The sequence below is a fragment of the Ciconia boyciana genome, chromosome 6 (genome assembly GCF_034638445.1).
Source record: "Ciconia boyciana chromosome 6, ASM3463844v1, whole genome shotgun sequence".
NCBI classification, from domain to species: domain Eukaryota; kingdom Metazoa; phylum Chordata; class Aves; order Ciconiiformes; family Ciconiidae; genus Ciconia; species Ciconia boyciana.
The window spans coordinates 18,763,034-18,974,082 of NC_132939.1; the positions used below are offsets into that span (position 1 = coordinate 18,763,034).

Here is a 211,049-nt window from a genome sequence, read left to right on the forward strand (position 1 = left end):
CTGATGCTTCTCCATTCAAACCAAGGCTCAGCCCCTCTGTGGTTTTAACCCCCAGCAGCATCCCTTGCTGGGGCTCCCGCTTACCTGGGAGGAGCGGAGAGAAGCGTTGAGCTCCCTGCTGAAGGGGACGGGCAGGCTGGGATCTGCAAGCGTCCCAAGGTGATGCAGCTCTCAACTTATAGTGACATTTGATCGTCTGGAGGAGCCGATTGGCCCCAGATCCCCTGTGCTGGGCAGGGAAGGGAAGGGAGCAGGGATGGGGCGGGGGGGATGGAGGGGGGAGCAAGGGAAGGGGAAAAAAAAGGTCATACCATGTATAGGAGCAGCTGGAGGAATTGCACAGATGATGCTAAGATGGGAGGGACATGCTTGGAGAAAAAAAAAAAACCTCCAGGGCTTATGTTTCTATATTTACAACGCCACCAGGCAGGCAGAGCTTAAAGAGGGGTATCTGAGGCAAAGGCACCTCAGAAACAAATTGCGGGGCTCCTGCGGCTCCGTGGTGCATGGTTGCTGCTTAAAACCTGATCGTGGCACCCTGGCTCTTGCCATCTCAACACACAGCAGCAGCCTCTGCTCTCCCGGCTGGGCTGGAGCTCTTCCCTGCTGCCCCTCTACATGAGAATGGCTTTGCTTGTGCTGCGGGGTTGGAGCCTGCGGAGGGCTTGGGGACCTTCTGCAGTCCAACGCTCTTTGAAACGAGCAGTCACGGGGCATGCGAGAAGTCGGAAGCACATAGCACGCGCATTGCGTGTGTGTTTGTGCGTGGGTGGTGTGTGGCATGCACCCACCTCTCGCTAAAACTACCAGGGCTCTGCCACACATCAGAGCTTGAGGAGACCTGGAAGAAAAAGCAAGAGAGCAGGAACACAGCAAGAGAGGTTGTCTGACCTCAAGCCCTTCTTAGCACGATACAAAAGCATTATTTAAGTAAGGACATCTTAGAGAGGGCAAACCCCAGATGGCTGGAACCTCATCTAGGATCCTCTAGGTGCCTGGAGGGGGTTTGCCGCCTGAGCACCCTCCGCAGTTGCACGGCTAAGCCGGCAGAGGATTGCAGTGCCTTGGACAACCCTCTGGCTCACGGTTTCCATTTCACTAAACCTCACAGGCTTCAGCTCCCCATCCTCTCCCTCCCACCCCTCTCCCCTTGGCAGGCTCCCCGGCAGTGCAGAGCATGCCCTCCAGTGTGCCTGGCAGCTCCAGCAACCTCTTTCTCCCAGCCTGTAGGAGCAGAGAAAACCTTTAGGAGCTGCAGGGCAGGCGATATTTTTGGCCTGGGTCACAGATCGATTCCTGCCCACTCTTTCCCTGCCACTTGCAGGAAAGGGTCCCCAACCGAGGATGTAGAGACGAGCTTTTAAAGCCGTGGAGCAGAAGCACGGTGCTGCAGCCTCCCATTCACCAGGTAACATGCATGAGCCAAAATCCCCTCTCCAGCTTGTATTCTCTGTCTGTGGCAGCTTATCCCCCCGCCTCCCTCCTACAACCCAGCTCGAGCCAATGCTTTTGTAACTCGTTGGGTGGGAGTGGGACAGTGCATCCATCCTCAGCACCCTGGTTTTGGCCAGGAGGAGTTTGCTGGGTGGGTGAGCTGGGGTGGGCACCCCATGCTGCCGAGGAGAGTGGCACCCGCATGGGGACACACAGCCAGACCAGGTATTGTGGCTTCTGCTCCCCCACCCTGGCTACACCGAAAGCGCTAATGCAGCAAGCCAGCCTTCACGCTGCGTTTTCCGTGCTGTCAAGCATTTTTGCCATCTTCCACCGGCTCATTTTCCTTGGGCACTGCACCAGCTGGGCACATCTCCAAGAAATACTGTATTTGCCCAAACTGGCAGCAGAGTGGGGATGTGTGGGAGGGGAGTCCCCCAGCTGTTTCTCCTTTTATGTATGCCATGGACCCAGTTTGGCAATGTTATTCACCAGACTCCTTTGCCTGCCTACCAGTTATAGACTGTCCCCACTGCTGATGGGGCATCGTGACTGAGGTCTCCCACACTGAGGACTGGATCAATCAGTTAAAAAGGAAATGTGTGTGTGCAAGCACATGTGAAGCCTGGGCTTACACCAGGGCGGTTCTCAGCAGATGTGAGGCTGAACGCTCCCGTGGTCCCATCTGGCCCGTTTGCTGCAAGTCAGTTGGCAGGAGCAATGTGAGCATCTTGCGGGGTTGCACAGCCTCTGCTGGAGCAGTGCTGCTTGTGCACCAGCGGCAGGGAAGCACTCCGCATCACTCAAATTCCCCTCTAAGTATCTTGACAAATGTGACATTGATGCAGGCTACAGGAGGGAGAGGTAACCAGATGAGATGCAAACGTTGCTTCCTGCAGCATCCCCTTAGCTTCTGTACACACGCGTCTGCACTCAGCTCAGTTCCTGATCTGGACACGTTGGGCAACTGCTCCAGACAATGTCCGTCTTTACATTATGCATCATGTCCATGCTCCGTCTTCCCCATCACCACCTCCTGCGAGCACAGCCCATCTGCTTAGTACTGTCCCAACGGTTGTCTGTGCGTCCTACGGGCTGCCTCTGTCAGAGCGCTTGTGTCCATGTTGTGCATCTTATCTCTGGTTCCGGTGTGATCCGGTTCCCTCTTCCCACAGAACCAAGGGGATCTGCTCCATCCCTCTGGAAGCGGGTTTATCTGATGTACACATCTTCCATTTGCTCTGCTATCATCTGGTTCACAACCAAGGCTTATTCCCCACAGCCCATTTTATGTTTGCCCTTTCTTCCCTTTGTGGGTCTCTCTATCCACTTCAGCACGTAACTATAATCCTCCCAAATATTTGTTTCATGCCTTAGCCGCATACCCTGTGCTTTTCATACATACCCTACATCTAGTCCTTATTTCACCTCTTGATGCCATCACACACCAGTATCATTCACAGCCTGCGACATTTTCATCATTAGCTTTGCCTCTCTTTACTGTAGATCGTCCTGCTCTAGGATATATATTTTGTGCTGCCTTGACATCATCTCTTCTCCCTGCATCAGCAGCAAGGTGCGCTTGGACTTGCCTTTGAGCTGCTGCAGCACAGCCACACCAGCCTAGAGAGCAAGCAAACCACCACGAACTACCTCATGCTCTCTACTGATCGCAGGGACCAGATGAGAGAGATGAACCCAGCTGTGGTTGCGTTTCTTCCAAAAGCTATCAGATTGTTAGGCGAGGGTGCCGCAGGCACCTGTCTTTGGAGAAGCCCCTCTCACCAGCTGCCATGTTAGAAGACAGCACCAAGGCCAAAGACAGCATGCATGCCGGTCACAGACATGAACCAGGGTCTCAAACTGCATAAAGTCCCTCTGCCCACTGACCTCAAGCCAGAGCCTGGCATGCTTTTACGGTGACAGCATCTCCACCTGGGAGAGGATACAGCAAACCAGTGTTCCTCCTTGAATAGGAACTAGAGGCTGGGGCAGAGATCTAGAGAAGTTTCTGCTAGGTAACCTACCCCAATATCGCATTTCTTTTCGGCAGGTAGGAGCACCCAGACTGGTTATTTGAGACGGGCCACAGGAATATACGGCATAGCAGGGCCACTTGCAGGGGAGCTGTAATCAGCTCTTCTCATCTTTTCTGGCTGTTGGATGACTTATTGCAGCAGCCAGTGCACTCGGCAAGAGATGCCTTTAAATACAGTGTTCATGCATTAGCCCCGATAATTTTACAAGTTGTGTAAAGATGGGCACTTTGGCCAAATGCTTGTCTTTTTTTTTTTTTTTAATACCCTCACCCCCCACGCTCATTGCACACTAGTCAGTGGGCAGCATTTCCATAGATCACTGCCTCCTATGGCTGGATGGCGCCCAGCCAGCGAGCTGAAAAAGCGCTGTAAACGTACATCTAAAAACCTCTACAGCCTTGGAAATCCTACCTGCAGCTTCACGTTCATTAAAGACTAGAGTTTGCAAATTAAATCAGCCACATCCTTCCCATAAAACAGGTGCTCTTTCACAACCCAGGAGAGATCTAACTCCTGAAAAGAAACAATACCTGTCACTTATTCACCAACTACTGACCAACACTGAGCAAACTGATCTAATACCGAGCAGATCCTGCTTTGGCACACAAGTTGGGCCAGAGGACCTCCTGTGGTCCTTCCTCACCCAAACTTGCCCATGACTCTGCACTTACACCTTCATGCTAGAGCTACAGAGGAACTTCCACTGACACCTTCTTTCATCCGAAAATGGTTGTTATCCAAAGTGAAATTGTTTGCCAGAAAAATGTGTTTTACTTGAGTTGTTCCATCATTCACAGTCTGAATGTTTCTTCTTTTTTTTTTTTCCCTCTCTGAAGTTATATTTGAATGCTTTCAAAATAACATCTTTTGATTTTTTTGCATGATACAGCTATTCTGGTTTTGGTGTGTTTGTCCACTTATACAGACATCAGCACTGAAACACTTGAAGTTATCCATGAAAATGTGTTGATTAAGCTGACTGGGGAAGGGTAGGGATGTGTTTTTCTGTTTTGTGATACTTTCAATTATAAACCTTTTACCATTATTTAGGGCAGGCAGGAAATGGGAATCACAAAAGCCATTTGGGAAGGAAAACTACATTCTTATCCAGTTACCCCCCTCCTTTCTTCTCTTTATCCCATTCCAGAGAAAGGGTTCCTGCAGTGGGGTTTAATCAGCAGTTCAAGGTTACAGTAGATGCCCTACGTTCACCAAAACACTCTTTCCAATTTAATTGAAGCAGCCATCAATAAAAAGGCAGATCAGATAGTGACTAAGTAAGTACACTCAGAGAAAGGACATAATATATATATAATTAATTATTTTCTGTTCTTGGGTAAAATCCAATTACCTGTTTTATGCAGCCGGTCAAGCAGAGATCAGAATAGCCTTAAACTTTAAAATCAGCTCCTCTATTTAAGTATCAGCAGACTGCTGCCATTTTACTGGTGATGACGGGATCCTGAGGAATCTGAAACACAACTCAAATGGGCCAAGCAAAGACCAGGCTTCCTCCCTGGCTCCTCTCATACCCCCGCGTGGCATTTGGACTTGGGATCTTGGTCTTTGGCTTGTCTCTCCCTCCCCCAGCTGGAAGAGACCTGGTGCAGTGCTTGCCATGCACAGCAATGCATGTCTTGCAGCAGCCACTCAGATACAGGGGAGAGTAAGTATTCGCCAGGTTGTGGGTTCACCTACCTGAATCCTGGAGGGTGGCTGGGAACCTCAGGGTGCCGACATCTTCTCCTGATGGGGCTGCATGACATCTCAGAGGTTCAGGGGCATAAAAAGGAGAATAAAGGGCAACAAACAAGCTTTCTCTTATTACCTAATTACCAGATTACCTAACTACAAAATTACCTGTGTATGCCTCCATCCATCTTCCTGATACTGCTCTTCTCCTTGCATCTGGAGGGAGGGAGTCAATCAACACCTCCGTGGAGGATTCTGGTGTGTCATCCCCTCTGTTAAATTAGGTCAGTAGGAGAATCTGCCCCCATCTTGTGCCCTCTTAGCCCGTAAGAGCAGAAACTCTACATGTTTGCATAAGAAATAGGGAGGGATCCAAACACGTCCTACTTCAGCATCAGATGCAAACATAAGCGAGCCTTGTGCGTCATTCATACAGTGCATACTGCAAATACACTCATTAGGTTGGTCTGCTTTCAGTGGTGACAGTAGCAGAGCAGGCTACAACGTGTCCTTGGGCATTTTTAAATTCTGTTGAAATTTTCTTACTCGTAATGGCTTTTTTCCTAAGTTTCCCCAGTTGGGTTGGCTCTGGTTGTTATTGTCTGTTTTTTTTCCCAGCAACATTTTCAGGCTTAGAAACACACAAAGTCACTAGCACTCCTAAAAGATAATGGAAGTTTTGAGTTGTTAAAGTCATCAGTCAAAGAGGAATGAATTGTATTAAGCTATTTGCATGAAGGATTGAGCACCTACACCCCAATCCTTCCACAGGTCAGCGCTGCCCTAAGGAGCAGCGTGTCCTGCAGAGCCAAATGTGATCTCATAAGTCATCAGGGAGACAGAGAGGGAGAAAGCAAATAGAGAGCTCGCCTCCCACACCAACCCAAGGACACATGTGCATCCCTTCCATGAGAACTGGCCTCATCAGATGGCCAACTCTGATGGATGCGGGAAATGCTTTGCTATCTTGATCCATGACAGAGTGACTCAAAGTCAGATTAGAGATACCTTACCGCATCGGGTCAATGAGCAACAAGGCTTAGCAGGGTGGTACAGGAGAAGAAGCAAGAATTTGCCTTCAGAGTTGGCTTTCTGGCATAGCTCACCAGCATTCCAAAAGCCAGATGGAAAAGACCAAGCTTAACCCAGGTGTAAAGCTGCTCTGGAGACCTCTAGAGAAATTGCTCTTGCATACCCCCATCTCCCCGTGAGCACGTTTAACCTACCAGCTGCCTTGGCACCCACACTAAAAGGCTCCTGAAAGGCTGTGAAAAAGCAAAGCCCAAACTGGGATGACAGCTGGAAAAGGGGATGAAACGCCCAAGGGCCAAGACGCAGTAAATAACTGCATGGTGTTTGGGCAGCTCACACATTCAGCCAGGGCAAAGGCAGGTATCAGTGCCATCCTTACCAGCTCACTTTAGTAGTCTCAGCCCCGATCTTTGAGTCAAACTGCATGCAAACCCCCAACCAAAATTCACCAAACCAATCAGGTCCAAACCCCCTCTGCTCCCAGCACAGCATTTTCCACGCTTGCACACTCCACATATAGCACATCCCTCGCCAGAAACAAGCAGAGACGGAGCCAGAATTTGCACTCGTCCTCTCTGGGGACTGTAACAATCAAATCACAGCTCCAAATTTGCATTTTGCAACCCTGACTTTTGCAAAACAGTAAATCTGACTGGCAAACTTGAAAAGCCTCCAACTGGTTTCATTGCCTGAAGCTACTCTGCTAGAATATCTGTCCTGGCAACATCACCATCATGTGCCCTTCACCTCTCCAATACTTTAGATGCCAAACTTTGCAGGGCTGAAGCTGGGAGCATGCAATGGTGTTACTCGATAGCCCTTCTTCATGCTAATTTTAGTTGATGGAACTTTTCATGCTTTCAAAAAGGAGTCAATTTATTTTTGAGAAACCTCTTGTACTTATTGGCTACTGTAAATACTCTTTTCCATCTGATGTTTTGCACTTACCTACAGGGCTCTCAAAATCGCAAGAAAACAGCACCCGAAATGATCTCAAAGAAATGATGACCTGTTAATTTTGTAAACCAAACCGAGTAACAGGATGCACCCAACATGCAAGTGATTGCAGATGGAAACAAATTACACATCAGTAAGTACTGAATTTCATCTTTCTTCAGTTAATACTGATTCCCGATTTTTGTGGTAGACTGTTGCTCCATCACTCAGCTGTTTGCTTTGGGAGATGTGCTTGCTCCACCTGCTTTAGACATTTAAGGCGCAATCCCTCTGTGATTCAGGAGATCCTCCTTGGACACCATAGATCTAGGCTAGATGTCTCTCTGAAGATAAGGGATCAGGCTGGACAACTCGAGACATAGCCAGGGGCTCATCCTCAGGCTATTTACACCTAAATGGATGAGACAGACAGTGAGGACAAAGCCTGAGCAGCAGGATGGGAGCCAGGACCCATGCCTGGAGCTGCTGTTTTGGGCTGTCCCCAGCGGAGGTGAGCAAGGCAGGAGAGCAGCCGTGGTGCTCAGAGCAGCCACCCACAGCCTCTCTGCAACCTCAGGGAAGGACTGGCTAGCCAACCAAACACCTTGATGCTTTCATGCGTTAAAATGCTTGCTCATATAAATTCCAATAATATTTTCCCCTTACTTTGCTTCAGCCTCCCCCCCGTTCTTCCCATCGCCCTGAAAAGCCCCAAGCCTATAACACTTTTTTCTGTTTATTTGAAGGAGGAAGAGTGCATGTCTTTAGCATTGCTAAACCACTATTACTTAGAGTTATTTTGAAGAGATTAAGCACCTTCTGAAATTTATAATCTAAATCAAATTGTTCCACTGCAACCAAAACCCTCAGGGGACCCAAAGCAAAATCACAGGGAAATCACTTGTGGTCTGTCTCATTATCAGGATCCTTGTAACAGGTCCATCATTTCTGAAGCAAATGGTAGCTCCAATTGCACTTCTTGTCACTGCCAGATCCATTCTTTACCTGCTTTAAAATACATACATTATTTATATATATATATATATAAAATGCAGCATTAGCAAAAGCGTGTTGAGCTGGCAAGAGTTACCACTAGACCAACCTCAGAGCCTTGCTCAGTAGCATATCAGCTGCCACCTCATTATTTATAGCCGTCCCGCTCTTTGAGATTGTTTATTTTCCTTCCCTAAAGGTGATGGTGGTGGCAGGAGGGGAAGCTCTGACATTCAGGCCCAGGTGTCTCCAAGTCTGACCTTTCCTTCAAAGAGCAGAAACCGCAGACACATTTCAAGGAAGAAAGTCATTTGGAAACTTTAGACCCTCATGTCCACCACCTCACTAGAGGCCCAGTGCAGAGCTGCAAGCAAGGGTTGAGCAGATTTGTTAATTATCCAGCTCATGTACATAAGGATGATCATAAAAATGAGCCTATAATCATTTTATACCTGGAAAGAGAACCAGATGAAGTCTAGCCCCCAGTCTTGAGGCAGAACAAGTGCTATATAAAGACACAACATTCAAAACAGACTTGAGTTTTCAATCAGCTAAGTTTTCCCCAAGTTTAAACAGTGCTGTTTTATGGCCTGCAGGAAATAGGCATTGCAATGGTCGTGAGCCATGTTTTTCAATCCCATCTCACATACGCTCATGTAGAATCATCTGTTAAAGCTTGTTGGAAAAAAAGCAGCCCTGAAGCCTGCTACAGAAAGACAAGCAGCCCATTTCTGTATTACTGTAGCCCCCAAAGATTAATTTAAGAGTGGATGCTGTACAAAAGGATGTTCCCCTTCTGCATAATCTAAACATACAGGACAGGAAAAGAAGAAATTGGAGAGAAGCAACACCTTGAGGTATGCCTCAAGGTCAGAGCACTGAGAGCCCACATGGGGGTTCAAGCCCCCCTCTTTGGGCACCATTGACCTGCTGAGGTGTTGGTAATTTGGGATAGCAGAGATACAGGGACCAGGAAAGCATTGCTTTTCTCCACCAGTCCTGCAGCAACACTCTCAATGCCTCAGTTTGTCCTTGTTACACTTAAAGTACAACAGTCCCAGGAGAAGATAAAGCTAAGGTCTTATAATGAGTCTCAGAGGTGCCAATGCTGCAAAATAGTATAAGTTTCATATTGCGAAAAATGAATGTAAGAAAGACAGGGAGTAGTCAGCAACTAAGACCAGGCCAGTAACTGCTATAGAGAGGCACAGCCTGCTCTCCTTTACTCAGACGAGCAGGATGAGTCCCCAGGAGCACTCTTCACATCCCTAGGAGAGCAGAGGTCCCAGCAACATGCAGAGATGCATAGGAGAGCTGGAAGCAGGCTGGCTTTGCAAAGGTTGCAGCATAACTTCACCACCATGCACAGTGGTTTCTGAACAGCAAATTTACCTGCAGGAGCTTTTCATTTTAGCAAGAGATGAGCAGAAACACTTCCCAGATGCCATGTTTCCTTCTGAAGTGAGCAACAAAACCAGCCACAAGGCCCTGTGCTTGCTGCTGAAGGTAGAAATGAGCCTTCATTCCCTCTTGGTATTGCCCAAGACACACACCCAGAGCACCTGGGCTGCAGAATCCCCCCCCCCCCTTTTTTTTTTTTGGGGGGGGGGGGGGAACTTTCACCATTCTGGTAACCCCACTGCCACTCCCCCCATCACATGCACACCACATTACTTTGGGACAAGAAACAGCACATTGTAAAGTTAATTTAATTGTGGGAAAATTGCCCCTGGCAGATATAGATACCTCATAAAGAGCTACACACATCTGCTCCAAGCCAGGTCTTTCCCTTCCTCACCACCAATAGAGTGCTCTGGTCTCCCCAGACAGTTTCCACATAACCTGCTCATTTCTGTGCTGCAGCCAGAACCTGAATTATGGCAGTTGTTGAAACCACATCTAGGTCCACATGGGCTTTAAGTGGGGAAAATATGCCTGCAAATTAACCCTCCTTAGAGAATGAATCTCACAAAAGCAGCCTTTGGAGCGTTTTCTGCGCTCTCCAAGCTGGCAGGGCACAGGAAGAGTAACAAGAGATGTTTCTGGCCATCCTTTCCACCAGCCAGCTACAGAACAGAGTTGAAACAAATTGGTGCAGCCAGTTTGCATGCAAGGGCACAGTAGCACTGTTTTCACCTCACACCAGGGCATCTCTATACACCCCATTGCTACTGCTCTGGCCTCACTTGAAACTCCCAGCATGGCAAAGAAAGGACTGAAGGGAGGAAGATGGGGCCAGATGGTGTCCGTGCTCCCCAGTGCTGTCTGAAGAACACAAACTCCTTGAATTCCTACCTCCAGGAGGAGCTGAAGCAGAGGATGGAGAGGGTGAGGGTACCAATAAGCAAAAAGATGACAGCAAGAAGTGATATCTGAAAACTTTCCTGTTCCTAACACTTTAGGAAAGCATAGGTGAGGACAGCACAAACTATTTGCTGTCTCTACACCACAGAAATGTTATTACTTGGAAGATCACCTCCATAAAAAGGTTTTTCATTAGATTGTTCCAGATAGGGTAGTCAGCTCATCAGAGTGCTGGGTTCCTGTACAGAAGCTATATTGACCTCATCTCAGCTGTATAAGCAGGCTATAGAGGATTATTTTTTATAGCTGACAGCACCAGTGATTTTGGTTGAAGCCTATGATGCTGCTCAGGTCTATTAGTTGGGGAGCTAAGCTCTCTGCTTCTCCTAGCTGATCACTCCCTAGGAAGTCTTCTGCATGCTGCTCCATCTCTCACCCAAACACCAATCATCCCATTTTACAGTCAATTACCCCCAATAACAATGAAGAATACAGCAAGATGACAAGGATCTCCTAAATGGGGCAGGCACACAGAAAGCCCCTTTCCGGCATACATCAAGCTCCTTTTCTTCTCGCTCAGCCTGCTTTTTCTCCTCCACTTTCCACTCAAGTGGAGAACTGCAAGGTCTTGGAAAACAGCTTTGCTGCAAGAACTCCTACATCAACAAAATCCTCAGAGTTGCCATTGTTACAACATCTTCCTCAAATTTTATTAAATGCTTACAAAAAAAAAATCCAGGACACACAGTAAATTTAAGCAGAAAGCAAACTGATGCAGAAAGAGAGAGAAGCTGCCCTCCCTCCAGGACAGCAGAAACAAGTTGAAAAATTATGTTGACATGGGAAAAGGGCAGGAATAAGACTTTAAAGAAGGGATGGGGGACATGCTAACACCATGAAGCATGAAGACGTGGGAGAGCTCAGAAACAGCCCTGGGAGCCAATTTACAGATCTCAGGTCCAAGGCTAGAGTGCCACTTTTAGGGGCACAGTTTCCCCATGTTCACAGCAAGCCCTGACCTCCCCTAACAACTCATTAGGATGCCTTTTCACTGAGGCAGCTTCCAGCATATGAGAAGCAGCCATTTCCCAGATATCCTGTCCACCTCCAGGAGCATAGCAGGCAGGTTATCAACGCACCCACCACCTCTGACATTCAGAAGTGTTTCAGTCACTGGCACTGCAGCCCACAGGTTAGAGAACAAGCAAATCCCTTTCCCAAAGAAGGGAGATAATGCCAGTGATCAGCACTCCTCACCTGGGAAAGGAGACCTTCAACCCATGTTAGACAGTGAGAGGAAGGCAGCAGCTATTTGAAATGAAGCTGCTATTGCCACTGTCAAGATGGAAAAGCGGCAGGAACATTTTGGCATGAGTATGTAACTGTGATTAAAAGGATGATCTGGGAACTAAAGAAAAAAACAGGACTAAGTCGAATGTGATTTGATTTACACAGAGTAGATGGAAGTCCCTCAAAGCAGATATTGTAGAGGGACAGAGGCTGCATTGTAAACAGGGGAAGACTTTACCCACAGCTGGAACCAACAGTGTGACAAGTGGTCCTTGCAGTCTCCTCACACTCACAATCTGCCTATTGCCCTCCTTTCAAACACTGATTCTTTTACCAGGTTTCTGTTGAGCTCCCTCTCTCCCACCACCCAGCCACCAAGAGCCACAAAAGTAGAAATTCTTCATCATGTAGCAAAAGCCCTGCAGCAGATCCCCCTCTTCCAACAGTTGACAAAGAAGAGAGGGAGAGAGGGAGCAAAGCCACAGCATCCCATCTCCATAGCAGAGCCAGATAAAAAATAAAAAAGCTAGAGAGTCATGTAGAAGGTTAAAACAGGGATGGGTTTTGCCAGCTGATCTAGTTCCTTTCATCCAACCGGAGGCAGCATGGGGTATTGCTCACACCCCGAGAGGAGTCAGGCTGTACTGAAGCAGACTGACATCAGGCAGGAGGAGAAGAGAAACATCCTTCAATTATCTTCTGTGGAGCAGAGGAAATAGTGGCATTGAGGGTTGCATCCAGCCAGGACCAAGCTCAGCTGCAAGACAAGAAAACAACAAATTTATGCATACTGTTTGGCCTGCCATGAACTATACCCTGGGCTGTACAGGGGCAGCATCTTGTCTAGCAATTACAGCTGGTTTTCTCCCACCCATTTCCACAAAGCCCTGTGAATCAGCCCATGAAGCTTCAGCACTGCAGGACAGCCAACCATGCTATGTGCCCATGGCAGACCAGATGCCAAGGGCTGCATGCCCAGCAGACGTCACGACTGCCCAGGCAGAGGGAAGGAAGTGCTCCAAGGAGGAGATTAGCAGGTTTCCTTCAAGCCCAAGAAAGCCACTAAAGCATAGAGTATGTTCCTACAGCCTCTGGCAGTCGCAGCTCTCCACTTGGGACCATCTGCAGTGGTATCGGGTTCCTGCAGCTCTCAGTCTGCTCCGCACCTAACAGCTGGTGCAGCTGAGGGACTCCAGCACGCAAATGACTTTTCCATCACATGATAAATGACTCCTCCATGCCGACACTCTCCCCACCATTCCCAGTTTGGAGTTGATTGCATATGGAGCGGAGTCCAGAAGAACAGCTGGGGTCCAAGAGTGGGTGATCTCCCCTCCACCCACAGGCACTCAACCAGCAGCAGGGAAACTTAACCCTCTGAAAGCCTCTTGACTCAGCTTCTAGCTCAATTTCCTTCCAGCTTATGACAAACCGACCCAAGTTTCTCAGGCAGTATTTTCCCTGTTGTCCCTGGGTTTTCAGCTCTGGCCTTTCCACTGGCAATAAAGCAAGTCCATCTGTCCCTTTGCTTTTGCTTCATTACACAGCAAGGGGAAAGATGCTCACAAATCTTGCTTGTTGTGGAGCTTCTCCTGAGCACACAAAGCTCTGAAGGAGACTCAAACAAAGCCAAGCATGACAGGGAAGGCAAATAAATTAAGAGCTGATTTCCTTTTGCTGTCTCTTAGTATCTCTCTGTCTCACTAGTCAAATACACAGACTCTGGCACAGTCACATGCTGTGGAAGTTACCACCCACAAGGTCTCCAAGACCCACAGCACAGCAGGTTTCAAATCAGATGGGATGCTGAGATAGTAGCAAGAGTGATTTTAAGAACACAGACTATTGTAAGAGACCACAAATCTTGAGGTTATAGGGCACAAAGCAGCCTCTAACATTGGGAACAGAGGGAAAGTTTCCTGGTGCATGCAGATTATATCTAAATTTCCCACTCCAAGAACCCCCATGACCTCCTCAGTAGCATCTGGCAGTTTGCAGCAAATCCCAGGCAAGATCCTGCTCTGACCCATGTGGGAAGCTGCATTTTTCTGGGGTGCAGCAGTCCGTAAGACAAGGAAAACACTCAAAGAGCTGATCAGTAGTTGGGAAGTTCACTGCCCCGCCTCATTAGTATTCCCAGCACAACAAACCTGAAGCAGGTCAACCTTATAATTCTGGCTTACCAGTGCTGCTAGACCACAGCTCATCTTGTAGTACACACTGTCGATGGGACCACATTAAAGAGGAGCAGATGAAATCATTCCACAATCAATCCTAACATCAGATGCATGTACTAGCTCACCTTGCAGCAGATAAAAATCACCCAAGCAATTACCAATTCCTATACAAAAAGAACCAGAGCAGCGTTGCATAAGAGCAAGTATGCAGCTCTCCAACTGAGGCATTTTGGCTTTCTGACCCAGAAGAATCTAGAATATCCACAGGGCTGGGGAAAAGAGCAGGTATATGATAAAGGAATGGGCTCTCAGCCTTTTTTTGGGCCAGTGCAGACTTGTTTCTAAGGGTAGCTCTTGGAATAGAGCAAGTCCTAATCCCAGCCTTGTGCCTAAGGCATGAAGCTGATAAGCCACTGGGAATGCCCAACAGTTGTCACCCTCAGCTGGCACAAATCCCCTCCGAGCCCCTCGCCAAAACAGTGGGACCTCACATGCCACCTCTTCAGTGCTTTCATTTGCTGCTGCCTTTTGTTTTAGTTTTTTTTTTTTTTGGGGGGGGGGGGGGAGTCATCCTTCTTTCCCCCATCCACAATCAGTTTTAGCAGATACACCACCTGCTTGCTCAGTACAGATCAGCTTCCCAGCCCAGTGCTGACAGCAGCACTGCAAGCCCAAAGACAACACCAGGCACTCAAGTGCAAATAGCTGTTCTGTGCTTTTGAGAGTTTTACTTGGGATAACTTTCCTACACAGTAGGTATCGCACTACACACCCACACTAACCAAAGCACGTTGGGAGCTACCAGGAACCGAGCAGAGCACATGCAATAGCCCCTCATGGGCAACCCTGACATCACCCTACCTCCTCTTCCTCATTTCAGGATGCTCAGTTGCATCCAGCACCAGGGATTAAGGGGCTCAGTGATTTATGCCTCATTTCATAGCAAAACTCAGCAACTCTGTGCTGAGTGAGAGCCAGGGCAGAGTCAAATTTCTTTTTTGGGGCTGCCAAAGAGTCATGGCAGGGTGCTTGGTGTTCCCCAGCCTTGCTCAGGAAGAGAAAGAGGAGAACAGGCTAGTTTTATCTTTCCATCCCCAACACAGACCCTTAGCTTGACTGCAGGAAATCTGACTGGTGCTCACCAGAAAGATGGTGGTGAGTTAGCAACAGAGAGCAGGAAAAGGAGTCATGCATCCCTCCAGGAGCAGCACAGTGTTGGCCAAAGGGGGTCCAGCTGCAATTGCTATTGGGGATAAGACCCAACACAGACCACAACCCATTTCTGTTTCACTGAAGAATGGGTGATACAGGGAGGACAGTGGCAATGCTCCCCAAGGGAAAGAGAAAACTAGGTTTTGTCTTAATTTAAGCACAGAAAGAGAAGGTTGCCGCTGTGCTTGACACAGCAAAGAAACACCAGTCAGAGTTAGTGTTGTGACAAAGCACTTTCTCATCAGATAAATGCAGCTTTTAAGTCCTGCATTTCATGGGGATGTCTTTCTGCCAGCTGAAATCAATCAAGGCCAGCGTTGACTTTGACTCAAATGACACATGTAGTTTATGGCTGTTCTGTTGTACATAACATTGTATCAGAGTATTAATAACTGGAATTTGGAAAGCCATGAAACATTCCTGATTTGTGCCTCTGGAGAATGTTTCAAAGCTTAAAAATTTCAGACCTGCTCTGTTTCTCTTGACATTTCCTTCCAAATCCTGTTAGGACTTGCCAAGACACGAATGTCTGGGGTCCCAAGGAGCTCTCACTGGATTTTGTGCTAACGCCAGGAGCAGGAAGGCTCCAGGTTTGGCAATACATCTTCCCCCCAGTACAACTCTTGCCCTGCCACACCACCCTCAAGACTGGCTGAGGCTACCTTGGGAGACTAAGGAAACCAAGGCTGATGCTCTTCTGCCACAATACTGACTCTATACTCATAGCTTTTGGAGAGAGGAAGAGGAAGCCTTATGTCTGAATACCTCGGAGTCTAGCCCAAGGCTAAGCCCATGCCAACTCTAAGCTTTGTGTTTTCTTCCAGGAGATGACAATGCTGATAACAGTATCATCCTCCATCCAGCCTGCTCCCATCTGCCACCACCTTTCTCCCCCTCCTACCCTACCAAAGCCCGGGAAGGACAACCTGCAGCTCCAGCGGCTGCTGAAGAAGGCAGCCAAGAAAAGCACCGTCCTAGCTTCAGAGCAAGCCAAGTCCTTTCGGTCCAGCCTCTCACCTGTGAACGAGGCCAGCCCTGACCTAGAGCACAATGAAAGTGCTCCCCCAGCAGAAACCCCTGAAACCACAGCACCCCCCTCCACCAGCCTCCCAACCCGCCTCTCTGTCAAGCCCGTCACCCACTGTGTCCCCTCCCCTTTCCGAAAGAGCAAGCCTTTCACGCTGAAGGTCACTGAGCAGAGGCGCATTGCTGAACACCTCAGGCTCACAACCTCCCCAGCTATGCCCATGCTACACAAGCCAGGTGCTCCTGAGACTCCACAGCAGCCTGAAGGCATGGACACCCAGCTTCCCTCTCCAGGCAACCCTTCCATATTTGTTTTCCCCCAGCCTCCTCCTTCCACTACACCCAGTAAAGAAAGGGCACCAAACCTTACCTATGTCACCAAGGTGCACACTTATTTCCACAGTGTCAAGCCACCCAGGGCTAAGACACCCATGTCAAATCAGACCCAAGCAACCATCAGCCGTGAAGACAAAACGCCTTCTTCCCCAGCTGCTGAAGCAAGCCTCTCTGAACCATCTCCAGGGCAGATACCTGCCCCACTCAATGACAGCAAGGCCACAGCTCCCACACTGGAGCTTTCCCTCCTTTCTGCTGGAAAGGCAGAGCCTCCTAAAGAGCCCAAGCCTGCTCCTACTGAAGAGTCCATCAAGGCCCCTTCACCCAAGCCCAGCACCTCCGATGCCCATGCCAATAAGCCTACGACCCATGGAAGTGACACAGAAACATCTGGATCAGAGAGAGCTCCTGAATTACCCAAGCAAGATGGCAACATCCTAAAACCGTCAACACCCAGCACTCCTTGGAGGCAAGCACACCCAGAGACAGCAACCCCAGCACAAGCTGACAGTACAGGGGCCACCTCCACAGACACCAAGGCAGAACATGTCATTCAACCTCATATGACCCCCAGCTTACCAAACACCAGCCCTCCCCTCAAAGCTGAGCCAGCACTACCATCAGTAGAAGATGCAAGACCTCCTGGAGCCAATGCTGGTGGCTGGCATCGCCTCAGGAAGCACTTGATGGTGCAGCCAGAAGCACCCAGCTTCCCAGAGCCCGAGCTGGAAAAGCTGGGAGAGGAGGAAGGGAGCAAGGAGAAGGACAGCTCTCAAGCAATCATCAGTCAAGACTGCAGGCTGTTTAAATCAAGGGCCACAAGAATGTGGGATGCTATTTTATACCAGATGACAGTCCACAAAGAGAGAAAGCAGCAAGCAGAAGAGAAGAAGCTGCGGAAGGAAGGCGGTTTCTTTCTTCCCCACCGCTTACCCATCCTTCTACATAAGCCACGCTTCGATGCCCGGAAACTGAAGGAGCTGGCTGCCAAGCCCATGACAAAGATCACCACCATGTTCGAGGTGGGCCGCTTTAGACCCAAAGTGGCTGAGGAGCATACCAAGAGCTTTAACAGAACAGCATCAGGATGGTCAGTCAACTGAAGCCAGGCTGCTCCACCAGGCCCACATCTCTGGAGGTTTCTACAAAGCACCAAGCAAGAGAGCACCTATGTCTAGGTTTGCTGCCCAACAGAACCAAGTGTAAGGAAAAAAATAAAATGAAATAAAACCCTTCCAAACCAGCAGCCTCATGCTGTGGGTTTAAGGGTTACTCTCCATGTGTATATAAGCTTAAATGCATAACATACTACATCCATAGGTCAGGAGCCAGGAAAACAAACATGCATTTGTTTTAAAAAGAGCCAACAAGCGCTATTTGCAGTAATATGGGAAAGAGGGGAGGCACACAGTGAAGAGGACAAATTGCCTGCAGAGAAAGCACAGTTTAGAGGAGGATGATGGAATCTGAATTTATTTTATTGTGTTCATTTAAGACCAAAAGAAATCCTAGAAATAAAAGCAGTTGTAGATGAGACAACATGAAGGAATCTGGGTTGCTCCACCTCTCCTCTAGGGATTCTTAGAAACTGAACTCAAAGAGGGTACATATCATCTCTTTAGCTTCTCCACTGAAAGTGCTGTGGAGGACACCTCACACCCATTCGCTGAGAACAAGGTGGAAACTCATCCCTTCATCCAAGGCACAGCATAAGATATCCATCCTGCTCTCACATAGCAGTTCCCCTGCCTAAAACACCAGACATCATCATTTGATGTCCTCCTAGGTCAGTCTACTAAAATCAGAAGACTAATGTTGTTGCAGTAATCAAGTTCTGTTATGTATTTTACAGTGCTTTTTTCAGCACAGTTGGGGGTTAGTGTTTTCATGATAACCAGCAAGAGCCTGCTTCAGCATGTGGGTATCCATGCTGTGTATTTAACAAGGTGCTGTTTTCTGGGGGTTCCTGCTAACCACATGTAGTCTCAGTTTCAGAGACAACATCATAATAGTTGCATACCTACTGGTGCCCGATGTCCTGAAAAAAGGGTATTTAAAACAAAATCCCCAACTCTGTCCATCCACAGAGACAACTGTACTTTCCAGCATTACAGTCACCCTTTGCATCTCCATCACCACCAAGCTTATGAGCATGAAAGCTGGAGATCAGATATTTCTGTTTCTCAAGGGACTTTGTCATATGCTGGGATATTCCTACACAGCTAATACAGGATTGCTATGTTTAGTCCAAATAGGAAACTCGATACACAGCTCTTTACATTCTCTTCGTGTGCAGAGGATATGGAGCCAAACAAAATTTCCCCAAGCCAAACTGCGAACAGACTTAGAAACAAAACCAAGAGCCCCTTTTGCCTTTTTGAAGTCTTCCAATTTTGCAATGATGCTATCTGAAGAGCTCAGTTATAATCAAACCATCACTGAAGTTTTCACTTTGCTGGTCTTATCCTCTGTTTTGTAACCCCTTCCCTATTCCAAGGAAAAATAAATGAGAAGGAAGAATAACCCAAGTATCTAAAGTTTCGACCTCTCCAATCCCCCAGTTTTCCAGGAAAAAGCTGAAAAGAGGTAGGTTGGAAATACACCAGTAATCACAAGTGGATTCCAGGTAAGCCTTTGCAGGATAATTCAACAAGCTGCAAGAGACAGCTATAGAGAAAGATAGATGCAGCAACACAAAATCAAAGAGTGCAGCTTAAAACATGTAGAATGCCTAATGCAGATAATGACCTTACCACACAGCGATAAAATGGCACCTTACTATAGCACAGATAGTTGGATGCCTATGCACAAGAGTCTGCATTCACAAGATCCACAACATTAGTGTGAAGCAGAACAGCCAATATCGATTACACATGGGAGCTAAGTGAATCTGGCCCGAGAAGATGGTTTCAGAAGCAATTGTGCTTTAATCTACTTTGTCCTGCAGTGAGGACAACCACCCAGAACAAACCAGCAACTCACACAGGGCAATAAGGAAAGGCTTATGTCTTGCATCTGCTGGGCTTCCCACCCATCCACAACCCAGCCCCACTGCACAGGGATGGAAGATGGAGAAACACCAGTGGGGAGAGCAATGCCCACAGTGGGAAGCAGAGGAAGGCAGGTCTGGCTGCATGGTTTAGCCCTTCTGCCCCAAGAATGAAGGGCAGAGGCATACAGCAAGCATGGCGAGTCCTGCAGAGACAGACCCTTGCAGGAGGGCATTACAGAGGAGAGAACAGATGCCTGGAGGCAAGAGATTTCCACCAGCAGTTCTGCGTTGGGAACCATTGCAGCATGTCCCAGCCTGATCTGCCATGCTGAGTGAGAGAAGGGAAATGCCACTGGACACAGTTTGATTGTTTTTCAATGTCAAACAGCCTCAGGAAGTTGGTAAGAGCCCAGATTGCCACTTACAGAAAATCTCTTGCTCCACAGCCTGTTCAGAGGTACTGCAGCTCAGGAAGGGAGGGGAGGAGGAAAAACTGTACCTGTGCTTAAGCAACTAGAAAGCTGACAAGGTGGTATTGAGCGAGTGACACGGGGGTGAGCCAGAAGGGTTTGACAGCAAAAAGGCTACCATGAAGGGATCTGGCAGTAGGGAAAAAGGATGAACATAGTTCAGGAGGGTAGAGAGGAGCTGGGAAGCAGGGACCTCTCAGCATACAAAACAGCCAGCTAGAAACCCAAGAACAGAAACAAGCCAAGATCCTCCAAGCTATCACAGTCATTTTGCTATTCACAGTCAAAAAACCCTTCCTTGTGAATGAACCCATAGGGCAACAGTGCTGTGCAGTAGTTGTTTGGAGTACTGGGTGGATCCTAGGGGACATCCCGCAACAGTCACTGGTCTTTCAAGAAAGGATGCTGGAAAAAGATCAAAGCTGAGGGCACTTTCCTTTGAGCTGCTTGCAGAAGCTCAGGTAAGGCAAAGAAAACCTGCTGACAACCTAGTGAAACCTGTTTGCTATAAAGAATTGAAGCTCAGTAGGATCCCACCTGGTACATCAAAACAGACTTCAGGAAAAAGAAGAGGACTGATCAAAGAGGAGACCTTAAAATAGGTTTCTGAAAGCCACAGGCAGCGAAGCAAGTTGAAGATACAAGTCCAGTGGACTCCTCCTTCTTTACATCTGAAAACATAGCTTTGGGCAGGCTTGGGTTTGTACTGCTGCCCATCTCAAAGTGGCATTCAAGAGAGCTTCTCTTCTAAATGGGCACCACAAAAGGAAAAAAAACCCAAACAAAAAAATATGCTGCACTCAGAAGCCAGGCCCTTGAGGATAAAAAAAAAAAAAGGAACACAGCCGCCAGAATAATTCAGGAACAAAAGGTGTTTTGTAGCAGACAGAGCTATTTATAAGCTTGGCTATGAAATAAAGCTTCTTTTTTATAGTAGGAAAGAAGAGAATGAGCTTGTTTTCACACCCGACAACTTCCTCTCCTCTCACAGTGCCAGATGATGCCCGGTTGGATCCAACCAGTTATCACCTCCCTCTACACCATTCCTCTTTATTGCCACAACCCTCTACTATCATCCACTCAAGATAACACCAGGATATCTATTCACATAAACACAATATAAGCATGACATCCAAAGACCATTTCAAGAGGGCACAGACAGCAACCCAGCTCTGCCTTCCCCCTTGCTACACAGAGGACAGTCCTTTCTGCTCTGTTGGTCTACCCAGCACAGCAGATGTTCATGTCCTCCCTACTACAACCCTATTATGGACTGGTTCCAAGAGGTTACTGAAATGATTAAAAGTTTTTCCCCTGATTAATTCAGTAAATTGGGGAATTAGACCCCAGAAGCACCTTAATTTCAGGAGTACATCAGCCCCCATGCTCAGCCAGAATTACCTCCAGCTATCTACTTCTCCTTGCAAACGTAAGAGAGCATAAGAAAAAACAGCAGATAGACTGTTCCTTTGAACTAGCAAAGGCAAATGCATCTTCACCCAAACAGCAGTAGCTAAGGGACATATTCTGCAGATTAAACTAACACAGGTATCCAGCTTCCTAGCAGCATCAGAAAGTCAAAAGACCAAAACAAACCCCCACTGTGCACCCACTCCCTTCCAGCTCAGAAAGTCAGGTGTTTGCCCAGAAGCAAGGCTCCAGCTGTTACCATACAGTACCTTCCAACTCACCCAAAGTGTAGCTGGCAGAAATAACCCCAACATCCCACCAGAACAGTGCCAGGAGTTTGTTACACAGCGCAAGGTCATACCCCACCTACCTGGTTAATGAGTTCTCCAGGCATGCTATTTCTCTGCAGCATCATCTATCAACACCTTCTTGTACTGGCCGTGGCCTGTTGCAACAAATTTATACTTTTTGCCAGAAGGAGTGGACTGAACAGGAGAGAAAGAAAGAGCCAGAGTCAGCATTTTTCTCCCTCAAATAGGCAGTCAAGATCAAATAACTGAAGCCAGAGGAGCATGTGGTACAGTTGTCTGTAATCCCAGAGGGCTTGGAGACAGCCTACTCTCTACTCCCTTCTGGCCCCTTCCACGTGAATTCTTCTCACAGATTGACCACCACTTTCTACAAGCGTAAGGTAACACAGCAAGCGCAGGATGTGTAATAGAAAAGGGAAGATGCAATGCCAGGCATCGCGAGGGAGGGCTCATCTAAGAGCCCTGGCCCCCCAAGCCGGGGTTGGTTTCACCCATGGCAAGAACCAGTTTCATTTACCACATACTGGCAGCAGTACCGATGCAGGAACAGACAAGATACTTTGATCTTCCTCTCCGAGCCTGGACAGTTCAAGCAGCAGCTGCTTGCTGCATTTTAATAGGCATTCCCACAAACGTACCAGTAGGCACAAACCCCCAAGTGTTGATAATGTCTTAGGTTCAGTTCCACTTAATTTTGCATGTTTTCTTTACTCTCAAGATTAAAAAGCGTAACAAGAGCAAAGTAACTCATACTTGCAGTTCAATTTTAGCCTAGAAGGCTGGGGCTCCCAACCCATGGCCTGAGAACAACATGCTATTCATGACGCCCTTCAGTATTACTGGTTCTAAAATGATTTTTGCCCCCATTTTTACTAGCGCTGAAGCAATAGCAGCTCACTGTTAGGAAGAGCTCTTAGGTATGCAATTGCATTGATAGACACAGGCAGCCCTTGTCCTTACAGAACATCACCATCTTCTCAATACTTCCAACCCAGCTAAGAGCTCTTTTCTTTTTCATAGCAGAGCAAGTGCTTCTATACTTGCACAGGTATTAACTCACCTTGATGTTGGTCTCAGGTTTGGGATTGCCCTTCTGTTCCCAAAGGCTTCTTTTACTCACGATGTCTCCAGCCACGATATCCTGAGAATATGATGTCCTCGTTACCCTTCACTGCTAACACTGCTGAACATGCCTTTGTTCACATCCTTTTCAAACCCACGCATCTGACCTCCTTTTTTATTTATAATATCACATCAACTGACCTCTGACAGCTGCAGCTAAAACCCATAACTGAAAATTTCTTCCTATTCCCAGTATATCCTATATTTTCCTCTCTCTCACTCTCTTCAACAAGAGCCTGGATGCGAGATCCAAGATGTTTATTTTCTTAAGTTTGTTAACTATTTAAGACATGTTAACATCAAGGCTTTTTTTATGTGGAAGGAATTTTGCTCACATAAACACAGACTTAAAACCCATGTGTTACAGAATCAGCCTTGCTCACAATGACCAGAAAGTGAAATTGAGAGCAATACATAATACTGTCTGCATTTTCCAATTTTACAAGATTTATCATCTTGGTACTAGATCCAACTTTGTGCTCAACAACTGGAGCTCAGTCCTAGCCCCTGCAGAAGACATACACATTTTCCACACCAGCTGAATTTATTCCCATTTCAAAGCAGAGCCTCAACCAGCATCACAGAGGCTTTCCTAGCTATACCACCAAGGAACAATTCAGCACCCTAGCACAGATGAAGCAAAGCTCTGAGGTGCAAGGCCTTGTACGCTGACAAAGGAGATTGGACCTCTAATATAAATGCCTTTAGAGCTGGCGGGCTCCACCAATGAGCCGTACCAACAGGCTAAGGCAAGTGTAATGCAAGTTGTGCCCAGAGGCCAGCCCCTCTTTCCCGCACGAGCAAGGCAAGTCCTGCGAGTGACGCACCTTGCAGGGCGGGGACTTCACGGCAGACTGAGCTGCGACCTCTCCAGTCTCCCAGAGGCTTTTTGTGCTGGCCACCATCATGCTCGTGGTGGGAAGGTCGAGAGAGGGCTGTCGGACAGGTTTTGGAGCCTTTGTGGATGTCTGGAAAATAAATGGAGAAAGATCACTGTCAGGGAGAGTGTGCTCCCCCCCCAGCCCCCATCATTGAAGGTCCTCAGGGATGAGGGGTTGTAAAAGGAGACTTGTAGGGCCTCGCTAGTTCCTGCCAGATGCTCCCACCCTTTAAGCAAGGAACATGAAGAGACAAGGATGGGGAAGCTTGCTAAAGAAACCTACTTTATGCTGTGAAGGGAGATAGAGACAGGAGAAAGGGCTGCTCCTATCTAAGGGAGATGATTCAGTTGTCACCTCCTAGATGGTGAGACTAAGAGGCATGGTGAGAGAGCAACGCCTGGCAAAGAGGGCTCCTTGGAAGGTGCGGACAAAGAAACAACACAGTAGCCCACCTCAATAGCCTGTGTGTACTGCTCCAGCCTGTCATCGATCTTCGACACAGGGAGGGAGGGCTGGGTCTTCTTTATGCTGTTACTGGAGAAGCAAGAAGAGGATTAAGAAGAGGCAGAAGGAAAGACTTTGAGGGCCACAGGCAGCCTGTCACTCCTGCCCATACCCGCAGCAGGACCCTCTGGCATCCTCTGTTTGGAGGAAGGGACCTGCTTTAGCCCAAGGCCCACATTAACGCTAGAGATACCTTTTCTTTATTGAGCGGTTCAGTGACTCGGTTCTGTCCGTGATCTAAAGTGTGAGAGAGAAGATGAAGATTATTACTTTTCTCCACAGACCTCAGATGAATGTGGGTCACCTTGGCTGACCATAGTTCAAACACTTCTCTTCCCTGCTCCATCGCCCAGATTTTGGTTAGAAATGCCTCACTCGGTCCCATGTTCCCACACTGAGCATCCCTTTTCCTTCTCCTTTCCAAGGCAGGTGAGCAGGATCCCAACCAAAAGCACCAGTGCTCAGTAGCAGCTGCCAGGTTTCAGGGGCAAACCAACAACGTGCAGCTTGACTGACAGCTGAAACAGCAACCAAGACCATCTTCCCTGCTCAAGGACCAGGTATCCCTCAGACATTTGGTTTCCCAGCCAGACACAAGAGAGAAAGTGACAAGTGTGCAAAGACAAGGGGGAAAGCTACAGGCACTGCCAGCCACATCAGCAGAAGAGGAGCCAAGCATGAGAGGAGCACAGGCACAAGTTACACCACGGCTTATCCACACCAGAGAAGCACACAGACAGGGCAAGTCAGCACATGGAGCCACCTGCAAGGCAGCTCTTCAGGTCAAGCCATCAGGAAAAAGAGTTTTGCACAAGAGGCTCCTATGCAAGAACTCTTTGGCCAAGACAGGAAGAGCAAACACTTCACAGCCACTGAACAAAGGAAAGCTGAAATGTTGCTAAACCTCACAGCTCTTTCATGCCCCAGAAAACAAGAACACAGAGAGAAAATCACATTCAAGTCAACAGGAAGGCTATTTCTTAACAGCAGCTCCTATGGAGCCAAGGAGCAGCAACCAAGTAACAAGGAGCCTTCTCTCCCTGTATACTGCTGCCTGTGCCATGGGAACCATCACCTACCAAGTTAGCAGATAAGAAGCAGCGCTAAGTGCTCGTTTTAAGACACTTTCAGGATGCTGGTGCTAAATTTTAGCTAAGCAGAAGACAAGACAGTGTCACAGAGAGGACACATTTAACACCTGTGCCCAAGAGCACAAGGCCCATTAGAAAAGAGCACAACCACCAACAAACAGTGCAACCCCGGCTAATAGAGATGTGCTAGGGATAGTCACTCTGTAGGGTCCCAACACAGCAGTGTGACAGATATCCCTCCAGCCAGCAGTTTCTGCTGGGCAGGCTCTCCGCCTGCTGCCAGCTTGCTCCTTTGCTCAGTGCTGGAGGAATTGGTGCTTGCCTGAGCCGTGACTTCAGAAACTCGGTTGCCCATCCCTCTGGGACATTGATGGGCAGGCTAGCACCTCATGGGGTATAACAGCACCTGAAAGGGGAATCGGGTAGATCCCTGCCCATGTCTCAGCTTCTCAACCACAAGTAGGTAAGATATCAATAGGAAAACGCTTTGCCAACCCTGCCGGAGAGATGTTGTGCAGATGCAAACCACCCACAGGTGCTTCCAAAAGGTCATAAATGAGCATCAAGTTAAACACAAAGGGGCCTAGAAACAGGTTGTAGGTGACAGCAGATCTCAGCAATTCTCTGGTCCAAAGCACTTTCTAAAGGCCAGAAGAAACCACAGTTGCTCACTCAGCCAACCTCAAATCTCAGAGCTCACAAGCAGCCTGGGACAAAAACAGGGCTGGTACAAGGCTTCCCCCCTGCCACCACACATCCATTTCAGCCCCCAGACCACACTGGTCCTCTGAACCCCAAACACCCCATCACGCTGCACCCCAACATCTGCCTGCCCCAGATGTGTACCTGGCCTCCACCAGCCACAGGTGGCAGGGGAGCTCACCGCCTGCTGCAGATGCTCTCGTCTTTCCACTGCAGGCAGTGTTTCTGTTGAGCAATCCCATGCCAAAACACCTTCTTGGTGGTCAACGTGTTTAATTCTTAGTGTTCACATAAAGCCCCGCTAGCTGGGGTGTAAAGAACCTCCTTCCTTTGGAAAGATCCCAAGCTCATATTTTTCCTGAACAGCTTTACATTCGGCTTTGTGTATTGGTGAGCTCTGACATCACCGTTATAAGACACAGAGACTATATTTCTAAACCTTTCCCTGGGCTAATCCTAGCAGCAGCAGTTAAGCTCAGGTCAGGAAGCTATGTGTGTTTTGGGGTTGTAATGATGAGAATTTCAGCACATAAGAGGCACTGGAAGTGTTTCCCCCATTTCCCCACCGGTCCCACTCAGGGGATATGCTTTGGCCACCCCCACCCTGCTTTTCAAACCTAACATTAGCGCATGGCCTGCATCCAAACCCACCCCTTCTCCCCTCTCTATTTGATTTTCAAAAGGCTTCTCCCTAAAGAGCAAGAATCTGATGGTTGTAGATGATGAAACCTTCCTCTTACAGTCTATTTACTGGTGCAAGAGGAAGTGCTCATACAATCCTCCCCATCCAGGAAATATTGACTAAGAAGCAAATAGCACAGATATAAATGCAAAAAAGGAAAGATAATACCAACAGAAGATTAACGGGCTACCCGGGCTCCTCACCGTTTCCCTCACTGCTATAATCAACAAGCTTAGGGCTTACAAAGACAAAAAGCCATTTGCTACAGAAACCACTTATCTGTAGCTATTGTATTTAAAAGCACATGCACAGAACTGAGGATTTGTAGGAAATGCAAAAGAAGTCATGAGATGCAATTCAGGTGGTGTTAAAAATGGAAGTTTCACAAGAGCCTCAATACAGAGAGATGTGATTGGGAAGGATACAATGCTTCAGAGATCAAGAATCCCAGTTTGTTTAAAAAACTTAAGTCATACTTTCTGATTTTATTTTAAGTAAGATAGGGAAATTCCAGTGCTTCAAGTTGGTGGTTTTTTGGTTTGTTGGGGGGTTTTTTGTTTGTTTTTGGTTTGGTTTTTTTTTTTTTTTGGGGGGGGGGGTGTTGGGGAAGGGAAATTTCATTTTCTGATTAAGTTCATGTGTCATCTTTGACAAAATTCACAAACTTAAAGCACAGGCATCTTTCTCAGTATTACAATATTCCCTGGAGTCCTCAATGAACTTTAGACATTTACGGTGATTGGCAAAGTATACAGAGGCAGTTACAGCCTCCAACAGCTCAAGCAGGCAAAGCAGGAGGAGAGGAAACTGACAACCAAGGAAGATGAAGGAAACAGATCAAGTGATTTGTCCCAGCCTGTAGCAGGAGTGGGATAACAGGATTCACACCCTATGTTACCACAAGCCCTGGGCCATCTTTCCTCATCATTAGTTAGGTGCTCTATTGTGATAGCTGCCATCGCCTCCAGAGGGGCCCCAGGAACACAAACCTTCATGGAGCACACTGCGGTGTGGTCAGAGCACAGCTCCTCCTCTTCCAGGCTGGCAGGGCTTGGGGCCTTCTGGCGTTTTTCTGGTGTTTCTTCTTCTTCTTCTTCATTTCTCCTTCTCTTCTTTTCCTGAGTGCAGAAAATGAACAAGCCAGGAAGTGAGCTGATCAAAGTGCTTACTATGCAACAAAAGTGATTTTTCCCCTGTCTCCCAGGCTTCCTGCTTTACACTAAACAAACACATAAGCACAGAAACTTTGAGTTCACATCATCTAATTTTGAAACATCCAGGAAGAAGCTCATGTGTTAATTGGGGAGGGGGGAGGGGGGGAGGGGAGACAAAAAAAAAGAAGATAAATTTTGCAGGTTCAGGGTTCCAAAATGATAGGGAAAGTTGTCCTTGAATCAGTTAATAAAGATTTCTTACCACTATTGAGATAGGAAAATGTGCATTTCTCATTTAGAGGCCACAAGGAGAGAGAGTAGCTGTCTTTAGAATAAAGGGCTAGAAAGAGTCACACACAAAGAGTCACACACAGAGTTCAAATGCAAAAAGCATACTAGCCTCAGCAAGTCAAAATCCATTTACAACAGAAGATATTTGCAGCTCAGTCACCCTAATGGACTTGCAACTCAAGTTCCAGCTTTGTCTCTCTTGTCTACCTCATCAGAAGAGCAAAGAAAGAAAACCTCAGCTGGGAGCAATGCAAGATTTAGAGATACATCAAGCCAAAGTGCTCCAAAGGTGTGATAAAGGCTGGGGAGAGAAAAACAAGCAGTAAAATTTAGATTTGAGTTCTCCTGAAGAGCTACTCACTGCCCACAAAACCACAGGAGAAATAGTAGCACTTTCCTTCTTGGTATTGCAGGGATATAACTAAACCACCACAAGCTCTGGAAGCAAACACACCACCCTCACAAGAGGGCAGAGGCTGCCTGCAGTGACCCCAAGAAGGAACATAGGCAAGAGTGGCACCAGCCCCAGGTTATGCCATGACAGGTTGTCTACATGGGCTCAACACCCAGCTGGGTAAGCAGCAATGGTGAGCTGAGTTCTTGGAGAGCAGCCCCCAGCCCCAGCTCTCCCACCAGCCCTGTGAAGAGAAGGTCAGCTCCTCCTGATCCCACCTCTTGCTCGGCTCTCTCCTCTTCCTCCTGCTCTTGGACCCCTTCTTCCTCTTGGCACAGCCTCTCTTCCTCCCCAGTAACCACATTCTCCTCCCGGATCTCCTCCAGGCTTTCCCGATCCAGCTGGATCTGCTCCAGTTTGACTTCAGCTTCCCTCACAGCACTGTCCTCTTCTTCATATGACTGTCGTGGAGACCTAGAGGTGGGGGAGAGAGGTCAAAGAAGCAAAACACGTTGTTATGAGCCTACAGACACCATCAGGTGCCTCAAACCTCTAGAAATCCAATTCTATCACTCCTCCAAGCCTACAACTTGCTGGGTGTTTTACACCAGGGCTCATGGCCACTTCCATGGTCCCATCCAGTTCCAGGCACCCAGATGTAACAGCAGTCACATCACACACCCACACTTTGAATACCAGGGACACAGCTCAACTAAGAGTTGTGGCAGACCTGAAGGTATCTGCACCTTTCCAGCCTCACCGTGGGCAAGACGCACAGGAAAACAGAGATCAGACAGGCCTGAACACCAGGTCCTGGCCTCCGCCTGGACCCCAGGCAGAGAGGACACTACCACCGTGATGTGGTGCTGGCTCAATTCTCTGCTCTGCTACAGCCAAAATCCCAGGCCAGCCAGCATGCTCTGTGGTCCTGGTACACAAACACAGATCTGACGCTGCGCCCATGGTTCCCAGCATCAATTCAACATGGAGCACCAAACACAGCCTTCCTCTCCCTTAACTTATCTTCCATGTTAACAGAGCCTCTCACTGGAGGAGGGTTCAACCAAAGACACATGAACGTGCTTCCCAAGATCCCCCTTTTCCCTAGCTGAAGCTAAACTGCAGGGCAAGGCTGCACAGCCACTCACGTGAGGGTTTTTTTGTTTGTAAGGCACAGTGCTTCCCAGGCAATGCTATATCCACAACTGACACCAAGCCTCAGTTTTACCCACCAGAATAAATGATACCTCTACTCATTTTGCCCAGCAAAACAAAGAAGTCCCAAGGCAGCCAGGGTCACCCCTTGGCTTAGGTTAAAGAAACCACAACGGCATTTGCACAAGAGGATTCCTCCAGGTCTCCAAGGCTGCAGAGAGGAGACCCAGGAGTACATTTAAGCAATCAGCTTTGCAAAAGCAGAGCAGTCCATGCCTTTGGGCACAGAGTCGGTGGGAGCACGTAACGCCAGAGCTCTCACTGGTTCACAGCCACGCACCAAGATGTTATTGCTATCTTTCCCTGGCCAGAGAATAGCTTTCTCTTCCCACCCATTTCTTAGAAAATCACCTGGCTTGTGACAGCAAGGCTAGAGAACTGTCTAGCAGGCAGCTGCCAAAGTGAAAGGCTGACTCACCACTTCTGCCTCACCAGCCAGCACCAAAACATGAAAAAAAGTTCAAGCAATCCTTTTCCACCCACCTCTCCGCTGCTGGGAAGGCAGCTCACAGGACAGCCACCATCCAGCCCTCCCAACTGACCACATAGGGAAAAAGCTGATGCATATGCTGGCTCACTTGGCTTGCTATTAATCATCCTCCCACAACAGCAGAGTCAACAACAGCAAACAGGCTCTGAAGGTTTTATACCCCAGGTAACTAGTTTCTCTTAACCAGGATGCCAGCAATGCCTCCAGCTAAAGTACAAGCTCATATTAAAAATTTAGGCCAGTAGATATGATACAGTCTATAGGATGTCTTTTGCACCCCAGCAGTTTTGTACAGGAGGCAGCTAGTCTGACCCAGCTCCCACCTCTTGTATGCCACTGATAGTTGCGGGAGTATGGATCTCCCTCCCCAAAGTGGGGAACCAGAACCAAAAAGAAAACATGCCTTAGCACCAAGGCCCTCAGGGGATGCACAAGCCATTTTAGCTGCATCCAAGGGAGAGCAACTGTCTCCATCCCCTCAGTCATAGCCACCACCTAAATATCCTCCACAGGAAGAACCAGGGTTTGTTCCATATTCAGTTAAGCAGGAGAGAGGGGAGTTGGGAAATCCTGCCCACAGCATGGGCATCCCAGCCAGACACACAGCCTACCTGGGCTCACGCCACACTCCAAGCCTGTCCTTTGGGTGAAGCACGTAAGCAAGGAAAAAGGGCAAAGCTGCTGAAGGGACTTTACAGGGCACAGCCACCTGCTAGGAAGCAACTCCAGCTTTTGCAAAAAGCCCACTCCAAGCAAGCCCACAAGGTCTGAGCCCTTTCAGCTGCCTCTCCCAGCCAGCCTCCAGCCAAAATCCTGCTCACCTACAGCCACTGCCTTTAAAGCACCACCCCTCTCTGATGGGCTTCACCTGCCATGGGTGCCACCTCCCCTGCTCAGCACTCTCCTGCCCACTACAGAATAAACACAAGCATCACATAAAAACCCAAGGAGCAATTTCTGGAGAGGGTAATGCAACCCTTCCAGCTAATTCTCTTTTGAAGGCCAAGAAGGGAATGGCAGCAGCCTTTCTCTCCAGACAAGTTCTTTGCAAGGAGGCGGAAAAAGAGGCAGCATGCAGAAAAGCAGATGGGACTGATTTCTAATTGTTCTCACAGATGTGATAATCAGTGCCACGGCAAGGTGCTTGAGCAATGCTTGTGGAGTCGGGGCTGCAAAGTGGCCCACAGAGTGGGCTCGCAGAGTGGTTTAGCTGCAGTGTTTGGAAAAGAGTAAGAAAGAGGCGAGCTCTATTTATTTGTTCAGCAGTAAATATTAATCTTAGGCATTTTTTCAGTCTCAGGGGTAAAGAAGAGGCTGTGTCATCACAGTGTAAAATTCCCTATAAAACCAAGCTGCCGAGAGAGCTGAGTCAGAGTTCACATGCAGGTAGATGGTGTCCAAGGGAAGTGGTTAAGGCAGGAGTTTGGTTCAGCTCAGCAAGGGGAGAGTGACGGGAGATGGGGACTAAACAGCTGGCACACAAGCACCTCTTAGGGCTCTTGGTGCATGTTTTCCCCCGCTGAAAGAGGAGTCAAGCACAAGGTGGGCTGGGGCCATAACACCCACTATGCTGCCATGAGCCAGGAAGCAGCAATAACTTAGAACAGCTTTTAGGCTGGCCTGGATTATGTTAGAGGCTGTTTCAGCCCCTGCAGCAGCTCAGGTGGCTTAAATCCGCTGTTGTCACTCCTCCAAACCCAGGCGTTCTGGCAGGCTGCCGTTGCTTGGAGTGCAAAGCTCAATCCAAACATCCCTGAAGCCCGGGGCAGTCCCTGAGCCTGTTCCTCCCTGCTAGCCCAAATGGCAGGCAGAGAGCATCCATCCCAGCAGTGCGGAACCCATCCTGCCCCTCCTCAGGGATGGTCCTTTTGCTGGGCACATTGGTTCCCCTCCCCTTGGTCTGGATGTGTCCTACTCACCTCTGTTTGCGCTGCTCAAGCTTCTGGGACCAGTCACTGAACCCCTCATCCTCCTCCAGCTCTGAAGTCCCGGATGGCTTAAAGTCATAGCTGAAACACAGCAAGAAGGAAAATAAGGATGAGAGAGATGTAAAAAAACCCAAACCTGGCCTGAAAGAGCCCCAGCCTGATACCATCCTTCTTTCCCTCCAGCTAGTGCATCTTCCTTCTTCTGACTGCTCCCAAATCCCACCTGAAGCCTTATCCTCCATTACAGGAAAGATGTCTTTGCCACGTGCTCAGGAGCGCCCTTGTACAAAGGGGGTCTCTCGGAGCATCACTGCAAGATGGAGAGGAAGAAGGAGCCACTCCATGTCTTCAGCAGGAGCACCCCACTGCCTGCTTGGTCTCTGGGGCCACACACAGGAGAGCAAAAGACAAGCAGCACATCAAAACCAAAAAGTCCATGGTATTCTTCTGCACCGGAGCTGGCCCTAGCTTGTTCGGACCAGAGATGTTTCAAACTCAGTTGCTGCTTGTCCTACGTTTGTATGCAGCCCCATAGAAAAGAAATCAGCAGGAGTTGGCCTGAACAGATCTCTAGATGAGGAAGGCGTGAATACCCAAAGACCAGGACACTTGCTCAAGTTCTGGATTGGATCCTCACATTCCCCTACAGCTTTGAGCCAGTCACATGCACTTGCATGACTCTGACTCCCCGCCTGGGAATACCCTACTGCTGTATGGAGCCGCAGCCCTCCTAGGGCACACAGCTGCTGGCACCAGATGCAGGCTGGCCATGCACAGGGATTGTTGTTTTTTTTCCCATTTCTTTCCTTGCATTTGCAAGGATAATCGCCTCCTGGCCGGGGGTCCTAGGTGGGCAGCCACGTTGCAAGCATTGGCCTGAGGAGGTGGCTTCACAGATGTTTTTGAGATGCAGGGCAGTCATGTCATCTGGGAATGGGAATTAGGATGTGGGACCCACAGATTAGTTTAAAACTCAGAGATTCAAAATACATAGTAAATGTGTGTGAGTCTTTTCTTTGCCTTTCTGGGCTCTTAAAAGGTGTCAGGAGATGCTTAGCCTCCTCCATGACCCCGATGGCTTGAAATATGGGCCATTTCTCTGAGATTCAGGATTCTCATTTTGAACTGACTGCAGGAACTGAGGGTTTACAAAAAACACATGCCCTCGCCAGGCTCACCAGGGAGGGTAGTGGGGGTGCACACCGAAAACGGCTGCTCAGCCCCAAGTTTGAGCACAGCCCAGTTCCTGCCACGCTTCAGCATCCCCTTAGACTGCTGAGTGTGATACCATGTTGGTCTAGGACATCGCAGCCCAGGCTGGGTTATTTTCCACTGCATGTGTAGCAGTAGCTTGTGGATGCCCCAGGACAATGCTCAGGAAATTTGATGCAGAGCTAGGACAGGACCATGGATCTGCTGAGTCCCAGGTCAGGGCTTCAGGCAAGCTGCAGTGTTGATGATGCCCAAGGCAGAATCGCTCCAGTATTTGTGGCCCTGGCCACAAATGTGTGCTCAAGCTATCAGAAAAGCTCCCAGGGAGCAAGGGAGACTGGCCGAATGCTGTTTGAAAACTGGTTGCTTCCCTGTGCCCCTCTGCAAACCCAGCCCCAGGGGAAGCACCAAGCCAGCACAGCCCATCAGCACCGCCTGAGCTGATGTCCATCCCTCTGGTTCTCAAGGCTATGCATGTCTTTTCTGCAAACCTGCCATTTTAGGGGTTATTTCTCTTTTTTTTTGTGGGGGAAGGGAGGAGAGGAGCTTCACTCTGTCCCTTTGGTGCAAGGAAATGCCAAAGGCAGGTTTGCACAAACAGGAGTGACATGGATGGGATGAGTCCCAGCATGGGAAGAGCCGAGGGAAGGAGGGGGCAGTGTTTACACAAGAGAGAGCAAAGCTTTTCAGAAGATTAATAGCCAGGGCTGACCCCAGCTGCATGAGCAAGCCCAGGTGGCTGTCAGCAGCTGCATAAGAAACCAGGGGATGGCCAGAGAAGAAACATCCTTCCCGGTGAAGCCTGGCCCAGCAAGCTCAAGCATCGCGGAGCAGGGAGCAAAACCCCTCATTTTAGGAGTTCTTGTCATTGCCCCCTTCACTGACATTTAAGCACTCAATTAAATTTGGGCACTGCCAACGGTCCCATGGGGTCAGCAGTGTGTCTGTGCCTATGTCCATGGGACGGGAGGCCGCAAGCTGGGTTACTGAGGCTGCTGCACACTACTCTGTGCCCGAGGCCGCTCACGGCATCTCCTGGTAAAGCAAAGACCAGAGATCTTGTCAGCTGTTTTAAAGACTTTTAAGAATTATTTTCCAGCCCCCGTGTGAAGGGGGGGTTTGGAAAAGCTAACAATTATTACTACTTTCCAGATCTTCTGTTTGCTTTTAGGGCAGACTGCAGTGGGTTTGTCTGCAGAATATCACTGGGTGTATTTCCACAAAAGACTTTGAAGCTTCTTCATGATGCTTTTAGACAAAAAAAACAAAAAGTCCCAAATAATTTTGAAAGTATCTGAGAAAAAAACTTATCATTTCATTAAAAAAAATAGATGTTTATAAAGAGCTTTTGCTATTTTTCCAGTAAAATGAAGCTGCTGCTTCTCTCTGACTGTAATACCAAATCCTGCCACCACTTTCCCATTGTGTTTAATATATTTTAGTTGAACACATAAATAGTGGGAAGACTGGCGTCTTTAAGACAGAGTTTGGCAACTCAGAGCGCAGACTGGTTTTTGTGCCAGCCCCAGTGCTGCACAACACCTGGGCTGCTGAACCATGGACATGGGGAGGCTGCAGTGGGATGCTGAGGTGGGATGCTGGGGACGTGACTGGTCATCCTATCCCTTCTCCAGGGGTTTCCTCTCTGACAGCAGATAGCTCAGCATCTCCATAAATGCCTCCTGAGCTATTTCCATTTAGGACCTGCCCTATTAAAGCATCAAGTTAACTTTAACCCTTGGAGCTGTGAACTGCACCAGCTCAGGAGCTGCTCCATGCTCCCCACTGCCGGGGCAGCATCCTCAGAGGGAGGAGTGGGGAGCCTGGCTGGGAGACATGATCGCTCGCTTGGCCGCCAGCACCATGATCTGCCCAGGGTTTTGTGTCACATCCTCAGGCACGTGTCTGTCTTCGCACGTATCAGGAACTCCCATTAGTTTCGGCGTACGATGACTCACAAGCTGAAATTTAACCAGGCACTGAAATCCCTGGTGATGGGGACTCCCTGCATGAACTCAGTCTTACCCAAGCTGTCCTAGTTTAAACTCTCAGGGCAGTAAAACACCCAGCCTCCAGCCAGAAAAAAGAGCAAAGCAGGGATTCTGGCTTTTTCTGCCCAAACTAGAAACACACTATTTGTTAGTCTGGGCTAAATCCCCCAACCCAAACCTATTAGGGAACTTCCCCATCTCCCCAAACCACCCCAAACAACAGAGACACCTGCTCCAGGGATGCAGGAGGGTTTTGCTGCAAGGAGAAAGCATGTCACTGAAAGATTTATCCGTGGGTATTTCTTACTGGTTTTCCTGTGCCGGACCCGCGCTCTCCGAGCAGGAGCCGCTGCCATTCAAGCCCTCTTCTGCCTGGGACCTCAGCTGCTTTTCCCGCTCCCGCCGCCGCCGCTCTCTTGCTGCCTCCTCCTCGTCTTCCACGCTCCACTGCGCTGTCAGCCTGCCAAGCCAGAGGGAAAACCCATCCTTAAGACTGTCGGGCAGCGCCTGCAAAACCTGGCGATGCCCACTCCTGAGGTGCCTGGGCTCCCACCCAGCAAGCGGGGGGCTCCTGCAGAGGAGCGCTCCCACCATGAGTGGTGGTCCTCGAAGTGGCATCCCCACCTCCATCGGCACGGCTCCACAGCAGGACTGACTGATGTGCAAGGATAAGGTGGGACACAGACTGGGAGAGAGGTGGAGGAGAGACTTCTCCCCCGCCCCCTGAGGAAGATGTGGTGTGTATCCCCCTTCTCGCAGACCAGCCACCTCCCCGCAGGCTGGAAGCCCACTGGGAAGCACCATTCCCTGCAAAGCAGTTTTGCACCCCAGGAGGGGTTTTTAAAGGGTCTTGCAGTGCTGCAAGAAATCCCACACCTCCATCTCAAGCTTTGGCCCAGGGAAGATGAGATCTGCATCCTGGGGGTGAGTTTCCTTAAACAGTTGAGCTGCTCCTGCCTGACCAGGAGCAGAGGGAACAGCAGTGGAGGGCAGTGGCTGTGTCCCGCTCTGCCCTGCCAAGCTTCCTTCCTCCCCTGCAGAGAGGAAAAACCTGCCCTGGCTTCTCCCAGACGTCTCAGCTGCTGGATATTAACACCTCTGTCAGCAGAATGGCCTCTCGCATCCCCGAGGAAGCGATAAGGTGGCTGCCACATTCTTCCTCCGCTGATAAGACCGGTCTCTGCGGCACCAGCCAGGATGCAGGCAGAAAGGGACGCACCATGGTGGCAGGGTCACCGCTAACCCACAGGGCCTGCAATGGCAGCCGGAGCAGGACAGGTCTGACTCGTGGTACCCAGGGCTGATGCCGGGGCAGATGCTGGAGCAGATGCTGGGGCAGGTGTTCCCTCACCCCACTCACCCCTGGCTCGGCCAGGTCCAAAACAGACCACGAAGGCTGTTTCGCCTGGCATTTGCAAGCCTATTTACAGAAATGCTCTTGTGGAAGGCATGAACACGGGAGTCGGGAAAGCGATCTCCCACCAGCAGCAGGACCTAGCCTGACCTGTGTCTCCCCACGCTGTTTGGGCACACCCCAAGGACTGCAGTCCCTATAGGATGAACCTGCGCAGTAGGAGCTGCGGTGTGACATCAGTTGACTGAGGCAAAAAGCTTGTGGAAAAGAAAAAGAAAAAAAAACAAAAATGCCTTAGTTGAGACTTGTTTCAGCCCAGTCTGAGTGAACAAGGGGCAGGTTTCAGCTGCCCCAGAAGTGCCACTCTGCCAGCCTGCCTGGCTTTGCCCACTGCCTGGACTATGAACTATGTGAGAAGGCTTCACTTCACCAAGGAACTCACTAAGATGCTGTTTTCATTTGAGGTTCAGGACAGATGCCCCCACTCTCCCAGCAAAGGAAAGGAAAAAAAAAATGGGATTAATAGAGACATTTTGTTCAAGAAAAATTTTGCTTTTCTAATAGCAAACCTTGTCAACCTTTCCCAGGGAGAATGACTCAGAGCCTATTTTACCATGTGGCACCAGCAGGACCGCCAAGCTTAGCCCCAGTAGCATCCCTTCGCAGAGTGGTCCCACCACCACCCTGGCAGGAAGCTGGGAGTCACCTCCCAAACCTCCCCGCCCTCCCAAACTCCCATCTCCCCCAGGGCAGCAGAGCCGGGATGTGGAGCCAGATGGAGACAGGTCACCTATCCTTGCTGAGCCCACGGGGGAGCACGGAACGAAGCAGATCCCGGACTCAGCTAAGAGACCGCTCCACTGCCACGTAATAATTACTGCCTGCCTTATTTTGGGGTGGGGTCTTTTTGCAAGCAGCAAATTCAGCTGCCCTTTCTCCTTCTCCCCCCTCATCACCCCTTGCCACCTTGCTCTCCATGGGGAACAAAGCGGACCCGGACCAGAGCCCGGGCTTCCCTCCTCCCTTCCCTACTTGTCCCACACTCCTATTTATTGTTTTCCCCCAGGTTCCCATAGAAACCCTTGTCTGTGGGCCTGGCAGGAAGCCACCGTGTTGTTGTGTTGGTTTTTTTTTTTAATATATAAATGAAGTCATTCATTAAACCCTGCCATGATCTCCCTCCCTTGTGCTACAGCTCCAGATAGTCTCTGATTCAGAAAGGCTCTTAACCCCCGCTCGCCCAGATCGCCCCAGTTACGAGAAGCAAGGTCCATGTCTATGCCAGAACAAATCAGATTTCAATTTAATTGCTTCCCCATCTCCTCCAGCTCCTCGGGAAGCCACTGCAGAGGCCACACTGCACCAAGCCCCCGGCTTGGCTGGGGTACCCAGGGGAGCTGGGGGGGGGCGGGCCTCCAAACCACGCAAGCTTTCCACGGTGCGAGAGCAATGTTGGTTGGCAGCCCTCTCCCCTTCCCAGTTGGATATGACTAACTCTTTCCCCATGACCTCACCGGCTCGCTATTCTGTCCCTGCATCCTCCGAATGGGCTGAGGACAGCGCCGGGGGCGACCGTTTTGGGGAGAAGGATTTTTCTGCAAAAGCAGGGAAATGTCTTTCCCAGCTCCCTTTGCCGCAGAGCAAACTGGCCTCTGAGTTGCCCACCGCTGCACTGGGACGCAGCTGAGACACACTGAGCATTGCAGCAGGGCTGCAATGCTGGGAGCTCCATACCTGCTCCTCTCAGGAATAAGGGCTGCAGATAAAGCTCCCACTGAGCCCCCACTCACCCTGGGTTCAGAAATATCACTGCGCTCCAACAAACACCTAAAACCAGTTTATTAGTGGATTCAGAGCTCTCTCTCCTGTTCAAACAGGCTGGTGGCAGAGCAAGGCTTAATAAGTGATGCTTTGGGGTTCAGTAGCCACACCAACAAGCAGAGGGAAAAGGACGATTCCTTTTCGACTGACCTAGCAGCACAAACATTTGTCTTCAGTGAAAAACAAACAAACAAAAAAACCAAACAAATGAGAAACTAAACCTTGCCAAAGTCCTTGTGTTTGGATCAGCTACAAGGGTTTGTTGGACTGCAAACCAAATGTGCCATTTCAATTTGGACAAGCCCAAGCCTTCATCAGTGTGAAGAGGGGGTCAGCTGGTAAATTGCCTTTCAAAGCAAAAAGGTGGAAAGATTTAATTTCCAAACGGTTCCGTTTTCTGAGAAGGGGCCATGGTCTCCCATTTGCTCTAATTGCTCACAATCACATTCAGTAACTCAATGTGCTCAGTCCATGGCAGTATTGCACAACCATCTTTCCCATTTCTAGAAATAATTACCTGGCGCTTCAGGATCGGGCTGATACTGCATACCTCTGCCTTCACCTCCAGCCAGCACTTTCCCAAGTCAGTCCTACGCTGGGGAAGTTTTGGGAAGAAGCAGGCTCATAGCTGCCGGTGGGACTGAGAGCTCCCCACTTCATTTCACCCAACACAGGACAGGGAAATGGAAAGCAAGAAGACTTGAAGCTTGAAGACTTGCAAGATGAGCAGTGTGCTACACTCCTGCACCCAGTCACCTGCCTGGACAGAGGGGTTTTCCTGCAAGGTGAAAGGAAATTCACGCGAACATTAGGGGGGCTGGAGAAGGAAGGGAGGATGGAGAGACCGCTTTGCTGCCCCGGCAGCCAGGAGCCGTGGGCGAGGCTTGCTGCAGCAAGACCTCATCACGAGGCTGGGTTGTTTCTCTTATGCGGTCCCTACATGTCTGCCAACAGCTTTTGGAGGTCTTGGTTTGGGGCAAAATGCTCTTTGTGAAAGGGGTTTATCTCTCCCTGAGGAGATCCTGCAGGTCTAGGTAAGGGCTGAAAGCACCTCGGTTCGGCTTTGGCTACAAAGTCATAGCTTGCCAAACGTCTGGGATGCTCAGACTTCTGCTCTGACCAGGGCTGGCTGCCCATTTCAGATCCAGCTCTTGACTTCACCTCCCTCCGGACCCCTAGCCAAGGGAGGGGTTTTATTTCCATTTGCCCTACAAAACACCTCCTCCTCCCCCAGAACAACGATACAGGCTGCACCGTTCCACATGGCCACGCACGCCCGCCCCAGACAAGCCAGCGTTGCTGGAAAGGTCACGTTTCCTTTGGGCAATTCCTCACCAGCACTTGAGGAGATTATAATATTCAGGCGAGGCAAATTTCTGGCACCAGATGAGCTGCGTTTAAGGGAAACGCTGCAGACTCGAGGAGTCTTTTGCACAGCCGACAGCTCAAAGGAAGCTTTGCTGGCCCAAACCCAACCTTCAGCACTAAAGCTAATTCCAGAAAGGAAAATTAAATGCCTCCCAGAGGCTTTGGACTTTGCAGACCTGCGCCAGAAAAACCCAGGAACCCTCTACCAGTGCATTGGACATTCCTGTCTCCTGAGCTCGCCGGGGTATCGGGCCAGGACAGTGTTGACTTTGGTCACTGCCTGCGTCGGGTAGGCTGCCCCTCAGAGCCAGGGTTCACGGGGGAAGAGGTTTTGGGAACAGGGTTTAGGAGGAGCCATGCACAACCCCTGGCATGAAGGCTGCTGTTTCCCAGAGGGCATATAGCCCGTGGACCCAGTGCAAATCCTATTGCTATCAAGGGTAAAGCTCCCATCACCTGCAAAAGCAACAGTGTCTACCACCACTGAAAATACCACCCACAAGAGATGGGGCTGCATGAACTAGAGAAGAACTGGGAAGGGTACCCTGAATCCCCCGGCAGCCATCCCGCTGTTGCCTCACTGTTGAGGTTAGGGGAAAGGGAGATGCCAGAAACCTGTGCAAGGGACCTTCCCCTTCCCACATAATCCATCGCAGCCTTGTCATGGTGCCAGATACAATATCGGTGCCCTGCTGCCCATCAGGGAGAGAGATCCCTCAGCATACTCAGGGTAACACTCTCTTACTGCCATCCAGCAACCAGCTACCAAAGCTGGATAAGCAACGTAAACCAGAATATGGCCTAGGACCGTCAACAAGTTCATCCTGCTGCCAAGCAGAGCTGCCCGGCTTTATTTTATATTGCATTTATCACCCGTTTATAAAGGGCCCAGACACGATCGGCAGGGGTACTGAGATGTGCAGCTCACCCCATCACATGAAATAGAAGAGGACACCTTCAAAAGGCTACAACTGAGCAACTCCCTTACCCATTTGACCTTCCACCAGCAAATTAATCACTTATTAATCTCTTATAAACGGCATCTAATGGATCTGCGTGATTGACTCAAGTATGCTGAAATAGCCAGATAATGCCTCCACTCGCGTCATTCAGGACAACTGGCATCAGGCCACCACAGAAGTCATGGCTGAGGACATTTGCATGCAACGCACAGTCATGCTGCCATGGCTCAGTTTCTCTCCATCCCTGCAAACCACATATGCCCTGGCTCAAAGCAGTGTCCCGGGGGATGCCTCACACCGCGGGCACCAGTGTTAGGCATCAGAGAGTTCAGCATCTCAGCCCTTTCCAAAGATCCCTCTAAGACCCAAGTTTACCTCCACGTATCAAGACACCTTCAGAAAGCTGTTCCTAAGCCCAAGGGCTTGTCCAAGGCCACCACAAAGCCAAGAAGATGTAGGGACTGGAGCGGAAGTCCAGCTGGCATCCCAACCCCCTGATTACTGCTCTGCCAAGAGGCTGCTGCGAATGGCAGCAACCACGACTGTTGACACCAGGGACATGGGCTGGCAAAGCGTCTACAGTACAGCCATCACTGAGTCAGACGGCAGGCAACAGTTACGCTTCTTGATGGACGGGTTTCTGTGACTCAGGAGTAATTATTACAGCTGGGTAATCATCGCATTGGATAAGGAAGAGTGTGTGGATAGCAGTATGATACAGGGACACTGGGAAAAGAAATAAAATAAGAAATTATTATGTCACAGCCTGGAGTTTATTGCAGCCTAGTCTCAGGGGAGATGGTTATGCTAGCTCTGAAAGATCAGCTTGTCACTCAAAGGCAGCCAGAGATGCTGCACAAGCCTCTCCCTCCCATACATTCATGTAATTCCTCAGCTGCATTGCTCCATTCAGAGTCCAGGCTACAGAGTTTGAACAAGAAGGGGGGCAGGGGGGAGAGGAAAAAAATGTGTATATATGCTTCACCCTCAGCCTTCTTCTCATACCAAACCTCCCCACCCCACCCGTAGCTGCACCATCTCAGCCACATTTCCCTGTTCCTCCTATAAATCACAGCTCGCCTTCAAGATGTGAACAGCAGGGTAGAGCCGCTTCACACCCAGGGGCGGCCACGAGCCTGTCACCACCGACCCGCTGGAGCTGGGGGGCTGCAGAAAGGCGTCACGCACGGGGCGATAAGGACATGCCAAGGCATCGGAACAGAATGATATGGCCCAAACTTTCATCGAGCAGAAATGGAAGAAAAACCACATGCAGCATGGTGGAGACCTATCTCCCCTTTAAAAAAAAAAAAAGTAACTCTTCTTTTTTAAATGAATCTTGGGTTTTCTCCACAAGAGCACATCCCATTTCTGCCCAAAGAAGGATGTGTAGATGTCCAGCCATGCATCCACAAGTATAAAACTCTGCCTGGTTTAGTCTTCATTAAATTCCCTGCAAAGATTGACCTGTCACTGTGGTGTGACAGGCAGGGAAAGCCCTGAGCTGGTATTTTACAGCTTCCACAAGCAAAACGAGAGACATTTGAGAAAGCTGGTAGCAAATGGCAGGAGCAGACCTCAGAGGAGGGACACAGGCAGGGCTGGTCCTTCAGCACGAGCCTCGTCTGTCCCCTCCTGCCTCTTGCAGGATGGCGGCTCCAGAAAGGCACATGGGATGGTCTGCACTTCCAGGTGACATGGGTGATACACAGGCCACTCGTAGAGGCACGAGGCAGCCATCAGGAACAACTGCTTCTTTTTATTATTATTGGTTTTAATCATGGCAGACAGAATCCCAACGAATCCTTTACAGATGATGGATTGCACCCCCAGGACCGTGGGTCCTTAACACACAGATAGGCTGGTGTGGTAATGTATTAACATCACCCATCAGGAATTTGACGGGGGGCGGGAGGAAAGGGCTGGAGTTTGAGCCCTCCCAGCGCTCCATGGTATTCAGTAGGTGTGAGAAATCGGTGCCACGTACGACCTTGAACCACGGCCCTTTCTCACGGTCTCTCCATCTCAGCCCTAAGGTTCAAGAAATTGGAGGTTTTTTCTAAAGAGCAACAAGTCTGCTCTCTGTTTTTGCAAGGGAGAAGCACACCAGAGGAGAAAATAAGACTTGTCAGAGAGGTTCGGACTGGCTTACCCAACTTTTGTATTTTATTTTTCCCCTCTCTCAGAGGGAAACAAGCCTCCATAGCCTCCCTGCCTTGGCTACAGTCAGCCAGCATCCTCCTCAATACACTCAGGCTGGAAAACAAGTCTGAGCCTAGGGAGGTGAGCAATAGCCTTACCGCTGCTTCAAGCCCAGGATTAAGAGTGAGATTCGTACCAGGCGTGCTGCTTTTTATAGCACCGCTGGCTTGGCTGCACGTCCTTCATTTTGCAGCCCTCGGGGCGACACAGTCCCCCCAACCCCTGCAGTCCCCAGCAGCAGGAGGGAGTTTGCTACCCAAGCACTGGCAGGAGGCAGCAGGGAGGCCGTGGGAATGTGCTGCTCCACTCCCTGGGAGAGTTGAGGCTCTCTTCGTTTACGGCCGCCGCTGATGAGTTGTGCTGCAACAGGAACCGGAGTCAGCAGCAAGTCCTCGGTCCCTGCTGCACTAAGACAGCGTGTCTTCATGAGAAAAAACAGTGTTTGCCCCAAAATACTGATTGCAACTCCCATGCAATCGAATGAGTGAAGTCATACCAATGTTGGGAGAAGGAAAAAAAAGTCTGGAAGCTGAAAATTTGTTCTCACACACCATCCCAGCTGCAAAGCCTCAGACCCCAGAGTCCCTGTCCAGTGCCCTTTCCAGCTGAACCATGCTCAGACACATGTGGTGGTCCTTCTCCACCTCGCCAGAGGATGCGGATAACCTGTGGCTGCAACCCTGAGGGGCTCAGAGGCTCACTACAGCTCCCCAGAATTTCCATGGGCTCAAGTTCAGGCCCTAAATATCCAATTGCTTGAGAGCAGGTAGAAGTCTGAGACAAACAAGGCTAAAAGCAAACAAAACCCATCAGCTGGCTTCTGGGAAAAGTCAATGGTAGGTGGAGTGCTCCTGATGAAACAAGCCTCAGGGCTGTGAAAATCTGGGAATGGATCCACAGAGTACTGAGAGGGGATGGATGAGCCACTGCCACTGGAGAGTGAAGGATGAGCTGCCCTCCTTGGGGTGAAAGCAGAGGGCGGGCATCCCACAAGGCACCCAGGGATGGGGTCCCCATCATGCACCAGCTTGGTCCCTTACCCCCACCCTGCCTCATGGCTCAGCTGGGCTGCAAAGCCCAGGGTCTCTCCTGGCTTGCAAAATGCGGTGACATCGCTCTGCAAGTGGCTGGTATCACCGAGTCGCGCTGGGGTGTGGAAAGCCCCTGGGCATGCCCCGCTGGCACTGGGCGATCAGTCTGGCCCAAAGGGCTCTCCCGCCCACTCCTCCCCACCAGCAGCATCTGGTTGCCTCTCCCTTCCCATCTGCCCTCCACTCATGGGGCTTGCAAAGGTGCCCATCAGCTCTGCCCTGGCCCCAGCGATGGGATGCAGAGGGATTAAAAAAAGGCCACTAATAAAAACATCAAAATAGGGAGGATTCAGGAAGGAGAGCACCGTGGTGGGTAAGCCCTGCAGGGACCATAGGCTCCTCATGAAAGGGTGAGACAGCATTGCCAAGTATGGATTGCACTGATGAAGGCCCTGTGTTCCCTGCTGTCCCCGTGCCAGAATCCCTCCCTCCTCTCCCCACGCAGCAGCACTGCTACTGGCTCATTCCTGCACATTCATTTTCCCTGTCTCCCCCTAAAGAGCTGCCCCACTTCACGGCAAGCTTTCCTCACTACCCATACCTATCCACAACCCAGGAAGGTGGAGTAAAGAGATGCTGCAATAGCCCTCAGAGGCAGTAACCGCTACCTCCCAGGCAACAAACCGTGCCCAGACCATGCCCTGGCATCAACCACCACCCAAAAAAAACGTCCTGCCCCTTCAAAGTGCCATCCAGCCCCCCCAGGCACTTCAAGCTTTTTGTTCCCAGCTCAGCACTCAAGAGGTCAAGACAGAAATACTGGTCAAGACAGCATCTTCCCTGCTGCGACGCATCCTGGCAAGCTCCAGGAAACATCGCATGCAGGCAGAAAGGAAGGCATCCCATAGAGGTGGGCAAAGCCCCCAGATCTCCATCAAACTAAATATTACATTCATGACATACACCAAAATTCAAGGAGTTTGGGGAATTTTAAAGCTACCCCTAATACTGGGGGACTCTGAGCATCACCAGGGCATTGCTCAATGATGCAGGAGCACATTGAAGGGAGAAAGAAGGCGCCATGCAGCTGGCTTACAGGGACCAGGACCACGAGTGCTGGCATCAGCTGGAAGCGGAAAGCATCTCACCATGTATTGCAGGCCAAAACACAAGGGCATGCAAGCATGATTTCAGATCTCACGATTTGGCTTGCCATGTTAATGACTCCACAGAAGATAAAGAAGCAAAAGTCCCATCCTACAGAGGAAATAATTAGGTTTATCACCCAATCTAATTTTCTGACTCATTTTCTTCCCCTGAGCTTTTTCATCCTCAAGATTCAGTCCCCCTTCCCCACAGCATTATTTGCACTTCAGACTCTATGGCGTTGCAAAGACATGTAATTATAGACATTTATTTGTTGCCTGTGCAGCAGCCATGCTTTGGAGCCCCTGTTCTGGACCAGGTCCCCCTCCCTGCTAGGAAGCATGCAAGCAGCGTGCAAGAAAACTGTCCTTTCTCCCCAAGAACAGATAAGAGCTCACTTCCTAATGACACCCGGGATTCACCCACATGCTAGATAAAAAACAAACCAGCTGAGACGAGAGTGGCAGCCCTTCTAACACACATCCATCTGCACTCACACTTCACCCCACAGCTGCACAGTCTGGCTACGGGGAGGTGACCGCAGCAAGCCACCGCAGCAGTTAGTGGGAGCGGTGTCAGCCGAGAGGCCCGATAATCCAGTTTCGAGGAGCGGCACAGCTGATTTACAGAGAGGCTGATTTGTACATTAATTAAACAGCCATATTCTTTTGTGAAACACTTGAGGCTCGATAGAGGGAGAGTAAAATTCCAGCAGGAGCAGATAACAAACTGAATGAATCGACATGACAGGCGCTGGATCCCTATCTTATTTATAAGAATTCATTAGAAGGATAAGGAAAAATAGAACGTGATAACAAGATAAAGCAATTCCTGTTTGGAGAGGACTTTAAAAAATAAAAAGTCTTGCAGGCGTGTGAGGGATCACCGTTGTTAATGTATTACAAAGGGAGAAATCTTTCCCCGAGTATATCCCGATAGAGGGACTATGCCGGACGAGGGGAGTGCCCGGGCACACGGGGCAAAAGAGGAAAGGTAGATAACCCTGCAGTCGCCCATTCTTCCCTATACCTTTCCCAGGTAATTACTCAGACACTTGTGCTCTGCAGTCCAAGGCATAACCCTGGGCTCTTTTCCGCCTCCAGTCTTTCAGATGTAAATAGCATGCTCCTGCAAAGCCACCCGTTCCCAATGCTGGCAGCCAGCGAGGAACAAGGAACAATCTTTCCAGCCCATCTCCAGGCTGGGAAAAGGTGAAGGATGCTTCCCAGAGTGCTGACTCAGCACTTCAGCCTGTGGTGCCTCTGACACAGCTCACTGCTCTCGAGCACACCAACCCACCCCAAAAACCTGGCGTGCACTAAAACTGTCAGCACGGTCCGTGGAAAAGCCATTTCACACAAATTTGGCTCCTGGGACCAATGTTTGGGTGATGGCAGCCAGGCACTCCTGCTCTGCACGCAGGCATGGGCCGCTTTGTCTGAAATGCTGGGGTTTTGTCTCAAGCACAAGGCTGGATGCTTAAGCGCTGGGACTCAGCTCTTCAACCCGAAATCCACAAGACTTTTACACTAGTTTCAGTTCAGAATCCCTTAACCCAGCTGTAGGACAGCCTGGCAAGCAGCTCCCTTGGCTGAGCGATGCTCAGACAACGTAATTCCCTGTTTATCCCTGCTGATGGATATCCCTGCAGCAGGAGCAGCCAGGTAAATCTTGGCATCACACCGAAATCCCCGGTGCTCATGAATATGGCTCCAAGCAGCCGTTTTCACTCTTGTGCTCCAGGTCACCAATGCACTCGGGCACATCAGAAGAGCCTAGGACCTACGCAGTGTAACCGCTCCGCCTGCGGTCACCTTGGGACAGATAAAAGCAGAGCGTGGCAATCTTGACAGCAATATATCTTCAAGCCAGGAACCTCAGGCTTGACTGAGGTTCTTTGACTGAAGGAGCTTGTGCCTGCATGCAAGCTGGCAGGGCTTGCAGAGCCAGCCCCATGGTCAGGCTTAGGAGGGAAACTGCTCTGGAAGAAAATACAACTGCAAAACAGGCTGTGCTGTGCACAGAGCAGATCCTGCCTATTCTCCTGTTGACTCCTGTGAGCATTAGTGGGGTTATTTGGGTGTGATGGATGAAATCCCTCACACATCTTCACACCCCACCTCCCTCCTCGTCTGTAAGCAGGACTGGAAAACAGAGCCGCAAAGCCAAACCTCAGCCAGATTAAGCATAATAACCCCATGCAGGACAAATGTCATCCCAGAGTTCCTCTGGCAAAAGCCCCTGTGAGTCTCTAGGGCACCAAAAGTCCCTTATCCACAGCAAGAGGAACTTGGAGACACCGTTAAGGACAGGAAAACACCTCTGGCTTGGGCTGTGCCAAGGACAGCTCTTTGGACACCCCTTTTCAGTGTATGAGGCACATGTGCTTCCCCCCGCATCTGCCGTCCTGCAAGCTAAGTTGCCACGCAGCCGTGCGCAGGTGATTCCCACCCCAGTTCATTTGCCTGGCCCTCCTCAGTACCAGCTGGCCCCAAATCTGAGCCCATCCTTGCCTGCTGCACATCCATGTGGAGGTTTCTGTACCCCTCACGAGCGCCTGACCAAGTCCTGTTCTGAAACCAAGATCCCAGTCCCTCTGGGCTGAGACCAGGGAAAGAGCACAGTGGGCCAAACAGGAGATGAACAGAGAGCAGTCAGCTCCTCCTGCCCGCTTGCCATCCCAGGGGTCCATGCAACCAGTGGGAGCTTTTCTGCCGACTCCCCTGAGTCCAGAACAGGCCACAGGAAAACGCGGGAGGGACTGGATAGCTGTAGGAGCCAGTTTCACTTCCAAGGCAAGAAACTCATTCAAGGGGTGAGGTTTAGAGGCTGCATTACCAGCCAGGGAAATCCCAAGCTGACTGGAAAACGCCTGTCCAATAACCCCCATGACTCCACCTTGACATCTTCTACATCTCAGCTGGAGACCAGCAGGCACCAGCAAGCACAAGAGAGCCAAGAGATGCCCAAAACACGGGATGCGAGTCCAGCACTGCTGAATTCCATCTCTCACCCATCCAGCTGCTCAATTAAATATAAACAGGTGAGGAGTGCATCTCTTCTGCCCAGTCAGAGCCATCAGCATGGCACAGAATAAGCTCCCCCAGCACTGGCAGCCAGAGGAGGGTCCTGGAGACCCATAGAGGAAAGCAGCATTTCCAGCCCCCAGGGAAAAGCAGAGTGACCGCATGGAAGGGAATCCCAGCGCCAGCAGACAATGTAGCCATCCTCCCCGGCTCAGCCCCGGCTGACAAACGGGAATAAGTCCAACTGAACCGTCCACCTCCCTGCCCTGCCAATTATTCTCCGAGAGAAAGGTTCAAAGCACTGTTGCGATTAATTAAATCAAAAGAGCAATGTCAGCTCGCAGCCCTGGGAGGATCTGGCCCTTTACAGATCTCCGAATTGAAAATGCACATCACAGCATGCCCAGCGTACATTTCCTACAAAAAAAAAAAAAAAAAAAAAAAATCCTTTTTCTAGGCAGAAGCTTTCAGCGCTCAGGGGACACAAAAGACACATACTGAGACATCCCTTGCATAGAGAGGGAGGGGGAAATCAGCTGGCTCAGGTGAGTGTCACAGCACAGTTGTGCTCAGTTATTTCAGTCGTGTGCTCCTGGAAAAGCCATCAGCAAGTTCAAATCTGCTTTTCTCGTATGGTTTTGGGAAGGAGGGAGGGTATCTATTTTCCTTCCTTCCAACGCATCGCGTCTGCTGGAGAACCGGGGTGAGGAAGATATTCAGCTGATTTAAAAGGACACGAAGATGGTCGATCCGGAACAAATTTCCTTTCTTCCCCCCGGTACCCCCACCCGCGACCCGCGGGCAGCAGCCAGCGGGAGCCGGGTGCCCCCGCCGGCAGGTGGGCTCTCACCTGATGAGGTTCTGCAGGCCCTGCTTGCTGGAGTTCCTCCGCAGGATCGCGCTGGTCATGGTGGCCACGGCTGAGCGGCGGGCAGGGTCCCGGCTGCCGCCCCCTTCCCCAGCGCCGCAGGCAGCTGCCCGCCCGCCTGCCCGCCCGCCCGGCGCTGCGCGCTCCGCGGCCCCCCTCGCCGCCTTCAGGAAGTTCTGCAGCTGGTTTCCTTTTGTTTCTGCTAGCCCCCCCTGCTCCACACCCCCGGCTTGTCTCCTCCACCTCTACCTCCTCCTCCCCCTCCGCCTCGTGGAAGTGTCACGGGAGAATCTCTCGGAGCGCAGCCGGCGGCGGGTCCCGCAGCACAAAGCCCGGCGCTCCCCACTCCCCAGCGAGGGGGGCTTCTCCCTCGCCCTCCTCTGCTTTAACCCTCTTCTCTCCCTCCTTCACCTTCTCCAGCCCCTCCTCCTTCCCTTATTCAATCCCTCCCCCCCATATTTCCCCCCCTCCCCCTTTTTTCTACCTTTACCACTGCTTTCCTGATTACACAAAGCAACTTGGGAGCAGAAACCCAGGTCGGCAACTTGCGCGCAGCAGGCTGTAAATCACTCCTGGTCCATTCACAGCAGAAGTCTTCCGCGAAGGGCTCACCTCCAAGCGTTCAGGTGAACCAAGAGCCAGATTAATGCGAGAGGGGCTTTGTGCTAGGAAGCGACAAACCAGAGAAAAGTGTTCTCCTGGGATGGAGATAGTAGCTGGATGCTGGGGGAAGCCACGGGGCTGCAGCCCTGGGCAGGCAAGCAGCACGCTGCCTGCTTCTGCTCTCAAACCTCCCCCTCACCTGCTCAAGTGACCGACTCTCCGGTGCCTCAGTTTCCCCAGCCATCAAATTGGGCAAGAACAAAAAAAGCTGGCTTGCCTCCATGAAACACTGATATTTTCAGGAGATTAAAGAAGTGCATGAGTGTTTGATGAAGGACTAACAACATTGCCTGATAAAACAGGCACCTGATAAAAACCAAAATGCCCATCTGCCATGCATTCAGATGAGTGCTCTTCATGCTACTATGGGAGCAGTCTTGGAAAAAAAAAAAAAACAGTCCTTTTTCCCTAACCTGCATCTCCTGGTCCACGTGTGCCTTTTTTGGGGAAGAGATCTTCTGCTATACAGGAGGGGTTATGATGGGACCACCCTGCTTAGACCCTCACCTTCCTTCTGCTTTCAGTCCATCTCATCTCATTTATATGTTTCCTTTCAATCACTTCTGCAGAAGTGTTTCTTGCCACCTGGTAAGCTCAAATGGGGAAGTTGCCCATGAAATGCACCAAGAAATCTCAATAAAAGGAAGTGCCTGCCTTCTTCCCCACTGTCTGTTTCAAAACACTTTTTTTTTCTACAGATATTTACTAAGCATACCCTAGGTGATCAGGAACAACAAAAAAATGCTGAGCACAGACATTGATGCTGGCCTCATTCTGTGGGCTACTCAGATGCTGTCACACTGCGTTTTTTCTTTCTAAATTTGGTGAGAAGATGCAAGAGATCCACCACAAAAGGTCTCTGTTGCTCAAAAAGAGCTTGTCCCAGCCCTGCAAGTACTTACAGGAGTAATTAGGTTTAAGCATGTGAACACTCCTATTGACTTCACTGCAATTGCCTACAGAGTTGAAATGAAGTATGCACCTACGGGGTTTTCTTTCTGGAATCAGTCCAAACCTGCCAGTGACTCCCAAGGTCTGAGCCAGCCAAGGATGCAAGACAGAGGAGCCCCAGCAGGCAGAGATGCAGCTAGCAGCCATGGGCCAGCAACAGCTGGGGGCTCAAAGAAATCACAGCAGCACTCTTATTTCAGGCAGAGATGCCAGGCAATCCGCAGGGAGCTGAGGAGGGGCAGGGAGGAATGCAGCCACTGTCACCAGGAGAAGGCATGAGCTTGCTGCGTGTGGGGAAGGGAAGAGGCAATGGCACACCACTACCTACTGGAGGAGAGATCCTCTGCGCAAAGGAGCAGGGGGAGAAGCTGTTGATTCCCCCAGCAAGAGAGCCTTGCCTTGACACCAGAGTTTGTCTCCTGGAGGATGCCAGCGTAAGCTCCTCCTCTTGCAAGCACTTGGCAGACTTCCACCCCAAGCCCAGGACTGACTGCCTCTCAGAGACGGGGGCCTTCAATGAACAGGGTGGATAAAAACCCTGCTGGGTGATGAAATCCAGGACCAGAGAGAGGTCACAACATTAGCTTTTACTGGTCTAAGGTGCTAAGATGGTTTGGAAACACCGGAAGCAAAGCAGTGAGGAAAGGAATCCCTACATCACAACAGGCTGAGCTCTGCACTGCTCCTGGGGAGAGAAATTCCCAGTACTGAACTCCACCTGGAAAATCCTCCTGCCTTCACAAGGTGGCTGTGCTACTCAACCTCTGGGGAAGGTTCCCTGCCCCTCTCCCTGGCTTTCATCTTTAAGACAGCGGATACAAGAAAACTTACCCTTCCTCCAGCATCAGCAGGGTCCTGCAGGACCACAGGAAGAGGGGAGCAGAGCAGGACCCTCTTTCTAAACTCACAGTTTGCAAGAAGGAGGGAATGTGCACCCTCAGTGACACATTGACAGAGTCACTATCCCCATGTCCGTGGGGCAGGGAGCATTTAAGCCCACTATTCAAAAGCACAAAGGCTGAGCCTAAGGGACCATGGAGAAAGAGCGGTGCAGGAGAAATCCCACACCATCACTCTGCAGAACAGAGGGGCCTTCTGTCCCCTCTCCTCCCTCACTTGCTGCCGAGCCCAGGTGCATCAGTCTGACTCACACCATGTATCCAAGAACAGTAAGGTTAGCATCAGTCCCACAGCTGCTTGTATCCTTTCACAGAAACAAACCTCCTGGTCCCACCAGGAAGCGGGTAGGAGTACAGCAGACACAGGAAGAAAAACAAAGAATTAATTAATCAGGGGGTTTTGGCGCAGTTTAAGCTAGAAGAACCACCATAAATCCCTGCAGCAAAACCACACCCTGCTACAGGAGCGGGGATGCCTGGAGCACCCAGAAACACACTGCAGGGCACCAGCAAGCTTCCCAGGGCTCTTCCCAGCAGCAGGGGAAGCAGAGAAGGTGAGACGCTGGGAGGGAGCAAGTCTGGCTCCATCGCTGTGGGAAGGAGGGCAGGCGTCCCAGAGAGATAGGGCCGCACCAGTTCCCGTTAATTACACAATCACTCTGCTATGTAGGACTAGTTGCAAAATCAGTTGGAGGCATGGTCTAGGAAAAAAAGAAACAAAAAGAAAAAGACTCTAGTCCTGCTAGCAAAGAAATGCAGCCCAAGCAATTTGCTCCAATATTGCTGGGATGCAAAGCACTGTCAGCATAAGCCCCAACATACAGTTGCTTCGAGGGCCAGTCCTTTATAGGTGCCATTGGCTGCCAGCATGGTTTCCAGGGGTCCATGCCTGCACGTCAGTGGTGGGATCCCACCCAGGGAAGATGTTCTCACAGGAACAGCCTCGCCTCTTCAGCAAGGACTAAGCAGCCCTGTCTTAATCAGAGACCCTGCAATTTCACCAGCAGCCCTCCTAGGACGATGGAGTAGATGGAGGGTCTCTCTGTTTTGCCTTTTAAGTGACACATCCTTCCCTCTGCTATCCCAAACCTCTCTCCCTATCCTGACACCTCCCCAACCTCTCTTCACCATGCACGTGCAACCCCCACTTTGAAACCAGCCTGGCAGACATCAGCACTTTCCCAGCCCCCTGGGAGCCCCAGTTCAGTGAGAGGGGCATACCAGTTTGTACATCAGCTGTGTAGATGGTGTGGTTTACACATTAGCCTGATGGACAGGGTTTGCCCATCTCACCTTCATCCCTAATTCCCAGTTAGCTCAGTCCAGCTTACTCTGCCAGCACTTACTTTTGGGCAGCCAAATACAGAGGCCAAAACAGGCAGCCAGAGATAATCCCAAGGAAACAGCATGTCTAGCAGCCAAAAGCAGCACGTTGTCTCCTTCACACCAGAAGAAGCTCATTACAAGCTCCAGAAGTGTGCTGTCAGGAGAGCAGGGCATCTCATCTGTGCAATTAGCTCAGGGTGCAGGGGAAGGAGTCCAGTCCCAACGATGCTCCCTGGCAAGCCTTCCTCTGCCCTGGCCATGAGTCAGGAGGGGACGTTCCCAAGCCAATGCATGACCCCATGGGTATTCAGGGAGGGGGTGCTGTAGGCGGGAGCTGTCTTGGCTCAGAGCTTTTGCCTGGCCCACACGCTCATAGGAGCGCCATAAAGAACATGTATAATTGTGGGCTGGGTCCAAAGAGTCAACAAACACCGTGTCATACTAAGTCTGAAGTACTTGGCTTGGGATCAGTGATGACTTCCTTCCTAAGACATCCAAAGAGGCAGAAATGAGAGGGAGAGGAAGCAGGGTCTAGAAGGAGCATCCCTCTTCCTCTACCCCACTGCTACCCCTCACCCTCACACAGAATGGAGGAGGGACCCTCCCTGTGGGGCACTTCATGGGTACATCTATAAACCTAAAATCCCAAGAGTTTGCTTCATCTCCCCGTGAGAGGGGAGGCTCAAGCTTACAAGCCTTGTAAGAGAAGATGCTTTTGCGCCAGGGGCAATACAAACAAGGACAAAGGATGAGGGGACCGAGGCAGAAGGAACCAAAAGGAACATCTGAAAGCTGGATTTAAAAAAGCAGGGGGAGGGAAGCAAATAGAGGTGGTGTAAGCATTAACCAGGCAGCCCAGCATGGTTAAAGGAGATCAGAGCCCCTGTTGCGCTAGGTGCTCTGCAAACAGGGAGAGATACCACCTGAGCCACTGCGGTGAGCTGCCATCCCGGTTTTACAGACCAGGGCCAAGGCCAAGTGACTCAGCCAAGCTCTGGAGGAGTGCAGCTGGTCCAGCACGTCGAGCCAGCGTGGTTACTGCAGCATGCACCAAATCTATATATTAGGTTAAATCAACAAAGCCATTGGGAAAGAGACAGGAAGACAAAACAATGGCTGCAGATAAGATATTCCCAGCCCACACAGGAGGGTCATTACAGGACAAGAGGAGACCTATTGGCCCAGAGGAGACCGGTTCCATCTCTTTGGGATGTCTCCACTGCAGGGCCAAGAAGCAGGACAAAGGACTCCAGCCAGGATGAATAAGCCATAGGCAACTGCTGCCAAGAAGTTGTCCCCCCACTGGCAGACACTATAGGAAATGTTGAAAAAAGGCCTTCTTACAGCATTATATTGCCTTGTCACTAGTCTTTGCTCACCGAGGTTTGGAAAGCTGCTGAATTAATTTGAACTTTGAATGTCCATTTAAAATAAATGGAGTGGCCTTTGCTTTGGCTAGGTGGCTTAGATGGACACTGGGCAGCTGAAGACACCTTCAGACATCTCCCATGTTTAGCATAAGAGGGGCACAACCTGTAACAGAGGCACCACCTTCATTCACCAAGTGGCATCTGTGTGATGTGTTTAAGCATCACCCAAAGCCAAGCAACACACTTTGTTGAGAGGCTTGTATGGTAGTACTGCTGTGTGAGTACAGCCCCATGCCCAAGCCATGCTGCTCAGCTGACCAGCACAGCACAGCTTTCAAGAAGTGAAATACAGCTTCTGCCTGATATAAACTTATTAGCTCATCTGCAGCTGGCTCGAGGCTCTGATGTAGCACAGCATTGTGCAACACAAGCAGTTTTAGCAACCATTAATCCCTGCCTCACACTGCCAGCCTGGTTATTCCAGCTGGGGTCAGGGTAGACTAATGGATAAGAAGGAACCCCCAAGCATCATCTGACAGTTTCTGCTTCCAAGCTATACCCTCACTTCAAGCTGCACCTTGTCCTGGGGAAAGGCATCTAGTCTCAGCTTGCCAATATCCACCCCTGCCTCCCTCACTGAGCTCGGCAAAAGATGGGAGCTGTTATGAAAGGGCAGGCAAAAGTATCATCATGTATCCAAAAAGCCTGAAGACCAACACGTGCCTCCATCAAGGGGAAGGGTAGTCACTAATGTTCCAAAGTGAGGCCCAAGGAAAAGTTAAGATGAGCTTTTCTGCACAACAGGCAGCTAAGGCTCTATGCAGGAAAACGGCAACTGGAGTAGAGAAGCAGCAGAAGAGACAAATGCCACCCCAAGGAAGGAGAAGCCCCACCAGAGCAGGGGTGCACAGCCTGTATATCACGTTAGTCTGTCCTTACGGACAGCTCAGCTCCAACACACTGCTGTCAGCTCCTGTTACATAAAGCTAAGTGACAACTGCAAGGAGGCACTTATTTTAAGAGGAAATAATTATTGCCATCAATTTTATTGGGGGAGAACTTTGCCCATCCCAAACAGCTGGCAGTCGTGGTTGTTTGGGGCCTGTCAATAGTTCAGGGTTTGTCAATGCTAATGGCTCTGGAGCAAGCTTTCACTGGAAAGGAAACTGCTTTTGCAGCAGAAAAGCACATGCATGCGCAAGCACAGAAGGAGATCATATTTTCCAAACTGTCTGGCAAGGGCTTGATAAAAGGCATTGCACATACTGTCTATTTAGCTGCAGCAAGCAACAGATACTAGAGCTGGGAGAGAGGCTTCTTGGTAATGCAGAATTAATCCCTAGCAAAGGACCTTTTTTCAAAATGAGCATGTAAGCGAAAGAACCAAAGACCTCCAGCTGATGCAAACTGGCACAGCTTTATAACAGACAGTGGGATGGTGCTGATGTACACTAGCAAAAGCATTTGGGCCTACACGTCTGTGCAATAGCAAGAGAAATCCAAATAAACCGAGTCTTGCATATCTCAGACCAGTTGCTCCCAGGTGGCTCCAAGTTTTTAGACCACTGGGTGCAAGTCACCAATTAAGCTAATAATAGAAGCCCACTGACTGCCATTTCCATTCATTAATAAATCCATCTGGGTTTGCTCATGTAGTTTCCTCTCTACCCATGTATTCCCTGGATAGTTATCAGACACACCAGGCTGGTATGAACCACCACTGCTCCTTTGAGATATGGTGAACCCAAGTAGCTCCTGGGTTTAACACTCACCCCATATGACTCAAGATGGAGCTATCAGCATCAGCTCTGCTGCCAGCCCCAGCAGCCCATCCCAGGAGTGACTTGTTTAAAGCAGCAAATAACAGAAGATATTTTATCCCGCCTTGCTGCAAATTCTCCTGCAGAGGATGGGGGCCGCCAGCCTCCCTGCTCAGGCATTGCACAAGCAGCAGTGGAGCACCCAGAAAGCCACTGCAGACCTGCCTGTGAGAAAGACAACTCTGAGTGCTGAAACCTGGGATTAAGACACTCCAGCAGCTGCCTCACACATCTGGTGTGTGTTAGGACAGATACACTGGCAAGGAAAATGCACACAGGGTCCAAGCGGGGCTGGTTAACCCATTCATGACTGAGCCTCTGTGGAGCACCCGGACAGGCTGAGGACTACAAGATACTTGGCCAAGCCTCAGGAGAGCTCAGCTCCAATCTCAGCAGTGGCCTGTGCTTCTTAGGGGGCATGGGGAAAGCAGGGACCAATTCAGGTGCCTAAACATAGGTGTCAAGTGCCACTGAAGGTGCCTTGGGTTACCTAAGACACCTGCCAAGGCCTGGCAGATGTCACACTGGTCCAAGAGGAAACCACCTCTTCTGGGTACCCAATCCACAGTGGGAGAGTCCTATGGTTAGGGCATCTCTTCCCCTTCCTAAACATCTCAACCTCAGTCATCTGGCCTTGCAGTAGAGATAACCTGTCCTCTTTGCCCTGAGACAGTAGGCTATTGGGATAGCCACAGAGCACCCACCATGGTGACACCCTGACTGGGCACTGTAGGTGCTGCTCTGGTACCGATCATACTGCAGTCACGCCATGCAGGACAGCTTCCTTCCCAGCACGTGCAGCACCTCCTAGGACATATTTTTGACCCATGTACCAGATGACCATGATCCAGAGCACAACCTGGGTAAAGAGGCTCCTGAGACCTTATCATACAAATACACCCCCTGTGTCTTCCTTTCATTGATGTACATCCTCAAGGTTTCTCCTTATGAAGGGCTTGAGAACAGAGCCACCCCATGAGAACCCATTCCTCATGCATTTGGTTCCAAAGGATGCCAAAGCACCTCGCCAGTGAGCCCAAAGACTCAGCCTGATGAGGAGCTTGTTGGACTCATATTAAGGGAACAGGAACTGCAGCTACAGGCGGTCAAAACTCCTGCACAAGCTGGGTGTTGCCTTGGGCAGAGCAGAGCCCTCCCTCGCCTGTGCCAAGCGAGCACCGTCCTTCCTAGACAGGTTCATATAGCCGGACTGTACCGGGAGGGCTGCGCAGGGAGGATGAAGGGAGAGCAGCAAATCCTTGTGGTGTTTCCTCTGAGCCTCTGAGGACCACAGCAGGTTTGCACTGTCAGTCAGAGCCGGATTACAGTCCCAGGAGCCTGGCAGCCACCAGTCCCCCCTGGAGCCTGGGCAACAACTTTCTTCGGGCCAGGACTCCCACCCCCCCGATGAAAATGCGGCACCGATGAGGCCTCGGAGCACCTCCTGGACAGGAGGTCTGCCCAGATGCAAGTCAGTGTCCCGACAGAGGCAGCAGCCAGGCTGGATAAGTGCCTAGCTGGGAGCAAGCCCAGCTCTGGGGAGAGCACCGAGGCATCAAGGAGCCCTCTCAGCTGCTGCGCAGACCCTGCAGCCAGGCGTGTGGGTCACGGGGGTGATGGATGCAAAGGGGGGATGCGGGCAGAGCATCGGCCAGGGCTGGGTTAGCGGGGTCAGTGGGGGTCAGAGCAGAGGGGCCCAGGATCGCCAGGGCACGCCGAGGTTAACCACTTCACTGCCGTGGAGCCAGCCGTGATACCTTCTACCCTTCCAGTTACTGCTAGAAAAAGTGCTTTCAGATTTTGGGAAAGGCCTGAAATCCCCCGAAGTAGCACATCGTACAAAACCCTCATGTCCAGGAAGGATGCCTAGACCAGGCGGGTGGAAAAAACTCCCTCTTTCCTCCCCCCTTCCCAAACCATCCCTCCACACACCTTGCACATCTCTAGGCTTAACTCAGCCATGCCCATGGAGCAGCACTCATCCTGCTTCAGCTGCAGCAAACCTGGGAAAGCCCATACAGCTTAACCCCCATGGGCAGCACAGCTGCAAACAGACCCTGATCTGTCCCCACTCTCCATCCCAAGGTCAGGACATCACCCTGTCCCAAAGTGCCATCGTATCCCCTGACAGCAGCTCTCTCTTGGGGACTTTTCCACCCTGGGGGATGCCCACCTGCTCCATGCAAGCGGTAAATCCCTGCCATGCCCCAAAACTCTGCCTGGACATCTCTACTTTCCTCATTGCTGCAGATTTATGGGTGCTGTCAGACAAACCAGGCCAAGCAGAGGTCGCCCCCTCGTGGGGTGCGGCCAGGGGATGCCTGGGCCCCCCACAACCAGAGGGGTTGGGTGCCCCAGGGGTGCAGGCTGGGCTGCGCCTCTGCCCCCCTTCCTCCAGAGGAGCAGGAGCCCCAACACCACCTCAACCAGCAGAAGTGCTTTTTCACCCCCCCCCAGCAATGCTGGTCTGGCAAAACCTCCTCTTAGCAGTCCCCAGGATGGTCCCTAGGACAGCAAGCCCAGCCTTCCTCACAGCCAGGTCTCTCCAAAATCCAGGGGCAAAGGGATTCCCAGGTTTCAGAGCCAGACTTCACCCCAAGAGCTTTAAAACAGCCAGCCCTCCAGCCAGCAGAGAGTCTTCTGTGGTTTAAAAAAAGTTAAATTCAAATAAAGGCTGCTAGGCAATCCCCTACTTTAACACAGGCCTCCAAACCTTTACATTGCAAAATAAGCTCAGAGGCAAGGCAAGCAAGGCAAGCAAGGCAAGCAAGGCAAGCAAGGCAAGCAAGGCAAGCAAGGCAAGCAAGGCAAGCAAGGCAAGCCAGGCAAGCCAGGCAAGCCAGGCTTCCCCCCCCCCCCCCCCCCCAGGAGAAAGGAGCAGTGAAGGCACCTGATACCTCCCTATAATTAGAGACAGTTCCTGATCCCTAATGCCACTGCCAGGGCACCTATATCCAATTTGGAAATGCTAAAGTATTGCCCAGTTTCATTAAATTATCCATCTGGCCCTCCCCTGTTTATTTCCCTACTATTTTTCCACTTTAATGAGCCCAGCTGGGTCAAACTGTGACCAGTTACTCCTGAGCAGGGATCAGCCATCCCTCCCCCAAGGAATCCGGTGTGCTGAGGGGTCCAAAGACTCTCCACGTATCAGTTTTCCCAGACAACCTCCTTCGAACTACTGGTATACTTAGCAACAGCAGTCATCCTAGCAAGGGCCCTCGAGACTCCTCTAAGGATCTGGAGAATTCAAGACAGCTGGGGATAGACATGGCAAAGAAAAGCCTGGGGCTTGCTAGCACAGCAGAGCCTCTCCCCGGGCGGTGACCGTACATGGGCTGTCAAGGGCTCCCTGCAGTTCACGGGGTGGGAAGCCCCAGAAGGAAGGAGATGGGGGAATCTGGGAGAAACCAGTCTCTCATCTCAGACCCCATAGGTGAGAGAAACCTGCTTCATGAGCCATGCTTCTGCTCAGGTGCAAATATCCTGCAGAGTACAGCCCAAGCCACAGGGATGTGCACAGCCATGGGTGTAGCAACTAAGGTCAGGGGCTGCCTGAAGCCTCCAAGAGCTCTGTGGAGAGTGCTCTGAATAACAGACCCAATACATGTTGGGTTATCTAGCCCTGGTGTGAGGGAGGCTTCCCCCACACCTCAGGCTCCCAGCCTCCCACCATCAAGGCAGGAGGGTTGGCTCCTTCATCCTGCACTGTGTTGTCCCATCAGGGCAGGACAACCCAAGCAGCCACCTCCCCAGAGCCCACCCCAGCTTCTCACTTCTTTGGGGAAGGGTTCACATCAGGCTTACACCACAGTGGTTTCCTATATATAGCAATTCATGGTGAGGCAGGGTCACCTATATATAGCAATTCCTATATATAGCAATTCCTATATATAGCAAATCCCATTCACGGAAGAGAGCATAACACCAGTTCGGTTTAGGTGGTGTTACACTGGCATCAGCAAGACTTTGCCAGCATGTCCCCATTTGTATGGGGAAATAGAGTAAGCTATGCCCAAATTAGGATTTCTTGAACATTTTCTAACACAAGCTCCTTTTCTATATACACTGGGCACAGTTAAATAGATAAGGTTCATTGTATAAGCAAACCCAGCACCTTTTTTCCTCCCCATATCTCCTTGCTGAGCTTTTACACCAGGGAGCCTTGGGATTTACTTTCCTGGCAGCTCCATCACAAGACTCACTGCTCACATCGCCAGCACACCTTAAGCTGTCTTAGGAGCACCATCCTGACTCCATCCATACACAGATCAGCTTGAAAAGAGCTTTGTCCTCAAGGAGAGGAGATCAGAGAGCTGAGCTAGCCACAGGGTGAGAAAAGGTAGCCCCAAACAGCAAGCAAACACTTCCTTCCTCCATTTGGGGAGTGGAAATCACCAGAGCCTAGCAAGCTTTTAAACAGCACAAGTAAAAGCAGGAGAAGTTTAGAGCTGCACATGAAACTACTCCACAAGTTGGGAGGGAAAGTAATTCTCCGTATTTTAAAAACAAAAAGGAAGTTACTTTTGCTCACTACTACTTTTCCATCAAGTTTCATATTTCATTAAAATTCTAAAATGCAGCTAGGGAGGAAGGGTTGTGCCACCCTGCCATCAGTATTCACATACACATATTTTAAACAAGTTTCTAAAGGCTGTAAGGGTTGGAGTGGTACAGAACAGACCCCTCCAGACAGCCTCTTACTTCACTGAAACTCCATCAGGAAACAGAGAAGGGAACAAGCTGACCCTGCCTCACCAGCAGACCCCGCTGCCTCGCCCTGGCTGCGCTGAGGTACCTGAGCCTGCTGCAGCGAGAGGGGAGCAGGAAAGCTCAATGGCCTCCTTGCTCCTGCAAGGTGAGCTGAGCCTGTGGCAGAGGCATCGCCAGGCTGGAGCAATGCTGGGAATCCTATAGACCATACTGAGAAACCCCTGCGCTCCCCTAGCCACCAAGGCTTCCCCTTTGTTTCAGCAGAGAGCCATATATGGAGCCATCCTGTGCCTTTTGAAGCTTCCAGTCAAGTCTTCAGCCAAGGCTAATTGCTGTCAGGTGTCAGCCAAAACACTTACTGCAACCATTAGTGACAGGAAGATGACACACCTTTCTCCTCTCATTGTCACTCAAGGGGTTTTTTTTTCCTACCAACACTAACAGTGCTGGCTTTCAGAAGCCTTGGGGAGAAATGCTAATGCAAGCTTTGAAGCTGGAGGCGAAAAATCAGGCAACCCCCCAACCTCCCTGGATGCTCAGCCTAAATCCAGTCCAAATCTGAGTACTTCTGGGTGATATACCTCGCCTCGCCCGAGCTTATCTCTGTCTGCCTCCACCACAGACAGATGTGGTCTCTGCTACCGGTCTGTCTCCTTTTAACCCCCGTGGAAAGCTGTCCATGTTGGAGCAAACAGATCCCAAATTTTACAATCTCTGCTGATAAAACAACAAAGCAGAGCGGAGGCACAGAGAGATGTATAACCTTACAGCAACTAGCTTGAAACATTGCCAGGTTAATTTGGTTAGAGGCATAGGGGACACAGCAAGAAATCACATGTGCCCAGCGATTGCTGCAAGGAGAGGAGGCAGCTGATCTCCACCCCTTGGTCTTAAAGATGGGGCTGATTTCAACTGCGGAGCAGGTCCAGGCTGCCAGACCCCTTGCTGAGCTTGTCTGCTGCTGGAGCTGTGGTTCCCCACTTGATCAAACCCCCTTCCAAAGGCTTTGAAGTTCAAAGGAGATGAGACCTTTAGGAAGTCTAAGTCTCTCCCTAGCTAGAGGAGCTTGTCAAAAGCCTGCTAGAGCATCTGACCCATTTCAGCCTCGTGGGTCATCATCATTTTGGCCGCGCATCCTCCTTTTCCACCATCACCCCTCCCAGTTTCCCAGCCTCCCAGTTTCCTGGGACCGGGAGTCAGCCGTGGCATTGGGGTACCCAGTCCCCAGGCCTCACCTCTCGCTCTCCCCAGGGGACTCATCCTCTACCCGGCTGACACCTTCCGCACCCTCCTGGCACCCCTCCGAGTCTGACATCTTCTCCCCTGGCCGGGACGGTGGCCTCACAGACAGCTCGAGCACAAGGGTGCCGCCGCCGTTTCGCTTTTCCTGTGCTCGGCAGAAGTGAGCTGTGCCGGAAACTTCATGGGCTGTGAGGGTTTGGGGGGATGGGAGAGCAGCAGAGGGAAGGCAAATTCGGGGGGTTTTTTTTGTTTTTTTAAAACCATTGGGACTATTTTAAGGTTTTGCCTCTGCTGGCAGCTGAAAAGCAGAAAGTGCTGAGCTAACGCAAAGGGAAAGCGGGGGGCATGGACATCCCCACCATGGCAGGGAGAGGGGTGACCTGCCACTCCCCCAGCTGCCCATGCCGCTTTGGGGACAGCCAGCATCTCTAAACCACAGCACCCTACAGTGCACCGGGTACCAGGGTGCTGCCGCAGGAGCTGCCGAGGTTGTTCAGACTTTGCACCTCTCAAAGCCAGCTGGAGCCAAAGGGTCTGCTTCTGCCCTGCAGCCGTCACCCCCACCTCCCTTCCCAGCCCTGCTCCTTCCCCACAGCTTCCCGCTGTTGCCACCGTGGGTGGAGGTTCTGCAACACCTCCTGGGGCTTGGACTCTTATCTCTTTGTCTCTTCGCCACCGGTGAAGGACATGACCAGGAGGTGGTGGTACAGCCTGGTGGGAGGATGCCAGCAGAGCATGGTGGCATGGCCTCACCCTTTCCTCCCTGCAACGAGGGGGATGAGCATCCCCAGCTTCGGGGGGGGACCAACAGCAGAGAGGTACCCCATCCCCATCCCCGCAGCACGGCCCCCACCAAAGTCTCTCTGTCCCCACCAGGACCCCCACAGTGGGGGCAGACCCTGCTGGCACCATGGCATGGGTCGGGGTCTGGCCCCCCAGGCAGGCAACACCCGCCTCTCCCACCAAAGCTTTATTTACACCGCTGCTGCCAGGATGCAGCTCTTCGCAAAACCAGAGAGAAACAGCACCCAGTTGGTGCCCTTGAGCCCGGGGGGACGGCGGGGACAGGAGGGAGCAGAGGATGGGTGTTGAGAGGCAGGTGCTTAGGACTCGCCAGCCTCGAACATCTTCTTCCTGCCCTCCATGCCGGACTTCTCCTCGATGTTCTTCCTCCAGTCACCAACATCGCGGAGGTCCTTCTCCTGGGGGAGGGACAGGCATGTGGGTGCGAGCGGTGCCCGTGGGGTGAGAACCCACCTGGGCGGGGCCCTTCACCAGTCCACCCATGGAAAACCCCGTGTCAGCTAGAGGAACCCAATTCCAGCCATGCTGTACATCTTTTTGGGCTGCACCCTCCTTTTTCAACATCATGGGTGCCAGAGGAGGAAATACTGAGCAGGAAGAACATTATGGAGAAAGGCTCATCCTCAACCCTCTCTATCACACAGGGAGGCACGAGCCCCAAAAAACAGGGACCAACTCTTGTATGGGCACAGGGGAGAGGGAAGGAGTACCTTCTCGGTGTCCTCCTTCTTGACTTGCTTCAGGTTGGCTCGGAGGTCCATGCAGACCTTGTGCTTGGAGCCCAGCAGGGCCCGCAGCATCGCATCGGCAGACATGCGCACCCTGCGCAGGGGTGGCCTCTTGAACTTGCCCCGCAGGTCAAAGAGCTTCTGGCTCAAGTCTTCCAGCTGCAGGGAGAGGGCAGAGAGAGAGCAGGGCATGGGTTTCGTGAGACGGACCCAAGCAGCACAGGGAGGCACGAAGGATGGGCTGGAGACTCCCCTGAGGGATGGCTCCGGCAGAAACTCACCTCCTTGTTAGTCTTCTGTAGCTTCACCTCTGTGTCATACCTCTCCTCATCCACTGACTCTATCTTGGCATGAAGCTTTTTGCACAGGTCCTGGTAGGAAAAGCAGAGAGGGATGTTGACTGCTAGGACCCACACACGTGATTCCTCTCTCCTGACCACCCTGGCTCTGAAAGACCTCAGTCCAGAAGACCAGATTGGGTCAAGACCAGATGGCAAAGGGTGGCTCACAGGCCAGCTCCTGGTCTCCAAGCTACCGGCTTCATGCAAATGCTGGCTCAACACATCATTAGAAACACAGCTTTCCTGCTAGCCAGACCCCTTTTCTTTTGCAGACAGACCCCAGCTGTCTCTCAAGCCAATTCCACATCCAGCCAGCTCCAGGGCACCCACAAGTGAGAAGTGGGTCAAGATGGGAAGGACAATCTAGACCCACTAGGCTGACTGATGGAGCCAAATTCTTTCTGCTCCAGCACAGTGAAAGGGTTAAAGAAGTCTTTACCTGAAGTTCCTGCATGGATCCTGGGAGTGACAGAGGAGGACAATGCTCTGCCAGGTAGTTTTGCTTTTCCACTTCTTTAGCAGCTGCTTCTCTCTCTATTTCAGTGGCAGCAAGCTGGAGCATAGCGCTCTGGAAGGCAGCAGGAGGACGGTCAGAATGGAGTGGAGGCGAGGGAGGAGGGCAGGGGCGGTTGGCAAGGGAGGCAGAGCTCTGATGGAGAGGCAGCTTGGGGAGCTCTCCATCAATACCAGTGTCTCCAAGCAAGGGATACTAGTGAGGACCCAGTAAGGACTGGGGAAGGGTGTGGGGGTCCTCAGGTTGTGCATCATGGCCTCTTCCAGGAGGGAGAGTGCTGAGAGCTGGCCAGTTCAGGATGGGAGAAGGGATGGTCGGGACACACCTCACACAGCCCCAGCAGTGCCACGTACCTTCAGGTGCTGCCGACGGGCAGTGGCTGCCCTCCTTTTTTTCTGCAAGTGGGAGGAACGAGAGAAAAGCAGGTTATCGGGCACCCATTCCCCGTTCTGTTCCCCTTCCCCATACAACCCCACAGTCCGCCAAGGACCTGCAGCCATGCCAGGGAGTTGGCTCCAGCCAGAGTGTACAGCTTGGCACACAGTTGGTCCCCAAACCAGTGGCACTCAAAGAAGAGGCTCCCTGCTGAACCCAGCTTTGCCAACTTCAGGCAGCTTAAAACTACAAAGTGCCTCAGGAAAAGATAATGAGGGTGACAAACTTGAAGATGTGCATATAAAAATATAACTTCAAACTTGGCTTCTGAGACTTTTAGCTTTTTCTCTAATTTCCTCTTCACTCAGACATGTGTTTTGCTTTGCACTCAACCACCCTGATGCCCCTGGGCACTCGGGAGCTGTGGGATGTCTTGCTGAGCGGTCCCTGGCACACATGGTGAGAAGGACAGCCAGGCAGGTGAAAACATGAAGGCTGCGTAATTTCTGGAGCCAAAAGACTCAGCACAGGTGACAATGAAGGTGATGCTGTGAGAAACAGCAACCCCTTTTTGCAACTCTTCCCCAGTCTGGCAGTTACAGGTATTTCGCTGTGCTGCGTTAGGGTTCTGGGGAGGCAGGTCCAGGGCGTGGGGGGGGTTCATCACAGCTGGACGACAGACACACCATGGGGTCTGCAGGCCTGGAGGCTGCTCTGGCCGGGAGAGGTGGAGGGCCACAAGGCTGCAGCTGCAAGACGCAAACTAGCTCCCTCTTCCCTGGGATGCCAGGTGAGCCTGGAAGACCAAGCCTGTCCTTCTGTACCCATGTGCTGGAACAGCAGCAACAGGTCTCCTATTTATAAAAGAAGCCACAACCTTGATGTGCCGCTGCATTGCAGCCATTTCCTCAGCATTTTGCCCAGAAGACCAAGCAAGGCTGAGTGTGGCTGGGGCAAGGGAAGTGCACCCTGACATCTGATATGCTGTGGTGGAAGAGTAAGAAAGCAGCGTTTGGGTGTGTGTCTGTGCTGCACAGAGGAGGAAGTGGATAAGGATCTGCAGAGTGAAATGTAACAAAATCTGACTTGTTTTGCATATGCAAACTGTGCTAAGGCCCTCCTGACAGGGCTGAAGGGCTCTGCAGAGGAAAGGCATCCAGCTCAAAGAGGCAGCGCACCATTAACCGGCATGATTTTGCTCGTATCAATCTGGCCATGGGCCACGAGAGAGCAGATCCCTTGAGCACTGTTAGCCTGGGGCTTATTCTGCACCTGAAAACTGGTACCTTAGCAAAGAGTGCCCTGCCAGCCTTCCCTGGGGGCACTGGGTTTGATGTGGAATCAAGGCACCTGTTGGACATCAGCACCGTATTGTGGAGTTTCTATGTGTCCCTGAAATCCTCTTTTCTCTTGGTGAGGACAAGCTTGAGCTTGCGGTGTTTTGGACACACGGGGAGGTGCCAAGCAGAGATGAAGGATGCAGCAACTTGCTAAGAGGAGCTACAGAGTGACAAAGCCATGCACGACTCTCCCATGCCTTCCCTTGCGTTTCCCCAGCTGCCCCCAGACTTCAAGCCCAGCCCTGCCCCAGCTCTGCCAGAAGCCAGGGAGAACTTGCTCAGGATGCAACCTCCACCCTGCTCACGCTGCCCTGGATCCAGGGCTCATCAGATCACCTTTGAGAAGCGATTTGGCAGTGCTCAGTGGGCAGAAAATGAGGGGCTAGGTGTGGGGAAGGACGAGAGGATGCTCGGCCAAGGGCTGGGTGGTGGATGGGTGATGGATGGGTGATGGAGGAGAGGCGGCTCTGGACCACCGCCTTCCCAGCACCATCTCATGGCCGGCTGAGGAAACAGGAAAGGAGGGAAAAAAGCATCTAACTCCAAGCCAGGAGGCAGAAAAGACCTTCAAAAGGGATTTTTCTTCTGCTTCCCATCTTACCAGAAGGAGTCAGCAAGAAAGCCTTGCCGTGAACCATTCTTCCCCCCACACCCAGCAGCTGCTTTTCCTAAGGAGGAACGGTGAAGCCAGGATTGGATGCCATGAGCATTGCTAAAGGAAAAACCCCAGCAAGACACACTTACCTCTTCACTGTTCAGGATGGACAAGGAAGGGAAGGAAGAGAAAGGGGAGAAAAAGGCAGTTAGCATCCTAATCAGAAACAAGCAGAGGAATCTTAACAAGCATAAAAAGTTGGTGGTTGAACAAAAGCTTTTAAATGCCAACAACATATTAGAGACAGAAAAATGGGAACTTACTCAGACATCTTGCTTTAGATGGTTGTGAGCCTGCAATGAAAACCAAGGAAAAAAAAGATTCACAACTATTCATGCTGGTGGTGACTTTTTTGGGTTTAAAAACAAAGCAAGATTCCTCTAGAAAAAAAAAAGAGGAACAGGTTTGCTCTTATTTCCCAACTTCTCCAAATTTTCTTCAGATGGGGAACTAGGCTGCAGTTTGTGGACGAGAGCCAAAGATGTGCCTACTCACAGCTACGCAACCCTCAGCATTGGGGGACTTCTGGCCCAGTACCATTTGGTCTGGTCACAAAGAGAGATTTGTGACAGTAATTCCTGCAGGCATGTTTCTTGTTTGACCCCTGGGAAACCATTTTATGCAATTAAGGAAGAAGAGGAAAAAGCTATTTTCAGTTTACTGCTTCACTTTGCCATGCAGTCTTGCCCTGCTTCATGAACAAGAAATATCCCAAAGCCTGCGGAGGGTTGGGACACCCTGGGAACGGAGCCAGGCAGCGACCCCAGGTGACAAGGAAGGACTTCAGAGGATGCTGCTGCCAGTATATGCATCCATTGCGTGGGGCAGGGGAGCCTGTTGCAACAACCTCAGCACAGATGATGTAGAACGGGGTTGAAAGTTGTTGAATTAATAAAGGCACAAAGAGTTTCCCAGGCAATTCCTTGCATTTCCTTTAAGTGGAAATTTTACAGGTACAATGCAGCATATTAGGGAGGAGATGGAAGAGCACCTTTGTTTTGCTGTAAATTATTTCCCCATAAATAGAATTTTACTTTTCTAGCAGAGCAGTATCTCCTGCTTGTATCTCCTAATGGAAGGATGCAGGAGCGTCAGCCGAGCCCAAACTAACTAGTCCTTTGCAGAGCGGGCAAGCCCCCGAAACACAGCCATCTGCAGACCTGGGAGGCTCTGTCAGGAGGTGAAGTGTTAACGGGGGGCTCATGCCCGAGGGCGGAGGCACAGCTTGCAGGGCCAGGGAAACTTTATCCTAGAAAATGTGCAGGCCCAACACATTATTCGGGGGGCGGGGGGGGCAGGGAGGAAAGTGCTTCTAAAAATGGTCGGGGAGCTGCAGAAGGAGCTGCAGCTGTCTCCTCGGACAGCAGCCTTTCCCTAGTGCCAGCCCCCATGACTCAGGGAGGTCGGGGCGATGCGAAGCAAAAGCCACCGCAGGTGGCTGGGCTACAGCTGAGGGACAGGGTGGCCGAGGAATGCCAGCTATTTTTACTTGCGTCCCTGCCCCACGCCCGCACGCACCCACTTGGGCGGCAGCGATGCTGCGAGCGCTGAGGAAGCAAGGGGACAATGCCAGGCTGCAGCTCACCGCCTGCAATGTGGGCTTTAAATCACCTGTTCTCGGGGGGGGGGGGGGGCGACAGGACACGACGACAGTAAATTTGGATGCTGTCCCTGTCTGAGGGTGTTTTTTGGGGAGGAAGGCACTGCAAAGACCAGGTCGGGTGTAAGTAGGGAGCATCGCCGAGTTACCGCAGGCAAGGATCCCACATCCTATGGCCCTGAGGAGGTCCACGTTAGGCAGCCTGCAGCTCCGCTTGCCCTTGCCACTCAAGCTGGAGAGCAAAACCAACCAAGGGAGGGGAAGGCATGAAACCAAAGAGAAAGAAGGCCGCTGGAAAAGACAGAGGGAGACTTTCCAGTGCACAGACCCTCTCCCGCAGACAAAGGATGGAAAAGGTTTTAATAGCACCCCCGTTTCTCCCAGCAGGTCACCCCACCTGGCATTTATCTCCCTAAAATGCAGGTGAGTGTATCTGCTCCCCCATCACCCCCTAAGAGCAAGCTGGGTCAGTAAGAGACATGCAAAATGGCTCACCCAAGTCTGGAGGAGAAAACCAGAGAGTGCCACTGCCGGACAGGACGGACTGGCGAGCCGCAGGCAGCTGGCTGAGTAAGGAGGTATAAAAAGGCTTCTCGGGTGGCTCAGCAGAAAATCCACCTTCTCTTTAAGGGCATGGAGACCTTCTCAGACCAATGATGTGCAAGAGTCCCTTGTGCACCTCCCTTGGCTGGGGCAGGCCAGGCAGTCAGCCCTGGAGGAGAGGGCAGCAGCCGGGGACAGAGGGGTGGGGAGAGGGAGGACACCTTCTACCCGTGGGCTGGGAAAGCAGAGCTGCCCCGGAGGAGCCGGGAAGGGGCTCTTCCTCAGGAGTGCCGAGGAGGGAGCCTTCCTCCTCTTCCTCCCATCAACCTGCGACACTAGATATGGCTTCAAGGTTACAGGGAGCCCAGGCTCCCTGCACACAGCCATCCATCTGCAAGGCCCCTAATAAAATTTCCTGTTAGAGACACAGAGTGCCTTATCCATGGACAGGGGCACGGCTCCGCTCACCTCCAAGGGCTTGGGAGCAGCTCTGCCCTTCAGGAATGAAGAGGGGAAAGACCCTGCACCCTCCAATCCACCGCCAATAGCATGTGCAAGAGCAATCCCTCAGCGAGCCATCCATCGCTAGCTCTTTTAATCTCACTTACCACACGGGAAGCATTTGCAGCTCCTCCCTGTGTGAAATATTTCAACACAACCAAGGTTTTTTAAAAAACAAACCTGTGGAGCCGCTGTGGGCAGCCCCGAGGCTCACTGCAGTGCAGGGGCCAGGGAGAGGCAGCAGAGCATGGGGGAGCAGCCCCATGCTACCAGCAAGAAAGGTAACCCCCTACCTAGCCCAGATCCATATCTCCGTGGGTCCAAGGGAGAGGCAGGTGGAAATGTAGCTGGAAATATCCACCAGCCCCAGTCACAGCACATAAAGTGCATGTGTGTAGGGGATCCCAGGGAGACAGGAGCCCAAACAGCTCCTGCCCTCCTCCCCCAGCCCAGGCCCTCTCTCCCCTTGCAGCCAGGGTTTTTTAGGCTGATTCAGAAGTGGCCCTGACAATATTTTCCAGGCGCCTCTCTGAGGTTATATAGATAGCAGCAAATCCACTGCTGCTGGCTTCCTGTTTCACCACCTTCAGCATCGCGCAAGTAATGCTGCAGATGCCAGTGAAGGAAGAGCAAGTCCTTGAGGCAGGGCAGCTGTCTTGCTGGGCTTTGCCCCCGTAGCAGGTGGAAAAACCCCTAGTGTGGGCAAGGCTGGGTCTGCTCAGGATTTGTCCCTCTGAAACATCAAGAGGTAGATGGTTTGGGTAGCAAACATCTTGGTGTCAAGGCATGCTTGCCTGTAGATCTGAGCTACCCCCTTGTAAATTCACCGTGAGACTCCTGGAAATGCACAGCGAAGGTGCAGTTCAGCAGAGGTTTTGGCTGGTTTTGCCCTCATCTGGGCTCCCATGCAATGGCTGTGGGTCAGCACCTAGTGAAGGAGCCAGGCTTGGGAAGAGCTGTAATGAGGATCAGCCTGACCCAACCCTCCTCCTCACTCACCTCCTGCACATCCACATCCCCAGGGTGATGAGCTCTAATGGAGACAGGTCTGCAGCTGCAGGTAGACCTAGTAAACACAGAGGTTAAACTCCAGCAGCTTCTGCCCCCCAGGAGCATCCCTCGCTGCAGCGCTGAGGAAGACTCATTGGTAGAGGCATCACTGCACCCAGCACCCATCTCCCATCTGGACTTCAGCAAAAAACAGACAGTTTGGCAGGAGGAATGTCTGCTTGTCCCACCTAAAGCCATTTTCTCAGAAAACGAAAAAATAGAGACCAAAGCAAGCACAGTTGCAGACAGACAGCGGCCACCCTCAACAGCCAACAGCAGAAATCACCCATTCAGGAACAGCTTAGCCACTTCACTTCTCCTCTCAGTGCCAACTCTATAAGCCATGGTTGACTCTAGAGTTAAACTGACTCTTTATTATTCTTTCCAAAGTCTCTACAGCCGTTTTAAAGAAAATGGAGCTAAAGAGCTCCCTGTGCGTCTATGAACATTCCAGCCACTGCTAGCCCACCGGTCCTCCAAAGAGCAGCTCAGCTCTTGGTGGAGGGATCCAAACTGGGAGGGTTATCCATTCAAAAATTCCCCACACCCAAGGAGTTTCCTTCAGCCCTGTGAAATGAAGGCTTTCTGAACCTCCTGGAGTTCAGGCATGCAGCACAGCAAAAGAGATTTGCTCTGAGTTCAAGGTTTTGGTTATCACCTTGTGATAGGGAAGTGTTGGCCTGAAATAGTTGAATAAAGAAGTTCAAGAAAGAAGTCCCATGAGCAAAATTTTGGCTAAAACAGATATGTTTGTAGGATACGGAAGGAGCGGATGGTGAGGTGTGGTAATAGGGTGAGCAGAAGGTCGAGCCTCTGAGTCTGCATAAGGCTCTCCCTGGAGCTGCCTTGCACAGAGGCTAAGCTGTAGGGCAGCTCTCCCAAAAAAAGAAAGAGGCTCCAGGCCAAGAATGTCATGAGGAAGAAACCCAGTGAGGATCAGGAAGAACAGAAAAACAAAAACCTCCCAAAGTAGGAGCTATGGTTAACATTGGACCTGTCACGTACAGGAGGCTCTTCCCTATGCTTTAGAGAGACTCAGGTGTGGCACTTCTGGGCCAGGCTCATCCAGGGAAGCACCATGTATTGGAAGGACTAGGCTGATGCAAGCTGTCCCTCATGGCCATCTGCTACACCCTTACACCTTGCCTCCTCTTCAACATCCTACAAGCATCAAGTGGACAGGCACTATGGAGTGACACGACACCAGATGACACTATGTCTTATTTCCAAGGATGACACTGTTAGCAAAAAAAACAAGGCTTCTGCTCAGCAGCAGTTGAGCTCATGGTAAAAGCTCAGGCAGGACTGCTGAGCAAACCAGTGGCTGACTTCCCTTTGCTTTCCCAAAATCACATCACACCAAAGCAAAGCACATGGCTCCCATCCTGCCCAGAACACTCCCTCGCCCTCCAGTGTATCCTTAAAAGAGCTCCTCACGTTCTACTTCTGCCGCCACCAGCCTCTAGGAACTGCTACAAAGGAAGGCCATTGCCTTTGCATCTTGTGCCAGTGCCATCCTACGTACCCCACAGCTACAGTCAACTCATTCACCCATGAGACGGAGTTAAGGCTTTTGGCTTTCCCTCTTGAGGGCCACTGCCAAACACCACAGCCACCCTGTCTCTTTAGCTCCATGCCATCTTCCTTGACAGGGAGTGCTTCAGGCACGTGACGTTGATGCCCCCAGGCTGCAGGGACATCTCCAAACCCACCAGCAGGTCCTGATGACACTCCTGGATGTTCAGTGGGTACCGTGCCCTCACAAAGTCGTAGGCTGCCAGCAGCCTCATGCTATGCTTAACCATCAGGTACTGAATGACCCAAGTAGGACCTAGAGAGTAACCATCCCTGCAGTGGATGAGGATACACTTCCCTTTCTCCAGTGAGGCTTCGATGCACTCGTTGATGTCCCGGAAGCAGGGTTGCCCCCTTTTGTGACGATCCCCATGGAGCGGAGCCTCGATGTCAACCTTGATGCGTGACCAGCTGTGCCTGAACCCTCCCCGTTGGCACATGCAGGGGATGACGCTCAGGCTGCGGTTGCTGGGCAGGCTGCTCATGTCAATGATGCTGTCAATGCTGTTGGTGCACAGCGCCCGCCCACTGTAGGCGGCGTTGAGGTTCCCTAGGTAGATGCAGTCAGTTATCTGAGCAATAATGGGTCCTGTGAAGGGGGAACATACAGGCTCTCCTGATTTCAGACTGGTGGGCTCCTCGGGATGTGGGTTCTTCTTCCAGCTTCCCCTGAGGGATTTCTTGGAGCTGGCATGGGGTAGGGGACTGGAATCGGGCTTGGAGCCCCACAACAGTGGCAAGAAGACAGAGAAGCAGCTGGAGAGCTTGGCCTTGGAAGGGGAATCTGCTGGACAAGGCAGGGGAGGAGCAGGGGTGGGACTGGATCTGAGGGCACAAGAATGGGATGCCCGCGCCAGGGACCCCATGCTGTGGGCTGCCCCTCCACTCTCAGCCTCTTCCATCTGCAAAAAAAAAAAAAGGAAAGGACTGGTGAGACTGCAGAAACTCAGCTCTCCAGATGCACAAGCAAGGAGGCACGAGCTGGCAGCTGGCTTTGCCCATGGCAGCATCTGGAGACACTAGAGGCCCTGAAGACCTTGCACATCACCAGCCCAAATACCCAGCCATCCTATTCCCCTGGGACGGGCACAAACATGCCGTAAAGGCTCACCTGGACCTGCAGACAGCTCTGCCACTCTCGGGGTGCCGACTTGCTGGAGCGGTCGTCCCCTCCTGCTGATGGCACTAAGCAGAGTGACCAGTGTGTCCTGCCAGGCTGCGCAGCTATGGACACCACACCCCCACCCTTCTCTTCATGCACTTCACTTTTACTCATCACCAAGTTTGGACAAGAGCCTGTAGGAAGAGAACAATTCCATAAGGACATGCACAAGTACTCACACACAGGTGCTTTCAGTATAAACACTGGCCTTGAAGAGAAACAAGGCATTTTAATGATCCCTTCCACTCCAGAGGGACACTCTTCGGTGTGGGCTGCTGGAGGGGTTTGCAACTCATTGCAAGCTGGAGCCAGGAGGAAGGGCGGCGTTTCAAACTGAAAACACGAAGGGGTGAAGAGCAGCTGAAGGGAGAGGGCAAATAACAGAAAACCCCTCCGGATGAAGCCCCTTCTGACCACGGTAGCACCCAGGGGCTTCAGTCTCCAGCGATGGAGAGGCTGTGTTCTTAGCCAGGGTTAGGATTGCGCAGTTCCCAGCTCATCCCCAGGCGCAGATCTCACTCCTTGCAGGAGCTTTTCTCACTTCCACCCAGGACACTTGGACCAGAAGGTGCCTCAGACCCTGCCACAGCCTGGCCCTTTCTCCACAGAGCCAGGCTGAGCTGGCAGGCCCTCTGGAAAGCCAACAGCCAACACCTCTACCCAGTGGTGGTCTGTGCCCTGGCCTCCATCAGCTGAGGTGATCCCTCCGGCATTCCCACCAAGCCTGCCCCTGGATAGTATTACTGCAGTGACCTGACACCTGATTGCAATCCTCCGTGCGTCTGCACATCCTCAAACCCTGCTAAACACCAGGATGTGACCCAGAAAGTGTCTGGAGAACAGGCTGAGACCTCTGTGTGCTCAAATGAGTATGGTTGCAACATGTCTTCGCTCTCAAAAGGTCTTTCAGGCTCTCTGTGCCAAAACGAAGCAGCAGTGAGAACACTGTGTTAATAAGAAAAAAAGTGGCCATAGAGCTCAAAAAAAAAGCAATAAAGCACAAAGCTCTTCTCTCCCCAAAGTCAGCGACTGCCCTACAAACTGGTGGCCACATATGGAATGATTCTCCAGAAATTATCCATTTCAAGCCCACTGGCTTTTTGCAAGAGCTGTGTTACCCCAGACACCACATTTTATTAAAAAGCTGGGAGCTGCGAAGACCCTCAGCAGCCTCACCTACCTGCACAACACTGAGCAAGAGCCATAGGAGAAGACAGCTGCAAGGTGATGGGCCTCTGGAAGGTCTTCTGGAGGTGCTTCGCAATCAGGCCTGGGAAGGGAGGGGATAAGCTCAGGCTAGGTGAGGGCTGAGCCAGGAAAACTCAACACCCAACCCCATCAAGCATCTTTCAACACCATCCCCCATGCTGCTTACTTCAGGGTGTATCTGAGACAAGAGTTTTCCCCTGTGGAGCCAGACCTGAGTTTAGCACATACCCAAAAGTCAGGGGTGGCGCAGGATGAGTACAACCAAAGCAGAGAGACCTTCAGAGGATTTTGTTTCTGGCCTTTGCAGATGTGAAGGTGTACTTTGTCACATCCAGAGTAAAGCTCCCAACCAGCTTTTTAAAACACCAAGGCCAAGTGTTTGAATTGGGCTGTCTTAAGTGACACCATTCATGCCAAAATTCATGCCAAAATTCAGGCTCCTATGTCAACATTTCTCTGGCTTTTATGTAAGTTAAGAGGAGAATTATCTCGATCCAGGGCAAACCCAGATGCCAACTGGGCAGAAGCCTCCACCTGAGCCAGCCACCTCCTTCACAGGCAATGAGAAGTGGTTCTTCCAAGGGTGCGATTCTTCTCATCCTAAACAAACGATGAATGATTGACTACTCAAAGTGCCTGTTTCCCACAGAGGGCTTGTTGCCCCCAGATAACTGGCTCGGAGGGGGACATCTGCAATGTCCATGATTATGAGCAGGGTGATGAAACACTTGTTTGCAAAACTACCATCTTCCCAGACACTGCTCACAGGACTTAAAATAAGATATGGGTTGGAGTGTTTGCAGGTCAAGACCTCACTTCAGCTCAGTTGAACTCCTATTCCTAATTGACTTCATGCTTATTTCTGCTCAAATTGAACTGCAATAAGTGCCCGCAGGGGTTTCATCACCTTTGTGTGAAGTTAGCATGGCTGGTTGAGAAACCCCCATCTTGTTGACATACAGATGGGCATGATGGGCATCCACTCACCCGTAACACCGATCTTCTTTGGGGGGCACCTTTTGCCAGGCAGGGTCACAGCGATGAAATCCTTGTGCTGCTTCTCCCCTGACTCCATCCTGCCAAGACCTGAAATATGGAGAAATGGGAGGTTTAGGTTTTTTAGGTCTGCCCACAAAGTTCAAATGGAAGGAGCCATTGGGGAGCATCTCTGCATACCCATTACCAGTCCTGTTCCTCAGACGGGACTGTTTGGGGCAGGAGGCTGCTACCTCACGAGGGAAACCCTCCTCCCTTCCTCTCCATGGCGGTGAAAGGTGCACGGGGAGGTAAAGTGGTCCTAAAAACATCTCTGTGTCACCAGACTGATCCAGAAGAAAAACAAGCCCAGTCTGGGGCAGGAACAGTCCCAGATGCAAGAGGCCCAGCAGCAGTTGGGGCAGGGGCAAGGGGGCAGAGAAAAGGTGGCAGAGAAAAGAGGTAGGGGCAGGGGAAAGGGGGCAGGAAAAAGGGAGCCGGAAAAAGGCGGGGAAAGGGTGGGAAAAAGGGGATAGGGAAAGGAGCAGAGATAAGGGTAGGGATAGGGGCAGGGCTCCTTGCCTCCCTCTGAGAAACTGAAAGCCACATCCACAGCAGGCGCGGCCAGGGCAGAGGAGGAAGCAATCACCCCGAAAGGCAGCAGCGGACCGCCCCGCAGCCCCACTCCCGCTCCCCTCTCCCCCTCCCCACTCCCAGCTTCAGCACAAAGCCCCCCCCGCCCTGCAGCTCCCCCAGAGACCCCAGCACCCAGGCACGACCTCTTCCCTCCGCCCCTTTCGGGGGGGCTCTCCCAGCACCCCTTCCCAGCACCCCCCTTTCCCACCGGAGCTTCCCAGAGGCCGCTTGGCCGACCGCAGCCGTCCCTCCCACCCGGCATCGCGCAGGACCCTTCAGCAAAGTTCCCCCCGCCGCGGTGCTTCCCCGTAGGCGGGGGCAGGATGCCGGGGCCGGCGGGGCCGGCGGCTGCCCCCCGTCTCCCGAGCAGCCCTCCCTGGGGAGCCGGCAGCGGGGCAGCCTGCCGGGCAGCCTGGGAGATGGAGTTTCATTAGGAAGCGTGGCCCTGGGAGCCCCGAAAGCGAGCGGCAGCGGCGGGGCTCCGGGCGGGCGTAGGCTGGCAGCAGCCCATCCGCCTCGCCTCCCCTCCTCTGCTCCGGCTGAGGGGTACCGGCTTTCCTCCCGCCCGCCTTGCAAACCTCGGCAGCAGCTGAAGACCCTTGCGCGGGGCCTTCCTCCACCGTCGTGCACTGCCAGCCTCCCACAGCGAACCCCGGGCTCGGGGTTCCTCTCGAGAATCCTCTCGCTTTGCCTCTGGGTTTTGGGGAGGCATCTTCATATATTCCCCCACCCCCACCCCCCAGCCTCTGCAACCACAAAGGATAAAAATGTGCTTAAAAAAAAAAAAGCTGCAAACCTGCATAAAACCCTGCAAATCCAGGAGCCAGGCCTTTCAAAAAGAAACCATTGCATGGCAAAGTACATGTTTCCCCATAAAATTGTGAGACATAATGATGGTAGTTATCGAATATTTATAAAACAGGCACGCGTGCTCCTTGTGAGAAAAGCTTAGATACTCTCCAGCTCTCAGAAACTAGCCAAACTCTCAAAGACTAGCCAAAAAATCTGTGGCTGGAGGACAGCCAGCACATACCCAGGCTGAACGATGACAGCCCGTAATCATTTTTGTCTCACGGCAGATTGACTGGCAACAAGCACATATAAGGTTCAGCCTTCTCCTGGTGCGGCTCTCCTGTTTGATTTCCTGAAGTGCAGGGACAAATATCATAAAAATCACTGAATGAGAGAATAATTCACTTTGGGAGGGACTTCTGGAGGTCAGAAGTCTTGGATCTGGATGTAAATAATTGAGATTATAAATCTTAATAGCAAACACCTCGATTTTCACTGCTTCTTGTCTCCTTTAACAGACCTCTGCCTGGCCCAAGGCCTGGTTTTTGCCTTGCCACCATCCTGCAAAGCTGCTAATTAAATGCAGAGGGACTGTCCATTGCATGAAGCAGAGGAACGAACTCCCCACCCGCCACCCAGGCACCTTGCACCATGCAGACTGGCTTTAGATACCTGCTTTTTCCACCTTAATCCACCAGCAAAACCCCCTTTGCCCCTGTGGTGCAGGATCAGGCTGGCTCCTGCCTCCTGGAAAAAGCCACATGAACACCTCCAGCATCACCACCTGGGTGCCAACTGGCTCTGCGGCAATGGGAAGAGGCTTGCACCAGAGCATCACAGCTTTCTCTCCCTCTCGCACACACACTCCATCTCCAGAAGAAGAAGTCTTGGCTGGTGAGGCTCTATGGGGGCCACAGACCAGATGACACAGAGATCCAGCTTGGAGCATGTACCTGCCCTGCCCTCTAGATGCAGACGGGGGAATCCAGCAAAGACGAAAGCTGAGGAGGAGTTGGCTTCCCCCTCCTTTAACTTCTCTTCTTGTTGCATCTCCCACTGGGAATCCTCCTGCTCCAGGCTCTCCAAGTACATGAGGAGCATTAGTCGGGCAGGAGATGCTCGGACATCTGGCCCTGGTGGATGGGGGACAACTGGCCTTGCTGAGGCCAAGGTGAAAAGGAGATGCTTGCACGTGAGATGGGGCCGTCCTCCTTCCTGTGAACAGGCTCCCGAGAGGGTTGTGTTCACTTTGGGTGAAATAAGCCATGAAACGAAGGCCAGCTCCACCAGCCCTGCTTCAAACAGCTGCCAGCAGATATAAAAGGATCCTGCCGAAGGAGGAGAGTGCTCAAAGCCTTGTTGTAAGAGCACAAGGCAGACTGAGAAGGAAAAGCAATGACAGAGGAAGAAAGCAGCCTTGGTGGTGCATTAAAAACTGAGGCTGAGTGGAGATCATTCCCACCCGCTCACCTCTCCCTCTTAAGCAAACAAATCGGTTTGCTGAGTTTTACAGCACCAAGGCTCAGCCCAGGCTGCCTGGAGCTGGCCCAGCCGGGCACTCACTCCCAAGGTCCCTGGCTTCCCCCCAAAATGTACCATGGGCTTCCCTCGCTGGCTCTGCTTACCTGGGACTGCGCCGGTGATTTGGGCTCTGAGCGAGGCCAAAGCTGGAAAGAGGAGTGGTGGGCACTGGTACTGGGGGTAACCTTTCTCAAAGAGGGGATGTCCCTGCATTTTCTTCAGCTGTGTCTATTTTGAGACTAATATGCATGTGCTTTTATGCCCAGCCCCATAAATTGTGCAGGCCACAAGGCAACAACTTCAAAAAAGGGGGCTGGAAAAAGCAAGCACATGCTCGCACGCACGCACACACACAAATGCGTGTTCCCAGCACCTCCAAAACACTTCTGGGTGCTGCATGGCACTAAATCACCACACAGCATCACCAAAAACCAACCTGGCAATGGATTTGGGACCCCAAACCCAATTCAGAGATGTTCCCTTCTGCACAGCCCATTCCAGCCTGATTTAAGGCTGAGGCTGAAGGTTGAGGCTTTAACATATCCCTTTACAAGTTTTTCTCAGGTGACTGATTTCCTCCTCCATCTCATTAGCGACTGCCAGCAGATGCTGTTTCCCCAGCAGAAGCCACACTCCACTTGTTACAGCCATCTCAAAACCACCCCGCCATTTCTTCCCTCCTCACAGACATGGCGAAGCCTAGAGAATATTTATCAAGAAGCAGATGCAGCAGCTTTTTATGGTTAAGCTCAGGTCATTAATCTCTATCGAGAGTTTTCATAATCTTCCTCAGCTTCACCATGTTTGTTTAACTCTCAGATGGTCACTCTGTGGAGCTCTGGGTAATTGCAGATTAACTGTTTTTCAACATTAATGGTTCTTCATTAATGCACTGGGCTCTCTCCCCTCCAGAGCCTGGGCAATAGCTATTAGTGTCGTGCCCTCAGCTCCCCATGGTGCAAATTACTTTTGTCTTTTGGGCCAAAATTCCATTATATGAGCCCAAATCTTCTGTGTGCTATGGCTCCTTTGTAGCAGAAGTATTTCAGAGCAAGGCCGATTCCCTCCTCTAGCCCAATGCAGTGAGCTTCCTCCTGCAGATGGCTCAGAGGAGCTGCTCTCGAGGCATCCCAAACTGCAGTATGCTCAAGGATGGGTAGGGACAGTGACACCCCTCCAATGCCCTCATCCTTCTAGGAGGGGTCTTTACTTACATAGCCCCCACCCTAAGGCCCCACGAAGCAGGGCTGGGCAGGACATGTGGCCACAAAAACTTCCCAGGTTACATGAAACCTGCCCAGAAGTGACATAAGGGCTGCAACCCAGCCTTCATCAGGGTAGTGTGATCATGGCATGAAAGTGAGAGCCTCAGCCCCTCCACCCTGGCAGCACCTCCAGGTGCCGGGGGTGCAAACCTTGCTGCACTAGTACTGTAGGACCATGTGGGGTGGATGGTGCCAACACTGCATCCTCATCTGCATGTCCATGGGGATGGTCGCTGGTGAGTCCCATACCCTGAGTCACATCTTGGGGTGCACAAGTCAGCACGGGCTGACTTGAGTCTTGACTCAGGTCTTGACTGCTAAGAGTGAAGCCATGTGGACAACCAGTGGCTGATTTTGCTGTCTTATTTAGCCCCTAGCCAGGACACAGAGAATGCTTATCGCAGAGGCACTGAAGAGCTAGTTCTGTATCTCCAACACCTTCCTCGCCAGCCTGTCCTCTTTCTCTCCTCTCAAGCCTCTTAGGGTGCTTCAAGATCTTAGTCTTGTTTAAAGCCTTCACGGGACACATAAAGCCTTCCCAAGAACTCACCTCTTGCCAAGTTATTCACAACCAAAGAAGCTTTCCACCCCAGGCTGCCAGCACGTTAATCCTCTGCTTGAAAAATATCAATGGACTCGGTGTTTTTGCATGAGCTCGAAGCTCTGTGTATTTGTCCCTCCAGCCCGCGAGTGGCTGGGATGAGCCAGCTCCTGCCCCCATGCCGTCCCCTCTAGTATTCTCCGCTCCGCATCCAGCCTTGCCCTGGGGTGCCGAGCTGCCCCGCTCTGGGCATTACACAGGGCATGAGCTGCACTAGTAGGCAAATCATCTCTTGGCCAAAAAGAGCCCCCAGTCCCCTCTTTGCTGACACTGAGCTGAGACCAACATGTCTAGATGCTGCTGAGCAGAAGCCCCTCACCCCTCCGCAGGGTGTGAGGAGACCCCCCTATCTGGGGGGCAGGGACAGCTTGAGGTGGGATTTCAGCCCCAGGGCTTTGTCGACCACATCTGGGGGCTGCAGGCTGTGCCACTGGGCAAGGGGCCGGCGTGGGTTGGACAGCATGTCAGACCAGTGCCGCAGCTGGTTGCCCGTGGCCCGGCAGCCCAGGAAGAGTTTGCCGATGGGCTCATTCTTGGTCACTTTGTCGTGATCCCAGACGGAGATGACCACGTCCACATTCTGGGTGGGGGGACACAAGAAAGAGGGTCAGTGGGAGAGGGCTTGCCACAGCGGGGACCCACTCAGACCTGGGCACTGCAGGGAAACCCACCTGGATCTGATTGAAAGGCACCTCAAAAACAAACACCTCATTGAAGTAGGGGCTTAAAGTGTTTTTCTTCACACTTGTCTTCTTCCTCTTCCATTTCTTCCTGTTCAGGATGAGATGCACCTTGACAAAAGGATCTGAGGAGAGAGAGGACACAGCTGACACAAGTGACAATTTTTGACTGAGGAGCTCAGCCACAAAACAGCTTCCCTGGGCCATTCCCAAGCAGAGCACAGCATCCCAGTTGTCACTCCTCGTGGTGAGCATCCCCCGCTCTTCCCCTTGCCAACCACCCCAGAGCTCACCTCTCCCTGCCTCCTCCTGCCACAAGCTCCCTGTACCACCCAGCCATGACATCTCCTCCTGGGAGATACCTCCAGCTCTGCCCAAAGCTGGAGTATCTGTGCTGGGGAAGGCTGGGAGCCAGCCAAGGGATGGGGATGGTGGTAGGAGAGGGAGGCAGCTTTCTGCACCAAGAGCTTTCAAGGCTTTGAAGCTCTGGGTGCCATTGTTAAGGCCTGGGCAGGGGTAGGGAGATCTGAGCATGAGCATTCCCTGCTGACCTGAGAGCCCGTGGGAGTCCATCCGCTTCAGCTTCTTGGCTTCCAGGATGAGCACTGTTAGCTTGCTGGTGCTGGGGATGTAGCGCAGCGAGAAGCAGATCTCACCCAGCTGCTCTTCCTGATGGAGAGACACCAGCAATGAGCACCAGGCAGAGGAGCTGGCTCACCTGGGGCTGGAGCACCAGGCTGGACCCAAGTTACTCGGGTCTCCCCCACCCTCATGCTTGACCCCAAGGGGCTGCTTCTTGGGGTGGTGGCAAAAGCAAAAGCACATTCCTCCCAGCAGAGTTTCCCACCTGCCAGGACCAACCTCCACTTTACTGGCCGCCACCAGGTCACTCCACTGCTCGATGACGTGCTGCAGGCTGACACTGGCCAGGGGCAGCTGGACCTCGCCAATGATGTTGTGCTTGGTGAAGCGGTTGAAGTCATAGATCTGCATCACCAGCGTGGATTCAGGCACCTCCGCCTGGGGTACCTGCAGGGGAAGACCTGAAATCCTGGACTCATGCCTTGGTGGCAGCGCTGCCCCACAGGACGAGGTGGAGGACATAATAACAGGTCTTTCTGTCTGACGCTTCCCCATCCGGTTGCAAAGGTATCTCCCTGCCTGGAGAGGTTTGTGTCCGGAGAGCAGTGCCCATGCAACACTCTTGACAGGACCATAAAACCATCATCAGCTATAGTTTCCTACCTGGAAAGTGAAGCTCTCATTGAAGACAGGGTTCAGGGTCTTGCGGTAAACCTTGGTCTCGTACTTCTTCTTCATATCAGACGTTAGGTAGACAATCACGTACGGATCAGATGTGCCTCCGCTGTCCATGGCCTTCAGCTCAGCTGCCTGCTTCACACCGACTTTCAGCTGAAAAGGAGCAATGCACAAGGTCACCAGGTGGAGGAGGATGGGGCAGATGACGAGGGGGCTCAGTGGAAAGTAAGCGAGTGCAGCAGGGAGGACATCTCCACGCCACGTGGGCATGAGAGCCAGCAGGCTGCAGGCAGGTGGGAGGTGCAAGAGGATATGGTCCACCTTGGTGGGCAGCAAAGAGGGACCATGCAAGAGCAAAGCCTTTTTCCTGCCGTGCTGCGGCTGCAAGCATCCCCACCTGCTGCATGCGGAAGTTGTACTCCAGGGAGTACTGCAGCTTTCCTCGCCTTGTCTGCTCCGTGCCCCACTCCAGGTCCTCCATCTCGGGCTGGACCTGCAGCAGAGAGCAGCACTACCCTCAGGACATGCTCAGCCACGTCCCCGGCCATGCCGTGCTCCCACCACCCCCACAACTGGGCAGCATGGCAGCAAACCTCCGGGGAGGAGGGAGGTTGGGAAAGGGGAAAGCAGGACGCACAAGGCAGGCCATGCTGGAGCCACTGACAGCATGCAAGCTGACTCTCTCCTTCTTCTTGGGCTTCTTCTTGCCACAGCAGCACCTGATGATGCAGATGAGGAAGAGGAGGAGAACGGCCACTGCCACAGCCACAGCAATGAGTGCCCATTTGGGTACTGGAGCGATGTTCAGGGAGCAGAGATAGACAGAAGAGTTAAATCCAAGCAAAAACACATAGAGTGCATTTAAATCCCTTCCTGGTGCTTCAGCATTCAGGAGTTGTACTTTCAAAATTGCCCCTATAATCCTGGAAAGGCCCCATGCAGGGAGGCTACAGCTGGAGACCATTCCCCAAATGGGGAGCAAGGATGCCCTGCACTCCTGGAGCGGCACAGTACCACTCTACAGCATCCTCACCCCGATAGACCCTGCTGGAAAAAGGGATTTGGAGGGAGGGAGGGAGAAGTGGATACACAGCCTCAGAGTCCAGAAGCCCCCCTGGATAACGCTGCCTGAGAGAGCAGGGCGAGTGCCCGCCATACTCACATGGGATCCGGCTAAGCCAGCCGCCCAGGAAGCCCGGCTGAGACGTGGTGGCGATGGCCACGGGGCTGCTGGCAAGTGGGGAGGCCGTCGCCCTGCCTTTCCTGGCTGCCACCGCCATGGTTAAGCTGGGGTGACCTGGGGACGCAAGCAAAATTAACAGGGTGGGGATTTCCTTTCTAGTAGCCTGTGTGCTGCTGGTGGCCCAGGGCTCTAAGGAGAGCAAACACAATTAAAACATAGAGCCCAGCGTAAGCAGTTAGGGCTTGGCCACTTTGGCAGTGAGGAGTGAAATGGATCGGGAGGGAGCTGCAGGCAGGGAGGGTTCTGCACTAGCCGGCCCCTCACCTACAGCCTTCTCATTTATATCCTTGCAAGCCTGCCTTAAGAAAGGGGAGGGAGTGAGGGGACGGATTAGGGAGTTTTCCTTTGGTTTTGAGAAGAGGAGTCACCTGGCTGTAGGGGAAAAAAACCCAAGAGCTGTTTTGTGCTGGCTCCTCCCTGGCCAGGCAGCATGAGCTGAAGGGTTTGTACAGCCCCAGGCAAGCCCCACCATTAGCTAACACCCTTTTTTGGCTATTTTACCCCCTCTCACAGGGCTGAAGAGTGGGAGGGTTTGCTCCTGGGCTTGCAGCGGGGCTGGTGCCTGCATTGCAGGTGGCAGCGGTGCCACCAGGCTGGGGTCACGCTGGCTCGGAAACTTTGCGTAAGCCTGACCTGTGCACATGGCAACGCTGATGCGGCTTAAGGGAAGGCTTCAAATTTAAAGCAGAACGGTTTTTCACTACTGCTCTCCCCAGGCAAGGCTCTTATTCTAGCATGAATGCTTCCTCATAGCCAAAACTTCCTTCTTGCCTCCTTTCGGGTGAGGAGCATCAGTGGGAGAGGAGTGCCAGGAGCTGGGCTGTGTGGTGAGCAGGTCTGCAGCCATCATGGTGCTGGCGGCACCTGCCCCAGTGCCGTGACCAAGGCTGGCAGGTATGTGCCTGTTTGCCTTGGCTACCCCAGCTGTCTGCCCCGCGTCTGAGCACGTCCCTGCTCAAGGAGCCAACACTGCCTTGCTCTGCCCGCCCACATTCTGTCCACCCCACAGGGCCATGGCTCCTTGCACAGGGATCCTCCCGGGGAGAAACCACCTCTGCACTTCCCTCCACTGAGCCTGCGAAGCCAGCAAGAGCCTTTAATTTTTCCAACAGTGGGCTTTGCCGCATGCGGGCATAGGGCTGGAGGGATGTGCAAATTGCTGTCATCCCTGCGGTGTCATTGCTGGGGCAGTGAGGTGCAGGTTAAGTGACTTGCTCAGGGCCACCTGGGACATCTGTGCAATTGGACACCTGAGCTCCGCTCACAGCCTCACCACCAGCAGCTTTAATGATCAGTTTCTCCTGTCCCCTGCACACAGAAATCTGTGGCTGGTGATGTGCCTGTGATATTTAGGAGGTGTCAGGCTGTGGCTTCGAGCTGTGGCAGAGGGTGGACACGACAGCATGGGCGAGCAGGCACCCACCCAGCACAGAATTAGGTATGTCAGCACTTTTTCCCTGCCAGATCCCCATGGGCTGTGTCACATTAGTCTGACATTGGCCCTGGTTTAAAAAAGCTCATCCCAGCCCTGTGGGGTGACCTGAGACGCTGTTTTGGTGATGATGGGGACAGCCCTGCTGCGGTCTGGGAGAGGCAACGCAGCCTCGGTGGGCTCTGCAGGAAGCATCGAGCACCCCTGCTCCTGGAAAAGGAGCTGGGGGAGCCCTGCTTCTCACTCCCAACCTGTGCTGACTGGGCTCCCGAAACCAGACTTACCAACGTGTCTTCTTCCCAGCCTCAGTCTCCCTTCCCCATGGTGTGGGCTCCGGGCCTAGCTGCCCTGCGTGGCAGGGGCACGCTGCGGAGTGAGACGGGACCCCGCCAGGCACAGAGCTGAGGGTGCAGCAGGGATGGTGGCTGCACGGCACGGCCAAAACAGGAAAGTCTGCTTTGCCAGCCCAGGAACCGGGCGGCCCCAGGAGCTCCGTCAGCCCCACCTCGTTGCTGACCCAAGTGGTGCTCGCACAGGCAAAAAGCCAACGGGAAACTCCCTGCCGGACCAGGAAGCAAAACCTGCCCTCCTGCCTGCGAGAAGCCGGCGGGCATCGCTGCCTGGCTCTGTGCCCCGGCAAATTTGCTTCTTCAAGTTATCCCCGCAACGATGCTGGGCTGGACCGCGTGGCTGCAGGCACTTAGCGCAAGGGGATGGATGCTTGCAAGGGGACAGGTGCATGGCTGCATCCATCCCTAGTGAGCTCTGCACTTGGGGAGCCCAGCTCATTGGCCCACAGGGGCACGCAGTAGTTTAATGCACCATGCAAGGGCCCAGGAAATGCATGCGACAGTGGGGATGAATGAGGATGCTCCACTCCAATGCAGCAGGGAGGACAGACAGGGCGAGGGGATACTGCTTGAGTGGCTCTATCCCCCAGCGCCAATGGTAACAGCAGCAGGCACATGGCCAGGAGCGATTTCACCGGCATCCTTGTCACATTAAATTTATGCTTGCACACTTCTTCCCTTGCTGCCAATTCAGCAAAGTCAGCCCAAAACCCGCCTTGTCACCGCAGAAATTTGGGGTGGTGCCGGAAGCAGGGAGCGATACTGCCAGTGCCTGATGGCTGATGCGGACGTGGGGGGAGAGGCCCCAGAAACCAGACCCATCCTAGCTCTGCCCAGCCACCCTGGCTCACCAGTCCTGCCAGATTTTCACATGGCCACCAAGGCACTGTTACACCAGGCACCTGGCCATGGGAGAGGTGCCGGGGCTGCCCCTCACCACCTGAAACACGGCCCTGCTCGGAAGCACCCTGCACTCCTGCTGCTCAGAGAAGCATCATCTCCAGGAGCAGGAGATGCTGTGGGAATGATGCTGCAGCAAACCTCTGGAGGGGAAACATAGATGCCAAAACACTTTTGGCTCTAAACTGGCAGTCCCAGAGGATGCCCAGGAGAAATGCATAAGGGGTTCAGGGGCAAAAGGGGACATGACCAATAAAATCAGTCAGGGAAAAGGGGTTTGCATATGCATGCTAAAAGCTGAGCATATCAGTAGCCTTTTTGACAGGCTAGAGACAAGCTAGAGACAAACATCTCAGTAAAGCCAAGCTGTGCAGTACCCTGGTTGCAGCCCGCACTTTGGGAGGAGATTTGGTGATGCTGGTGATAACCTGGTGCTATGCAGGGGGATGGCTGCTTGGCCTTCATGCGGGTGAGTTTGGTCTCCTTTGGCCCAAGCCAGGCTGGGGAGGCTGCTGCTCTGGGCCATCTTCCAGCAGTGGGGCAGGGATGTGCCCCAGCTAGGCAAGGGAAAAGCTGCAGGATGGCAGCGTCTCCTCTGTGTCAGCCCCCCCCCGCCCCCCCACAACTCACTCTTGGGCAGAAAGGGGGTGTTGAAATACCCCAGCAGCATGAGCCTTGCAGGAAAAGCGAGAGCCCAGCCCAAAAATCACCTCTGCTAAGGGCAGCGTGTAAGAGGCAGCTTTCAGAAGAAAAGGGAAAAGGGACCCAAAAACATTACAGTAAAATTGCAAATGTGGTGAGCCCCCCTGCACCCCGCCACGCTCTGCACCAGCCTTTCTCCCTGGCCCAGCTCCCTGCATCTGCCTGCATAAGCTGCAAGCCGCTCTTGAACAGGTAGCCCTACATTTTCGGTCAAAACCACAACCATTACGTATTAAAGGGCTGGGAAATGAGAGGTCTGGAGGCACGCTATAAATACCCCGCCTACAGAAACAGACATCGCTGCAGCACTTGTGGGCAGCGAGCAGCGACTGAGCACCAGCTCCGAGGGAAGCCGAAAAGCAGGGCCAGGGCTCAGCCCCTCTCTCAGACCGTGGCCGTGGGCGAGGCCAGCCGCGGGCGGCCGTGAGCCGCCTGCGCGGCGCCGGCTGGGAAATGCAGTCTGGCCCGGGCACGACGCCGGCCCGCCTACAAAGCCCAGCAGGCCGGGGAGCGGAGCTGCACCCCAGCCTGGCTCCTGCCTGCTTCCTGCAGCGCGGGGAGGGGGAAATGTGAACAGCGGCATCTTGGGCAGAGCTCGGATGCTGCCACCGGACGGGCCGCGCCAGGGGGCAGAGGCAGCGCTCGCGGTGAGTTTGGGCCTTTCTCTCTAGCAAAATCCCGGCTGTGCGCAGCGGGGTAATAGCTGCGGGGTAATAGCTGCTCTGCGCTGCGCAGCTGTAGGATGAGCTGCGGGGACAGCACGCATCCGCCTGAAACGCTTTCCTGCATGTCTGGCAGTGTGCATGGGGGGTGCTCGCAGCGGAGGTACGTGCATGTACACATACCTGTATGTAAGCAATACTGCACTTATTGGAGGAGGTAGATGGAGGGGAGAAGTCAGGCTCGGTTTGCAGCATCTGGAAGGACAGAGCAGAAATTAGAGGAGGTGTTCTCCCTCCAGGAAGGGCCGCTTAGCTCCGCTGTCTCCTCTCATTTCATTTTCACTTTTAGAAAAGTGCTTGGCTGAAATTCGGTCAGAGGAAAGCTTCTCCCTGCTCAGCAGACAAGGGCTGGTGGTTGCTACCCTCTGCCGTGCTCTGTGGGAGAAGATCCCTTCCCAGCATGGGTTATGGGTGGAAGAAGCAGAGGGATGCTCAACACCTCCTGGCTTTCCAGGTACCCCCTGGCTGGGGGAGCAGCCGTGCCAGCAGGGCTTTCCACCCCGAGGGCAGGTGGGAAGTGCACATGCAAACGTTGAACCCCCATGGCAAGGCTCCAGCTCTTGGGGCTGGCATCAGCCAAGTGCATTTCCTGCCAGCCCAGGCAACACTTTGCACAGCCCCTGAATAATAAAAATTAATTAAAGAAAACTGGGGTAAAATAAAGGTCTCCCTGGAGACCCTGACTTCCCCTTTACACTGCATGCTGGCTTTGGTCTATGCTTGCACAGCCCCCCAACCCAGTAATCAGGTAGGGCATGAACTGGTGAATGAGGTTTTAACCCCAGCCCCACCCCCCCATTCCCAGCATACTTGTGCAGAGACATCATTGCTGCCTCTGCTCTCCAGAGAAACCCCACAGCATACTTGTAGGAGCTGCTGGGTGGAAACAACCCCTGTGGGATGCCCCTTGGTGGGAATGGGAACAGTTCCCATCCCACAGGCTGAATCCTAAAAGTCCATTTCTAACACTGACTAGTGCATAGAAATGAAGTGTACAGCATGGTGGTTACAGAAACCACAGGACCTAGGTGTACAAAAATGTGATTTCTTATTCAGCTGCTAGGCACAGGCAGACCATGTAACCCTTGTTACTTTAATCTGCCACACCTGGGTTAGCACAGCCTGCACAGAGACCTTTAGTGTAGGAGCTGGCTGGCTCAGAGGGCTGTGGAGGGGCAGACCAGCCCCATCAGCAGGATCCTGTCCTGCATCCAAGCCCTCACCACACATCTCTACTTACTCAGGCCTTTTGCAGCTGCAAATCAGCTGCTCACACAGTGAACTTGCTTATTTGTGGATACAAATTCACTATTCAAACAAAAAAAAAAAGTAGCGAGACAGGCAATAAGGATGTGAGCTAGAAGCCTACCCATAAGATCAGACCTATTTTGGCTTTTTAGCTCCAATCAATCTCCAAGCCCTAGTTAAGGTGCATAAACACAGACTTATTTTGCTGGAAGAGCTTCACAACTGCTTTCAGCAGTTCCCCCTGAAGAAAAATACTCTTTAGGGGGGAGAAAAAGAAAGCAGTGATCTGTGATTGAAAAGCCACTTCATCATGTTTAATTGGAACTATTAGACCAGGCTTTCTCAGAGCAGAGCTGTTGTCAGCAGAAGCAGGTTCATTTGGGCTGCTCCACTTGGTGGGTAGGATGTCCCCTTTCTTTTCCACTCTTCCCCCTCTCTAGATTGGCTGTATTATAATGCACCAATTTAATTGTATATTTTCTTTTTGAGGCTGAAAGTTGAAGATGGCAGAGCCTGAAAGCACAGTCATAAACACAGATGTGAAACAGGTAAAAGGTTGTTAATTACAAAACACACATCCTGTATTTCTAAAGCAAGTTTTGAAATGCCGCTGCAGGAGAGGACACACCACAACCCAGAGCTGTGGTGGCCTGAATTGCTTGTGCCTAGGCTTCAGCAGAAGTGGCCTGTCCCAGGGCTGCTGGGCACCTGTCCCAGTGAGGTCTGTGTGCTTCCCACATGGGAAAAGGTGCAGGACTGAACCTCCACTTGCATGGACAGGATGGGTGCATTTGCTCACATTTATATTTTAGAGTGTCCAGGGAGAAAGCAGCAGCTTCTGTACATATATAGAGACTTTAATAAAGTCTTCAGAACAGACACAAACAAAGGGTACAACCACCAGTATGTGCAGAGAAACTCAGCAGTGCCCAGCTCAGCACAAAGAGGCAACCATGGCTGTGCTGTGCCCACAAACACCAAAATTATGAAGCAATCCCCTCTGGTATGAGCTGTCCTCAGAGCATATGGCACTTACCAGACAGGTTAGGGTTTCATAACTGCCTGCCCCATCCTTGGTGGCCTGAAGATGAAGATTGGGCTTGATACCTCTTCTCCAAAGGCCCTCTAGCATCAGGAACTGTGATGCATGGGAGATGCCTCCAACACTCAACCCCACAGCCCTGGTCGGTGGAGCGCTGTGTCCCCCTGGTCACCCCACCTCCCCAAGCTCCTTCTTTGCTGTCCCCCAACCCCTCTTTCCTCCCTGTCCTGCAGAAAGACCCCAGTGAGGCACTGGTCATTGCGGTGACCACCAGAGCCATCTTCAACCTGGAGGAGGAGCACAAGCTCTACCTGGAGAAGGGCAAGGAGGAGTACACAAGGCACCAGCAGGCCAACCAGGACAAGCCCCTGCCACCAGGCACGGCCTTTGCCTTCATCCAGGTAAGCCCCACACCTGGCCAGGGGCACATGCAGACACTCGCAGGATGGGGTGAAAGCTCAGCTTTCCTGGCTTTAGGTCTCAACTCCCATCATGGAGTGCAGATATGCCTGTCCTGGCCTCTTGGCCTCATTGCAGGGCATCAAGACCTGTGCTCCTCACTAGTCCCACATGTCCACCTCCCCCCAGTGGGGTATCCTGCTCCCTGCTCTCCTGGCGATGGCATTTGCAGGATGGTTGCTCTGTCTGGCTCTCCATAACATGCTAGCCTTGCCATAGCTGACAGATGCAGCACAAACCACTAACCTTAACTGCGAAAGAGCCCCAGCAAAGCCATCGCAGTCATGTCCCTCCAAAAGGGTCTCATCTTCTCACAGGCGGTGCAGTATGTGAATGAGAAGATTCTGGAGAGCAACCTGGCAGAGAAGGACCTCTTTGACATCCTAGTGCTCTCCAACAACAGCCCGGAGAGTGGTGTACGCATTGTCAACAGTGCCAAGCACTATGGTAAGGGGGACCCCAGCCCCAGGGGTGTCTGCTTCCCCCTGGGAGGCTGCAAAGCAGATAAGGCACCACAGTGGAGCATCAGTGGCAAATACAGAGCCAGGAGACACAAGGGGAAGGGGTTATTTTGGAAACAAGCCCAATTCCTGCCAGCCCCATGCAGCTTGCCCAGGGTGCTGGAGCACACCCAGGGTACAGGCTCCTTGGCAGAGCCTGGCTCCCTTCAGCCGTATCCTCTGCACCATGGGGTCTGTCAGCATTTTGCACAGCCTGGGCATCCTCAGGCAGCTGCTAAAGAAACAGAGTTTTTAAAAAAAGAAAAAAAAAAACCAACCACCTGAATCCCGGAGTGCTGTCAGAAGGGCTCATTTAAGGGAAGGATGAAGGGGATATTTAACTGCACTCTAGTTTTGTAGGAGCAACAGGGCAAGAAGATGCAGCAAAACGGGCAGGTTCCCCACACAGCACTGGGAAATTAATTGCCCTGAACTCTGCAGCAAAGCACGCCGAGACCCTGGGAGGGGATGGTGGGGCTGCAAGGAGGATGTTGCCCTATAACAGACTTTGCTCACATCCCCTGACCCGAAGGCCTGGAGATCTCCAAGTTCTGCTTTGTCAGCGATGAGGACTCCACACAGTACCTGAAGTCCCACGGGGTCAAGCTCTTCCTCTCAGCTGACAGGATAGATGTCTGCAATGCCCTCCGGAGAGGTGCGTTCTCCCCTCCATCCCACATCCCCAAACCCACCACACTTTTCCCACGCAGCCCAATACCAAGAGGCAATGCCAGAGCCTGTGCTTTCACAAGGGCAAGAGGGTGAATGGCACATTGATTACCAGTACAGTCCTGAACAGTTCAGTTTCCTCTTCTGTCCCCACCAGTAGCCTGCAAACACACCAAGATTTCTTGGATGCCTTCACAAGTCACTGAGTGCTTTATGCATAATTCTGGCCATAGCTCTGCCGTGGGCCGGTCATTTCCTGCCTGACATTTAAGCCTTTCTAATCAAAGATGCTGCCCACTGCTGCTCCCTGGATCAATGGGAGTGCATTGGTGATTCCCAGGGCTTTGTGAGGATGCTATAGAAATTTGCTTTCTTGGTACATGCAGAGTCACCATGTGCTCAGTGATAGATGCAAGCACATGCTTGACCTGGATTGGAGGGAGTGCAGTCTCCCCAACAGCTCTAATGGGGTTAATTGCCTCCTTATTAATTTGCTTGGGTATGAGCACATCAGCTGGCCAAGGTCCTTCAAGGTCAGGAGCCAGCCATCTGCAGCCTGGGCTTTCCTTCGCTACACAGCACATTCTTGGAGCCTCCTTGAAGAACATCATTGCTCTGACAAGTGTGTCTCATCCTGGGGGCCTCGGTCCATAGATGAGGGCAGGCAGGGAGCAGCCTGTAGGAAGAGACCTGTAATTAAGCCAATTACCCCAATCAAGTGGAGGTGCCAGTCCCTATTACTCACAGTATGGAGTGCTAAATCTGGGCATTAAAGCCAGGCTTGGCAGGGTGAGTGAGCACCAGGAGGAGGGCTGCTTGTGCCTATACAACCACCCATCATCTCTTAGCAGACTGAGTATCTCTCCAAACATCAGTCTCTGATCAGCAGTGCTTTCTTGTCAATCCCCATCGGGGGATAGCACAGCCCTAGAAACGCTGGGCTGACCCCCACAGAAAGACCCCTGGCTTGGAGAACCCAATATTTGCAGTGTGGGACGGGGCTGCAGCAGATGTGCCGGGAGGAGCTGGCCATGCACGAGCTGCCCCCAGGAGGGGGTGTCCCTCCTGAACCCCACCTTGCTCTGTCTCACAGGGGTCTCGGCAGCACTTGTCTTCCAGCAGGAGGTGCAGGCCCCCAGCACACCGCTCCGCGTGGTGTTTGATGGGGATGCTGTGCTGTTCTCCGATGAGACGGACCAGGTCTTCCAGGAGCGGGGGCTGGAGGGAGCAGTGCAGTATGAGCGGGCGATGGAGGCTGTTCCCATGGGAGAGGTGAGCAAGCCACCGCACTTTGACGGGCATCCACAGGCTCTGCACCCACTGTGAGCATCTCTCCCACTAGGGCTTTGCCATGAGTAGCTAAAAAAGCACACACAAATCCTTACGGGTTCCCTTTGCATCCACCACTCAGTCCCTGGTGTGGGCCTGATCTGGAGTCCCACTGGAGATAGATCTGGCCAGATGTCTCCTGTAAGTGACCATCAGCTCCCAAATATCCAGGGTTGTGGTTACCTCCACTTCACCTTTCATAGGCTGGGACCTCTTGCTGTGCAAGTCCCTGCAGGACTCTGACCCAGAGGTACTGCTCGCTGGGATGTACCTTCCTGGTCACTTTGGGATTAGGATGTGCACCACAATGCTCACCTTCCTCCCAAGCACCCCAGTGCACGGCACCAGTCCCAGCACTACCCATTCCTGCAACCCACATGCATCCCTGTGCTCTGCAGAGCCCTGAGAGACCCTGGAAGAGGAAGAAGTAGCTTGTACAGGCAGAGTAGATGTCTCCTTATTTCCCACCCACTCCCAAGTATCTTGCTGTGCTTCCAGGGTCCCCTGAAGGCTTTTGCCATGCACCTTGGGAAGATCCGCAAGAAGTTCAGCCAGGAAAAATCCCCCATCCGCACCTACCTGGTGACAGCCCGCAGTGGCCGGGACATGGGCATCCGAGCCATCAAGACTCTCCGGGAGTGGGGTCTGGCCATCGACGAGGCTTTCTTCATGGACGGGGCTCCCAAGGGCCCCATCCTTGCCCAGATCCAGCCCCACATTTTCTTTGATGATGGCCTTCATAACATCCAGGGGGCTCAAGATGTGGGCGTAGCCTCTGCCTGGGTCCCTTCCTGCTGATGATTGCCTGCAGGCCAGCAGTCCTCCCTCCCAGCAGCACAGGGGACTGGGCCAGTTGAAGGTAAACCTTCTGGTGCAGAGGGAAGGATTTCCTAACCTGCAGCAAGCAAACCTCAGGGAAAGGGGGCAAGAGCATTGCATGAGAGCACGGACTACCAGGCAAGACTTGATGCTCATTTCTGCTCCTCATATGAAGTCCTTTAGGTCTTAGGTTAAAGCCAAAAGATGCAACTGCTCCAGGAAGGAAGGACACCCTTGCTGTGACACTGAAGACTATCACCTACCTGACCTGTAGGAGCTGGAGACTTTCTCTTCTGCAAAGAAATAAATAAAGCTATTACCCCACATGAGCTAAAGGAAGCATAAAACAAGCACTAAAAATGCTAACTTTGGCTGTGCTCAGACAGTCTCCAAGATTTACTCCCAGGACCTCTGCCCAAAGGAACTCCTCAAGACCCTGCCTCTCCAGCCACACTCAGCTTGGTTTCCTGGGGAGGCTGATGTCTTAGAAAGTCCTTCAGGCAGCTCCAGCCAAACTCAGCCGAGGGAGAAAGACTCCAAAGCCTTAAAGGACCTGCAAGCTTTTTAGAAATGGGTGACCAGGCTGAAGAAAGAAAGTCCAAGCTGTGCCCCTATACAGAATAGAGTATAGCACAAGTCACCTTTCCTTAGGCACGCAGGCAGCTCACAGAGTGCCAGTAGGAGACCCAGACCTGTAGGACACTGAAGCTGCAGGAGATAGGCCAGGGACAAGACTGCAACCCAGGTCTGAGGTCTATCCAGGAGGCAGAGCTGCCATGTAGCTCTGATGTCCCTCCAGGAGAGGGCACTGGAGATAGGCTGCCTACAGCACAAGCCACGCAGGGGCCAGGGCTGCAGACCAGCACCCCATGTACCAGGCCAGAACTAGGTGCCCAGGCTGAGCTTAAATGGGTGTCCAGGGCCGTGGGCAGAGGGTGTGGGTGGGGGGTCCCAGGTACAGCTGCTCGGCACAGATGGGGTTCGCGGGTGTGCTCAGGACCCTGCCTGGCACCAAGCCACCCCCCATGCAGGGATGCCTCTCCTCCAGCAATTTGAACTCTGCTCCTAATTTTCCTGGGGACCAAGATTCATTTGCAGGTTTCTTTCCCCGGGGCTGGATGTGAGTGGTTGCCACTAGAGGTCACTGTGCTGCCTGGGGACACGGCACCCCAAATTCCTGGGAGCTCCCTAGAACCACCTTGTAAGAAGATAGAAACTGGCTGCTCAGGGCAGTGCCTGCTGGGTGGCAGCAGGTTTATGGATGGAGGAGATAAAGATGACTGGCTTAGTTTTTTTTATCTCAGTAAAAAGTAATTTTTTTAAAGGCTTCACAAGTGTCACTCTCACCAATGCATTCTTTCCCCCAATAAATAAATAAATGAGCATCCCTGTGTGAGCACTTGTCCTTCATGCCCATTTTAAGCAGTGTGGGAGGAGGGCTGGGATAACTCAGTGCTCCTTTACGGCCATTCAGTACTTTTATCCGGTCTTATACACATACAGCAAGATGGGTTAAATACACAAGAAACCTTCAGTGGGCTTTGGATTAGGGCCCTGAACATCTTGCATCTGTGTCCCCAAGCCCACTCCCACCCCCCACTGCCCTGGGCCTGGGGGCTCTGCACATCTCGCCCTAGCAAGGGGAGCTGCTGGCCCTGCCGTGCCACTGGCACAGGTCCTGTCCCTGCCACCGTGGCCACCATGTGGGTCCAAACTCAGCGCTGCCAGGCATGCCCATGTGCAGGGCTTTGGTAGGAAGCCACCTCCAAAGACCCAAAGCCTGGTAAGGTTTTGGCACTGGTAGTCTGGCCCCTGGCCCTTTTGCTCAGTCCAGATGCTGAAATTAGATGTCTCGAGGTAGCAACATCAACAACATCAGCTACTCATCATTTGCTAATAACGCTAAGCACCTGTCAGCCTCAATTGCTGAGCAAACATTAATTACAGGATGCTCAAAACATGCTCGGTGAGCAGGTACAGATGTTCGTCCCACTTTTATGCGGGTCAGATACCACCGGGCTTGGTATGGGGATCCAAGCATCCATCTCCAGCCCCGCTCGCCACACACAGCCGTCTGCTTCGGTGGCAGCTGGCAGTGGGGACATGGACCGGTGGTGGCGATGGTGGTGGTCCTAGACATCCTCTGCCGCTCTGATCCATCACCTTTGCCAGCAGGAGCTCGGTCAATGCCTTGGCTGAGAGGGAACTAGCTGAGTCATGGGTGGTGGGGACAGGCCCACGTGAGCCTTCGCAGGGCACGAGCTGCTGAGGCAGGGGGAAGGCGCTGCATGGCTTCCTCCAGCACTGTCAGCACGGCAGGAGATGACAAGGCGAAACATGCCCAAAATGGGAAAAAAGGAAGGAAGCTCAGGGTTTGCAGGGTTGCACTATATGGGGCCAAGTGCAGCTGCTTCGGGCCTTGGCTCAAAGGTGTAGCATCAAAACTGCCCTTTATTGCCCTGCTCCAAAGATGGAGCATCAAAAACACCCTCCGGCAAGGACTGCTGCAGCTTCACCCCCTGCTGCAAGGGCAAACTTGTTTCTGTCTTAGAGGCATCTGTAATAAGTTCATGAATGCTTGGGATGTTCCTCAGGTGTTGGCGTTCTGAGGCATTTTGGTCTCTCTCCTTCAAGGGGTTGCTGGTGCCTAGGGGTCTCCTCCTGCTGCTACAACCCAAAGGGGGTTTAGCTGCTGGGGCTCGTTGTGGGATGCTTCTCTAATATCCATCTCAGGTTTTGGAGGCCAGGGCAAGGCAGGAGCAAGTCACACCACCATGCTACCCACAGGGACAGGCTTCCTTTACAGCCCTGCTGGGTTTCAGACCTTTCCACTCCGGGAAAAGAAAAGAAGGGGTGCAAAGAGGTGCAAAGGAGGTTCCAAGGACCTGCACTTGATTCTGGCCATTGCTTTTCAGGAACCCCATGCTGTCCCAGCCAAAGCTGCCCAGTGTCGGGGTCCACCCCTGGCACTGACCTGCCACTGCTTGATGACACCCTCGCGGTGCGGGGAGGGAAGAGGACGATGCCCCCGCTCTGCTCAGCCGCAGGCAAGTTGGCTGCCTCCTCTGCTGAGCCCAGCCCTGCCAGCAGTGCCAAACAAGCAGCCCTTGTTTCAGGGGTGGCGCGTGACCCCAGGGATCGGAGGCTGCAGCTAGCTGGCCCCATGGAGTTTGCAGGAGACCTTTGCCCAGGAGCATGCTCTGAATCCCCCACTCACTGCACCAGTCAATTTAGGGTTGCAATGCTAAAAAAAACCAACTTAGCACTATGAGAGAGAAAGGAATTTTTTATGAAAAGGTGGTGCTGCAGGGAGGGAAGATTGGCAGGTATTTAGCTGCTAGCAGACATCTGCATTGGCAATGTCTGAGCAGTTCGGCCTTATTGTCTCCTGGCTGCAGCGGGAGAGGATGCTGGAGGCTGCAGGACCCAGGCGCAGCTGTGGTGTCCGCCAGGGATGCTCCGGCACCTCCCTCCACCCATAACCTACAAGCACCTTTGGCCACAAGCACAGGGCAAGCATCTTCACATTTTTGACCCAACCCTAAACCACCCTGGTGGCAGAGCTCCTTGGGAAACATTCAGGGGTTCACAGCCAGAGAGGCTGAGAAACCAAGTCCCACGCTGCAAATAATTATTAACAGGGTGTTTTGCATGCAGAAGCTCAGAGAGAGGGTGTGCAAAGCCACAGACTGTGTTTGCCGAGGTGCTTAAACATGGGTTCAAGATCTTAACCCCAGGCAGGCACATTCGAAAATGCTGGCTGCGGTGGCAAGTGAAGTCGGTGCTCAGGAGAAAGGTGACAATAAATAGGTGGGAATTAAGAGCCTTTATGGGCGTATTCACACAGCAGCAGCCACTCCAGGAGGTCAGGACTGATTCACCAAAGAGGACCTGAGTGGTTGCTCCCACTCCAAGGAAACACATTGCAATTTTTAAGCGAAGCCTTGGGTCACTATGGGGTGTTGGCCCTCATCTTTCCGCAAGCCCACCCTCCTCCCAAGACCAGAAGGCTCAATTGCTTTGGTGCTTTGTCACATGGAGGAGATGTAATTGCATAAATGATGGTCTTCTCGAGGCAACTTAGGCTGGAAATTAAAGGAAATAATTAAACGGCATCTATTGCTGGCAAAGAAAATGAGATGGATGGCATGCTTGTGTGAGGCTGGAGGCACATCTCTGCATTGTGCATGGAGATCCCACCTGTGAGCTGATACCCCCTATCCCAAGCCAGGCCCATGCGGCCCCAGGGACCGCAGCAGGGATTGCTCAAGGAGGCCACAAGGTGAGTTGGGTCCCGGTGCTCCCCATCACATCCTGGCGTGGGAGTCGATGAATTGATGCCATTGTTGCCACTTACCACCCCATCCTGTCAGCCGCTCGTCACGCTGCCTGCTGCCATTGCCTGCCGGGGTTGTTTCCCCCGGCAGTTTCAGCCTGCTGCAAAATAACTCAGGTGAGGCAAACACCACGAGATCCCTGCCCCGAGGAGCGGATGGGGCCAGCAGCCAGGGTGAGGCAGGTCCCCTCCTCCCCGAGATGGGTGCCAGGCGTGTCCCCGGCTGCGGGGGAGGATGGGCCGGGGGATGCGGAAGGACGTCCAACACCGAGCAGGGTCAGGCACGGGCAGGCAGCATGGGGGTGGTGGGGATTTGGGCAGGGCCGTGGAGTGCGTGGGATGCGGAGATGGGTGATGCTGAGTTTGGCAGCAGCTTGGCGAGGCATGGTGGCATACGAGTAAGCCCTAGTGAAGACACCAGGGCAGCTCACAGGCTTAAAGATCATAAGCATTTTGCTGCATAAAGCCTTTTTTTTTAAAAATAGCTAGGGGAAAGGCTGGAAGAGCAGGATATGATGAAGGAGGTCCACTGGGCTGAAAGCACCCCAAGCACAAAGGCTGCTGCAAACAGCCTTGATGGGGATGGAGCCATGTTCAGGACTCCTGCCCACTGTGACACCCAGCCGTGACTCCTGGCCGCCAGGAGCCACCCTCACCTGCCACCGGGATCAGGGTTTACAGCGTGAGAGACACCAAGGGAACAATTACCACCCAGCCTAAGCCTTTTGCAACTCCACTTAGCATCTCCCCAAGGTCACTGCAGCCGGTGCTGGCAGCCAAAAACTGTTTAAGCAGGCTGCTGGCCAGCTCTGCCTCCAAACCAGCCGGCACCAACAGCCCCAGCCATCCCCAGCCAGCCGGCACCAACAGACCAGGGATCGCCACCACGTGCGATGCCCAGGACATCTCCCCCAGCGCCCGCAGCACTGAGACGTGGTGGCCAGGGCCTGCATGAGTCCCTCTGCTGTGCTCAGTGCAACTCCTCCCCTGCTCCCAGGTTTCCCATCAGCTGGAGCTGCTACTAAAGCACCTTCAGGTTTGCTTTTGCCGGTGTCACCCAGAAAAAGGGTGTAATTTGGGACGTGCCAGTGCCACTGGAAAATGCACCCTCCCCTTGCAAACTGTACATCAGTTTAGGAAACAGTGTTGGCAGTGGGCGAGGTCCTGGCACCGTGCTGGGAAAAAGTTACTGGCGCTTCGCTCGGGGGCTCAGGGCCGGTGAATCAGGCTCCGCTAATTAGCTGTATCCAGCAGCTTTACACCGGCACCAGGACCTTGAGTCAGGGTGTTTGCAACCAGACCTGCCCGGGCTTGTGCGCCTGTAGGCTCTGCTCTGCTCAGACCGAGGAATAGTTTTCTTTTTTCCTTTAGCAACAAACTGCAAAATCCCAAACGCATTTTTCTGCATTTGAAGAAGATGTTCATCCTCTAGAAATCCCACCTGCAGCTTTGCATTTAACACCTCTTGGCCAAAAATAATCGGTGTTTCTGAACTGAAGCTTTCCTTGCCCTTTAGGTCCTTGCAGTTTGGGGCATTAGCTACCACTGTGATAAATAAATTAAAAAAAAAAAAGTGGAGGAAAGGGCAAAGGCAAATGCACAGCAAAATGTAAGGAGAAAGAGGCTGCCGTAGGATCCTTGCCAGAGTGCTGCCAAACTGCGGGCAGGGGAGTTGCAAGAGCCCCTGCAGAAAATAAAGTGTTTGAAACTAAGTGGCGTCAGGTCCCCGTCGGCATGGCAAAGGGCAGGTGGCACACCTGGTGTCACCTGTGCAGGGGACCCCAGTCTCCTGGGGCTGGGGTGCACCTCCCCGTGAGAGCTTCCAGGGCTGAGTCATTCATCCCCCCCTTGGGAATCCTCTCCGGTAGGGATGGAGGTTGCGAAAGCGTGGCCCGCTCCCAGGGGCGTGTCACCCCACGCCCACGGCTGTGGCCGCGGGGGCGCAGCGCTCCGGCTCACCCCCTGGAGCCAGGGGGCTGGGGGGGCTGGGGAGACAGACCAGCAAGGAAAGGCGTTCATCCACCGTGCCAAAAATAGGAGCAAGGAGGGACAGGTCCCTCAGCCGTCTCTCGCACATCTCTGCCTGCTCCAGATGACTCAGCCGCGGCACTCCAGGTCTTGCTCCACAAACAGGGAAAAATGTGTAAAACCCCCCAAGCCCAGGCTCATGCCAGCCTATCTTTTGAAGATAACACTGTGCAACTCTCACGGTCCCAGCCTATAAATACCCAGACGTGCTCCCAGCTCCTGGTTAAACATCCCCGCTGCACCTCTCAAGGCCTTGTCATCAGCGCAAACATCCCACAGAGGTGCTGAGGGAGCCCGAATGCAGAAATCCTGGCTCCTTGCTGGGGCCACCAGTCCCCCGGCACACAGGCACAGTAGTGTCAGCTCTAAAACCACCAGTGCCAAGGGCTGGAGACAAAGTAAACACTCTGGGGATAAGCCCCCCAGTCCCTTCCCATCCCGCAAGCACCCAGGAGAGGATCAGTATTGTAACATTCCCTGACACAGCCCTGTCCTCACTTTTTCCCAATAAACCATTGGGAAGTGTCTGGGCTCACCAGTGCTGCGATGGACATGTAAGTCACTTAGAGAAGCACGTCTAAAAGCGGTGACTCTCTCACGCTGCTACGAGAGCAGCTCCGGATGCAGATACAAGCCCTGCTACCATGAAGCCAAAGCAAAGGCTCATTCATAACAGCTTTGCTAAGAGCAAAGTTTGCCTTTAATCCCTTGGAATTAAAAAAACAGACACAGACTTGGTCCGGACTGCTTGGTCCTGCTGAAAGATTTTGCTTTGCAGTGTGTGGTGGTACGGGGCTAGCATGGCGTGCCGTCTTCACCGGCCCATCCCTGCACACCAGAGCCCGCTTCATAGCCACGGGGTGCTGGGAGAGACTGGCTGGACTGGAAACGCTTGCAGAGGAGTTGCCGTAGGTGCCCCAGGCTGGGGGCCAGGTGTGTGTTGCCTGGCTAGCTACTGTTTCCTGACCGCTTCAAAGAGGTGGGAGGAGGGCTGATACCTTGCTGGCTCCACCGCTGGCTCCAGGAGAGCCTGAAAGGGTGCAGAGGAGCCCCGGGCCTGGCGTCAGGACTATCCCTTTTGTCTGCAAAGCACATTTGCAAGGGGGTTTAGAGCTCTTGGGGAGGGTAGGTTTGCTTGCGTGGGACCACGGTTGGGTTACTTTATATCGGACCCACTCCTGCCTGCAGGCACTCAGCGCCAGGGCTGCTGGTACCCAGGGGGACAAGAAGAGGATACCCCTGAGCCGGAGCCCACAGCAAAGTGATGTCTCTGGTGTCAGGCTACAGATGCTACATGGGCTACATGGCGGGGACTCGCCATGCCTTGGCCCCTTGCCCAAAAAGAGCCGTGCAGGGTTTTGCTGAGTCACGCAGTGCCACGAGGCTGGGAGGGTGCTGCATTTTGCTGACTCAGGGTCACTGGCACTCGCCTTGACCACACGCCCGCAGGGCAGGAGGGAAGCGGGGGCTGGCCGAAATAACGGGACCTGGCGGGCTCAGCCAATGCCTCCAGACATCGCTCTGGCAAACCTCATCCCAGTGGGTGCCATGTCCCACGAGGAGGCGGCAGGTTTCCCGATTGACCCAGCTCGACTGAGGCATGGCAATTTGGACATCTGGTGGGATGAGACACAGCCCAGGGCAGAAGTACCCCCTAAAAACAGTCAGTATGGACTGCAACTGGGGGGCAGCGGGCACAGGCCCAGGACAGCAGGATGCTGCGTGAGGCCGTGGGAGGATGGAATAGGCTCAGGGAGGGATAGTGGGGAGGAGATGGGGTGAGCAAGGTGCCAGCGACATGACCCAGCGATTTTCCAGAAGTTGCATGAACATGAAGGAGGCAGGCAAGGGACAGGGACCTTGCCACGAAGCCTCGAGTCCCCCACTCCAGCAGTGCCCAGCTCATCCCATGGGCCACTGCTCTCCTGTCCCCAAGGCCAGGCACAAGCAGGAGCAGAAAACAAACACGCCTAGCCCTCAGGACTTGGAAGGGAAAGCATCTGTAAATCCGATTTTATTTATTTTTTTTTCCAGCTGGTCTCATGGCTGTAAGAGTTCGGTCGGGGTGAACGGGGCAGAGATTAGCTTCGTCCAATGCCTCCCAAGCTGGTGGCACCTCTGAGCCCTGCCATGACACCCCAGGGGTGGCAAAGTGCCTGCCCTGGCGCTCCCAGATGCTCAGCCCTGCATCCTGCGGCGGGGGGGACCTCAGGATCTGCTGGTGGCCAGTGTCGCCCCGGGCTCTGCCCTGCACCAGCATCATCCTCAATGGCTGTAGGTGGCCTAGTACCACCACGGTGGCATTTTGAGGGGGGACACAGCTGGCTTGGCACCCACCCCGGCACCTCCCAAACAAGCTATGGTCCAGGACATGCCAGTCTCCCAAAAAAAAACCCCAGCCCAGAGGGGTGAGTCCCCCCAAACTGGGGGGGGGAGGAGGAGGATGGAGTTGGGAGGCTGCCATGGCCCCCCTGGCCGGGGGGTGCAAACATCCCCGTGGGCCCAGCTGCAAAATTAAACCCCACTGGTGACAGCGGGTGGGTGGCCGAGGTCCGTGAGCAGCCACAGGCTTCTGGCAGGCTGAGCCCTCGCTATGCCAGGATGGGGGGGGGCAGGAGAGGGGGGCTGCACTCAGCGGGGTTTCAGGGGGCCCCGGGCTGAGGGGTGTCCCCCCCACCTCCCCAGGGAAGAGAGAAAAGCCAGAAAACCTGGGAAGAACAAACAACAAACAACAAAAAGGAAGTTAAAGACAAAACAAAAGCAAGCACCGAGGCTGGCCAGGTGCCTCGTGATTTATTTAATGGTGTTTATTCCCCTTTTCCCGGAGGCTGAGTCACTGGCCGAGGCGCCCAGGGTCAGGCCTGGGGACTGGGGGGGTGAGGCGGCACCCCCGGCCCCGCACCCCACGCGGGTGCCCCCGCCCCGGCCCGCCCTCACGTGACGCTGCCGGTTGCAATTTTAGACCGTCAGCTGACTCGAAAAATCCCTGGAGAGGGGCCGCCGCGCCTACAAAAACAGGGAAGGCGGCCGGGCGCGGCGTCGCGGCCTCCCAGCGGCGGGACCCTCCGGCCTCTGCCACCGCCGACACCACCGCCCTCGCCGCCATGGGCCCCCACGGCCTCCTCCTGCTGCTCGCCCTAGCAGGGCCCTGCGCGGCCCTCATCAGGTGAGCCGTGGGGGGACCCTCGGGGTCTGGCTGAGCCCCCCAGATGGGGTGGGGATGGGGGGGGACGTGGGACGTGCACCCCAGGTGCTGGCGCAATGGTGGCCTCTGCGCTCCTCTCGCGGGCACCCCCTCCCCCCGGTGCTGCTCTGCCCACCGTCAAAGCAGAGGGGAGAAGGGCTGAGACCCCCCCCCAGGTGGGGGTTCAGGGCTGATGCCTGCCCACGGGGGGGGTCTCGCCCCGGCTTCCCCTATTCCCGGTGGCCTTTGGCGGCCACCTGCCACCCTCCCCCATCCTCCAGCTTCGGGAAAAGCACCGAGCGTGGCACAGCGAGGGGGGGCTGGCACGGGGTGCTGGCAGGAGCCCAAACCTCATCCACCCGTGCTGGCGGGTCCCCTGGCTTCGGTGGAGCTGTGCCGCCCCCCTGCCCGGGGGGACCGCCCCACACCCCCCCATTAACAGGTGGGTGTTCTCCTTCCCCTTGCAGGATCCCCCTGACCAAGTTCCCCTCCATGCGGCGGGTCCTGAATGAGGTGGGCAGCGAGATCCCGGACATGAACGCCCTCACCCAAGTCCTCAAGTTCAAGCTGGGCTTCGCTGACCTGGCCGAGCCCACCCCGGAGATCCTGAAGAACTACATGGATGTGAGTAACGCCCCTCCTGCTGACCACCCCCTCACTGTGATGGACCCCAGCGCAATGCTGGCCGATGGCTGTCACTTCTGGGGTACCCGTCCCAGGGGGATGGTGGGACATGCCAGCCTTGCCGTCCCACCACAGCTGGGAAGGTGAAGGAGGGAGAGATGTTAATCCTGTAGGAGAGATTCATGCACCCCCCCACGGCTTGGCAAGTGGTTGCCGAAAGTTGCTTCCCATCATTGCTAAGCTAAAAATACTAATACTACTAATAATAATCAACATCCCACTGCCACCCAAGCAGGAGCTTTGCAGCTTCTGTGACCCATTTCCTTTCCCCTTTGTCACTAATTAACTATCATAAATAGGGGCCTGCTCACTTGCGGTCCTTCCTGCCGTCTTCTGGCCAGTTTGGGCTCCACTTTCTGCAAGACAGGGGCATAAAAATCATGCTCCACTCCTTGGGACATTGGGGCATAAAAGAGCGAGCATGGGGCAAGGGGAGAGGACTCAGACTGGGCACCAGCTTGCTATGGGACTGGGGATGCAGGACCCTTCCTCTCACTACCCTTATCTTCTGCATGACCTTGGGGAAAAGCCACCCTGCACCTCTACCTTCTTCTCGGCAGCTTAGGGAGCAAAGGGACTTTCATGGTGGAAGCAGTGATAAAAGGAGAAGCCAGATAAAGGACCTGAGGTTTGCTCTTGCCCAGCTGCCAGACACATGTGGGGTTTCCTATTTCTGGGTTCCCCAGCAGGTACTGTCGCAGCTCTTGGGGGGGGTGGGATGCGAGCACTGGCTGGCAGAACAAAGCTGACGCCGGATATTTGGGTGTTAATTCAGGATATTCCTTCCTGCTCCCCTTCTCCAGGGGCACTTGTCACCCAGCCAGCACCATCCTGCCAGACCTGTGCTGGGAAGGGCTGCCGGTGTTTTAATGGGTGGTGTTGAAAGGCGCTAGCAGTTGCACCATGGCGTCGTCTCTTGCAACTGCAGCTTGGGCTGCCACTTGGGGAAGGACTCTGCTCCCTTGTCACAGTAGGTCCAGCCCAACCTGCGTTGGGAGATAAGGGACTACTGGGTCCCTCCTGGCCCAGGCAAAAATGCTCTTGCTGCCAGAGGAGCTGTTGGGATGAAAGGCACAACCACCCTGTATGGTCTCCACCATCCCGTGGGACCCCTCTTGGGTCTGGGTATGTGATGTATGGGGCCCCTACACCGGGGGTTAATTTTCACGCCCCAGCAATAATTACAGAATCCCTGGAAGCAAGTGCTGCCTCCCCGTTAGGGCTAATTACAATGGATTATTAATTACTCAGCGAGCAACCCCTGCAAACTAAGCGCACAGGAGGTGAGCAGCTTTGATAATCCTGTTTTCTCCTCCCCCCCTCCTGGCCCCCCCCTTAATTAAGTACACGGGAGGTTTGGAAAGGCCACAGGCTGACTTCCCTTGCTAGCAGCCTTCTCTCCACGTCCCTGATCCAGCTGCTCACCAAGCATGACATGGCTCTCTGCCCCTTTGGGAGGGCTGGGGAAAAATGGGTCCATCTGGGACCTGCCGAGCATTCCCCATTCATCCTCTCCCCTCCGGATAGAGGGATGCCCTGCAAACATCTCAGCTGCCCAGGTTTCTTCCAGTCCCAGCAGAGATGCACTCGCAGGGCAGAGGGTTATCCATCAGATACCTGTGCTACAGGGACTTCCCCCAAACTCTCACCCGGCAGCCCTAAATCCCTCTCTGGCAGGGCTGCTGATTTCCTTTTCTCCCTCCAGCTCCTCCAAAGTCTTCCGATGCCCACAACAGCATTTTATTCCTCCCCACCCCAGGGGCTTGCCAGCCTGCACCAAAAGCCCCAGCAACTGTACCTCCACCTGCAGTGGGCAGAGCTGTTGCTTGCTGCAACCCACAGTTCCTCTGCAAACCTGCCAGCAAAGCAGCTTCCCAGACAGTTTCAGCTTTTCAATAACACAGGTGTTTTGCTTGGCTTCCTCCCATCTTTTTTGTCTTCCCTATAGTGAACTGCTTGCCAGCCTGCAGACCTTCGCCCTTCTTTTCTGCCCTGTCTCCCTGCCCCAAAAGTCCTCCCCTGCAAGCACCCATCCCACTTCTCCTCCCTGATTTATCCTTTTCACACCTGCTGCAATGAGGTGTGAACACCGAAGGGGAGCCTCCCTTCCAGAGGATGAAGGCTGGGAGCCCATCACTGTCAAAAACAAGAGGAGGGCAGTGTCTAGATAAGAAGCTGTTCCCTTTTTCAGTCCTAAGAGACTTTTTGGTCTTTAATCCCTGCTTTTAGCCGGCTGCCTCTGCTCATGGCTCCCTTCTCCTCCTTTGCAGGCCCAGTATTATGGTGAGATCGGCATTGGGACCCCCCCACAGAAGTTCACTGTGGTCTTCGACACTGGCTCCTCCAACCTCTGGGTGCCATCTGTGCACTGTCACCTGCTGGACATTGCCTGCTGTAAGTGTCACTGGTGCCAGCCATGGCTCAACAGCTTCTCCTTCCCTGCAAAATGTAGATCCTGGCATTGCAAGAGGAGAAACTGAGGCAGCAGAGTGAAAGGGCTTGCCAGAGGCTGATGGGCTCGTTAGGGTCGGAGCTGGAAATAGGATCCCAACCTCCCGCATCCATCCTTCATTACTCCCTTCCTGTTTTTTCCCCTCCATGTCACCCACGCACAGCTTCAAACCTTCCCCAGCAGCCTCGGCCCTGCAGCCAGGGAGCAGCATCACAGGTTGTAATGTTTCTCCCCAAATTATAGACCGACACTGCTGTTGCCCCATTGCGCAAGGCTGGTGAAAAAAGGGAGCTTCTTGCCAGATCTGATACAAACTGTCCTAGTTTCTGGTTTATTGCCGCATGGATCATGTGCGTACATGTTTATGGATTTATAATTAACAAGAGCCAGGTAGGCACGATGAGATGAGAATGTCTTAGGGACTACAAGTTTTTTTTGCTCTGTGGCGTTCCTATGCAATAAACCTCCACAGCTGAAGGTGTCAAACCCAGCTATGGCAAAATACCATTTAAAAGCTACCAGCTGTGCTGCTTAAGCAGAGTGGAGAAACCTGTGGAGCCAACAAATGCAACCGTGAAAGGTGGCCCACAATGCTTGTTGAGGGTAGGGAGGAAATTTGGACTTCTTGTATGGCCCTGTAGTGCCCAGAGAGGAGATGGACCTTCTTTTTGCATATGTGAAGTGACATTTAGGACACTGGTATGGTGGTGAGGTCCAGACCTGGTCTGTCTTGGGGGTTCCCTATCTGTAGCAGGGAGCTGGTTTCTCAAGGCAGTAGTGCAGGAGGTGCTGGGACCAAAGGGCTTGTTTTATGACTATGCAACTAGCCTAACCTCCTGCCAGACTGGGATCCAGATGGTAAAGTCCCTGTATAGCATGTCGGTTTCTGTAGGGTTTGGCTGGTTCACCCTCAGCCGCTGTCTGCTGCGCTCAGCGAGCAGCCATGAAGCCGGGCTGGCTGAGCTCACCACGTGCCGCTGCCCAGCTCGTGACTCGGGAGGAATCTGCGGAGGAGGAATCTGCCTGGCCATAAAACCAGGGTTATCTTACAGTTCCCAACCCTTCCAAGGGGAAAAGCAGCTTAGACTAGGGGACAGCCCTTCTCCTCTGTAAATAAAAGAATATTTTGAGCCCTCTCTGCGCAAAAAACAATGACCATATAAAAAAATTTCCAGCTAGTCTTAGTAAAAGAAACAGATAAATCCATAAAGTGAAAATGTTCATGCCCAGAGCAGGCTATATTTAAAGCCACCCTGGTTCTCCATGGCATGGGGAGGTACTTTTTGCTCTGCTGTCTAATGCACCCTGACACACCAGCCACGTAGCCTCTAGGCTTTTAATACCCAGTGGCCAAATCCGACTTAACAGCCAAATTGGATCTGCCCACCTAATTCCCCAGATGTTGGAAATGCTTTGTTAAGCAGTCTGGGCTTGGCAAATGCTGGGTTCAGGCCCACTTCCACATCATTGAGTGTCTGTTTGTCCAGATGAGCCGAGTGGTGTGGGGTTGGGTATCAGAGAGCCCTAGGGATCAAGGAGCACTAATGTTGCATGTCCCCCTGTGTCCCCCTCCCTGGCTGCAGTGCTGCACCACAAGTACGATGCCTCTAAATCCAGCACCTATGTGGAGAACGGCACTGAGTTTGCCATCCACTATGGGACGGGAAGCCTCTCCGGGTACCTCAGCCAGGACACCGTCACGGTGAGTAACAACTGCCCTTGCCCCAAGCTGCCCCAGCCTGCTTTTGGCAGAGCGCTCAAAGCCGTTTGATTTCAAGGGGTCTCCCTTCTTGAGTGCCCTACTTATATAAAGCATGCGTCAGTGCCGTGTTTCCAAGTGCTTTGAAATGAGGTGGTGATGGTGACTGAGGAGGTGACGATAGCCAAGGCAGGCAGAGAAGGGGGAAGGTATTAACCAGCAGGTCAGCAGGCTAGGAGTGTGGTCTCTGGCCATCCCTCCAACCCTCTTCCTCCTGACCCTGGAAATTTCCCACCCCAAGCACATGCCATCACCACCGCACAGGCTGCTGGTGGTGCCCAGCTTGTTCCTGGCCAATATCCACACGGTAGTGGACATCCACATGGGCAGCTGCCCAAACACTGGCCAGAAATGGACTCTTTGCTGCCCCATCCTGGTCTGGTGTCGAGAACCAGTGCTTATGTTTGCAAAGGCTGAGTAACACCTGGGGGGGTGTTCTCCAGCAGCATTCAGGGCCCAGCTTGAGGTAGCCAGGCTGCTGGTGGTTGCTTCCCATTGTTTCCTTTTCAGCAAGCAAAGGCTGAGCTTTCTGTCCTGTGAAGGGTGGGTGCCTTTCATGACTGCCTCCCAGGTACAGATGCTCGTGAGAGTTTGCCAGCTGCCGAACATCAGCAGCACACATGCTCCCAGATTACTCGGTCTCCTGGCAGGGATAAGAGCATATGTTTGCTTTGTAGGGGGGAGGCAAAGCAAAAGTTTTGAATAAGCACATAAATCTAGGGATTTGGGGTTTTCCGTGTTAGGTTCAACTGGAAAGTATTGGTTTACCAATTTCATTGGGATCAAAAGAAAAATATCCAAGAGGAGCCCAAAGTGGGTGGCTCATGCAAGGAGCACTCTTTAGGCCGTCCTTATAGCAGGAAAATTTCAGGCTAGCCTGGAAGCACCAGCCGTTGCCTCTGCACTGCATCCAAAGATCCCAGCAGCTCAGGCTGGGTGCAGGACCCTCTTTGGGGGAGAGGGCTTTTGGTGGGCTCAGTGAACCCTGAAAATCAGTGCAGACAAGGCTGTGGGGGAGAGCTGCAGGGGCTGCCAGCAGCTTTGCACCTCTGGTTTTGCTCTGTCTCCTGCAGTCCACCAAGCTTCAGGACCGTTCCAGTTTCGTTTCATGTCGTTTATTTCCTGCATCCCTCGGTTCATTTAGTAACACCCTGCCACAAAGAAAGCTGCCCATCTGAGCCTTCCTGCAGCTCTTGACAAATGAAGGCACCATGTACGTAGCATTAATGGATTCTCTTAGATTAGGTTTGCAAAATACAGACAGAGCAGGCAGAGGCATCTGCGTTCATCCCAGTAATGGAGTGGGGCAGCGAGGCGAACAGTGAACTTTATTGTCCTGTGAAAGTGTGGGCTGGTTTAGGCGCTTTCCAGCTTAATGCAGAGGTTGAAGTGAATCAGAAGGAAAATTGCAGCTTTTTCTTTTTTTTTTTTTGGTGTGTAATTATCACCCTAATGCCTGCTTGCTAATTAGCTCTCCACTTCCCGGCGGCTCAGAGGAAGGATTTTTGTGTCTGAGCTTGTTCAGGAAGTGGGAATGGCTCTTGGCAGCCAGCACAGCTTGTAGCAGTTGGTTTCTGTCTGGGCAGAAGCAAGAGAAACCTCTTGCATGGAGCCTGAGCAGTGTCACACTTGCAGTACGCAAGGGCGACTCAGAGGGTCAGGGACCTTCAGCCTGGACACCAAGATGCTTCCTCTGATGCACAGCATCCCGTAGGCAAGCTCCCAGTTGGGTGTAGTCTGGAAATAGACATTGAAACAGCCTTCAGGGTGACCCTCTCGGCTATAGCAGCACACAGGAGCCTGTGGTAGCACTGGCATCTGACTGAAAGGTGCTGGCTGGCAGGTGGTCCAGAGTCCCTCAGCCCTTAGTTTTTTTTGGAGAGAGTGACGAGCTCATGTCGAACATCCTCTCTCCTTCTGTGGAGGAATGATGCCTTGTGGCACCACACTCCTCGGTGCTGCTTGCCCTCTGAAGAGCAGCGGGTTCAGCCAGCTGGGCATCTCAGCCCTTTATTGCAGCCCAACCTTGGGATGTCCTTCAAGGACAGCAGAGGAAGCATCGCCAGCCATGGGGCATGAGGTCTCTCCCGGGGCTGCAGTGCAGGTACAACGCGCAGGAGATGCCCCTCCTCGCCTCTCCCCTGTGCCTCTGCAGGGGGGAGCCCCAAGCCCCAGTGCCAAACTGTGCCACTGAGGCCCTCGATTCTAGTCAGCCTTTGCCGTCTGGTGCTTGCCTGCTCGGCTGAGGCCGCTAACAAGGAGGCTGGGTGAGCTGCAGGGTGCCGACACCTGTCTGCAAAGCACTGGAGGGTGGCCACCATGCAGGCATCCACTGGTAATGATTTTCAGTCACTCCGTGTCTGGGCAAGAGCCAGCCAAGGGATGGGGATGAAGGATCTGTCACCTGGCACCAGCGCTCTGCTAAAGATGCTCTTGGGTTTCAGTCCTGCTGAGGACCAAGCGCGGGCAGGGTCTGCTGAGACCCCACCACCAGGCAGCTATCTGCCTCCCTCTTGGGATGTGCAACCAGGGCAATATTCAAACAAACCTGTCACTCAGTTTTATCAGTCCATTGCATTTTATTTTTTTTTAAGTGGAAGCCTTATTGAACTTTTGGAGCTGCTGCAGGACCAGCTGTGCCAAGTGGTGGAGCGGTGGCTTTTGTAAACCTGCGGCATACAACTGGGGCACTCACCACACGCCAGCGAGCGGATGTGTTGCTGCGAGCTGTTTCGCCCCACATCCTGCCCTGTGGCTTTTAGCTTTTGCAAGGCTCAATGGCCCTTTCCTAGCATGAGCCTCCAATACCATTAAAGCCAACACTGCCCAGCCCAGCCTTGTGCTGTCTAACCTGGGGGGATATTAGTAATTTACAGAGATCGTTATCTGCCATCAGGTAGGAGAGGCCAGCTTTTCAGTCCAGCCCAGTTCACTAGAGGGCTGCTAGCTGGAGGCTGAGAGGCTGAAATCATTCTAGCATGGATGCTAAAATTGCCCGTGGTCAGCCAGAAGCTCGGAAATCTCCTGAACTGCTAAAGCCAGGAGCCAGCAGACGCGTCCTACTCCCTGTCAGCAGAGCTATCCTCTTTTCTGTGATCTCCTTCTTTTGGGAGATCTGCCCTTGCAGGGCGTTTCAGCTTTCCGGCAGGGAACGCCAGTCCTTCTTGTGGCTGGCAAGAGAGGTGACCTTTGCATTCACAGTATTCCGCTTGCTATTTTTGTGCTTCGGGCTCAACCTCTCTTTCCTGTCTGGGTCTTCTCCCCTCCCATGGGAGGTCTCTGCAGGCTGGTGGCTTTTCTGGGAGATGCAGCAATATCCTGGGGGATGTTTCTTATGTAGGAGAGATCGCAGGGGTCGTTGGCAGAGGTGAGAGGGATTTGTGCTCCCAACCAGGGATGGGTGCAGCGCCCAAGGAGGTAGGACACGGATGACTTAGATGTCCAGGGTGGGGAAGAGGATTAAAGGCACAGCACAAGAGCTTTTCACACCGGGAGGAGAAGATGAAGTAGGCTATAGGGGAAAGGATGTAGGGGGACAAAGTGATATAGGGCTCTCTGTGCAAAGAGGAGGAGCTGCAAAATGGCGTGGCCAAGTGCCGGGACCCAGCAAAAGGCTGAAAGTGTTGAGTGAGGTGGGTGAAGAGCAAAGCGGGGCTCCTGCCTGTAGGAGTGCGCTGGGCTTTGCAGGGACTCAGGAGGTGTCACTATGCGGCTACCATGGCCTGTCCCCACCTCCCCACCCCGAGGAGAGTGGCACCAGGGTATCTGGTTTCTGCAGCTGCCTATGAGTGCAAGGGTGAAAGCAGGCAGGAGTGTGGCAGCACAGAGGGACGCGCTACAGCCTGTGTTCAGCGAGATCCCATTTCCGCCCCAGTCCCCTGAGTCAGTTTTCTTAACAATCTGCTTTTCGCTTCCCTCCCCATGTCTCCTCAGCTCGGTAACTTGAAAATCAAGAACCAGATCTTTGGGGAGGCTGTGAAGCAGCCAGGCATCACGTTCATCGCTGCCAAATTCGATGGCATCCTGGGCATGGCATTCCCGAGGATCTCTGTGGACAAGGTCACCCCTTTCTTTGATAACGTCATGCAACAGAAGCTGATTGAGAAAAACATCTTCTCCTTCTACCTGAACAGGTAGTGTTGGGTTTGGTGGCGCACCTCTTGTTGTGAGGGCAAGCCCAGCTGTGCATTTCTCTGTGCTTTCTGGTAGCACCTCTTGCCATGTGCCGTTTTACACCCTGGCCAGCACCGTTGGGGAGGTCCACGTGCTGGAGCAGTTGGGCCAAAATCTCTTCTGTTTACTGCTTTGAAGTAAGAAGAAGGGCAGTAGAAATGCAGCCACTTTACTGATAAAAAGTTGGGTAGATTTGCTACCGGATTTCTTAACTGATGAAGAGACAGAGGATGTTTCCAGAGGAAAGAGAAATAAAAATAAACAGGGTTGTGATCATGAGATTGCATGCTGCTAGTGCAATCCCTGTTAGGGGGGTAAATACAGCCCCAGTCTGTTGCCAAAATCTGTGAGCCATGTGGCCACCACCATGTCACCTCCCAGGCAAGCATGCCCCCCACCAGTCATCACTAATGATGGGGCTAACACTCCCTCACCCCTGGGAAATCCTCCTGCATGGCTCCCAACGCCTTGCCACCCTCTGCTGCTCCCCCCAGGACACCCCATCACCGTCCTGGCACCGCAGGGGGGACTCTGAACTACTTCAGCCCAAAACATAGCATGCTGGGATGGCAGAGAGGGCTGCTGCTGGCCGCTCAAGTACCAGCCCTCCCCCCATCACCATATTTCTTCCCATCTGCTTGGCAGCGAGCTTTTATCTGATGGTAACCTTGAGGATTCGGCTCGGAGGCTGCTGGCTGGCTCAGAGTCGTGTGCAGATAACCTAACGCTGCATCAGCCATGTCCAACCTTGCACAGGTGCTTGTTATAAGCTGATTATTTGGGGGAATCGCTGCACCACTGCTCAGTTCCCCTTTGCTGTCCCCGTTCTCTGCAGCAAGTTTCTCCAGGTGTCCATGCGAAAGCATGAGGCGAAAAGCTGCAGGATGTTTTGGCTGTGCCAAAATACTCCCATTTCCCCACCCCAGCGTGTCTCACAGTATCTGTCCTTATACTGACATATTACAGCGTGACACAAGTTGTCCGTCTCCAACGCTGCTAATGCTGTGCTTCACCCCCAGGCACCCCAGTGTGTGTTTTGGGGACACACAGAGGGGCTTGTTCTTACTCTACTCCTGATGTTCACGGGTTTGGGGTTGTTTTGTTTTGTTTTTTTTCAGAGACCCCACTGCTCAGCCTGGCGGTGAGCTGCTCCTGGGAGGGACTGACCCCAAGTATTACAGCGGCGACTTCAGCTGGGTCAATGTCACACGCAAGGCCTACTGGCAGGTCCACATGGACGCGTAAGTCCCCTCTCCACCTGACTACATGTGTTGGGAGACGTGTGCAGGCAGCTCATGTCTGGGGCTGGGTTGAGACCCTCCCCGAAAAGGAATCCTCTCTATCCCTGTAACATATTCACACAAAAAAAAAGCAGATTAAAATCCCACCCTAAGGCTAGGTCATTTGTTGCTGGAAGGGGAGGACAGGCAGAAAACAGCAGATGTTCTGCAAAATCCTTTCCTCTTGTTTATGGCTTGGCCCTTGAAAACGCCCGCTGAATGCTTGCAAAGCAGGGAAAAACACTGGTGTGTCCTCCTTGCAGGCAGGGTGAGCCCCACAGATTAAACTTCAGCTTTCCTGAGCTCCCAGCGAGGCCTGAACTGTATGGCTCACTTGCACACAGCTCCGGAGGAGCAGGATGGGGCCCCAGGAAGCCAGCCCTTGACTGAAGGGCACGGCACAGCAATCAGCGCACATTGTTGGAGGCAGAGGGGAGGAGAGCAGGCTGAGCTGCCGGCCGCCAGCCCTGCGGTCTATTCTGGGCTGTCCCACGTGATGGGAACGTAAAAGTGGCCTGTGATCAGTGTGTCCTTTCCCCAGGGATTGCATCCTTCCCCAGTGCAGGGTTTTAGTTCTCATCTTCCCCCAGCACTGCCATGTTGGCAAAGCATGGCAGACCCTTGGCTGGAAGGCTTTATCTGTCCACGCTGCTGTGAAACGCGATGCAGGTGAGGAAGCCAAGCAGCTCCTGTCTTGCCTCTTCAATGTACATGAATGCTTCCCTTGCCCATGATCCCCTCAGCCATCACACCACCCCTTTAACCCTTTGCTTTTTGCAGTAGCACAGGTCATATGAGTCCCTAATGCATCGCCCTTAGCTCGCTCACGTGCCTGTTAGTCATGGTGTTTAGCAGGCAGGGTACGCAGGCAGCAGTCTGGGCTGCCTGCAGAAATGCAGTAACGCACCAAGGCACCTGCTCACTTGGGAGCAGATGAGGGCCGTGCAGGGAGTCAGGGGGTCTGTGCACTAAATTGGTGCTGCATCAGGATTTCTGAGTGCCTGTCTGTCCTGGGCATCTGTCACAGCCCTCCCTTGCATGCTTATGTACTGCCCAGGCTCAGCGGTCTTCAACTCTTTGCCTGCTGCTCCCCACAGCTTTCACTGAGAGGCCTCTAAAGGTTGTCTTCTGTCTGGGCATCTCTCCCCAGGGTGGATGTTGCCAATGGGCTGACTCTGTGCAAAGGGGGCTGCGAGGCCATCGTGGACACAGGAACCTCACTCATCACTGGCCCCACCAAGGAAGTGAAGGAGCTGCAGACGGCCATCGGTGCAAAACCACTCATCAAAGGCCAGGTGAGGCTGGGCTGGGAAACCGGGAGTCCATGGCCATCACGGCATCCATGCTGACGCCCTGCTTTGCACCCAGATGCTTCTAGAGACCCTGGTCTTCTGCTCCCTCTGCTCTCCGTTCTCAGCCTGTACTCCTGGAAAAGCCTCTGGCATAGCAGGGACCAGGTCTTTTGACCCCGGCTAGCGTTCGACACCCTGCTCATGCTCTTGGTAGAGAGCACAGTCCCATAAACTTCGGGAGGCATTGGGTCATCTCTGCTGCCCATCTCTGGGAGGCAGAGGAGAAGGGGTGCAAGTTGCAGCTGAGGCCAAGGATTCATGTTAATGTGAGTCCAGAGGCACTTTAATACAAATATATTTAATGCAAATGACAACCCTTCCCTGCCAAGCTTTTAACCATCTTGGCTAATCTCACAAGGTCATTTCTCCTCCCTGAAATTGTGGAGGAACAGAGATTATAAGGACCCTCTAGGAAGGATGCTCTGCTCTGAAACCCCTACCAAATCACAGAGCTATGAGCACTTGTAGGGCTTTTCTGCAGTGTGGGGAGACCTCATGCTGCAGCAACAACTGGCTTAGACCTGTCATCCTCCCCCAGGAGTCACCAGTGTTAATTGAACCAGCTTTGTCCATTCATCACACTGTGAGTCCCTGTCTGTGTCTCTAGGCTGTATCGGGCCACATCTCCCCCCTTCTGTGGCAGAGGAAAGACCCCAGCCCTGCGCCGTGTCAGGTGCTGTGCCCTGGGCCTCAGCAGAGCCAAAAGCTGAACCCAGCATCCTTTGGCTCCATCCCTATCCCTAAAACCCTCTGGCCTCTCAGCTTGCAGCCCCGGGCAGGGAACAGCCCACTTACCCCAGCTCAAGCCTCTTCTGCACCCTAAGATGAGCAGTTCTTAGGAAAAACCACATCAAAGATGTGGTTGTGCCCGGGGAAGACCACGCCCTTTCTTGTGGGCATGGGAGCTGCCCTGTAAAGCCTTTACTGCTTCTGTTTCAGTACGTGATCCCCTGCGATAAGGTGTCATCTCTGCCTGTTGTGACGCTAACACTAGGAGGGAAGCCCTACCAGCTCACCGGAGAGCAGTATGTCTTCAAGGTGCGTCCAGACACCTTTTGCCAGTCCTACGCTTCTCCCCCAAGACCTAACTTTTGCCACTCAAACCTCAACCATGAAATCCAAAGTGCAAGAGCAGCAAAAGCAAGGCTGGAGCTGGCACTTGGGAAAAAGTCTGAAAGGTCAGGGTGACAGGGTGGTGGCACTGGCTGATGGACCCAGGCAACGTCACCAAAGTCCTGCAGGAACGAGACCCCCTGTGTGATGCTCATGAGGGTTAGCAGGATGGGAGAAAAAGGGCAGGCAGGCTGTTGCATCACTTTCTACAAACATTTTGCCCTTTTCTGCTGGATTCTGGTGCCATGAGGCCAGCCTTGTCGTAGCAGAGGCCACCAGCCTGGCATTTAAGCCATCACAGTCAACTTGCAAGGACCATCTTGTGCAGAATTTCAACAATGGCTCTAATTCAGAGCTGCGTGGGCTGGAAGGTTTATGGGCACGTGTGGCTTTAACTTGATGCTTTGCTGCGTAAGGGCTCTGGGAGGGGGAGGAGCTAGGTTTGGAGCCATGGGAGTGGTAGGTTGGGAGTTACTTTTGCAAGCTGTGGATTTCAGGCTGGGAGAGGCTGAAGCGCAGACAGCGTTGGCAGGTGTTATTGCTGAGTCTGTGAGGTTGAGGGAAGGGGAGGACCTCCTTGCACTGAAGCTCTCACTCTTCTCTCTAGGTTTCTGTACAAGGAGAGACCATCTGCCTGAGTGGCTTTTCAGGCCTGGACGTCCCACCGCCCGGGGGCCCACTCTGGATCCTGGGAGATGTCTTCATTGGTCCCTACTACACCGTCTTTGACCGTGATAACGACTCTGTTGGCTTTGCCAAATGTGTCTAAGCGCCTGATGCCCACTGCCTCTGCCACACACACACTTACACACATGCACAGGAGCCGTAGAGAAAGATTACCAGGATTAGAAACCCAGTGAGTGGAAAGGAAAAAAAAAAAAAGAAAATGAAATGGAACTAGATTTAAAATTACATGGAAAATAGTCATTAGTGCCCTGCTAGCTACTTTTTCCCCTCCATTGAGTAAGTGGTGCTGGGAGGTCTCTAATTGACAACTCCGGCTGGAGTAGCCCCTTGCTTTACTGCTAGGTCTTCCAGTATTTGTTTTTAAGAATGATTCTCAGAGCTGAACAAGGTCCTCTCACATCTCCCAGCCCTGGTCTCCTTCCTGAGGGGGGCTGCTGGCTGGAGCCAGCCCCGGCACCTCTGTTCCTGCAGAAAGGCTGTGCGGCTGCTCTTGGGTTCGGGCTTCTGCACTGGGGAGAGGGACGGGGAAGGCTGTCCAACACGTTATTTACTTCTTGCTTTTTGACTGATGAAGGGGGGAGTGGGTGGCGGAGGAGCGTCCATCTTCACCACCCCTCTGCGACGGGTTGAGGCAGCAACCACTAGGTCCTTTCTGAACAGGTTTGTGCTGGCTTGGTCCTGGGAGAGCACATCCCAGGCTGGAGCGATGGGGAATCACAGGAGCATGCCCAAGGGTTGAGTTTCAGAGCCCAAGGGCTTTGGTGGTGTGTTTTTGTGTTGTGATGGCACTAGTGAGAGAGCTGGAGGCATGATGTCCGTGTGCCTGACCTAACAAGGCAGGGGTTTGTAGGGGGCTCCAACCAGTGGGACTCTTCAGGGAGTAAGAATATAAAGGGGGTCAAGACAGGATTTAATAGAGGTCACTTGAATTCATGGCCATGAAGGCCCAGCTTTCTGCTGAGCAAAGTCATTTGACACAGGTTCTCTCAAGTTTGGTGAACTTCTGGGTTCCCCAAACCGCAGATCTTCCCAGCTTCATCCACAGCCAGTGAGTTGAGAATAATGTTTCCTAAAGCAACTAAGTGATCTACAAGCCAAAATCACACTGATAAAATCCAGGGGTGTTTGTCAGCCATGTAAGACTTTTTGGAAACATTATTCACAGCATTTTGAACTGCCCAAAACTCAAGAGACAGTTGGCAGAGCCAGGAATCCCAGGCAGGAGGGTGCCGTGGAAGCTGCTGGACTTGCATTCACTTTCCCTGCTGCTCTGTCCCAAAACCCAGCTGCCTTTAACACCCTCCTTACCTGCTTTCCACCTTAATAACGCTGGTGAGAGCTCTGTTCATGTCCACCCTGTGTTGCAGATGGAGTAAGGCACAATCCTACTTCAGAGAGGTTGTAGCTGATTTAGCTGTGCTCGCAGATCCTCCTGGAGAGCCGAGATCTGCGCATATGGAGCCACTCGCTTCACTGGGCTGGCGTCAGTAGGCAAACACTGGTGGAGCTGGGAGGATGATAAAGTGAGTTTTAAGCAGTACTGGAGAGCAGAAGAGATTCTGCCAAGAATCCCAGCCTGTGCTAGGAGTAACAGACTCCCTTTGCTTTCCCAGTGTGCTGGATCAGGTCTTGAAGTTAAGGAGTGGCAGCAGGTGAGGGGCAAAACTGAGGGTGGCAAGAGGACCAGATCAGCACTGTCTGTGACCCCAGGCCAGGCAAAACAGATGGTAAAATCCTGGCTCCCCAAAATTCACTGATAATCCTGCCAGCAGTACTGGTGGGGCCAAGGAAGTTCCCCAGAAAGGTCTTTGGGCAGTGGGTGAATAGATGGTTATGCCCAGTGAAACACATATACATCATCCCCAACATTGAATTCACCACGAGCATCATGGGCACGGGTGGGGAAGAGGTCCTGAGGTGAGCTGTGGGAGGACAGTGAGCATGTAGTCTGAGGATGTCCCCTGTCCCCACCTGCTGCAGCTGATCAGTTTGGCTTTATAACCATGCCTCATGCCTTGGAGGGGTCTGGCGTGGGCAGTGGGGACAGGCCTGGGCACAGTTCTGATGCATGCATTGTCCCCTGCAACCGCGGATGTGACAAATGCTGCTCCCAAAGCTTGCTTCTGCCTGCTTGTAGTCTTCACCTGCAACCCTGCATCTGGACGCCTAAGGAAATCTGTTGCAGCCTGGCTAGAGAACAGTAGCATGTTACCGAAAAAATTCATCAACAGATACTCTAAAATCAGCAGATATTCAGCACCTCTCCAGAGAGCCCTGATTCCACACTGATTAAGTGCCCAGAGCTCCTCCAAGTCCTGCTACATCGTTTCCCAGCTGCAGGATTTCTCCAGTGTGGCGAGGCAGAGGCAGCCTCTCGGGTACCTGCTAATCAGACCTGATGCGGGGGGGAAGCCCAATGTGGAGCTGGCAGCAGGTTTTGAACGTCTTTGGCATCAGATTTAAGCGGGATGTGCAGCGCAGCCCCACAACAAGCCGTTGGGCCGCGGTTCTGCTGGGTGTGCAATGCCTTATGCCATCTGTGTTGTAGCCTCCACGGTAATCCAAGGCTGGGCTGGTGTTTGTCCTCAGGCAGGAGACTGCTGCCTGGGGAAAGAGTGTGGCCCAGAACGATGCCCTGAGTGACACACCTTAGGATAGGCTGGAGGAGTGGTTCATTGTGGTCTTCCCTGAAGGGGTCTCCTCCCCTTGTTCTTTTATTTGCATTTTTAAACCAAACTCTAACTGCGTGACTGTCTTTTTTTTTAAATCTAATTTGCTGTCAGAATTACTGTCTCATCATAGAAAATTGAAAGAAAATACAGTATTTCCCCCTCTTAACTCTGAGAGTGGTCTTTCCTTAAGCAGTTTGAGATGCCAAACTGTTTCTCGGTGGCTGGAGACTGCATCTCCCTACCTGTTGGCCCAGTACCTCTGGTTGCCCACTTGGGTGGACGCGTACGTGTTTCAGAAGGGCTTCTTCCCTTCTCTCTGATAAGGAAACATGCTAGCAGCCTGTTGGGTTTGTCTTTTTCAATGTATTAAAACATAACCCAGCCTCTTCAGGATGGCATGACACTGTCACCTGCCTTACCCAGCACCACTGGGGCAGCAGGCACTCCCAGCATCTCTCCTAGCCTACAGCCTTCTCCTGGGGCCACATCTCTCTGGCTGAGTATTGCCAAGGGTAGTCCTCCAACAGGGTACTTGAGCTGTCCCCTGGTCCTCTGGGCCACCTAGAACAAGCTCCTGCTAGACTTGGGACATAGAGTGGTCCTGCAGCAGCCAAAGCTGGACTCCAGTTTCTAAGTCCAGTCTAAATACCACTAGGATGTGGAATTTATGCTTCCAGAGCCCAGTGATGAAGAACACGGGGTTTGTTTTTTCAAAAAGTAGGAAAAAAAAATCCCTCTTGCCTGGCTGTGCGATTTTTAGTCCTAGCACTGCTGTACAGGAGCTGGAGACTCCGATGCAGAATGAAGGCCCCATGTGCCAGGTGGAAGATAAGAGCTAATCCCTACTTTGAAAAAAGCATCATCTACATAAGCAAGATGGATGCAGCCAAGTCCCATCCCATTTTCTGAGCACAGATCTAAGCACACAGAGAGCTTAACTGATTTCCCCACTGGCACATCCCAAGCCTCTGTTCCCCCAGGGTGCCTTAATACCCCAATCAGCTGTTCTACGTTAAAGAGATGGATTTAACCCAAAAAGGCTGGCTGGGTCCTGAAAACCAATCATGCAGCCCACCATTCCTCAATAGCCCAAGGGGAGAACAAGTCATCTGCTGCCAAATATTTATCGATGGGAATATGAGGGCGTTGTTTCTGCTGGGGGATTGTGCCTAAGCTTTTAATCGTGCTGTGAGTACGGAACGTAATGTCTCAGTGAGAGCAATCACAGGCTTGATCTTGGTCAAGAGCTGGAGAAGCCAAGAGCCAGGATTGTCCAGCCATGCTTTTCCAGCAGGGAGCAGAGCACACCCCACCCCACGAGCAGCCTGCACACGGCCCCATGCAAATTTGTCTTGCCCAGCAAATCCTCAGGTTTACACCAAACCCCCCCATTTACTGCACTGTCTCTGCAGAACTCCATGCACATCACAATTTGATAACTCACTCTTTATTAAATGCTTCCATTGATGCAAAGAAGATAAAATTTTTCATTATATGTCCCCTTGAGTAATAGGGCGCTTGGCCCTGACCCTCAGCGCTGTCTGAATTGGTCCGATCCTTCTCCAACTGACTCCACTCCAGGTCGGATGAGGGCTTTGCCAAAAGCCCCCTCAGACAAAGACCTGCCCAAGGAGAGGGAGGATGAGACCCCTCATTTATGGAGATGACTTGCTCATCTGGTTGGCTCAGCAATTTGTTGCTTTGGGAAACTATTTTTACTCACCATCAATGACGAAGAACGTTGTTTGGGAGGCTGGTGGCTTTTTCTTTTTCTGCTCTTTCTTGGATTTATTTTTAGATTCCTTTGGGAGGGAAAAGAAGCGGAGGGCAGACTGAAAGCTTAGAGGACAGGAGACAGAGATCGAGGGAGAGTGGGGAGATGGGATTTAGCCCTCCAAGCCTCAGGGCACCTTACAGCTTGTGGGGCTTAGCAACCCATTGAGGAATTTTATAAGGGGACTAGGAAAGAGCATTCAGGAGGTTGTGGGCTTTCTCCTTCAGAAAAAAGCAGGGGCAAGTCCTGCTAATGGTTTTCTGGAGAGCTGGAGTAGGATTTGAGATGGAAGTCTTTCTCATGGGTCTTACAGCACTTGATGATGCTACAGCCCACGTGTCTTTAACAGGATTACAGGAAATTGCTTTGGGGCAGGAAACATCTTTCTGTTCTGTTCATTCCATGCTTAGCACAAGGAGATGCGGGCGTTGATGCCACAGTAATACAAGCGATTATTCATACACATCCCAGCTTTTATTCGAAAGGACAGTGGTCCTAGACCTTATGATTGAGGGCTTGCATGCATGACCTTTAAAGACTCCCAGAAAGGAGTGTTAAAATAATGCAGAATATTGAGGGTTTTTTTCTTCCTTGTGTCATTATTTTTTAAGCCAGTTCCCTAATTTTGAAGAGTCACACAAATACTTTTTGAACCGGGGATGCTGCATATATGCTGTTGTGGTCCATGGTAATAAACCTCTCACTGCTCACACTTAGGATTGAGAAAGATGATGAATTACCAACCCAAAAGTGCTCTGCAAACTGTAGGGTTGATCAGGTACCCAGAGAGGAGAAAAAACAGCCATCCAACCTCCCTGACCCTTCAATCCTATTCACCCCAGGGAATGCGCCCACCTCTGTTGATCCCACGTTCCCTTACACCACCCTGCTGCCTCCTCCAGACCCCCTCTTTGACCTCTCTTTTCCTCTCCTCAACCTCCATCCCTGCCTGACATTAAGAAGAGGAGCAGCTTTCCCCAGATAAATGAACAGCAGGCTCATCAGTAGCTCCTATGGCAGACAGCAATCTGCATCCAAGGGGTTTCATTGCTCCTCCTGAGCCTGCAGGAAGGATGCTCTGCACAGCTGCGGGTTGCCCTGGTTTGTCCAAGCCCTCCAGAAGAGCCGACGACAGCTGGCCGCGGCTCTGCCTCCTCTGCGAACATCTTAATCCCATGGGAACATCACTCTCACCCTGGCGCTGCTTCTGCTCCTTAGCAGCTTCTTGGAGACCTGGGTCTTGTCACAGGCACTAATAAAACTGTCGTTACTTTGGCAGGACCCAGCACCACTCCAGCAGCGACAAATCCCAAACCAGAGGGCAATTTGTCCTTTTTTAACCAGTGCAGGCACCTTCAGAGGGATTAAACCGGCCTTGTGGAAACTGGACCCCCTCACCTGGGAGCGCTGTGTCCGTGCAAGAAGTCCCCTTGCATCACACCAGCCTGTGGGGATGAACATGGGGTGGGTGCCCCTATGCAGGAGCCAAACCTGCCTGTGAAAAGCCAACTGAATCACCGTCCTTATTTCTTATCTCAGCACTTTGCAGGTAGGCTTAAGGCATTTCCAGAGGATTTCCCTTCCCCTACAGGTACCACCCACGTGAACTTTTGTTTTACCCTCCCTGTTTCCAGTACTCTGGGATTTCTCTGCTCTCCTTCCCCAGCGCCTCAGCCGAAGTGGCTGCTGCCTCAAGGCCACCTGCACTGGGCTGAGCTCTGCTGCTGCGGGATGACATGGCGTGTCGTGTCCTCACCCTCCCGGTGCCACAGCTGTGTCCTCCTGAATGACCTGCAAGCTGTCCCTGCGTGGCATCAGCTGCTCTCCAGCATCGCATCCCTGGGGGGACGCTACCTCAGCACCCCAGAATTGGGTTTCCACGCAGCTCCCAGGGCAGTTGGCAACGGGAGGCAGCAGGCATTTCCCTGATCCTGTGCCAAGCCTGGGCACAGCCAGATCCTTCCCGGGCTTGTCCATCCTTCGTGACATCCCCACCTCCCTCCCCTAAAGCAGCCGCATGCCCTGCGTCCTGCTGCCAGGGTACTGCCGCCCCTGCCCACCCTGGGATTTGCTCAGTGCCGGCAGGATTTATCACCCCGCACACAGGATTTATTCCCTTTCCATCCATCCCCCGTGACCAGAGCACTTTTTTCCCCATGGCTCTGCATCACCGCCACCTCCCCTCGCCACGCTGTCCCCATCGTCCCCACATGCCCCTGACACGCTTGCTTGAGGTTTTCACCCAGGCCCATGGGAGCAAACCTGCAACCCAGGCTGCAGCGAGTCCCCACTGCAGAGGTCTCTGCAGGTGAAGCTGGGGAGAGTGGGCCGGAGCATCGCCTCTGGATGGCCGGGGACAGCGCTCGGCCGGGCCCCCGAGATGCCGTTCTCCAGCGGGGTGCTACCAGGATGCTCCGAGCAGGAGGTGACGTCCCCGTGGGGAGGACACACGGAGAAGCGCTGAGACACGGAGGAGCTCTCCTGCGTGGAGCATGTTCGGGGGGGAGGGAGGGGGCTGCAGGTTGACCTTCCCAGCCCCTGACTCACCCCTGCCCACCCCTAGCCCATGGGTGCCCCCCCCCCGCCCTCCCCTCCTCCCGCAACTCCAGCGCCGAGGAAGCCGAGCCGGAGGCAGTGCTGAGCCGGATATGCAGCGACTCCCCGCATCCCTCCTTGTGAGTATCCTTCGCTCCTCCTGATGCCTTCGGAGCAGACGGATGGACGGACGGACGGGCAGCCAGAGGTGGACTAGTCTCTTCTATTTGCAAAGCTGGGGTGGGGGAGAACCTCTTCCCACATCCCCTTCCCCATCCTCTGTCTTCATCCCCTCTTCCCCCTCCTCCTCCTCCTCTCCGGCCACGATATTCTCCCCCCAAAAAAGGGCGCGGGGGGAGGGGGGGGGAAACCTGCTGGCAGGTGGAAAGAATCGGGAAATGCAATCCCATCTGGAATCCCGCAGAGATGAGGACTCAGCCAAAGCAAAAAGCCTCCCAAAAATAAAACCCCCAAGAGGGAGGGAGGGCGAGGGGGCTGCTCTACCGCACCGGGAGACCCGCTCCGCCCGCCGCCCCGCAGCCGAGCGACCCGCTCCCGTCCCGGCATGGGACAGAAAGCAGAAGGCCCCGACAGACAGACCGACAGACCGACCGGCGGGCGGGGAGGGCTGCGGGGGAGATGCAGCGCGGCTAGCTGTCAACTTCCCCGGAGCCCCCCGGGCCCCTCCGAAGTCTTCCTGCTTTTATTTGTTTCCTTCTTTTTTTAAAATTCATTTCCCCACTCGTGACTCGGGCGCGGGTCACGCAGGACAGCGGGCAGCGGGGGTGGGGAGGACGAGGAAGGGGGGAGGGATGCTGCCCGCTGCTGCCCGCTCCTCTGCCCCCCGCCGCGGGGCCGGGGCCGGCGGCAGCTCCGCGCCGAGGGGGCGGCTTTGTGGTCCCCGGGCATAGCGGTGCTGCCTCCTCCCCCTCCTGCCTGCCCTACTCTCCTCCCTCTCTCCTCTGCCCGCTCCCTCGCTCCTCTCCCCGCTCTCTCCTCTGTCTCCCGGTCCCTCTCGCTCTCCTGCCTTCCCCCCACGTCTCCCCTTTTCCGCTCCTTCCCCCCCTTTTTCTTCTCCCCCCTACCCTGCCTCTCCATCCCCTCACCCCCATTTTTCACCGGGGGGCTTTCTCTTTGCCAGGGCAGAGTGTGGTGACGCCACAGCAGCCACCACGGAGAGGACACAGGACACCCCCCTGGGCCTGCCGTGCCCCTTCGAGGGGGTGGCTTGGACCCCGAGACCCCCCCAGGGCCCTCCACAGGATTGCTTTGCCTGCATCGCCAAGCCCCCGGCTCTCCGGCAAGCTTCACCTGTCCTGTCTCCTTCTTCCGCCGTGTATCTCATGGAGAGCAAGAGCTGCAAAGGGGACAGCCTGCGGCCAGCGGTCCCATGCAAGCACTCAGTGGAGAAGAAGACGATGACCAACCCCACCACTGTCATCGAAATCTACCCCGACACCACCGAGGTGAATGACTACTATCTCTGGTCCATCTTCAACTTCGTATACCTCAACTTCTGCTGCCTCGGCTTCATTGCCCTGGCCTATTCATTGAAAGTGAGTATTGAGCGCGAGGCGCAGGGTAAGGGGTGGCCAGAGAGGGGGTTGCGCTTGATGTAAATCACATCTTTGCCACCCAAATGAGAGGTTGCACCCACTGGGGATGGGGAGAGCCGAGGTGTGTTTTGGATCTGAGGATGTTGCTTCAGGTGGGAAAGAGGCGCTTTGACTGGCTCCGGTACCCTCGGAGGCTCCTCTGTACCATGGCAGCAGGGTGATGGACAGGCAACGCAGGGCTGGCTCGGCTCGTGCTGCGCCCACAGGCACCCTGGCACTCGGTCCCTTCTTTGGGATCCTGTCGGTTAGAGATCTTGTCAGGGTAGGATCCGGCAGTGTCGGATGGTTGGGCAGAAGCAATAAGAAGCAGCCTGCCAGGATCAGCCGGCACCTGGCAAGTTGAGGGGGGGAGAGGCTGCCAAGGTGCAGGGCAATCCTGCCTGTTTCCTTCTTGCCCTCTCCCTAATTAAAACACCAGAGCTGGTGGCCAGCTCCACACCCCACCCCATCCCGAGCCCTGTAAATCCCAAGGCAAGCCCTGGAGACCTGCCAGCATCGTGGGAACAAGGCCCAGGTAGCTGAGGAGGAGGAAGAGAGTGCAGGGGGGCTTTGCAGAGCATAGGGGCAGGGGGGAAGTAAAGCCATGTTGATGGAGAGGGCGGTGGCATGGAGCACAGCTGGCAAAGGGGACGGGACTGGGTTACTCCCAGTAGCAGTAGCTGCAGGGGAGAGCAGCCCAGCAGGGATGGCGCCTGGCAAACAGGGAGCCCCTTGGCAGCTGCTGGGAGAGAGGGGCCTGGGCTGCCCTACCCTCCCCTTCCCTGCCTGCCAGCCTCAAAACTAACTGAATGGATGTGCAGAGATCCCGTGGGCGGCTGGGTGGCCCCACAGAGGAGCTAGCTGATTTGTTTTGGCAGGCAGCATTTAGAGGAAGGCCAGGACACAGACAGGGCTTCATCACAGAAGCAGATCAATTAACCCCATCCAACTCCCATGAGCTAGACTGTGAGTGCCCAGCACTGCAAGGACGCTGCTCCCGAGCACATCAGTCAGGGTCTCTGGCAGAAAGGCTCGGGGTCAAGTCTGCAGACCTGTGCCCTGACTCACCCAGCACTGGCACCATGGTGCCTGCCTCAGTTTCCCCTTCCCTGAGATGGGTGATGAGCACCCATCCACCACCCCGCAGCAGGCTTCACTGCTGCCTGGGCGAGGCATTTAATAGCTTAAATCGTGCCGGGGCATCACCATAAGCAGGACTGACCCAAGGGCAAATCCAGGCAGCGGCAGCCTAACACGACGAGGGGGAAGGGAGTCCCTTAACACCCCCACTCATTTAGCCAGTGAGGGAAGAAAGTGGCTTCTTCCTTTTTTTGTGTCTTTGCTCATCTGAATTTGTCTTTAATGATCAGCGTCTTTCCCATGCAAGAAGCACAGTCATAGTGGGCTAAGAAAGGGTTTCACATCACGGGGACGTGGCAGTAGCTACAGTGGGTATCTGGGTAGATGTGGTCCCTTGGCTGCAGCCAGCAGTGGGGGCAGGACAGCCTGAGGACGGATGGGGCTGACCCATCCCCAGGGGACAAGACGGAGTAGGGTCTGCCACCTACAAGGTTTTTAAAGGCTGGATCCTTCACTATGCTTGACATGAGGTGGAAGGAAGAGCAAAGCCCAGAAGTAACTCGGGTCGAGAGCCTTGTGCCACGGCAGAGGCATGGGTTCAGCATCTGGTTGCAAAGGTCTAGAGAACATAAACTCCAGTGTGAAAAAAAGTAGCGGCAGCAATGGAAGGCAAATCGGTAAATATGTTCCAAATCAGGGAAAGGAAAACAGAAGATGGCTGTCAAAAACCAGCCTTGACTTTTGGACTGTGGAGGTGGTTGCTGATCACATGTAACGGTGGTACCTGAACGGACGTGGAGCTGAGCACGTAAATAACTCTGCTCTGGTCTTGGAGCTCCCCAGTGGCTGTGACTCTGTGGCAGGGGGGAAATAATAGAAACAAAATGTCCCTCAGAGGCACAGAACAGAGCTAGCAAGTGGCTGAAGGGGTGGCGAATGCCCTCGCAGGCTGCTGTTGAGATGGGTAGCGGGAGGCAATGGGGATGCTGGGGCAGTAGCAGAAGGTCTGTCCTGGGGAAGACAACTGTGATGTTAAGAAAGACAGGATCCTTCCTCACTCACAGCTACTGCAGAGACCTTCACAACATCTGAGCCAGGCTGGATGTTAGGGTCATTTCTCCAGAAGCCTGTTGTTTTCATCTCTTTTACAGTCGATAAGGTTTTTCCCAGAAGTTCAGAGAAAGCAGAAGCAAGAAATGCCCTGGGGAGAGATGTCCCCTTAAACAGACTTCTCTTGTTCCTCTTCAATTAAATGTAAGGACAATTTAGCAGCAGATAACTTAAGTCCCAGCCTTTCTAGGATGTCTGTGCCCTGCAGAGACTGTGGGAGGGAGAGGAGGGGAGGAGCACCTTCCCTTCCCTGAGCTCATTCTGGGACCTCTGGTGGCAGAGCCCTCAGCCAGTGGAGCACAGGTTTCTTGGCTGAAGGGCCATCAGGGTGCTGATGGCATTAAACAGTTCCTAGGTTATGGTTTTTCCATTTCCTTTAAATAACTGAAACATCTAGCAACCTCAGGAATCATCGTTTTCATTATCAGAAATAGCATTTTCAATAACCTGCCATAAACATCATCTGCTTTTGCCAGATTCATACCGTTAATAAAGCAGTAGCTCCTTTGTGCCCCAAGTCCATGAGATGTTTCATTATGGACCTTAGCACACCCTAGTATTTCCACCAGTTTCAGCAGCACAATGCCCGCGCTGGAAGCCAGATGTATGCTTAGGTACACTTGAATATTACCGTAAAGCTGTCTTCTTCCCCATGCCCACTTTTATTGGTTTCAGCCGCAGCTGGGAAAACAGTACCTCCATATCTGCCTGGCTTTTTGCATGCGAGCTGCAGCCTTCTAGGTTTCTTTCTGCGGGGAAATGCTATTTCATTGTGACCATCGTTTACTAAAAAATGCCAAAAACCCACCCTGGCACCAAAGAATTTACGCTCTTACTCAAAGAAACATGTGAAGTCAGGTGAGGGCAAAGACTGTGACATCCAAGCCAAGTACTCTGTGTGACAGACACCCCAGCCAAGCACTCTGAATAACAGCGCGATGGCATGCCTCGTCTTTATTTACACCTGTAGCAGGCTAGATCCTCAGCACATACAGCTTGTTGGGCTGCAATGGAGCCGCACCAACTCATGTATCCCTCCGGCGGTTGTTTCTAGCATCTCAGACTTTTCAAGGTCAGCCTCCCAGAGCACAAGCAAGGCACTTGCATATAGGCATACATTGGTGCTGGAGAAGAAGAGATAAATAGCAGGACCAGGAGAGTTAGAAATCCTAAAGTAAGCTTAACCCCAGCCCAGCACAGACGTGGGGATTGCTCCAACGGCAACACTTTGGATTCAGTTGGTTTTCATCAGGAGCAAATGCCGTGGCCCGATATTCGGCAGCTCCCTCCTCTCCTCTTTCCCTACTCCAAGCAGTAATTAATGATGCATCAGCACCTGGTGGCAGGAGATCTCACTTTAGTCATTAGGAGGTCCGTCTCTGGAGACCGCTGGGGTGAGCCAAGTCCTTCTCAGTACCCATTACGCCATGAGGCAGTAGATCAGAGGAGCTGGGATCTGAGACGAGCTGTGGTACAGATACCATGTTGTGGTTGTATAGAGTCAAAGATTGCAAGAAGCCCTGTGGGCTTTTTAAGCCCCACCAGCAGCCCATGGGGTTGCTCACAGAGTTTTCCTGCCCCTCAAGGCCACCGAAATTTGCAGTGTGATAGCACCCCAGGAGAGCTGAGCTCTCCTGCCCACTCTCTGCCGGGCCCTTAGCACGCAGCTCCGGGCATGGCTCTTTACCTTCCCCTCTCACTGTGTGTTGACCTTCCCTGTTTTGAGTGGAAGCAGACCGGCACGAATCCATAGCTATTTATTAACATCAAGAAGCAGAGAGGCTGTGGCACCCAACCTCTCAGGCAGGCTCTCAGCCTGCTTTTCAGGAGGAGCAATGGTTTATGGAGGTGGGTGAAATGCAGAGGCGACAGCCCTGTGACGCTGGTGCCAGCATGGTGGAGGTATGCAGGCTGGAGAGCTCTTGACCAATTCACAGAGCAAATAAATCCAAGGATCCCCTCCAGACCTCCTTATGTGTAGGGATGCAGAGCTCTACACGGAAATGGGTTTACAGCCAGCCAGCTGTGGGCTGCATGCTAAAAGCCGGGCTGCCTTAAATACAGCCTCATTAGGCTCATTATCAACAAACCATTCGTCTTCTGCAAACTGAGGCAGCACTTTGTACCTGCACAGCAAGTTCCCTGCTCCCAAAAACAAGAGGGGCTGAGCCCCAGAGCAGAGAGAGGGGAGGTGGCTGCTGGGGAAGGGGCCGGGAAGGAGCGGGACGGTAGGAGTCAAGGGGAATGCTTGGAGAGGAAGCTGAAGGCAAAGACCCAAGGGGACGAAGGGCAGGAGACGGTGGTCAGAAGGAGGAGAGAAAGAGCCCTCAGGCACCGGCACATTGGAGGTGTTGGAGGACAAGATGAGCTGGAGATGTTGGAGAACAAGGTGAGATGGAGATGTTGGAGGACAAACTGAGCTGGAGATGGTGGAGGACAAGGTGAGCTAGAGGTGGTGGAGGACAAGGTGAGCTAGAGGTCGTGGAGGACAAGGTGAGCCAGAGATGATGCAGGACAAGGTGAGCAGCAGGGAGGTGACAGACAAGCAGGAACGGAGTGAAAGGCCACCACTGCCTTTTGCTGGTGAGAGAGGGGAGAAGGAATGTTTGCGTGTTAAACCACAAAGTGGGCTGTGTTTCGTGGAAGGCCGGGCATGAAAGAGGAAAGGAAATGTATAAGTCGTCAAGCCGGGCCAGAGATGAGCTTTGCCTTGTCCAGGGTGGGATCTCCAAAAGGGCCACCACGCAGCACTTTGGGGTGCCTGGGGAAACCCCACAGTCAGCAGATGCAGGATAATTATCCTTACACACCAGTCATCTCAGCGCAAAGCAGGGCCAAAAATCCCCAAATAATTTTAGGCAAGGTGAGAAGGGTCAAAGTGATGATGAGAAAAGAGTCTATGACTAAGGAAACACCACACTTGGGTTTGGGGGGTTCAGCCTTGTGACCTTGTGACCTTGGGGACCTGTCCTCCCCCGTGCCTCACCTCCTCAGTTGTGGAAGGAAGCAGCTTCCAGGGCTCCCAGCAGCTCGTGCACCAGCTGCCAGCACATTATGGTGATGGCGGCCACAGGAGCATGGAAATAGGAAAAGCTGAGGGTGGGCTATGAGAAAGAAACTGGCATCTCCTTAAGGACAGAGTGGGGAAGGAGCCAAAACGTGTATCTGCTCTCCAGGAGAGCTCTTCCTCCAGAGCCTGGCTCAGATGCCGCAGCAGGACATTGAAGGGAGACGTCTGTGAGCATCTGGGGGTGCAAGGCCAGGCAGAAAGAGGTGAGGCCAACCTGGCAAGATGCAGGAGGCCAGGGCTGTGAGTGGTTTGGAAGGAGAAAAGCCTTTTCATTGCTCTTGTGTGCTGCAGGGGCCCTGGCACTTGTCTGGTGCTTAGAGGCTCTGTTGCAATATAAATTGATAATGGACAAGAGATGATTTGCATGAGGGTGACCACTGAAACCATAGGGTGTATGGGGAAATAATAAGGGAGGAGAGGAAGGGGACCAAGGACTCGGCGAGGATGAGGGATCCAGGCGACCAAGGCCAGAGCGGCCGGAGGAGAGTTAGGGAAGGGAAAGGGCAGGGGACTACCAGAAACGGGGAACGCGGGCAGAGCTCTGTGTGCCTCAGGGGGTGCCAGGAGCAGGTAGGTGGGACCAGCCGGAGGGCAGGGAGAGGAGGCAGCTTGGTGCCCTTTGGCAGGAGTCGAAGGCACCTGTCTGTATCATCATTTGGGCCCAAACAGCAGGACACAGAACAGATGGGAAGGACAAAAAAACTGGGAGGAAATGGTGGCACTGGGGAGAGGGCAGCCTCGGGTGCCTCTGCTAGAGATGCTGAGGAGCATCAGGACTGGAGCAGGGACAGAGGGAGAGCCATGGAAAAGTCGAGGGCAGGTGCTACTGAAGCGGGCCATGGGAAAGAGCTAAAGCGCCAGTCATGAGTGCGAGCTGGTGTCAGGTGTGAGAAGCTGCTGGGAGCACTGGGAGAGCACTGGGCATGGAAAGTAGGGCAGCAGGGCATCCCGGGGAAAGGAGGAGAAGGAGGCGAGGAGCGGGGGAGAGCTCCTGAGGCACTGGCCCCACAAAGGCAAAGCAAGCGGCTCGGCGTCAGGAGGGTGGCAGAGCTCAGTGTGCCAGCCACGCCGGTCTGCTGGAGAAACCTCTGGCTGGCTGGCAAACACTGATGGCAAATGCCGGCTTGCCTGCAGCAGAGGGTGACCTCTCCCAGCTGGGTTACAGCAGAGGAAGGGGCAAAATGCATTTGTTCTGCGCAGTTTGCCTCCGGCAGCCCTGCTGCTGGGAGCAGGGGGCAGGATTTCTGGCCTGAATCCAGTGCCCCTGGGGCTCTGGCTGCAGGGACCTCCGCGCTTCTCTCTGGTGGGTGAGGAGGTGCCAGCTGCCCCGTGCCGCTGAACCCAGGGTTTTTTGGGAGGATGCTAAACCTACCAAGTAATTTCAAAGGTGAGTCATCCCAGACATGCAGCTGGCACAAAAAGGCACGCGGGCTCCCCGGCTGCCAGCTTGCTGCCTTCCCAGAGGTCACCTCCCCTGCTGGGAGCACCAGGCAAGCATGCCATAGAGCCATGTGCTGTTTGTGACTCTCCCCTGTCCCCGCTCCTGGAAGGATGCCCTGAAGCTGCTGAGTACTCAGCAGCGGGGTGATGGGTGGATGGCCCCTGCTCCAGCTGCAGGTTCCCAGGAGTGGGACGCAATAAAGGCCACAGACATGGCACCGCAGGATTTCATATGAGGAGGAAAACAGAGCTTTTGTTCTTGCTTATGTACCTGCTGGTGCTGACTCCTGAGGGCCTCGTGCCAGCAGCAGCCTCCCTCCCCATGGTCCAGGATTAATGAAGAGCAGGGGGTGCTTCTGCAGAGAGGTCCTCACTGGTGTGATGGAGGAGGAGACATTGCTTGAGGGTCTGAGAAGTGGTTTTGGAGGCCCCATGAACCAGCATGGCTCAGTGGGAACAAGGAGTTCAGCAACCCTTCCCCATATCCAGCAAATCGCAGAAGGCTTTCAGGACAGCCCCATGGGTAAGCACTACAGGAAGGAAAAAGTCACTAAGACGTGGTCTGAATCCATCACAGAGTCTTTTGGAAAGCTCCTGGTCGATAAAAGCCTTTTAATATTTCTAGGTAGGATGCTGGGGCTGGTTTTCACAGCCTGCCATCGACATCTAGCGTTCAGCTGGCAGCGCCTTGATGGTGCTCATGCTGCCAGCAGCAAAGGCAGGCTGTGAAGGACACACGGCCCCACAGCCTGCAACCCTCTGGCCACAAAGCGAGCAGTGAAGCAGATGCTGCCATGCTGTGCTGGCCCCTGGATACCCCACTCGCATACAGGAAAGGGAATTGGGGCAGCCTCCTGGTTCTTTTGTCCCACGTCCTTGTGGCTCAAGCTGCCTGGGTCTGCTGAGTGCCAGCTGACCGGGCAGTTTGGGGACAGGGACACATCCTTCCTAGGAAGGGATGGAGACTGACCACTCATCTGCTGGGCTCAAACTGCAAAGCTGCTGCTGGCAGGCAGTGCCATCAGCTGCCTGGCTGTGCCATCTCTGCTGGCTAGTGGTATTCACTGCCTGGTGATGCCATTGCTGCTTGGCAGTGCCATCACTACCTGCTAGTGGTATTCACTGCCTGGCGATGCCATCTGCTGCCTGGTAGTGCCATGCACTGCCTAGCTGTGCCATCCACTGCCTCCTAGTGCCATCCTTGCCCCCTAGTGGCACCTCTGTCTGGCTGTGCCATCTGCTGCCTTGCAATGCCATCACTGCCTTGCAGTGCCATCTGCTGCCTGGCAATGCCATCTGCTGCCTGGCAATGCCATCCCTGCCTGCTAGTAGCATTGCTGCCTTGCAGTGCCATCTGCTGCCTGCTAGTGCCATCACTGCCTGGTAATGCCATCACTGCCTGCTAGTGGCATCACTGCTTTGCAGTGCCATCCGCTGTCTGATGATGCCATCCGCTGCCTAGCTGTGCCATCCACTGCCTGCTGGTGCCATCACTGCCTGGCAGTACCATGCACTGCCTGGCAGCCTGGAGGAGGTGGAGGCAAGCCAGTGACATGGACATGCACAATCCTTACCCACTGCAGAGCTGTTCCAAGGCAAGCCCATGAAAGTCCCACCCTGCAGGATAATGAAGAGAGCAGACCATGCTGTCAGGATTGAAAACTGCCAGTGGCAGAGACACTACACGAGCCGCATAAGACCTGCAAAAAGAACTCATTAACCCAGGACTGCTTAATATGCTGGAGGCTCACACGCAGCCCTGGAGCTGCAGTAGGATGCCATGCCAGGTTTCGCCCGCTCAGCCGCTCAGCACAGATGGAAGCACGGGGATACACACCGAGACCGCAGCCAGCCTTCTTGCTCGCGGGCCAGGCGAGCCAAAGCCCAGAGCTGCAGGCCCAGGGGGCTGCGACACGGTGGGAAGGATGCTTTAGTGCCCAAATGCATGGGGTGCACAATGGCACCTCAGTTCCCTTGTGCACCCTTGGGCTCAAAATGGCACTGCCCCACTCCAGGGGCCACGGGGACCTGGTTTGCCTGGTTCGCAACAGCAACAGGTCACTCTTCCGGGTCTTCTCCGCTCCCAGGGGTTTCCAGCCCCCAGACATTGTGGTGCTTGGCTTCACAAGGTCAACCCATTACAGAGCTGGGATGCAAACCTCACTTTGGGGTATTCTACGGCACCCCAAGCATTCAAATGCAAAAAGGCGCAGCCCAGCCCTCGTCTGCTGCACAGGTACCCTACAGTGTGGGTGTTGCTTGAAACAAGTTAGGTCTTTTTATGTCCCAAGTTATGTCCCAATTTTTTTTTTTTCCCTGGTCTCAGGTCCGGGATAAGAAACTCCTCAATGACTTAAATGGAGCAGTCGAAGATGCCAAGACAGCCCGGCTTTTTAACATCACCAGCTCAGCCCTTGCGACCTTCTGTATCATCCTCATCTTCATCTTCTTGAGATACCCCCTCACTGACTACTAGAGTGAGGCCAACAGCAGCGGCTGCCGCCAAAATGCCTCTATGCCAGAAGTGTCTGCAGTTGTTTCTTGTAGCAAGGACGCAATAAAAAAAAAAACACTCCACCTTGATTGCAAAAAAAAGCGCCAATTAAATACATAAATAAAAATTAAATTAGTTGATCAGCCCAGCTGAGCATACCCTTCCTGCCCCCAAACAGTTTGTGAACTGCTGTAGGAAAGGGTCTCACTCTTACACATGTACAGGGAGAAAAATAAACCAAGAAATATTTATTTTATGGCCAACAAGCCGTGTGACAAGAGCATGCAAAGCCGAGAGCAACACATGCCTGGTGGCAGAAAGCTAAGCTCTGGGGAGCAGTGGGGTCCTGCCAAGCGGGAGGTGCATGCAGTGATGGATGGTGACCGTGGCAGGGCTGGCTCACAACATATCAGATGTGTTCAGACCGCCCCACACCCCCCCCCCCCCGCAACATACGGGGCCTTTTCCTTTTCCTCTCTTGAGTTTCATCCACTGGTTCAAACAACTCCCAAGCCCTGGAGAGCTGAGGGCGTTAGGAAGTTCATACTAGGGAGCCCCAAAGCCTTCAGAGAAACCCCAAAGCATTAAAGGGCAGGTTTCTCCTCAGGATCTCCTGACAATGCTGAGAAGGAAGGCACCTTCTGGAGAACTCGCCTAAGCCCCCTAAATGGAGTGCTACTGTATTTCTGTAAACAGTCAATAAAGATACCTCTGATATCTGATGCTGCTGGGTTAATTCCTTCCTTATGAGGGCCAGGCTCCTGGTCTCTACAGGCTGGCAAGAGAAAATGCTAATGTCACCAGCAGCTACTTGGGAGACATTTAAAGCAGGAGTGAGGGATGCTGCTGCAGGTCGGGGCCACACGCAGCCATAAAAGAGGGCACAGATCCAGATTTTAGAGCAGAGACCTCAATGACTCCTGTGATGGTCTGTCAATTGCAAGCAAGCAAGTGCAGCTGAGTGGGCAGGTCCCCCCTCCCCTGCTAGGACCATCATTGAAGATTGAAATAAATTGCCACAGGTTGAACCTGCTGCTACTGCAGCACTTCCCAGGGTCATTACCAAGAGCCAGATTTTGGAGACGCCATGCATTTGCTGCTGAACGAGGCAGGAGCTTGGAGCCCTTCCTGATAGCTGCCTGCAGCTGCCTGCAGTGCTGCAAATCAACACACCTTGACTTGAAAACACCACAAATGAATGGCAAGACCAGGACTAAAATACAGCTTTTCAGTGCCTCTAACCCTTCATCTCATCTCATATGCCGCAGCTGCCTCATCTTTTTCCAGCTGTGAGATGAGCTCATGTCAAGGGAGACCGGTTGCTGCAGACCAGCCATGGAGCCAGGAGGAGGCAACAGCATCCACCTTTGCGCCCACCATGAAAGTGAAGGTGCAGCAAGAGATGGGGAATGCAGACAGGCTGTTGTGGGACACTTCATCCTCTGCTGAGTGCATGGTTAAATCAACGTGCTGTCTGGGCTGTGCTCAGTGAGGGCTGTGCCATAGTGAGCTGTGGGGACACACCATGAGGATGCTTCCCTGAAAGCCTCATGAGATGTCACCTCCTTCCTGCCCAGGTCTCTACGCCTTAACCCGGCCTGGGCTTCATTTATGGGGGAAGCTATGGACAGAAGGACCTGCAGTCCCACCTGCTCCCCGCTTTGCTGAAGGGCATTTCCACACCAGATCGGATCAGGGATCTGTTTTGCACTGAAGTTTCTGCCGGCAGTGCAGTACACGGTGCCCTGGGAACTATCTCGGCCATGAATTGTTCTATGATCACTCATCTAGAGGTCAAGACTCTTGCCAACCTCTCTTGGCTAATTCTTGCTCCCTTCCCTGAAGCAAGATTTGAGGGGTCATAGCCATCGGCATTTCCATCCTAACATATCTAGGGGTTGTATCCAGTCCTTGTCCCTGGCAAAGGAAGGAAGTGGCCTGTCGCAATGGCAATGCCTCCAAAGAGGGTGCAGCCAAAATGACTTGCATTGCAGCCACCTTGAGCTGGCACCTGATAATTGGAGCAAATTAAAGCCTGCTGGGATAGTGCCAGTTTAGGCAAGACCCAGACTAGTCACCCCAAAAACCTCTGAGGGTTAGGAGGAGCGCAGAGGTGAGGTTGCATCACCTTTTCCCTCCCCCTGTATCTGCACCGAGCTCACGTTGGCCGTTCCCAAAGTCTTGGCTCGATATCCTTCACCATTCGGGTGCCCATCGTACCTCTCAAGCTTTGCAGCCCAAGCACAAGCCCGGCAGGATGGGCTCAGGGGATAACTCATGCACGGTGACCCCGCTTGCAGTGCCAGGGGCTCAAAGCCGCAGGTTTAGGTCACTGTGGGACCAACGTGCCTGGCGCCTCTTGCAATAAGAAGTGCATTCCTCTCTATGAGCTGGGACTCAGTGGAGCCATGTTGCAAGTGCTTTTGCACTCAGAGACCCCCTCAACTCTGCGAAATCTTGTGGCGATGGTGTCACCGTCCCCATTTCCCATGCCATGCAGGAGAGAGCTGCCCTGCTTGGCATGCAGGCACGGGGGTGCCTAGATAAAGGCAGAGCTGACACAAAATTGGAATTGACCCAAAGCCAGCCTTTCCTACATTTAACAAGTGTGACAAATGAGTTACCATCATCCCTTCCCCTGATGGACCGTCTTATCTGCAGGAAAATGGATGCTGGTCTAATGAACCAGGGGGAATATTGAACTGACTCTGCAGCATTTTTGCATGCATAAACCATCAGTGATGGAGAGGGTGGGCTATTATTAGTAACCATCTTATTTATTATTTGTTGCCCATGCTGTAGTAATTGTGAACACTGAAATTGCTGTGCTGCAGCAGGTCGGAGGTCCACCCAGACCTGCCTTGAACAAGAACAGGGTAGCGGAGGAGGATGCAGTAACACTGTGGCTGGAGCATGGGATCATCGACCCCAGGCAGATGCTCAGCTCCACTGCAGCCCTTGCCTCGGCTCCACCTGCAGCCCTGGGCTGGGAGCAGCAAAGCCCCTGCACTCTTCCCTCCTCTCTCTTAGTGCCCCCCCATTCGTTTTAATGGAGCCCGTCCAAACTCATGGCAGTAGGAAAGCACCCCCCCAAATGGGGAAAATGAGGGGGGACATAGATTTCCAGGCTTGCTTAGGAAAAAAAAAAGTCATTTACTCATGCAGAGGTCTTCCAAGCACAGCAGCATCAAGGTGCTTAACATTCATTTCATCTTGCCGGTGTTGGGGAACCCCAAACTGAGACAGCAAAACTGCGTCCCCATATACTGGCAGGCAGGTGCATCCTAGATTGCACCGACTGTGCTGTTAAGCGAAAGAAATAACTTTTTTTCATTTTGAGGGAACAAGGGAAAGAAAAGCAGCAGCCAAATCCGACAGGTCTTCTAACTGCTTTTTTTTTATAATTTTGCAAGAAAATTCTGGAAGTTCGGGTTTTGCCAAGGCTGACACCCGATGCAGCAGAAGGCAGGCTTTTGAGGGTTGCTTCTCTGCCTTTTCACTTCTGCCACTCACAACGTCGCGCCACACTCTCCAAATCGCACCTTTTTTTGGCTGTGAAGCCGCAGCCTCTGTTGCACTCAGCGACAGGAAGGAAAATCAAGAGAGGAGGGGGTGGAAGAGATGAACAGCCGATTGCTGCTTGAGAAGCATCTTTTGAGACGGGAAGAACTGATGGTCACGTTGCCATGTAGAGATTTAATTGTATTCCTTCAGGAAACTGAGCTTGACAGCTTGATGAGGATTTCTTTTTGCTTTTTCTTTAGCTCGAGGGGAGAAATGGAGAAGGGGAGGGGGAGTGATTCTTCCCTTTTAGTCGACATTGTGAGATTGTGCCTAAAATACTGCTGCTGGTTTTGTGCCCCTGGTACATGAAAGGCGTTTGGGGTAAGCGCGGGGAAAGGCCACCGAGGCTGGTGAAGGGCACGCTTGCCCGGGGAGGAGATGCTGCGGGAACAGGACTCGTTCAGCCCGGCGAGGAAATGGCTTCGGGGCGACCCTCGCGGCAGCCCCAGCACCTAGGAGGAGGTCACGGAGGGACGGAGTCGGACGCCCGAGCCGAGCTGGAGCCGCCGTGCTGCGGGAGGCAGGCAGAGGGCCCCCTTACACCGCTCCACCGCAGCCGGCAGCTCGCCGCCGCACCGCCCATCTCCGCGGCCTCTGGGCAGGCCAGGAGGCTTCAGGCCCCTCGGCCCTTGCAGGGAGCGGGCGTTCCATACCCGCTCGCCCCGCGCAGCTGGGACTCCCCCCTCGCCCCACCACCGGGGAGATGAGAAGCCCCGCGCAGGGCAAGCGCTGGCTTGTGCAAGAAGCAGTTGTGGGGTGAGAGGGGCTCCTGCACCCTAGAACCAGCCAGGAGCAGGTGGGGAGGAGGTGACAGCCCCAGCCCCCCACAGGGATGTGCCCCTTCATGCCAGCCGGGACGTGTGCGTCACGCGAGGGCCCGGGCGCCGTTACACATTTACCCTCCACGCTGGCAGGGAGAGGTGGCTGGGGGCCAAGCAGCACCAGGGGCGGGTGTCGAGCCTGCGTGTGAGCAAACCCCGCTGCGCTTACGCAAGCCTCAGCGCTCACCCGCGGCTCTGCCCCAGCTGCCATGCAGGGCTTGGTGATGCCACCCCTGTGCAAATGTCGCCGAGCCAGTTTGCAGACAGCGGCGCATCGAATCCCAGCTGGGGTGAACTGGTTTGGGTTTGCTACCAGCAGCAAACGCGACCCTGCAGCTCTCCTGCATCTAGGGGCTGGCAGTAATAAACGGGGTGAGCTGGAGCTAATTCAGGTAATGACCTTAGGGCCCACCGCCAGCATCCGCCAGTTCCCACACCAGGGGTGAGCTGTCAGGCATGCAGGCAAAGCACGGTGAGTCAGGGGTGGAGCAGCCCTCAGCCTGGAGACCCAAATTAACAGTCAGAGAGATGCAAATGGCAACCTCTATTCTTCTGTACAGTGTGTAAGCCACGAGCAAAACTCAACGCTGAGCTGTAGCATCACAACCCTGCTTCCCAGGCACTCTGTGGGCCAGGAGGCAGAGTCACGGTGCCAGGAAGTAGCAGCTCTGGCCTCTCCCCAGCCACATGCTGATGTCTTGGGTGACCTTACCAAGTCCTGTCACCCCTATGTTTTCCCCTCCAACACTGTCTCATCGGTTGTTGGCTTCTCAGAGGAGAAACTGCAGCCTTGCTTAGTGCCACCAGGTCCTGGGCTTGCTTGGGACCTTGGCACTGCAGGAGTCCTGCGACTGGTGCAATTGCAGAAGTGTATCGACAGATACAATACAGGGGAAGAGCAGGGTGCTGATGGAGCTGCCTCTTCCCTCCTCTCCATCCCTGGACGCTGGCAGGCCTGTGCAGGATACATGTGGCAGGTTGGACAGTGAAGAGCGCGTGGCTCTGCAGGCAGACTGCGGTGGTGCGCAGCCCTGTCGGGGGGAGGAGGGGGAGGCACAGATGGCAGCAGATGCTCTCATCAGTGAAAATGATTGAAGCAAAACACAAAACAAAAAAAACCTAGCAACTGGTGAGCAGCCTAACAAAAACCAGCACAGGGTAGAGAAAAAGGGTCTAGACCTGACGGACCCTTGCATAGAGCCTAACTCCATGCTGCCTTCTGGCCCAGGGTAATGTTTCTCCCATCCCCAATTCATATACATATATATATATTCAGAGGAACACCAAAGCCACTCGCCTACCCTTGCTGCCCAGAGCAAACCCGTGTGCATGCTGGCACGGCGGTTCAGCACTGGGGGCAAAGGCACAGGCATGCTTCCTGCACCTGAGGGGTGTTACCACAAGGTCTCTGCACGGCTTAGCTGCTCCCACCGGCCTCAGCTCCTCCAGCGTGATCGCTTCGTGCTGGTGCAAAGGTCCTGCTCCTCTGCCCCTCCCATCCCCTGACTTTGACCCATCATGCCGGTACTCAGCAACCGTGCCCTGCATTTGGCACATCTCTACGCTCCTGCCCAGCTTTTCTCAGACGCATCCAGGGCGGAGGGAATCAGAGGGAATTTATTCAATGTATGATGTTTTTTTCCTTTTTCCCTTTGGCAGGAGTGCCTCAAGGCACAGTCAGAGCCACAGAATGAATGCTTCTGCAGCATGCGCTGAGCTGAATGGCACAGCACGCAGCCCTCCAGCCTGCTACTTCTGCAATTAATTGCGTGGTAGCTGCTTTTGCAATGTGCACGCGCAGCTCTGTGCCCTGCAAGTGTTGAGCCACACTGCACACGGGCAGATATTTCTATCAGGGAAATGGAGACATATCTGGGGCAGCCCCCTGTGTGAGATACAGGGCTGCCTGGTGATGCTGCAAGTGCCTTTTGTCTGCTCAAGCACAGCAGCTCTCTTCCCTAATGCAGACACCACTTTGGGCTTTGCAGGAGGAAGGCAGCATGCTGGGACCCACTAGGAATCTGCTGGGCTCCATCCCAGCCATGGGGTGGGAGAGCTGGAGACCCGGCTCCCCAGGAGCACGTGGGCAGGAGCCAAAGAGGGGAGTGATGCCCTTCCCATGGTGGGATGCGCAGTTCAATGCAGTCAATATATTTCTTTATGAAACTAGGTGATATGGAGCCTGGCGCACTCCTTCATCTGGCACCTGGCTGGGACACCGCAGCGAGGGTGACAGGCATGCATGCGGCAGAAACAGCCGCGCTTGGTAGAAGTGGAGCCATGTCAGCCCAAGGGTTGACTCTGGCTTCAGCGATCAGCACAGTTTCGAGGTGCCAATATCCCCCATGGTGTAAGCATCCACTGCCGGCTTGAGGGTGACGGGAGGCTGGCTCAGCCGATGGCACAAGGAACTGCATCTGAACACCAGGCAAGGTTAAAAAAAAATTATTCGGCCATTTAAAGTAATTGCAGGTTGGCAAAAAGTCTCTCCTTTTTGATTGATAAGAAAGTTGGTTTGGCAGCAATTTCTTTTTCCTAGTTTTAGTTTCCTTTATGATCAGGTTCTGATTTTAATCCCTGGAGGATGCAGGAGGCTCCACTGCACTCTTCTGCGCTTGGCCTGCCATGGCGATTAGGGGACCTGGAAAATGTTTTAGCAAGAACTATTACGTGTACAAGCGTAACTCGCATTCGAAACATGTAGCTGGGATGCAATCCATCTTTGGATGTGCCTGAAATCTGGGAAAGAGGAAAAAACAGAGTGAGGCAAATTATTTTTTAAGTGCTTTACCTGAAATAAAGTACTTCCCTTTAGCAATAAGCAACTTGCTGCATAATTTTTGCTCAGCTCATGATGGTTGTGATGGGGGGATGCCGGCCCTGGGGCTGAGACAATAGATTCACATCTGGTAGATAGGAGCTTAGAGCATGAGGCTGCTTTGTTCTGCCTGCCTGACCATAACAGCATTGCCCTGGCTCTCCCCACTTAATTTCCCCTGGGGAAAATAGGGATGCTGTTTGCCCGGTCAGTGCGCCCAAGCCACCCAGAGCTGACTGGGTGTGCTTGCAGCGCTGTCCTCGCTCAGGCTGGCTGCCCTCTTCCATGTAGCCACAGGTCTGCACCCGAATGCCAGAATTTCAGGTTGAGCAGGATTGGGATCTAAATGGGGTTAGCTCCCGGCTTTGGGAGGCAGGTGAGGTTTTGCAAGCCTCTGTCGCCGCCTGCTCCTAGCCCCTGTGATCCCGGGAGCAGTTTAGCAGCAGTGAATCATTTGTTTTGGTTTCTCCCCACCAGGCTCTTGGCTGCAGTGCCTCGTGCAGAAGCAGTGGGCGTGGGAGAGATGCACGGCGAGTGGGCTGGAGCCTCTCGACCGGCTGTGAGAACCGGCGTCCCCGGTCCCCAGAGCATCTCCTCCTGTTTGCTGCCATTACAGATTTTGTATGGGTCAAATCTCCCATGTCCCCATCACCCAGGGATGCACCAGGGGGTCTGTGGGGTGGCTGAGCAGAGGTTGCCGGAGATGAAGGCTCAAGAGGGAGCTCAGCTCAGCCTCTTGCTGGAATGAACAGTCCAAGGCAGGTGTCTGGCAGTCCCTCGAGACACCCCATCCTCTGCCTCTTCCTCACCACCTCCTCATCCCTTGCCTACCAACAGCCCAGCATCCTTCTCCCATCTCTTTCCTCGCACTCCTCCCTTGCACTGTGCCACCGGCCGGCTGGGGAGCGATCTTCCCAACAGCCGATCTGAGATGCTCATCTGGCAGCAGCGTGCCAGGCCCAGGGTTGGAAACATTTATTTTAACTGGGGTTTGGAAAGAAACTGTTGAAATCCTCTTCTTTTAGCAGGCTTTGCAAGCTCATGGCTCTCTGCCTAGATAATAGCTTTTACGAGGAAGCTTTGGGATTTTCAAACTCATTCCTTTCCCCTTCTTTTTTTCTATTTTACCCCTGAAAAGGGGTGTTGGGCAGGGGAGGGAACAGTCCTAAGCTGAAGCAAGAGAAGTCTTTCTCAGTTTTTCCCCAGCCAGGGAGCTCTACATGACCACAAGGAGGGAGCTGGGCAGGAAAACCAGCAGGAAAGGCAGAATGGAAGAAAGATCCCAGCTTCATTCCAGCCATGCCGGGCACACTCCTGCTCCCACTCCCACCAGGACCAAGTGCTCCAGAGCCGCTAGAGGAGCGAGCGCCCATGCTACCCCAGCATCTTGCCACTGATTATGGTAAATGGGCCGAAATCCATGCCATTTAGGTTGAGTAGCTCTGGTTTTGCAAAAGTTTCCCTGCTGACAGCTTTGGGTGAGCTGATTTTCTGCAGTAGGAGAAGAGTATGAACTCAGCACTGCTTATGCAATGGGGAGAGTGAGACTTTTTAGCATCCCAGGGTTTTATACCTCTGATGCTCTACGAGAAATGACCTTTCTGGGAAAGATTCTGCCACCAGTAACTGTGGGAGCTCGACACCCTTCTTGAGCAAGCTGCCAGCTGCATGTCTGGAGAGATGAGAGTTAATTTTAAAACATCCGGCATCTGTATCGGTGGGGAGGAAGGTTCCTTTGATTTCCTAAGCACCAGCAAAACCTAAGCTTCTAAACCCTAATCCCTCTCTAAGCTGGAGCTGCCAAGCCAGGGCCAAGGACAGAGAAAAACCCCTGCTGTGTTAGCCAAACCAGCCGCGCGGCTCTTTGGTGCCACTGCAGCGGGATGGAGGTGAGCCCACCCCGTCCAGCTAGGAGCCGACTCGTGGGCCAGGCTCCCCCTGAACCCCCCAACTTTTGGGCCACTCTTTGCCATGCTGTCCTCTGAGACCATGCTGCATTTATGTCTGTCCTTCCCCAGCTTGGGCACTTCAGAGCGAGCGAGTCCTGCGGGGCCATCCCGGCAGCCACCTGGCTGCTCCAAGTTGAGCAATGGGGTGTTTGAGGTGGGCAGAGCCAGCACCTGAACTGCAGGCAGGGTGCACCGACAGGCAGGAGGGGTGGCCCTGCCTGCGGGAGAGCTCCAGGCTCAGCGTTGCCCGCATCAGGCCAGGACAGCCCGGGAACCATCTATGAACCAAAAATACATGAAAGTGCATTTTTTGCCGGGAGCAGCACAGCACTGGAGGTGTCCCCCGGGAACCTCAGCAGCCAGGAGGGTCACCCCCAAAAACGCCCTTTGCTGCTCAGGCCACGCTCTCCGCGGGGTAACCCATCTCCCTGCGAGGGGGCATCACCCAAACCCACCAGGCGTGGGAGCCCCCCCACGCAGCCCAGCAGCCGGGCAGGACCGGGGCTGCCCGGGATGCGCGCAGGCAGCGCGGGCCCCGGCGGGGGCGGGCAGCGGCGCTGCGCGGGGCTGCGCCGGGGCCGCGCAAGTGCCGCGGAGCTCCGCACGGCCCGTCCGGGAGGGGCGGGGAAGCAGCACCCTCTCCCTCCGCGCCGCTCCGCGCCCGCGGGGCTGACGTCACCCTGCCCCTGCGCCGCCCGCGCTGATTGGCTGCGGGTGACGTCAACGCTGTCTTTTTTTTTCCCCTTCTTTTTTTTTTTTCCTCCCCCCCCCCCCCCCGTTCCCGAGGCATGACCTCATCGCCGGCGCATTCCCGGCGGCGCGCGGAGCGGCGCGGAGCAGCGCGGAGCAGCGCGGAGCGGGCCCCCCCCCGCCCGCCGCGGCATGCGGGCCCTGCGGCGCCGGCAGCGGCCGCGCCAGCGGACAGCCCGCGGAGCGGCGCGGCCGTCCGCGCCCGCCGCGCCGGGTCAGTGCATCCCCCTATAGATGTGTATAAGTGCCGGGTCTGTGCGCCCCGCGGGGAGGGACGGGCGGGGGGGGCGGCGCAGCTCGGCCGCATGTGCGGAGCCGAGCCGGCATCGCGCCCAGCGCCGGTGGACAGCGCGAAAACATATACCTATCTGTGTACGTGTAGATATGTATATGTAGATATAGGACTCGGGTTGTTAAGGGGGGGATTATTCTGGTGCAAGGAAGAAAACGAGGGCGGATGCTGGGGCTGGGGAGGGAGCAGCCCTGCAGCGGGCTGCGCCGCGGGGATGGGAGGGGGGGCTGGCGCTCCGCGGCCGCGCATGTCGGGGGCGCCGCGCTTGTCGGGGCGGGGGGTGTGAAAATCCCACCCTGCCTTCGCGGTGTGCGTTTGCCGGGCGGTGGTGGTGCAGGTGAGGAGGGGGTTCGGGAAGCTCCGGGGAATACCCGCTGTCCTGCTGGGCCGGGGGTCGCGTATGGAGGGGTTTTTCTCTTGGGGGCTGAGGGCTGGTGTTTGAGGAACCGGTGTTAACAGCGCTGTGGTTTTTCGGATGATGAAAGAGGTTGGAGTATCGCCCTGTGTCCTTGGCGTTTAAACGAAGCCGGCATGTGTTCAGCAGCGGGGGTTTTCATGCAACACTTCACTGCTGCGGCTCCAAAGGCGCTGCTAGCGATTAATGAGTTAAGCTGACCGTTTAAAATAATCCCCTCCACCTCCCCTAATGTGCATGGACCGATTGATCACCCCCTGCCCCCAATTATTATTTAGTGATAAATGTTGCTTTCTGTGCTGAGCGTTGGTTGTTTTTAAAGATTGCTGGTTATTTCCCTTATTGATAAATAAGTTCCTTCTCCTTCCTGCTCCCCCCTCCCTTTTCTCCTCCCCCAGAATTAAATTCCTGAGCAACAGCAAAAGCTGATGTCAGTGCTTCAGCTTGCATTGGGGGAGCTCTGTGCACAGGTCAGTAATTTGCGGTTTCGTTAGAAGGCAGGACGTGGTGCAGTGCTGTTCTGTTAAGGATATTTGGATTTTTCTGGGCACAGATGCGTTTGTCCCTCTGATTGCAGCAGTTGTCAACAGCTCCCTGGTGGGAGCTGGGCGCTGCATAAGCGTGTGTGGAAGAGACTATCCCCATCCCAAGCAGCTGGCGATGACAAATGCATTGGGAATAGTTGCCGGAGGTTTCGTTCTCCCTCTAATTTGGGGTATAAAGGCAGACACCCCCCCACCCCCAGGAGACGGTTGGGATGCCCGAGAAGCCCTGAACAGGTAGCACTGAGGATTGTGCCTGGCAGTCCAGGGGCCATGTTAACCTTGAAAGCAGCTTGCCCGTGGAGTGGTGTTTAATGTTCGCGTGCATTGTCTCGTCCTCCTCCACTAAGGCGAAAGGCTCAGGGCACGGCTGCCTACGCACCCAAACACGGCTGCAGAGAGCTTTGTTTTCGGAAGGACTCGATGCATAGGAATTGGTGCTTATGGGTTTGGCCTTGCCTCTATCAGACAGGGTTTGCTCGCGCTGTCGGAGGGTGTCCGTGCTGGGAGGAATCTCTCTGTGAAAGAGGTTTGTTGGGGTTTTGGGTCTGGCTGGGGGGTTCCTGCGCTTGCTTTGGTTTTGCTTGTAACGGTTCCCAAAACAAAATAAGCTGCAGCACTGAGAAAACCCTCCTGGCCATGGCTGGAGGTATTTGGGATTTTAAAATGCCTGCAAGGGCTTTGCGGGTGCCTTGTCCCCAGTTTTGCCTGGCACAGCCATGCTGGCAGAGCCTGGATGTGTAGGACTGTCCAAATGGCTGGGACCAGAGAGGACAGTTGGGCGCGTGAGCAGCAGATGGATGCCCAAAAGCCTCTTTGCGATGGCAGTAGGCAGAAATTCCTGCCTTCTGCCCATCAGCAACATGCTCGAGCAGCACAAACCTGGGGCTGGAAGGTCTCTGAGCCGAGATGGCAGCATCTCACACCAAAAGGCTTTTAACCCAGCAAATTTGCCCCCCATGGCTTTTAGTTATCCCTGCTTTGGCACAAGGTGAGGAGTAGGGAAGGAAAACCTGGATCTAGCATTGCTGTTTAAAATCTAGCCTCAGCTATGCTTAGGAGAGCTGAGCAAAGTGGCCAGAGTCCTTAGGAGTGTTCACTGGGGGCTCTGCATGGAGATTATTCTTGCAAATACTGCACTGTGTTTGTCTGCGGAGTGTGTTTTTGCTGGGTGCCAGGCACCTTGCTGAGATAGCCACTGAGGTGCCTGCCTTTGGAGAGCTTAAATTCACCTAAAATTAAATGCAGTGTCATTATTACTACCAAAACACCCCCAAGGGCTGGGTAGGACTTCGCAGTAGTGTCTGTCCCATACTGCCAAATTGGATCCTGGGAGGTGGGAGAAAACTAGCTTCTCCCCCTGCAGCCATGTCCCCCCAAAAAGACCTCCCCAAAGGCTGGAAACCTATTGTGGCTCTGCGTTTCTGAAATTACTTCTCTTGGCATGAATATGAGCGAGTCCCCACTCCATCCCTTCCCCTTACCTCTGCACCAGCTGCTTTAATCTATGTAAGAGATAAGGAGCGTGTTATAGGTGCTTTTCCTCTTTGGATTTGCTTCGTTGCCTTTAAGCGAGGCTGTTCTTAGGGATCAGAGGTTAGTTTCTTCTTTGTGCAGCTCAGCTCCCAAAGTTCTGGGCACAGGCAGGTGCAGAGCGTGTTAACACTATCAGGGATGGAAGGAGGAAAAGGAGGTGCTCAAGCGCTTGGCAGCCTTGACTTATGGTGTGGACTCGTAGGACGCTGCCATCATACTGAAACAGCTCCGGCAAACTGAGTCTTGTAGGGAAGGAGGTGATAAAGAGAAGGAGCTTACGGATGCTGGCTCCTCTCTGCCTGACAGGACAGCTGGGAGGTTGCACTAGGAGAGTTTGTAGACCTTTTTGCCCTCTGCTGTGTGTTTCATGGCAGTGTTAAGGGGGAGATGGCTGCAGAAACACGCAGGTGTTCCCGGTCCTCCAAGCACAGCCGCTGGGTCTCACCCCGCTCTTTTTCGTGCTGCTATGCAGAGAAACTCCTGCAGCCAGAGCAGCAATGCCGTCATCCTGTGGGGAAAGCTTCAACGCGCTCCTCTGTATCCTCATGCCCTCTGGGTTTTAAAACCTGTTTTTCAAGCTTTACATTTCTTCTCTGAAGATACACCTGTCCCACCTGATGCAGAGTGGGAAGGAGGCACCTGACATAATTATGGGCAGGCTTGGGGAAGGGAGGTAAGTGGCCTGGGAGCATTCATCAGATAAGAAGCTAAATGAGCTCTCTGCTCAAGATTTTCTCAAGCTTGCTTAGGAGACCTGAGCATACTTCGTGTGCAGGATTATAACACAGCCAGGGGAATGTGAGGGGCGTAAAAACTGACTGTGCCAAGATGCTCTGCACTAATGGTATCAGGGGCTGCCCTCAAAGCCAGGCAGAGCTTGTGATGTGATTAGTGGCAGTGCAGGTTCCTGTGGGGATGGCGGGTGGTGTATTGCACCCTGGTGATGGCCTGATGGCTTTGCCTGCTCCTCTGATGGAGGGGGAGACCATGGCATGTGGATGTGTCACATCCCCATGGGAGAGATGCTCTGCCAGAAGTGGATCAGCAGCTGAGACCATGGTGGGACATACCGAGCTCTGTCTGCAGCGGGTGCCTTGGTCGCCCCTTCTCCTCTTTAGCATGAGTTCATGGAAAGGAAAACAAGCTCTCATCTCTTCCTCTTCCAAGAGCTGTTTGTAGACTTTCTACCCCCAGCCTTTGGGTCAGTGTTGTCCAAGAGGCTCCTCTGGCTCTCAACCATATCTGCTTTGAGCAAGGAGGGCCATGTTGGGGGCCATGCCCAGCACAGAGCCCTGCCCAGTATGTGCTGCAGACTGCCATGGCTCCTGTAGGATGGCTCGCTCTCTCTCTCTGCTACTTGGCTCTTCCTCTGAGGTTTTCTAGACCCAGCTGGACAAGGTAATCTAGGCTGGTGTGCAGGGGGCTTCTTCCTGTGCTTTGCCCAGAGCTTCTGTGAGGTTTTTTGCTGCTCTGGACCTCCAGTTTCCAAAAGTAACAGGCAGTGCTAGTTTGCATGATGCCTTTAAAGGGTCGGTATTTCAGAAGATAGGTGCAGTGGTAGCCCAGGCTGGGATCGGAGGAGAACCTGGAGGTGATCACTGGAAACTGGTCCACTCTCCTAGGGCAAACAGGGAGCAATAACAGCACAGAAATGCAGGCACTGTGATGCGTGAAGGTGAAATAAGTGATGCATTTTGCACTGATTTAAATTAAGAGCATCCCAGCAACCTATCTGGGGCTGAAAATCCTTCCTTGATTCCCTCTTTTCTTCCCACTCCTCTTATGCCTTTTTCCACGTTGTTTGCTGTGTGTGGAAAGCCCTCACAGTTCTTGTTTGCCCACCTTGATGTGTGTGTGCATGACTTGTCTGCCTTCGTTGTACCTTTTTTAAACCAAGCCTTCAGGTCTCTTGGGGCAGAGACCTCATGTTCTTCAGGAATTTCTCCAGAGCCCTTCAGGGTGCTCTTGCAATTTGCAAAAGAGGTTCTTTGTGTAGCATTTCTGCATGCTGAGTTATGGGGAGCATAATTTCTGAGCCTACTGATGACTGAGAACAAGTCATTTGGTGACCAGAGGACAAGACAACCTGTTCTGATGTTGATGTTAGCTCTCCTTTAAGGGAGAGAGGCATTGGACCAGGTGAGCTCCTGAGGTCCCTTCCAACCTAAATTATTCCATGACTATTCCATAAATACCCACCATCCTGCTTCTCCAAGGCTTTTGTAAAATACCTGTTATTAGGCAGTGATGGTGAGGGGATGTGAAATGAGGTGGACCACTGCTTTCATCCTGTATGGAGACTCCAATGACAGCATGACCCTGGCATCCTCCCCTCCACAGCATGCATGCTCCAGCCCTGCTAATGATGCAGTGCGTCTTTCCGGTTCATCTCTGCCTACCCGTGTTACTCATCCGGCATGTAGGTGCGCAGTGTGCCCACATTCATGGCTTTTCATCTTGCCTTTTTTCTTCTTTTTAATAGGGGATTTAGTCCTTTGAGGAGTGCTGCTGTCTAAAGCTAGCACATGGTAATTCAGCTGATGCAGCAGAAGCTCTGGTAGAAATTTCAGTCCGTTTATTAGGTGATTGCAGGGGTTTTTTTGTCAAGCAAGTCAAGCCTTTCCCACACATTAAACCTGCGTCTGCTTAAATCACACACCTCCCATTGAAATCCAGCCCCTCCTGGGTAATGCCAGGCAATCTTTGCTCGAAACAAAGAGGGTCCATCAGTCCCTGGGGCGTGCTGTTGAAAAGGCGCAACCAAGAAGCATCTACAGCGTCCGATTGTTTTTGCGTTGCCTCTAACGACCCTCATTTCCAAGCTTGCAATGGCAGCCTGGTCCTCCTTGAGCCGTAGCTTGAGTGGAGTTATTCATGCCATCTTCATCTGCCTTGGCTGGCAGCCCTGTGTGGGGAGCGGATGGGCACAGCCTGAGCCTCGCTTGGCACTTGAGGCTGTTGAGTAGAGGGCTGGTGCGGAGAGGGTGCCAGCACTGCTGACTTGTGAGCTAGCCTGTGAAAAACACGTTAACCGCTTTGCTGCTGTCGGTGGACCTTGCAGAGATGTCTCCGGCAGCTTTCCTAGCTCGGCAGGGCTGAGATCCAGAAGCCAAGCGAACCTGGAGCTCTCCTTTACACCTTACCTGCTGTTCACCGCAGGTTCGGCTCTTCTGGTGGAAAGTCAGAAGGACGTGGCAGGGCAGGAAGGTGACCCAGAGGGATGAGCTTCCAGCCAAAACTGAGCCAGGGCTGTCTGAATTATTCTGTGGGGTAGTGAAGGGACAAAATGCCTCCCATGCACTGAGTGAAGTTGACTGCTGCAAAAAAACCCAAATGCAAATCTCTGACTGGGCAGAATCTCCCCAGACACATCCTTTTGTAAAGCGCTTGCATTGTACCATTAAAAATAGATCAGCGCGTTCTCCGCTTGCTTGCTGAATGCTGATGCCTGTAATTCTGTGTCATCCTCGCAATCCCTTCTGCTTTGAGCTTGGCTGCCTCTTTGTCTGGCACCTGAGCAAGGTTCATTCAGTGGTAATTGATATAAAGATACGTGTGAGCTCTGTTGGAGTCTAGCAGGATGGGCAGGAAGGTGAGGAAGATTGAACTGATCTTACTTAGCTGGGGGGTCAACCAGCAGCCCTAAAGGGGCAAGGCTTGGTGTGGTCACCCATGCTTTCTGTTGCATGATGCAGAAGCAGGGATGAGTGAGACCTGCTGGCGTAGAAACGAGTTGGAGGATGTTGAAGCTCTGGGTGGATGTCATGATGTATGTCTGGGTTTTCTTTGAAACTGGGGTTAAAATAAAATATATATCATGCTTCAGTGTCTTGCCTGGAGTTGGTGAGAGAAATATTGCTGCTTGTTTCCCCCAGTGAATGAGTTCATCTAGTTTGCTACCCACAATAGCAATGATGGTACGGGTTAAGAGAGAAGGCCTATGTTACAAAATGATGCAAAACCCAGCTCTCAGTGAAGAGGCTAGGCTGTAGGATTTTGTATGCAAAGAGCTATGGCATCTGACCAGCAAGCTGTGGCTCGGTGTGGTCAATGCGCATGTGCTTGTCCGGGGTGGTGGGGATGGAGGAGGACCTGCAGAACACTTTGTCTGACCCCCATGTCACTTGGTAATGAATCACAGCCTCCGAGAGAAAAGGAAAGAGTGGCTCAGGAACATCACCTTGGGCTTTGCCTGTCTTGTGTGTTTTTTCTAGATAAAGGTAACCCCTCAAAACCTGGAGTTGGTGCCTCCTCGTGGCTGTGATCAGAGGTAGAGCCTGGGCTGACAAGTGCTAATTCATTCCAAACCTGTGAGCAATTTAGCTATTGTGTGCATGTAGGAAACTTAGCAAGCCTTGAATCAGGTCAGAAAAACCTTGCAAAGCCTGTTACTACCCTGGGGGATGTCTCATCCTGTGGAAAACCAGCGTAGCCCCTTGCCTTTGAGTTTAATTCTGGGTCTCCTAACGAGGGCCAGAGTTTCAGCAGGCATAGGGTGGTATAACTGTGGACATTGGCCTCTGCTGGCTGGAGACCTGTGCTGGGATTTGCACCTGCACCTCAGTTTGCACCAGTTATCGTCAGAAACTGTGTAAAACCTGCCAGCAGGCAGCGACATTGTTGTTCTTCAGTGAGGCCAGGGGTCCTATTTGTCATTTAAATATGGGGGACTAATGACACTGCACTGGGCAGGTGCCAGCGGACTGCCCCTGTGTTTGCTTGGTGCTTGCTGCACTAGCCTTGGCCTCACCCATGACTGTCCCTGGTGCTCTGCTGAGATGGACAAACTCAGATCACTTGGGATTGTCCTTAAGAAGCGAAATGCCGGCGTATTTATCTGCAGCCTTGAAGAGCCACAGCTTAATCCTGTGTTTTCTTTCACTTAGCATGTGGGTGTTGTGGGAAAATAGTATGCAGGTCCTGGAGACCCTTTCTCCAGGAGACTGCAAATGCACCCAGCAGGTATTTATGGTGTCTGGTGTCCTAGGATGAGACAGCCTGACCAGCCCTGCAGAAGTATCTAACTGCATACCTTTCTGGGGTGCCTCTGTCTGCTCTTGTTGCAAAAAGGCAAACAAGCTACTGGAGATCCCCAAGATAAGCCTGCTAGGCTCATGGGGTCGTGCAGCAAATGATGGGGATATCAGGCAGTGGGCAGCAAGGGCCCTTTGAAGCATCAGTAGGACTAGATTTCCCTTCTCCAGTGTGGCATGTCCTCTGTGATGTGTGCCAAGCTGCTCAAAGCAGAAGGTGCTTTCAGCTCTCAGATGAGAGCCTGGCCAGCTCTCAGCTTGGCAGGGTGAGGATGGAAATGGGATAGCTTTGGTATTAGAAAGCAGCGTGCTTGGGAGCTCCATCTTCAGCGTGGGCAAAGGCAGCAATTAAATGGCTCGCTGGTCATGGATAACCTTTGGTCTTGGCTTTTGTAGGCTTTAAAATTAAAGCTTGCGTTTATACTAAAGGGGAAAACCATATAAGTCATGTTAAAAGTACAAGTCTAAAAGAAGGAAATACTGGCCTTGTCATCTAGACTCTGGCTAAATTCCCTTCCCTGCCGTCCCTGTTGGCTTTTCCTGACCAGATCTCCAGACTGACCACCACGGCTGCAGTCAGAAGTTTTTCTGGGAATGGCCAGTCTGCAAATCCTTAAATGCACCTGGGTCGCTTTGGTGGAAGCAGGCTAGGAGGCGATTGCATTTGCAGTCATAGCCCATCCAAAGCTGCTGGCACAACATCAGGTGGTGGAAGGGCGTGAGGGACCCCTTCACTTGGCTCACCTGCAACCAGAAGAGCCGGTCTGCCTTGGGGGGTGAGGGGTGTGTGGGAAAGACTCCCTTGCAGCTGGGTACAACTTGTCCCCTTTCCTTTCATCCCTGTGTTCCTGTCTGCAGCTTGAGCATGAGCAGCCCCTGAGCTGTCCCATGCTGCCAGCCACATACCTGAGGCTGAGCAGCCCCATGCCAGCACTGCCACGTGCCTCACACTATGTCCCTCGGCTGGTGTGAATGTGCACCATCTGGCACTTTGCTGAAGGACATCCTGGTCCTTCAGCCATGTCCTCCGGTGGAAAACACCTTCTGGACCAAGGGCTGCAGGTGCAGAAGGGAAATGGGAGGCGCGGGGAGGTGAGTGGGTGCTGCTCAGGCACGTGCAGCTCCTTGCAGGGCTCCCCACCATGCTGCTTCCAGCCTACGGGAATTGAAAGGAGACTGCAGCATAGAAAGGGGGAGGGAAAAACAAATTAAAAAAAAAAATCATGAGATCAGCAAGCAGCTGAGCTTGAAACCCTGGCAAAGGTGCAGTGGCTGCCTCCTGGTGATGTGCTGTGGGAAGAAGGGGAGGCTGCCCCTTCCCCCTTTCCTGAAGTCCTCCCTGCATGGAGGGGGTGCGCAGGGCCTCTCGTCCCGGGGGTAGGAAGCCTGCAGTGTGTAGGGAGCTGAGATGGGGATGTGATATAGCATGGATGAGGTTGGGGGGGGAGTCCTCTGTTTGCCCTGGGAAAACCCCCTGTGGGTCTCAGGGGGTTAGAGCAGGGCAGCAGACCGCATTGCCATCTCCCCTACATCTTCATACGCCTGGGGCTCAGGAGATGATGTTCCTCCCTGTCCTTGAGATTCACTGGGAAAGGTGAACAAGCAGACTTTGCATCTAGGTTAGTGGATGTGGTTAGTGGTGTTTCCCAGCCTCGTTTTAAGGACCAAAATAAAAAAAACCACTCAATTTTTCCATCATCAAGCAGAGAAATCTTTTGTGCTGCCTCTTAAAGGGACCTTGAGTAGCTGCTAAGAAATCATCAGCTGTTACATCACTTCCAAAGTGGCTACTGCACACACCTGACAGCTTCGTCCCACTGCCACCCTGGGCGATCATTAGTGCTCCAAATTCCTCGCTCTTGGAGAAAGCCTGCATCTCTCTCTGGGAGGGAGAAGCCGCTATGCAGTTTATGATGCTGTGGGTGGCAAAAGGGGATCAGTAGATGGGCTGAGGTTCACAGCAGATGGGATAGAGCAGGGGACACATCCTGGAGTTTCCTAATCCCATCCCGTTTGCTAAGCTGGGTTCATCAGCCCGTGCAGGACCCGAGCATCTTTCCGGGAGTGAGCCAAAGGCGCTGCAGTAGCATCGCCTCAGGCCAGAGACGCAGCCGTTGCCTGGCAGCTGTGGGTTTCCAGGGAAACCAGAGGTGCTAACTTGTTAATGAGCCCCGCATCCCTGATTGCTGCTGCAAAATAATAATAATTAGTAATAGGCCCATGATTTAGGAATCCCTCAAACAGCGTGAGCCTGCCGAGGGGAGTTCGCTAAGTGACGAAGCACTTGAAAGAAATGAGGGGATGGGGAGGAAAAAAAGGGTGGAGGGCTTGGCAGAAGTGCCACATTTTACATCTTAATAAGTGTCTGGAGAGCTGGGGGCTGGTGGGGTCCTCCAGTGTCCCAGCAGTAAGCCTGGGGCTGGTAGCAGGACTGACCTGGATGGATGGAGGAGCCCTGTCCAGGCAGCATCTCGCTGCAGGGCTCAGAGGACACAGATATTTCCCCAGGTGGGCTGCAGGGGGAAAAGCCAGATCACTTAGCTCAGTGCTGCTGGGTCCCCGGTGGAGATGGCAATTCTTTGGGAATGGCTGCTTTCATGGGTTACTGGGGACAAACAAGCAGGCATTTCTCTGTGGTGCTTTTATCCCTTGGTAAACTCAAGGTGGAGATGCCACCAGAAGAGCAGTGCTCCTGGGACGAGCATCACAGGGACCGTGCTGTAGATCCAGTCTCACGTGATGGAAATGTGTTCATGGGGTCAGAGCTGCTTCCCGCAGCAAAGCTGGCCTGCCTGAGGCAGCAAGGGGAGCATCTTCTCAACTGGACTGTGTGTGGAGGGTAGAGCTCTTCAGGACACGACTACTAGCTTGGTGCAAAGAGTGGACGTGCCGGTTAGGGAGGTTTATGGTTGCTACAGAGACATGCTGTCCTTCCAGTTGATGTCTCCAGTACAAGAGAAACCAGATCTGTGCCCTTCCCATACCACATCTCTCAGCTGGGGACCTTGTGCAAGATGAGAAATTGAGGGAAGTGGCCTCCACCTTGGTGACCTGTGTTGGGCCAGCACAGGGATGAGTTCCTGTGGTCTGTCATGCCACACAGACAGACTCAGGCTGGGGCATGTTTTGGGTTTTCTTGCTCTCTTGTCTGTCCTGACCAGAAGAGGGTCATAGCCAGGCTGAACACTTGCCCTTAGCCCAGCTTGCCATGCACATCTCTGTCACACTTGTGACTCATGTGGCCAGCACCACTCACCTGACACGCATGCCCATGGAGGTGACACCAGAGACAGAGTCCTGATGAGAGGGCAGTTGGCCCAGCCTGTGTGCTAAGCTCTGCCCATCTTTCTGTCCCTCAGCTGCAGTGTGGCCTCTCCCGCTTGGCTGTCCCCATTCAGCTAAGCCATGTGCCCATCTCCTCATTACAGGCACTCCAGGGAGAGGTGGGATTAAAGGATTATGGTAATGTTCTTCAGGAACACTCAAGAAGATTAAGATGGCTTTAATAAACTGATAAGAGAGGGACACAGCTATGTTTCTGAAACCCTAATTTAGGTTCCAGGTTAACCTTTTCCCCTGGTCTCCTGTCACCATGGTGAGATCATCTCTTACTTCAGCAGTGCTCCATGGCTATGCCTGTTCCTTCAGTTTTCCTTTTGACCCATCTAGGTGGAAGCAGAAAGACATCTTCCTTCCTTCTCTGGTAGCCTTCCCAGGTATGGAGGCGTTAGAGCTCATTCTTCTCAGAGACCATCTCGTGCACAGCCTGCAAGGTGCTGTGAAGGTCTCGTAGCCTCTCCTGGTACCTGGGCTACCTGTTAGCTGAGGATGAACCCACCACCCCTCTGGCTTCAAAATGTCCTGTGGTTGCTGGCAGAGAAGTGGCTCATCTACATTTGACCTGGCTGGACTTCTTAGAGAAGTCCCTACGTCTTGGTTACAGCTCCCTACGATCACGCTCAGTTGGTCATCTCCATCCCCCATAAAAGCTCCTGGAAAGAGGGGCAGAATGGACCAACCTTGGCCCACATCTTTTGGGTGGAGATGGGAGTGGGACCTGGCTGATGTCACATGTGTCTGCCACCAGGTCCACCTGGGTGTCCTAGAGCGGACGTTTATCTGGTTGTTCTGCAAGAGGGCAGCTATTAGCTGAGCTGGGAAACCTCCTCATCTGTCTTCTCCAATCTCTTCCACCCAAGCTCCTGGTAATCTGCGAGAACTTCATGCATGGAAGGCCTCCTCTGAAAGGGTTTGTCTCAGAGCAGTTAGGTGATCAAGGATCTGTTATCTTTCCAAGACCACTCTATTTGTGTCTGAGACCCCCAAAGCTTACCCCTTGCTCATTATCTGGAGAGCAGATACAATTTTATCTCTGGAAGTACTGTGCAATGTGTCCCCCCATGTTGGATCACTCCTTCCTCCCACTTCAGTCTTTCACTCTCAACCCTCTGCCACAGTATTATCCCCATCTTTTTTGTCTGTTGACTCTCTCCATTCCCTTTTTATTTCTTGGATGTAATTGAAAGAGCCAAGAATTCGCAGCCTGGTGTCCTGATGGGGAAGGGAGGCAGAAAGTGATTTGGGGAGTGGGGTGTGAAAGGAAGACGAAGGGGAAAAGCTGGCTAATTTGCATCCTTTCTGAGTGCCCTGGCTCTATAGCCAAGGTACAGCGGGGGGTCTTTTGGCAAGGCAGTAGCGACGTAATGAGGTGTGTCATATCCCAGCAGGAGCCAGCCTCGCTCCCCCTCAGACCCCCTAATTAGAACTGTTTCAATTTTTAAGCCCCCCTGGAGGAATGGTGGGGGGAGCGGGGTTCCTGTAGCGGGGGGACCGCAGCCGCCCGCTGAGGGGGCAGCTCTAATTGGAGTCACCGCAAAGAGCTGCAGAGCGTTACAAGCTCACCGTAGGGTCAGGAACAGTGATGCCGTAGTGCCACAGGGCTGCCAAAATGCTTTGTGCCAGGAGGGGCCATCACTATTGCAGCTTTTAGGGGATTCCCCCCCCCTGCTAACTTGAATTAATGCGTTGGCAGAGGCAGCAGGGGTGTGATGCAGGGACAGGGGAGGACTGCACATCCTATTGTGGCCTCGTATTGGGAGCTTGGATCCTGAGGCGGAAGACTGGGACATATACCCCCTGCTTTGGGAGGCAGGTCTGGTAGCCCAGGGAAGTTGGGGCTGGTAATGCTGGAGTCATGAGCCACAGCAAATGCTGGAATCCCCATCCTCGTATTCTGTGGCTTTCCATCCTTTTCCTGCAAGCTGGCTGTGTTCTCCACGTTTGGTGACTGGTAACTGAGGTCCCTGTCATTTCACCAAGTAGTGTGTCCTACTCAAGCATCTCTTTTGTGTCTTGAGCTACCATTGCAGTAGGTGCCCACACCGCAGGGGCTTCAGGTGTAGGAGCTTCCAAGAACTGCTGGCTTACTCTGGTCAGGGTGACTCATAAGCCTCCTCTAGTCCGTGGACCAAATCCTGGCCCTGCAGAAGTCAATGAAAATCTTTACGCTGGCCTTTTCAGGCATAGTCCTCCTAATTCAGATGCATTAAAGCTTCTGTGGAACAGCTTGTGGCTTGTGGGTTCTTTCTAAAACACCGTCTGGCAGGAACAAGAGGAGCCTGGTAGTAGCCCAGGCTTATTTTCTGAATGACTGCAGCAGCATTAAAACCTAATACCATTAAAACATGCCTGCAATGACGTGTGCCATTAAAACCTAAGAAGACACCCTGAGCTGAATGCCCCCCAGCCTGCCTATTGCTCCTGCAGACCCCATGGGCTGGGTGTGGAGGAAGCTTGTTCTTCTGGTAGCACTTCAGAGAGCACCAGGCTTGACCCTCCTCAGGTCCTAAGATGGAGCCCAGATATGTACCCCTATATATTAACCCCCCCTTCAAAGTCTGTGCAAGTTAGATGCTGGAAAGCAGTAGCCACTTCGGGGCCATCTTGGTTCAAGTACAGCTTACCAAGGCCTCTGCCCTAATGCCTGGCCTGTTTCTTGAAGGCAGGAGTGAAGGTCAACTCCACTTCTTGGCTTCCAAGAGAGGTCATCTTCTCTTGACTTGCCAGGAGGCAAGCTGGCAAGATAGCCATGAGCAGGCTCTGATAAAAAGGCAGGTGAAATCCCATGTGAAATGATGGATGTGGGTGAGCAAACCTGATTTGGTGGTGTGTCTGATGGGCCCTGAACTAGCTAGTACCATGTGGCAGCAAAACCTTAGAGCTGAGCTAAGCTGCTTCTGTGAAACCATTAGCTCTGTGCTTGGCAGAGGTCAGAAAAAGCAAATTGAGTGCGAGGAGCTTTTGGGCTGGGAACAGGGAAAGGAGGAGACATCTTGCCCCGTGCAGGTCGCAGGTGTGCCTGCATCAAACTTGGCATATCGGGGCTGGCTGGCGTGGCAAAAGGCGTCTATGCAACAGGCAGCTCTGTAGATGCTCTGACCTGAAAGGCTCCTAAATGAGGTCTAAATGTGGTGAGAACCATGGGGAAGGTGATTAGGGAACAGGCATGTGTGGCCTCTTCCAGTGCAAGTAGTAGGGGTCACCCAAAGGAGCCATTGGTTAGCAGATTTGGAGCAAACCATGGGAAGGACTTCTTCATCGTAGCTGGCAAACCGTTCTGCTCCCTGCCACTGGCCACTGTGCCTGTTAAAAGCTGACATGGCTTCAAAAAGAAATTAGACAAATTCATGGAAGAAAGCTTCGCTGAGGGCTATTAAATACAAAGAGAAAGCCTCTGACTTGGGCAGCTCTGGAGCCACAGATGCCCACGGGCTGGGAGAACATACCTAGAAAGTGTGGCTTGTTGCCCTCTTACGCTCTTCTGAAGACCAAGCCCTTGAGGACTTGGCCCAAGGTGAGTGTGGTGTCCTGCCCAGCTGACCGGTCGTCTTCTCCTTTTCTCTCTTTCCAGGTTCAGCACAATGAGGTGGCATCCTGGGTGTTAGCAGCGTGAGGAGACCAGGACGGGTGCTGCCCTGCTCACTCCTTACCCCCTCACTCGTTCCCCTCAGGGAGACGGGTGCTGGCGTCCCTGCCCTGCCCTTCTGCCCCTTGCCCCCCACTTGCCATAGAGGGGACGGGCCCGTTATGGCTGGGGACAGGCTCCCACGCAAGGTGATGGACCCAAAGAAGCTGGCCAGCCTCCTGAGGAACGGAGCGGAGGGCACCCTGGTCATCGACAGCCGCTCCTTCGTGGAGTACAACTCCTGGCACGTCCTCAGCTCCGTCAACATCTGCTGCTCCAAGCTCGTCAAGAGGAGGCTCCAGCAGGACAAGGTCTCCATCACGGAGCTCATCCAGCCTGCCTCCAAGATGAAGGTAGGTGATCTGGCCCTCGCCTTTCTTGGTGGATGCTTGCACCCACTTCTCCAGTAGAAAGGGGCAGGGTGGGGGTGGGATGCAGACTGGCTTAAGGGCCCATCTATGCGTGGTATGTGCATCCTCCTCCTCCATCCCTTGACCCCAGTATCCGCTGGCATCTCTCCGGCACCCTTTGGAGAGCTGGAGCATGAGCTCATGCGGCCACAGGGCTGTCCTCAGGGACCTGTTCGTTGCCCCCACCCCCATGATGTGGCTCCCTGCTCCAGGAGCCCTCCCCAGGCAATTCTAACAGGTATATCAGCCTTAGGACTTGTCCTACACCAGCAAACAACCCCGCAAAGCCTTCCTGGATCTGTAAGCTAAAAACAGTTTTTCCCCTGCTAAAAACTCTTCCCCTCCCCTCTGTCATCTCTAACTCCATTCAGGGACATGTAATCCTCCTCCCCTGTGACGCCAGAAGCTCTTATCCGGTGTCACGGCATATTATCTCTCCCAGGCTCCTCTCTCTATGGGTCCTGGTTAAATAACAGAGGTGGCCCTAAGCCACGGAGCTGGCCTGGAGCCCCGGCCGGAGCAGCACCGGGTGCCGCCGCCGTGCCATAGGCCGGGTGCTGCCCCCCGCCGAGGGCTGCGCCGGCGGGCGCCGGGCTGCGGGACGAGCCGGAGGGTGGTGGGTTGCCGTCGCAGCCCGCCCTCCCGCCGGCTGGCTTTTACCGTTCCCCCCTCCCGCCTTGTAATTTTATGGCAAAGCGAGGGTAATTCAGGCGATTAATCAAGTGCTGGGCCCAGCTGGAGCCATCTGCGGCGCGTCCCCCCCGCCGCCCCGCGAAGCCGCCGCTGCCCGCATTGGCTGCCGGTGACATCACCCCGCCGGGATCGAGGGGACTCGCGGCGCGGGGGGGCCGGCCTCGCGCCAATCTGCTGCCGTGATGCGCCGGGCGGGGCGATTTGGAGGGGATTGCAGGGACTGATTCCTGAACGGCTTTAGCTGCTCTTAAATCCCCGGGAGAATAAAGCAGAATAATCAGTTTTTCGCGAGCTAGGAGGAGAGCGGCGTGACCGCCCTCCTCCCGGCGAGGGTCACCTCTGCAGTGGCCGCCGTCACGTGGAGCGGCGGCAGCAGCAGCAGCAGCAGCGAAAGCGATGCGCAAGGGGGAGGAAGAAGAGGAGGATGATGGGGAAGGGGGAAGCATGGAAGAGTTAATGTCAGCTGATGCTGTCCGCCTGCAAACCTGCAGCTCGGCAGCCGCAGAGGAGCAGTGGCACGCAAAGGGGTCGGCTGGCCCGTCCTGGCGGTCCCTGCTCTGTCCCCACAGAAGGAGCAATCGCCTCCTCCCCTCTCCTGGGTTATTGCGTAATGGTCCAGGTACCGGCTGGGGACGTGATTATGACCAGGGATGCTAGGGGGGCGGAGGAGAGGCGTTGCCACCGTCTTTAATTCACGGCTTTTCCTTTTCCTTTCCTTTTTTCCTTTCCTTTCCTTTTTTCCTTTCCTTTCCTTTTTTCCTTTCCTTTCCTTTTTTCCTTTCCTTTCCTTTCCTTTCCTTTCCTTTCCTTTCCTTCTTTTATTTTCTTTATGGCTGAAATCTCTCCCGGCACATCCGCGGGCAGGAGGCAGCATGCCCCTGCTGCTGCTCTGCACAGCCCCTGCCGCGCTCACCGCTTGCGCGCTGGCTCTGCCAGTGCACGCAGCCCGGGAATTAATTAAGCCTCAGGGCACCCGTGTGAGGTTAAGTCACTTGCCCTGGGAAGCTGGGCAAGGGGACCGGGGGGGTCACAGCCATATCCTCATCTGGCATAAAGCAGGGGTGGTGGCCGCGGCTCGGGGTGTCCAAGCCTTTTCGTGCACACACCTGGGAGTTTGCATTTTGGGGTGATGAACTCTCGTCTCCCCCTTTCTCCTTCCCCCACGCCTCTGGTTTCAGCCATTTGGGTCGTGGATGTATTTTAGGACCCCTAGAAATCAATATGGTCTGCTGCCTCGAGGTGCACAGGCCCTCAGAGGGGGATGCTGAAAGCTGGTTTAGACCTCCATTACCCCTGTATCGTTTCCTTGCTTCCACCTGCCGTCGCTGGCCAACACCCCCCGGCCCTGCTCTGCCCCTGGCTCCCCACACCGGGGCTGGGGGAGGCGGGGGGACACAGGGGGCACGGCTGGCGTTGGGAGCAGATGGCAGGAAGGGTGACATCAGTGGCGCGATTGTCCAGCCCCATTATTCCTCCTGACGGGCCTCCCGCCCTCCTCCCGTTTCCTGCTCCCGGCCAGCCGGGGCTGCCGAGACAAAGGCGGCCGGCAGGGATGCGGAGCTGCCCGGGCAGGGAAAGGGCAGCCCTGAGCCCTCATCTCGTCCCACTCCTCCTCGCCGGCCCAGTGCAGAGAGCTCAACCTGCGCATCCCGGCTTGGCGATGCCCTGGGTGGCAATTGCCTTTTGGGGAAGGATGCAGGGGCTGATACAGAGCAAAGCTTTTGGGCAACCCTGCCTGGCTCTCCCCTCCGCTCCTCCCACGTGCACGCAGGCAGAGGGGATGACAGCATTTGTCTAATTTGCTTTTCCCAGTGCTTGCACCCCTCTTTTCCATACCGCTGTTAAGGAAGGGTGCCATTAACAGTGCTTCTGGATGCTGTGATTTGGAGCAATGCTGTGGGATAACAACAGCTCCTGGCTTTTTTGGTGCAAGGAAAGGAAAGGACCATTTGGTGGGAAAGAAGAAATGAGGAAAATAAAAATCCCTTTGTTTTTTCGATGAAATGTGCCTACGATCGTGGGCATAGCTAAGCCACCGCTCCCTGAGCCCCACTGTGCATTGCATCCCGCTGGGCACGTGCATCTTCCGGTGGTGCCCAGATGGGAAACTGCAGCAGCAATTCATTTCCCAATTAGCAGTAGTCTCCCTCTGCACAAAAATGGTACCAATGTACTGCTCTGATTTTGTTTTTGAACCCTTCTCCCAATACTAACAATAATAAATTCTCCCAATAATGAATTCCAATAACAACTGGAATCATTCAACTCTTTGGTGCAGTTTTGGGGGCAGAGGTTATGGGAAATTCCTGCTTGGGGTTTTTACTAGCATTTCTTGAGGGAAATGTTGAAAGTTTCACTTCTTCAAGATCCCCCTGGAAAGTCTGTCTACCTCTTGACCTCTTCTTGCTTCCTGAAATGTAGCTATCTCCAGAGCAGCTATAGCTATGGTTTGAGGCATGACAAGGGTCTCTTCGGGCAATGGGAATATTTATTTATTTGCATTAGGAGCATGGCTCTGCAAGCAGCTGTTTTGCTTGAGGGAAAGCCGGGGCTTATTTTTGAGCCTTGTGCCTGGCTGCTCTTTATGTTGATGGAAGCCCTGTTATTTCAGTGGGGTGATTCACTGTGTTTTGAAACAATATGTGACTGAGATGTCTGTAGTAATTGGGATAATAAGAATAGCTCACTCTTATCTTAGTCCGGATCACCTGTAGAGCATCATCATCCCCACTTGGCAGCCGGGGAGAGGTGGAGCAGGGACCTGGACTGTGTTGAACCACCCAGTGCCCTGGACCAAATGTCCACAAGGGAGTTACCTCCAGCCAGAGCTGGGAAGGGTGATGGGGAGCACTGGGCTTGGTGCAAAGGCGATGGATGGTCTCAGCTGGGGTTTGGTTGGAGCTGTTGGCCAGGTGGTTCCTGCACTGGCCTGGCCATCCCCCCCAGCTGAGGTGCTGGCAGGGAGGAGGTTTGTCCCTGGGGAGGTGCCCTGGGGCACCTCCAGTGTTGAGGTGGGCCAGCAGCTTTTCAAAGGCATGCATAGGTTTGCAAGCCCCACTCAACATCTACTTGGGGCAAAAGATCTGCTGCGCCTTGGCCCCGCTGTCCCTTGCTGGCTGGATTTGGGGACCTTTTCTGGAGGGTGATGCCTGGGGGTTTGATTACTTCAGCAGTCTTGGGGTGATGGGCAGTCCCCATGGGAGAGCTCCCACCATGGAGGTAACTGCTCCTCGGAGGGACTCCTCTATTGTCAGCCGTGCCCCTGTCCTATGCCAGCCTCTGGCAGAGGCAGGAATCTGGCCCTGAGCATCTCTCCAGCTCCTCTGCCCCAGTTAGCTTTTAACCTCTGTACGTTTAAGGCCAGAGATGGGGCTGTGCCTTCTCCTGTGTATCAGGAGTGCGTGAGGTTAATGGGAGACCCATGGACCTGATTAAACATCTCCCTCTCATTTCCCTTTGTGCCGAGGAGCCGGGATGCCGGTGCGGGCTCCCTGTGTGGTCCACAAGGGTTCTTCAGGACCATCCTGCAGGCATCCTCACCCCAGCAAGTGAGGTATTTATTTTCTGCAGCCAGGCCATGCAAGGCCAGCGCTTGTTTGGCATTTACATTGAGTGAAACCTTATAACTTTAGTAAGATGTAAACTGTGTCGCACATCTCTGCCGTCGCACAGCAACCCTGCAGTAATGGCCCAAACAAAGCCTCCCCATGTGGAGGGAACACTAAATCCTATTGTGGGATAATTCTGCTCGGCCAGAGCTGGTATCTCCCCTACAGCCACCCCGGCCGGGACTGCACAGCCGAGACGAGCCCCTGCCCTGCCACAGCTTGGTCCCCACCTCACCGTGCTTTTAGAGGAGATGCTTTCGCTGGCATGGGGCTTCAGGCTGGGGACTGGGTTTTTGGGATGTGCTAAGGGCATGCTAGGGGGGCTTGAAGGGATAGTGGCCCTGCTAAGGACTGGCAGGCTGCTGGCTCTGAGCTGGCTCGGCAGCCACCGTGTTTCCCTCCAGCTGCACTTGGGGTGGCCTCCTGCAAAAGTCTTGCTTGAGGGATGGCCGAGGAAGATATGCTGGGGTAGATCCTCAGCTGGCTTACCCCCAGGTGGCTTTGGTCATTTTTCAGTGTCTTATTTTAAAATTCCCACATCCTTTTCTCTTCCTTCTCATCCTGCCGCTGCCTTTTCATCCCTCCCATTATCCCGCTGACCTGCAGGGCCAGTTTTGCACTCCAGTGCCAGGTGCTGGTCTGGGGACAGGCGGCTCCGTTGAGCTCCCCCCTTCCTATTGCAGAGCTGCGCGCAGTGCCCCGGCAGGGATTTCTGTTGGTGTGGGGCCGTCCTTCCACTGCAGTGAGGAGACATGATGAGCTCAGCTAAATCAGTGCACCCTGCAGTTTTATTTGGATGGTGCTCACGTTGCCAAGCAGGGAAGCACCTGCAGCAGGGTGTGAAAGCAGCATTAATATCGACAGCAACCCCGAGTGAATCTGCTCCAGTGGTAAGATAGGGCATGGCAGTGAGACAGCAAAAGGAGGCGGGTGTCCATGAGCGGTTCCTAGTTCAAGTGGTGTCCTAAAGAGATTTCGGAGAGGGACCAGCAGGGGGTGGGTGATGGGCAGCTCCAACACAAGCTAGAGGAGAGAGTGGCTCGGGGGTGCAGACCCTCCCTCCCTGCCCGCTGCTGCCTCCTCCTCCTCCCACAGCATGATGGATGTGCCTTACCCCACCGGCTGAGAGGGCAGGCACTTGCAAGGTAGGCATATGCCATACACCTGCCTATTCAGCAGATGTGCTGAGCCATGCCTCTGTGAGGATTTTTATCTTCTTTTAATGCATGGACCTTCAGGTAGGTGTAGGAATGGCCAGCTGCGCCTTGAGTGCTGTCGCTGCAATCTAGCCATCACTAGGCGTGGGGAGACTCCTGCCTGCCTGTGGTGTACCCCACCATCTCACCCGCCCCAGAAACCCTGCAGCGGTGGCAGGGCTGGGTGCTGTTTGTGGCACAGAGTCATGTGAGAGCTCCTTTGCCTCTCCCCAGCACATCTCTGCAGTGTGCAAGCCCTGCCACACATTACAAAAGGAAGAAAGAGCATCCCCCTGAACATCCACCAAGATAAAGAAGAGATTTTCCCTCTCCTTCTGCCCTCAGGGGTGATCTGCAGGAGGTTTGGGTTGAGCTTCCAGAGGGGTAGTGCCTACAGAGGTGTTACTGTGCTGGGCATGGTGTTTCCAGGCTGAGCCCTGAAGAGCTGAGCCTTGAAGAGCTGCTTGCTCCAGTTGCAGCACAGGGGCTGTGCTGGGAGCATCCGTGCCTGCAGAACCACCCCCAAATCCCTGTGACACCAGCCAGGCTGCAGAGGAGTTTCTGAGGGCAAAGGTTGGGTGGGGAGGAGGTGGTGGAAGAAGTTGCAGCGACTTCTGGGATGTGGTTAAGTAATGGCAAGCTGAGGGTGGGCGATGGGGAGGAGTGACCCTATTTTGGGTAGGATGTTCAAAAGCACTCACAGTTGGTGGGGCTGCTCCGACGGGCGTCTGTGCCAACATACTCACTCGTAGCCGTGGAGCAGAGTCCCAGCCTGGCTGGACCCTGTGATTGGTGAGTGAAGCCAGCTCGTGGGGACAGCGTGGAGCTGGGGTATCCAGCTTGTGTGACCACTCAATTCAGCTTTGCTTCCCATGGTGGCGTGGGCAGCAGCATCCTCAGCGCTCAGCCGATTTCTCTGATGCCCAGTTTTTGCTGTTCCCCCGCAGGTGGAGGCAGAGGAGCACCAGGACGTGGTGGTCTACGACCAGAGCACGCGGGACGTGACCGGCTTGGCTGCCGACAGCTTCCTCTCCATCCTCCTGGGCAAACTGGACAGCTGTTTCCACAGCGTCTCCATCCTCACAGGTAGGAGCCCTGGGTTACTGCTTCCCTTGGTGCTCGTGCCCTTAGTCTGGAGTTACGGGGCTGTTGCCACATGTGTCCATCTGCACCCGCTTTCCAGGCCACCGGTGGCTGTGGAGTCAGGGCAGCCCCGCATGTGGACCGAGGAGGCTCGACCTATGCTGGCATTACCGGCTCCCCCCAGTGCATTCATTCCTCGCACCGTCCAGTTCCTCACCGCTGCACCTGCCAGCCAGGGCGAATGAGAGGGGAGGGTACAAAGGGGTCATGGTGTCACGGATCTGGCCACCCAAAAGCTGCTCTTCGTTCCCCCATCCTGGCGCTGCTTCATCCCCGCTGAATGTGCCAAGGGCCGGACCCGGTTCGGGCGTTCTGCTCCCTCTCACTGCTGTTAAAGGGAGGGCAGGAGAGGAAATCCATGGATGTGCTGGGAAGGGGAAGGAGGGCAGGGGCAGAGGGTCATCCCTGGGTGAGTCATCCCTGGGTCTGCTGGAGATGATGATCTCTGGGCGTGAGCACACAGGCAGGAGGAGGCATGCGCTGCCCTAATTACAGCCCTTCTGCAGAGCAAAACGGGAGGCAGGCGACTGATGAATGAAATGCTCTGACCCAGCAGAGAGGAGGAGAAAAAGGCAGTGAGCTGCTGAAGGGCGAGTTAAAGCTGCCTTTAATTCCCCATAGCTGGGACGGCTGTGCGTCTGCCTGGCTGGCTGCCCACCTCCAAGCTTTCTGCCTGCAGAGGGGTGGGCGGGCACTGCCCCATGCAGCCCCTCGATCCCGCTGAGCTCAGCCAGGCTCCTAGATAGTGCCGAAAGCACAGAGATGGGGATCGTCTCCATTCCCCAAGCCCATCCTTGTCCTGCGGCAGTTGGGCACTGCTTTGGGGCTGAGGCAGAGGGTGCTGACCTTTGTGTCCCTGGAGCATTGCAGGGATGGAGGGAGCAGCTGTCCCCGCAAACCTGGCAGCATGACAAACCCTGGAAAGGAGTAGCTGTGATGGGGAAGGTGGCACAAGCAAGTGGCATTCAGGGAGCCTTGCTTGTGCATGACATGGGTAAGTGCTGTTGAATCAGAGCAGCTGCGTTGTGGTGGGGAGAACAGAGCAGAGAAATAGCAGGAATAAGCCCCCCAGTTCAAGGCTTTCAAAAGCAAGCAGGGACTACACAAAATCAAGTTAAAGCTAATTAGCATGGCCTGGGTTGCAGGAGCTCTGCTGAGGCCAGTGCTGGAGGATGCCGCCATGAGCTTGCTACGGCAGCCCCTGGCCCGCCCCAGCAGCCGCGCTGGCGGCTCCAAGGTCATCGCGGCATAAACAAGGGCACGGCTTGGCGCACAGTGCAGGAGAAGAAGGCGGATTCGGCCTCATCTGGGAAGGAACCTGCTTAGTCACCAGGACGGGTCAGGAAACAGCCTTCGTCTCGTGACCCTGGCACCCCCCAACCCTCCGCTGCTTTCCCAGGGCCGGGCAAGGGGCAGCGCTGTGTGCTGACTGGAAACCCCCCGCCCCAAGTCCTCCTGGAGCAGGGATGGGGCTGAGTGAGGTGGCCCTGAAAGCCCTGGAGCCTTCTTCTCCCCGGGAAAGTAAGGGGAGGCTTGGGGGACCCCCGTAGTACTGCTGCACCCCAGCTGCATGCACAGCATGCCCTATGCTGGGTGAGCACTGGCGGTGTGCCACCCCCCAGGCCATCAGCATCGCCACTGCTGAGCCCCCCACGAGCAAACCTGCACCCCACTTGGGTGCACACATCCTCCATCTTCAGGGCAGTCATTTCCATCTCCCTGGGCTGCAGGAGCCCAGACCCCCCAGCAGCAGTGCGGCTGTGCTAGGTGCCAAGCAAAGCTTAAACCTCCCTAATTAAAAGCACTGCAGGGCCACAGCCTGATGAGGAATGCGGGCTGCCAGTGGATGGAAAAAACGGGAACCGAAATGTAGAAGACTGGGTCATGGCGGCGGCATTTTACATGGAAATCATGACTGGAAGTGGCTGCGGAGAGCATCTGGCGGAGGCTGGGCACACTTGGCGACACACGCAGCTTCCTCCTGCCTGCAGTGTGGGCACCAGCCGGGTTGTTTTAGAGGCAGCTCTTGAGAGGTCTGAGGGAGGATGTGTGGGCCGGGCCTGATTCTGACCCCTCACCCTGGTGGGGTTTAACCCCTCGGTCTGTCCACTCTGGGCTCAGGCACCTCGTCCTGACCCAACCCATCCCATGTCCCAGAAGAGGTGTCGGGGTCCTCCCTGGAGGTGGCTTGTGACCCCAGCCAGGGAGTCAGGCTGCCAAAATCTCAGGGTCCTGCCCTGAAATCTCAGCCTGTCCCTAAGTGGATGCCAGCACCTCAGGGAACCCTGTCCTGAGGGTCTCCAAAGCCGTGTGCCAGCCCTACACAGCCCCAAAACCTCTCAAGCCCCTCCAAGCTCCCCAGCTCTCCTCAGCCCCAGCAGATATTTCTCCAGGGGTTATGCATGTCCATGCCTCAGTGTCCCCATCTGACGTAAATGCTGTGCTTGGCCATTCTTGCTCACTTCCAACCCGTCATCCTTCAGACCCTTGAAGCAGCTGGTGGAGGCTGATGGGTGAGGCCAGGGGAGCTGGAGATGGCAACAGTGGCGACGGGGACCCCTCAAGGGTTAACAGCCCAGAAGCAGCTTCCAGCGGGCTGGGAAGGAGGAATCTGAGTCAATTATTCCCAGTCTTGGAAATCATCGGCTTCTCTTCTTTTTTCCCTTTTTTTTTTTTTTTTTAATTGTGTAAGTATAAATAGTGCTGCTTGCTGCCCTCCATCCGTGGGAGCAGAAAGCCTGTTGATTTATATGGTTTTCCTGACATCACATGAAGTGGTGGAAAACTGAATGGAGCCAACATTTTTCCTGCATTACGTAATGCCCCCTCCCTCCCTCCCAGCCCAGCTCTGCTATTCCTGCAGGAGCCTGACTGTTCTTTAACCTTTGTTTACTTCAGCACAAACCCTCACTTTTTTGCTTTTTTTTTTTTGCTATTTTTTGCCTTTTTTTTTGCTTTTCTCTTTTTTTTTTTTTTCATTTTGCTTCCCCCCTCCCCCCCTTCTTCTTCCCCTTCACAAACTCCCGCTTGGTTTTTATTAACAGCCATTATCTGTTTATGAAGCAGCAGCAGCGGTCTGGCTCCATCGCTCCCTGATGGCTCCCGCGTGCCAGCTCTTGTATTGGAGCCCAGCCAGAGCTGTAGTGTAGTGCTCAGCTCCTGGGTGCTGAGCTTCACCAGCTCCTCTCCATTTGTCCAGCTGCAGTGGAGGGTGGGGAGATCTTCCTTTTCTCCCATTCAGCAGCTAGAAGTGATAGCAAGGGCTTGGGATATTTGTCCAGATGATGGTCAGGCACCCATCCTGTCCCTACTCCTGGTCCTTGGGCCAAGCGCGAGGCTCCTCTCTCCTGTGCCCAAAGCCATATGCCAGCCAGAGATGAAACTGGGGTGGCAGTGTGGCCAGCAACGGTGGTCCCTACAGCCCGGACCACTAGGGTTGGGACCCCCCTTGCACACCAGAAGCTCTTTTCATGTGGTTTCACGCGCTGGGGGAGCTTTATCATTGCAATATCGCACTCGGACCTGAAACAGGCCCCTCGCTTGCTTTCTGAACTCGAGTCATGAGCTTTTCATCTGGCTCGGGAACACATGTGAGATCATCTTCAGCCCCCCCCCCCTTTGTACCAATTCTTCAAGGAATGTTTAAATTTTCCAGTCCTGTTCTTTCTAAATTTGGAGCGTCTGTTTACTCCCAGGATTCGGAAAGAATGTAACAATATCATCAGCAAGAAATCCCTCCCAGCCCTCCGCTCACCATCCTCCTCCTCGGTGAGCAGGCTGGCCTCGACAGCGCTGGCCATGACCCAGGTCCTCTCCAGCCCAGTGGTGCTGCGACCAGCCAGCGCGGCCAGGGAGAGTTGTAATTGCGCAGCGGTGATCCAGAGGGGGCTGAGATTTGGGGGATTTCAGGGGAATCTACCAAAGGCAGGTGACTTCAGAGTGGACAAAATGAAGTAGTGAAAAAGGAAAGGGGATTTCCATTGCAGGAGCTGACTTGAGCTGCCCAGGCGGGAGTGGGTTCAGCACTGGCTGGAATTATTTTACAAACAAGGACTCAGAGACAGATGATTTTAATAAAAAAAAAAAAAAGAAAAAGCACTTTTTTTTTTTTGCTGCATAGGGACAGTCCGAAAAGGATGTTAAACATCAGGGCAGCTGGATGTGACTTTGCGCATCCTTGGCTGAAAATACTGTGATGCTTTAGCATGTTGTGTTGGTGTGAAGCCATGTGCCAGCATCACATTTCCCTTGCTGCCTGCTCCTCTTGAAACACATCGGGCTGGGGCTGTTTTAGAGGAAAAGAGAAGATGAATGAAAAATGCTGAGCTAGGCAGGTGCAAAAGCAGCATGTAGGGCAGAGCAGAGGGGGCTTCCTTTTAGTCAGAGTCCGAGGAGCTGGAGATGGCATGTGCATTCGAAAGGCAAAAAAAATACAAAGAAAGAAAGAAAGCACCTAAGAAAGAGAACACCCTGACACCCACACTTTTATCATCAGTCAGAAGCTATCTGATGATAGTGGGGAAGTGATGACAGTGGGGAAGCAGGACCCCGCTGCAGCTGGTTATTTGATGGTTACCTTCCTCATCACCCACTCTGGACCACATCATGATTTCATTTGACAACTTTGGTATATGAGTGTGTCTCCTGGGGACACAGGACATGCAGGATGCACTAGCTGGTGGACTTTGTCCTCTGACTCCAGAAGAGCCTCTGCTCAGTACACGGGCCTGAAGATGCACGCGTAGGTCAAGCGTTAGGGCTATTTCAGGTACCCTCAGACTGCAAGGTCTAAGAGCACTTGTGGACTTATTGATGTGAATCCATCAGATGTACCCACAAGTTTTTCTTCTGAAGTCTAATTATTGCCTTTGAACCTCCTCTGAACCTCTGCCCACCTGTGGATGTCTCCATCCCGTAGTGTACTGTAATGAACCGAAAGAAGCAGATCCTTGGCTGGCAGGAGTGTGGGTATGAATAAGGAGGGTGCAGTGGTGGGATGAGACGGGAAAGAGTGCTCACACGGAGTCTCAATTTCTTGCTTCTCCCAGATTTGGGAGTTTTGAAGAACCAGCTTTGCAAATAATGTGAATGGGGATCCTGGTTCTTCATCTACAAACTGCCCGCGTGATGCTTGGGAACAGAAGAAGGGTAAGAAGTGCTGTGGAGGGGGTTAAGCCCGGCTTTTCTCAGGCCGTAGGGCATGGAGTGCAGGGGGATTACCTGCAGTGATGCTTTTCTTTTGACTGTCCAGAGGGCTGGAGGTAGGGTGCTATTGCCAGCCTAGTGGGAGAGGTGCTTTTTTAAAAATCATAGCATGGGCTTTAGCCACTTGAAATTGGACTTCAAATGGTAACATCAAGGTTTGTGATTTTTACAGTCCTGGAAGTTTAGGGAACTCTCTGAACCTCCCTTCCTCTCACGCAAAACATCCCTGGGTCCGTAGGAGGAGTTGCTTTCTTTCCTGCAGCAAAGCCATCTGGGGCCACTTTGGCCAGGGCAGGAGTGTGTTTTTGTGCCCTCCAGCCCCCATGCAGTGGGTGCTGGCATCCATCCCCAGCCACCCAGCCCAGTGGTGGCCCTAGGGAGTGCTCCCAGTCTCTGCAGCCTGAGGCACAGCGTCGGGGTAAGGTGCCCCCTTCCCACCCTCTGCCACAACCAGGAGATGCCTGGGAGGGTTTCAGCCCCAGTGGGACTGGCGGCTGCATCCCTGGGAGGGGTTAAGCCAGGTCACGTATGTGCAAGCTGATTGTATTCCAGACCTATGCTCTAAACCTCCCTGTTTAGCAACGCTGTCGTCAGACAACTTGTTTTCCCAATTCTATAATTACCCCAAGGAGCTTCCCCTCCCCCTCCAGCCGCGTTTTTAACCATCGGACCCAGAAAAGGCAAGCTAAAGGGCCAAAAGCAGAGAGGGACGGAGGAGAAGGGGCTTACGGATGAGCAGCCCTCCCGTTGCCAAGACTTACAAAACTGCCATGTAATTTCATTTCTCATTTCTGGAAAGCCGATGGGAGGAAGGCAACTTCCCTAGTAAGAGATCCCGATGGGCAGGAGTCACTGCCCAGTTATGGTTTCCTTCCTTTTGAGAAACCTGCCTCCCCTTGTCTCCCTCCCCCTTTCCCCAGGCCTGTGCCACATGCTTGCGAAAGGTCGGCACTGGGTGGAGAGAGGAACCGCTGGCTGCTGCCCAGCTGGGCTTGTGCCAGGCTATAGGTACCGTTGCAATGGGTATGTAGGTGCTGAACAGGGGCTTTCTGCTCCCTGCTCTTGCAGATGGGTTGCATGAGTCTCTCTGACCCATTGCAGCAGGTTTTTTGCTGCTGAGCGCTGTGGCAATGAGAGCGAATCGGGACCAGTGAGGCTGAGCATCGTTCCCCAGGTGATGCGCCTCTGTCTCCTAAATAGGGGCTGGAGGCACAATGGGTGACAGCCTGGCCAGGAGGAGCACCTGGGGAAAGGGGCCGAGGGGCAGCGGGTGATACGCAGGATGTGTCTCTGTGGTACGGATGTCACCTTTCATCTCTCTACTTGCCAGCGCCCTCCAGCACCAGCTCCCAGCCCTACCCTGGTCCTGGCAAAGGGGTGAAGAAGATGGTGAGGAGGATGCTGCCTGGGGAATGGTGGCTGTGGGTAGCATCTCCATGTGGCTGGACCTCACACTGATGGAGGAAGGGGGTTGCTCACTTGTGTTTTGCTGAGGGTCAGAGGGACACAGGACACCAGTGAGCCTCCTGCATCAGGGACTGCTTGGTGGTGTCATGCCCAGCTCCCTAGCTGCAGCCCTGAGCCAAAAACTAAGTCCAAATGCATCCTGAAGGAACCCACCAGTACCAAAATAACTTGTGCCGCGGGCTCTCACAAGCCTGAGGGAGTCAAGCAACCGGAGGGCAGCCAGGGAAGGCAAATTCATGTTTGTGGATTGCTGGGTCGGGGACAAGTTGATGATCGCATCCCCCTAATTCACCACGTGCTTTCTGAAGCATCCCTCTCGGCTGGCACAGAGTGGCCAGCTGGCCACTGCTCCTGCATGACCTGGTGATGGTTTCCACCCCAGTGGAGCCCCAGGCGCAGCCTATGGAGCAGGTTGCAGCCGAATCACCCACCAGTGTGGGCAGAGCACCGCTGGCGCAGCGGCAGTGGGAGGTGGAGGCATCTGCATTGCTGGGAGCCATTGGCACTGGCCACCAGCATCATGCGCCCTCCCTTGTAGGGACGGAGGTGGCAAATGTGGGGGACCATGGACCCCCTGGCGAGCTGCTGCGGGAGCCACTTCCCAAGTGTGGCTCTTGGGGGAAGGCTGCTCCTCTCTCTTCCAGCCTAGTTGGAGCACACTTTGAATTTTATCCAACCTCTGACCCACATCTGATAATAATCAAACCATATTTGTTACAACAACAAGGCTCGTTAGGAGGCTGGCTCCACTCGGGGTGCGGGGGGAGGGGAGAGCACTTAGTTAATGCCAATGACCTCATCTCATGTGATGTCATTCAAAGGAAAAACACTGAAGTCACTCACATATGGCTCAGCCTGGGGTTTTTCAGCCCGTAAAGCTTCAGATTTTCAAAGGCTCAATATGTGCCCCCCTCCTCGCTCCTCTGCTTGCTATAGTCATGAATGATTTTTTGGAGGCCTGGGCTCAGACCAATAAACTTGTAAGGAGCTGTGTGGAGTCATATTAAGGAGTCCCATGGGTAGGAAAGGGGGACAAGTAATTCTCTCCCCCAGGACAAATACAGGGAAAAAAATGCATCAGCCCCCCAACCTGCTTCAGAAGCCACTGCTGATGGATAGACCCCAGTGGGACCAGGAAAGCTCATTACTACATATTCCCTGTTGTTGGACTTTTTGCACGTGAGAAGGCTTTGGTGGAGGGTGCATATCCTCCAGACCATGATCCTTCTCCACTGGGACTGGGCAGATAATTCCATCCGACGCAGCCACGCGCAGGTGCGAGCAGTCCAGTGCCAGCCCCTTTCCCCGCCAGCTGTTGGGGCCTGTTTGCCTCCAGCTGTTTGAAACCACTCCAGGATGAGCATCCCTCCTGGGTGATGCTCTCCGTGGAGACATCAAGAGGAAAGATGAGCTGGTGCTAGGGACCTGCTGTCTGGTCCTCAGCTCTGCCTTGCAGCAGAGAACCCCGGAGAAGTTATTTAATCTTTTGTGCCTCAGTTTCCTCCTTGGGAAATGGAGATCATGGCATTGCCCTTCTTGGTGCTGGGGCTCAGAGTTAAACATCCCCCAGGGGATGCACGTTGGTCCTGCCAGGAGCAGCTGTGGGGAGGGGGCAGGACAGGGCGCAGCCATGGGGTACGCATCACTGGACAGGGGGGAGCACGGGTGGAGAGCAGTGCCGCATCCCCCCTTTGGCGCAGGGGTTTGATCACACACCGTCCTGGCTGGTGCTGAAATGATGTGTGGGTATTAGCTTCCTCCCTGCAAGTCCCTGTCCCCAAACTAACTCCGCGGGGCCAAATCTGGTGTGGTGCAGCGATCCATCTCCTGTTGCGGCCGCTCACTGCGGGGGCCTTTGGGCGGGCGAGAAAATCGCAGTTGTGCCTTTAAGCAGCGAGCGAAGCATATGTCAGGCCCGGCGTTCTTCTGCGTGTCTGTGTGCTGAGTAAGGAATGCGGTCGCATGCCTGACCCGTTAGCTATGAGCGCGCTATGAGCGCGCTATGAGCGCGGCGGTGGATGGATCAGCAGGACTGTTGCTCATGGGCTGAGCTCATTCAGGCTGGAGCAGGAGCCGCGCACGCAGGGAGCGAGAGGCGAGGAGGAGGGCAGCCGGGGAAAGGGGACTACACTGGGCCCCCCTACCCGGCTCGATTTTTTTTATGCTTTTTATTTTTTCAGCCTGAAGGCTGGGGCCAGGGGAGACTGGCAGTGCTCTGCCGCGGGGGGGGCTTTTTTGTTTTTTTTTAGTATTTTGTTTGCCCGCCAGCTGTTGTTTTGCCAAGGCAAGAGGTGCCCCCGCGAGCCGCAGCCCAGCTGCCTGGATGCCCGTGGATGTAATGATTGCTCCCTCCGAGGACCAGTTCTGGACAGACATGCGCGAGGGGCAGATGAAGCTGAAAATAAGGGTGCGGAGGATGAAGGAGAGCAGGGACATGAGAGGTTTGTCAGCCGGCCGGCTCCTTTCCTTCCGATGGGGACGGAGGGGAAAGAGGGGGCTGCTCAGAGCCCTGCTTTGCCCGGGGGACGGAGATCGCCTTTGCCGAGCGGCTGATGGGGAGCGGAGCGTGATGGCTGGTGATACAAAGAGCGCAGGCAGCTGGCGAGCGGGGAGATGGAGGCGAGCGGAGAGCGTGCGGAGGGGGAGCGATCACCAGTTCCCGGCCACGGGCAATGTGCGGAAGCGCTTGCCGAGGCAGCTAGCCTGGTCCTGCAGGCAGCAGCAGGAAAGGAGCTGCACGGAGGGGGCAGCTCCTTCAGGCAGGTGAGAGGCTGCCTGCAACGGGCAGGGGCATCTGTAGCGGTCCCGGCGTTAGGCAGCTTCCCCACCTGGTGCGGGGTCCGATGAGGCCGCCTGGCCGGGGGGGAACGCTCCGGGGTCCCCTGAACCCCTTCTCCATCCAGGCAAGCTTGGCAAGGGCGCGGACGGAGCAGAGAAGGAGGAGGAGGGAAGGAGGAAGGCTGCGGGAGCCAGGGCGGGCTCTGCCGCCAGCATCTCTGCTCCCTCGGGCGCTGGTTTGGAGGGGTCACCGAGGCTGCGGGCACCCGCGCCCGGGCAAAGGGGAGTGCGCGGTGGGGAAAGGATGAGCGAGGCCGGCAAGGTGTGCAAGGAGCTGCTGAAAGAGCCTGCACTGCTGCCCGCACCCAGGCAGCTGCCCGACGGAGCCATTTCGCTTCACTAGCACGGTTGCTGCCTGCCCACCTTCAGGGGGATTTCTTTCAGAAAGGGGGTTTGCAGTGTTTCCACTGCCCAGTGCCAGGGTGAAGGGCAAGCAGAGGAAGGGGATATTGACTGAGCAGCTTAAAAATATGCCGAGTCTGGAATGACCTAGATTATTGAAGGGTTGAATCAAGAAACTTCCCCTCCATCACCACTTAAAATGGGAGCCTGCTAAAAGTGCTTGACAGGTTTTTGTGGCATGAAGCACATAACCCAGTGATGGTGTCATTAGTAATAAGTCACTCCTGGAAATGACACATTTTTCTTTACTTAGAATGAGTAAGGCTGGTCCAAAGCAGGCACAGTCACCAGAGGAAAATCAAGCCCAGCAGCTCGGGGAGCGTGTCTGTGGTTGTGTGGGTGGAGGGCTTCCTTTCTGCCGCTTTTCCTTTTTTTTAAGGACATTTTCCGCTCGTTTGGGAGACCGGGAGAGGGGTCTGGGACCAGCCTGCGAGGCCAGGGGGGACTGGCACGGGTTGGGAGGCAGCAGGGTGATGTAGCAGCAGATGGGCAGGGGCTGTTCGGGGTGACTGTTGGGGAAACAGGGAATTCACATGAATCCATAATAGGGCTGATTCATCAGCTTTCTCATCCCCACTGCTTGGAAAAAAAAAAAAGGAGCCAGCGGTGGGTGATGAAATTTGGTGCCGAGTGAAAGGAGGGTAAAACCCGGGCTGGGGGAGAGCACAGGGGCTGGGCAGGGGGACACAGCGGGGACAGGGGACTAGGCGGGCACCGGACATCTCTCTCCAATGCACTGAGACGGGTGGAAGTAAAATAGCATCAGCCAGGAGAGGGCGAGTTGGCCAGGCTGCGGAGCACCGGGCTTTCACCCAGGCGGGTGGGAAGGGCATGCAAGCAAGCGGGCTGCCCGCATCAGGCGTTGCTGGCAGGGCTGCCTGCACCAGGCATTGCTGGCAGGGCTGGGGAAAAGCAAAGGGGGCTGCAGTGCTGAGAGGGGAACAGCAAGGATGGAGGCAGGAAGAAAACTCAGAAACGTCCCAGGCAGCAGGAAGTGCTGACAAAGCCCCGGAGCTTCCCAGAGTGCAGTAAGGGTGGCAGTAAGCGGTATTTCATCACGCCACCCGGCTTAGCTGCCGGCACCAACAGGCTCCCACCCAGCACGAGAGCCAGGGAGATGGCGTTTTGCAAAGAGGGATTTTCCCAGCGGCTCCGGGGGTTGATGTGCGGTGTGCCTGGCCCCTCTGCTTTCCTTCCTTTAATTCAACCTGCTGCAGAGATGCTCGGCTGAACGCTCGGGCTCACTGCCCTGCCAAGGCTGAGCATGATGCAGGTGAGGGCTAGGGTTTTGCAGGTCACCCCGGTTCTCATCATCTCCTGCCATGCCTCAGTTCAAGCAAGTTGGTTTAACACTTGGGGATGGGTGTGTCAGGGCACTGTGAGCAGCATGTCCCCAGGGGGCTGGGGTGATTGGGACGAGGCATCCAGGCACCATCCTGGCCACTGGGCCAGCACAGCAGTGGGGGAGCCGTGCTGGCGTGGTGGCTGCTCCAGCAGCAGCTGAGGCACGTGCTCACTTGCATGCCCCACTGCCCCTCGCCACGTGCCGCCCTGGCAGCGGCTCTCAGCCACCGCAAGCATTTTAATGAGAGCTGGGCAGAGCCTGGCCTCTCTCAGCCCCCTCGGCCGCTGGGAGCTTTAGGGGGGTGGAGGGTCTCCAGCACGAGCACAGGCATGAAACCCACTGGTGGGGCCACGGGCTGCTGCAAAAGCTCCAGCACCTGCATGGGGAACTGTTCTCTGAGCAGCTCCAACTGCTGCTCTTTAACAGTCATTATAGGAGCAATGAGGGTGGGCTATAAACCACCTCTTTAATACCCCCTGTAGGTCTCCTGCCAGCTTCTGTTGTGAGAGCTGAGGGTGAGGAGGTGGGGTGCGGCAGCTGCTGGCCCAGGGAGGGTTTGCAGCTCCGGCTGTGCCTGTTCTCTTTCTCCTTGCTGCCACAGACTGATGGCACAGTGGGGTGACATGTCACCTCTTCTTACCTGTTTCCTGCTGGGGAGCTTTGGGTTGGATGCGCTCCACCATGCAGATGGGAGGCTGGCAAACAGGACATGTCCCTGCCACTCGGTGTGTCTCTGGGGGGGGCATTTAGGAGACTCATGGGGCTGGGGGTGTTCAAGAGACACGTGGCTCTCCCAAAGAGCAGTTTGGGGGTGAGGCAGGTGCCCTGGGCAGCCCTTTTGTGGCTTCTTGCAGCCGGCAGGGTGCAGCATCGAGACCAGAGCTGTTGGGTTGTTTCAAGGGACTCTGAAGGAGGTGAGTCCATGGGGCTGGAGATGAATGGGCAGTCTGCAGCCGTCAAAGCGAGACATGAGAGGGTTTTCAAGCCTCGTCGTTCCCTGTCTCCACTTTACACCTCCAGCCTAAGAAGACGGCCTCAGTGCAGGGAGGGACACAGGGAGCAGGAGGGAGCTGGAATAGCCCTGCTTAATGTGCCCCACACCTCCCTGTTATCCCCAGCAGCATCTCCCCTAACATCCCATGCAGCTCAACAGATTGTAAATCCCCAAAGCTGGGGCTTAGCACCAGGAGGAAAATGATGCCACACCACGTCCCTGTCCCTAGCCAGGACTTTGTCACCTTCTGTGTCACCCTCCCTGCACCACCACTGCTGCCCTGCCTTGGCAGAGAGGGGAGCAGGGCAACTTGCAGGTGATGGGTGATAACTGAGATGTTGTCAGTGTCCCAACCATGAGCTGCATGTCCCCAGAGACCACCTGAAGGTGACAGCCAAGGCAATGGAGGGGTCCCCAGGTACGGCAGGGTCCCAGCTCAGCAGTCCAACGCCTCTCTCCTTCCACCTTCTGATCTCCTTCCATGACCATCAGTTCAGTGCCAGCACTGGCGCTTTTTGTTCAATTTGATTACAGCCATCTCATGGTCTTATGCAGCCACTGGTGCAAAGAGAGACTGACAAAGGGGCTCCTCACTGTGCAGTTTGCTGCTCAAGGGGAAAAGTCGCAGGGCTCCCTAACAGTTGCAGCAGTGCTGGTACCACAGGGGCTTATTCAAGGATGCTACTGGTATCTCCCCCCGAGCTGATGGATGGGCTCGGGAAGGATTCCTGGGCTGGCCGCCTTCCCTCTGTGGCATCTGTTCTCCCAACAAATCCAGTTTCACTGGGATGTTGTCATAATATGTTCAGCTGGAAAACGTGCAGAGGGGAGGGCCTGGCAAAGATGGGGGAGGAGAATTTGTGGGGTTTTCCCCATTCCTCTGCTTGCTGCCAGGGCCATGCAGAGCAGGGCTGGGGGCTGGCCGAGAGGGGTCTCTGCAGGGCAGAGCCAGAGGTGGAAGGGAGGGTCAGCACCCCATGACTGAAGCCTGGGATGGAGGAAGAAATGAGGTTTCAGTTGTTGCAGTCTTCTGGCACTAAGTTGCTGTAACATCCCGTGTCTCAGTTTCCCTCTTTCCTCTGGCGGGGGGTGACACCACTCCCCTCCCTCCTGAAAGCTGCATTTCTCTTCAGCCCCACCTTGAGCTGGACACTGCTAAGGGTTTTTATGTCTCTGGGGGCATGGCTGAATGAACCCCCCAAAGCTGGGGGGTGATTTTCACCCCCCAGCCCTCCCAGAGACCTGCCTGATGCTCGTTCTTGGCTCCTCCATCTTCAGCAGGAGCAGTGAAGGTGTCCTCACTTCTGGCCTGGTTCCCTGTGCCCAAACATCCCCCCCTCTCCTCCTGGGCCCTATCTCTGCCTCAGGTAGTTGCAGGAGGCAGGAAGACACTGGGTTTTCCCGGGAATGATTTTGAGAGCCCTCAGGAGTGCTGGAGCCATGAGCAGCGCACAGGGCCATGCCGTGCAGGGATCAGCTCTTCCCCAGCAAGCCCTCGACAGGCTCAAGGGAAGCATCAAGAAGAAACCAGAGATCCCTAAGCACCCACTCCACATCATACACAGATCCTTCCTGAGCTTGATTTCCTACATGCCAAGAGAAACGGCGCTCCTGGCACCAGCACTGTGAATAAAAGAGGAAAGACTAGAGACCCAGTGCTGCCCTGGCTCCTCACCCCGTGGGGCTGTGCTGCTCTCTCCCAGCAAAAGCTGGGATCCATGGCCTGGGGTATGGAGGGGGGAAAGCCCAGGTATCGGTTGGAGCCCGGCCAGGGACATTCACTGCCTTTGGGATTGTTTTGAAGAGCTGCATCGCTTTCTAAAAATGAAAGGCATGCTAGAGCAGCTGGCGTGGGGTGGGGTGAGCATCGCTTTGAGGTTGGGATGGCATTGGGTACCCGGCCCCATCTCTAGGGTTTCCCCCAAGCCCGGGCTACCCTTAGCAGCTGCAAGCATGGGGGAAATGAGGACAGGTGGGATGGGAGCATGCCCGGGCACCCGACAGAGGGTTGAGGCTTTGCTTGGGACAAGCAGGGTGAGCTATGGGCATCATTTCAGGTGCTGGCATCCTCCAGTTGCTGGCAGTGTGCCGGGGTAGGCACCGCAGCCGAGGGTGCTGCTGCCATATTCTGCAAACATCCTCGACTGCTTTGCAGCCCCTCTGCCCCTGCCTGGACTTCCCCAGGCAGGGCTGGCAGAGGATCTGCTGCTGATGGAGGCAGGCAAGGGGGAGAGAGCAGCGTGCCCTGACCTGCTTTAGCTATGAGATCACCCTGCGCTCCCGGCTTTTAAAGAGCGATACGAAGCCGTACACGGCCCTGGGTGGCTCTTGATGGGTATGAGTGAGCGCAAGAGGCTGGGGACCTGGGGATCAGAGCAGGCGCCGATCCCCAGGACTGTGCTTGCTTGCACCCTGCTCCCCAAAAATGTGGTGGGTTCCTTCAGAAAAATTCCCATGTTATTTTGCACAAGTCCAGGGATCAAATCTGCACCCCCCTCAACCCTGTGTACTGCAGGCTTCCCTGGGGGCAGCTGAAGGAAACCCTTCCCACAGGGTTTCTGTTCAAGCATCCCCCAGGCACCAGCAGTGTGTGCTCAAGCGCAGGGCAAAGCAGGGAGTTTGCACGTGTCCAAGCAGGGCTCTGGCCAGTGATTTACGCTCCTTGGCAATGGGGACACAGCGCAGGGATGAGCAGTAACTGGAGCTGTGCTGCACCTGCGCTGGGCCTCCTGCTTTCGCTCTGATTTAATGTCCCAGTTGAGAGGTGATGTCATTTCAGAGGGAGCCAGAGAAAAGGAAGTGCTAGAGAAGATAAGGTGCTTTAACCCTACCCCTCCCGGCTTGGTTGGGTTTGAAGCTGGGAGCTGTGTTAGCTGCCAGCCAGGAAAACATAAGAGAGGGGAGGAAAGAGGCTGGTTGGAGGACACCTTCCTGTTGGGGCAGTGGGAGCTGACAGCAGGAGCTGCTGAGATGGAGGGTGATGGAGGACCTTGGATGTTCCCAGTGTGAGCACTATTTTGTGCGCTGCTCTGGCTTCACCTCCCAAACATGTGGGGTGGGTTGTCTGCAACACCAGTCATACCCCGCCAGAGCCTGGGTGCCACACCAGCAGCCAGGTGCTCCAGGAGGGTCAGCAGAAATGCTGGCAAGGTGCTGGAGAAGGTAAATTGAGAATGTACCAAGGCTGTCCTGCTTCCGAAGGGGAGACTGAATGGAAAGGTCATTACTAAAGGCTCATTAAAAGATCTTGTTTAGCTGTGGAGATGGGCCAGGGATTCCCATGGTGCTGAGTCCAGAGACATGGACTTTCAGAAAGATCTCGTGGGGGCATCCTGGTCCCTCTGACAGTCAGAGGAGGTCAGGCCCCAAAGTCTTCTCTGCCCTTTGGTTGATGTCAAGCTGCATCTGCTCATTCACATGACTGGGAAGACCTCAAGGGAGACTGATTGTTTGATATGACCCAAGGTCCTCTCCGTTGCACCAAGCTGCTGCCCAGATGTCCTCAGCTGGAGGGGAGTGAGGTTGGGCCACCACTAGCCAGACCCGGCTCTACCCTGGACAACGGGATCAGTGAGCAAGAGCAAATCAGGGTCACCAGTGGTCTTATGCAACCGCACAGGATGTGCGACAGCACTGGTGGTTTTCTAGCTTCCCGAGCTGCCCACCAAGTCAGTGCCTTGCAGCTTGAGCTGGGGACTGGCTTTCAGGCAGGCTCATTCACATTTAGACCGTGCTTTTGACTGTGCCAGACACTGTGGTGATACCTCCGGCTGTCAGATGCCACCTACTGCGGCCCCAGATGGAGGTTTTCTCTCAATATAGGGCTTTGAGATGATCAAGCTGGGTGACTGCCCAGCAGCTTGGTGCGGTAGATTGGGCGCTGCTTGCTGTCACACTCAGTAAGGTCAGAGCATGAAAAATGGCAATGGCCTGCAGGTACCGATGTGCCGGTCCAGTCTGATGTGGTGGAAATCATGGGCTTGGCGGGGCTGGGCAGAGGGGGCATCTCTCAGAAACTGCAACATGTAAGCGTAGCTGTTGTGGCAAGGTTTGGGCTGACCTCCCCAACCCGGGGAGCTTTGTGCCTCGGTGGCCTTGCTTGTTGTCATCCTGCCCTGGCAGGTTTTGCTATCAAAAAGTCACCCTGGTTGTCCTCAGAGTAGTAGGCAGCCAAGAAAAGGACTTTCTCTTCCTGTCATTTGTCTGAATGAAGTTGCGAAGAGCAGGAGGGGGTGCGGGATGCCTCATGTGTGCATTAATATCCAGCTGCAGCAGGAAAAATCAGAGCTGGGTCTCTACTCCTTTCTCCATGCGTGTGGCACAGTCATCACAACGTGCCTGCACTGGTTAGCGATGGCTGGTGGCTTTTTGCTCCTCAAGGCTCTGTTCTCAGTGTTGCAGGGTTATCACTGCCTTGTCCCCTGCCCAAGCCTCGGTGTGCCAGGTATCGATGGTCTCAGCCTCACTGCTATGAGCTCAATGTCCCCTTTTTCTCTGCAGGAGGTTTTGCCACCTTCTCATCCTGCTTCCCAGGACTCTGTGAGGGGAAGCCAGCTGCCATCCTGCCGATGAGTATCTCCCAGCCATGCTTGCCTGTGGCCAACGTTGGCCCCACACGCATCCTGCCGCATCTCTACCTGGGCTCCCAGAAGGATGTCCTAAACAAGGTACGGCCCTGTCGAGGGGACATGTCCGCCCTGTCCCATCTGGGAACCCAGCCATACAGAGGGGTGAGGGCATTAAGGACTCTTGTGCCAGTGGGAGGACCACGCATGGTTGGTCTGACCCTACCAGGAGGCTGAACAGGGGAGGGTGGTCACAGGATGAGTCATCTTATATTGATGACCTTTGGGGTGGTCAAACTCTTCCCAAGTGCCCATAGCAAACTCAGGGACAGGAGGAGCTCGGCCAGGAAAACACCTGGGCTTGGAGGGGGAGTTACCACCGCTGGAAGGAGATGTGGAACAGGAGCCAGCTTTGCACCCACACACCTAGCCAGCCAGGCTGCCAGATAACACCAGTTTCAGCAACCCTGCAATCCCCTGGGAAGCCAGAGAGAGTGGGAGCAAGCCGGGTTATTCTGCCGTGGCAGTGCCAGGACGGGCAGCTCTGGCCAGGGGCAGGGGCTTATTCAGCAGGCCCAAAAGTGAGCAAAGTTTTGCTGTGGGGAGAGAGGAGAAAGAGGGACAGTGCCCTTTTAAAGGTGCTGGAAGGGCTGTGCTGTGATGTCATGCCAGGGAAGGAATTTTGTTCAAAGGAAAAATAACGGGCAAGAAGAAAGAAAGAGGAATTGCAGTTAAAATGCTTCCGGGCACCTGCCTACCACGGGCAGGCGGGAGCCAGCCAGGCGTCCTCGCCTGGGGCAGGCAAGGGGGGAGAGGGACCATGACGCCAGAGGGGGGTTGGAGACAGAAAGGGGGGAGAGAGAAATTATATACGGGGAGCAGAAGGAAATTAAAGAGAAAAATGCCAAGAATGTGAGCCTGGGAGCTGGGCTGGCTCCGCCGACCGAGGCCAGGCTCTGCAGAGCCTGCTGGGGCAGGCAGGAACCGGCTGCTGGAGAGCCAGGGCCGAAATCCCGGTGTGGTCTCCTGAGGAGCCAATGTCAGGCAGGGAAGTTGATGGTTTCCTTCCCTCCTCACCTCCTTGGAGGGTTTTGTTCATCTTTTGGAGCTGTGTTTTCTGCCATCCCCACGATGTGGCCAGAAGATGCTCTATTCATAGGCAGCAGAGCGGGGTCAAGTGCGGAGGCCATGCATGAGTGATGCTTCTCTTCTCTAGCATGTTGCAAAGGAGAGATCCCACATCGCAGCTCCACGCACTCCGACGTGTGGGAGGACTCTTTTATCTCCATGTTTTCTTCTCCTGTTTAATTCTGGGTCTTCCCTGGATCAGTGCACACCAGGCACTGAGACCCAGCAGCTGGCACAGATGTTCCCCCATTTTTTATAAGCAACCTGCCCCCAGTTGTACAGGTGATACCTCATCTGATGGGACAGGGAAAGAGACAGGGGTCAGATGAGGCATAAATTTGGTGTCAGCACTACATATAGGTGAAGCTGGCGGTAGCCCTGGGAGGGAAGGAATGGAGGTTGGTGTGGATGCAGCAGTACGCACCCAGCAAGCCAGTTCCCTGATGGATGGCTCGTGGGTCAAACCTCATCCCCTCATTGCAGTTTTCATCTGACCCTATTTACCTAAGGTGTCCTTTCTGCCACTGCATTTTATTGAGTCAGAAATATGGGCAGTGATGGTGGCCATTGAGTGGCCAAAGCAGAAAAGTCACAGAAAACAAGTCCAGGTTCACTCCAGTGTCAGAAAGGGGGAAGAGTTGGTTCCCCTCACCAGCTGCCTATGTCCCAACACAAGAGTGTATGTTCACAGTGAAGACTAACAAATCTGTGAGAACTCCTGATGCGTTTCTGAGGGGTGTGGGAACAAAGACATGGGTTGACATTGGTTGACATGGGGTGGTACCAATGACTCATCCCACTCTGTTGGTGAGATGCCTCCTCTCTCCCTCAGCTGATACTTTCAAAGCTTTCAGCCAGAGTTTTCACTGATTTTCTTTCTTGTATTTTCCTATTCCTCTCATACTGGGGTTCTTGGGTTTTTCCCTCTGGGACCCCCTTCCAGGTGTCTTTGGTCTTGCTTACTTTTACTTGGACCAAATTAAAGATCTGCTGAGGTTCAAACCTGTGTCATCTAAATTGACACAACCTTCTCAGCTGGTCTCTGCTGTACTACCATCAACTAGGCCAAGGCAGCAGTGGGAGACCCACAGGATAAAATATTGGGATGGGAAAAGGCAGAGAGTGCATGGCAAGGCAGATCTTCAGCACTCGATGCTGGCTGAACTCAGCTGATCATTCGATCACTTCTTTCCTACCAGGACTTGATGACGCAGAACGGGATAAGCTATGTCCTCAATGCCAGCAACTCCTGTCCCAAGCCAGACTTCATCTGTGATAGTCACTTCATGCGCATTCCTGTCAATGACAACTACTGTGAGAAGCTGCTTCCCTGGCTGGACAAGTCCATTGAATTCATTGGTGAGCTTTTGTTACAATGGTTGCAGACCCTCCAGTTCTCAGCCTTCAAAACCTGAAGTCTTCTTCTGTCCTCCATGGTCTTACTCCCAGAAACCCTTGTTCTTTCACACAAAGGGGTTGAGGGTTGGGGAGGGAGGCTAGAGTAATTTTGCTCACCATCTGTGACTGCATCAATGCTTTTCTCTCTGTTTCCTCTACCATGCTCCAGACAAGGCCAAGGTGTCCAGCTGCCAGGTGATTGTGCACTGCTTGGCTGGGATCTCCCGGTCAGCCACCATTGCCATTGCCTACATCATGAAGACCATGGGTATGTCGTCAGATGATGCTTACAGGTGAGTTTTCCCCGGAGGGCAGGGAAGGGTTACACTGGTATGCTTCACTCCAGGGAAGGAAAGCAGGCTGAGCCCAGAAGGATAGGGTAGGAGCTCCTTGGAGCTCTGTCTTGCCTTGGCTGAGTCCCGCTGAAACCAAACCAAACCTCCCTTCATAAAGTACATGCAATGAGGAATGGTTGGGAGCGGTAAAATGGAGGGGGGAGGCAGTCCCAGCTCTACCTCTGGGGCATCCCAAGGTCCCATGGTTCCCCGAGACCCCTTTCTTTGGAGGGTCTGGTCAGAAGGTCCTGGACAATGCCTCTTCTCCCCAAAGAGACTGAGAGAGTAGGGGTGACCCACAGGTCCAAGGAAGGACCAAGCACCAACTGGGGCTGTCTGTGCCTCTCGGCAGGTTTGTTAAGGACCGTCGCCCATCCATCTCGCCCAATTTCAACTTCCTGGGCCAGCTCCTGGAGTATGAGAGGAGCCTGAAGCTCCTCAAGGCCCTGAAGTCAAAGGGCGACCGGAGCGAGGGGGACGCCCAGCAAGACCTGGCAGAGGCGGCTGAGGGCAGCTGGCACCCCTCCCCACCTACCTCAGAGAAGGCCGAGGAGGTGCCAAGAGTCGCCGGCTCGGCATCCCCCCACAGCGACCCCGAGCGGCAAGGTGGGACCCCAAAGGTCCTGTCGCCCACCGCCCTGCAACAGGGGCTCAACGGCTTGCACCTCTCCTCCGAGCGCATCCAGGACACCAACCGCCTGAAACGCTCCTTCTCCCTGGACATCAAGTCTGCCTACTCCCCCGGCCTGCGGCAGGACCCCCCTGGGCCCCCTGGCCCCGGGGACGCCCCCAAACTCTGCAAGCTAGACAGCCCCTCGGGCCCTGGTGGCCTCGGCCCCTTTTCCCCAGGGGCGGAGAGCCCCGACCGGCCGAGTGGGCCTGACCTCCTGCTGGAGGCCAAGGTGAGGCAGCGGCGGAAGCACCGGCACCCGGCGGGCTCGCCGGCCCATGGGCTCAGCCTCAACATTGGCGGGGCCTGCGCCGCACGCAAGAGCCCCGGTGCCGAGGACGGGCTGCCGCCCCGGCTCAGCCAGCCAGCCACCGCTCCTGGCGCCACAACCACCGCCACCTGGAGTGGGGTGCACCTGGAGTCCCCTGGCACCCCCTCCGGCGAGGCTGGCTGGTACTTCGGCACGGACTCCAGTGGCGCTGGCGGTAGCAGTGGGAACCTGTTTGCCAGCGCTGGCCCGTATCCACCGCCGTTCGGCTGCAGTGGGGTGGCAGGCGGCTGTGAGATCAGACTGAGGGACAAGGCACGGGCCGAGCCACGGGACGGGCGGCACAGCTGGCACGAGGAGGCTGGCGCCGAGAAGCAGTTCAAGCGGAGGAGCTGCCAGATGGAGTTTGAGGAGACCATGTCTGAGGGCAGGGCCCGGGAAGAGCTGGGCAAAATTGGCAAACAGTCCAGCTTTTCGGGCAGCATGGAGATCATCGAAGTGTCCTGACACCCCCCCGGGGTGCCTGGAGAGCAGGGATGGGGACAGGGCAGGGGGATATTTAAGCTGGGAGGACAGGGGAGGGGAGGGGGGCATCGGGGTTGGGGGGGTAGTATTTATACCTGTGCGTGCATTTTCGGGAGCGCACGCACTGAAACCGAAGCGAAGGTGGACGAGTCTTTCCAGAGTCAGGAAACATAACGGCAGATGCTTAGTGTCCCTTCTGCGCCCACACCAGTCCTTGCCCCCCCTCCCCAGGGGGTCCCAGCCCTCAGAGACCCACGCTCAAAATTTGGGCATAAAATTCGAGTGGGAAGGGGCAAGGGTCACAGTTTTGGTTGTGGGGATGGGGCACAGTGCCTGTGGGGGGGACCACGGCCGCCCCTTCCCTGCACCCCGGTGCACTAAGCATGCTCCCCCGTGTTTCTCTGGCTAGGTATCCTAAAAATGCTGCACTGGAGCAGCCCTATACATATATAAATATATATTATATATAATATAAAGAAAAAAAAAACGAAAAGACACACACAAAGGAAAAGGTAAATGGTTTTACTGCAATTTTTATTGAGACGTAAATAATATTTCAATTTTTTTGTTTTGTTTTTAATTTATTGAAGCTGTTCATTCTGGCAATGATTTGCAGACAATGTGGGGCGGTACTTTCAGCTCTATTTTTACTGTGTATGGTATTTAAATCTGAAATACGAGTTTCTAAGCAATATCTGAGGCCTGTGGCTCCTTCTATAGCTCATGTCAACGACAAAGATTTTCCCCCCTTCCCTCCAGGCACAGCAACAAGGGGACAGGAGACTCTTCTGGGCGCTTTCTCTAGAAACGAACAAGCGAACGAGCAAACCATAAAACCTTCTTACAACACAAACTGAGCCAGAAAACTCTCTTCTGGAAGCTGCTGCCGCTTCTTCACCCCTTGGTCTCTGTTTGCTTCTCCTCATCCCCATCCCGGCCATCACCCCCATCCCAGCCATCGTCCCATCCCAGCCATTGTCCCCATCCTCGCCGTCACCCCACCCCGTCGCCCCCCTCCGCTCCCCTGGGCTGCCCATCCTCGCTGGAGAGGGTGAGGAGGGAGTCACCCAAAGCAGAGGGAAGGGTGCTGGATGTCACCTCCAGCTGCACAGGAAAGGGGAAGGCATCAGAGGCTGCCGCAGCAGAGGCAGGGAGGGGAGGCTGGCAGTAGTTGGAATTTCTTGTCGGGGGTGTCTTGCCTGCCTGCCCCAGCCCCTCAGCTCCCCCTAGCCTCAGACACCTTGCTTGGGAGGTATGGGCACCATTTTCCTTTTGGGGGCGGTGGTTTTTCAGGCTTCCCCCATCCTTTGCTTCACATCCGAGAAACTCATGGAGAGCGTGTTTGCAGGTGCCAGGACTCCACCGGCGCTGTTCCCCTCCGGGCCAGCTGCCCTCCTTCCAGCAGGTGATAAGCTGGCCGGACACGAAGCTCTGCAAGCACACGGGGGGCACAACCAACTTATTTTCAGAGGCGTTTGGCTGCTTCCCCCTGTCTCAGTGGGGAGCCAAGCTCCTGCCCCCAAATCCCGAAGTCAGGCTTGCTGAGAAGCTGCTTTCTGGAGCTGTAGGCACTGAACTGCCTCCGCTGCAAAGCACATCTCTGCCTGCGGCTCTCTTTGCTTTCTCCCTCGTCTCGTGCTAGATTGCAAAGCTAATACCTCAGGGGTCTCCGTTCGTGCATGTCTGTGTCCTGTGTCATCCTTGGCATGTTGTTTTTTTCTTTTCTGGGTCAACATGGTTTCTCTCCCTTTCCCTTGTTCCTCCTCTCATCATTCATTTCTGTCTTTAAATCAAACTACACATGACAAAACCAAATGATCTCAGGTTTAAAACTGAACACAAAGCAGAAGCGTGAGGAGCTGCAATTGTGTGAGGAGGGGCTGCTTGCTTCAGCTGGTTGCTTCCCCAACCACCTCTATGTCCACAGTCAAGGCAAGTCTCCCCGGAGGCTCCTCGCTTTCTTCAGGCAGCTTTAGTTTTTCTGATTTCCCATGGGTCCATTTGGTGAGATGCTGGGGACCCCCATGTGCTCTTGCCTGGTTACCCAAGGTGTGGCGGGGAGGGATGGGGGAGGCTAGAGAGCCAGGGACCACCTGCCTCTCTGCCCACATGGCTTTTGATGAGGGCGAGAGATCTCGTAGTCATCCCTCAAAAGCCCACTGACACTCATCATTGCCTCCAGCAACCACCTCAAACCAGCTCAGTGTTGCCAATCTGAACATTTCTCCCTTCTGGCCATGAAAGGACAATGACACTATTTTCTAAGCTCCCTTTTTAGATTCCAGTAAGCATTTGGGTCCATCCTGTGAGCTGGGCAGCTATTCAGGAGCTGCACTTGGCAGCAGGGTCTCCTAAGTGAGCATTGATGTCAAGTCCAAGGAGGGAGGGAAAAAGGCTTCGTCCTCCCTCCAGTAAGCCCCCAAGCCCAGGGTTAGTGTCGCCTGCCTCCTGCCCAAGCAGCACTGCTGGTCCCCCTTCCCCTCCTGCTGCCCTTGGTGGTGGCATCTCTTCCCAAGCATGCCAGGGGTCATCACCTGCTGATCTCTGCTCCGCATCGCTCAGTTCCTGCCCATCCCGTAGTCCTCCAGGGTTGGTGCCAGCATGGATCTGCTGAGCTCAGGTCAGGCAAGTTGCTGGCAGGAACTGGTTAGGTGTAGCTTTGGGCAATGGAGAGGGGGCTAGATGACTTTCCAAGGGATTTAATAAAAAGAGGACAACAGGTCGCCACAGCCAGGTGGGGAGATGAGATGAGGCGCTAGCGAGCTGTCATGTGACTCATCCCATTAGCTGACACACTGCGTTAGGAGCGCAAAAAAGCAGGTGGAATAAGTCAGGAAGGAGAGGGCACATGTTGTGAATGAGACTCTGAATGTCTACAAAGAGGCAGATATGTGGTTTGCTTTTTGTCATCTCCACTCTGCCATCCCCTGGATGCTCCTCAGCCATGTTTGAGGCTTTAGGCACTAGGGATTCCTCTCTCCTCTGAAACCAGAGCAAAGAGAAGTAGATTTTAATATTAGTAGATCATAACTGCCAAGAGACATTCATGACCCACCTCTGCAGCCTTATTGTGATGTACTTTGCATTCATCCTTCCCCTTTACATTGGGCATGTGCACTAGAAGCCCTCTCGTACAATATTTTAAGGCTACATCCAGAAAATATGCCTTGATGGAGCAGCCCTGCCTAAGTATCTCCTGCCAGTGCTGACCCAAAGCTATCAGGGTCACCGAGTGGCTTGCAATTAACTTAAATAATTTCCTAAAATCAGACTCTGTCTAACAGACCACTTTGTCCATGAATCAGAGAGCTGTGAGTTATCACGAGGACGGATATGCCAGCTGGTAGCCCTCCCCATCATATGTCAGACAGGTCTTTTTATGGGCTCTCACAGCCAGATGACCCAACCCAAAGCCTCACTGGAACCAAAAATCATCTTTCCATGCCGACTGATGAGGGTGCATTTCTTCATAGGGACCCACAGTGGCAGAAGTGTGAGCAGAGAGAGGAAAGGTCTCTCCTTTCAAGGGAGGAACCAACAAACCTGTTGAGTGCCCAACGGTCCCGGCAGCACTGATGGCTGAGCTTTCCACCTCGCGAAGGAAGGAGCAAACCATAGCTTTCCTTCAGGCTAGAAGGGACATTGTGCCCTTCTCTCCAGCCCCCGCCTGTCCTCGGGTCTGAGCCCCCTGGCTACCTCCTTCCTGGCCGCCTTTCGGGGGGCTGAGCGAAGCTGGCAGGAGGGCAGCAGTCAGATTGGCAACACTAAGCGAGAGGCTTGGGTCAGAGCAGGCTCGTCCCCAGCCTTGGCAGCAGCATCCCCAGCCCCTGCTGCCTTCCCAGCCCTTCTCTTTGTCTGCTTGTTTCTTTGGATGTCCATCTCCATTACATCTGCCCCTTAGGAGACAATGCCCCCTAGAACCCCTTCCTGCTGTCCCCTTCCCCCTCCCATCCTTAATACTAATGATAATAAGCTATTAGTGTTGTCATTGCAATCTATGAATGATAGATTTGAGTATTTATGATTATTATTATGATTATTATGGTTATGATTCTGTACTTTTTTTGCTTCTTACTCTTTGTATGTTGCTCTTTGTTTCTCTGTTGTGAATAAATGCAAGGCCCCATCACACTTTCTCTCTGCTCCCCGCAGCCCAGCTGGGGCTGCACTCAGCATAGCTCCCAGCTGTCCCAAGCCCCAGGAGGCAAATACCCAGCCCAGCAAACCCTTGTCAGAGGAGCTGGAGGGTGGTGCTTCCTAAGGGTATAAAGACACCCAAACCCAGGGCAGATCCATTCTCTTAACTCTTCCCTTCCTTTCCCTTCCTGTGGCTCCTTTCCCTGGCACAGGTGCCTGTTCATGTTTTCAATAGGCAGGAATGCACTGGCACCAAGGACAGAGGATTAAATGGCAAAAGCTTAAAGCTCTTGTAACAGCTTTAAGGAGCATTGGCCAGGCATCCAGCTCATGGAGTCAGCTCCCTCCAGGTTGTGGTCCTCTCACCTTTTTCTGCTGGCTGCACCTACAGGCTGCGTCGTCACCCACAGGGGCTTCTTGCTCTGCCATTGCAGCTGGTTTGCAAAGCTCGCCCTGCTCAGCCAAGCCCATGCACTGGCACCCCATTTTAGCCACATGCCCTGGACCTCCTTGGCTTGAGCGTCCTCCTCGTGCCGGTGAGCTCCCCCTGCCCAGGGACAGCACAGCCTGGGGAGGACATGTGGCTGGTGTTAGAGCAAGCTCAGTGGCAGAGCAGCAAGGAGAGATGTGAGCGGCCTCCGGTACCTGGAGGGATTCAGAAAGGGGCTAGGAATGGCTCCCGACATGGGACTGGATACAGCCTTTATCCAACACTGATAAATCAGGGTGTCGTAAGCAGACAGAGTCCGGTGCCTTTTTTTTGCACCCATCACCTGGGCTCCTTGTACAACCTGGAGGTTTCCAGATAGCTGTAAGGTGAAGGAGGAGACATTAGGGGAAGGGAAAAGGAACCCTGTCTGCACTGTGGTACGAAACACTCTCTGTACTGTGCCAGCCCCATGAAGAGTAATTTTAATTTGCGGGGTTTAACACCGCCCTTCTCCAAGCAGCCTGGGCATGGTCTCTTGTCTCTGTCGTGACTTTGCTTCGCCGTGGGTTGGGATCCTTCTCATCATGCTGTGCTGAACTCATTTCCAAGGTTGCTCTGAGACCGCACCAGAGAGCTCAGGTCTCGCCTCTCTCTTGGGGGACCCTGGCAGACCCCTGTTGGGGTCCTGGTCTGGCGTCACCCTTCCTACCTCACCTGCCTTTGGGGCAGCCATGGATGGGGAGGGAATAGGCAGGTCCCAACCACACTGGGTCTGAGCCTCCTCAGCTCCTGCTCCCATCCCTGCAAGATCAAGCCCTTCCTCAGCAAGCACAACATGAGGAGGGGGTCTGCGCCCACCCTGGCATACCTGGAAACTCCCGAGCAGGGAAGAGAGGCTCTGGCCACCAGCACCACCACGCTCCCTTCCTCGCTGCCTGTTTGGCCAGCGCCAGCATCGGACCCGGGGAGACACCCTGCCCTGCCTTGTCTTTATTTATTTATTACCAGAGGCTGTAAACAGCAGTGCTTTTCTACCCTCTACTTTCTTTTCCTTTCTTTTGTATTTTGGAACAACGTGTTGTAATAAATACCCGAATAGGTGTTTTAACAGCTGGTGTCAGCCTTGGTTTTTGAGGGCCAGACCTTCTCAGGGTGAGGCTGGAGGGTCCTCTTTGGGGATTTGGGGAGGGCGATGGATCTTCAGTTGCATCGATGGGGGCCAGAGCCGGTGGAGAGCTGGACACATAGCCAGACCTGGATGCACAGCCAGACCTGGAAGCACAGCCAGACCCATGTCTATGTATAGTGCCCCGTAGCTTCAAGCTGCAGCTGGACTAATTCAAAGCAGAAATAAGACTCATGGCTGAAGGAGTAGGGGGATAAAAATTAATTGGGGCATTCATGGGCTCATGGACTGCAAACAACCACTCTAGGGGTTTTGGATGGTCCAGTGTGTGGTTCGCAGCTCTGAAGCTGTAGGCAGGCACCAGAGCAGCCCCTTTCTAATGGAAAGAACTGGCCAGGTCCTGCTCCTAATGGGTATATACAAGTGTAGGGGATGGTACAGATTGCCAAGCTAAAGAGCACAAAGGCATGGAGTGTTTGCATTGAAATACATTCTGTTATTAATAATTATTATTATTATTACATTTTTTCTGCCTCCCAGCTATGCTATGCTCCCACTTTCCTCCTGGCGTGGCAGCAGCATGTAGCCGCACGCTTGCTGCACACTACGGCTGAACCATATAAACATCCTCTGGTCCCCCCACAGCCAACTGAGCCGTCGCCTCTTCCCCACAGCAGCAGGTGCTGACCAGCAGCCCCATTTTAGCTGGGCTGTGCTCAAGTAGAGGCTGGTGGAAGCGTCTCCCCAGTCCCCCCTGCAGCAGGGTTGCTTTGGAGGGAGGAGAAGGCATGAGCAGGCTCCCTGCAGCTCTGGCTCCAGAAAGCTGCAGCACTTATGACTTAAAAGCAGAAGGGACATCCATCCCCATGGCTGTTTTCCGCAGGTCGGGCTAAATCCCCTGGTCTTTTATAAATCCACTCCCCTCATCCAGCTGCAATTGCTGAGGCTTTTGTAAAGCCTCTTGAAACTACTGCCATCGTCTGCTGCTGGTGTAGAAATTACACTGCCTGGCATGAAGCTTCAGCCTCCTGCGTGGCTGACCCCACTAGCAACTTCAGAGGGGCTGTTTGCATGCCCTCCTCTCTCAACCACTCGTTGCCATGCGTGACATGGAAAGGGAAATTTATTTAATACAGAAACATGAGCATCGCTCCCACCTCCCTCCCCATTTACCTGCTCCTGGCTTCATTTTTCCAAACCTGCTGCCCTAAGGAAGATGCTGCAGTGGAGTCCCCAGAGGTGACATCTCGTGATGCTGCTCCCATGGACACAGCTAAATCCCCTCATGTTTTAGAGAGAAATTCCCTCTGGGCCAGGGGACCGCTGGGCCATTGTGTCACTGGCAGCAGCGCCCATGCGGGAGGGGACCCAGGTGATGCTGTGGGGTGTCTGCTCTTAGCTGGGGCTACAAGTATGAGGAGGCTCTGTCCCCTGGCAACGGCACCCATCCACACCACCACAGCTTCTTCCCCCTGCCCGGCACCAAGGCTGCCTCTCCTCTTGCTCCTCGTGGTTTGCACAGCAGAAACTTACTGCAACGAGAAACCCAGGAACGTTCTTTTTCCAGCTCTTGGGCTTTTATTGACTCAGAATGGCTGCCAAGCCTATAAATAAATGTTCCTTGAGCTAAATATAGCAGCCACTGAAATAGGCTGCTGGCTATTTATTTAGCTTGTGGCCTCTTTGAAAGCTTGCCAGTCCGTACTGCGTCTACCTTTGCATCGTCCCACCCCGGGCTGCGGCCACCCGCTGCGGGGGCACGGCTGAGTCAGCACAGGGAGAAGGGGTCACAAAAAGTCAGCCCCATCTCCACAAGGCTGGAGAGCCAGGGTGGCAGGGTCTGGCAGCTGGAGGAGCTTCGGCCCCCTATACCCCTGCCCAGAGAGCTGGGGGCTCCCTGGGAGGGACGTTTGCTGGAGCGGTCGGGCAGGGGCTGAGCCAGCCACAAGCTGGTTTCCTCTCCTGGGAGGACTCAGGACCTTTTTCCAGCACTGAAGCCTGGAAAAGAGAATTTATCATCTCCCGCAGGCTTTCCAGCATTAGGTGATGTGCATTGCTTTTCCACACTTCACAGAAGTGTAAATACTCCTGGTGCACAGAGATGCTGTGTGTCAGGGCCCTGAGGGCACCTGGAGGCATGAATTGACCCCTACTCATGCACCCCTGCTTGAGTCAGGACACCTGTACCCCAAGCTGTGCCGTGGCTGTGACCTGGTCTCCGGCCCTGGCTGCCGGATGGACCTCAGGCAATGCTGCAGCCGTGACCCCTGCTGCTCCTGGTGGGACCTCCAGCTCAACCCCGCTTCATTGCGTGTCTGGGAAATGCCATCTGCCATGTCAGTGAGATGAGTCCTTATTAGGGCACCACACTCTGAGACCCTCAGTGAGATGCGTGTTCCTCCAGAGCCCTGTTGGTTGTGCATCGATGCAAGAAGGGATGGGCTTCACCCCTCCAACACCAATGGAAAGCGATGTGAGGACTGCTCTTGTGTTGCAGACGCTGCCCTATACCCTGAGCCTAACAGAAGTAGGATGCTGCTTATCTTGGGCTGTGACGACTTCATTGCAGCTCCATGCCAGCAAAGGGAAAAACCCTGTCACTCCCTGGAAAGCCACATTCGCTCCTGGAGCAAACCAAAACATTAATAATGCTTAGCACTTACAGGGAGTTTTGCTAAACATGAGCTAATCCTTACAACACCCATGGGAAGGAGAAAAATAATTATTGTTATTGGGCTTGATTTTTCCTTTCCCATGTACCCCTGCAGATGGGGATCAGCTCTACCAAATCCAGAGAGCTCTGGAAATCAGAGGAGAATCCTACTCGCCCCAGCTTGTACAAACAGGAAACCTGGAGCAAAGATGACAGGTTATTTGCCAAAGGCCACCCAGGAAGGCAGAGCTGGAGCTGAACTAGCACGTGGTGGAAATTCTGGCCCCCAATCCTGCTCCTATGCCACCAGGATATAATTCCCCAATTGAAAGGCTAATTCTGGTCCCCTTGCGGGCCCTCACCTGTGGGATGCCAGAGGGATGCAGATGCTTTGTATTGTTGCTTATCTTCCTCTCCACAATGCCACTTCACAAGGTGGTGAGATACCTTGCTCTCAGTGGCAGTAGATGCAGACAAGGCTCGTAAGTATATTGGATTGCAGTACTACTGAGGTGAGTCCCAAAATTCCCACCCGTGACCCCTCTCCTGGAATCACAGCCCTGGACCTGCCGCCACATGTAGTTGACCCCACCAGCCCCCAGTCGCTGGGCGAGCAGCCCTCATCATTGTGGCCAGTGCAGCGCTGGCAGCATAGGGGGAAAGGAACCGATGGGCCGGTCCTTGGACTTGTCCCAGCTGCGTGGTGTTGGAGCGAGATGGGCTTAGAGAGCTGAGATGCTGCTGGGGTCCCTCCTGGGGTGCAAGGTCCCTCTTGGGGCACAGAAGAGCTCGGTTGGGATGCGCTGAGTGAGAGCAGAGATGAAGATGCGGGTCAACTGCCTGCCTCTCCTTTGCAGGGAGAAAGGGCAGTTTTAGGGGGTTCCCTAAAACCAGCAATGCTCCCTGGCCACACTCTTCAGCTGAAACCTGTGCACTTAGTGTCTGAGTAGAAATACCATCTGTTGGCGGTACCCAGATGATGTCATTTAGTTTTCCAGGCTTCTGGGCTGAGCCAGCAACTCGAGCCAGAATGACTGGAGATGCTTTATTTAGAAGGAGCAGAAGTGCAACTGAGCCCAGGCCTTCGCGGTACCCCTCTGCCACCTCTCTTCCCTGCTGATGCAACCCCAGCCGCAGCAGGGACATCAGGCTGCCTCGGAGGAGGTCACTCTTGGGAAGCTCAAAGTGGGACCCTGCAGGGCAGGTGGGAAGGGGGGATGCTTCAGGGGGCAGTTGAGGGTGATGCTCAGTCTGTGCTGCCTGCTTTCCCCGGAACCGGGGAACCTCCAGGTCCCTTTGGGCGATGCGCACAGCCAAGGAGCACCTGTCTCCCCAGGTGCCTTTTACATCCCTCCAGCTCCCTGAGAAACTTGGCCTGAGCTCCCCAGTGCAGCAGCAGCCACCCTCCTCATCCTCACACTTGCCATCTTCAGGCTGGGTTACTGCAGCCGAGCCTCAGGCTGGCTCTGGGGGCTTTTTAGTTGGAAAGCAAATGTTTTCCCCTGCTGACACCCCTTAACCTGCCTCTTCTCCCTCACCAGCATCTCCTGACGGGCGAGCGGCTAAGAATAGCCCTGCTGCTGGCTCCAGGCTGGTGCTGTTTGCTCAGTGACTGAGCTGGCCAGGCAGGCACTTACTCAAAGGGCCCCATTACTCATCCGTCTGCATTGCCCCAAGGATGGGGTTTGTGTCTCTCGCTCACCTCTCCTTTAAAGATGCTTTATTTATTTCTTTTTAATAAAGCTGCCATCCACAAAGAGAGGTAATTATCCCTCTGTGGATTTACCTGACCCAAAATGCTGCAACCCCCATTGATCACACTGGCAGTCCCTCAGTATTGTTCCTGCTCACTGCCCTGCCAGGAGGCTGTGTGGGCAGGAGCAGGGCAAGAGAAAATGCCTCCCAAAATTGCATTTCATGGCACCAGGGTAAGCATGAAAACAAAAATCCTCTCCTCCAGAAACCATCCATGTTGAATGCCAGCGTGGATCTGGCTGTGCCCAAATCCAACTGGCCCCTTGGATGCCCACGGCATGACCCGGCTGCTCCCATCTCGCCCACAGCCCACACTAATTGAAGCTCTCCTTCCTCTCTTCAGGGTCTCATTGCCCAGCAGGTTCTGTGGAGTCTGCAAAACACCTGGGTGAATTAAAACAGGCCTCCATGTTAAAAAGTGGCTCCATTTCCAAACAACAAAAAAGGCACCATCTTCCCCATCTGGTTTGCTCCCCCAAGGCACTCTCTGAGTCACAGCCAGTCGTGCTGGGAACAGAGCTGCATCCTGACAGGTGTGCATCTGTGTCTGCAAGGCGCTGCTGTGCCAGCACTGCCACTGCTGGGGAAGGACATGGCTCCTCTGCCTGCCCTGCCGCCGTGGGGACAGTTTTTTGGGATGCAGCAAGCGCGGCGCTGGCAGCAGAGCTGGAGGAGGTGCATTGTGATGGCATTTTCTTCTCCTGCTGCTGCTTCAGCCCCATAGTCCCCCTCTTTTGCTGTTCTTCAGGATCTTCTTCCAGTTCTTCCAACCCTGCTGCTTCACAGCATCACTCTTCAACCCCCCAGTCTTCAGGGGGCCCGTTACTCCAACTGAAGATGCTTCACGAAGCCTCGGCGACACCAAGAGGGCTATCTGAGAGCAGACACAGCCCCTGTGCCGGGGCATGCCTGGGGTACCTCCAGCCACGTCTGGTTTGTGTCTTGCAGAGACGCGCGTTGGGTGCAAATAGATCCACCCTGCATGGAAGCGGGCAGCTGGTCTGGATTTGGGCTGTGGCGCTTCTCCTCACCACCCTGCCCTGCGTCTCTATGTAACAGATGCTAAGGGCCTGATCCTGCACCGCCAATGTGGGGGGAGCCTTTCCATCCATTCAGGATGAGCAGGCCCCCAGTGCCTCTCTGCAAAGCCCTGCACAGGAGAGCTGGGGGCTCACGCCTTGGAGAAGATGGTGTCCTCAGCTCCACAGCATCAAGCTCAGCCAAGGCCAATGGCAGCCAGGGACACAGGAGAGAGGGAAGCAGGAGCCTGGACATCCACCTGCGGGCTGGAAATGAAGCCCCTGCATGCCCTGGTAAGCACATATTTGTGAGCTCCCTCCATCCCAGTGACCTCCCCTCAAAGTCAACCCGTGGGGCCATCTGTCTGGGCATGATGCCGTAAGAGAGCAGGACCAACCTGCCAGGCTTTCTCCCATCTCCCAGACCCCACTGCCGCCCCATGGCATCCATCACACTGCCAAGGGCTGGTGGCAACCCCGGGAACAAAAGGCACAGCAAAGCCAGGCTGTGCTGGAGGAAGCAACGGGGCATTAGTGGCCCAAACCAGAGCTTTGTGGGACACCTTTCCCTGGCACCTGCCTCAAAGCCGGGCTCTGAGCAGGGCTGGAGGGAAGTCCTTGAGCTATGATGTCTTGAGCAAAAGCCATGCCCTGGCCCTGCATCGCCCCGCAGCCCTGGCAGCCCCCGGCCTGCAGCAAGGCATGCGAGCAACCTCTAGTGGCAGCTCCCGAGCCGTCGGGAGCTCTAAACCACCCAAATTTTGTCTGTGCAACACCAGGCGATGGGAAAGGAAGTTTACCCCCATTTCATGTCCTTCGGGAGTACTTGGGGTGATGCTCGATGCCGGAGGAATGCCATTTTGCAAGCGTGCTGAAGCACCACTGCAGGCGTTTGGTACGAGGAGAAGGAGGAGGACGACAATGAGGAAAGAGGGCGGGATGAAGGCCAACAGCTGCTCACACACCCTGTTGGACAGATGCAGGACAGAAGTCCAGAGGGCGAAGCTGTCTGCAAGGCGATAGCCCATGGTGCGACAGTAGCCCCCGGCCTGGCTCTGGCCGCACCAGGCTGTGTGACATGAGGAAGGGCAGGTGCCCACCTCTGTGCTTCAGCTTTGAAGTCTTTTGCACCCTACAGGTGCAAATTACTGCACAAGAGCAAGGCCATGCTGGCTCAGTCTCTCTGCAAGCAACCTGCCCTCCTGCAGCCTGGCTGGGAGGGACACGTCAGCTATGGTGTCTGCAGTGTCTAGCTCCTATCTTATCTCCAGCACACTGTCCACGTGTGGTACTGGGGAAAGGAAGGGCTCCATGTGCCCCTAAGAGCCACATCTGTCCTGCTTCATTCATTTGAACCATGTGGTTCAAGTCTTTCACATCTTTAAAGCCACTGGGGACCAAGTTTGGGTTGGGGCATTGGCAAACTCAAAGCACCATGTGTTGGGCTGCTGACAGGTGGCTGTACAAGATGGTACAGTCCTCTCCACTTCTAGGAGACCCTGCTCTGTTCCCCAAAACTCCCTTAGTGGTATCCCAGCCCGTTCCCTTCATCAGCAAGAGAGGTCAGTGACAGGTCCCCACTGCCTTCCATCTGTGACCCATGTGTGTGGTCCCCAAGACAGGGAGCTGAGAGAAGCTCAGCAGCAATCGTCTCTGGCTCAGCCCGTCATTTCGGGGTGTGCAGGAATGCTGCTTCCTTCAGCCTGGCTTCAAGGCTTGGCTTCAGCTTTGCCTGGCATCCCCCAGGCACAGCACAGTGACGAAGCGTCTGCATTCGGGCCGTGGGAGCCTCCACACAGCCGCTGCTCAGCAGACTTGGTGGTGCCCCTAGCAAGGGCCAGACTGCCTTGTCTCCAGCCAGGGAGCATTAACCTTCCCCCATCAGAGACATTCCTTGGACCTTGCTGATGCCAAGCAAAAGTACATCATAAAGTCAAAGTGCTGCTGAGGCTCCCTCTCCCTGCCCTGCTTTCCCCCGTTAATTGCTGCACAGGCCATCCATTAGGGACAATGGCCAGGATGTGCAGGAGATGCTCCCTGCAAGCACCTGGCATGCCTGCCTCTAACTCGCTACAAACCTCTGGGACAGATTGTCGCAGATGACTGGGATATTTTGGTCATGCAGCCCCTGAGAAAATGCCCAAGTACCTGCGACTTTGTGCCACTTACCCCTGCTGCAGGGTGAGCCCAGAAAGCCATGGGTTCAGCCCTGGGCACCACGCTGAGAGGGAAGCACAAAGCGTACGGACAAGTCAGAGATGGGAGAAGAGCAATTTCCCTCAGGGTGAAGGCACTGGCTGATTAAGTGGTGCCCATGGGGGCTGTAGCTGTAATGTCACTTGGGCCAGCACAGTGGAATGCGTTTGGATGACTGTGAACTTTCTGCCCTCCCTTCTCCTCCCTTGGCCCCATAATTAGTCCCCTGGGTCATGCAGGGTTCCTGAAGTGCTTTCAGCTCTGATGAGTTTGCTTAGTTGCAGGAACCTGAAAAAAAAAAGGAAAATTCAGTAGTCCTCTGCATATCCTATTCGCCATGCTCCCCCAGTTCCCCATGCTGCAGCACTGGGTGCAAGGCTGGTGCAGGGGAGGCAAACACCACCAGGCAAAACAGGAGCAGGCAGCAAACAGGAATAGCTGAGGCTTACCTGCCTCCTGCACCAGGCCCTGAGCATAGACTCCTGATGGTAATTGGTTTCACCCCAGTCCCACAAGCACGCCCCTTGCACCCCTCCAAAGACAGGCAAACAGGTGCGCAGCAGAGCAGCAGTGGTACGGAGATCTCTTAGGAAGAGGAATAACCTCCTTGAGCAGGGGAATCATCCTTTGGGGTATTTTTATATATCAGAGTGGATTAAAGGGGACACAGCCAGCAAGATAACCTGGATCACTGCAAGGAGTCATCTAGCTCAGATAACCTCTGCTGTTTTGCCAGCTCCACTGCACATTTGATAGCACCCAGCCAAAGACCAAGCCTTGATACCCCTCCTCACCAAAAAAAAACAGTCCATGCACAGAGAAGTAATGAAAAAGGATCCTCCTGCTGCCTCCTGCACCAGGCAGCGCTGCCAACAGAGCCACAGAGACGGTATCAAGCTTTTCTCCAACATGGACAGGCTGCCCTTGGCTCTCACACCCACGAAAGCTATTAGCAATGAGCTCACCCCTCTATTATCGCTGATCCAGGGAGTCTGAAGGCTCTCGGAAGCACAGCTATCGATCCACGCCTCTTAGACATCCCCCTCGGGGCTTTGGTTTCAGGAAACGTCTTTGCGTCTCCTTTCCTTGGCTCTTCTCTGCAGCCTCCAGGAATGCTTTTCCGAGGAACCTTGGAGCTGGGAGTTAAGAGAAAAGCAACCAGGACTGTGGTGAGAAGGACAGGGATTTAGCCTGGCCAGCACCACTTGTTTGCTTTGGCTGACTGTGTGCTTTATTCATCCTCTCCATCTTTCTCAGCGGAGGAAGGGGAGGACATTTTTCCCCATGTTAAGGTTGCAGGTTAAGGGAGGGAAAGCCTGGTGCCTTGCATGGGAACCCACCCTATGTGGTCTCTGCTTATCCATGGCATGGACTTTCTGAAGGGGCTGCGCCCACACCAGTGTCCTCTCCTCCTTCTTCCACGCTTTCAATGCTGTCAGCATGACTTGTGCCAACTGGTAAACAGGCAACTGCATCTCTGTGCAAACTCACCGTGGCAGAACAAGCAGATAAGCCTGTTAGTCTGCTGGGGAGCACTCAGTTATGGTAATGATCAACTCAGCAGCATCCTGCTACCCCCCGAAGGACAATCCTGCACCCCTTGGGCCACTTCTCCCATCCGTTCAGGTCCACCTTGCCCAAGCAACCAGGTGGCAGCGTAAGGAACCACACTGGACAGCTGGGGCGTCAAAAAAGGCTGGTGGAGCTACAGCCAGAAACCACGTCATCTGCTCTGGGCTCCTTTCCTAGGTATGAAGCAAACAACTTGCTGCCCAGCCCCTTGTAAAATGGGCTCCCTCACTCCCCCCGCATGCCCAGGAAGACTTTCAGGTGCCTGGGTGCAATTCATAAATGACTAATGAGCCATCACACACATTAGTGCTAGTGCTGGCTGCCAGAAGCAGACCGAGATCAAGCCCTCCCTTGCATCTATCAGCTCCACCCAGGGAGCAGACTTGCCTTTGACAACAGCCAGATTAAGAAACAGGCAGACAAACAACCGCCTGGTGCCCTGACCAGGCAAGCTCTGAGGCTGGCAGCCCACAGGAAGGAGTGACCATCAGAAGAGGAAGGAAAACTCATGTCTTGCTACAGCCGCCTTCACAGAGCTCCTCCAGAAATGGGGATTTGGTGGTGGCTGTGTTTTTCCCTGGAGGCAGGTTAGGGCTAGCAGGGAGAAGTCTCATTTTTGGGTGGGTTTGTGGACAACAGAGCCTTGGAGCCTGTGGATGCCCTGAGGAAACCTCAACACTCAGCCAGAGCCCTGGTGTGCCCAGCACAGGGTTTTTCATCTCTTCCTTTGAAAACTGCTCATGCAGCCCCAGTTTGCAGATGGGACGCACACCTTGGAGCAGAGGCCTGATCTCATGAAAGGACCAACGGGTGCACTTCTGTACCCCCATGAAGATAAACTCCAAGGAGTTCGTTCAGCTGGTTTCATGTACATGAATGACGGTCCTATGGTAAAAACCGGTGGCATTTGTTGTAGGTGATGACTCAAGTCATGGCACCATTGGATCCCCACACATCTGAAGAAATTGCCCTGGGCAAAGCTTTCTTAGCTGTACCCTATCCTCCTGGATTTCATGTAGTAGCACGTTACCATGTGCAGGGGCCGGAATGTAGCTGACTCCTTGCATTTACTGCCCTTGTGGTTGTCAGAGTCAGAGGAGAAAGAGGACAGGTCACCTCCCATTGATAACGCTGTGAAGTAGATGTGGAATAAACCTGACCTTCATTTACAGCATTTGCTGGATAAATCAACACTTCCTATACATAGAAAAAATCAATAAAATGCCACTTAGCAAAAGAATGCCCATTGGTTCTGAACACCTGCATCAACGGAACCTCATGTAGTCACCCATGCACCCCAAATCTTCTTCAGCAGCCCCAGCAGGAGCTCAGCCTTCCCTTCTCCAGGCTGTTTTGGCAGGGTTTTTTTGCTTCTACCAGCACGCCAGTTCTGGCACTGTGCACGCTGCCCTGAGCTGGTTTTGGGGAGCCTCAGCAGCACACTACATTTTTCCCCGTTGCACGCTGCAAGTTGGATGTTGCTCACCTGCCTTTCCCACGTACCTGCTCCAGAGGTGCTCCAGGAGCCAAGTGAGGAAGGAGAGAGGGTTCCCACCACGCAGGTCAAACCAGACCACCTCTCAACACTCCTGAACCCCTCCCAAAGCCTCCTTTTCTCTCCAGAAGACCATTATCCCATCTGCGCCTAGCTAGAAATCGTGTTACTGGTTGGGAATAGCTTTCACATGAACTTCCATCACTTTCTCACACTGCATCTCCAGGAGCAGCTTTTCTTACGGCCATCAGATGGTGCCATTGAGTCTTCTTGGGATTCGAAGTGCCGAGGGCAGCACACTGGCGTCTTGCTCCATCTCACAGGGAGTAGAGCTTTATTGCCCAGTTCCAAATACAGCAAAATAAAGAGATTTTTCTAGCATAGGAGTTGGCAAAGTGAAGGAAATGTGGGGTTTCTGCTGTTCCCAAATACGTTAACAAGCATCTGTGTCACTGTTTTTTTCTGTTTTTTTGCACAAGTCTTGCAAGACTGTCTATCTTTCTTGCAGCTGGACTCCGGTGATATCAGTGTAGGAGCAAGTGACAGCAACACAGGAGCACTTCAGCCTCAATTCCCACTCCCCACCCCCCATAAAAAAAAGGTGTGTTCACTGCTGGAAAGATTTAGAGAAGACAAACTGAGTTCACACAGCAGGGCCAGAAATGAAAGAGAGCAGCAGCAGCGTTAGCAAAAGCTCCCTTTCGCTCCATGACAGTGATGTGGGACACAGGACTTGCCCTCCTCAGACAGTCCTACAGAGTAGGCAGCAGGCTGCCTGATGCTCAGGGGTGCCTGTGTCCCCTTCACATCGTCCTGCCTCTTCCCCCTCTTTTTTTTTAGCACAGAGTACACTGTACGGAGAAGAGGCTTGTGCATCAAGGCACACTGCTTGCAATGTGCTTATCACATTTGACATCTCCCCTCCAGATGTGGGGCCAGGATTTCCAGGGCTTTGGTATTAATAATTCGCTTTGTGTTTTTTTTGCACTGACCAGAGCCTGGCACAGGCAGCCCTGCTGTCCAGCTGAGGCCTCTACCTGGCATTGCATGTATGCATGAATAATAACTGATTTGTGCTTTTCCTTTCCTGGGTTGGTTTTAGGATTTAATTGTGGAAGATGCAAGAGGAGAAAAATGGTAGCAAGGTGAGCAAGGAGGGAGAGGAGAAATAATTACAATTGCATTTAGTCAGTGATAAGAACGGCTGCTGAGCTGGGCTGGGTGGTATCCAAGCACGGTGAAAGCCAGCTTCAATTTCATAGCATAATCTTCCCTGCGCCCTTAAAATAACTTCTCCCTGCCCTCAGGGTGTCACAGGAGCTGAAGAGCAAAGTGTGTCCCTTCCCTGCGCAGCCCCATGCTGCTCCGTGCTTGGTTATCATCCGGGGACTGTTTTGAGAGTGGTGGCATCACACGTGTCACGCCAAGGCACTGAGTCCCAGCCGAGAGGGCTGGAGCAGAAAGGAGGGGATGCTTTGCAGACCCAGGCCTGTGGTCTCCCTGGGAAGGTGGCAGGCTGGGGAGAGATAGCTGTTTGAGCTCCTCCTTGGTGCCCGGTGAAAGAGCAGCTTCCCTGAATCACTCGGCAGAGATGGGACCTCTTTATTGTCGAGGCTAATTGCTCATGTGAGATGTATTTACAGAAGCAACTGTTTGTGCAGAGCACGGCAGACAAACAGACTCCTGTTCTGCCAAGCACCCTTTGTAATCAGTGGGGGCTGGGAACACTTTAATGCAGCCATCGGAGACCTAATTTGTACCGCGGGCACCAACCCTGCGCTGGGCTGGATGGCGCCTGCAGGATGCTGAGCCTCTGTCCCACTCCCCGACCCCGGCAGGAGTGGAGGTGCAGTGCGGATCCAGCCCACTGCTTGCTCTCACCCACTTTATGTGAGCAGGCTGAGGGCACGCAGCTTGCTCCAAGCTGGGCGCACAGGATCCACAAAGCAAACCCTTGGGTGTGATCCTGGCACGAATCTCACAGCCGTCCCTGTGGCTTGCAAATGCAGGGCTGCTTCCACTTGGGCATGCGGCTGCAAGGGGCAAACTCTGCCCTGCATGAGAAGTGCCCCGTGCATGTGAAGATGGGCTGCCCATCTCCTTGGTCTGCAGGAGCCATGACGCAGGCTCTGAGGTCACTTCGGAGGTTATGTGGTGAACTGCTTTATGTGTAGCTGTATCAGAGGGAAAGACGTGCCAGAAAGTTGTTCTTTGCCTTTGCAAATAATGTCAAGGACTGGTTAAAAGTATCTAGGACTCTGAAAAACAGACTTACAGGCTCTTTGCTGCCTGCTGTTTCTTTTCGAGGTGGAGGCCTAGGGGGAGTTTTGCCATCTGGGAGAGACATGCAGCATTAGGAAAATAATGCAAACAATTTCCGGCACTGTCTCCATCTTCCTGCAAAACCAGTGGGGATGGGAAAGCCCTGGCTTCCAGTTACATGCAACACCTTTTGCTTGCAGGTAGCCTACAAGCCAACCACACTGAGTGGATATCCCTCTCCAAACTTAAAAATATATGTCCTGTTTCTCACCCTGTGCCCTTTTCTCCACCCTGACACAGGCAGTAGGTTAAGATACACTCAGGGAAGAGCTTATCAGTAAGGAAAAGCAGCATCAACTACAATGGAGCTAGTGTGTGTCTCCTGCTTCCCCTTTCCAACGGGCCGTTCAAATTGGCTAGTGCTGGTCAGGCGAAATGAGAGCGTGGGTTTAGTTATAGCCTGTCCACAGTGATGCAGTATCGCCAGCACTGGGACAAAAGGAAACCCACACTCCTCTGACTTACAGAGCTCTCCAACACACGCGAGTCAGCCCAGGCATACTGACCCCACGGGTGGCCATCAGCATCTCCTAAGCTTCCCAGCTGAAACTAAAACTCTCTTGGCTACTATTCAATTCACTTTGGCATAATTTTTGTATTCCTCGCTTGGAAGAACAGAGAAATCCACCTAATTTTGAGCACTGCTAAGCAATGAAGGTTTCTGAGCATTTACACATTGTCTATCTCAAGACTTCTGATGCAGAGGGAAGTGTTTCTTTCATTTCCCAGATGTGGAAGCTGAGGCATGAGGCAGGCATTGCTTAGTAATATCTAATTAGTGGGGGGAAAAATAAAACCCAGTCACCACCAGTCTCGTGCTTTAACATCCACTCATAAGTTGTTGTCTAAAAGAGGAAATGCCTAATACTTCTATTCTTCTGTGACTGGGAGAGAAAGACTGAACTTTGTTCAGCATCCCTGGAAATGCAGACCCCCAAGGACAGATTTTTCAGTGCTCCTCCCTGAAGCTTCAGCTCTCTCTTGGACATCTGAATACAAGCCATATTTCCCAGCTAGCTCAGGACCCAAAATGCCTTTTTTTTTTCCCAATCTGGTCCTCGGCAGGATTGATTGTCTTGTTGCAAGACTATATCTAAAACGTCTTACTATTACTGGCAGCAATCAATATTTATAACCACTCACAGTGTTTATTTATAAAAAAATCAAATGTTCCAACCAAGAAGAGATGCTGTTATTAATATCCAGCATGATTAATAATCACATTCAGAGTTGCAGGCAGGCCCACGCTGTCAGACTCATGCACTTTGCTTTTTCTAATGGCTCTGCAGGAATTTGAACCGTAATATGTTTCACGCACAGAGACAAAGACGTTTTGTCTCAGGGAAGGAGTATGTGGATGTTTTTGACTTAAAGAGCCAGTGCCGCATTCAGAGCTTCACAAATACACCATTTTGATCCCAAGCCCATCAGTCTGCCATGTCTTCCCAGTGAGGGTGTATCTCCTCCTGTTGCTGAAGACCCAGATCTGAGTGGTAGATTTGCAGCTTGCCGAAAAATGTTACAGCCAGTCTGTGTCAGGGCAGCCATCACCTGCTCTGCTTCTCTGCCACCCACTGGAAATACTTCAGCCAGGCAAATGGGTTCACATCTCTCTCTGCCTGCTGAGGCTTCTCAGCTGCCCAGGGTAAGATGAGCTCCACAGGAATGATGTTGCCTCAAATCAAGAGAAGGAAAACTCATACAGCCCTGAGCAATGCTTTCTTTTGTCCTTTGCCCGTTCCTTCAGCACTGCCACAGCCAGTTAGGGAGAGAAGAGAGAACATGCAAAGTTGTCAAGGTATCAGATATGAGGCCGCTCGGCCCCACACCAAATATTAGGTGGTAAGGGAGGGACAGATGTTTCTGATGCAATAAGCCAGTAAGAGAGCAAAGTTCACTCCCTCTCCTTAGCGCTTGGCTGTGCAAGGTGATGTTTGCCCACCTGTGCATTGCACTTTTCCTGCTGCAGGAGGTAATGACAATAAAATCAGAGGCAGTAAAGGGACAGAGCTGCAGAGAGACTGGTGCCTTGATTACTTCCTCACAGCTGCTTGTCCTCTGCAGCACCACTTTATTACCAGACCGGCAAAGCAAGCCGACTGAAAAGCCAATATGAAGATCAGCTATATATGACAGACATTGTCTGCGCTGCTATCAAGCATCCTGTTTTGCACAAATCTGGTCATGAGAATCGTGGGAGGGAAAAATAAGGAAAGAAATCTTCAGACTTGCCATTCCAAGGCAGCTCTCAGCCAGCGCTGAGCCAGTCTCGGTACTGCAGTGTCTCTCTTCAGGGGTTATAGGACCTAGCAGAGCCCTCTGATAGACTGGGACAGCCCTCAGGTCCACGCAGGCCTGTACCTTGGCTTTTATACTGAGCTCTGCAGAGCTTTACATGACTGCCAAATCCTCTTGCAAGAGCCTTGTCTGCCCCAACTCCTGTGGTCTGGTCTGCATGGGATCCCCCCCAGCCTCCCATCAGTTCCCAAAAAGCTCTGGTGCTGCTGAGGAACACCTGGGAACAAAGCCACCCTATAGCTGGAGGCTGGGAGGAGCAGGGCATGCACTTTTTTGGCGTCCTCTTGTGCCAGCCAGGCCAGGGGATATGGGTGGCAGAACAAGGAGGAGAGGAGCAAGTGAACGCAGTATTCCCTGCAATCCGCCACAGGCCAAACACCTTACAGTCCAGATCCTACAAGCCCACAGGGCACATCGCAGCCTTTCTGCCCAGACTGCCTGGCAATAATCTTGCTTTTTAAATCCTGTTAGACACAAGTAAGCTGCAGGACAGTAATCCAGGGAAGAGTCGGTGCAAAACCCTCCAACGTCAAGCTTTATAAACCTGCCCGATCCTCTGCGCTTCCTACCACATCTGTATGCCAGGAACTGTCTCTTGTTAAGCACCTTATATTCATGTCCTACAGGGTCTCGCAAACCTGTTGCCCTGAACAAGGAGCACCCTTTCTTTATGCATGTGCATAGGGCTTAGCACAAAAGAGCCCCACGGCCTGCCAGGCTTGCTATTGTCAAACAAATAATTGCTGCGATGCATTTTTTAGAGGGTTTAGAAATAGAAGGGGAATTGCAGGACAACCACTGGAGAATGCTCTTGGATTGGCACATCCTTTGCTCTTCAGGGCTGCTCATGGGGGACCTGGCTGAACAGGGATGAATGTGAAATCCTCGGTCTGCCAGAGGGACTTCTGGGGTTTCCAGTGGCTGAGGGGAGAAGGAAAAAAGCAGTAGGTGTAATGTCAATTTGACAATGGAAAAAAATTATAAAATAATCACCTTAGGTGAGATATAGATAAATGCCTTGTGCCATTGGAAGGTATGATACAAAAGATTAATTAAATAGATTAATCTATTGAGCTGAGTTTCTTTTGCACCAGTAATTCTCCTAGTGCCAGCTGCTGTGTATTTTCCTTGATACAATCAGGAGGAAAACAGCTAATCTGACATGACAAACTCATTGTATCAGAAGTCATCTCTGCTTTAAAACGTGTGTCATATGACTAAACACCCTACTCCTGGTACAATGCACCCCACAGTAAAATTGGATGGAGCTCATCCTCAAATGCCCTGCCAAAAATACTCCTAACAAAGGGCAACAAGAAAACATAATTCAAATGAGGGACATCTGTTCTCAAATGTTTGCAGATAATGACTGGATCCAATGTCTGCATAAAGGATAATTATTATCTGCAGATGGTTTGATCTGGTATTTTAAACATTGTAAAAAATCCTCGTCCTTAAAAGATAAAATGTAGGTGTTAAAGAAAAATATTCCATTTGAACACAGACAACATACATTTTCAAGTTCTGGTCTCCCATTTGTTATATCACACTGCTGGATACCCAAATAATTATCAAGGTGAAGTTTTGTTACAGGAGAATGGCAAAATAAAGCGGTTTTGTGTCATGCAAAGGGATCCCTGGCAGATTTCAAAGGGAAAGTCAGTTCCAAAAATGATGGCGCAATATGGATTTTAATATGAAATAATTCTGCCTTCCTCAAGACAGAGGGATACAAAACAACCACGACCAAGACACATTCTTATTAAATCACTGCCGTGACACCCCCTTGCAATGCATTACTAGCCCCAGGATAATGCTGCTCTGTTGAAACTGTAATCGGAGTCAGTGTGACGGCTGGAGACCGACTCATCCTTCCTGAACGAGCGGGGCCACAGGTGGGTGCCTGTGGGATGAGGGGCCCTGGGGACCCCCACACCCACAGCACCACAGGGCTTGAAGGGCCCTTTGTGCCCCCGGCAGGGCAGGGAAGGACGATGATGGCTCGAACAGCCTGTGAAAGATGGTCCTTCCCTCAGAAAGCTGGTGACTGCAGGGAGTCCGATGAAGTAACCATCACTCTCCCATAACACAAATAATTTTTAATTAATGAACATGACCAAAGCATGCGATCACCCCCAGCAGATCTGCCTCTGTAAACATCTCTGCCTAAGCAGGTGCTGCTCATGGGGGGAAATCGGTGAGGAGGATATCCGCCTTGACTCACACAGCCTCAATGATTTGCATGGAAAGGATTTCTCCTCTTTAAAACAGTTAGGATCGTTTGCATCTCAAAGAGGTGTGGTGTCAGGCTGTCTGTGGGTGTGGGCAGGTATTGTCCCTCTCTTTTTGTGGAGCTAGTAGCTGGTTGGATATTTTTGCAATTAGAGGAACTAAGAAAGGACAGATTTTGAGTCAAAGAGGAGATTCTGTAGCACAAGGCGCAACCAGTAGCGGAAAGGATGAGCCAGGTGAGGGAGGCAGCCAGCCTGTGTCCCACGTCCAGGGCTCTGGGACTCTTTCAGGGTGCCGGAAGGGGTGAGAGGAACAGCAGTCTCCATGCAGGAGTTGCTTGGCTCAATGCCTGGCAGCCCTGTGGGAGCTCCAGGCTTTCATCAGCTGAATTAACGCATTTTGTCTTGCACGCAGGGTAGTGTAACCACCCCAGCGCTACCTCAGGGGCCCTGACATGGAGCTCCCCTCAGGGAGCCTGTGGCATAGTGAGAACTGAACCGCTGAGGC

The 211,049-nt window shown here is 53.4% G+C and overlaps 7 protein-coding genes across 9 annotated transcripts; 4 read left to right on the forward strand and 3 right to left on the reverse strand.

The window, feature by feature from the left end:
- Nucleotides 1-11,121: 11,121 nt before the first annotated feature.
- LSP1 (lymphocyte specific protein 1) lies at nucleotides 11,122-62,190 on the reverse strand. 2 transcript variants are annotated; one of them, XM_072865611.1, is made up of 11 exons: nucleotides 62,067-62,190; nucleotides 35,619-35,771; nucleotides 32,100-32,189; nucleotides 28,754-28,949; nucleotides 27,626-27,754; nucleotides 24,355-24,398; nucleotides 24,110-24,191; nucleotides 23,604-23,744; nucleotides 22,715-22,795; nucleotides 21,714-21,828; nucleotides 11,122-12,477 (listed from the first exon to the last, which is right to left on the reverse strand). In XM_072865611.1, exons 1-10 carry the CDS (start codon nucleotides 62,144-62,146, stop codon nucleotides 21,739-21,741), a joined length of 1,086 nt encoding a protein of 361 aa, XP_072721712.1. In that variant the 5' UTR covers nucleotides 62,147-62,190; the 3' UTR covers nucleotides 11,122-12,477; nucleotides 21,714-21,738. The 2 variants fall into 2 exon arrangements, with proteins under 2 accessions (XP_072721712.1, XP_072721713.1); XM_072865612.1 differs by lacking the exon at nucleotides 62,067-62,190 and adding an exon at nucleotides 49,072-49,257.
- An 877-nt stretch (nucleotides 62,191-63,067) lies between these two features.
- TNNI2 (troponin I2, fast skeletal type) lies at nucleotides 63,068-69,006 on the reverse strand. Its single transcript, XM_072864880.1, has 7 exons — nucleotides 68,926-69,006; nucleotides 67,094-67,123; nucleotides 64,814-64,855; nucleotides 64,386-64,514; nucleotides 63,887-63,976; nucleotides 63,588-63,764; nucleotides 63,068-63,275 (listed from the first exon to the last, which is right to left on the reverse strand). Exons 4-7 carry the CDS (start codon nucleotides 64,506-64,508, stop codon nucleotides 63,177-63,179), a joined length of 489 nt encoding a protein of 162 aa, XP_072720981.1. The 5' UTR covers nucleotides 64,509-64,514; nucleotides 64,814-64,855; nucleotides 67,094-67,123; nucleotides 68,926-69,006; the 3' UTR covers nucleotides 63,068-63,176.
- An 11,600-nt stretch (nucleotides 69,007-80,606) lies between these two features.
- SYT8 (synaptotagmin 8) lies at nucleotides 80,607-83,480 on the reverse strand. The gene is made up of 8 exons (XM_072864982.1): nucleotides 83,363-83,480; nucleotides 82,838-82,992; nucleotides 82,598-82,693; nucleotides 82,186-82,353; nucleotides 81,802-81,969; nucleotides 81,492-81,609; nucleotides 80,932-81,065; nucleotides 80,607-80,840 (listed from the first exon to the last, which is right to left on the reverse strand). Exons 1-8 carry the CDS (start codon nucleotides 83,478-83,480, stop codon nucleotides 80,607-80,609), a joined length of 1,191 nt encoding a protein of 396 aa, XP_072721083.1.
- Nucleotides 83,481-87,208: 3,728 nt separating this feature from the next.
- Nucleotides 87,209-94,998, forward strand: LOC140653440 (cytosolic 5'-nucleotidase 1A-like). The gene is made up of 7 exons (XM_072865518.1): nucleotides 87,209-87,474; nucleotides 89,287-89,345; nucleotides 90,073-90,240; nucleotides 90,616-90,745; nucleotides 91,331-91,453; nucleotides 92,561-92,739; nucleotides 93,295-94,998. Exons 2-7 carry the CDS (start codon nucleotides 89,301-89,303, stop codon nucleotides 93,592-93,594), a joined length of 945 nt encoding a protein of 314 aa, XP_072721619.1. The 5' UTR covers nucleotides 87,209-87,474; nucleotides 89,287-89,300; the 3' UTR covers nucleotides 93,595-94,998.
- A 7,917-nt stretch (nucleotides 94,999-102,915) lies between these two features.
- On the forward strand, nucleotides 102,916-119,501 carry CTSD (cathepsin D). The gene is made up of 9 exons (XM_072864035.1): nucleotides 102,916-103,145; nucleotides 103,631-103,787; nucleotides 106,118-106,241; nucleotides 107,883-108,001; nucleotides 111,992-112,191; nucleotides 113,350-113,472; nucleotides 114,662-114,806; nucleotides 115,803-115,901; nucleotides 116,584-119,501. Exons 1-9 carry the CDS (start codon nucleotides 103,084-103,086, stop codon nucleotides 116,743-116,745), a joined length of 1,191 nt encoding a protein of 396 aa, XP_072720136.1. The 5' UTR covers nucleotides 102,916-103,083; the 3' UTR covers nucleotides 116,746-119,501.
- Nucleotides 119,502-123,489: 3,988 nt separating this feature from the next.
- On the forward strand, nucleotides 123,490-135,086 carry IFITM10 (interferon induced transmembrane protein 10). Its single transcript, XM_072864153.1, has 4 exons — nucleotides 123,490-123,534; nucleotides 123,645-123,784; nucleotides 124,786-125,200; nucleotides 134,266-135,086. Exons 1-4 carry the CDS (start codon nucleotides 123,490-123,492, stop codon nucleotides 134,413-134,415), a joined length of 750 nt encoding a protein of 249 aa, XP_072720254.1. The 3' UTR covers nucleotides 134,416-135,086.
- A 9,324-nt stretch (nucleotides 135,087-144,410) lies between these two features.
- Nucleotides 144,411-188,060, forward strand: DUSP8 (dual specificity phosphatase 8). 2 transcript variants are annotated; one of them, XM_072864893.1, is made up of 7 exons: nucleotides 144,411-144,549; nucleotides 159,064-159,470; nucleotides 165,972-166,110; nucleotides 182,919-183,085; nucleotides 185,311-185,470; nucleotides 185,679-185,802; nucleotides 186,197-188,060. In XM_072864893.1, exons 2-7 carry the CDS (start codon nucleotides 159,240-159,242, stop codon nucleotides 187,287-187,289), a joined length of 1,914 nt encoding a protein of 637 aa, XP_072720994.1. In that variant the 5' UTR covers nucleotides 144,411-144,549; nucleotides 159,064-159,239; the 3' UTR covers nucleotides 187,290-188,060. The 2 variants fall into 2 exon arrangements, with proteins under 2 accessions (XP_072720994.1, XP_072720995.1); XM_072864894.1 differs by lacking the exons at nucleotides 144,411-144,549; nucleotides 159,064-159,470; nucleotides 165,972-166,110 and adding an exon at nucleotides 174,868-175,280.
- The last annotated feature ends 22,989 nt before the right edge of the window (nucleotides 188,061-211,049 follow it).

Bases quoted from the DNA above. Each gene is read 5' to 3' on its own strand.
- LSP1 (XM_072865611.1), bottom strand. From the start codon at position 62,146: ATGTCAGACTCGGAGGGGTGCCAGGAGGGTGCGGAAGGTGTCAGCCGG. The intron at 35,772-62,066 runs GTGAGGCCTGGG...CTGGCTTGGCAG, and splicing joins TCCCCTGGGGAGAGCGAGAG to GCTGACAGCGCAGTGGAGCG. The intron at 28,950-32,099 runs GTGAGTAGGACA...CCCCACCTCTAG, and splicing joins CTTGAGCAGCGCAAACAGAG to GTCTCCACGACAGTCATATG.
- SYT8 (XM_072864982.1), bottom strand. From the start codon at position 83,480: ATGGCGGTGGCAGCCAGGAAAGGCAGGGCGACGGCCTCCCCACTTGCC. The intron at 81,610-81,801 runs GTTGGTCCTGGC...TCTCTCCATCAG, and splicing joins TGGCGGCCAGTAAAGTGGAG to GAAGAGCAGCTGGGTGAGAT. The intron at 80,841-80,931 runs GTGGGTTTCCCT...CCCCCCACCCAG, and splicing joins TGCCTTTCAATCAGATCCAG to AATGTGGACGTGGTCATCTC.
- IFITM10 (XM_072864153.1), top strand. From the start codon at position 123,490: ATGCCGTTCTCCAGCGGGGTGCTACCAGGATGCTCCGAGCAGGAG. The intron at 123,785-124,785 runs GTGAGTATCCTT...TCTCTTTGCCAG, and splicing joins GACTCCCCGCATCCCTCCTT to GGCAGAGTGTGGTGACGCCA. The intron at 125,201-134,265 runs GTGAGTATTGAG...CCCTGGTCTCAG, and splicing joins CCCTGGCCTATTCATTGAAA to GTCCGGGATAAGAAACTCCT.
- DUSP8 (XM_072864893.1), top strand. From the start codon at position 159,240: ATGGCTGGGGACAGGCTCCCACGCAAGGTGATGGACCCAAAGAAGCTG. The intron at 183,086-185,310 runs GTACGGCCCTGT...CTTTCCTACCAG, and splicing joins AGAAGGATGTCCTAAACAAG to GACTTGATGACGCAGAACGG. The intron at 185,803-186,196 runs GTGAGTTTTCCC...GCCTCTCGGCAG, and splicing joins TCGTCAGATGATGCTTACAG to GTTTGTTAAGGACCGTCGCC.
- LOC140653440 (XM_072865518.1), top strand. From the start codon at position 89,301: ATGGCAGAGCCTGAAAGCACAGTCATAAACACAGATGTGAAACAG. The intron at 90,241-90,615 runs GTAAGCCCCACA...ATCTTCTCACAG, and splicing joins CGGCCTTTGCCTTCATCCAG to GCGGTGCAGTATGTGAATGA. The intron at 91,454-92,560 runs GTGCGTTCTCCC...TCTGTCTCACAG, and splicing joins CTGCAATGCCCTCCGGAGAG to GGGTCTCGGCAGCACTTGTC.
- TNNI2 (XM_072864880.1), bottom strand. From the start codon at position 64,508: ATGCTCCAGCTTGCTGCCACTGAAATAGAGAGAGAAGCAGCTGCTAAA. The intron at 63,977-64,385 runs GTAAAGACTTCT...TTTTCCTACCAG, and splicing joins GATCCATGCAGGAACTTCAG to GACCTGTGCAAAAAGCTTCA. The intron at 63,765-63,886 runs GTGAGTTTCTGC...CTCTCCCTGCAG, and splicing joins TACAGAAGACTAACAAGGAG to CTGGAAGACTTGAGCCAGAA.
- CTSD (XM_072864035.1), top strand. From the start codon at position 103,084: ATGGGCCCCCACGGCCTCCTCCTGCTGCTCGCCCTAGCAGGGCCCTGC. The intron at 103,788-106,117 runs GTGAGTAACGCC...CCTCCTTTGCAG, and splicing joins TCCTGAAGAACTACATGGAT to GCCCAGTATTATGGTGAGAT. The intron at 113,473-114,661 runs GTAAGTCCCCTC...ATCTCTCCCCAG, and splicing joins TGGCAGGTCCACATGGACGC to GGTGGATGTTGCCAATGGGC.